This window comes from Melopsittacus undulatus, chromosome 3, assembly GCF_012275295.1.
Source record: "Melopsittacus undulatus isolate bMelUnd1 chromosome 3, bMelUnd1.mat.Z, whole genome shotgun sequence".
In the NCBI taxonomy this organism is placed as follows: domain Eukaryota; kingdom Metazoa; phylum Chordata; class Aves; order Psittaciformes; family Psittaculidae; genus Melopsittacus; species Melopsittacus undulatus.
The window spans coordinates 60,981,433-61,251,420 of record NC_047529.1 but is presented as its reverse complement, the minus strand read 5'-3'; the positions used below and the strand labels follow the sequence as shown (position 1 = coordinate 61,251,420).

General features: G+C 39.4%; 3 protein-coding genes across 3 annotated transcripts; 1 reads left to right on the top strand and 2 right to left on the bottom strand.

The window, feature by feature from the left end:
• Positions 1-40,336: 40,336 nt before the first annotated feature.
• Positions 40,337-159,904, top strand: REV3L (REV3 like, DNA directed polymerase zeta catalytic subunit). The gene is made up of 32 exons (XM_034060307.1): positions 40,337-40,475; positions 91,600-91,789; positions 95,074-95,148; positions 95,974-96,134; positions 96,873-96,969; positions 104,548-104,642; positions 105,184-105,288; positions 106,239-106,323; positions 106,410-106,562; positions 106,857-106,978; positions 109,553-109,787; positions 113,597-113,736; positions 116,680-120,883; positions 121,264-122,246; positions 122,819-122,901; positions 123,941-124,066; positions 125,559-125,751; positions 128,121-128,232; positions 137,422-137,537; positions 142,452-142,570; positions 143,181-143,299; positions 144,200-144,341; positions 147,244-147,488; positions 148,139-148,247; positions 149,124-149,330; positions 149,995-150,104; positions 151,211-151,325; positions 153,462-153,599; positions 154,480-154,670; positions 155,544-155,790; positions 157,153-157,362; positions 159,764-159,904. Exons 1-32 carry the CDS (start codon positions 40,337-40,339, stop codon positions 159,902-159,904), a joined length of 9,507 nt encoding a protein of 3,168 aa, XP_033916198.1.
• A 1,223-nt stretch (positions 159,905-161,127) lies between these two features.
• MFSD4B (major facilitator superfamily domain containing 4B) lies at positions 161,128-175,133 on the bottom strand. Its single transcript, XM_005154689.3, has 5 exons — positions 175,026-175,133; positions 172,767-173,276; positions 172,452-172,620; positions 168,459-168,575; positions 161,128-166,023 (listed from the first exon to the last, which is right to left on the bottom strand). The coding sequence occupies exons 1-5, from the start codon at positions 175,131-175,133 to the stop codon at positions 164,780-164,782; spliced, it is 2,148 nt and encodes a 715-aa protein (XP_005154746.2). The 3' UTR covers positions 161,128-164,779.
• Positions 175,134-177,727: 2,594 nt separating this feature from the next.
• On the bottom strand, positions 177,728-246,624 carry SLC16A10 (solute carrier family 16 member 10). Its single transcript, XM_034061172.1, has 6 exons — positions 246,216-246,624; positions 205,423-205,567; positions 202,544-202,982; positions 183,008-183,151; positions 180,919-181,147; positions 177,728-179,843 (listed from the first exon to the last, which is right to left on the bottom strand). Exons 1-6 carry the CDS (start codon positions 246,622-246,624, stop codon positions 179,608-179,610), a joined length of 1,602 nt encoding a protein of 533 aa, XP_033917063.1. The 3' UTR covers positions 177,728-179,607.
• Positions 246,625-269,988: the final 23,364 nt, after the last annotated feature.

The following is a 269,988-nucleotide window of genomic DNA, read 5'->3' as shown; positions in this document are numbered from 1 at the left end:
AAACAGAGCATGTCAGAGGACAACTGGCATTTGGAAAGCCAGCAATTGTTAAGAGAAGTAACATTGACTCTTACAACTTGTATGAAGTGTGGAACAATAAAATACTCAAATATGTTGGAGGGCCACAGGGTATTGGCAACCATGGAAGGCTCAAGAACACCACATCTGCTAAAATTTGAACTTTTTATTTTACAGAGCACATAAGTATGGCTTTGGTGAGGGCTCTTTTTTAAAAAACTGCCTTAACCACACTGAGGTAACAGTGGACCCTGTTGGCTTAAAGTTCTGCAGCCCTTAGTCTTTAGTTGTACACGAATGTCCTGCTCTGACCCAGAGCACTCCATGCCTGCTCAATGCAGGCTCTTTCCAAAGGTCCTCCTCAGCTTTATTTTTGTTATAGAATGACCCAAACACAGCTTTATAAAAAAAGTACAAGTGCTTGGTAGTCCAAAAAGTAAATCCGCCAAGAAATTAATACTACATTACCCGAAAGCTACATTACCCGAAACATTTAATTAGCTTTCCATGAAGGTGGTGCCAGTGTGGTGTGTTGATACAGGGCGTGCTTTGTGGTGCTCATGAAAAAAAACCTGAAGAACCACATTGCAGATATACTCACATTTTCCTTTGAAAAGGAAACTATGCTTGTGCATAAAGAGTTGCAGCCATTTAAGGGAGCTGGGACAGGATGTGTTCAGTGTTGTCAATTCTTACAATTTTGATTGCGGTATTTGCAGATATTTCTTACAAGTCCAGTTTCTAAAGGGAAGCTCAACAGCTGAAATAGGTTTGTACCTGACATTGCCAGCAGCTTCCTGACAAGGCACAATAAAATTGGGCTAGGTAGTGATACTTCTTGTTACCTACACACATGTGGGGTGAAGAGGTCCATTTTCTATGTGATAAATGAAAACCTAAGCTTCCAATTAAGAAAATAACTTTCTAGTCTATGGTGACAAGCCTGAAATCATGACAGAAATCCTTCTTAAAAGGTCAACAAAATGAAGACAAAAGGAATGGGATGTGGGTACCTGAACATTGACATTTAGGGTCACTTGAAGTGCCCTACAGTATTGAGCTCAGCCTCCAGGTTAAGCAAGTCTCCTGAGATGCTATGTCATACCTGCCAACTTAGTACGGCTTTCTCTGGTGTTTGAAGTGTTTTAAGACTGTGAACTAGTCTGCCTCAAATGGCTTCTGAGCCCCTCAGCCAATCTCTACCACATTTAATAGGGAGAAGCTCAAAGACATTAAATGCCTATGAATGATCTTCATGGAAATAATTACCTGAGCAAAGACCTAGCCCCAAGCCCACATGCTGTGTAAGAGAGGCAGTGGTGGTTGAGGCCTGTGGAGGTCTCTTCATAGAGGTGGGCAGCTGGCCAGCTACAGCTCACAGTGTCACAGCTGGCCATTCTGCCCCTGGACAAGGCTGGCAGGCAGCCAGGGGGCTTTTGGGGTGCAAGGCCTGAGGGAGGCTGGAGGAGGAAAATCTGTAGGGAATGTGGCTGTGTCAGTTTTCCTCCTTGCAAAGCAGCATATTTGGGAGTGCAGTTAAGCATTCAAAATGATTAGCCAGGCTAGGTAGTAAATTCCTTTCATCATTTTGGCTGTCATCCTAAAATATGTGCTCTAGATTTATCACAGATTTGCTTGGTTTGGGCCAGGGAATTTCATTAAGTAACTCCTGCATCATGTGATACACAAGGTTGCATTAAATGGTCCAGTGATCATTTGTATTCTTCTGTTTCAATGATCCTTTTCTGAAAAACAATGCTAGCAGAGTGGGGAAGAAAAACCAAGTATTGGTGTTTAAGAAGTACAAAAAGCCCAATCTATTTAACTGCTGGGGTATTATTTGTTTAAATTGAATAACAATTCCCAGGATTCATTGATCTTTACATTAGTTAGAGCATCCTACAAGGACAGAAACCATGATGGGCAGAGTGTGAGTAATGAGCTAGCAGCCTACTGAATCATTTCCCCTAAAGCTTTGTATTTGTAGAGAGACAGATGGTGGGAGCTGTGAAGAGGGAGAGGGAGGAGAAAAGCTGTTTTCTGCAAACAACAGAAGTAGAGACAGAGGACAGTGAAAAAAAGAAATAATCAGCAGGTAAGGGAGAAGAAGAGGGAGAGAATACACTGGCTGTTTCAAAACTAACACGTTAATGTTAAAATGTATTAGGGTTAAGGGAAAACACAAGAAGGAAATTACAAAAAACAAGAGCTTTGTGGCTGAGAGGGTAAAAATTTACCAAGAGCGGCCCTGAAAATATATTTGTAGATCAACTCTCGAGTCAGTTATTAACTTCATTTGTAAATAATGGGGAAGTAGCTGAAACTATGCAAGTCTCCCTCACACAGGCTGACAGTGCTGCCCAGCTCGAGCTGCCAAGCACCAGGTACCCACAGAGGAAAAAGGCACTCCTTGAATGGTGACAGTAGCACCAGGGGTTTCTCTCACATCACCTCTACATTTGCAAGTGGTGTGCAGGAGAGGAAATACACCGTCCATAATGTGGAAAACAAGAAGCAAAGCAAGAGAGTTACAATACCTAACGCTGGGATGAGTGGAGCATTAAGACAAAGATCATTGAGAAACAGCCTGCTTTGCGGCCTTGCCAAAACTTAGATGACATTAATGCATGCAAAGATATTTTTATGCAAGTCACCTGTTTGACAAAAATATGGCTGTAAAGCTTTTATCCCACAGTTAAGATATATCAGCCTCTCCAGTAAGGAGAGTGTATGGTGGTTCTAGTACAAAGTTAATCCAATAAAGCCTTGCAAGCAAGACATGAAACACTGCCCTAAGAGCTCATTTTCTCCTGGTAGGCTCTTAACTGTCATCATCGGGTACATTTTAAGAAAATAAAACAGCAGACATCCCTGCAAGCCTCTCTGGGACCGGCAGCAAGGCAGATAACAAAGCTGGCTCATTAGAGCACCCCACCGAAGGGCACCTTGCTGGGAGCATGCCTTTTTCTCCTCTCCAGCCGTCTACCAGGCTGCAGGTACCAGAGACCCAGGCGTCTTAATAATCTGGGCAGCAAGCTCAAGCCACTGGTCAGTGTGGTCAGGGTGTGAGATGTACTGAGGGAGGAAAAGGAACAATTGCCACCATGCTGCTGCTTCTTTATCGTGCTTTTTGGTTGTTAGATTGAAGGCACTGGCAAAAGCTCAGGGAGATACCTGGTCTTAAAAGAAAAGGGGTGAGGAGGAGAAGCAAGAACTACATGGCCCCACAGTGCAAAAGGTGTACGGTGGTCACAATGTGAAACGTGTCCAAAAGTTTCCTCACCCTCAGTGTGCAGAACAAGTACATGTTATCTTCCACAGCAAACATCTCTCTTGTTACGCTTTGGTTTTAAATTTAACAAGTTCCCCCATGCCCACACCTGCAGGAGTCTGCCACTGTTTAACACACGTTTGGGAAACAGAGCCTGCCTGGAAGGTCATGGCTTTTGGCAGCCTCCCCCACCACCATTCTTTATCATGACATTGCTGCAGGAAAGCACTGCCATAATAGTGGGTTCACAGTACTGTTGGGCTGGGGCTGCTCCTTCTACACAGTCCCCAGTGTGGGTCTTGTGAAGTTCAAGGCTGCCACATAGCACATCAGCATCATCAGAAATCTTCACTGTGACATTTCTGCTTGAGCTATTGCAATAGCTGTTCTCATGGGTCCCTACAGCCAGCATGAACTGGCACATGGACACCTCACAAAAGCCACTTGCAAAGCCCTCTCTGAGATGTTAGGCCTTCAGACATGCATCTCTCACACCTTGTCTGATGCTATTATAATTAGTGGAGGAAGAACAATGTACTTGTGTGATATTTGTATTAAAACAGTTACTGCTAACAGTGAGAGGTGTTCTCTGGTCTGAGGGAGGAGCATGTCTGGAGTGAGCAGAAGTGTCTGTCATGTGTGGGCTCTGAGCCACGGCCGCAGACAGGCAACGGATGCTGCTGCCCGCTCAGGCAAAGCCAAACCAGGCCTTAAGGCACCAGCCTGCAGGAGAAGGCAGCAGAACAGCAGCCTCTCCAACTCCAGCTCCAAATTAAACCAGGAGAAAGCTGGAAGAGCTCAGCCCCACTCCAGCCTTTGCAGGCTCGGAGCCCTGCCTCAGTCTGATCATGGAGCCATGCACAGCCCACAGCTGTGTGTCCCTCTCTGTGGCCAAGATCACTTGTAAACAAACAAAAAACCCTATAAAGCTAGGCTTCCCAGCCTGACCAGATCTGCCAGCTAGGCTACATTTCAAAGGCTCACTTGTGTAGATGGCTCTGGGTACTGCATGCCATTGTGCAGATCCGTGCAAACCGGAAGAAATGCCAATAAAACCAAAGGCAGGAGATTTTTAAAGAGTTGCTCTTCACTGATAGGTGTCGGGGATTTCAGGTTCCAGCACCCGCTTGCCCACCTAACCCTGGGGTCAGGAGAGCTTCATAGCAACTTCTGCAGCTGCCAAACCCACGGGGCTAATGGACAGATCCATGGAATGTCAGACAAAACACGGATGCTCCCAGTGGGTAGAAATCCCTGCAGGACTGGCTGTTGTGGAATGGGAAAAAGGGTGGCCCAAATCCTACAGGGAGTAGATGACTTCCCAGCACCTAGTTTGCAAGTTGGACAGATGAAGGCCTTTCTGTTGTACTGTATTGTACCAGTCCTCTAAGGTAGTGGTGGGGTTAATGCATGCTGTGGGGAAGCCCCAGAGAACTACAAAAGTATGGGTTTTCTGGGGCTGCAGAAAAAGGCACTGTAATGGCAGACACTGGACAAAAAAAACCCAAACCAGTGATTGAAATAGTTAATAATTAAAATTTATTTTAAAAAATCATGACCAGCACCACCTGCAGTGAGCTCATTCTGGCTGTACTACATTCTTTGGATTTTCCACCTTTTTTCTTATGTGGGAATATTGGAGGCTTTCTTCAAAGCTACCTTCCTTTACTTGGGCTGACAGTCCTTATAACATGTCTGTTCTGTTTTTCATCAGATACCTCCCATGAAAATCTGCTAAATGTGATGCTTTGTGACTGGTACATTTGCCACTGCAGTACACTCATAAGCCAGCCTCGGGATTTCCAGCAAGTAGCAGGTGCTGCAGTCTGCTGTTAAAAAGCCTGCGGTCTTCAAAGGAAGCAATTTTAAGGACAAATACTTCTAAACAGAGAACACTACAGGAGGTTGAGGTGAATAGCCCAGGAGTAGGGAGTCTTTTATTCCTAGGCTGGGAGAGAGCATTGATCCCAGCTTGGCACTGACCAACCACAGTCAGGTTAGTATCTGGTAGCATCACTTCATTTCTCAGCGGGCACTGTGTGCATCTCACTCATACGTGTGAATGCATGTGGCCAGATGCACACCCATCACAGTCTTCCTCACGGATCTCTCCATGCACATCATGCAGACACACCGAGATCCAGCTGCAGTGTCAATACTGGCACAGTGGTTCCCGAACACCACATTAGCAGCACACAGCAGACAACTGGCCAGTTCTCTTTACAGATATCCCTACCAACAACGATTCCAGGTGCTTGGTAACTGGCTTCGTCCATGTATAGGACAGTGGGTATGGCACTGAAAAACCATTTGGAAAACAGAACTTTATTCTCCACTTTACTACTGTGTTGCTGCAGACTGCGGAAAGTCAGCAACTCACTCTGCTCCAGCCTCCTTACCCAAGAAACTGAGACAACAGCAAACTGGTCATTTAAGTAAAGTTATTGGTGACTTACTGATTAAAGTACTATGTGCATACAAGCAGTATTTATTCTTACAATGGGAGGGTCCATTCTCCTCCCAGCCTTACAAGAGGCACTTTTTTCCTGAAGCACCGGCTGTGTGGAAACTGAAACAGCAGAAAGCCAGCACTAAGACTGTCCCAAAAGAGAAATAAAGGGGTGCTCTTGAAACAGGCACAAGAGAAACTAGAAAGACAGACAGGGAGTACAAGAAGTGAGAATGAGGAAGAGAACTATACTGTAATAAAATTGAATTAAGTAGGCAAAACTAACAACCTAGCCTAGATTCACCTATTTCCTGGCTGTATTTTAAGAGGTAATTTAGCATTTACTATTTTTAAAATGAAGAGGGGAAAGACAGCAAAACAGTATCCTCCTCCAGGCATTTCTGTCCTGTTTTAAATTATTAGCTGGAAACCAACCTAGAAAAGCAGCACAGTCCCTCCTGAGGACACAGCCATACCAATGCTAATGGTATATTGGTATATCAGCAGTTAAGAGACCAACAGCTGCATCAAGACAAGACAACCAGGTACAACGCACAGGAAAACCAGGGAGTTTCTTCCAACACAACAAATGAAAACCACGTATCTCAGACCCTCACATTTATTGACTGATGCAGTCCAGACTCCTTGCTCACTCCAGGCTGCAGTTAATTACTTCCAGGACTAATTAAAAGGTAGAACAGTCATTTGCGGAGGAGAGCAGCTCCAGAGAGGAGCCTTCACCCCATGAGTGAGAGGAAACCCTGCTTCCAGGAGCCTCAGTTCTGATCGGCGAGAGCCACCGAGAGAACCTCTGCCCCTCGCCAGGCCTTGCCCAGGAGCCGGCAGCTCCGCTGAGGTGAGCAGGGACTCACAGGGGCGGAGCCAGAAGGGACGGCCCCGCCCTGAGCGGGGAAAGCCCGCCCCAGGGAGCGCGGGAGCAGCGCGTGCCGTGCCGGTTGGTGCCGGCAGCGCGAGCTGGGTGGGGAGCGCTCGCCTCAGGCCCGGGGCCCGCTCTGGGAACTCCGTTCTGGGAGCTCCGCGCTGGGAGCTCTGCTCTGGCTGCCCCGGCGGTGGCAGCGGCGGCACCAGAGAGAGCCGATGAGAGGGGAGGGTGCAGCGCGGAGCACGGGGGGCAGAGAGTGCCTGCAGCGGTCTGGTGAGGTGAGGGTGCACAACGGGCGGGGCTGCACTCGGTGCTCCCTGATAGAGCCTTCCTGCAGCAGAGCAGGGGCTGAGCTGCGGGGCACTGTCGGTAGCTAAAAGATGTTAGGGAAGCTGACAGGGAGCTGGGCTCCTTGCTCCAGGCCCAAACTGTGCAGGGGCCGCAAGCGTCCACCACAGCGCATACAGAAAAGGAGGAGGGCATCAATCCGGGAAGCTGGGAGCCAGTAACAAAAAAACCTCAACAAAACACAGAAACCAAAACAACAGGAAAAGGAGGAAGATGTGATTGTCCTGATGTAATCAGCGCTGGTGCAAGCTCACCTTGAGTACTGGGTGCAGTTCTAGGCCCCACCATTTAAGAAGAATGTGAAGGTCCTTGCATGCGTCTGGAGGATGGCAACTAAGCTGGTGACAGGGCTGGAAGGCATGTCCTGTGAGGAGCAGCTGAGGAGGCTGGGTTTGTCTGGGTTGGAGAAAAGGAGGCTGAGGGGTGACCTCATTGCTCTCTACACCTCTTCCCGAGGAGGCGAAACAGAGAGGGAGGTGCTGATCTCACTGGGATCCATTGATAGGACATGTGAGAATGGTTCAGCCCCCACCAGGGGAGGCTTAGAATAGACAGGAAGCATATCTTGATGTAGAGGGTGGCCAAAATATGGAACTGGCTTCCTAGAGGGGTGACCAATGCCCTATGCCCATCTGTGATTTGGGGGCATTTGGACAACACCCTTAATAACATGGTTTAGCTTTTGGCCAGCCCTAAAGTGCTCGAGCGGTTGAACTTGAAGATCATTGTAGGTCTCTTCCAACTTCCAATATTTGTTTCCCTACTTCCTTGTTTTCCTGACAGTACGTGCTGAGGAAATACTGGATGACATTTCTTCCCAGCCCTGCACTAGTGGAAGGGATTGAATGGGTATCATGTTCCATCAGAGGCATTGGCTCTGTCACTTTGAGCGAAGGAGGCCTGTGCCTTCTGATGAGGGTGAGAGATGTAGATTGTCTCTTGATCATATGAGCATCTAAACAGACTTGCAAAAGACACGTGTGAACTGGTTTGTGAAATGCTTCTGTATTCATCCAGTTTATTTGGGTTTCCACAGGATTGCAAAAGACCACATCTCTGACAACAGTGAGGCTCAAAGATCAAGCCCTCAGCCTGAAGCAGGATGTGCTCCTGAGCTAAATGTTTGCAAATCTTGTTTATGTGGGCAATACCTGCTCATTTCCTTGTGATTTCCACCTATTCCCAACCCCACTCCCACATACTGGTGTTTAAAAATGCTGGAGTTGTTTCTTTTGGAGAAACAAAACACAAGAGCCTGAGAACAACAACACTCCACCAGGAATTCATCTGGCCCAATGCTCTCTCTCCAGTGGCACCCTGTACATGTCTAAAGGAGAGTATATGAGGATGCAGGTCTACTTCTGTCAGGGTCCAGAGGGTGCTCATAGGCTTCAATGCCCAGGACCGACTTCCCTTGGGACCTGCACTGCAAACAGCCCCTCAGACCTGCATCACAGAGCTTGTCATGCAGAACTAACTATATGCATAGCACATCATAGCTGTTCTGTTCTATTCTGTTCCCTTGCATTCCATTCCGTTCCATTCCCTTCCCTGCACTCACAATGAGTTGTATAATGATGGGACCATTATTTACCTGAAATGCCAAGGGGTTTTCAGCACCAAAACCACTTTCAAAGACACAAATCAGTCAGCTTACAGGTGGAAAGAGTATTTCATTTATTTATAAATAAAGTTAGTTTAGTTTAGTTAATTTTAGTCTAGTTTAGTTTAGATTATTTTTTTTTCCTAAATCTTTCAGAGCGGTGCCGCGGTAGCACGAGAGCAGTGCAAGAAGAACCCAGCCAGAATGGGCCGGGGAAGACCTGACAGGGGGTGGTGCTCAGTGCTATGGAGGACAGCAGCGAGTCCTGGGGCCACACTGGGGGCCACCCTGGGAGTGCAGAAGGCTGCCTCCCCCCGGATGCGGGGCACGAGGGCCAGCTGCGTGGAGCACGAGCCGCTGCCTTTGGGCTACAATAGCCCAAAGGAGCCCCCTGAAGGGGCTGTGCTCGGCTGCGGAGGAGGCAAAAACCCCCGGGGACACTTGGTGGTCCACCCTGGGGAGAAAAAACCCTTCCCCCCCCAGCTGCAGGACACGAGGGCCACTGTCGTGGAGCATGAGCACCAGGCCATAACGCAGAGCACCAGGACCAGAGGAGCCCTGACAAGTGGTCATGCTCAGTGCTCAGAGGAAGGCAAAAAAACCCCGGGGACCAGTGCCAATCTGCCCCGGGGGAAAATTCCTTCCTGACCCCAGCGCTGGCGATCGGCTACTCCCTGAGCATGTGAGCAAGACCGGCTCCTGGTCCACGGGCTGGTTATGCCTCCAAGGGGACAAGGGGACTCTGGCACTGCCTTTTCTGCCTCCACCTGGAGCCATCTCAGGGGCTTCCAATAGCAGCAAAATGCCGCTGGCCTGATCAGCCCTAGACAAGAACCCTTCCTGTGCCTGGCCATGGGAGCTCCAAAGCACAGAGGGAGGGCACCGGGCCATAAGTTGATCCTGTTTCTTATGGCTACTCCCACTATCTCCTCAAAAGATGAGAATGGTGATCTCTCCAAAGACTGAAGCAGGATTTCCATCCATCTGATAAGCCATGAGTGTGGCCCCTCCAGAAGCCGGAATTGCAGCAGAGAACTTCCAGAAGCTTCGGGCAGTCTTCCCTTCTCTGCCCCTCCAAGTAATTCCACTGGTGCCTCAAGGAATTCCTCTTGTGTGCCTTCAGGCTGCCAGCTCTGTCCTGGTGGCAAAGCTGGGCACTCTGGCAGTGGGACATGGGAGGATGCTGCCTTATACTGCCCCAGAGCATTGTGATGCTGCGTTGGTGGGTGGTGGCATTATGACACGGGGGTGATGGGGCCCCCACAGCCCTGCCCACCGAAGCCCTACTGCTGCCCCTCCACCCAGCATGCCTTGGAGAACGGCCTTTGGGATGCTGGTCCTGAGGCAGTGCCTATGCCCAGGAGGCCCAGGGGGATGTCCCTGCCCATGGTGGCCACACACTGGGCACCACTGCGGAGTGTCCCTGTAAATCAATCTGGGTGTTCAGACTCTTATCAATAAAGGCTTTTATACCATGTACACAGTCATTTGACTGTGGTGATCCCAGAGGTGAAAGAGAGCAGTTTTGGTTCCCTCTGCATGAACTCTGCAGAGATGTGGAGAGCATACAGGATTTCCACACCATTCCTTACCAATACACCAAATGGCATTTGCTACTGCACTGCTTATGGTGTGGTCTTCTTGGAAAGAAGAATAATTGAAGAAATCTCTTCTGTGTTTGTTTCACAGGGTGTTTAGATATTTGCTTGTGGTTAACATTCATGTGTCTAGTTTGGGGGTTTACCTCTTGTATTACTACTCGAATGCAACACTTCAATGACTGCTGCCTAATTCCATGCTCCTGGTAGCTCAATAAAGTGTTTTGATCCCAATTCAGTTTAAACTGCATGAACTGAGCAGCTCTTCCCTGCAACACTCCAGAAAAACAAGTAACTGAATCAGTTGTGTAGAACAGTTTTAAAACCTCAGGTAAGTATCATGTAAGAATACTTTATAGAGGGCAGAGATTTAGAGATGGCAACACATCTCCGCAGGACATTTGTTCAAAACCTTGAAATGCAGCATGATCGCAGATCTCTCTCCCATAGGTTTATTTCTTGAGTGGTCTATCAGGGGGACTGGCCTCCCATGGGACCTGCACTACAGATATCCCCTCAGACCTACGTCAGAGCTTGTCATGCAGGACTATATTCTATATCCATCATAGAAGGCCACCAAATTGGTCAGGCAGGATTTCCCCTTAGTAAAGCCATGCTGGCTGTCACCAAGCACCTTGCTGATTTTCATGGGCCTTATCATGCCTTCCAGAAGAATCTGCTCCAAGATTTTGCCAGGGACAGAGGTACCGAGGTGAGAAGCTCCAGAGAGGACCCTCCAACACCGGAGCAAGGGGAAATCCTGCATGCAGGAGCATCAGTTCTGAGTGGCAAGAGCCACCGAGGGAGCCACAAGAGTCCACCATAGTGCATAAAAAAGAGGAGGAGGACGTTAATATAGGAAGCTAGAAACTAGTAACCAAAAAAAAAGGGGGGGGCTTCCTCCAAAATTCGACGTCCCCACCCAGAACCACTTTGCAGTTCTGAGGGTGGCTAATGAGGAAACTCCCACCACACTGAATGAACAACCACCAGTAAAGAGGAGCAATGCTGGTGTCTCCAGGAAAAATGCAGCTGGTCATAATAGTAGGGGACTCTGCTTTGAAGAGCACAGAGGCACCCATCTGTTGGCCTGACCTAGTCTTGAGGGAGGTATGTTGGCCATCAGGGGACTGGATCAGGAATGTTGCTGGGAGGCTGCCAGGTCTACTAAGTCCTGCTGACACTATTACCCAGATGCAGGGATTGTGAGAATGAAGATCTCAGGTCCATTGTAGGAGAGGACCAAGTTTCATCTTAAGAACCTGAATGTGCAGAAGTCCATGGGACCTGATGAAATCCATCCACAGGTCCTGAAGGAGCTGGGGAATGAAGTTGCTAAGCCACTGTCCATTGTATTTGAAAACTCATAGCAGTCAGGTGAAGTTCCCAATGACTGGAAAAAGGGAAGTATAATCCCAATTTTCAAGAAGGGGAAAATGGAAGAGCTAGGGAACCTCAGACCAGTCAGTCTCACCTCTATGCCTCGCAAAAGCTTGGAGCAGATTCTCCTGGAAGGCATGCTAGGGCACATGAAAAACAACAGGGTGCTTGGTGACAGCCAGCATGGTTTCACTGAGGGGAAATCCTTCCTGACCAATTTGGTGGCCTTCTATGATGGGGCTACGGAACTGATGGACAGGGGTAGAGCAGCTGATGTCACCTACCTGGACTTGTGCAAAGAGTTCGACACTGTCCCATTGTCTCTAAATGGGAGAGACATCAATTTGATGGATGGACCACTCAGTGGATAAAGAACAGGCTGGATGGTCGCACTCAAAGAGTTGTGGTCAATGGCTCAATGTCCGGCTGGAGACCAGTAACAAGTGGTGTCCCTCAGGGATAGGTACTGGGACTGGTCTTGTTTAATATCTTTGTCGGTGACATGGACAGTGGGATTGAGTGCACCCTCAGCAAGTTTGCCGATGACACCAAGTTGTGTGGTTCAGTTGATACGCTAGAGGGAAGGAATGCCATCCAGAGGGACCTTGACACGCTTGTGAGGTGGGCTGATGCCAACCTCATGAAGTTTAACCATGCCAAGTCCAAGGTCCTACACCTGGGTCGGAGCAATCCCAGGCACAGCTACGGGGCGAAGAGATTCAGAGCAGCCCTGAGGAGAAGGACTTGGGGGTGTTGACTGATGAGAAACTGAACATGAGCCGGCTTCAGTGTGTGCTCACAGTCCAGAAAGCCAACCATATCCTGGGCTGCATCAAAAGGAGCATGACCAGCAGGTCGAAGGAGGTGATCCTGCCCCTCAACTCTGCTCTCATGAGACCTCACTTGGAGTATTGTGTGCAGTTCTGGTGTCCTCAACATTAAAAGGACATGGAACTGTTAGAACAAGTCCAGAGGAAGGCCACGAGGATGATCAGGGGACTGGAGCACCTCCCATATGAAGACAGGCTGAGAGAGTTGGGTCTGTTCATCCTGGAGAAGAGAAGGCTGCGTGGAGACCTCATAGCAGCCTTCCAGTATCTGAAAGGGGCCTATAGGGATGCTGGAGAGGGACTCTTATTAGGGACTGTAGTAATAGGTCAAGGGGTAATGGGTTAAAACTTAAACAGGGGAAGTTCAGGTTAGATATTAGGAAGATGCTCTTTACTGTTAGGGTGATGAGGCACTGGAACAGGCTGCCCAAGGAAGTTGTGAGTGCTCCATTCCTGGCAGTGTTCAAGGCCAGGTTGGATGAAGCCTTGGGTGATATAGTTTAGTGTGAGGTGTCCCTGCCCATGGCAGGGGGTTGCATTTAGATGATCTTGAGGTCCTTTCCAACCCTAACCATTCTGTGATTCTATGAATTTTAAAGCTCTCAGCTGGATGGACTTCAGCACTGGAGAGAAATGTTGGTTTCATCATTCCCTCAAAGTGGTGCAGGACGATGACATGAATTTTGTGACCTGTTTCACTGGAGCTATGCTAGGAAAAAAGTATCATCCCCATCAAACCATCTTGTTTTTTTTTTTTTGTTGCCCATATTTCTCAGTCCTGCACATCAAAAACTTCCCTGTTTTTGATGACTTACATGTAGCTTCACTTGCCCAATGCTCCTTGTACCAGTGGCAGTTTCCAGTACAATAAATGTTTCACCTGGAGATCCACATCAGGCTCAGCCTTTGAGTCCCTACATAAAATCCACATTTGGTCCGGTGTGACCCTGTGCTGCCTTCACTTAAGCTTGGGAGGTGAAAGAGGAGGTGTAGTCAAGCAGCACTATTGTAAGGAGACAGGGTGGTGCTTAGGAAAATTATTCAGGGCATTTCCACATTAAAGTTGGTCCAAGCCTACATCTGTGGTGATGCCCAAACTGGTCTTCAGCAGATAGCAAGAAGGCAAACCTTTACGAGATACTGTCTGTGAAACAGCAGCAGTGAGAAAATCCAGTAAGTGCTATAAAATCTGGTGTCACATTTTTTGTCAGAGCTCAGTAAAATGAATGCCTTCAAAGAGGCAGAGCAGTCCTCAACCTACCTGCTCCCTACATCTAGAACATTTCCTAGGTACATCACAGGAAAATGCATTTTATCATACCAGATGCACAATGTACAAACACAGGCTGCAAACAGCATGTCTGTGAGCTCCTAGCTTGTCAGACAAGTCTCAATATCTCAAACCCTAGCACGCACTGGGATTTAGCAGGCTTTCAAGGCATTTTGCATCAGCCCAGATACTGGCTCTGCTGCTATATGCGCTATTGCCCAGCTAAAATCATAGTTGTAATTCTGATTTTTTTTTTTCTCACATGCTTCCATTAACTAACCTCTAACCAAAAGAAGCAAATGATTTCTCATGTATTGTATTTTACAACACTAGAGCCAGTTATGTAGATAGGTGTTCTGTGCCTAATGCTGAAAACCCAAAGGCTGTTCTTATGAAGAGCTTACAGTCTGACTCTATCTGGGATTTGAGTGGCTAACTGAAATCCTTTACAAATTATCTGTCACTTCTTTGTAAGCCCTGCTTCCTTTCTTTACATCTGAATTTGGACTGGGGATAATGAACTTCCTGTATCGTAGACTAGGATACAAGGAAATCCATTGTACACTCAGCAAGGAAGAGTATATGAGTAAGTAGCTTATAAGGCAGCTCTGAAGGGTCTTGTTAGAGCAACTTATTCTCTGAGTTTCAGTGGTTTGATTAAGTGAATCATGTGATAAACACTTATAATAAACTTCTTCAGATGCTACCAGGGGAAACCCAGCAGATAAAATACTGAATCTCACAGCATTGCTCTCTGCATAACAAACTGATTACAAAGATGGAAAAAATCATGTAATTCACTGGCTTCTTCTCCTACTCAGGACAGCACAACAGTGTTATACAATTTTCTCTCTGCTGCCCCAAACTAAAATATCCTTCCTACTAGACCAAGTTCAAACTAGTGCAATTTTCCTCCTCCTATTCACTAAGCAGATTACGGCTAAATAAATATAACCACTTACGAGCAAGTCTAGTCATGCTTCTGAGTAATTTCTTTCTTATCAAAGAAATCAAAATACTACAAATGAACAACAAAAAAAAAACCTCAACCAACCCAACTGAACAGAAACTGAGCATAAACTCACACATGACATGGGCTAGTTTGATTTGTTTAAAAAATGCCTATCTATGTCAACCTGAATCACAACAGACTAAACCTCATTTCATTGGCAAATGAGAGAGGTCAAACAGCAGGCCATATTCAAGCGCATCCCCTGCAGTTTTGGCCAATACCTGTAGGACTAATGACCAGAGTAAGATACCAGCATCTGCTATGAGCTCTCCTCACCCCCAGTTAGTGGCTTGTTGTTTCTCCTCAACAGCACAATCTCTCTTCTTTATCCCACTCTCCCAACTTGTCTCTACATAACAAGCTACAGTGTCTCTGCAAAAGGCATCCTGCCTCAGGCATGAAGCATGGATTGTATGTACTTATTCCTGCCCTGTCAGTCAGCATGAATTATAGTGGTGTGTCTCCAAGGCCAGTGCTATATTGCTGACACAGGTGTCAGCTTCAGCACATGTGATGCATGGAGTGCCTTTCAGAGAGGTATCTTTGGGTTATGAAGGTGCCAGGTATCTGGCACTAAGATGAGGGAAAGACCCCAATAACCTCTGCTGGAGCTACATGCTCCAGCTATTACTGGCAACAGCTGTCTGCACAAGGATATGTATGTTGGTCTCATCTGATACCTGATTAAAATATCTAAAAGCTCTGTTATACAGAAAAGGGCTAGGTCTGCTGGCACTTTGAGGTGTTAGGGTAGAGGAGGCAACTGTTTCAGCTGGGTATGGTACTGCTGTCAGTGGACTTGTGAAGTGCACACAAGTGCTGGGCTCTAAGTGAGGTAACTGGTAACTGATTTTACTTGGGATGCTTAATTCAGCACAGGGGTGGTGAGGTCATGAATGATGCCCTTCCTTTAAGCTACCTACTGATGGGGTTTCCCCCAGTGTAGATCTCAGGCTTTACAAAGTGGTAGTTAAGATGCTGCAAAGCCAGCCCCTGGTAATGCCTGTCCTCAGGCTATCTCACTCCATATCATCCCACTTGAATAATCTGCTTTCTAGGGTCAATGGGTGAATCACCTTAAAGGGAATTGCTTTGGGAGTTCAGGTGTCAGGACAAACAAGAGAGCAAAGGGTGGTAAATGGCATGTCACCCCAAAGTTCTGTTCTGCACATCACCAGTAGGTCTGACATCTGTCAATGACATGCAGTGGAACCAAAGGCAGTGCTAATTCCTCTACCACATGTGAAGCCCTTGCATTTCCCTTCTGTTTGGCAGCCTGTACACACAAGGCAAGAGTTCCCAGCCCAGCCCAGAAATGCAATTGCTTGTGCATCATCACTAGAAAGCCTGCTTTTGCACAGCACTTTGGAGAACAATCTTGGTTATGTTTTCCATTTCACTGTGCTCTCTACTCCATCTGCTTCTTATGCACATCAACAGCCCTACATCACCTGTCCATCATGCTGAACAGTGTGCTACCAACGTATTAAACCACTACACATGCACAGATATGCAGACAACCTTGCAAGTGAGATCCCATGCTTGCAGTTTGCACAGACACTAGAGCTGGCCCAGAGGCAAGCCTCAGAGCATCCTTAAAATACAATACCAACATGTTAACATGTACGTAAGATGACAGACTCATCACACCTAGTGCATCTGTTATAAAAGGGAGCCAGGGATGAAATGCCTGCCAGATGAAGAACACATATGTAAATATCAAAATGAGTAGTCAAATGAATCAGAGCATCCGAGAGGTCTGGGGGATGACTTGCTCCCTGGCTTGACACATCAGAACACTTCTCCATCAGTTCTGCTTTGAGGAACAGTCCAGCAGTTATAGAGTCCTAGGGGACTGTAAAAACTGTGGTGTCTTTTTTAAGCAGACAATCTGTAAATGCAACTGCAGTTTAAAATGTACATCAGGTTTGTTTTTCAGCTTTCCTATTCACCATTACTAGCCATTAAGTTTCTCCAGGTCATGTTATTTTTCAATTAATGGGATTGCACAGGTGTAACAAAGGGATAATATGATACCAATCAGCTCTCATCAATTGTGATGGTATGTGAGATAGAGAGCCTTGTCTTGATTCATTTTACAGCCAAAGAGAATTCATGCATCTAATAGTGAGGAAAAAAAGGTATCTTTAAAACATTATTTCTAGGTAATCACCAAAAATCAATAGCAGTAACAATACTGCTGTTAGACTCAGTCATCACACAACAATGGAATTTTAATCCTGTAAACCCAGTGAAAATTTGCTCTTTAAATTATTTTGTTTCCACTTGAGAAGGTGTCTTTCTGCTGTATTACAAAACAGATAAAGATGTTTGTGGTTTCAGCCATGGGTGTGAACTTACTCCTAATCTACTCTGAAATTTTGAATTAGATTAATTTGGACTGCTATTCAGTAGCTGCTTTTTTATTAGTCTCATACTTGTATGTATTAAATCCACACATTTCCTGTGTAGGCCTGTCCCCAGGGACTGGGAACCTGGTGTACACAACTCATAAATAAAGTTAGTGAGACATGAGCAAGAGAAAGCATAGCATACTTCTGGGAATCACTCCAGGAAAATAATTGTGCAAGATGGCACATCACCCTACACAAAGCTGGCAAAGGTAAAATAACATTTGGGTTTGATCATTACAGAAAATAAAATAATTTTGTGTTCAGATGTACATGCTGGTCTTCCACTGAAACAAAAGGGCAAACGTAAGACCAGAGTTTGAGTCACAAGGAAACAAACCTGCTGGTAACAGTTGTAGCTTATTTACATTGGGGGATAGAGTCTGAATTTGATCCCTGGCATTCAGAAGGCCCATGAATTCTCCAGAAATTACCATCATAATTTATTTCCTATCTCTGTGGTTCACAACTCTTTCTATGGCATATGCTTTTAAGAGACTATCTAAATTCTAGTTATTCCTTTCCCTCCATAGTCACAACGCACAACTCTATACAGAAGCAGAATTAAAACATGGAGAAGAATGAAAGAGGAACAATCGTCTTGCTTTCCTATAATGACTGTGGATGAATATGCCCTCAAGTTTCCATCTGTGCTTTACTCCTTTTTTTCCTTGAGAGTAGGATATAACATTTACTGGCATTGACTCTTTCCTCAGGGCTTATTCTTCTGCTTCCCTTCTGTTCTGCTCTCATTTTCCTAGTCCTTTCTACTTTTTCTGTATAATTTCCTGAATCCTTATTTTCCTATCATCCTTTGCACTATCTAGTCCCTTGTTCTGTTCACAGTTATTACTGTTTGAAAAGTTCAAGCCACTATATATAAGGTATGACAACAATCCAATTGCTCAGAAATTATCACTAAGGGATGAATTGGCAGAAGAAGCTTCCTGCAACTAGGCAGATTGCAGACAGATGTCTACCTGCTTTTTGCTTGGCTGCAATTTGGAAATGTACAGAATTCTTTGAGAGCAAATGTGATGTGTTCCTGCCAGTTTTTAATTCATTGTAGACTGGTCCGTATTTTTGCTTTTAGAGATGAAGGCTTACTGTCATAACTGTTTGTCTTGTGTTGTTTCTTGGTAATTTTGCTTGTGTTCTTAAATATTGTACATAACCATAGAACTGCACACTTCCTGCGCAGATTAAAGCTTTAATTAAGCCCAGCTATTTACTGATGTCACTTTTCACTAGAAAGTTTTAAAATTTTGAGTTTTAAGAATAATATCTTAAAAGTGATAATTTACACTACTCCAAACGTGTTTTGTTCAGGTACTCCAACTGCTGCTTTTGGGGGGGACGGGACAGGACGACATGACAGGTTTTAAAATTGCCTTATATCTATGCTATCAGATACTGCTACTTTCACTGCATGAAGAACCTGTAGAAAAGCTTTTCATGCCTCTGATGGACTGAAAAGTTACTGGTGATACAGCGCCAGGAGTTTGACAAGAGGTACATGTGCATATCTGCTGGAATTTCACATTTGCTTCTGGAACTGTGAGGCAGGATAAACCTATACAGCACATCTAATTCCTGAGGCTCCTTGAGATTTTAATTCAGGCAATAGCACACTCAGTGCGCTTTATGTGTATGAGAATCCTGTATGTGCAGGAATATAACAAAAAGAGAATATGGGCTGTGTGGGATATGCACACATCTAGCACACATCTATCAGTTACTAAAGGTAACTCACTTTCTGTTCTCCTAGCAGTTAATCTGTATGCAATATGTATCTGTATTTCCACCACAGTGGCACACTCAGATTCCCGGGAGGGTGCAGCTGGAACAACACATTGTATCCTACCCAGAGTTGTTTACATACTCTAAGTAACATCTGTTGAATTGGAAAGACAAAGCTTCATGTTGATGCTCTGTCCATGTCAAAGACGAGTAATTTTCTTGGTGAAACTGCCAGCACAGGTGCTGCTCTTACACAGTATGATCTAATGGTTTACCTGGAATTGCCATAACAATCTTAAAACATACTTGTAGTCTGGAACATAAATAGGTAGGAAAAGTCAAGTAAATATTTTAAAATACTTCACTTTCTGTAGTTAACAGAGTACCTGTTACATCTCATGTGGAGAGATGACTCTATCTCCAGGAATATGGGGTTTTAGGGAAGAGTACAGAAAGATGCATTTTTTAGTTCACCATCACTGGCAGAAACTGGAGGATGCCATTAAGTGCTGTATCCATTTAGAGGAGGGGGATTGCTTGCACTTCTCCCTCACTCTTGTCACTGAAGTGATGGTCTCCAGGAGGTCATCCTAGCTGATAAAAATCATCAGGGGCATAAAATTTCTGTGGGGGACAAGGACTCCTGTGAGCTTATGGGTCCAGACACAGGTTCCAGTCTGAAATGGGAGAACTATTCTATTTACCTTGGTTGGACACTTTAAGAACCACAATTCAGTGAGGTGGGAGAAGCCACTGAATATAGACTGCTGCAAGTTCAACTTCTTTCAGCCATTCAGGATTAGTCACTGCTCTAAAGCCAGAAGATTAAAATGTCATGTAGCAATTCCTGAAATATAATCAAGGTATTTCATGGCTGTAAGAGGAAAATCTCATTTCCTTTGCCAATTAAATTTGCCTCAAAGAGGTCTTCTTGCCACTGATCAAAACTGACTGAAAAGCAGCACTTCCTATTCTTAACAGTCACCCAGTATGCAGGCTACAAGCGGAAACAACTTTAGTACAGATACCAAACCACTCCATTGCTCGGTGGAGCCAAATGCAGGGAAGTCCCTAAATTCTGCAGATAAATTTTTCAGGATATCTGGAAACCAGGATTCTTTTGGCAAGTGGAGATTAAAAAGGTTAATTTTGCTGAGTCTTATTTGATTTTGCCAAGTATTATGTGAGATAGAATGACAGGTAAATATAAAAGGAAAAAGCTATCCCTGAAGCATGGAAATAATTTGTCTTGTTGACTTGTGCTGTGAAAATGTCCATTCAGGACAATTCTATTGAGAAGATACCTTCAAATGTTTCTGACTTCCTGTCTGTTTTGAAGAGTGTCTGCTGAAATCTTTTACCCTGTTATCCTGCAGACTAAGCACAACACAAAAAAGGTTATATGCAAGTGCTGTAATTTAATTTCTTCCTGGCACAGCAAGTGATGCCACATTCTCACACCATTGACATGAAGTCACGTAAGAAAATTGCTGACAATCATGATGGCTTTTCTGGTTTAGGTATTTGTCTGCTAGAAACTGACTTAAGGGACTGACTTAACTGTAAAGAGGCTATACAAAAACTATCAGCTGACAGTAAGATTCTGTCATGACTTGTGTGGTGTCAAGATCTAACCTATATCCTGTGAGTTACCCATTTCCTACAGGAAATTAATCTTTGTACTACCATATATCAGAACAGCAACCACCTATTCTGCAGTGAAATATCTGTCTAGTTTCTATATTTCAATCTAGCAAGCATAATTTCCCTGCTCATTTTTAGAGTAAAATGAGAGGTAAGGGTTTTGTGGTTTGAAGAAGTCAAAGGGAAATTCACTGACTCAAGAGCAGATTTCCTTGTGACAGTGTGCAAATTGATGGATTTCTGTAGTTCACTGTCTCCAACAAGAAAAAACAAATTGAGGGATGAATTGATTTTGTATTTGTGAAATATTCAGCTAATCTTTCCACCTGACTTGTAAGAAACAGGGATGCAATGTGGGTTTGTTTTTTAATTTTCAGTATTTGGAAGCTCTGTCTCTGTGGGGAAATGAGACCATCACAGCTATGTTTACATTGTAATGGAACAAAAAGTCCTTTGGACCAGAAGTTGAGCATGGTATAATTTGTACCCACTCCCCCCTGGCCCTACCCACTCCAGATACATGATGGCAGCAAGGACCACCAACAGACTGCTTGTGAGCGTTAGCATGCGGGTGCACTAACCTTCCAAACTCACTCAGGTATGCAGATGCCAATATGCTCTAAAGAAAAGGCAATACGCTTGTATCTGAGGTCAGTCCTGTATGCTCCCTGTATAAAAATGTGGGTAAGTATGATTTTCAGCAAGGCTTTGGGTCTCCTTTCATTGGAGTACAGATCAAGGTCTTAAGTGATTATGCAAATGTAGTAATTATGCAAATCTAGAAGACTTACTGGAATTAAGGCTGAGAATGTAAATGTGGCCCTTGCTATCTTGCATTTGGTGAGAGAAGTTTTATTTTTCTGAGCAATATAACACATGAAAACCTCAATTCCAACTATCAAACCAGGTTGGTGGGCAGTAGGATAAAGGTTAAGCATAATTTGTTATTTACAGTATTCAAAGTCATATACAAATCCCTATGTTGTGAGTGCTAAACTCTTATGCCCCATACATATGTTGTTTGTTTTAGTAGACTACATGTGAATGAAAACAACAGCTGTGACCTCTCCTTGTACTTTGAAAGGGCTCTGACAAAAACCAAACAAATCCTCTTTAAGCAAAAAATCTTCATTCATTCATTCTGTACGTGTAAGAACTCACAGAATTCCACATTTTCATTACATCCAATATTTAATAGTGAAAAGGCAGCTAAGATAGAATTGCACACCTGTTCATATTCTGTGTTTGAGTTATCTCTTAACATTTCATTTATACTGCACATATATACCATCACTGTCTTCTAAGCTAGAATGAGATTCATTGTAAATTGGTATAACATTCATGTAAGCCTCTACCTGGGCTTTAAACTGTCAGCTCAAATAATTCCATTTCTTCTTTGTATAACCTTGAATAACCTGTTTTCTGTGTACTGTTACCTACTTGGAACAGGTGTGCATATCCCGTAGTTAAACTAATGCAAAGCCCTATATAGTCTTGTAAAGATATAGCTGAAGTCAGTTACATTAAATAATCAGTATAAGTTTTACATGTATCAAACCACAATGATACACATATTTCACTGCTCAGCACTCACAGCAATTATCGATCACCATCCCTTCTCTATACCTGCTGGACTGCACACACTCCTTTTCTCCCCAGAAATTATAGATCTTCAAATACAAGCACAAGAAATGAGACTACAACAACAACAAAACAACAACAACAAAAGGCCTCTGAATTCAGCTGAAAAAGGAGGCTGCTGCCTCCCCATCAACAAGATGGTATGGATCAGCTTGCTTTTCTGCGAGACAGCTGCTTGCAGCTTCTGCTAAGCTGTGCACTCAGTATGGGACGTGGAAGAAAGGAGATACGGCTGCTGGGACTGGAGTCTGGGAACAGGGAATATTGAAGTTCATAATATGGTGGCGAGGGAGATAACGAAGGAAAATGCAACTAAACAATTGATTTGTGACTCACTGACGCTGTGTATTTTATTTGCCTTGTTCTTGGCCTGCGCAAGTTTGATGATCTCTGTCTTTTGGTCTTCTTCCATGTACTCCCACTGCTGTCTAAGCTTTCCCATGTGTCAGAATGACCCAGATGTTTCTCCTCCACTGCCTGCCTTCCAGTTTAACTGAGCTACTCTTCTGATTAACAGGCAAGAGGTACATGAACAGTGTGCATTTTCAGTAACGAATTCTGCAGCTCATAGAAAACTAAAAGCTGAACACAGGACATTAATAAAAATATTTTTAACATTCAGATAGTATAAGAGTTTGGTTTGTGTCTACTTTTAATTTTCATATGTAATGATATTTAAAGAAATTTAATTTATATGATGAATTACCAGTCTTACAGAATCTCTCATTTTTAAGACCGGAGTAACAGAAAATTTGCTTATGCTTGCTGTATCACTGCCTGAAGAGATACAGGAACAGGCAAAGAAAGCAAGCAGAACATAGCTGGAGCCGGCTGTGCTCATGCAATCCAAATATTTAATAGACAAATATTCCTAACAATAAATAAGCAATAATAACCTACCCTGTATCAAAGGATATATTTGAACTCCCCAGGCAAGTTTTGGCTTAAATTTATGAAAGGAAATACTCAAATAAAAGATAAACATGTTCTGAATTATTTCACCAAAAAAGGGGAGGGGAGGAGGCAGGAATGACCTACACCCTTCTGTACTTTGTTCCTGAAACAAGCAGAGTCATTTCCCTTGATGTACACACCATGAACAGTGCAGCTTGTGACAAGGTACTATGCCTGGCCAGATACCCACGTCACCTCAGTGTGCCCACTTGGAGTCACGTGCTGTCATCAGGCACATTGGCTTAACCCCCAAAGAGTGATAAGAAAGTATTTAACCAGCTGTGAGGGAAGTGCAGCAAATCCAGTGTCACTCTCCCAACACTCTTCAAACACAGTTACATAAACCCAACCCTCATTGCCCACTTACTATGTGGCAAATATAATCCTCTCTCACAACAACAACAACAAAGAGAATCTGAAACTGAAATAACAGGTTAAATAATTTTCAGGAACGATTAGTAGTTCTGCTGACTGGTAAAAATCTGGTTTGAAAAGCTATGGTATAGCGACTTTTTAGGACCAGGATAAAGTTTATTTGATTCTCTGTAACTGAGTGTCCTCAGTTGAACCTACCAGCCCTTTGCTGTGTGAGGATTATAACTCACGCTGCAGTTGGATCAGCCTCCATTTCTATTTTTAGTGCAGATCTTGCTCCTTATTTAGTCCTGATTGCATAGCCAGAACTGCATTCTCAACAGCTCAGTGAAAAGCCTGCCTTTTCCATTTTATAACTTTTCCAGACGAAAATATGGGAAGCCTGTAGTTTTCTGAACAGTCTTATTTTAGGAGCTTGCAATATGATACAGTCTACAACCCAAGGGCCACATGAATCCCCGCTGAAATACTATGGACTTTCCTGGACTTCTACACAGCAAGAATCTGGCTGTTCCTGACTTAACCAGGATAACCACCTCTCCCCGCAAAACAATCCCCCCAACCTCAAAACACAAACAAAAAACCCTCTTCAGCCTAAATACTTAAAAAATATTTATCAAAAATACAAGATTTATGATTTATAAATCCAATTCATGAAGGCAAGTACTAGCCAAAAAAGAAATAAACAAGGAAACATGGAAAATGTTGGTTTTAAAGAATCTCTTAGGGATAACCACAAAGAAGTAATTTTCTGCCACTCAATTAAAACCGTAAGAGCATTTCTGGGTTTGAACAAAGTTTTCCCACTACAGCAAGAAGTTGCAGTAATTCTGCCAGAATCAGCTAAAATGCTTCACTTTCACTTCTAGGATTTGTTTCTGGAATATCACCTTAGTTACATATACTTTGTGAGTTTTGTTTCCATGTATTGCACATAAGTGCATGACTAAAAACTAAGATTAAGATGTTCAAGACTGTTGTGAAGTTGAAAACACACAAAATGTAAAAAACCTCCATTGACAATAGATTTCTACCTACACATTGTCAGTAATGGATCTTATTTCCATGTGGGAAGACACTTTGCATTTTACTACACACTCAAATTACACATGCCTCCAAACAGGCCTTTTATTCCTAACCCAAGATAGAGAGTCATATCCTCGTATGCACAGATCTCTTCTTAGGTGTAATCCTAAACCCTTGCTCTCCCAACCTGCCATAAATTGCTGATGAACTGTTATACTGGTCAGGCAGTGATCACTGAATTCAGCCATCTCTATAGTACGTGTAAGGATTGCCAGCACTCCTCCTGCAGTGGAGAGATTGATTGCAGACAGAAATTTCCCTCAATTGCCCCTGTATTCAGGCCATTGACTAGTCTTTTTATGCCACACTGAGAACACAAAGGCAGATTTAAAAGAAAATTAACTGGAGGAGTAAATAATTAAAAACAGTGAAGGGAAGGATGGACCAATATTTTCATTGTAAATTCAGTAATTTAATTAGCCCTCAGTCAAAGACTGGACAAATTACAAAGCCAATACAAAGCAGAAGTGCCATAAAAATTATGTATTCAGCAGGTCTGAGTTTGCATATTCTGTGTTCCCCAAATATCCTATTAATTCTGTGAAAATGGAGGGTATTCCAAATACATGAAGTCAAGGTCTGTATCTTGATTTGAATTACATAGCCTTAGAGACAAGCTGAATGCCACAAGAAGTACTCAAGATCACTATCTCAAAGTCAGGGGGTTAGAAACCAAAAGGACTGGAAGTTATTATCTGAAAACAAAAGACCCAAGTACTTGAAAGCCTGCTCATCCTAGCTGTTATTAGGAACATTGTACCTTTGGACCCTAAATGGACACTACTGGAATTTTTGGTATTTGAGATACGGAGTGTCTTGTCTGTACTTCTCAATGTGTCATCTATAAGCTGCTGAAACTCTTAACACATTCAGAAAACTATAAGCAAAAAATAGTGGCACGAAAGTGCTAATGCTTAAATCGGGGCAATGAAATCATGATGTGTACCTATAAATCAGGAACAAAAATTTAAGCATGATCAGTCTGACACAAAGATATCTAAGAGCAGAGTTTTATCCTCAAAGAAGCACTCAGGTATTTTTCAATATTACACTGAAAGAGACTGAACTGCACATTAAATCCTTCAAAAAATGCCAAAAAATATAACATAGCCAGAAACTATACTAATTTCCTTTAAGCTCTTTTCTGAAAGAGGGCTTGGGGCTGATGCATGGGACAGAGAAGCCCAAGAAGCTGATGCTGAGCTGCAGGGGGCCAAGACAGAGTGTGGAAGTCTCTATACCTTTACAAGAATATGCACTGTTCCAGGAAGGTTTGAAGAAATCTTCCACAGGGAGACTCCATACCTAAGAATAAATCTTGGAAGATAAGGAATGATGACATCTTTTTCTGGCATGCCCTGGCATATACTTTTTTATGAAACACCATACCATAGTACAAGAAGTACTGATTTGGCCACAACTACATTCAGGACATAATTTTTAATAATAAATTTGACTGCTGAATCCATTTGTAAGAAAAACTGATCTCAGTGTACATAGCTCTGTTTGTAATTCCACACTATTAAAGAGTACCCTAACAAATTATGACTATTTGGTGTCTGATGTAATAACTATTTCTGTATTTTCAGTTAGGTGTGACCAGTTCTGTGTTTTGAGTTACAAAATGTGCATAACAGTAAAATAAATTATTCAATTACCATTTTATGTCAAAATGAAGTAGGTCACTTTGAAGTCAGCTTTGATGGGCAGTTTTGTTGTTGGGTTTTGGTTTTTGTTGCCTTTTCTTTTTAATGAGAGCATGAGTCTGTTCCTTCAGCACCACTTAATCACTGTTAACATTCATGAAGAGCAAACAAAAGGCCTCTTTTATTTATCCATAATGTTTCGAAGAGGTGAGAACAGCTTGATGCAAATAAAAATCATTAAAGCATTCTGCAGTAGCATTAACTGTCTGAATGTCTGTGCAAATGCAGCACATAACCCAATGAAACTGCAGCCTCATGACCTTCTGCATTGAAAATCTATGCGCTATGACTCTCCTTAACAGTTAAAATACTGTGACGTGCCTCTCTATAAATGCTTCGTTTAGATAGGCATGGAAATGGAGTGCAAGCCTTTACACCGAAAAATACTCAGTTTCAGATACCCCTTCACCCTAACTGAACAAAAGGTAACATCAGAGATATCTGATTTGTAACAGTGCTACAGTATGAATAATAAGCTAAAAGGTGATTGTCCAGATCTAATCCTCCATGCAATTACATCCATAGCTTCACTCATATGAGTAATTCCATTTAAGACACAACGAACATATAATAATGCAAACCCTAAGTCATTTGTAGGATTAGAGACATAATTAGATATAAAACCTGCTGCCCTAATTCTTTAGAAATTTGTCGTTTGTGTACCCACTTAACAGCCATGCAAACAGCACGAAGAACACTGCTATTCTCACTAAGTCACACGTAACCCAAATGACAAAGATGGGTGACTGTATGGACCTAGAGAGTTTAGCCCTCTAACAGCACTACCTAGCCTCAGAAATGCAAGAGAACTCCAGCACTCTCAACAGTCTTTTATCAGAAACCTACTCCTGATAGCTTGGACAGCAGGTTGCAGAAGGCCATTTATTGCTGGTCAGTTTGTCTCTCTCCCTGGCGAAATTTAGGTCAGTCATCAGGCAAAAATTTACATCTGCTGCCTAAGAGTATTTTAGAACTAAGTCTTGGCTATATCCCCCTCCTTTGGGATACATACCTTTGTTGCAAACCCTCATGTAAGGACACTGCATTATTCAATAGCAGCTGAAGAGGCAATAGTAGATTCAATTCTAGGCTTTCCACTGCACAAAGGACACCAAACCAGCCTCTCTTATCTCCTAAGACAGTGTCTCTATCAGCAGGTGACTGCGTGTGAAGCATGTCTCACCTCCAGCTTGAGTTTTGCCAATCAGTGCTGAGGAATTTAACACTTAGAAGCCAAAATGAATGAGGAAGCTTTAATCTCCTAGGCTTGGTTAAGCTTTTTTCATTAAACTGTAATTGTATAGCTTGCATACATAGTACTGAGTCCAGTGACTATGGACTTTTAAGCAGGTGGCCTTATTACTCATTTATTTGGATGTTATGAAAAGTAGTTAATATATTTCAAGTGCTTAGAAAAGAAAGAAATCAGTGGAACCGAATACCCCTAAAGGTCTTGTTATGAATTTAGCAGCTTGGCACCTTTAAAGAACCTTATCTGAGATACTGCTGCTCTGTTTCGTAAAATGGTACCAGAACAAACTTTAACACCAGGCTGCCCATCACCCATGCTGTTAAGCTGCCAGCATGCAGGCCCATAAACACTAGCACCATCTGAAACAGCGCTCCCATGCTGCTCAGGGGATAGCATTTGGAGGCAGAGGGACACAGCCTTCTCTCTAGACCTTTTTTATTTCACAGTATAGATGTAATATATGTTATGGAACATTACAAAGAAGTCAATGAGAACATTATGAATTCTATTGTCACAGTACAGTTCATACCAAACCATTTTAAATTGTTAAACCTTTGAAGCAGCAGTGTCATCATTTTATACATGATTAAAATACACTTAAAAGTTTTTGTTTTACTGGGGACATAAAAATAAACTGTGCTTACAACAAAAGAATATTTACAAAAAAGCTGAACCTATAACATGCTCATTCCTCTTCTGTCAAAACTAAAGAACTAAGGGGTATGTTTCCAGGTAGTGACAACTACTGCTATATTTTCTCTTTATCTGAATGAAATCTACTTCTAAACAGAATTATTTAATTAAAAAAAATACTAATACTTTCAAACTGTGGTAAAAGATAAAGGAACTCTGGACAAGCTCAAAAAATGTGGTTGCTATTGATTTGTTTAAAATAATAAATTTCTGAAGTACTCCAGTCAAAAAGCATTTCTGTGCCAGTCACAAAAAGAAGAAATTAGGGAACTGACTAGCAATCCTGTGCTGGTATGATAGAGAGAAACTAGGATAGGTCCTTTCCAACCCGAACTATTCTATGATTCTATGATAGTGAACTTTATTAGAAAACAGGTTTAAAAAGTTTTAGGTAGGACACATGGTCTTTAAACACATACTTTATTTTTCTCAAATTTTGGTGTGAAATTCAATTTCCTGTTCAAACAAATGGATATAAACCCACCCAAACAGTGATTTTAAAAGCTTAGTTATTGCAGTATAAAAATGCAGTTTGATTTTTAATGTGTACCTAAGGATTCACCCAGAATAACCACCATAGCTGCTATCTTTAGACAATGACGAAGAAAAGCAGGGGATGCAGGAAAGGTATTGTTTAATGAAAGACATAACCCATTTTTCTCAAAGCACAAGAGGTCTTGACACTGACAATTCTCGTTTCAAATGTCCAGTCCTAATGCCTTCTTAAAATTATACTGATTTGCAGACAAGCCCACAACTACACTTGATTTACTGACTGATTCTCTTCTGTTTCCTTTTAAAGATAAAGAATGTGTTTAAAGCTGAGTGTGAGAATGTGATCACTTCTTGGAAGGCTCTCTTCCCTCTCCTGAACAATCTGAGACACTTTCAAAGTTATTTTTTCAGCATAACAACTTCCCGTTTTCCGGAGTATTAGTACTTTCACTCAATAATAATTTTCTTTGAAAAAAGCACAGTCCTAATGCAAACACACCACTTGCTAGAGAAAAAAAAAACAACCAAATGAAATGGGTCAAAAGCCTAAGTCCTGTCCTCAGAAAAAACAGCTACACAAAATACCGTCTCCTCAAAATAGCTTAGAAAGTAGCACAGGAAAAGGAAGGTGGAGGTGCAGCAGGTAGGGAACTGGAATATGGCATAATACTTAATACTTTACAGATTTTGGGGGCTGTGTTGTTTAATCTTATTAGCCAAGTCATCAAGTTCCTTCTTTTGGTCGAAAACAAGTATCACTGATTTTCTAACTAAAGCAGCTGCAAGATTCCTCATGAGACAGCAGGAAACACGCACCATATCATAACAGGATTCACTCTCAGTCACTTAACTGCACAGCTTCCAGAGAGAATTTATCCAATTTATGTACTTGACTAGGAGTCTGCAAGCAACATTCATAACTACCCTCCTAAGAATCTGAAAACAGATTCACAGTGTCTCTCAGTCTTTCCTAACTTCAGTTAACGTATCACATTAGATCAGCAGATCTACTCTATAAATCTGTTTTCTTCACAAGTATGTATCTCCAAGTGTACCTGTCTCATGCTTTGAGATATAAAATGATCAATACAGTAGTATGGAAGTTAATTTTATTTGCCAGACTCCAAAATTGTTGAGGTAGATCTGTGTGCTGACAGGGCCTGCATTTTCAGTGTCATCCTTTAGTACATTCTCCTAAAATTGGTATATTATTAGTAGTATTATTTTTACTGTTGTTGTTATTCTTACATAATCTCAGTATATAATATTATAATATCACCCTTTCAATGTGAGTACTGAACAAAAAACACCAGCAAAAATGTTCTGCAAGTTAACATTTTTGAAACTAGGTTTCAGTAGGCATAAAATTATTTTCTTAAACCTCTAGGTAAAAGTACTACCTTTGAAATTCTAAACTATACTAGACTTTATTTCAGGCCAAGCAAGCCTGAAAATGTTATTGGCAGAGGACAACAGCCTACTAGGCAATATTTAGCTTACAATAAGCCAAACACCACCACCTTCCCCAAAATCCAGAATACACAAGACAAAGGATATCTTTAGATATTATGTAACTCAATTTTAGGAAAACATTTGGTGCTCTCACGAAACCTCAAAAATCATTGAGAATGCACTGGATAGATTACAATGCTGAATGAGAGGTACAAAGACATGACTGTGTAAAAATTCTGAAGCTTAAGGAAAACAGTGAGTGTTGTAGGGCTCAAGAAAAAACTGCAAACTGACAGCATATAAAAGAATCCAACATAAAGAACAAGTAGCAATCTACCTGTATGCGTGATACCACAGAACTGTTGTGAGGCCTTGTTTTATTTGACATCTTCATTAATCCCTGAGGATTACAGGGCCACAATGAGGACAACTTTGAGGACACCATACCTCAAAGTAATTTAGTGTGGCCAAAATGCAGTCAGAAAACAGTAAAATGAAATTGAGTACAAGAAAAAGCAATTTACTGCTACAGAAAAAAACTGAGACAAACATTCTGGAACAGATTCTGGAATATACTCCATAGGATGTAAATACCCCAAGGCATAATATTTTTAAAATATATTTGTAAAGGATCTAAGGATAACAAGCAAGCAGAAACTAGAAATGGATTTTTAAGAGTACCAACAAGGAGACAAAATTAGATTTGACTTGCAAACTTGGAAGCACTGCATCCTGGAGCAGTAAGGTAACAGTTTCTCTGCATTCTGCTGTAGGGCAGAATGTAGAACATTTTATATGTGGGCAATCAACAAAGCCGTTCAAGCTTTTGCTGGACTGAACACTAATGCCCTGAAATAATTAATTATGCCCTACACAAAAAGGTCATATGGACATGTGAAACTAAGTAAAAAACTCTATCTGGCCATAAACTTTAAATTCTTCATCCATGAAGAACTCATCCAATTCTTTACAATCATGCCTGGAATTCACCAATAAGTTCTAGGCATATTACAAGAAAGATCACTGCAAATTGGATGGAATTCACATATAAATAACAGAAATTCTTTGGGAGCCAGAAAGACTCGAAAGAAAATGCTACAAACCTAAACAAATGTTACCTTACTTGCTCAAGTTAAGCAAGAAAGAAGTTCAAAATGCTTTTGAACGTTCTGGAAAATTATTTCAAAGGAACAAACCCCAAAAAGAAAAAATAATTATTTGAGGTGATAAAAGGTTATATATACTTACTTAATTAGACAGGAAACACAGAGTTCTCAACTACAGGTAATTGTCCTAATACAAAAAAATAGGAGGCATCTGAAACTGCCAGATTCACGTATTACTGACAGAGACAGGCAAAGCATTTAATGGAGCTCTGCCATCGCTAATGTAATCTTAAAATATTTTAAGTATAGTCTTCTGGTGACACTCCTCTCTTTTTGGATAACAGATGGCTGTTCATGAGCCACATGTGTGATTGAGGCTCCTTTCACTTTATCTGATGCATGAATGAGGAATGCCTCCTGTAAATCAGATTACATGGCAGAATGTAGTCTGACTTACAGACAGGAAAAAAAAATAACATCTAAAATTAAATGGATTTTACCACTTACCAACCAGCCCCATTTCTTGATTCATTCACAGAAATAAATTACACATTTTAAAACAACAAAAATGCAAATAATAACCAGATACTCATATATATCAGACTACATAAGTTATACGAGATTGATAGGGCCTTTGCCAGTTACAGTACTTAAAAATTTTCCATTATGACATCTTTTTAATTAGAATCATAGAATCATGGAACAGTTAGGGTTGGAAAGGACCTTAAGATCACCTAGTTCCAACAACCCTGCCACGGCCAGGGACACCTCACACTAAACCAGGTCACCCAAGGCTCTGTCCAACCTGGCCTTGAACACTGCCAGGAATGGAGCACTCACAACCTCCCTGGGCAACCCATTCCACTGCCTCATCACCCTAACAGTAAAAAATTTCTTCCTTATATCCAATCTAAACCTCCCGTTTTAGTTTTAACCCATTACCCCTTGTCCTATCACTGCAGTCCCTAATGAATAGTCCCTCACCAGCATCCCTATAGGCCCCTTCAGATACTGGAAGGCTGCTATGAGGTCTCCACGCAGCCTTCTCTTCTCCAGGATGAACAGCCCCAGCTTTCTCAGCCTGTCTTCATATGGGAGGTGCTCCAGTCCCCTGATCATCCTCGTGGCCCTCCTCTGGACTTGTTCCAACAGTTCCATGTCCTTTTTATGCTGAGGACACCAGAACTGCACACAATACTCCAAGTGAGGTCTCACGAGAGCAGAGTAGAGGGGCAGGATCACCTCCTTCGACCTGCTGGTCACGCTCCTTTTGATGCAGCCCAGAATACGGTTGGCTTTCTGGGCTGCAAGCGCACACTGCCGGCTCATGTTCATACACTGCCGGATCATGTTCTTACTCTTTGAACCACTTGGATCAACTCTTTTCATACCAGACATAATTCTCAACTGAGAGTTTCAACTAAATGCCTCAGCTATTTATCAGAACTAGAATACGAAAAATTGTGTTTTGCTTGCCTGTTTAAAAACAGTTCTTACAACCATTTACCTGAGCTGCATTGTTATGGAATAGAAATTTCCGAGTTTGAAAAGCAGAGGTACACATGTAGACATGTGTACATATAAACTAAAAACACTTCAATAAGCCCCACCCAGTCACATATGCCTTCTCCTGGAAAGGTGATGAAAGGATCAACAACATGCATGCTCAACTGGCATCTCTGTTGCAAAAATAAACCAATTTTATTTTTACAAAAAAACTATTCAAACACTCAACCATTTTCCCTTTATACACCACTACTTGCCATTAACTTTCACTGTCAAATATAACATTCCCACAAACAGTATTAATGTTCAAATGCTGTATGGCATTGCATACAACTTTCTGTTTTAAGTCCATACCCAATTTTTACAGTCACCAGACACAAAAACTAGACAGCAGATTTTTATATTATGCTGACTGAACAATGCCACTCCTGAAACCAGCTCTAACACTATCATCTTAATCAAATTTTATCCTCGAAATTCTCACTGGCCGACATCCAATCACCAAACTTCACTTACTGCTGTACTGGTAATTGTTCCTCAGCATTGTGTATGTTCTTATTATACTAAAGTTAATTCCTTATGCAATCATATAAGTATTTCGCTCTTGACAACAGGTCATTCTCCAAGCACAGGAAGGAACACCAGCTCCTTCTTGACAGGTAGAATTCTGTCAGCACAGAACATACCAGAACTCTCATCTTCAGAATTAAAATTAAGTATTTAATGACCATTTTCTTACATTACACATATTTTGTTTCTCAGTTGATTAATTTGTCAATTAAAAAAAAAAAGAGTGGCATATTTCTACATGTGTAATTATTAACGTTTACATTTCAGTTTATATCATTTTCTTGAATACTTATGAGTTTTCCTGTATGCACATTCACTGGTAGGTTCTTCTGATATGAGGCAATGGCAAGACCTGAAAATGTTGGAAAAAGAAAGTTGTTACTTTCAAAACAAACAAAAAATTGAGTAACTTACATTTCAAACACAAGTTTTGATTGAAAATTACTAAATGCAAATACAACTCCACAGGAAACAAACACGGTCAAAGGCAGCTTTGCATTTTCATATAAACATTATTTATGTGAGTCTGTATACACAACTCTACAGATATGAATGTACACATAAAGCCACAATGCATGTTGTAACAGGGTTGCACTTCATGCTAAAGTAAAGGTTATCTGAAACAGAAAGCTATACCCATAGCCATGGTATGCAATTGTTTTTGTACAATGATGATGAAAACTCATCCTAATGGCTGAATTCCACTATTGAAATGTTTAGGGAACTACATACTATCCTTCTAGAATTTTGATCATCAGTTGCAGTCATGTGCAGCAACCAAGAAACATCATATAACCCTTTTCATAACCTGAACAACCTCTATATTAAATCTTGCTAAAATGCTTGGTCCTACTACTTCTACTAAGAGAAGAAATTCATTCCTCCATTGGTTAGAAACCTTCTTTTGTAGCAAGTTAATTTCCAGTTTATATCTAATCATTCTACAGCAACACTGCAGAAAACTTGGTCTGTTTTTCAAGATGAAGCCAACTTGGTTTTATTATCTTGATAAAACAGGTTTTTCATATCTATGACCATTTTCAGTACCCCCTCTGTATCCAGCTTAAAGTCATCCCTCTTGACTACTTAAAAATAGTCCAAACAAGGTATGACCAAAATCTCGTATGTCTACATTGATATATCACTTGCTTTGATAGAAGTAACCCACTTCATGTAGTTTAGAACTGTACTTATCTTTATGATGCAACAAGGGGGTAGATTCATACTACTCTGAATTCTAGATCTTCTGTCATTTCTGACATTTTATCTCAAAGCAGAAAACTCACAGCAATTTTCTTGCCCTTCATATGCCAGATATTACGATATTTCTATTATTTCAATCCAAACTACACAATTCTTCCTATAGGATATGCCTGTTCTCCTCCAAATTTAAGGTTACCAGCAACTTTTATTTATATGCTAAATAGGGCTATGCAAAAGACATTAAATGGGTAGATTCTACTTGTAGCCAACATCCAGTTTTATAGTCCTTCTTTCAACACAATCCACTGTCACTTCCCATTAGTAATTCTTTACATTATGCATCCTACTTGTTATATTACACTATACTGAATCTTTCTATGAAGTACAAATTAAATCTACTTAATTTCCTTTGTCAACAAATTATTTCATTAAAAAAATATCCAGTTATCCTAACAAAATGTACCTTTACTACACCAAAGATACGATCCTTTTTACTTCTATGCCTTTGCTTATTCTACATTATGTTTCCTATGCCCTACAGACTGCAACAGTTGCATGCAACACTTCTTCGGCTCTCCTTCAAACCTATTTGTTACTTCCAAATCACATAGCACCATTCTTGCCTTGATAAGTTTATTAAAAGTCATTGCTAAAAGATGTCTTGAACACTTCTACTATTTTCATAATTTGAGACCTAGGTCAGTTTTTCCATTAGGTTTCTACTGGCAAGACAGTGTTGGTGTAAGGCCATTGATTAAACATCTGACTATCCTGGTTGTGACAGAACCTGACTGCATTACACTTCAGAGCATAATGCCTAGCCTGTATCTATTCACTCAGAATAAAAAACAAACAAAAAACACCGAACAAAACAACAACAAAACAAAACAAATTCTAATGATCTTCTCATTAGGATCTAAAGCATTATTTCCAAAGCACAGTTACTTCCACTAATTCACTCAGCAGCCTAAGCAGCACTTCAAGCCAGTTTGGTATCCAAAAGTTGCTCAATCCCTTGCTGTTCATGTGCTGTCCTAACATTTTTATCTGCTAACATGCAGACAGTACTTGACTTTCAGCTGGTACAATGGACACGCATAATGTTACCTCAGATTCTGGCATAAATGGGCCTAACTACCTTGAGTAAAAGCAAGGCTTCTCAGAACTCACATACTAGGAATCCTCCTGTATACCTTTCCTATGATGTCCAGCTTAATAAGCATTCTTAAAACATGAAAGACCACCAGAAATCAATCTTTACTAATATTCTGAATAGGTGCACTAGCTCGTCCATTAATCTACTGTTAAGGCACTCGTGTGAAATGCGGATCTGTTTTCAAATCCCGGATTTGCTCAAGTGGAAGCTATCTTTCCCTGTTCTTTTATCTCCCAAATAAGATAAATGCTGTACCTGCTTAGGTACGAGAGGACTCCAAACTAAGAATCTCGAGAGGAGGCTTCAGACTTTTCCCTGGAGCCCATTATGTTTAGTCACTAGATGATTCTGCGTCTGCTCATATTTGCATTATAATTTTTGTGAACTCCAATTTTGTGACCATGGGATTTTTAAAAGTAGGTACATAGCAACAATTAAAAGAAAGAAAAAACTGATGTGCCTTTTGTTAAAAAGAAGGAAGGCAAAACCATATTGATTCTACTCTGTAGAGAAATTCTAACTTTTAAGACAGTCATCAGTTACGGTGATAACTAATACTATTAATACTCAATTTTCATTATACAGCTGTTTAACTGAGCATAATTAGAAGCAGTTATATATATTCAAGCTTGATTATTTTCATGCAAATACATGGCTGGCTAATGGGGAGAACAGCTGCTGCTTAGCAACTGAAGGAACAGAGAAATGGGGTGACTTGCTTTGTAACAGAAAATTGTATGAAACCTCAGAGAGAGTACATACAGAGTTTGAAGATACCAGAGAAAATGGGTGGTAGTGCTCTCTAACCATGATGTGTTTCCTTTAGCAATTACTGACATCCTTAGATGGTAGCATTTTCAGGTAATAAACTACAAGGAAATTGATATATAGTAGCTGCATACACACATGTGTGTGAACAACAAATAAACAAGTGCTGAAGACAAACCCTGACACGTTCTGAAAAGAAATCTGGCATCAACTGTAAGGGTTAAACTGACTTTCAGACTTCAGCAACTGAAACTAGTGATCAACTTAAGCTACCACAAACTAAGACTGCTGGAAGAAGTGTTCTCTTTTACTTCCTGATGCTCAAAACTCAGCCCCTGCACTGCCTCCTCCACTGTGCAAGCAAAGGCTTTCACACACCTACATAATAAGGCATATCAGGGACAAGATCTAGGTTAAAACTAACCCATATTTCTTAGCTGGATCACTTCTTACTCAGATCAGTTTCCAAATCCAGTTTGTTAATGCAGCTATTCAAAGGCTTGCACTGATATTAGGAGGAGTGCAGGGCACTTCCTGTGACAGTGCTGACTCAAAACTTTTCTGAAATATATTTTTACCTTGGCGTGACCCTGCAGACTAACTTACTGACTTGACTGCAAGAAGAATATGAAAGCAGAAGTGCGCTCTAAGAAATTAAAGGGAACTGAAAAGATACAGGTCAGAAAGCACATGAGTTCTATGTAGATGTTTGGCTGTAAAATTACCACTTGGATCAAGCTATTTACATCAAAAAGGAAAGGTTGCTTTTACGTTTTTTTCTGAGAGTAACTTTCAAAATTTTCAGAAATATCAAATTAAAACCTCATACAGGAAACTAGCCCTGGATTCTTCTCTCAGTTCTGGTGGCTTCTGTTTGCAATAGTTCTTCATAATTCAAAGTATGGTTATCTCCTATTTAATAAACAATATAAAAAAATCTGTATGACATAGATGACTGAATGATGTACTTTCATGAGTCCTGCTTTAGGCTTCTAAAAAAAGTTAGTTATTATTCCAGCTACTTAACACTATCACATTGCGGGCAATTGCTTTCTCTTTAGCAGGACTATAAAATACGAACTTATGCCTACACCTGATGTACCACACTTTTATAGAAGATGCCAGAACCTTCCAGTGGCTTAAATGTCTTGGATTATATACCAACCCATCTGAGGAGCAGATACACAGCACATTCTGCTGCCTGTATATATGAGAGCATAATATAGTAGTCTCCGGCTATCCACTAGCACATAAGTGTACTGCTAATGTCATAGTATCTTAAAACTCAATGCAGAAAGGGGCACCAGAGCACATGTACCAGTGTTCAAAGATATTAAGTTGTCATTGAAATAAACAATGGTGGAAAAATACAGAGCTCAGAAAGGAGCTTCAGGAACTCATTCAGCATGGAATGGAGTAAAACAAGGAACACAACAGCAGTGCCTTTATCAAAGTCCTACGGAAAATGAGGAAAACGTATTAGTTAAGCAGCAGCACAAAATGTATTCTAATACCAAGAGTGCTATTTGTTATCATGCTTCACCAGTAACCTCCTAGTGATTTATTAGCCTTTCTGAAATTTAAGTATTCATAAGAGTATTCTTTCAGTTCTAGAGGTTTTCCAAATATTAGCCTTACAATGTAAATAACTGTCAAAAAATAAAGTTGTAGGTTAGTTGTTTTCTATATACAAAGAAAATAGTTTGGGTTTCAACCCTATTTCAACTACTTGCTTCTGTGACACAAGAGTGCTTAATAACTAGGTAGCTTGACTTTTTTTTCTGTTTGCATAAAAAGGAGTTTTAAGGAGGAAAACAGATGCGAGCTAGAGAAAATAAACAGCTCACAAAGAAAGAGTAGGAAACCAGTTACTCTTGAGTAGACAGGCAAGCTTCCTGTTCATTACAATGAAAAAATGAAGGGTAGCAACTGCCTGACCTGTCTTTTGTTCAAACCTAAAACCAAAACATATGTAAGCAAAATGTGAAACATATGTTCTACATATTGGACTTTTGTCAGATTTTATAGATTTGTACATTTGTCTCCTATCATCCACTCTTGCACGCATATGTAGCAATATCATTCTAAATATATGTAAAAATATTTGGCCTTTTTATAGGCTTATACTCCACGCTGCCAACTCTTTTGATATTTGGTGTGGGTTGGGGTTTTTTTTGCCTTCAAATCCTCAGCTCTGAGACAAAGAGACTGTAACAGGAATCTCAGCTCAAGGGTTTTGCCTTATTTTGAATGAAACCTTGCGCGAGAGCTGGAAAATGCAAAATAAAGGTCCTAGAGGATCGAGTGAGAGAAACCTAAATCCTCGTAAATTTTTACCCGAATTCACGTCGGGGAGCAGGGAGGCACCTAAGTCTCGGGATTCGCTTCTTCCCGACAAACGCAGGTCTCCTAGGGGCTACCTCCTCCAGTTACAAGGTTCAGGAAGCCTGACCCCAGTCTCAGGGGCCCATCCCCAGGCGAAGAGGGCCCGAGGTGATGGCCTCACGGCCGCTACCTCACCCCGCCAACAATCAGAGCGGACAGCTCGCAGCCGGACCTTTATTCCCAGGTCGCAGAAAGGTAACTGGCAACCATGGGGAGAGGGGAGGGCGGGGGAAGAAAGAAACGCAGCTGCCGGTGGCCGTGGGGAGAGCGAGAGGGGAGGAGCGCGACGGTGGAGCATGCTGCACAGACACTGGGCAGGAACAGGGGAGGGAAGAGGCGGTGGCCGCTAACGCGGGGTTGATCGGCCCGGAGGGGCGGCGGGGAGGTGCCAACAGGACGCGGCCGCGGCTCAGCCCCCGCCGCTCCGCCGCAACGCGCCCAGCCCCGCCTCGCCGCCACCCGCGCGCTCGGCAACGGCACCAACAGCCGCCGCCCTTCCACAGTCCGCGCTCCACCCGTCCCCTCCGCCTCCGCCCCGCGAGCCGCTCGCAGGGGCCATTACAACCAAAGGGGGCGCAGGCTTCGGCGGGAGCGCTGCCTAAGCAGTGCCGCTACGCCCCAGTGAGTAACGGTGGAGAGAGGCTTCCTAGTCTCCCTCCTCGCCCCCTTCTCTGCCCCCCACCATTTCTTTTCAATGTCTTATTAGCCCCCGCGACGTGCGGAGACTCACCTTCCCGCAGCCAGGCGGCTCGGCGTCCAAAATGGCGGCAGACCCAGCTTAACCCCATCGTGTCCCAGCATAGCTCCCTCCCCGCCCCATCCTCGGCTCGGGATTCCGCAGCCTCACCCCAGCCCGCGCGGCCGATCGCCGAATCACCGACACACACACACCACTATCCCCTACTCCCCAGCACACACATTCCCTTCCCCCGCCTGCCACCGGGACGAGGAGAGTGAACACCGGGAAGATTCCCGCTCCCACTCGAAAGACGGAGGGGGGCCGAGTGTGTGTGTTGCGGAGTGACACCTCCCCCGCTCGTTGCCGCCTTCCCCCAGTACACGGCCCGTCAACCTCCCCTTTCCCCCTATGGTTGCGTCCGTGACATCATCATCATGGCAACAACAGCTGCAGCCCGGAGCCGGGGAGCCGCCGCCGCCGTGCCTGTGGTGCTGCAGGGGGACGGGCCCGCGCTGCCCGTGAGGCGATCGCGGACGGCCGGGCTCTAGAGCCCGCGGGGCGCCCCGGCCGAGTGCGAGCCCGTGTGTATAGCAGCAGCGGCAGCAGCGGCGGCGGCAGGAGGCGGCGGGGCGGGGGAAAAGAGCGGGCGACAGACAGAAGGAGAAGGCGCGTGCGAGGGCGCGCGCCCGTGCGTGAGACTGTGCGCGCGCCGGCGGGGCGTGCGGGCGGGGAGAGGAGAGGAGAGGCAGGCGGGGGGCTGCGCTCGCTCGCTGCGGCGGGGGGGAGCCGTGCGGGCTCCGCGCTCGCTCGCTCCCTCCCTCAGTGCGTGCCTCGGCGGCGGCGACGAACAACATGTTCTCAGTGCGGATCGTGACTGTCGACTACTACATGGGCAGCCCGCTGCCCGGCCTGGACCCCTGCCAGTCCCACTTCCGAGAGGCCCCAACCAAGCGGGTGCCCGTCGTGAGAGTCTTCGGCGCCACCCCTGCAGGTAAGGGACCCCCGTCCTTGCTGCCGCCGCCCCCCGCTACCGACGGCCGGGCGGGGACAGCCCGGTTGCGGCGAGGGTCCTGCTGGCACCGGGCCCGCCGCTGCTCCCCCTACCCCCCCCGTGGCGGAGGCAGCGGCAGCTTGTGCTCTTTGTGGCTGGGTCGCGCTCCCCCCCCGCCCGTCTTCCCGCACCCGCCGCTGCGGCGCGTCTCACCTGCCAGCGAGCGCGCCGGGCCCAGCCGTCGCCGCGGGGCGGCGGCGGCCGGCGAGGAAGGGACATGCCCCGGCTGTCCCCGCGAGGGAGCCCGGCAGCAGCCGCGGGCGGAGGGGTCATGTCCCGCCGCGCACCTCGCCCGCCCCCCCGGGCTGGTGGCGGCGGGGAGCTCGCTGCTGCCGGGGCTTTGTGCGCTGCGCGGCCGGCGTGGGGCTGCCCCGGGCGAGCGGCTGCAGCTGTGCAAACACTGGGGGCAGCCGCCTCCTCTGTGTTCCCCACATCCCCAGTAAGGGCAGAATAACGGCGTGTGGGTCCGCGGGGTGGCGGCGGCGCACGGAGAGATGTGTCTGCGGGGCGAATAGCGGAAGGGCGAGGGTACAAGGGGAAACCTTTGAACGTGGTTACAAGTGAGACTTCTGCAGTACTTACAAAGTGGGGGTTTATGTTGATCTTACGCTAGCGTTGTACACATCGCGTAAAACGGTAGGCATTGGTGCTGCAGTGCAGAAGGGAACGGCCTAACCGCTGGCCACATGTTGCCCCCCGAGACTTCCTAATGTCACATCCCACTTCTTCATTGCCTCTTCTCAATGGACTCGTGGTTATAGTGTTCCCACATCTCCAGTATGTTTCTGACCCTCAGAACACATTTCTAACAAATATAGTATTTAGGAAAAAAAAAATAATATTTCTTGTAGTTTACCCATACGTTAAGCACCAAGTTGGAAAAAAACCACCAACCTGTTCTTTGAGATGTTAGACGTAATAAGTGTCATTGCTTGTGATCCCTTCACTTATTTTGTGTAACACTGATGTTGGGCATGAAGGTGTTTCTACATGTTTTATTGTCTTAGGTATTGAAAATGAAGTATTAGTACGTACATTAAATATAGGCAAGACAACAAGAAAAAACGTAATAAAAAAAAGCATGTAATTCCCTTCACCCAGTTACAGTTAAGCAGATTTTTTGTGGGTTTTTTGGGGGGAGTGGTGGTTTTGGGGTTTATTTATTTATTTGGAATTATCTGTTTAGGCCCAGAGGAACATGAGATATTAAAGCTGTTATGATCTGATGCATCTGGAGCTCCAAATTATTAAGTGAATGAGTGGGATGAATAGATACAATATTGAAATAGTGGGACCTATCTTATTGTAGTTCTAATTTTGCATACAAAAGAGATATTATGTAATAATATTTATGTAATGGCATGAGTAACTATTTCATTATTAAAAAATGTAGAGCCTGAGGTTGTCTGGCAGGTAGCAGGCTTTCTGTGCATGCGTGTGGTTAACTCATTAAGGCTTATTTCTTTTAAGAAAATGTTTAGGCTATGCCATATCATGAATGTGGCATCATAAAGTAAACAGTGAAGTAGTTTAGTTGTCCAGCTATTAGGAGCACAGTAGGAAATCTCTGGCTTCCCAAACCATAAACTTTAATATTAGCTTGCATAATAGAAGTGTTTCTAATTTGTCTTGGTTAGAGAAGACACTTCACTACAGTCTGCAAAGGAAGTGTGACTTTGGCTATCTTCTTTTTGTTTCCTTGTTAAACTTTTTAATGGCTTTTTTTTTCCTTTCTGTACCTTTCATGTGTGTTAATAAGCTAAAAGACTTCTTGTTACATCTCTGCGTTATCCTTTTTTTAAAAAAGGAGACAAATGTCTCTTTTCAGAGGTGTTGGACCTAAGCAGTCATTGTCAGAAGTAGTACGACTACAAAGAGAGGGCTATCCAGTTACTCCCTTGAGAGTTGAAATATAAAATGAAATTGAGTATAGCTGCTTACATCTACATTGATATTGTCTTTGAGGAAGAAGAAATAGTAAAAAAAAACTTACACTGTATAACAGTGGGATGTACTTATTGTTTGGCTTTCAGGCAGTGTGATGCATGTCTGCACTTGAGTGGGTCTGGATAAGCATAATCATTCTCATTCTGTTTAACTTTTATGTCTTGCCTGCAGGAAAGGTGCTCAGTTGCCATGCTGCCTACATGACAGCAAACTACTATGTCCATGTAGGCTGCTTCACCTCCATCATGATTAACTCTGCACAAATCTTAGTATGTTTAAAGTTGTGTGTCCATGCTGTGCAGCTAATTGGAAGCCAGGTTCAGAGCAGACTCCAAGTTCCACCTGCTGAGTGAAGGGGGATTGATTGGTATGTGGAAATGGCTTATGCAGACATTTAGAAAGTCAAATGTCTAGCAGCGCTGTATCTTGTGTCTAGCATCAGCTATGGACATTGGTTCTGAAGGCACCTATCCGTGCTTTCTGCCTCTTGTGGGGTTTGTGCTCAGTGTGGTATATGAATGCCAAGGACTGCCAGTGTTCTTTTCTTTTGAGGGGTTTCATATAAACCTGTACTCAACAATTGATTTGTAAAGGTTTGCTGGTACAGTCTATAAAACTTAAAGTGGTTTGTGTCATGGTGGTTGGGGGAGGTAAAACCCAGACATTTAATTAGAAATAGTGAAAGGATGAACTCCTAGAGTGGACTGTGTTGGCAAAAACATTTGACAACTTCTTTAGGTCTTTCAAAGAAGAAATTTCATTGTATTTGGCAAGATTATGCAAGTCATCTCTTGATGTTCTACATTTTTGTATAGTAAGAGATTGAAGGGCAAGGTATCAAAGTTTTATTTAAGCTCAAAGATCTGCCTGTTATTTTCTGTTGTTCTGGGAAATATAAAGAATAAAATTCTGACTACAGTAGCAAAAGGTGTAGTACTACTTGAATTTATGTTTGAATGCATCTTTGCTCTTTGAGCTGTTTCATTTCATTTTAGCCATTTGGTGCTTGAAGCAGACTGGCATGCCTGTTGGCATAGTGACTTGGACAAAAGTATAATTTCAGAAATGCTACAACACTGCCATGGTGGTAATGCAATGAAAGCATTGTTAATACTTTATTATATAAGATTGTAGATATTATTGAATATAGTAGTCTTTGTATCTCTAAAGGAGTCTTGTAATACTGCTGCTTACATTTAGAAAGAATAGGTTTTAATTCATTAGGTAGTGCTCATCTATGACACAGTCTCACTGTCTTCTCAGACAGTGTTTCTTGTCTGCTAGCTAGGAATTTCTGTAAATGCTTTTTATAAAAAAAAACCACAAACAAAAAGCCTTTGAGAAATTTCAAGGCCTCTTTATTAGAGTGAAATCATAACGAAAATTGAATTTTCTGTTATGGATGGTCTTTTTTTTTAATCTGTAATTCTTGAATTGTCATTCTTGTTGCTAAGTTGTGATGTATGGATGTATCACACTTTTGGTTTATTTCCTGCTAGCTTTTGGCCATTTCAAGCTCTTCACAGACCGCTTCAAAATAAGTATGCAGGTGCTCATTTGGGTGTTTCTGTCAGGTGCTTATTCAACTGCAGGAAGACAGAACCAAACTGTAAATACATCTATAAAGAAATCAGAGTGAAACTAAATGTCACATTGGGAGAGATGTGAGCAAACAAGCTGAGGTTGCTAAGTTATTGCTTCACTTAACAAGACTGAGTGCAAGTAGATGAGGATACTAATCATAAACGACATACAAGATGCCTGATGAGTTGACGATTTCAACAGATAGTTGAAATATTTTTTAAAAATGAGAAAATTTGGGTGTTATTTGTGTTTGATACACATGATAAACTTTACAAAAATAGGTGTACATTTTAAAATTGCTTGTGTTAGGCTGAGAAATGTGTGTGCAATTGACAGGAGGGCCTTTGGAGAAGGCATATTAGGAATTTACCTAAGAAAAAACAATGTGTAATTTGAGAAATAATACGAGTCTGCTGTCCTCAACTGCCACTTAATGTATTTTTTTTCTTTTTAAAGGGTTTTGTATTTTACATTATGAAAGCACTGATCCAAGAGTGAATCTTACTTCAGGGCAGCACAGAAACTCAACCAAAGACGAGGATGTTTTTAAGTTACTCTTACATGGTTTTGATTATGAGTTTTTTCTGAGGCTAGGTGTAATTTAGAGTAGGGGTTTACAGCAGCAAAATCTGAATGCATCTCGGGTAGATGTCGGAGTTTCTCCTTCGTTTTCTGAGAGGCAAAAAAAAGCAGGGGCAAATGCTCCAGCTCAAATTTGGCTCCTTAACAGCAGCAGTAGCTCTGGTATGAGTCACTGAGGAGGCCTGCTTATCTTCTTTCCTCTGTTCTTCCCTCCCCTTTCCCCCTTCACTGACCTGGATAGGCAGTATGTCTGTTTCCATCCCAGTGTCTTTCTCTGCTCCATTGCTGCTCACTTGAGAAGTAATGAGCTCATTCCAGGAACTTCCTTCTTTCTATGCCCAGCTTGTGATAAACTTTTTTTCCCCCCTCATTTTTGTTACCATTTCAGACACTGTCCCACAGTGGTCATTCCCTGCACTCTCCTTGATTCATTATCCCAGTGTTCATAGCTGAGAATCATTCTGGTTGCTGCTACTTCCCATATTCCATTTCCCGGAAGTGGGCATTTGTTAACAATTTTCCACTCCTTTCACAGTGAGAAGATGCAAAATAGGATACAGCCATTGTGCTGCGGCTTATGTCTCTGCCTTACCTGTTCACTCTCTCTCCTAAAATATACCAACAGACAACTCTTGATACTGAGTTATTCAGTGAACTGCAGCATGGCCTAGAAGATTTCTAGCATTGTACAGTGTAGCTCCACTTCCAGCATACCATTTCTGCATCTTGCACTGGCAGGCTCCTCATACTTCTGAAGAGCTATTTGAAAAATAGCCTCATGTTCATTTGTTTCTCTTATCTCCAGAGGTTTATAGCTTCTGTGAGATGTGAAAAGGGCTAGTGTAGGAATGAGTAATTTGAGATAATGTATTTATTCTGAGATTGTTTCCAGTGTTTGAGTTTTGTCAGTGATGTGATTGGAGGTCATTAGTTTGTGGCTTACTTGGTTCTTAAAAGGATGTGTTTTCTAGGATGTTGTGAGGATTTTGTATTCTAGGATGTTTTTGTGGTTTTTTGGTTTTTAAGAACCTTCTCCTTGTTTTGAGTCATTCATTACATACTTTGTATAGATTGCCTGCTGAGTTGTTTGAGCAATGAGAGGCTGCCTGAATAAACTGTGAGATTCTGCTCCACTGGCATGAAACTTGTTAAGTAGCAAATTTAGTAGCCATGTATATACAGCTTGCTGTACTTCTGTTTCTTAAATAAACCTTAAAATACTGTGACAAAATCTATGTTGTAACTAGAATCCAGATATTAGTTTCATAACCAGTATAATGTTTGCTGCTGTAGAGTACGTCTTGGTCAAGTCACTGAATATATTTGTGCTTTTGCAGTTCAGTCAAAACAATACGTGTATAACTGACACCATGTGCTTATAACTCCATCATCTGCAGACTTTAAATCAGCAGCATCTCTGTTGGGTTTAATATCTAACTTGGGACTGATTTTTATGGTAAGTGTCCCAGAAATACGCTAATAGCTTATCTGTCTCAGCTACAACTTCCACTTCTGTTACTCACTTGTGTTACTGCTTGTTGTAATAGCTTCTTTTTCAGTGCATAAAATGAATCTCCTCTAAATAGCACATTGGCCTGAAAATTCTCTCTCTTATTTTTATCAAGAGTAGCACATGCATATCACAACTGAGATTGGTGGGATTAGACAATCTGTAAACACTCAGTGAGAAACACAGCTCCTGTTTAGTAATTTTTTCAGTCTGAGCAGACAAGATAAATCTGTGAAAGAAACAGGTGTGGTAGCACCATGCTATCCATTTCTTCTTAGGATCTAATTTCAGAGTTCCAGTATTGATCATTTAATATCCTCTTCTGCTGACTGTTGTCATTATCCTGGTTTTGTCCTTTACCCTTGATTGACTTGACTGGCCTCCGCATGTAGTGGGCCTCTGAGAAGGATGATGATGACAATGAAAATGTAACCATTTGGAAAATGGCAGCATGAATCCTCACACTAAAAGACTTACAGTGGATGTTCAGTCTCACAGATGAAGCAACTGAAATCTTTCAGAATTATTAGACAGGGTCACTGGAGACGGGAGATTATTAGCTCTACTTTTTGTTGTTTGTTTGTTTTTTGGTAAGCATTCTGTATCTCCAGCTATTGCAAAGCCAGCATCTAATCCTCCTTATCTGTCATAACTGGATGTTGAGCTGACAACTGATGAGCTTGCTTCTTTCTCTCTGGCCTCCATGTCATACATACTGTTCCCATGTGTTACAATTGTGTGCATTTTTTAAATTCCTGTATAAGTCTCCTTTGCATTAAATACGTTCTATGAGGAAAACATGCTTCATTGTCTATTGAATTGCTGTTTCACATTTCAGGGACATGTTCATGACTGACACATAGCTAAGTATACCCGTGTAAAGAAAAGAATGGATTTGCTTAGGGTCCCACATCAAATCACTTGCAGAACTGACAGTACAATGAAGAAGCTACTGTCTACAAGCACTGATATTTCTGTGCTGCTACCCTGCCCCCTAATAAATTAATCCAAACAATAACATAATGTTTTTTAATATGCTGTCAAAGGTAGTTATGATAACAATTATAGCATTAAGGCCTAGGCTTGATTAACAAGGTCCAAGGACTGATTGCAAAGATCTGCCATGAAATCTGTATAGTTCAGCTGTAATCGCACTGTTATTCATGATACTACATGTATTTTAGTGAAACCAATAATTTTGAGAAACGCAGTGGAATAATCTAGTATATGAGATTGCAAACAGGCAGTATTCCTCTGCTTGTGATACAGTTACTTCAAGACTGAGGGTAGAGCACAAATATACAAGAATCTAAATAAATACCAGGAAAGTTTGTACTAGATACAGGGACTGTCTGAAATGCCAGTGTTTGCATAGGCTTCATTCATGCATGTTTGTTAAGGTTCTTTTCTTTCAAGAGCTACTTTTTATTACAGAGAAGTTATAAGGTGTGTAGAAATTTGTGGGGTTTTTGGCAGGGCATTTAAATAAAACTTCACACTTGCTGTTTGGGGTGGACCATATGGCTTATTAGGGAACCATTTGATGTCTGTATGCTCCAGCCTTTCTGTAATCAGCATGCAGACGGTCATTTCAGATAATTTCTTCCCCTGCTCAGATATATATATATATGCAGTCCATCATGTTGACTGCATGTTTATGAGTTCATGTTATGTGACCTTGGCATACATGTGCGTGCCTTCTCAGATTCTCAGGTTGTGGAGTCGTCGTACTTGGAGATATTCAAAAGCCATCTGGCTGTGGTTCTTGGGCAGCCAGCTCTACATACCCCTGCTGGAGCAGGGGTTTTGGATCAGGTGACATCCAGAGGTCCCTTCCAACCTCAACTATTCTGTGATTACTGAGATTACTCTCATCAACAGTGAGTATCCAGGTGCTCTGTATAGCCTGTTCTTGTGTCCAGGTAAACACAGTTGCATCCAAATGATGGGGAAAGGTTGCCAAGGAGCTGTCTTTAAGTTGATTACCCTACACCTGTGAAACTTACTGGAAAGTTTTGGCAGTGTTAGTGAAAACTGATTCAGATTTGTAAAGAAGAAGAAATGAAAGAATATTCACTACAGAGACCATTGCCAGGTTGTGACTGTCCCCCAGTGACAACTTCATTTCCTGAAAGTTACAAAGAAAGCAGGGCAGTCACTGCTTATTTACATTCAAGTTGTGCCTCTACTGTTACCGCTGACTAAACCAGTGTTTACTACAGCAAGGCTGTATGTCCTATTTTAGGCTCAATATCAACATGTGATACTCGGTGAGAATATTGAAAGGGCTGTGGAATGTTGCACCTAATCCATAATACTTGGCATTACTTCTCAGGGGAGGTTTACAATACAAGTTTTCTGAATTTTGTATAATGAGATGTATAACGAGGCTTTCATTTTGTGTTTGAAACTACCTAGGTGGGTTTCTACATAGCACAGATCTTAAGCAGTGGGAATTAGAAACTGATTCAGCCCTCAATTCTGCAGGTACTGCTTTCAGATCAGTAATGAACAAACTTCTGTTGCTGTCACCCTATTATATATATTATCCAGATGAAGAGGTTATTTCCTGGAGCTCTTGATATAGCAGCTCTTATATTTCCTTTTTTAAAGTTACCAATTTAACGTAGCAAAAATGTTACAAAGGACTTTAATTGCAGGTGAATCTTCCTTCATGTTCTTGTATGATTTTATCCATTGACTGTTAAGCAAGTGGGTTTGTGGCATTCACATTTGTAAGGAGGGAAACCTATTTTACGACTGTCTGTAGGAAATAGAAGAAATCACAGGCAGTTTCATACACTGATGTAAAATTAATCTGGTTTTAGAAATACTTGATACCAGATACTTCAGTTTTTTTGAATATTTGAATTAGCTTTGTAAAACTGAGACTTAATGATCTTCACTGGTAGACTGAAATGGTAGCAGTAAAACCAACCTGTTTCTGCTGTATTATCTGTTTGTCTTTCCAACAACAGAAGTGTGTCTTTACCCTCAGATTAATGTTAGGGTTGAAACTGAACTCTAGAGACCATCTAGTTAGTCCAAGTGCCCCGCTCTAAGCAGTGTCAGGTATACGAGCTCCAAGGATGGAAATGCCACAACCTGTCTGGGGAAGTTCCCATGTTTGAGCATCCTCATAGTAAAACAAAACGAATGAGGAGGAAGGGCAGGGGGAATGTGGAACCCAAACCCACATAAAGGTTGGTGTTTTTTTAAAGTTTCTTGTGTTTCAGTTTGTGCCCATTGCCTGTTGTCCATTCAGTGTGCAGCACTGAGGAGGAGTCAGACTCACTCTTCTTTACTGCTTTCTATCAGGTATTTATATACATGGAATTGTTCAGATCCTTCTGCCCTGACCCCAGTCTTTCTCTTCCTAAGGCTACAGAATCCTAGCTCATGAAGCCTTCCCTTGTATGTATGTCTGATACTCCTAGCCCTTAATCATCTTCATGGCCTGGCTCCAGTATGTCTGTCTTGTACTGGGGAACCCAGGCCTGGACCTGGCATGCCAGGTGTATCTCACCAGTGCTGAGTACAGGAGCAGGGTCACACCCCTCAACCTCCTGGTAGGGTTCTTCCTAATGCAGCTCAGAACACCATTTGCCCGCTTCGTGGCTGAGGCATATTGCTGGCTCCTGTTCATCCAGGACCCCAGGGTCCTTCTCTGCAAAGCTGCTTTCCAGACAGTCTGCCTTCAGCCCTCAGTGATGTATGAAGTTATTCCTCCCCAGGTGAGGACTTTGTTCCATGCTTGGAGAGCTTCATGAGGTCCCTCTCTGACCATTTCTCCAGCCTGTCAAGGTCCTGCTGAATGTCAGCACAACCTTCTGGTATATAAAGCACTCCTCCAGATTTTATCATCTGCAAACTTGCTGAGGGCACACTTGTACAATGTCCAGGTCACTAATGAAGTTGTTAAACAGTATTGGCCTCAGTATCAACCTCTAGAGTACAAAACAAATGACTGGACTCCATGTTCCATTATTGCAAGGCTGCTTCTCCTCACTTAAGTTTCATTCCTCTCCCCACTGCGTAAGAGTTAAATCTATTTTAGAGCTCTCCAGTGTGTGTTTTGTTATAACCTCTTCCTTTTTTTAACATGCCATCCTCTGAGGTGAAAGTATATACACTTCATTTAATTTTTTTATTACAGCAAGGTTTGTTTTGTAGCATTTATAAAACTTCTGTGGAGCTATCTCAGGTATGGTATAACTATGTAAAAGGAATAAATGCTAGGTCTGTATTTTCTGGGGTTTGATAGTATGTTTTACCTCAACAGAAAACATAGGAATGATCTAAAATAACTGAATATAAATCATTATTTGACTAAAAAGGTGTTCTGTGTTAGAAATACAGTTTTAAATGTCCCATATTTTTCTTGCATCAGAAGAGTGACATATGTTGTGCATAACATAATTTAGCTTACCATGGTAATTCAGGTCTTTGGGGTTTTTTTTATGTGTGGTTCTTACAGAATTTGTGCATTCACGTGTACATCTGTAAACCTGCAATTCCCATGCAGGGATTAATTTAATATCTTTACAGTCTGTATTCCTGTTTTGATCTGATACATTGAAAAACCCAAAAGAATACGTAAAGCAAACCTCAGAAACCCCACTAACAAAACTCCCCACCTTAGTCTAGATGGGAAGAACAGAATAAAGTTCTGCTGAGCATTTACAGATTGTGCCAGCATGTCAGATATTGGTGAGCTTGTGTTCTTATGCCAACAGTTGGAAGTGTAATCAAGGAAATAGTCATTTTTAACCACTGCTATATTAAAGATGAAAGACTTAAGAACAGAAACCAGTTGTTTTAGGCAGTGTGCAGATAATGGTGGATAGTCCTCACTCAAAAAAAATTATGTTCTGTATAAACAGAGCATTAAAAGGTGTAGAAAGAGTGATATGTTATGAAAACAGATGGCATGGTAGTACTGTTAGTCATTATTTTGAAGTGGAATTTTGTAGGAGGGATTGCCTGAATGGAAAAAGGAGTAGGGGAGGATGTGTTGAAAGGAAGGCTAGGAATGGAAAGGAATATGTAGAGCATGTGAGGTGAGCTGAGGAAGGGGGGGTTGGTGGAAGGAGAGTGCTGAGAGCCAGGACTGCGGAAAATAGTGATGTTAGAGTTGCAGCAACTGGGACCAGTTATCTAAGGTTTCTCCCTTTTGGTTTCACTTGCTTTGGCTCATGGGGCTGATTCATCCTCTGGAATTTCTTATCTCCAGACTTGTGGCTGGAAGTAGATGAGGTGTTACATGAGGTTTATTGCTCTGTGCAGTGGGAGAAGAGAGAAAGAAAACAAAGTTGTCTGTCCCCCTCCCGGACTGAGAACTGTCTGAGAGGTATAGAACATAGCAGAGAACTACAGTATTCTCATGAGTACTGTGCAGTTTGTGAGCATGTTTGATGTTGCCTGCTTTCATGAAAATTTATATTATTTTTAGGTTAAGGGATGTGAAATTGTAAATAAAATTATTTCTGAATATCTGATGTTCATCTTCCTAATGTACCAGTATAAATAAGCTAAAACCAGCCAGACTTAAAGCCTGACTTTGCAGCATGATGTGTGTACAAGAAAATGTATCTTTTGCTGGCAGAGAAAGATAGGTGGGTCTGCAAAATGTAGCTGTGTATGTAGCAGATTTAAAAAATAGAACAAAAACCAAACAGTGAGAAGCAGGTAATTTCTTCAACTGATCTTCTCTTCTTTAGTGTAAATGAGCTTTCTGTAGCCTGTTTGTCGTGTTCTTCACTTCTATAAAAATCCTACTTGTTTCTGTGTAAGCTTGATTTGTTGAAAGAAAACCTTAGCCGCATTTTGCTTGTTACAAGTTAGTCTTTGGCCTTTTTAGGGTGTCATTCTCTCATGGAAACCACTAGCAATGCAGAGTTTTAATTTTATTAATAATTTGGCTTCTGTAGCCATATAACTCATTAAACCATTTAATGTCACTGAATGTTTGAATTCTGTAGTTTTTAAAGGAAAGGAAGAGTGATTGCAATTTTTTTTTCATGACCAGGGACTTGGTATTTTCATAGCAATCCATTGATGGTGAGAGGCTGAAGCTTATGCATTTGACAGTAAAGTTGTGGAGATAAAATAGTGGTAGAGAAATAACAGTAGATCAGAGTGGCTAGAGAACCTTTAGTGAGAAGTTGGCTTAGGAGAAAACCTGGTGACTGAAGATTGCAGTGTAATGCTTTTAGTATCTGAAGACACATAATTTGATATAACAAGGGTCAGGAGAAGCACATGCAATGTTTAAAACTGAGCTTTAAAAAATTTTGGCTGTTTTTACAGCTGCTCTGCAGCAGCTATCAGCTGAAGCTTGAATCTCTGCATGTGCTTCTAAGACAGTTTTCTGATCCAGTAGTTTGAATTTTTTTCTTTTATATTTAGTTAATGATTTAAAATGTTTTACGATATGCAGTATTGAACAAGAGTTTCTTAGTCAAAGAGTTCGATGCAGTAGCTGTCACATTGCATAAATGTTGCTTTCTGAAGAAGTCTGATTTCATTTGGCTTGTTGTTTGGACAGATGCGCAATGTAATTATTAGTGTTTTTACACTAGGAAGTCACTTAGAATTGTAGGGGAGAGGGAAGAGGAAGGAAAAGACTGATGCAATAGATCTGCTGAGCTGATCTGAGGCTTGGGGAGCAGTGTTTGTGCTTTTTTTTTTAATGGAGGTAGACTCAGCCTGTTTTCCTCAAATAATTGGGTTCTTTATTAACACAGTGTAATTGAGGTTTCAGCTGATCTACAGCTGAAAATAGCTTACTGTTTCCAAGTATTTTTTGAGCTGCTTATTGATGCTGTAATGAATAACTAAGGAAAAGTAGATCATTTTCTACCAATTGTGTGTTCTGAATTATTGCAGACACTGAAGCTCTGCAGAATTCTGCTGTTTGAGTTCATCAAAACAGTGAAACAGGATACTACTAGTAATAGAGGTAGTGTGTTCATGTGAGGATTACATATATGAAGAGAAAAAAGAGGTAAACATAAAAGTTAGGGAATTGTAAGTCCATTCCATGCATTCATAAAGGAATCTCAACTTTTTTCCCATCTAAACATTATTAAAACAGTTTCTTAATTTCTTCGACTATGCAGTGATCTGTTAACAGCCATTCCTTAATGTGACTAGACGTGATAGACTTAGATACTCTGCTATTCTGGATATAAGCCTCGCTCTTCAATATCTGTAAATTGTGTATTTAAATGCATACCTAGAACCATAGTATTTTTTGACAGAATAGAGCCTAGTACAGTGGTTACAAATCTTGTAATAGTCCTCAACAAAATTTTGAATGTTAAGATTTAGTATCACTTGATTTTTTCACCTTTTTTTTTCTGCAGTTAAGTCATAATTGGAAATTTCTGCAACTGTTGTATGGATATGCTTCATTTTCTTGTAAGTTGTAGGAGAGGAGAGGAGAAGTATGTGATAGGGGAGTTATCTGCTAAATCTTTGGCTCTATCAGTACCAGAGTGATTTGGTATGAGTGCAGCCTCTTGTGATTATACTTTGAAGTGTATGTTTAATTTGTCACTGTGAGTTTGTTAGGGAAAATGAAAATATTTAAAAAAAATATTGTTTGAAAAATCAGTTTAATGGTAAAACTTGTAATTAAGATGATAGTGTTACCTATGTGAAAGGAATGACTTCTAGTAAACTCGTATAGAAGTGATACTTTTTAAAGTACAGTTTTTCTTTTTTCATTGTAGCACTTGTATTCTCTCAATTTGGAAAGAAATGTGGGATCTGGAGGTAGTTTTATGTAATGTCTTAAAAATTCACTTTATGAAAGGAAAAAAATATTCATATTCTGAAGTACAGCAGCTGTTTTACAGAATCTGATACAATGACTGTTTTTTTTCCAAAGCATTATATTTTAAGCAGTCTCTAATATGACTGTTTAATGTACTGTGATTACTAATACATAATATAAAAGAACTTTTTATTCTCTCTGATACTATTGTTTGCAAGCTGGGATCAGAATTGAAAGAATACATATTTTTGTATGTAAGGAAGCAGTCTTTTTTTTTTCTAACATGCAGAGTTGTTTGTGCTTTTTTCTGTTTTTGATTAGTTTTCAGTTGACTGACAGAATTTATCACTATGATACCTTACATATTTTACCAGGAGAAAAGTGTTTTTTTATCAACCTATGTTCTAGTAGCTGCCAGCATTTAGAACAAGGAAATCTCCAAGTTGATATTGGAGGCTAGCCATGTAAAAGGATAGGGCGCCAACTGCATGAAGTGTTTTTCTGGCAGATAGCTTCTGTGTACACTCATCCCTAGCTCAGAAGTAAATCTGATCTGAGGTAGTTTCTGCTTTTGTGAGTTAGCTCAAGTTTAGTTCTGAATTAATGAAGCATAGGTCACATTTGTAGTGAAAATGATTGCTCTTTGACCATTTTTGTAGCAAGCACAGTGAGGTCAAGAGCTCTTTTTCCAGTCAAGAACTTCAGTCACGTTTTAGAACAAGCTCAGTTGCAACTGGACATCACTGTAGCTCGTTGCCAAGCTGTACATTTAACTGTTTAGATTTAAAAATGCTTCCAAAAATTATCTCTCATGAGGCTTAGGTATTTCTACATAGGCCCAAAGGACCTATGACAAAAGGATTTACTCCAAAGAGGTTTGTAATGGCTAGAATTGTTGTAGCTTTATAATTTGCTCAAGCAGTTAGGAAATCTGTAAACAAACAAAAAATCAGACATTTTCTACTGTTAGTAAAGAATGTGATGAAAATGGAGTGATCTTTTCCGAAAGTGAGAAATAAACTAAGCCAAAAAGAATTGTGGGTGCAGTTAAAACACCTAATTTCCATTAAGTGAAAGGTGAAAAAAGTGAGAAATGCAGATGGTGATGATTATAATTAATATTTATGTAGAAATGGGTTGCACTTTTCCCAGTGGGGAGACAAATATTTATGTTCTGTAATTGTCTGTTAACAGAGATCTTGATCCCTCACTGTTGAATAGTAGCAGCCACAATAATAGGATTAATGTGTCCAAAATGTCACATTTTAAGATTTTTTTTTTTTGGTTAACTTGCCATTATTGTAGGAAATCATGTATTGGATCTTTCTTTGTCTTAAGACAGTTTCTTAATATCTGAGACATTGTTAAAATTTCAAGGGACAGTTTTAAGTTGTGTGTAAGTAAGTTTGTTGGTAGATGATTTGGCTGATGTGGTTCCATAACGTCATGACTTGATTTTTCAAAAGTATGTATTTACAGTTCCTATAAAATCAATGTATTTCTGGTTAACTCCAGGAGTGCCACCCTTACAGCCACTTTTTTAACAGAAATGTGCTACAAATATTTTTATTTAGAAACAATTATTAGAGTCCTATGTTTCTTCTCACGCATAATTGTCAGAGGTGGTTACTTACTTGTAGGAGAGAATAAGCAGAAGTCACAGTCTCATGTGTGATTTGGGTATGAGGTTAAGCTTTTAGTTCTTTATGATCTTAATTTTTAAGTGATTGCTTTTTTTCATACAGTTGTAACTTCATGTTTTTGTCTCCCACACAACTCCCTAGTTCATGCCCTGCACAGAATGTTATACTTCAAGACCTGAAAACCTGATAAAAGTGAGATAAATCTAAAGACTTGCCATATCAAATAATTGCCCTTTTAAGTAATATCTCTGTGTTTGTTCATTACTTTATACTTCTACTAATTAAAGTTATTTTAAATTGGATTAAACTCTTGTAAGAGAATAATTAATTCAAGTTGGCCTTTCAAGAATATGTTCAGATTAAAAGCTGAGTATTACATGCAGAACCTTTGAAAAGACATTGACTTTTCTTTCTTTTAATTCTGTTCCTGCAAAGAGTTTTTTTTGAGTATTTATCTCATATATATGTACATGACTGCATTTCTGTCTGCCATATATGCAGTTAGCAAATGATTTTATGTTTTAAAATACCAAAGTAATTCTTTAATTTAGTTATTAAAGATGTAGAATGAAGACAGAAGGGTTGAATGACTTGTACAAGGTCATGAGGGGTTTGAAGTGGTATTCATCCTCCTTTTCTTGCCTTTAGGTATCTTAATCACAAGACCATCTTTTAATATAATGATATGCACCAGTGCTTCTAAGAATTCTTCACAAAAAATGTGCCTGTATGCGTAATACTATGTGTAGATTTGTCCAGCTAAACTAAGTGAGCAATAGACTGGAAACAGACATTGTAGAATTATGTATTGAAAAGTCATAAATAAAAAGGTGTTATTAAAAAATTATATTTTGAGGGAACTAAAGATGGTCATGTTCATTAATTTCAGCTTATTCCATTCAAGTTTGTGCATTTTTCATCAAGTGTTAAAGATCTGGAGTATTCTGTGCTGATAAATCATTTCAAAGACTTGACAGCATAGCATTTTGTTTTCTGAAGGTTGAAGTTTTGACTGTGCTGTGTTTTCCCATGTTTTTGAACCATATTCAAGCACAAATCTAGTGTACTAGTGCTAGTACACTTCCACTTTCTGAAAGAATTGTCTGAAGGATAGCCCCTGACATAGTTTGGCTCACACAGTTCCTTTCTCAAAAAAAAAAAAAAAATCCTGGACAGGGAAACTTGGCAGACAGTCCTATTGGAAAATAATAAACATGCCTCTGCCAGAGGTGTTTGAATTTGTTACAGTCATCTGGTCTGGACTAGTAGCTGTTTAGAGATCTATGAATAGCAACATTAGAGGCAGAGGAGCAATTTTTCTACAGGCATAGGGTTGAAATGATTCTTATTTGGAAGCCTGCCTTTGTCATCAAAGATTTAAAAACACAATGGTTTTGGTTTGGTTTGGTTTTTTTATTTTAAAGGTTTGAGGGTTTTTTTTTTCCCCTGAAGAAAATAATATGTGGCAATAAACAGAATGTAAAATTTGCTGGGATGTTCATTTTAGAACAGGACAGTGCAGAAGTACCCCAGTGGCACTGGTGAAGGGTTTTTCTGACCAAAAACAAGACAAAAAATAAATAGCTTTACCTGTGTTCTTAAATCTCAATATCTTTTGGTGGTCTTGAAGCAATTATTTTCTGCTTTTCCTAGAAATAAATGAATTCTTTATCTCTTAAAGGGCTAGGGCTCCAGGGGTTTTAATAGTCAGTTTCTCTTTAGAGTTACGCAAGAGTTACTATTACTTGCTCTCAATAAAAGGTTTTCAGGTTGTTTTCCCAGTCCACAACCATCACTATTAACACTATGATGTAGTGGTCACCTGTGTGAGAAGTTGCCATTGGTCTATGCTTTGCTCTTGATGCACTTCGTGTTTGTTTTACTTCTGATATATTCAAGTTAATTGACTGTGATTTGAAATTATCAGTTAGGTGTTTGTGTTAACTATGCAAAATGGTTTTTAAGCACAGGTTTTTATTCCTGGTTATGGTCTGTTTCCTCCAAGTGTCCAGATGTTTGAATGTCCATTGAAAGCAGTAGTGTTGGAAGGGGAGTCAGATGGTTAGGGTGTTAAAGTTCAGATTTTGTTTTCCCATCAATTTCCTGTAGGGCTTTGGAAAATGCTACTTACATCTATAGAAATATAAAGCAAAGTAGAAACAAAGTCCTAATTTTATAAGTTGGTACAGTGCTGCACTGGTAATCTGATCTAAATAATTTGAATCTACGTTGCCATATTTTCACTTTTTGGTCTAATTACAAATAAAAAATATATATATAATTTTCTTCATTGTTCTGAACCTTGCTATCAGTAGTTCCAAGTTCTTCTGTTCTGGATGCATGAACAAGTTCAAATGTGTCAGTTGTTTCTTAAACTCACTGTTGATAATGCCATTGTTGTTATTCAAAGGATTAAATTAAAACTTTCTCTCAAAAGGACCAGGAGCTGGGACAGTGAAATAGACTTCATTGTCCAGAATTAAAGTGATACTGTTAGTACTGGAAATAAAATGCAAATACTTCCAAACCTGAGACACAGAAACAGGAATATTTGTGTTCTGTGGTAGTGGTGTTCTTAGAGATTTTTCTAGACGTTAACTAGGGCTTCATATAGTTCTCTTTGTTGCTTTACAGAACTGGATACACCCAGAGAATCTTGTTCTGTTTTGTTTTTAATGAGTATGAGATGATGTTGACTTTACACTTCAATAGCCCGAAAGCATTTTACTAATTAATAATCTTTAAGGACTGTGAATTAACTGCAGCAATAACTGTCCAACAGACCTCAGGGACAAAAAAAAAGGAGGTATGATTTGTCAGTGTACTTCTGAACCTGGATAAACTACTTCTGTCTCCTGACACTGGACGATTAGTGTGAAGTTGTTGCATGGCTTCAGGCAGACAGCCTTTCTTTTCAGCTCTTGGAAATGTAAGTAATTGCTTCTGAGGAAGACTAAATGCTCTTTTTAGGTGTGTCTTCACTAAGTAATTAGCAGTAGTGCTTTTGTTTCTATTCCAGAAGTGTATCAAGGCATTTATGTTAAAAACCTGCATGTGCTTTCAGATTTGGTCAGGTTTGCTTGCTTTAGGGAAAGTCATGCATTGGAATTCAAGCCCATTTATTTCTCAAGCTTGCTATGGTTTGTTCTGGTAAAATTATTTGAGGGCCTCTGGTCCTCCAGTCCTGTTGCTGAAGTTGTTCTCAAAGGGCATGTAAGCTGATGTAATGTGCTCATAAAAGCTCTTAGAGGACCTCAGCATGAAAAGTAGAATATACCACAGAAATACAGGGATGAACAAAACCAATATTGAAGATGCATAATCACTGAATGGTGTCTTACAAGGTTAACTTGGGGCTTCAGATGTGGTTGCTAACCTTTGAGTTTTCCATGGGGTAACCAGCTGCAAGGGTATCTAAACACATGAATAAAGCAAAAGCTGTTTCAAAGATATGGAGACAATCACTTCTCTGACAATGGAAATGTCCTGGGTTCAGCAGTAGCAGTCATTTTTCTCCTTAGTGGAGTGCTGTGGTTTCAACTTTCAGCCTGGGAACAGCACTGATAACACTGATGTTTTTAGTGGCTGCTCAGTAATGTTTAGTCTGACCAAGGACCTTCTGAGTCTCATGCTCTGCCAGGGAGGAGGAGAAGCCGGGAGGAAGCAGAGACAGGACACCTGACCCAAACTAACCAAAGGGGTATTCCATAGCACAGCACGTCATGCCCACTATGTAAACTGGGGGCAGTTACTTGAAAGGGCTAGATCTCTGCTCGGGTCAGGCTGGGTATCAGCAGGTAACAAGCGGCTGTATTCTCTTCCCTTGTTATTTCCCTTATCATTATTATTATTGGTGGTAGCAGCAGTGGTTTGTGTTACACCTTAGTCACTGGACTGTTCTTATATCAACCAATGGGTGTTACATTCTTTTGATTCTCCTCCCCATCCCTACGGGAGTGGGGGGGTAGGAAGGGGGGGGGAGGGGGAGTGGGTGAATGAGCTGCGTGGCTGACTAGGCTTAAACCACGACAGGAAAGAAAACTATTTAGTAGCTTCTAGTCCTTTTTGTTTTCTTTTAGGTCTAGCTTGTTCCATTCCAGGAGTTGTAGGATGGGAAAACAATGGTTTGGGAAGATTACAAAATGTGTATTTTGCCTTCAGCTGAAAAAAAGACCTAATAGATGCTTGTTTTTGTAAGCGCTTGGGTAAAAAGCAATGAAGCCACAAAAAACAACCAACCAACCCCCCAAAAAAACAAACAAACACAATTAATATGGAGTAAACTAATTTCAACTGTTTACTTGGTAATAGTGTCATCAAAAATTATATTTAGAATGCAGAAAATTACCTCTCATAACTAATCTACAGTGTTGTCCCCAAGTTCTAACTGTTACTGTGATAAAGAAGACTTCATCATTTTTAGTTACAAAGTGTACAGTGTCCTAGGAATTGAATGGATTATATTTTTTTGAATTTTGTTCCTGCCCCTGTGCTCCCTCTTTTAGCTAGTATTTAGTCCTAAAACTTTCCAATGTGCTTTTTGTTGTTTTTGGGGTTTATTTTCTTTTCCAGATAGATACTACTCTCGCTTTTGTGCAGTAACCCTTTAGTCCACATGAACCTTTGATTAATACAGTGAGATATCTGTGTTTTGTTTAGATGTTGTTATTTCAGTTATCAGGTTGTAGTAAGGAGCTTAATGAAGCCCTGTGGGTAACTTAAATGTGGGATGTTACCCATCCTATTACTAAAATATGTAGCTTTTAAACTGATTACAGATAAATAGTGAGGTCTCGCTTTGATCCAGTTAGATGATGATGGTTATTTTCTCAGTGCATGGGAAATGCAAGTTCTGTTGTATTCTTTAATCATTCCTGTAGCTGTTGATGATCTATTCAACTCAAAAGGTTAATACAGTAAGATTTTAAATACTTATATTAAACTTGTAATGGTATTTGACTCCTTTTTTCTAAACATGGTAATCAGTAAACATAGATTTCCAAAACCCGAATCAACAAAGTTAGTGGAACTTTGTATGCAGGTTTGTGTAATACATGCTATTCCTTGCAATCTTCAGTTTAAGCAGGTTTTTGTGTAAAGCCAAATTTCTTAGAATAATAGCAGCAATCCCAGGAGGCATAAAAGAAAGCATCCTGGAAACACAGGTAGGCCTGAGTTTTTTGATTTATCAACTTTGTTTTCAAATGAGAACCAGTTCTGCAGTTGTAGTTGTGAAGAAACATTCAACTCAAAACCAAGTTGATCTAATAAAATGATGTCTGCTTGAGCTGTCAGAGCTTGAAACAATAACTTTGAGGTATGAACTAACCAGTTCTCAAACCCATGCCAATGTGAGTGCCAGTAGTTATGTTCTAAAATGTTACTTTTACTCATTGAGCTCTAGAAAGTACTACCAGTCTAGATGATCTCCAGAGGTTTCTTCTCACCTCAACTGTTCTGTCTGTTCTGTAACAGAAGAATTGCATTTAATATGCCTGCATTAAAATAGGTTTATCCAGGTACTTTGTTTTTCAGGTTTACTCTGTTCTGTTGAAACATTTTAACTTATTCTGTTGGACTCAGTGAAAAGAAAGAATACCCAAGTTATTTCTACATGGTATTTATTAATGGAATTGAAACTAAAACCAAGTTTTCATCTCTTCTTAAGTTTTGAATGAGAGAAATCTGAGTTTGACCGTGCTCTTTTAGTCCTGTGAGTAAAATTTTAGAATGCAGGCATTTCAACTGGTGTGTTCCTTGTTTAAACACACACCCACACACATGCTGTTAACTACCATATATAGAGATAAAAATCTATATGATTAGAAATGTTATTGTTATTTTAATAGACAATCTGTCTTCTGTTCAATTTGACTGTTTTTGAGCTCTATGATAAAAACATTAATTCTTGCATGCTTTTTGCACATATGTTTTTGGTATTGTTATTGATGTATTTTTATGTTTGTATTCTTCTACTGTTTGTTTTATTGCAGCTTTATTGTTCTTTAACCATGTGCCAGGAAGTATAAACATACTGGCTCTTTCTGGCCTGGTGAACAATATTGATTCTAACTGCAGTAAAACTGATGAAAGTGATTTAAGGTGAGCATGCCACCTTATACTGTATGCTTTAATTTGTTCTGAATTTTATGTAGTTGCAGAGTAGGAACTAGAGTTTGATTTTTAGGGAAGTTTAATAAGTTAGGGGGCTTAATCCCTTTAAAGAGCATAACTATGTCATATGATAAGCTACTGGTTATTTTTATAATAAATTATTTTATTGCAAAATGGCTGTGAAATTAGTTTGTATCAATAATGTATAATACTAATAGAATTCAAGGAAGGAAAAGAATTGCAGAAAGTGAAATAGTGCAGCAGTCATACATAGTTATGTAAATCACCTTGTAGAGTTTGGGTATTTGGAGTAAGATGTTGTATGTAAGAACAAAGAGTGTAAGCAGTGCCCATCGTACAGAAAACAGTGACTGTGAAAAGAGTTTTGGATCATTGAAGACCAGCAGCTGAGTATCAGTGTAATGATAAAAGAGCTACTGTCATTTCTGGTTATGTTAATAGCAGGAGAATGCTTAAGAAGTTGAAGGTAGCATTTGTGAAACAGACGTGACAAGCAGTGTTTCCAATTTCTGTGCCAGTGTATTTTAAATTATGTTGAAAAAACATGGAAGGCTCAGTAGATAGCTCAAACATGTTTTTTTCTCCTCTGAAGGATATTGAGATACTTTTTGGTTAGATTATAGTAGGAGCTTGTGAAGAAATGATGAGAACTTCTTGGCAAGAACAAATGCCTAAAATTTAAGCTAGTCAAATTCAAACAGCTCAAACAAATATAAAGCAAAGATTTTTGAGAGAGAGGAGTTTAAGGGATTTTGAACTGCATGTTAAAGGAGATTGGTGACCTTCTTGTCTCCTAAAGCTAGATCCTTAAGATCCTAAATGGATCTTTCTAGAATGACTGCTTTTGTCATGTGACTTGCTGGATGACCAGGTGAACTTCTGGGTTTTTAATATCCTGGAAGGTGTGATTTCCAGTTCCCCATTACACTCCTTGTGTTATCTCAAAGCTTAGTGGCTTGTGCTGTTCTAATCTGTGTGTGAAGAGGCAACCCCAAGTATTGGGAATATAGATAAAACCCACGGGTAGGAGGATTGTGTTTTCTGTATCTTGGAGGTGGTGAGAGAGCTCGCTAGCTTTGCAGCACCATTCTAATGGTGTTACCCTGTAGTAACAGCTCTGCAAACTGTCATGGCAGGAGCAGCTGATACATTGTAAATTTATGTGCTAGTTTAACCTGCTGTATCTTGTGTTTGTGCTCATGCTTCCAGGGGCGACAGGCAAAACGTCATGCCGGTACTTTAAAAGCATTTGGGCGGTTGTAGAGTGTTCATCTTGTGTAGCTGTCACTGTGGGCACTGGCACAGTGGAATCAGAACTTGAAGCTAAATGTACATTTTCTATCAAATGTGTCTTGGGGTAATCAGGTCTCTCTCTGCCATTATCTTACTATGGGGAGGGAGGTTAGTGTTTTAGGGCCGGGAAGCCTGTATTGTCTTCCAAAAGCAGCTGTTAAATGCACAATTTGAGTAAAATTTAGCTTGATAAACCAATTTTTGAGATGTGCCTAACCTTAGAAATGCATCTGATCAGTAATTTAGCATGTGTAGCATTGGATTCTTTTAACTGCTTGTGACCTAAGAGAAGATGCCAGTACTGTGCATGCTCTCATGCCATGGCCAGGTAAAAAGCCAGAAGTGTTTGGGTTGAGTCACTGACTTTATTATGTATTCATTATTGCTAAGTAGTTCTGATGCATATTGTATTTTGGCAGATGTTATTTCCTGGTTTCCTTTGTGTCATGAAACCCTTCTCCAAAAAGAGGTAAAAGACACGAGATACTTTTTCAAGTAGTGTTTGATCTGGTTAGATCTACAGAAAGATCTGGGCAAGTGTTTCAGCCAAATAAAGCTAGTATTTTAGTAAACAGAAATGTAATTTGGCATACCCAGTCTATTTTTATTCCAACCTCTTTTTAGTGTATAAAAAAGTAACACTGTAAAAAGCAGTTTCAGTAGAGCACAGGATCAGGCCAGACCTGATGATTTGATTCTGTGCTATGTAAAATACAAATAGAAAGCCTCTTTTCTAAAGCAAGTGTACATTTGTTCCTGTTGGCATTGAGCATTTCAGCATCAAGTATGGTAGCGCAAAATACAGCACCACAGCATTATTTGAAATAGTTGTCTTTATTTCTAGACAGATTTGTTTATTTATGTCAGTATTAGTATTTCACTGATATTGCTCTAATTTATGGCACTGAGAGACCTTCCTGGCACTGCCTTTGTGCCTTCCTGAGAGTGTGAGAGTGCAAAATACTGGACAGTATTGTTTGGGAAACAAATGTTTCCAAATAGTCAAGCCTCATCTGCTGAACGAAATTCACCCCTTGCTGTCAGAGATTTTTTTTTACTCAGTCATACCTTACACAACCCATGTTGATGAAATCATAGAATCATAGAATCTAACTATTCAACTAGGTTGGAAAGGACCTCAAGATCATCTAGTTCCAACCCCCCTGCCATCGGCAGGCACACCTCACACTAGACTATAGCATCCAAGGCTTCATCCAACCTGGTCTTGAACACTGCCAGGGATGGAGCATTTACTACTCCCTGGGCAACCCATTCCAGTACCTCATCACCCTAACAGGAAAGAATTTATTCCTTATATCCAATCTAAACCTCTGCTGTTTAAGTTTCAACCCGTTACCTCTTGTCCTATCACTACAGTCCCTAATGAACAGTCCCTCACCAGCATCCCTGTAGGCCCCCTTCAGATACTGGAAGGCTGCTATGAGGTCTCCACGCAGCCTTCTCTTCTCCAGGCTGAACAGCCCCAACTTTCTCAGCCTGTCTTCATATGGGAGGTGCTCCAGTCCCCTGATCATCCTCGTGGCCCTCCTCTGGACTTGTTATAACAGTGCCATGTCCTTTTTATGTTGAGGACACCAGAACTGCACACAACACTCCAAGTGAGGTCTCACAAGAGCAGAGTAGAGGGGCAGGATCACCTCCTTCAACATGATGGTCACACTCCTTTTGATGCAGCCCAGGATACAGTTGGCTTTCTGGGCTGTAAGCGCACACTGAAGCCGGCTCATGTTCATTTTCTCATTGACCAACACCCCCAAGTCCTTCTCTGCAGGGTTGCTCTAAATGTCTTCTCCGCCCAACCTGTACCTGTGCCTGGGATTGCTCCGACCCAGGTGTAGGACCTTACACTTGGCATGGTTAAACTTCATGAGGTTGGCATCAGCCCACCTCACAAGTGAGTCAGGGTCCCTCTGGATGGCATTCCTTCCCTCTAGCGTATCAACAGAACCACACAGCTTGGTGTCATCAGCAAACTTGCTGAGGGCACACTCAATTCCATTGTCCATGTCAGCGGCAAAGATGTTCAACAAGACCGGTCCCAACACTGATCCCTGACGACACCACTTGTTACTGATCTCCAGCCGGACATTGAACCGTTGACCACAACTCTTTGAGTGCGACCATCCAGCCAGTTCTTTATCCACTGAGTGGTCCACCTATCAAATTGATGACACTCCAATTTAGAGACAAGGATGTTGTGTGGGACAGTGTCGAACGCTTTGCACAAGTCCAGGTAGATGATGTCAACTGCTCCACCCCTGTCCATCACTTTTGTAGCCCCGTTACAGAAGGCCACCAAATTGGTCAGGAAGGATTTCCCCTCAGTGAAACCATGCTGGCTGTCACCAAGCACCCTGTTGTTTTTCATGTGCCCTAGCATGCATTCCAGGAGAATCTGCTCCCAGATTTTGCCAGGCACAGAGGTGAGACTGACTGGTCTGTAATTCCCCGGGTCATCCATTTCCCCCTTCTTGAAAATGGGGTTATATTACCCTTTTCCCAATCATCAGAAACTTCACCTGACTGCCATGATTTTTCAAATATGATGTCCAGTGGCTTAGCAACTTCATTCACCAGCTCCTTCAGGACGCATGGATGGATTTCATCAGGTCCCATGGACTTGTGTACATTCAGGTTCTTAAGATGGTCTCGAACCAGATCCTCTCCTACAGTGGGCCCAAGGTCTAGGTTTTCACAGTCCCTGCGTCTGCCTTCCAGGACTCGGGTGCTGCGGTCAGAGCCTTTGCCAGTGAAAACCGAGGCAAAGAAGCCATTCAGAACCTCAGCCTTCTCTAAGTCCTGTGTAGCCAGTTCTCCTGAAAGTTTCCGGAAGGGGCCTACATTGTCCTTAGTCTGTTTTTTAGCCACTACATACCTATAATATCCCTTCCTATTACCTTTAACATCCCTTGCCAAGTTCAGCTCCAGTTGAGCATTAGCTTTCCTAACTTGGTCCCTAACTACCCGGACAACATCCCTGTATTCATCCCAGGCCACCTGTCCTTGCTTCCACCTTTTATAAGCCTCTTTTTTCCTGTGAATTTTTCTCAGCAGCTCCTTATCCATCCAGGAAGGTCTCCTGGCCCTCCTGCTGCACTTACTTCTAGTCGGGATGCAACACTCCTGAGCTTGTAGCAGGTGATGCTTGAATGTTAACCAAGAGTCTTGGACCCCCTTGCCCTCTAGGGCTATATCCCATGGAACCTTGCTAAGCAGGTTCTGAAGAAGCCAAAGTCTGCTCTCTTGAAGTCCAGGGCAGTGAGCTTACTGCATGCTCTTCTCACTGTCTTGAGGACCTCGAACTCAACCATCTCATGATCACTGCATCCAAGACTTCCCTGGAGAGTAACATTTCCAACGAGCCCTTCCCTGTTGGTGAGCACGAGGTCAAGCAGGGCACCTCTCCTCGTCGGCTCCTTTATTGCTTGCAGAAGGAAGTTGTCTTCCACACAATCGAGAAACCTCCTGGATTGCTTGTGCTGGGCTGTACTGTTGCCCCAACAGATGTCAGGGTGGTTGAAGTCCCCCATGAGAACAAGGGCCTGTGAGCGTGAGGCTTTTCCTATTTGTCTGTAGAGTTCTTCATCCACAGGTTCCTCTTGATCAGGCGGTCTGTAACATATCCCCACAGTAATGTGTCCCATCACCGATTTCCCCTTAACCCTGACCCACAAACTTTCTGTTAACTGATTACCTGTCCCCAGACAGAGTTCCATACTCTCCAGCCTATCCCTAACATAAAGGGCAACTCTCCCTCCCCTCCTACTGGGCCTGCCTTTTCTAAAGAGCCTGTAACCTTCCATTCCAACACTCCAGTCAAAGGAGCCATCCCACCATGTTTCGGTGATGCCTGTTATATCATAGCCCCGTAGATGTGCCCACATCTCTAATTCCTCTTGTTTATTCCCCATGCTATGGGCATTTGTATAGAGGCATCTGATCCCAGCTCCGAATGAAACCAGCTCATTGGCTGGAGCGGCTAGAATATTACTACGTTGCTCAGAGTATTTATTATAGGTGCTGGCAGCTGACTGGGTGTGTTGGGATGGAATGATGCTCCCCTCCCCCAACACAACTAGTTTAAAGCATCCTTGACAAGTCTGGCAAGCCTCCCAGCAAAACCACTCTTCCCTTTCTTTATCAGAGCAGTTCCACCAGACCCCAGTAGGCCTGGCCTACAAATGTGGGCCCCATGTCCAAGACACCCAAACCCTTGGCTATGATACCACCCTTTTAACCATTTATTAACCTGTCCAATCCTGCTTGCCTTTGGAAGGTCCTCCCCTGTGTCTTGGAGAATTGTCGAAGAGAGTATCTGAGCTCCAGAACCCCTGACCACCTCTCCCAGAGTTCTGTAGTCCTTCTTTATACTCCTCAGGCTACTACTATCTATATCCCTAGCACCCACATGTATAAAATACATGTCAGAATGACATGTCAAATACAAGTCAGAATGAATCATTGGAGAAATCTCAAGTGGAATGGAGAGATAATGTGGTCAGTCAGGGAGCAGCTAACATTATTGTATTTACTCCAATACCTGTACCTAGCACAAGAAAAGTGAGCCTCTTCTAGATAACCTGCTTCCTTTGTTGTCTTTGAAGTCAGATGTTCTTCACTGAATTATTACCAAATTCAGTATTATTCATCTATGTCCTTCATGGAGTGTACACTCCAGCTTGAATGAGTATTGTCCTGGTTGAAACCTAGTTCTTAAAGGGGAGAAACTAATAAGGGACAAAATTATTTGCTAGAAGATCACCACTTTCTGGCCAGTCTAGCTATCAGCAATTTGCCTGTTGTTTCCCTTCTGTCAGCAGTCTTCATCTATCAGTTTGGGGCTTCAAGTGACTCAGAAACTTGCTAAACTACAAAGTTATGCCAGATCTTTTTGAGGGCCAAAAGAGAGGTCTAAAAACTGGGCTTAGTTGAGAGGACTTTATACTCTTTAGTGGCAAACTGACAAGCACTTTTAATTGTATTTCTCAAAGCTTCATAGCATAGAGTCACTATTACTTGCTTGGCAATTGAAGTTGCATTGCTGTGGCTTTGGTTCTTTAAGCAGAATGTGCTCCTAAGAAGACTTTGAGGAGGCAGTGCCCATTGACCATTCCTCTGCTTAAGGCAGACAGTGAAGCATATAATTTAATTTAAGATTTCACAAATATCACAAAGAAGTGATTCTCTTTGTGCTTATGAAAACACCATTTTGTTATTTTGGGGTTTTTCCCCCTCAGCTTCAAAGGGGAAAAATAACATGACAAAAAGTGGTTCTCGGTTTCTGTTTCGTGTTACACTGGTGTGAAATTTTAGCTTGGATGATAATAGGAAAACAGCTAATTTAATATCATCTGGTAACTACAACACAGAGATAAAAGTAAAGCAAGTTTAGAATATGCAGAAAAGTATTGGAAGTCTGTTAGTGCATCTGGAGGTGACAGCCTGAAATTTCACCCAGCTCTTCCAAATCGTATGAATATAACATTGCCTGTAAAATATATTTCTACTTTTCCATCTTCTGTTACTGTTTTGCTTTGTAGCTGTTTTCAAATGTAGCTGATTGTGTCCCTGAAACACTGGAGAGATGTTATCTGTACAACTGCTATCTTAGGATGAATTACCTGTTGAAGGGGTCCATCTGCCCCTACTCCTCTGACACAGAAGCAGCACAGTGCTTACTTAACTCATTAGACTGGATGAACCTCATGCTTAAAAGAAAAGGTAGACCTCTGGGCTAAGAAAAAAGACCCATCAGACTCAGTAGATATGTATAATATGCAACTTGGAAGATATGATTGTGCTGTTCCTACTATTTACTTTTTTTTCCTTTGTGATTCTTTCTCAACACTGACCTTTTCCTTGTAGGTCAAACTTCAGTGGTAGGAGTCCTTAGGCTCCTTTCACTGTTAGGTTCATGTACAGTTCTGTTGACAGGCACATGAAAATAATGTACTCTTTTATCCCCAAGGGGACAACAGTACAGAAATGTCTTTATGGGGTGAAGAGTAGCGCAAAGTATGTGATACAAGTTTTGGATTCAAGTACACATAGTGAAATGAGCCCAGATAGGGAACAGCAAATAAAGAACCTCACATATGTAGACAGGATGCATGGGCCCTAAAAGTGCAGACAGATAACTAGACAGATCAAGTCATTCATACATGGTGTGATAACTACATGAAGAATAATTTTCAGTATATTGTCTTGTGCCTACTTATTTTTGCAGTGATTTCCCTTTTACTGAAATAACTGACTTGGGACTAGGAAAGTTTTAAAAATCACTTTGACTGTATTAGCTCCATTTGATGTCAGACAATCTTTTATTAAATGTGTTTCCATTAGAAGAAGAAAAGTTACATTTATGCATGTTTATAGTGTACACTGGGGGCTTGTCTGCACAATTTTTTATATGCAATGAGCTGCAAATTAGACTGTTAAGTTTTTTTTTTCTTTAACCAGAATAAAGAGACTTTAGAAAATAGCATGTTTTGTAATACACATCCCTAGAGCTATATATCTTCCAGTTGAGTGCAGATGTTAATTATTAGTTGGTTAACCTCAAATTTCTCTAGAGCAAAAATGTAAGTGTGGTCACATGGCAAGTCATAATGTTGATTTCTATCAACAGTACCTCTTAAAAGTTTTCTTAACAATAGTCTTAGGTTTTTCTGAATGTTTAAGTAAATTGGCATTCTTTTGCATGCTTAGCTACAGATTGTGGTGGGTGTGTCTTGAATCCTCTGTTGTGAGGATATTAGAGTTTAGATTGCTTTTTGTTTTGCCTCATAAATCATAATTCTGACAAAGTAACTAGGAAGAGCATTGTGCGATCCCTGAGGAACCATTGCTTCATTTGTGCAGATGTGTTTGAATCTCCAGTGTTGAGCCAATTTCTTGTGCTATCATTTCTGTGAGAATTTCCATGCATGTTTGTTTTCGTTGTATAGATCTTGTAAAGGACATTCCCCAAAGTAGTTCACTTTGTGGGGTAGAGGAGAGGGAAGTGGAATTCTTACAGTATGACACTTCAGTTCTTTCAGTCACTCTCAATGTCTTTAATTCTTTCAGTCAGGTTGGGAGTCATGGCTGTTTTCTGACCAGTAGGTGTTCAGGAAGTCTGTCTTAAAGCGGTGCACTTGAAACTGCTGGGTTTGTTCATTTCTGATGTATTGTGATTCTTTAAGGAGCCTGAAAGTGTGAACACATGATTTCACAATAAATAACTGCAACATATATAAAGCTTTACTGGTACATTTCTTGATTATGAACAAACACACACCCTCCCTTTTTTCCTTTTATTTATTTTTTTTAAGGCAGAAATGAAAGTTTCAGGGTTCAATAGCACTGTCCTAACTCTGATCCAGTTACAGTAATATTGATATAATTACCCTGCTTTTAGAAATACTTAATTTGATTTACACTCTGGATTAATTAATTATTTTTCTCCACATGAAATTCCAGTCATCTTACATTGTTTACAAGTGATAAGAATAACAGGATTTGTGTCTTAAAATGTAGAATGCATCCCTTTCTCTTCTGTTAGTTTCTGGAAGTTACTTGCTTTGTCAGTCTGCTTTGCAAAACTATTGTAAAATACTGACTGGCTTGCTTTAAAAGTAAGGAATATCTAGAGATCATTATTGTTTTTAAAACCACTTATAGTACCCTTAGAGTTTTCTGTCAATAGCTACTGAAAGGCTGACCACAAAAAAAGACTGTTTGCTCCAGTATTTTATAGCAGTTAGTTAACTGGCATTCTAGTATTTCCTTGTAGTTGCAGAAAATGCTGCTTTTTACCTCTCTAGTAAAATCATGGAGGGGCCACAACATAAAAGCTATATGGGTGTACACGCTGTCTAACTGCTCCTTCCCCCTTTAAGAATGTGGCAGTACAGGATTGTTTCCCTTTGCTTTTAAAGTAGAAAACTCTTAGGTTCTAGTTTTGAATGTTGCTTATACTATTAGCTGACATTGATACTGTTCAAAGCAAGAACTGCACAGAATTGCTCTGTGAAGCTTTGCTTCTGTGTGTGCTGGCACAAGAAGTTGTGCTTATGGTGAACTTGGGGAACTGATGTATGTTGAAAGGGTAATCTTTTTTGCAGGATGAATTTTTAGCCAGATCACTATTCCAGCTCAGTTCCTAGTGCAGATGTCCAAAATCTCATACAGTTTCAAAAGAGAAATGAAGAATGGGAGCAAGAGCAGATGACATAAGCAGCCTAGTTTTCATCCGATTTTTGTCTCTACTCTCCAGCCCCATTGCTTTTTATAGAAAATGAGGGTTTTGTGTCATGTCTTCTCCCTGCATAAACACCTGGAGGATATTTTTGTATTGAAATACTTGGAACACAAAGTTGATTTTGGAGGTTGTTGTGGGTGGTTTGTTTTTTTTTTTATCCTTATGCTGTGTTTTGCTTTTTTCCTTTCTCTTTCCTGTCCTAGAAGAATAAAAGGGCAAAAATCTAGAACTAAGGAGCATGTATAGCAGGTTTCATACTTTGGCTTTGTATAGCTGTGTGTTATTTCACTTCTTCCCAAGTGCTGTTAATGTTAAAAGTGGGTGAGAGAAAGGAGGTAGTAGCTCAAACATTGAGGTGTTTTCTTTTCAATTCACTGTAATCCAAAAAACTCAGATCTAAATGGACAGTTTGCTATATGATAGATTTAAATGAGACTTTAAGAAATCTCTTTTAAAACTTTCTTTAAATGTAATAAAACATGATTATATTTCAGCAGTATGTCATATTATGGTCATATTTAGATAAATTTGCCATTTTAATTTGGATAAAAATGACCAGTAAGCAAGTAATTTACCTCTAACGCAAATAAATCTAATGTAGCTTCTGATGTGCTGGTATGAGAAGTAAGTCTTTAGGAATTCAGCTGTAGTATTTGCAACCAACTGCATTCATCATTCCACCTTTTGATACATTTGCTGAATTTGATGTGTGCAAGTGCTGAATATGTAGTACTGTCATAAAGCTGGTTTTAGATTAAAGTTCATAAGGAATCTAGTACATTATTCATCCCAGCTACAAGGTGACTTGTGCTGATATGTTGCTCTTATAGGGCTGGAATTATATGAGAAAGTATATATTGACAATAAAGGACAGCATACAGCAATAGCTGAACCAAGTGTTGTTTGTAATGTGTCAGGTTCTCTCTTTTTAGCCTGGCCTGGGCTTGATTGAGAAGATTAAATAGTGTGATAGATGTCAGTTGTACTGAGGTTGAACTCAATGTCAGTCAGTTTGCGTTTGGCAGATGTTCTCAGAAATTACATGTAAGAGCTTATTTCATTTTTACACTTGCAAAGCATACATGTCATGATACCATTCATGGCTGCATAGTTCTTTATGTGTTGGTAATATTGCTGCTTCCTATATCTTGTGATATAGCAGCAACCTTGAACTTCAATATATTGATGCTTTCAGGTGCAACACATCTAGCATTTACCTATCTCAAATTCTTCTATTGTTCAGTGTCTTATTGTTAATTGGCTTGCTTGTTTATACTGTTTATCAAAACATAGGAAATCATCAGAGGCCTAACCTGAAGTATCAGCTACACTTAGATGACAAAGGAGAAATACAGGCTTATGAACCCTTGGAAATTCCACAGAAATTTTAATAATAGTTTTGGTCCTTCTGTGTCCTGAGGGAAGGAGAAAATTACTTTATTTCTTGATCCAGCTCAGCAGGGTCTGTCAGGTGGCATCTACTGGTCAATTCCAATTGTTTTTTCACCTTCATAAATCATAGAATTGTTGGGACTAGAAGGGACCTTTAAAAGTCATCTAGTCCGGCTGCCTTCTAATGAGTAGGTACATCTTCAGCCTTCAGAGCTGCCAAATTTTAATGAGTTCCTTTCCCATCACATCTTTCTCTCATTTTCTTTAAGAGTTCTGCAGTCCCTGTTTATCGGTGTTGCATATAAGTGCTTTATTAAAAGGTCACCGGGGTTGCAGTCACTAAAAGTGTGAAGAGTTGCCTGAAATCTTTTCCCTTGTGTGAAAGTATTAAGATGCTTTTCAATACTGTGATGGAATGATACTTTTTTCACATTCTTTCTAGCAATTAGCAGCATCTCGTGCTCAGTGAATTTTTATCCAGTTACTGAGCTGTCAGGCATAATCTTATTTATCCACAGTAAAAAATTTAACCCAAATAAAACTTTCACTTTGAGAGATTTTTTTTCTTATAATACTGATGTATTTATAACTTCTTGTCAAGCTACCTGCACGTCAGAGATGAGGTAATGATATTATCTTGTAAATGAAGAGCTGAGATTCCAAAATGAAGAAACTAGTTTTAAAATGGTTTGAACTTTTGTGAGGTTTCAGCTTGAAAGTGTTATGGTTTAAGCTTTTATAAAATTACAGTGCTTAGTGATGTAAGTAAGCATAAAAATACTTAGCAGTTTTCTAAATAATTTTAGCTGTCTCAGTGTAAAAAAACAAAGCAAAGGGCTCCTTCTGCCTTCTTTACCTACCTTGCAATTTACTCAGCATCGCAATAAACATTCCAAGAGAAAGGTGAGAATGGTATTTGTTTTCTAAAATGATATTCATCTGTTTCAATGATGAATCTTTCTGTATGTGTCGGTGCCTGCTGTATTGGCATACATTTCTAACTGTTGTGACAAACGAGATACACATTATGCAAACAACTCACTCAGCATGTAGTTCTGATCTACCTGCAGATTCCAGGCTTTTCCTGTATATCAGGTGAAGTGGAGGTTTTGTGAAAAAATCACTACCAGTTGCCCACTAAGTTTAAGTTTATTACTTAGTACATATACCTGAGGAGTAAAAAAGCTTAGTTTGCTGATGACACCAAGCTGTGTGGTTCAGTTGATACACTGGAGGGAAGGAATGCCATAGAGAGGGACCTTGACACACTTGTGAGGTGGGCTGGTGCCAACCTCATGAAGTTTAACCGTGCCAAGTGTAAGGTCCTACACCTGGGTCGGAGCAATCCCAGGCACAGGTACAGGTTGGGCGGAGAAGAGATTTAGAGCAACCCTGCAGAGAAGGACTTGGGGGTGTTGGTCAATGAGAAAATGAACATGAGCCGGCTTCAGTGTGCGCTTACAGCCCAGAAAGCCAACCGTATTCTGGGCTGCATCAAAAGGAGCGTGACCATCATGTTGAAGGAGGTGATCCTGCCCCTCTACTCTGCTCTTGTGAGACCTCACTTGGAGTGTTGTGTGCAGTTCTGGTGTCCTCAACATAAAAAGGACATGGCACTGTTATAACAAGTCCAGAGGAGGGCCACGAGGATGATCAGGGGACTGGAGCACCTCCCATATGAAGACAGGCTGAGAAAGTTGGGGCTGTTCAGCCTGGAGAAGAGAAGGCTGCGTGGAGACCTCATAGCCAGCCCTTCAGTATCTGAAGGGGGTCTGTAAGGGTTCTGTGAAGGGACTTTTCCCTCACCAGCACTGTAGTGATAGGACAAGGAGTAACGGGTTAAAACTTGATCAGGGGAAGTTTAGATTGGATAAAAGGAGGAAGTGCTTTCCTGTTAGGGTGGTGAGGCACTGGAATGGGTTGTCCAGGGAAGTTGTGAATGCTCCATCCCTGGCAGTGTTCAAGACCAGGTTGGACAGAGCCTTGGGTGATATGGTTTAGTGTGAGGTGTCCCTGCCGATGGCAGGGGGGTTGGAACTTGATGATCTTAAGGTCCTTTCGAGCCCTAAATATTCTATGATTCTGTGATTAAGTAGTAGCACTTAGTTCTACCAGTAAGATTTTTGTCACTAGATTGATTATTTTAGTTGCAAGTTGATTTCAGGCTGTTACCATCTGTCAGACTGCTCCCTGTTTTTTTCCTGTCATTCTCACACTCCTGCTTCCTGTTTTCTCCCTGTGTTGCTTTATCTCTGTTTATCTTTTTGCTCCTCCTCTCCATTAATGGTTTGGTTTTGGGGGTTGGTATGTGGGTGTTGGGCTTTGTTTGCTTGTTTTGTTTTTTTCCTTTCTTTATGGGATTCCTGGATACCAGCAGTGGGGCTACTGAGAAGCCAGGGAAGGGAAGTCTGTATGTTTCATTGCAGTTATTTTGCTCTTGCTGCATACTTTATTAATGCGTTTAGACAGAATCGCAGAAGAAATCCCCATTATTACTTAGGTCTTATTTTTATTTTTAAAGGAAAACTTGTAGTGTGTAGTATATGTCTTGATCACAATGTATTAACTTGTCTTTTCTTCTCCTTGGTCTTACAGTTATCCAGGTTTTTTGCTGTTAATTTTTCTCAGAACAAGGTGCTGCATTAAAGAAAAAATCAAGTACCAGAAAAGTTTGCATGTGTAGCACTACTTAAAAGTACTGTGATCATCCACATAGTTGTTAATGTAAATATGTGGATACATGGTCCATTAATTTGTCAGTGATAACTGTGATAATAAGAATCTTTCAGCAGGTGTAGGATGCATCTGTGGTATTAAGACTCAAGGACTGTTCCTAGTGAGCTGCCTAAGTAGTGAGTTCATTCCACAGTAACCTTTTGAGAGCATAAATAGTGCTGATTATAGCCAAAGTATGTGTACTCTTATCTTCTCTGCCTCTTATTTCAGTCTGTGGTAGGCCATTCAAAACACAGGATGAAGGGAGTTTCTAAAGCATAGTATCCTGACTCTTAAACGAACAGGAAATCTCTTAGGGTATTAACAGAAAAGTACATTTTAGAAAAAGCTGTGGACGCGTAGAGAAAAACAAACATCCTTTTTGACAACACATCAGTGCTGGAATGAGTTTGTCACGTTTCTGTCAGTTTTGATAATATTTTACTCATGATCTTAAAATCTTAAGGTCATATGTAAGGAGCACATTTCTTGGAAGGCTAGTAAAAAGTGTTAGAACATATTGCCTGCATATTAACTGCTGTCATTGGTTTGGGAAAAGGGGGAAGCAGGGGTAGAGAGGATTCAGATCTGAACAGAGCAAGGAAGGGGCTGGTATAAAGTAGTCCCTCTGAGTATTTCTTGGATTATCTGAAAATATGAAGCTAGATTGCTAGTTTTTTTTTTCTCCCCTTGTTCTTTTTAATTATATGTCCATGAGAGCTTTTGTTCTCAGTGCAGAAAGGTAGTAATTAGAGTTGTGCTGTGCACAGGTTTTCAACAATCTAAAATGTGATAGCCGGTGAGATGACCCTGTAAAGTAGGAATATCTGAATTGGGTGATACTACATCAGCAACAGATACTTCTGAGTAACACTTCAAAACATTTCTTAAAGAATGTTATAAATACCTTGTTTTGTCAAGTGAAGCGTCCAGTCTACACAGCCTTTACAACCACTCTGAAGGTTATTGAGTAAATACAAAGGAACCACATGAAAAGATCTGTACAAGGCAAGCAGTTGTTGGATGCACTTTCTGTAAAGGGCTCAAATGTTTCTTGTTTCCTTTTTTTTTTTTTTTCTGTAGTACCAAGACAGAAAAAGATCTTGCCATTCTAATTATGTGAACTAGAACAGTGTGTATGTTACGAATTAATGACCGCCACAAGCCTAAGATAAGAGTGCTACAAAGACTGGGCGTTTGTTGCAGAAAGAAAGGATAGAGCAGGCAGAAAGCCATGAAATCCTTCAAGTGCTGCCAAGAGACAGCAGACTTTACAGAAGATGAAAAGAAGGGGATGGATGCCCAATTCAAGATGAGGAAAGGATGAAGCATATCACAAAAGAAAACAAAACAGGAAGTAAGATACTTAATAGTTTTGAGAAATGTGCAGAATAAAATAGTAACACCAGCTGTATTACTGAAAGAACATGCATTTACATATTGTGTAATATATAAAGGAACAGAAGAAGACATAAAAAGATCACATTTGAGGAGTGACAGATGCTGTACCTACATTTAGTGTCTCTTGACTTTAGTGGGTGCTAAGGTTTTTTGCTTAACCTGGAGTGAGGGCAAAAGTAGAGCCTGCTTCTTCATAACCGCTGCTGAGGGTGTGGCAGAGATCTGAGGACTATATTCATGGTAAAAGACAGCTAACATACAGAATTTTTACTTTTGGTTTCAAGTACTCTTTTTCTTGTTTAAGACTCTTGCCCTCCCATGTCTTTTGACAAGCAAGTGAGCTAATATTTTGGGAAGCAAAATAAAAACAAAAAACATTACTGTAGCATGATTCCCATATACCACACTGCTGTAGTGTAAAGGAGAACATCTGTCATCAGAATAAAAAAAAAAGTCCTGCAAAATACTGTAATCTTAATTTGATTTTTCTAATGCTGCTAATGTTTCTACTATTTAAACAGTTAATTTTGCACTTGCACAGTACCTCTCGAGTTAATCCCCAATAGCTACTGGAGATAATAATTATTGAACAGCTGTTGAACTGTAACAAGGAGGTTAAAAATGAGCTGAAGGAAAAGGGGCTGTAAGAGATTTTTTTTAATTGATTGTATGTGATACAAACTATAGTATTGCTCAGGATTTGCAATTCTGTTTGATGTATCAGGTTCAGACCACCAGCTTTCCAGTATACTGCACACAAGCTTCTGTAAATCGTCTGTGGAGCTGCTACCTCTGTAACAGCTCTGTAGAATTTAATTTGGCTGGGGATCAGTTCATAGCAAACTAAAGGCTGCTGTATCAGCTGAAAATCATTTCCCTTGTGTAGCTGGTTGAAGGGTCCTATCATGAGAATCCTTAAAAAAAAATGAATGAGGAATTGAGGTATGCACAATCTCAATTTATAGCATCCTTTTGAAAGCTTCTATGAATTAGAGCATTTTATTATCCCATCTGCTTGCTGTAGCTTATTTCCCTCCCTCCCCTGCTGGAAATATCTTGAATGTTCTGCATCCTCATGCATAGCCTTTCTGGAAAACCCATAAACAGGCATATCTTCACTAATATATTTTCCAGTAGGTTTGTTTTAAAGGATAATACTTTCTCCAACATTGTTTAATTATTAATATGACAAATGGATGATGTTTATACCATTATGTTATTTAATGTAAGTTGACTAATATGACTTAATTCATTGAAAGTTTGCGGTTAAATATGTTAACATTGCATTGAAAGGTTTTATTACTTTGGGGATATATGTTGGTTTTTATTAAGTTAATACGGGTAGGCTGAAACTTCTAGTCTGAGTAAAGGTTTAAAGCAGACTTGCAACTGTAACAGCCTCTGAAGCCTTCTGGTGAAGTTATGTATTGCAGGGTAGCAGGTATTAAGTCTAGAACACAAATCCTTGCTTTACTTTGTTACCTTTTCCAAGCCTTCTGAAATAGCTTTCAGGCTCCAGCGGTGGACATCCAAGGGATCATTTCTGTTAACCAGTGTGTGCTGGGTTAGGCTTGGCTAAGAGCTAAATTCCCACCCAGCTGCTTGTGCCAAAAATCCCCACCCCAGTAAGGCAAGGGATTAGAATAGGATAACCAGAGACATTAAAACAATAGGTTGAGATAATGGCAGGGAAATTGCTTACCAATTACCATTACAGGCAAAACAGACTCTACTTGGGGAAAATCGACTACTTTATTACCAGTTAAAGTCGGCTCAGGTAGTGAGAAACAAACTCAAACATTAAAACAGCACATCGTTCCTCCTTTTCCCATGCTTAGCTTCATTCCTTCACTTCAGACTTCCCAAACTGCATACCCTACTGCTGCGTTGCAGTCTTACGTGGAGGATGGCAGGGCAGGGGGTACAGTGGTTTACTGGTATCTCTCTGCCACTCCTTCCTCCTCACATCTTTCCTCTGCTCTGGTGTGGGCTCTCCATTGGCTGCAGTTCCTTCAGGAATATATCCTCATGCTCCACTGGGTGGTCCTCAGCAGAATTCAGGGGATATCTGCTCTGCCCTGGAGCTGTTCCTCCTCCTCTTTGACTTTGGTGTTCCCTCTCTTAGACATGTTTTCCCAGAGGTTCCCCAGCTTGGCTGAGGAGCTCAGCTGTGCTCTGTGGTGGGTCTGTTGGATCCAGCTGTGTCCTGCACAGGACAGCTCCTGGCCTCTTCCAGACTCAGTGACAACCCCTACAGGTCACCCCTTACACACCAACAGCGTACCACATAAACCCTGAACACAGAGTTAGTAAGATATTAAGAACATAGTTCATTTTCTGGGTTGAGAATTCTGTTCCCTCCTGTTACTATCACACATTATATAGTCCTTTCAAACACTTATGGAGGAATTTAAAAGTTGTCTAAAGTAAGGAAATATTTTCTAAGTTGCTGCTTGTCCAAAAATTGTAATCTTCGAACATACTAAAGATGTTAAGAACTTCTTTAATGAAATAAAAGGGTATGTGTGATAAGGAGTATCAAGTGTCACAAGTTTGCTTATGGATATCCAATGAACAGTGCTTGTTTTTGTGGAGCATGTCTTCTATTTTCCATCAGCTAGAGGAACAGGCTGACATGACAGTTACCTGTGAGTGGGAGATCTTAATGCAAATACAAAAGAAAAGAAAATATCCAATAAATATTCATAGAATTAGTTAGTACTGTTTGAAGAATAAAGGAAGAGAAACAGAATGTGGTGTCATTTGCTTGTTAACATAAACTAATCTGACTCATGAGAGTGTGTATACAGTGTATCATTTTTCTGGATTACACAAGCTTGATGATGTTCAGGAATTTATATGTAGTCAATGTTTCTGAAAAGTGTCTATGAAAGATAACACTGATGAAAACACTGTTAACCTCATCACAATTAATGTCAGAGTTCTTTGTCTACAGTTTAGAGTAACAAATAGTCTTTGGCAATAATTTATGCTGCTCTTTTCCTAACTAGCTATCTAGCTGACAGGAAAATACCTCTGAACAAGAATGTTTCTACTGAATTTGTCTGACATAGGAAAAAGGTGAATTGTGACTGGAACAATGCACACTCATTTCAGTATTTAATAGGTAGATAAGTTTCACAGGGAGGCAAAAGTTCAGTTATCAGCCAGGAGACCTCCTTGGATGGATAAGGAGCTGCTGAGAAAAATTCACAGGAAAAAACAGGCTTATAAAAGGTGGAAGCAAGGACAGGTGGCCTGGGATGAATACAGGGATGTTGTCCGGGTAGTTAGGGACCAAGTTAGGAAAGCTAATGCTCAACTGGAGCTGAACTTGGCAAGGGATGTTAAAGGTAATAGGAAGGGATATTATAGGTATGCAGTGGCTAAAAAACAGACTAAGGACAATGTAGGCCTCTTCCGGAAACTTTCGGGAGAACTGGCTACACAGACTTGGAGAAGGCTGAGGTTCTGAATGGCTTCTTTGCCTCGGTCTTCACTGGCAAGTGCTCTGACCGCAAACGCCCGAGTCTTGGAAGACGGATGCAGGGACTGTGAAAACCTAGACCTTGGGCCCACTGTAGGAGAGGATCTGGTTCGAGACCATCTTAAGAACCTGAATGTACACAAGTCCATGGGACCTGATGAAATCCATCCATGCGTCCTGAAGGAGCTGGTGAATGAAGTTGCTAAGCCACTGGACATCATATTTGAAAAATCATGGCAGTCAGGTGAAGTTTCTGATGATTGGGAAAAGGGTAATATAACCCCATTTTCAAGAAGGGGGAAATGGATGACCCGGGGAATTACAGACCAGTCAGTCTCACCTCTGTGCCTGGCAAAATCTGGGAGCAGATTCTCCTGGAAGGCATGCTAGGGCACATGAAAAACAACAAGGTGCTTGGTGACAGCTAGCATGGCTTTACTGGGGGAAAATCCTGCCTGACCAATTTGGTGGCCTTCTATGACGGGGCTACAGAAGTGATGGACAGGGGTGGAGCAGTTGACGTCATCTACCTGGACTTGTGCAAAGCATTTGACACTGTCCCACATGACATCCTTGTCTCTAAATTGGAGTGTCATCAATTTGATAAGTGGACCACTCAGTGGATAAAGAACTGGCTGGATGGTCGCACTCAAAGAGTTGTGGTCAACGGTTCAATGTCTGGCTGGAGATCAGTAACGAGTGGTGTCCTCAAGGATCAGTGTTGGGACCGGTCTTGTTGAACATCTTTGCCGCTGACATGGACAATGGAATTGAGTGTGCCCTCAGCAAGTTTGCTGATGACACCAAGCTGTGTGGTTCTGTTGATACGCTAGAGGGAAGGAATGCCATCCAGAGGGACCCTGACTCACTTGTGAGGTGGGCTGATGCCAACCTCATGAAGTTTAACCATGCCAAGTGTAAGGTCCTACACCTGGGTCGGAGCAATCCCAGGCAAAGCTACAGGTTGGGTAGAGAAGAGATTCAGAGCAGCCCTGAGGAGAAGGACTTGGGGGTGTTGACTGATGAGAAAATGAACATGAGCCGGCTTCAGTGTGCACTCACAGCCCAGAAAGCCAACCGTATTCTGGGCTGCATCAAAAGGAGCATGACCATCATGTTGAAGGAGGTGATCCTGCCCCTCTACTCTGCTCTTGTGAGACCTCACTTGGAGTGTTGTGTGCAGTTCTGGTGTCCTCAACATAAAAAAGACATGGAACTGTTGGAACAAGTCCAGAGGAAGGCCACGAGGATGATCAGGGGACTGGAGCACCTTTCATATGAAGACAGGCTGAGAAAGTTGGGGCTGTTCAGCCTGGAGAAAAGAAGGCTGCGTGGAGACCTCATAGCAGCCTTCCAGTATCTGAAGGGGGCCTACAGGGATGCTGGTGAGGGACTGTTCATTAGGGACTGTAGTGATAGGACAAGAGGTAACGGGTTGAAACTTAAACAGCAGAGGTTTAGATTGGATATAAGGAATAAATTCTTTCCTGTTAGGGTGATGAGGTACTGGAATGGGTTGCCCAGGGAGGTAGTAAATGCTCCATCCTTGGCAGTGTTCAAGACCAGGTTGGATGAAGCCTTGGATGGTATAGTCTAGTGTGAGGTGTCCCTGCCGATGGCAGGGGGGTTGGAACTAGATGATCTTGAGGTCCTTTCCAATCCTAACTATTCTATGATTCTATGATCTTGAGGTCCTTTCCAATCCTAACTATTCTATGATTCTATAAATATATATTCACCAGTTTCCATTTGTATGTGACTTGTGTTACATTCATCAGGTGAGACCCATAGGATAGCTAACAGAACTGGTGTAGCAATAAGAATCCTTAATAAAAGCTGGTTGAAGGAAATGGAAGCCAAAGGCTGTGTAACTACTCTGCTCCCCCTTTTTACTATTAACTTAATTTGTTATCCTTTACAGGCTGTGGGTAAACAACCTGTAAAAAAACCGTTAGTTTATCTGGGACTAGTAAATACAATCTTTTTCTGTTCAGCTCTTCAGCTAGTCAGTGTGGTCTAATACAGTCTGCCTCTCTTGCATTCGTGTGGTAGCTTTTCTTACAGGAATAGCAGCTTGGCCTGCGTTGCCAGCCTGTGCATGCCAGGAGCCCGGTATGATAGCTTGATTTTGTAGCTGGGGACAGCTACATTTTCTTCTTTCATTTAGTTTTGTTTACTTCATATAAGCTGGCATCCTAGTGACATTTGACACTCATTCTAGAAATATTGCTGATATTGTCCAGCTGCTTAACTAAGTAATCTGTCTATAGAGTAAACAAAGAATAACATACTGTGTATGGCTCATTTTGTAGATAGATGTTTAATAAGCAAATACATAACCTCTCCTTGTGTCTCTGCTTCTTTCTACTAAGAAAATAAGAAAATCCTATTGCCATTTCTCACAATTCACAAGTCATCAGGCTTGTGAAGAATGGTTTGTATATAGCTCATCCTTGATATCTAGCTCATCCTTGGTATCTCAGGTGCTCAACTTCTTTGGTTTCTGTTATTTCAGGAGACCTGTACTTTTATCTTCTGCGTCTCTAGACTTCCCTGGTTCTAGTTTGACTGCATAACAGTAAATTTTATTAATTGTATATTTTTTCTGTATTTTCCCCTATGGATTCGGGTTTTTTTGCTTGGTGATAACTGTAGGTAATAGCTGTTCCTTTCTGATTGTGTACTTTTACATCCTATAAATGGTTAGGTTTGTCAGTAGTACTTCTGAGATTGGAGACTAGATTGTGAGTAATGTCACAGCAGGAATTCAGAAAAGGTCCTAATCAATTCAGGGCAGGAGGAGGTATTTTTATGGAGATCATGAAAATAACTTCACTGAGTTGACACATTAAATATTCAATTTCAATTTTCATGCTTTTCTTGGGGTTTGCTTGTTATTGATGTGAAAAGGAATAACAGAGCCTATCTTGCATACTGGAATCAGAAATACACATAAAAAATTCTCAGACAAAGACAGTAGCCTTCCTTTTGGGGCTTACAACTTGTATTTTCCATCAGCAGTAATGCCCAGTATAACCTTTGAAGTTTCTCAGGCTAAAGTTTACTTCTTTTCTAGCCAACTCACAGTTCAGAGTGCCTAATGGACTTCAGTTTTGTGTGACAATTGCATGGATTTCTAGACTAGAGAAGACAAGACTTGGTGAACCAGGTGGTCTCTTAGGCTAAATGTTTCAAATTAATAAGAGAACTTATATTTGATATAAAAAGCTGTCTGAGCAAATTAATTGTGTGGATATCAGTTAGATATCAGTTGGATATGTGATAACTCAAGTGTGTACTTAAAAACTCACTAAAAATCAGTGTTTCAAATGTAGGTTTTTTGGTGTTAGATATGCTAATAACTTTGAACCTCTGAGCCATAGGAACATCTGTTCCAGGGTTCTCAGATCTCTGCTCCCTGGGACTTGGCGTGTTTGCTAGAGAACTTGAGAGGAATTTGTCTTTTTTTAAGATAATGGATGCAAGGAAGCTTGTGAACTTCTCAGTTGAATCTAAAACTGCCCAGAGTGATTCTAGGATGAGGATCTTTGTGCTACTTTCAGAAGCACAAGAATACAATTACACTTCTGGATTTGGAGGGAACAAATGTCCCTAGAACAAATGATAAATTGCATTTTCTTCTAATTTGTGAGTTTACATCTGCTTTTAGGAGTTTACTGAAGTAGTGTGATACTTATTCCGAATTTTTATCTTTGTGAATACAGCCAGAAACTTTACTTATGCTGATTTTTTTCTCTCAGCTTTTTTTCTGTTGTGATACTTTTTTTCTAACGTAATTCAACTTTACATCTGAATATTCTGCTGTTATTTCATCTCTGATTTTGCCCATAGTTCAAGTGGAAGAACAAATATGTTGCCTGGTTTTTCTTGCTGTACTGAGCCATCTTGTAGATGGAAAATAGAGGTCATATATTTTCATATGGTCAGGTTGTATCAATTTTGCTGTTGCAAAAGTTTTGAAGGAAGCTGGGTATAGTTTCAGGGTTTGGTGATGTGAAGTAATAAAGATTGCAGGGGGCCTGCTATTTGAAGAAGAATTTTTTTAGCAGTGTGATTCTAGGCCTACAAAATGCTCATGAAGGTTTGCTTTCCTTCCAGGCTTGCTGAGACAGACATGGCAATATCCTGAATGGGATATTGCTGCTCGTTTGAATACTTTGTCCTGTGCCTTCCTAGTTATTGTATACTCTTAGCACCAATCTTGTTTTTCTCTCAGAGTATTCCTTTTGTATATTTATTCCTTTAATAGATCTTTCTAATTCCAAAGTACTGTTAACATCCATTTCACAATGAGAAAGTGCATCATCTGTGGTAAGTAACTTGCCTGAGGCTACACGTGAAGTCTTCCTAGATGGGAATTGAACTTCTGTCTCTTTGATTCTAGGCTAGGTTTTACTTCAATATGTGCCTAGTTACACAGAGATTTCTAATTTTAAATTACAGATGGAAACCCCACCCCTTCTCCCTCTATAAGGATTTCTACTTCTAGGATGAGGAACAGTCTAGTCCTAATGAGTCATAGGCCTTCATTTTCCTAGTGGATAAGCTTTTTTTTTTTCCATGCAAGTAGAGGTATTGTGTCTTACAAGGAACAGTTACTGACTAAAGAGTCAGACATAGATCAGACACTCCATTTGGATTCAAGCAGACATAATTTAAAAATACCTTTTTTCTGTCCTGTTTACAGAAGTTACTGAAATAAGTGTTTTGTTGCATAACAGGGAAAAACTGAAAGCCCTGACACAAATACCTAATACTATATATGAAATATGGTCTTTGAGCTCTGCTCTTAATTTTGTTTTGAGGATATCTTGCTCCTGCAGGATCTTACTTCCTCATTAGGGACTGTAGTGATAGGACAGGGGCTATGGGTTAAAACTTAAACAGGGGAAGTTTATATTGTACATAAGGAAGAAGTTCTTTGCTGTAAAGGTGGTGAGGAACTGGAATGGGTTGCCCAGGGAAGCTGTGAATGCTCCATCCCTAGCAGTGTTCAAGGCCAGGTTGGATGAAGCCTTGGGTGACATGGTTTAGTGTGAGGTGTCCCTGCCGATGGCAGGGGGGTTGGAACTAGATGATCTTAAGGTCCTTTCCAACCCTAACTATTCTATGATTCTTTCAACCCTAACTATTTTATGGTTCTATGATCCTTGTTTTCCTAGTATTCAGTACTTAAGTTAACTATAGTATGTGTAGTCCTCCCTTTTTCTCATCCCTTGAAAAAAAAAGCTGACTTGATTCAGAACTCTGGGAAAAGGCTGAGAGTTTCATTTAATCACTGAAGAAGTTACATTAATGTAATATACTACTAAAGAACTCTTTGACATTAACGAGTTAAAACTGTTACATGTATGAATGACATAGCAAAGTTTTTAAGAGGGAAAGACCTTCACAAGTCTTGCTAGAGAAGGGATTTGTCTTCATCAGAGTATTATCTTAATTGTATCAATCTCTGTGTGTGATTAATTTACTTTATGTGAGAGGTAAAGAATGGTGACTTTGGCTTCATAGACCGTATTAACATTATAAAGTGATTCACTCCTATCCATGTTCAGTAGCTCAGTTCTGAGTGATGTTCAGTGATCAGTGTCTTGAGAAGCCCACCCCATATTGAACCATTTAAGTGACATAGCTTAAATTTCAAGAACTATCTAAACTGTACAGAATGTGCTCATGTTGCACCTAGCTAGCAGGACAGAGTAAGGGCTCCTGTTATAACTTGATGTTGCTCTCTGAAGCCTGTTCCTGGAGAAAGGGTAACTGAGATTGCCTGTGTAGTATGGTAACTGTTATTGTGGGAAAGAAATTACTTTGAAGTTAGGTTCTAATATTCCATTTACAAAATTTAATTTTTAGTATATTTTTCTACCAGGATTTTCTCTGTTGTCATCATTGTTTAGAGTTTCTTTTTTGTTTGTTTGGGTTTTTTTTATCTTGGTCGTTCAACAGTTATTTGAAAATGCCTGTTATCTTTTAAAGATGGTAGTGTTATGTCTTTTGGTTTCTAATGACTTTGCTTTACTATTGCTGTTAGAGGAAGGAAATCCCCTGTGACTGTCTAGCCTTTTCTGCATCCTGCAGTGACACATTTGTGTGCATTTCTTTGCTAATACTGTCCATGTTTTAGTCCTGCCACTCTACAAAACTGCACTTGAAGTAATTTCAGTAGACAGCAAGTGCCTAAAAAGCTCTTTGTCTTCCATCTTCTCCATCCTTTTTTTTAATCTCCAGACAGAATTTTCCTAAAATCTTGGGATTTTGCCATGTATATAAGTGCTGCTGCATTCTCCTTATTACTCCCATCCCACTGTATTTTACAGTCATTTGGGAGAGATGGATCATAGTTCAGCAATTAAAATAAAAGTTTCAGGGAGAGCTTCAACAAAATTATTTGTTCATTTACATATAGGAGTGGATTTCCTGTAGTGTTCTCTATGGCTTTGCTTAGCTTCTTATAAAGGGATCAGTTTGTTCTGTGGCAGAAATACCACAGCAAAATGCACGTAGACCAGCACTGAGCTGTTTTCTGAATCAGTTATCTAATTCTAAATCCTAAATGAGATAATGTCTGTTAAATGTTTCCAGTACTGACTTCCATTTTTGAGGGTTCTATTGTCAGCTCTTAAATTGAGAATTACAGGATAGGAGTTTAATGGCTTTGATTTGTAAGAAGTTAGTAAAACTGTATCACAGCTGTCGGGCATGCTCTTATTCATTACTAGAAATCTCAGATTCAGGGATTTTCTGTTTTAGAATCATCCTGTCTAATGCCTAAAGGGTACTGAGGCTGAAACATGCCTCACCTGCAGAGTCAAGCTCTTACTGTAAAAAACTTGTATTCCTGTCTCTGATGGTACAAATTCAGGTCTGCAGACCTTGGCTGTAGTCTTGTGGTGAGGTCAGTCTAATGTGAAAATATTAGATTTGGTTATTCGTAGGTAGAACAGATCCTAGAAGCTAGTGTATGGTTTCTTTGGGATTCCTTGACCTCGGTATTGATTTGTAGGCTCCAGTGTACTTTAATATTCTAGGCTACAAACTGCATTGGTTTAGAATCACGTACGTGCTCTGCTCAGACAATTTTCCCATGAGAGTAGAAGTCTTCTAGGGGAGATAACTGGAGGCACTATTTGCAGGAGCTCACCCTTTGCTAAAATATGAACCAGCAGGTAGTTGTGTGTGTGCAATTGCAGAACAGATGGATTTCTTGTCTTCTCCTTGAATATCTACGCAGATTTCCATGTGCTAGCTGTGATGAATCCGTAGGTGTTCCTTGTCTAACTTGTTTGCAGACTTTATTCCTGAATTGGACAATAAAGTAAAATCCCTTATCTATAATTTTCACATTTTTCTTTTGTACAGAAATTTCTCCAGTTTCATCTCCGTGGAAAGAAATTTTTAGAAGTTTAAATCAAAATCAGTTTTTTTTAAATGGTTAAAAAGCACTTATCTGAGGAGACTTGAATGGCAATCTTCAGGTTCTCTAGCTAATTGTGCCATGAAATCCAGTGTTTTATGTGCTTGGTCAGGAGGGGCTGGACCAAATGACCAGATGACCCAACCATTCTGTGATTCTGTATAGCTTGCATCTGAATTTTATCCATATCATACTGTCCTGTACGGCTGAGCCTTTCAGTGGTCAGATGATGTCAGTTCCTGCATCTTCTTGAGTAGCTGTTTTGCAACTTTGTGTTCCTTTACCATACTAGTTTCAGTTCTCTAATTATCTTGAAGTTCTTTATCTTGAGGGTTACTACAGACTCAAGGATTATGCTTGGTTACGTGTTCCTAATAGTAATGCATATAATGACCATCTTCAAAAAAATAGCAGACTGGCTGGCTTAATCTCTCTTGTGGGTTTTGAATATGCAAAATGCTATATTTTGGTTTAATACTTCAATAACATTTATGCTGCTTGCTTTTGTAAGTATGGGTTTGGGGGTGGGCTCACTTTCTTTACTGTCTGAAAATATTGCATTTATATTACTTTTTAAGTTTTGATTCATTATTATTCTGTCTATTCATCTATATAGACATTTACTTGGCAGTTTCTCCTTTCCAGAGAAAATAGCCAGTTTGCTGTCTCAAGGCTTTGTATGTTGCCTCTTCTCTGTTATATGAGCAGTTTTTATGTTCCTTCATTTACCACTTAATTTGGTGTCTGAAAAAGACTTGTGAATAAGCCTCAGCTTTACTTTTCTGTGTGTTTTCTCAGCAGCCCCTTGAGTCATATGCAGGGGCACTTCATTTGTAACCTGCAGATAATTCAACCAGTGCAGAGCCCATTCTTTTAAGAGAGTGTGGGCCAGAGAAATTGTTGGAGCAGCAACCTCCTCTCGGCTGTTAAAACGCATGATCACTACCAGTCCCTTCCCACCCCTACAGGGTCCCAGCATTAACCTACACATCATGTTCATTTGTTCATTGAGACACCATGTTTATGTCTTGTGTACAGCATGGTCATAATGCATATGCACAGTTGTGCATGATGAGGCCACAGCATGAAATATACTGGCCGCCTGCTCCATCTGAAAACTCTGACAGTCCATTCCAGGTGACCAGTTTTGCATTGGGAAATTCTGAGGAGAATGATCATATAGACTGCATGACATTTCTGCCATGAGCACCACATCCATTGATTCTACAGATGTAAGAGACTGATGAATAGATGTAAAAATAACATCTGCTGGACACTGTAAGTGGTGGCTGTAGCAGTTGCTGCTGTTACAGTGGTACAAGCTTGCTTCTGTCTGTATCTCTGTAAAGAAACAGGAACATAAGATTGACACACTTAAAGCATAAAACTTCTTAACCTTATCCCAAGCCAAGTTTTTAATTTATGTTGATTGATGAGTCTGTGTGGCCTGGGATCCTCAGTGGGTAGACCTCTTTTCTCGTTGTGGCTCTATTGGAAAGACTACACTATAATCTGTAATGGCTTACTGAAAACCCTGGTTGCTATTACTGGAGTCAGGGCTTCAGACTCAACAGCATGACATTTGTTGCAATTTGATGCTTTTATATAAATGATGGAAGCAAATTACTTTGTTCTTAACACTAGGAGGGTAAGACCCCAAACATCATGGTAAATGAGTCAATACTAGCAAGGATCAAAGTGAGTAGCTATAAACCCACATAACTTGACAGCTGCTGGCCTAATAAGAGCCTTAGATCAGCAGTAGCGTGTTTGCTGTCTTGGCAGAGTCAGAAATGAAAACAGCCTAGTGTGCATGTTTTTTAAGATTTCCCTGAAGTTAGGTGGTAATTTGACTCTTTGGCCACTTGAAAGGAGTGCATGGGAAGGGGACAGAAGGAAATAGAAGGAAGCGTTTTGTGTTCTTTTTTTATTCAACAATAAAATGGCATTTCAGTTCAGCAAGAACTGTTAAGATAGCTGCAGTAGAAATGGATTGTTTTTTTTTTAATTTAATTAACTTGAGTAATGAGGTGCTAGCTATAAAAGCATTATTATTTGTCTTAACATAACTTGAAAGAAACCTGAATTTAAGTATAGTAAAAATAGACTGTCTTTCTGTTCTGGTGCTTTGCAACTTTGTTTTCTGGAGCAACATAAATAAACTATAAATCAGAATATTTGGGTAACTATTAAACCAAAGGTTTTTTTTCAAATACTATCAAAAAAACCAAAACCTTATAGTTGTTAGTGTAAAACACCCAACCTCTAGCTTATAATTTCTTTCTTTAGTTTCCTCTTTTTCTTAGTGTATTATTACTTGAAATACATAATACATAAATAAGAAAATTTTTCCCCTGAAATAGTTAAAAAGCATGGGCAGAATTCATCATAGATGATGACCTCAACATTATGAATGCATGTATAAGTTGTATTTAAACATTGCTGAAGAGGCTTGATGGGGGTGACTTAATAAAAAGAATAAAATTCACCTGGGAAAATGGACTGTAGTACTATCCTTTGAGCACTTTCTTTCATTTCCAGACATGATGTGAAGGTCTAATAAATATTTGAAGAAGGAACAATACATCTCACCCCCAGTTAAAAAAAAAAAAGTGATGCTGTTTATGGTACTTGGAGGTATGCGTCGCAGAGGTGTAAAAATCTGCAAGCAGACCTGATTCTGAAGCTGCTTTTTCTGTGCTTTAATGGACTCAGAGCAGTCTGCACTTAGTGGCCAGTGGTGCACTGCTTATGTGTGAATGAGTGTAAATAGTTCAGGCAAGGTCCACCTACTGAGAATGAATCTCAATTTGAAAGGATGGACTTTTGAAAGTGTTCCAATTGTTCTTGTGAACCAGTGAAGTTGTGCTGCCTCTTCTGTCTGTAGTATTTGCCTTCTGGTTAATGAAAGTATTGCCTTCAAATATTGTTTTGCTATCTTCATGCAGGGACTTCTTCCAGACAAAATGTAAGATGATGTATATTGCCTGTCATTACAGTGCTGTGGGGGTTAATCAGTTCATTCTATTTTTCCATAAACTTTCTCATCAAGCAGCGAGAAATCATTAATGATTTTGGGGCTGAAGGGGTGATGAGCAGGATCTCATGTTGGTTTCAGCAGTGAATACATGCTCTGCTGTATTGTGGTGAGGAAGGAACAGAGAATACACATTACAGTTGAGACTTGCCCCCTCAAAACCATGGTAGGTTTGGGAGATCCTGGTCCATGTCACTGTACTGCCTTGTCTGAAGCAGAAGCCTGAAGCCGTGGTCTAGCACAGTGGTTTTTGTGGTGTGTTCTTTCATTCTGCTGTTGAAAGCTCATGAAAGCTAATACAGAGAAGTGTTGTTAGAAGGCTAGTATCTGCATATGCAGTAGAGCCCTCTAAAGGATCCACACATTTTAAAAGTTGAAAATCACTTGGCTTTTTCTCATATCCCAACTTATTCCATTGTTTTTAATTTCTGAGAGGTTGTGTGCTCTTTCCAGTGAAGAATGGGAAGAACTTTGATACTGCAAAATTTTCACAAAGGCTGAGAAACCATTAACCATCTGACACTAGCTCAGTATGCAAAATTATTCTCAAGAGTGGTGTTGTATTATTAGTACAAAGAAAACCATTAATGGCAAGTTCTGCTTTTATACAAGTGTAATCCTGTGTATGTCATGTAACCACATTTGCTCCATATTGCTTTTGTCAATGAATCAAATGTGAGAACTGCTCTAAATTGGTATCTTTTGTTTGAAAGAAGCCTTGTTTCATAAATTTATCCTGTCTGCAGAACCTGAAAATAACCTGAAAAGATCATATTTAGGGAGTACTTAAAAGAACAAAAAGATGTAGTCATGAGAAAATAAATGTTGATTTCTTGGTTTGGTTCTTTTTTTTTTAGGTCAGAAGACTTGTCTCCACTTACATGGCATCTTTCCTTACCTCTATATACCATATGATGGTTTTGGACAGCATCCAGAATATTATCTTCGTCAAGTGGCATTCAGCATTGACAGAGCACTTAATGTGGCTTTAGGCAATCCATCTTCTACTGTTCAGCATGTTTTCAAAGTGTCATTAGTATCTGGAATGTAAGTATGACCTGGTAGGATTTTTGGTTATTTATTTTGAAATGTTTTTGTAGTTGTACTGCATAGAAGTACTTACTAATGGACTTGGGTGACTGTAGTGCTTTCTCTCTTTCTTTTACCCCATCTGTGCCTTCATACAGGGCCTGTACAACTACTAAATAACTTTTCTCACTTGCTTTGATTTTTAACATGATCAACAGGTTTTCCACCTAATGCTCATTTTCCACCTAATGCTCAACACAACCATTTTTCCTAAACTTAGATCCTAATGAGGATCTTTAGCCTAGTGAGATTCCTTTTAGCTTTTTCTGTCTCTGCTATGACAGCGGTTCTTTCCATCCATCATTTTCTACCTATCAGGGTTATTCTAGGGTCATTGTGACCAGGCAGGAGCCTGACTCTTAAGCCATCTTTTCTTTGTTCATCTAAGATGACAACTTTAGGAAGCACATCACAAGAGACTTGTCAGGTCATGTTTATCCACCTGATCCTCCCAGGAGCAGAGGCCATGAAAATGAAGGCTTTTAAACATTAACTTAGAATCACAGAATAGAATAATAGAATAGATTAGGTTGGAAAGGACCTTAAGATCATCTAGTTCCAATCTCCCTGCTGTGAGCAGAGATACCTCCCACCTAGATCAGATTGCACAAGACCATGTCCAGCCTGGCCTTGAACATGGCCAGGGATGGGGCATCCACAACTTCCTGGGGCAGCCTGTTCCAGTGCCTCACTACCCTCATGGTGAAGAACTTCTTCCTTACATCTAGCCTATATCTCCCCTTTTTAAGTTTGAACCCATTACCCCTTATCCTGTCACTATAGTCCCTGATGAAGAGTCCCTCTCCAGCATCCTTGTAGGCCCCCTTCAGATATTGGAAGGCTTCTCGTGAGGTCTCCACACAGCCTTTTTTTTCTCCATTTTGAATAATCTCTTAATCAACTTCTATTTAACTTACATAACCAAGTACTGAAAAATATGTCTTATCATAATGACTAATAGGAAGCTGTCCTGGAGGAACACAGTTAATCTATACATGAATGGAATTTTTCATCTTCAGAACAGTGTAAATGCTGATTTTCAGTAGTGTACAGCACTATCTTTTACTTATTTTTCTTCATTCACTTTGAAGTATGTTCTTTCTAACTGTGAAATTTAGGAAGATAATCATTCTATTCCCAGCCAGTTCTAGTAGTATCTTCTAGATATTGCTAGTAAAGTGGTTGCAATTTCATTTTCACTTTTAATCAGAACTTTCTGATGTGTTTTTTTTCAGTAACAAGGAAGGTAACCCACCAGACTTCTAATTTTTGTTCCTTTTGTGAGAACTATGTGAAATGTAGTATAGCTGTTCATCTTAACAGTGAAAGCTGGGCAAAGTAAACTGCTGAAGACAGTGTTTCCTGAACTCACTGAGAAAACAACAGATGGACATTAGGGGAACCTCCTTTTTTTTTTTAATCTCTCTAGCCCCAAGAGCTTCCAGTCAGTCATTACTGAAAATCAGGTGCTCATTGCAGTAGGAATGAATGTTCCATGTATTTTGTTTGCTTGAGTAAGAGGCTAATGGGAAGCACCTAACAGAAATTGTAATACATCTTCATCTTTACCTCGATAGATATGCTTGTGTAGTCACACAAATCTAATTGTTTTCTTCTGTTCTGACCTGAGTCAGATTATGCTTTGTAGATATTATTGTTGAGAAACCTGCAGGTTTTTTTAGATCTTGGAGATTGTTTTAGCCATTCTTTTCTGTGTTAGCAGGAAAATTGTTGTGTAATAAAGATGCCTGCTGAACCCTTATAAGTTTAATGTAAGATTTTTGTTGCATTAACTTCCAAGCATAGTAGAGGTACAAGAATAAAAAAGAGGCAAAATATGATCTCTTTTTGCATTGTGAAGTTAAAGTAGGTGTTCGTAGATAATATTGGAAGTGGTGTAAATCTTGCTCTTCCTGCTGCCATGTCAGTACAGATCACTTGCCATCCAACTGCTGATGTTTTTTTCAATGTAGCTTTTGATTTACATGCCTACAGCACATTGAGTCATTACAACTCAATGTATATAACCTGTTATTAGGGTCATACTGTGTTTATAAGAAAGAGGTTTATACAGTATACATGATCCTATCACCTTTTCAGCTTAACAGCTTTAAGTTTGTTGTTTCAGCTTAGCTCAATTTTAACATCATAAACATTTTTTTGAACAGTTCACTCTAGCTTTTGGAGATACTAAATTTGTGTATATTTAACTATAGTAATGATAACAGTGTTAATACTGTAGTTGTGCAGTTTTGCTGAGCTTGCATTTAATTTAGGACTGAAATCCCTCTTACTACTTAACTTGTCAGTTTACTTAACTACTACTTAACTAGTCATTTTTTTGACTTAGCGGATAAGCATTCCAGTTGCATTTTTAATAATATTTTTTATTCAGGGATTTTATTTTGTAGAGGTAACATCTAAATGTATGCTTTCCTGAATTTCTGTTGATTTTGGTTGTGATTACTGTAGACTTCTTGCATTCACCCAGTGTGTTGAATTATGGCCTGTTTCTTTAACATGCTGTTTTACAAGCATGTAAGATTAGATTAGAATTCTAGATGCTGAGAAGTCAGTAATTCAGTCAAGTAATACCAGAATTAATGCTGCCTGTTCAACCTCAGTTTAGTCTTGATGTATTAATTATTCTATGTCTTCTTTAATTGCATTCTCAAATCCTATTTTCTTCAGGATTTGTGCCTCATTTAGTGCACAAGATGATTAGTAATCACTGAAAAGGGGCAGCTATTCACTCTTTTAAGCTGTTCTTATTGTTCAGTTATTAATATTACACGGCTGGTATTTACTCATTCACACCTGATCTGCAGAATTAATGTCCCTAAGGATTTTGTTACAGCATTTATCAGAAAGGCTGAATGTTGGTTTTGAAGCAGTCCAGGACTAATTATTAATATATTAAAAGTACTGTTATGACAGTGTCCCATAAATGTGTTAATAGGTGGGGAAAGAGAGAAACAACATTAAGACAGACGTGCATTCTAATTTCAATTTTTTTTTTTAAGATACTTTGATATGCATAGGGCTTATAGTAGCATAGTGCTCCCCTTTGGCCTGACATATGTGAATTTTCATTCTCCTGGATATGAAGGGGAGTTTTTTTGTTGTTGTTTGTTCTTGGTTTTTTTTTTCCTAGATTTTAATTTTGTCTTTGTAGTAAAATGTGGTTGAATAAATGCCACAGCATAACTGTCTAGCTTCTTGCTTTTGCTTCTTCCTCTCAGGCCTTTTTATGGTTACCATGAAAAGGAGAGACAGTTTATGAAGATTTATCTTTACAATCCTGCAATGGTAAAAAGGTAAGGATATGGTGATATGAAGTTCTGGTGGATTTCCTTATATCTTGCATTAAAAAGACAATTTTGAAGCAAGATTCATCTACATATTAATAAAATAAAAGTAACAAAATTATTGTTCAAATTTTTCAAAACACGTTAACAAATTGTGTATTTTAAGCATGCCAATAATCTTTTCAAAGTAGTAGCATATTAGGAAAGCAAGACTGAAATGTACTTGACTTGCATTTTCTTATATTAACTGTAATTCTTTAACACTTGAACAAATTTGCTTCAGGTTACTTTTCCTGTAACTCTTAAGAAAAACCGTGTAGAAATCTTTGATGTATTATGAAGTAGATTTTCATAGATCTGAAGTTTTTAATTTCTAGCACACATTATTAAATTTAAATAATACTTGGAAAACTGGATAGTTTTTGTTATTAGATAGTTTCTCTATTTCTCAATAGAGTAACATTCTGTTAAATGAAAGCACAGTTGATCTCAGTCTTACTGTCATGGTACTTGCAGTAAATTAAGGAATAAATAAGGAGGAATTACTTCTCTAGCATAAACTGAAATCCCTCAAGTGTGTAGTATTACCTGTCTGAACTCTTTGGGTTATTTTAAAGATCATAAGTTAGGATTGTCTGGGTTTTGTTCTAGGCTAATAAAATGTTGTGTTGTTTTATATGTCTGTCTTAGTGTAACTTATATGCCTGTATGATATGGTAGTTACTTTGAACTTTGGAACTTCTCATGTTTAAATTACATTGATTAAAATAAGTTATCAACATTGTTGTATTGGAATAATTTTGGGTTTACATTCTAATTTGTCTTTAATTTTAGAGTATGTGAGCTTCTGCAAGGTGGAGCCATAATGAACAAATCTTACCAGCCGCACGAAGCCCATATTCCCTACCTCCTTCAACTCTTTATAGACTACAATTTATATGGAATGAATTTAATAAACCTGGCTGCTGTCAAATTCAGAAAGGCAAGGAGAAAAAGTAAGGGTTTTATTTCTTCAGACCAAATACCTGTTTTGAAGACTAAAAACTTCCATTTTGAACAAAATGTCACTAGCTGTTGGACAATTGCCATAGTTTGTGGCTGAATGAGTGTTGTGTGTTGCTTCCCTATAGTTTGAATTCTGTGTCAAAACAAAGTCCATGTACAAACAAAGAAGCTTTATATAATTTTTTGGTTTTGTGCCTGAATATTGGGACTGAGGAAGAGTCTGCTTCCTCAAATGAGATGCTATATATCAGGTAAAACCTGTTCTGTCAGGTGCATCTGGTCTATATTGTGTATTCTCTTTCAGCTCACTGATAAGAAAAAGTGTGGAGTAGAATTTAGTATTTTCTTTGGCTTCCAATTTCCACTGGGATCTGTCCTGAGGACCCAGATACTTGGAATTCTGAAATTTACACCAGACTCTGCATGATTTACTTTGAAATTCACGTGGATAGGAAAGGATGGAATTTAGGTTAAGATATGACTAGAACACAGGAAATGTGGTTCTAATAGTGTCAGTGTGTTCAGAATACATTTTTCTTTTTACATGTTAGAAAGTTAAATCATTTAAATGATACCAGAGTTATTTTTAAAGATGATGAAATGTAGTGCTCTATTATTTAGGAGAATTTGGACTGGGAGTATTAAATGCAATTATTTAAGAATATGTGTGAGGGAAAAAAAAGTTATCAAGTAAATGAATTAATTTCTCATTCTTTTTTATTTTCTAGGTAGTACATCAGGTGTAAGTAAAAGTTATAGAATTCACTTGCCAGAAAATTCAAACCATGCATCTTTCGCTGAATGGGAAGAAGATGAAATACCAAGGTCAGCATGACAATTTTTTACTTTTTATGTAGGCTGTATATTCTTTTATGCATCAACTTGTATATGCTGCAGAGTTCCAGTCTCTCATTTAAAGGACCCTTACATTTTGTATGTTCAAAAAAAGTTCAAAAACCCAAAAGATGTGACACATATAATCATTACTTAGTTTCTTTGTATTGTTTTGGTAATTTGAAACTTTCTAGTACATGTTTATAAAAATCCAATAGGGAGATAACAATAAGAATACATGTGGCAAATTCAAATTTCTGGTTTTTGGAAGGTATGTTCCTGGCTAATGACTCCTGATGAAAAGCTGAGAAAGTTTAGTAGTTACAGAGAATACTTAACACATCGGTTAACAGATTCTGGTTTTGTAACTGACATGAAGCATGCTCTCAGAGTATCCCAATTTGTCCATTTCAAATAGCAGCTATATAAGAATCTCAGCTTAGAATTTTCATGTCTATCTCCCATACTCATCCTTTTTTCTAGACTTTTACACATAATCAAGTAATGCTGTAGACTAACTTACAGGCATGTAGACTAACAGCTTGTAATTTGTAATAGCTTTATTTTCATGAGAGAAGGAATATACTTGGGTTGGAGGCCAGGGGGTGGGGAACAGGCAGCATCTGGTGTTACCTCAATTTGTACAGTTTACCCATAGCAAGCTCATTCGTTAACCTACTTTATAATGTTTGACAGTTCCTGTAAATACTCTGTCATTTAGTAGTCTTCTCATTCTTAGGTAGCTCATTTTTCTCTGAATAGCTTATTAGGCTCAAAATGCTGTGTTGTTTGCTAGGGTTACATACTGGGAGCATTTAGTTCCCCAGCAGAAAGTGCCTTAAATCAAACCATACTTCAGATTTTTCTAGTGTGCAAAACCTTGAGCTTCTGCAAGGTAGCATCTATTTTTCTGATTCTGCTACCTCTACTATAAGGAGATTTTGAAACAACATTCATTTGATGGTTGTATTGTGTTTTAACTCAAGGTCAATTCATATCCAGTTGTTCTTGGGCTACGTATTCTTTTATGGCTGCATACTTCATTCATAGTCTGTATCAATCTTTATTTGCCTCACTTACGTAAGCCAAGTTACTTAACCTTTGGAGGGCTGCATTGTAAGTTTGGCCAACATTATCTGATGTTACTTTACACAGATCTGGGGAAGGCAGATAAAAAGAAAGCAAAGTAGCATTTCCTGGCTGTCAAATCCAGAGAGGGCACAGCTCAGCATAGCAGGAGCCAAGGCACTCATCCTCATGGCTGTATTTCCTGTATTTTCCTCAAGCCTTCTTTCCTTCTCCTTCCACACTTTTGTGTATACAGCCAGGGGTGCAGCCCTCACTTGTGGCAGTCCTTTTCCAGCTCTCACATGTTCCAGGAGTGGGATGTTAGCAGTAATGGGGCAGATACTAAGCCTGTTCATTTCCCTAGCATTCGTTCTCTGTACTTTTGCCAGTAGAAAGTTTTTTTCTTGAATGCAAAGCCTGAATACTACTACATAGTATACCAAACAAATTCTCTGTAGCACCATATACAATGGTACTGGTAGTGTTCTCCCTGATATGCTTTACAGTATCATTTACCATGCCATTTCGGCTTGTAAATATTTTGGGATTTATTAGTACAAGATGTTTCTCCTCTTCCATTTTTCCAAGTGATAATCTTCTGTTTGAAATCCCTTAGAAGTTCATACAGGGTCCCGCATCCCATTTTTAAATTTCATCCTGTTTCTATTAATCTACTTCTAAGGTATCCTGCTTTTGTTTTATGATACTGTGATCTGGTTATGGATCTGGTATGTCTACCAGCTTGCCTTATCAGCCTGTTTCATTAGTATATTTATTCCTGCAATTCCTGCCAGCAATATTCTGGTCTATATTCAGCTCTGTGTGTTAATGCTCCATCTTCTTTTTTTTATTTTTTTGTATAACCAATAGGAATTTCCCCTTTAGCCACATCTTAAAACGCTTCAACAATTTAGGAACTGATTTCTGTCTCCCAACTGTGATTGTTTCTTTCCCATTTGAGAGTGTCAAACATTCCTTTGTCTAGAAGATTAATTCTTTTGTTAAAAGTTGTTCTAGCATGGCTGTCTTCCCCATGGTGTAGGATGTACATGCCACTGCAAAATAATGAACCTAAACTCTTTTCCATTACTCTGTTCCGTATATACACAAAGTTAATTGCCTGCTATAATTTCTCCTGCATTATTTATGAGAGGCATCAACTTAAAATAGTGCCATTTAGTCAAATCCATACTACAGTTTGTTTTCCTACTTTCTTTCCTTTAAAATTCTGAAAATTTGCACATAAGTTGATTTAATGGACTTCTGATTGTTGTGATCAGTGTTGCTAAGGGTGAAATCTGACCTAGATAGTATATGAGATATCTATCCAAGGAGACCCTTGTAATTGTTTCCTAAAATGATCATGACTCAGATTTTTTCCATGCGGTTTTTATTCTTGCAGCGCACAGCATTACTTGAGATCTGTAAAGCTGACATTGTTCCATTATTTCTGGCTTTCCTTAACAAAGTATATTCTGTGTTCCAAATATTTGGGGTTTGTGTATAGTTGTATTGATTTCTAGTTTCATGCACAATACCAGCACAGTCCCCTTGCTATATTGTACAGTCTTCTTGAGTTCATGTTGAGACGTTTAGCTGCTTTGTGAATTGTTTAACCAAAAATTTTTGCTCACTTCTTTTCACCATTTGACTGCTATTTTCGGCAGCATTTGGAGGGTCTTCTGTGTGTGCTGAGCTTCTAAGTTTTTGCTTGTATCTTATATAAAATAGGGAAAGATTTATGAGATCTTTACCGGTACACTTAAGTCTTTTCTTCTTCTTTGAAGAAAAATAAAAGGGGACAAGACAATCAAATGTTGTTTAAGACTGCAAAATTTCTAGGGCTATATCCCTAGTGATTGGGATGTCTGTTTAGACTTGCTATCCTTGGTTTTGTGTACATCAAGGATAAATTTTAAAGGCAGTCCAGCATGTATCTGCCAGGTCTTTGCTGCAAGTGGCAGTTGGCAAGTTCTCTAGTATAACCAACGCCAGTGATCTGGCATTTCTTGACTTTGTAGTACAGTATATCAGGTGGCTGAAATATGTTGCTGGATGCCTGGTAGGTACATATGTAGCATTACCAGCATTTTGCTTGAGTAAATGCCAGTAGTAGTTCCTTATTTGAAAAAAAACATTTGAAATTACACCAAAGCTTCTTGGTGACTAAACTCACTGTTAAGTGCTAGATAGCACCTCGCTACTCTGCCATTTCTCCAGAGCAGTATTTAACCCAGACATGTCCTGTCTTGCTCCTGGCAAATCTCTGAATTATAAACTTGCTGCTACAATTAGCATACTGTATTAAGCCAGGGACAGTTCTTTTTAATCTAATTCTAGAGTGACTCTGTTAAAAAGTAGGCAAATATCCAAAGGTACTAGTGTCCAGGAATCCCTGATGTGGTAAGGCTTTTAGATACAAAACTTGCCAGTGTTATCAAGCTGGAACCTACAAAGCCCAACTTAAAACAGGCAGTAGTCACCTGAGCCTTGCAGTGCTATCCAACAGTTTTGAAGAAGAATTCTTCACATGAGACACATTTATGTTATCCTTCAAGTAGCTGACAATAGATGATGAAACACATCCATGAATTCCAGTGAGAGAACTTTCTGGTAAACATCAGGCTTGGAGTAATCTGCCAGTCAAGTTTATCACTTGGACATGACGTGTTAAAAGCAGAATGATCAGTAGAGCACTTTTGGGAAACACTTTCCTTTCTAAACCCTAAATTTGCTATTGAACACTAGTTTATGCACATAATCAGGTTAAATAACTGTACTTTAGGACAGTTTTGTACTCCTCCTTCTCCCCTGACATTTTTGGTTTAATCAGAGTAAATTAAAATGTTAGAAGAGCCAGGTAAAGCGCTGTGCTTTCATGTACTTTTTGCGTTTTTTCCCAAAGTGGGAACAGATGGCTCCTTGGCCTTTGTGGCTTACCTGGATATTGCAGAAGCTTGTAGTGCTACTGCTCTGACTTCTGCTAGTACAAGTGTCTAGCAACTCACCTTGGCAAGGATGTTAAATGCCAAGTTAATGACCTGATTGTATTCAGAAGACATTTTTCAGTTCTCACAGAAATCTTGCTGTACGTGTCAGTTGTCTTTAGCCTCCACATCAACCTTTGGAGTGTGCAGCTTTGACTGCTAGCCCTGCCTTAAAACTGAAGAATTTAATGAGAATTGTGGTGCTAAGTCCTAAATTTGTTTCAAAAAAAAGGGCTCTTGTTAGCTCAGTGTTTTTAATTTGAATAATATGCCATGTTAATTTGAATACTATAGTTTTTAACAGAAAGTCCTTATGTCTGTTTGGTTTAGAGTTTGGGCAAAATGAGCTTTTCTGCTTCTAATTCCCCAAATGAGTGAGTTGCAGACAAAGAACATGCTTCAAATTACTATTATTATGGAAAAAGACTTAAACTACAGTGACAACTACCAGTTTGTTTTGAATTCAGCAATGTTGAATTCAGTGTTATTTTTATAGGATAAATCCATAGTAGAATCTTGTATAAATAAGAAATCTGATCATTTGGAAAGCTCTTGGTCTGTGGTATTGATCAGTTCTCAAGACAAATCACTGGCCACACTCTTGATGGGGATGTGGGAAACGCAGAGGTGTTTGTTTGGTTTTTGACAAAATGTCCCAGCTAGTTAAAGGGAAAGGAATAGAAAACTGTTTTTGTCAGAAGAACGGCAAATTATTTCAGTTAATGGCCTTAGTCATCAGACTATTCAAAAATATGTCACTGATGCTAAAGGTTTATTTTGTCTTAACTTTTCAAGATCTTTCTTTTTGTCTCCACACTCTTTTTTTTTTTAATTAGATACTTTTAAAAGAGGAAATTGGTGAAAGTAGAAAGCTTAGAGCTTTGCTGTTGTATCTACCAAACAAGTCAAAGACAGATCTTGACCAGATTTCTGGTACCAACAGCCATTGTGTATTGTGGTCCCTTTTCACTTGTTCAAATCAAATGGTTTGATTTCATGAAGGGAACAGGTAGGGGTTTTTTTCTGCCTCCTTCATTCTTGTTTCCCAGTGGTCTCCCAGTTCTTCCTCGTTATGTGATCAAAGTGCAAGTTTCAGCTTGCCTGCAGTTCCTGTTGCCTGTCATGCAGGCAGGCTCTGTTTGAATGCTTTGAATATGAGCACCCAAAGCGTGTGATGTGAAAATTATGCATTTTGATCATACTGTTTCTCAGCTGACGGTGTGATTGGGAAGGGAGGGAAGTGATGGCAATGGATTGTCCTTAAATGTGCATTAGGGTGTGGGCAGTCTAATTCTGCTAAAAGGCTGACCTGCTTTGGTTTGGGAATTACATGTTTGCTCTCTTAATTCTCATAATAACTCTGAAACAGTACTGCTGACTGGAGGGATTAGTGATCATATATTAATACATAGCATTTTAAAGTCATTAATGTGTTCTACATGATAAGTACTTCACAACTTCTGCCAGGTTATTTTTGGATGTTTAGAATAAAGAAATATCCTGCTCTGCCGCCTTGTCCTGCAATTGAATGAAACACACATGTGCATGTAGCAAGAAATACATTTACTGTATTAATGTAGCCACAAAATGTGGCATCACAAGTTTTAAAAGTATGGCTGCCAAGAAATTATTCTGTAAACTTTGCTTTCCATGCTTTTAAGCTATAAGCTTTCAAAATGTTAAGAGTCAGGAATTTCCTAATTGCCTATTCTTTTTTTTCTTATCCTTCACTCTATTAAAAATCCAGTTGCTGAGATTTCTCTTTTGTTTCTCCATTTTATGTTGTGCATAAGACAGGATTTTATTTTCCAATAAAAACTCCACTATTATAGTGTGATACAGGAGGAGAGCAAAGATGATTCTTGAAAGCTGTGTACTGTAGAGAGGTTGAGGTTATCATAGTAAACACTATCAGCCTTACAAAGAAGAATATTTCTTTCTTACTACAGAAGTCAAGATATGCATCAGCTGAGCAATTGCACTAGCAATACAAATTAAATGTAAATCTACCCTTTTTCATTTTAAAACTATCCTCCCTTTTCCTGTCAATACAGGCCCTTGTAAAAAGTCCCTCTCCACTTTTCTTGGTGGCTCCCTTTAGGTATTTCCCAGAGCCTTCTCTTCTCCAGGCCAAACAACCCCAACTTTCTCAGCCTTTCCTCACAGGAGAGGTGCTCCATCCCTCTGATCATTTTTGTGGCCTTCCTCTGGACACTCTCCAACAAGTCCATATCTTTCTTGCACTGGGGACTCCAGACCTGTACACAGTACTCCAGGTGGGATCTCACCAGAGCAGAGCAGAGGAGGAAAATTACCTCCCTTAATCTGCTGGTCATGCTTCTTTGGATGCAGCCCAAGATACGGTTGGTTTTCTGGCTGTGAGTGCACACTACCGGTTAATGTCCAGCTTTCCATCCATCAGTATCCCCAAGCCCTTCTTCACAGGGCTGCTTTCAATCAGTTTTCAAAGAAGGTGTCAGGGATATCCATCTTTTAATTACATCACTACTACTTCCTTGTGCTATAGTGACTTCTGTTCAAAGCTTATAGATGGCACTGAAATTAAATCTTAGATTCCATACTGAGATGTCTGAGGCTCTGTATATGTCAGGGAATGTAGGAATACAAGTGGATATTGTAAGTCACCAGTTAATTAACCTAGACAAAGTGTCCTGAAGAATATTATTTTAACGACGGGGAGTTTTCAGGGGACTTTCTATGGTTCCCTAAAAATTTTACAAGCATAAACAGACTTCCACATAAACCTGGGAGAAGATTTCTCTTTTAGTTTCCTCCATGGACTCCTTAATATTAGTTCACTGACAGCAACAGGTGAAAAGCCACTGACCTTAGCAGGTCTGAAAAGGCACAGCAGGAAGATGATCAGATCATTATACAACAAGTTTGAACCTGTTTTTAGAATTTAAGACTATCCAAGCCTGTTACCCTTAGTTCTGCTTGTGTTTGGGATGCTCTGTTTATAGTCACCAGGCTACCCCTGAGCCCCCTAACTAACTAAATTAAAAAAAATAATTAATAAATAAATAAATAAGTTTTTTGCTTTAGTTCCCGGGTCGGAAATGTTTAACTGTTTTGCATTGCATTGTGAATAAGAGAGAGAGATTCTTGGCACTATGTTTTCTGGGTACATGATCATGTGAACACAGATGGTCCTATTGGCTGAGTTCTGTTGAACATTTCATCTTGTATTTGAGGAGGAGAACGTTATCAGAATTGCTGTAGTACTTAGAGTTGTTTACTACTTCTTTCTCTTCTCTCAAAAGAAAAAGCCTTTAAATTGAAGATACAAATTTCTTATATAACTAGATCTGAATATGACGGTTAATTTAAGGACTTGCAGATGAGGATGAGAACTGCTATTTCTGTACTTAGATACTCATCCCCATCCCCCCTGAAATATTTTCAATGTTAGCCCAGATAGAAAACAGTTATGATGCATGTTTCAAAATCAATGTACTGATAAAATTAACCTGTGGTATTTATGTTGTCACAGTTCTTTAATGTTGAAGGGTGTTGAGCCCCGAAGTACCTGTGAATTGGAGGTGGATGCAGTAGCTGCTGACATTTTAAATCAACTGGATGTTGAAGGTGAAGTGTTAACTTTCCCTGCAAAATGTTTTAGGACAGGAACTCCATTGTCATCTTTATTTTAAGGCTCATCTCAGTTAAGCCACAATCCAGTTTTCAGTGTTGGTGAATTGTTGATCTACAAATTTATACTTAGAAAAAAAAAAAGTTAAATTAACTCAGAAAGAAAACAGGTTATAAGAATAGCCTATTGTCAGAGCAATAGAAAGACATTTTTGGTAATGCATAAACAAAAGACTTCAGACCTATAAGGAGAGTAACCGAAATAGCAACATACATCTATCTGTACATGCATACACACATACTTGGTGAAAAGACCAGCAAAAACCAATGATCTAGATTAATGAGCAGAAGATCTAGAAAACAAAGCTACACCTTAACTTTTACATAATACTGAATATTAGAGTAAGGCAAGAATTGCAAATAAAAAATTTACAGCTTAGAATGACAAAACAGATGAAGAGTGTGAGAATCTAATTTGCGGGCAAGGATGCTGCATCACATGGTCAGACTTCCCTTCATGTACTGTTTTATATTTCAGCCCAGATTGGCAAGAACCCTGGTTTGCAAGCTATATGGGAGGATGAAAAGCAAAGACTGAGAGAGAAATGTGAATCTTCTCAGATTAAGTCACCTGAGTCACAAGGTAAAAAAAAAAAAAATTAATAAATAAATTTTGCAGCTGTTCGTCAAGAACTTTGAGAAGCAAATGGGGTAGAATTTCATTGGTGTATCAAGTTTGAGGGCTTCCTAGATGTGCTGTTTTTTCATCTCCAAATTTACTCATTGCCCACTGTATGCAAGACAGATAACCTAATCTAAAAACATCATGCTTCAGCTAGTTGCAAAGTATTTGAGGCAAAGTGAATGATAATGACAGATAAGTTCGTGATGATTTATGATGGAGAACATTTAAATGTTTAAATACTGGCAAAAGTAAATCTCTTATCCTGAAGCTTTCCATAGTATTATAAGCACAAGGGCAGTTCCTTTGAATTTCTGTGCAATTATAGCTAAGGTGATGTTAGATGAAAATTCGTAAAGGATGGACAGATCCCTGTATTTTTATGTAAAATTCATTGCACAGGGAAGACTGTTCTGCAAATTATTTGCATAATGAGCAGAGCTCTTCTGTGCAGAACCTGGGCCACATTTCTTTTAAATTATGAATGATATTTGGCAAGTAAGCCAGAGAATTGCAAGGAGGAAAGAGGCAGGTTCCTGGCTAAGGCAAAGCGCTTTCTGACTGTGGGTTTTTTTTAATGCATTTTTGGGCAATGTTGTTCATGATGCATAAACCAGACTTTTCAAAATTGTTCACTATTTGTTCTTTTCCTGGATGCTCACCTTGGTGTAATTGCAACATGATTTGTAAATGCTGTTGAAACTTACAGTTGCAAATGAGATCAGTGGGAGTATGTGAAGTACTTTAAAGTTTTTAAATACACTTGAAAACTCAGCCCTCAAATTTGTCACTGAAAATGAGCAGGCACTTCATTTCTGAGCTATTTCCTAATAGAATTAGTAATTATCGCTGCACTCTGTGTTGAGAGGTCAAAGTAAAACTGAATAACAAATATTTTTCAAATTTTAAAGACCGTGGATTTGTGCCAGCAACAGAGAGTGAAAAATTTTTTCAGAAGAGGCTTAAAGAAATCCTCAAGCAAAATGACTTCTCTGTGTAAGTGTTTAGCCATTTGTCATAAAATTATAGTATTCTATGCAAACCTTAAATATGCATTTAAAAATTGGTTTTCAATTAACTAGAACGTTGTCAGGATCAGTGGACTACAGTAATGGATCAGAGGAGTTCTCTGCTGAGCTAACACTACATTCTGAGGTACTTTCTCCTGAAGCCTTTCAGTGTACACCAGCTAATATGGTAGAAGTGCATAAAGATAAAAAGATGAACAAAGGTGAGTATTTTTAATAGCTTAATTGTTTAGGCATAAATCTTATGCTTCAGCTGTTTATACTCTTAGCAGAAGTAAGCCAAGGAGGATCTGATTGTCTGCTATGAAAAATGAGAAGTACTTTTGCTTTTATTTTCATCATTATTAGAGTAAGCTTTTATAAAGTTGCTGTAGCAAATAATGGAAAGATACTTGAATAGTAAAATACATTTTAAAGTAGCTTGCTTTCATAATGTATTGAAGTCTGTGACTGTTCGAAGTTTTATCCTTTCTCTTTTTGTTTTTCTTTTAAAGAATCCAGTAGGATGCACACTGATAAAGAAGAGGAAGCACTTATTAATGAAGAAGCAATTTTAAACATTGTGGAGAACAGTCAGAGCTTTCAGCCTTTATCTCAAAGACTGAGTCAGACTCCAGTTTTTAGTGAGTATGACTGGAATGTCTTTCCTTCCAGGCTGTTTTATTGTTCCACCATCTTTGTTGTATTCAGTTAGTTACCAGTCATGAAAGAAAGTATTTTACCTCAGGGAGTTTGTCAAGCAAACTGAGACTTCACACACACACAGCCTACCACTACCACCAAAAGAACCGCACCTTATGTTTTCAAAAAATGTTGCCAGAACAGTGTATTTGCAGAGGCTACTGTGCATTACTGGTTTGCTAAGCTTGTCCTTTTGCCAGGTCAACTCAATGCAGTCTCTTATGGGTATTGCTCTTATGCTCCTAGGGTTATAGGACTAAAACTGTCAGAATAAGTAAGATTTTGACTGTCTCTCCATGACAGCCTTTCAGTTACCACTTCTTTCTTACAGTTACAGTAGTGAGCAGGGCTACCTTTAGAAGCTCAGCTGTCTGAAGATACTGGGAAATGAGTAGTCTGATATTGAGAGGCAAGTTGCAGGAGAACATTGCCCAAAATTTATGGATACAAAAGAATGGTTGAAGTCAAAGAAACAAGAAGAAAAACATTAAAGAGGGGGAGAAAACCTATGATAGTAAACAAATGTGGATGGCATGAGGAGGAAACAACAATAAAATAACACAACAAAGGAACTTGCATGACAGCTACTTCAGGTAGAAATAGTTCAAATACTCTAAATGAGGTTAAAAATACATGGTTCATGCTATCTCTGTATTCTCTCTATATATATTCTTATTTAAGCATCAGATATAATGTTAATATGCACTACAGTTGATATAAAATGAGGTCAGGGGAGTATCTAAAACCCATAGCCTCCAGTGCTTTTGATACATACATGATATGAATACGTGCATGGACAGCAAGATACAATATGAGCAACAATATATGTCTATGGGCAATAGAATATACAGCAATATACAATCTTTTCTTGCAAAGAAAGGAGAGAATGGAGTGAGATTAGGAGTATTTTTCAGTGCTGTTTTCTTTTACAGGAAGTAGGCAAGATTTTGGTTATGGAAGTTTTATAGGCAAGGATTTTGATTTAGCAGGAGAACTATAAGTAAAGAATTTATATGGAAGCTGGGAAACATGAGCATTGGTTTATCTTTGGGTTTGGAGGGGTTGGAAGAAGGTTGTACTCAGGTTGAGAAGTGGGTAAAATAATATATAGGGTGCATTTTACAACTGTGTGTTTGATTTGCTCAACTGAATAGGAATCTTGAAATTGCCCAGTGATTAGGTACTCGAATGGAGATCTTATGACTTCTTTTGCCCCACACTTTTTAACACAGGGCTACACATTGCTGGTGTCTTGTGTGACCATAAGTTCACGTGCTGCATCTCTGCGTCTCTTATGCTTTGTCATAGCATAGACTAGTCTTTACTTTGCCTTTGTAGAGTTTCAGTGTCACTGTGAAGTGCACTGCTGCTCCTGCTTTGAAGTACACAACAAGGTTCATATTAATGGGAAGTGAAGGTTGGAATTTAATGATGGACCTAATAAAGGGCAAAGGAGTCAAGAACAGAAAGTACAATTGAAAGTGGGTTAATTCAGAACTCTGGCAAAGGGAGTGATTTCCATTCTAAATGCATGGTGTCTTATGAAGCCTTTGTAAAATATAGAAAATGCCTTCCTCATCAATGTTGAGACCTATTCTAAATGATTCTCAGGGTCACTGTAAATCATATGATATATCCTGAGGAAGGAAAGTAGAGATTGTAGTCCTTCAGCCAGAGGAGAAGGAAAGAGAAGTAGCAAAGATCCCTGGTAGATCATAAATTGTTTATGAGATCAGATGAAAAATAAGCAGGAGGAGAGTGAGAAAAAAATGCAACTTGGAAGGATGCATAAGAGATAAAGAATGAAAAAGCAAGTGCATGAGTCAGTCTAAGCTTGGTTCAAATAAAGGAAATTAAAAAATAAAATTTAAGGGAGGAGTGATATCAGGTAAACTGAGTGTTTAGAGGAACCTAGGAAAAGAGTAGGCTGCAGTAAGAAGAAAGGGGAGATGAAGTTAAATAACATTATAAAGGACAGATGGAAAGAACTTGTTGATCAAAATCACCACCTTTCATGAGATGCAGTGATTGAAAATTTTCCAAGTGATACGCAGAGAAGTACTCAACAGTGTTAATGCAGCCATTGAAATGGTGAAAGCAAGAGAAGGCAGTGATGCTTCAGAAACTGGCACTCATGCTGAAATAAAAAGGAAGAGTGCAGCTTTACTTTATGTGAGAAGGTAATAGGGTGGAGAGAGAGAGGAGAGATAAGTGCTTCCACTAAATGTACTACACTTAGTGTATTTGCCTTCAGAAGAAGAGGGCAAATATATAAAAGAAAAAGTTGTAAAGTTTCTAGGTAAAGAGCTAGAAAAGATAACAAGTCATAAACCTTGAAAAAATATTGAAAGAGCTTTGATTATGTAGCCTGCCTTGCTTTAGACAGTAACAAACCAGCAAATTTTTAAATGTTGAAGGGCTTTTGGTTTTTTTACTGGTAGACTGTAACTAGCCATTTACAAGTGGAACAAAATACAGATTCTATTTGTATGGGTTTGTTTGTGATTTTTTTGCAGTGAACACTGCTGATGAGGCCATGATTGATCTCTTGGCTGGGTTGGAGAGTGATGGATATCAGATGGGACATCACAAAACACTCTCTCACCATCACTCTCTTGGAAACTGTCAAAATTCTCAGAACAGTGATGATGAAGAAAATGAGCCACAGTGTGAGAAAGAAGAAATGGAACTTAGCTTGTTAATGTCCCAGCGGTGGGACAGTAGCATTGAAGAGCCTGGGCCAAAAAGAAGGTATAATATGCAGTTTTATTTTTTAATATGTTCTTTTCTGCCAGATCCTTCCTCCCTCCCACCCTGTTTTCAAGTATGCTATGAGTCCTGTGAGCTGTAGAGATGGCTCTGGAAAAATCTATGCAGATCTTAGGATAGAAAGTAGTTGTTCAGATGATGCTGTGAATTGTCAGTTTTATACGTAAATAAAGATTAAATGTTCAGGTTTGGCTAGACCTAAGCTTCTTGTTTGCTGTTTGAGGAAAAAATGAATAGATTTTTTTTTTTTGTTCTAGAAATCCAGATACAAAAATCTTTAGTTGTAATCTCCTTTTAAGGTCACACCTTGCATGTAGTATAAACGTTAATGTATATCTCATGTGCCTGTAACTTTTACCTAAGTGAGTATTTAGGAAGTATTCTTAGGAAGACTGACCCAGAGGCCTGAGAAAAACACCCGTTTGTTTCCATGCTCAAAGCTTTAATCAAAACATGAATGTTGCTCAGTCTGCTGGACTGCTAAAGGTCAGCAGCTTGAATATTTTTAAGGCCAAGATTCTTGGAACACCTTCTCAGGTTGTAATGACCTTTTTGTGCAGTCTGCACTGACAGGTGTTGAAAGCAGCTATATCCAGTTTCTCCTCACACCTGCTTTGGGCAGACATTCTGGTATTCATAATTCTGGTTGAAAGATTTCCCAGACATAACATTTTGATATTTATGGATTTTTTCCCCCATCGGAAATAGTAATTACACTAGGATTTAGAGACCAAGAGAGGCATAGAAATATTTAATCTTTTCTTTCATAAAGACATACAGAAAAGTTGTAACAGAATCAGAACTAATAATAGATTATTAGTCTTCTAGTTCTAGACAGAATTAATCTCTAAAGCTAGTTTTCCTTTCTGACCTTTGATTTGCTTTGGGTTTTTTCCTTCACAGTAGTCTGAAAAGTTGGAATTTACATCTAAAACACTTGACGTTAATCTTTAGTTTAGTGGTAGTATCTGTGTAAAACCAGCTTATATCTTGCAGAGTTTATTGGCTCAGGCAGAGCTATGTATGGGCATGACTTCAGGATTCAGGTAGGGTCCTTAAGCAATTAATCGCTTTTATGCAGTGAAGAATCCTGTTTAAAAACTCAGCAGACTTACGAGTTGGCTCATTAATAACTTGCTCATATGTGCTTGCATCTCAGTCCCACACAGAAAGTAGTAGGGAGAATGTAGCAGGTGCCTCCACAGGAAGTCAGCTCATGTTCAGAGGGAATTACGAGCTTTGTTTCAATGTGATCTCTGCAGAGTTTGGACTGATTTCAGAAAAGAGCATTGATTATCTCTGCCCCTGCATGATTTTGCTTATGCATAAAGAGCTAGTCTGAGTCTGACAAGGGATCCAGCCTTATTCTGCTCAGGCTCATTCTACCTGTACTGCTTCCTAATGCATCCTACTTTATCCATATTATCACTATTCTGTTATTGGGTGTTCACCAGTCTTTCATTATACCAAAAAATATATTGAGATAATGAGGAGCAGCAACACCCTACTGAGTGAATTAAATGGCTTGGGTTTGATTTATGCTGAACTAGAAAAAAAAGCCCATCAGGATCTGGACTAGTTCATGTATGGGCATCATGCTGTTGCACAGATTTTCTTAGAATCTAAACTGATGGACTTGAATGTAGAAAAATCAAAATCTCCGGCCTGAATAGGTTTACTAATGTTGACAAAGGTTTGCTTCATGGAGAGGATTATATCATTACTCAGGTTGGAAGAAACATCTACACGCTACGTAGTCCAGTGCCCTGGTCAAAGCAGCTTGAATAGATCAGTGCTCAGGCCCTTGTCTGGTCAGGGTTTGAGTACATCCAAAGGCAGGGATTGCACGGTCCACATAAGCAACGTTGCGGTGTTTGAACACCCTCATAATGAAGAATGTTTTCATTGTACATAACGTTCCCCAAGGCAGCCCTATGCTCATGGCCCTTATGTCGCTGGAAACCTCTGAATTGGGTTTCATATTCTTTACACTCCCTCATTGGATACTTGACAAGTGCAACAGGATCTCCTTTTAGTTTTTTTATGGAGGCCAAATAAATCCTGTTCCCTAGCCCTCTCCTTAGACATTATGTGTTCCAGCCCCCAGTCACCCTGATGCTCACCTCTGCTGGATTTGTTCCAGTTTGTAGTGGGATGCCCAAAACTGAGCACAATACTCCAGATGCAGCCTCACAACTGCTGAAAATGGCTACAGTCTGGCAGTCACAGCCAAAGATGCAACTGGCCTCCTTTGCTACAAAGGCACACTGCATACTCTCAGTGGTGTTGTCCACCAAGGTTTTTGCATGTTTTTCTGCAAAGCCACTTTCTAGCCAGCACTTTCCCTGCCTGTAGCAGTGCATGGGTTCATTTAATCCCATTTGTGCGACTTAATGGATTTGTCTTCTTTTGATGTCTATGAGGTTGCTGTCAGCTCATTCCCAACTGTACTGAGATCAATCGGAATAGCAGCCCTTACTCACAAGAGTATTGATTGCTCTCCCAAGTTTGGTATTCATTTGCATATAGAGCTGAATGTCTTTGCACTGTGCTTTTCCATGTTTTGGGAACATAGAAGAGGGAGAATTAAGCTTACTTTGGTCATGGCTACTGCATACCTAGCTGTGCTTGTTGGTTGGCGTCTCTTCCAAGTCCTGTTCCTTCCAGACTTGAGTTAGTCTGGAAATCATATAGCCGTATTTGAGCATATTGTTCCTGAACTTATAAACATGGTTTGATCTTTGTTGGCAGAGTGTTGAGCACATTGAGGTGTCTGTGGTGTTATGATGCATACAGTTTATGTTCTCGTTGAACTCTGCAGATAAAGAGATCTTCAAAAGTAGACTGTATTTAAATTATTGTGGATTTTCCTTCCTGTAACTTCAAAACGTTTGTATTTATGCCTTCTAAGGTACTACACAATAATGTTCTAATATATCAAGTTGCATCTTAACAAACAAAAACCAAAATGCACACCCCCCAATCTCAGTTCCTTGACATTTATCTGGATTTCTCTCTTTTAGCCATAGAATAGCTTATTTCTATGAAGAATTGCATCCATCTCACACTTCATTTTAAAGAAGAAAAAATGGAGTTCCTAAGTGCTTCTAGAGTTATAATATAACATGGGGTTTGGTGTTGGAGTTTTTCTATATTTTACTTCTCACCTCCCCCATAAAGCCATACCACCTTAAAAACTTAAAAACCTGGAGACTTCATACAAGCTTTTCTCTGTAGATTTCCCTTTTTTTTGTGGTTTTTTTTTTTCCCTCAGCGATTTATGACTGTAAAAATGGCAGTGTAGGTCAGTTAACTTTGAAAAAAACACTGAAGTATTAGCAACAGCAACTTCAGAATGTTGAAAGAACGATGGAAACAAACATTGTTTTGGTGGTTGTGCTTTAGTTAAGCCTGCCAAGAGGGAGAATTCTCACAATACTTATAATAATAATAAAGCAAAGTTTCCTTAAAAAAAACAAAGAAAGAATGAAATGAAATTCCAGTAAAATTGAAATAAAATTAAGCATCTAAATGTTTTCTCCCCTAACTTCTTAAGCTAGTGAATCCTGCTGGGTTTGTCTGTAGTTGTTAAATAGTTGACTACCACTGTTGCCTCTTAAAATAGTAACACTTAATAATATCTTGAGTTTCTCCGTGAGAACTATAACAATTTTTGTTTCAATTTGCTTCCCCAAATTACACCACACCCCTTTGATTTTAAGGCTCCCCATGGCTATTGGTATTTTGTAAGAGAAGTATTGTGCATTAAATAGTACCTTTGTTTTCTCTAGGTCAGCTGGCAAAAATGTGCATCGAAGTTCAACAGAAGAGGATTCATCTTCAGAGGAAGAAATGGAGTGGAGTGGTAACAGTATGCTCCTTACTAATCTCTCTATACCTCAGTTAGATGGGACTGCAGATGAAAATGGTGGTAAGTAAATAGAAAAACAGCTTTGGAAAGTGAATTATTACCTGGGTTGTAGTTTGTTTTCAGATCAGTTTGCTGATTCTCAAAAGTATTCATCTTTTTCAATTCTTGTTTCAGTTGGAAGGAAATGCTCTCAAAAGATTGCATAAGCAGGCCCTTAACATCCTCCTTATTAGTCAAAAATGTTTTAATCTCAATGCCCTCTAGAATTACAAGAATCTGCTTTTCCTATTGTATTAATGATGAAAAATGGGCATTGTCTCATTATTCTTATGGAAAAGATAGTTACCTTGTTGCAAGAGGTATTTTTCTGTTAGTTTGTTATGGAAATATGATATTAAAATTAATGATTCTGTAGGATCATTTATCCTGCTAGGATTTAATTGTTAATAGTATATGTATTACTGTGCAAATTTAAATGGCTTTTTGCTTTGCAGTTGTTTGTCACACATTCTTAAATATAGTGAGCCTTCGGTTGAGCCTATATTTCATTTAACAGATTGCATGCTCACATCTGGGGATTGCATGAGTTAAAACTATGCAGTGGCAAAGCTGATGCAGAAGAAACCAACTGCCTTTCAAAATCTATAAAAAATATTACATCTGTAACTTGCTGTCTTTTATCAACTAACCTGAGTTAATAGAATGCACACTTTGAGGTTACGCAAATATATAAATATTACTGCTGGTTTCATTAGACAGTCCACAATTATATAATCTTTTGCTGTTGAGCAAAATAGTGATAGATGTATGGATCTCTTGAGGGAAAAGTATGTATCTGTTTCCAGGTTTTCTCAATATTAGGTTCACTTTTCTTCTTCATCTAATCAGCAGTAATTCTTCTTTATTTAGAAATGTCATATTAGTCATACTTAATTGCCTTTAAAATTTTGGATTTGTGGTTAACATCGCCTTGTATAGAAGCTTTATTTTTAATCTGTAGTTCAGACTGGTTAATGTAAAATTTTGCTTGTGTTCATGCATGTGCTTAACTTCCTATCATTGCATTTGCTCTTTAGAGCAGAAGTGTAATATTTTACTAAATATCTGTATTAGTTTATGCCTTTTGAAGCTATTTGGCAAAAATAACAAACATCATCTAGTAGTATATAGAATACATACATCTTAATACATCTATTAGCAATTCCTTATTAGACAAAGCAAGTTATATGATCTCATTATATAGACAACCATAGCTGTTCTTTTGTGCTCACTTTTTAAAGCATTGAAGTTTGCTTTTTCCTTTACCTTTGTGGGTGTAGTCTTAGGGTTAATAGGTGATTTGGTACTACTAATATTATTTGGTTTTACAAAATGTACAATTGTAATTTACTTATTTGCAGTACTTTGTAATTTAATGGAAAAAGAAATGCATCTGTCTAATGAAACTGTATCTTAAATCCTTGTTTAAATTTTAGAATATTTTAAGTATATGAAATACCACATGTAGAAGAAGAATGTCAAAATAAGCTTATTACTATGAAGTTTTACATCAACCTCTTTTGATAGGAGATAACAGTAAATTCAAAATAGATCTCGGGTCTCCATTCCTCTAAATTAGAAAATGCTTATCCACACATGAATCTGTGTCCATAGTATCTGACTGATGGACAAGTATTTTTGCAATTTTTTTATCCGAATAGTCATGTATCTTCCAAGCGTTCATTGACATTTCACCCAACTCCTATTTTCTTGGTTTCCTGTTAATCATCCTCATTCTTTGTGTGGAATTCTACCCTCAAAGAATCATAGTCAGCGTCTCCCAGCTGTGTTTCACATCTCAGGGACTCTGTGTAAACATTAGAAAATGTGATTAGAAACAGATTGAGACTTCCTTTTATTTTTCTCACCTGGCAACAAATATATCGGCAAGCTGAAGGTAGCATGAATCTAAAATAATCCCCAAATTGGTTGAGACTTACGGTAAAGGTCCAAAGGATCCCCTGTCTGGTATGACAGCATGCAGTATGTGCTTCCAGGTCATACGGCATGTTTCATAACTCCTATCCCCACTTCATTTCAGCTAAAGATGTGGACACATGAACAATTTGCTGTGTGCCAGGAGCTCTGTGGTAACTGACCCTCTGCACAGGAACAAACACTTTCAAATTACTTGATGTTCATCATGGTTATGAGCAAGCACATAGCTGCTGCAAAGCAGTTGTTGTTACTTACCACCTGCCTGTGCACACTTATCCTGCAGGAAATGTGGTAAAAGTATTAGCAAAAGAGACTGAAGTTGTCCCAGGTGTCATGTGATGAGTCTGCACAGGACAGTTACTGCATCACATGCTGGTTGCAGATCTGTGTGGGAATGTTAGTGCATGGATATGAAGTCATGATATAACTTAATGGTGTGAGCTCGTTGCATAAACACCTGAATAGGTAGTGGATTGCTCTGCTTCATAAAAGTACAGCAAACTATGTGTACTTAGTGCACAGAACAAATACAAACATTACAACGCCCTTGCCATGGTGTTAGATAGTACTTTAGCTTTCTGTAGAGGGAAGGTCATTAAAGTTCTTTGTTTTTTTCAGAGCCAATGAGTATTCATACTTCTCAGGGACAAAGCAGGATACAAGCTTTTGTAGAAATCAATCTGTATTTAGTTACCTGAAAGTGATTTTAGAAGCCTTCTTTCAGAAAACCAGCATGAAATCTTTAGCAATTGTAAGCCTACCATTTAGGAGTAACTGACAGAACAGCTGAGACACAAATGTGCCAACAACATGTTTTTTGATAAATCAGATCATGTACTCAGGATCTGTTGTTGTCATGATTGTAAATGCCATGTGATTTAGAAGAGGGTTGGGTTCTTTTCTTCTTTGGGTGTGAGGACTTTCAGGGAAGTGTAATTAAAATGGTTGATGCCCTAGGGGGTTTTGTTTGGTTGGGTTTTTTTTTTACAGAAAAACTAGAGTAAAATTGCTTGTCTTCCATTTCAGACAATCCTTTGAATAATGAAAGTTCTCGAACTCACTCCTCCGTCATTGCAACAAGCAAAATGTCTGTAAAGACCTCAATCTTTCACAAAGATGCTGCTACGCTAGAACCCCCATCTTCTGCTAAAATTACTTTTCAGTGTAAACACACAAGTGCCCTTTCTAACCATGTTCTGAATAATGAAGATTTAGTAGAAGACCTCTCACAACCAAACACAGAAACAAGACCTGAACTTTCAGTCCATTCTCTTACAAAAGAAAGCACTTACTCAGCAAAATATCCAACTCCATTCAGCAGTAGTACACATGCAGAAAACTCTCACAAAGAGAGTAACAAGAAAGATACTCTCCCAGTTCCTTCATGTGAAAATATTTTTGAGTATGAAGATGATATTTCATCAGTGAGCAGACAGATACCTAGTAGGAAGTATACTAGCATCAGAAAGGCTGAAAAGGATGTCTCTTTTATGCATGTGGGCCGCCACATTGGTGACAGCATGTTGAATAAAAACTTATTTAACTTTTCTGATTTGAGCCACTCCAGCCATTCCAAAGGTAAAATGTCCTCTGAAGTAAATGAAAAATCCAGCAGTGCAAGTATAAATAGTTTTTTTCCAGCAGCAGTTACAGAAAATTGTGAGTTGGTGTCTTGTTCAGGAGGCAGTCGAACTGTGGTACATTCACTTGAAAATAACACTGATGAAGGTGGCCTTAATAAGCTTAAAATTAGGTATGAAGAATTTCAGGAGCATAAGGCAGAAAAGCCAAGCCTCAGTCAACAAGCAGCACATTATATGTTCTTTCCTAGTGTTGTTCTTTCTAATTGTCTCAGTCGACCCCAGAAGTTAGCTCCTGTGACATACAAGTTACAGCAAGGCAACAAACAGTCCAGGTTTAAGCTGAATAAAAAGAAGCATAATTTTATCAATCATCAGGAGCCCTTAAGTGTAAATGATGTTGTATCAGTGAAGGAAAGCTGCTATACACAAGGTAATGCTTGTAGTAACATTCCTGATAAGGATAGTGCTTTACCTAGTGACTTTGTTCAAGTTCCTCTTGAAGCTTTTGAAAACAAAATGCCTGCAAGTACTGCTAATTATACTGACTGTCAGTTTGCAGATGGATCTCTTGAAACTGAGCAGTCATTTGGATTATGTGGGAATAAATATACACTCAGAACAAAACGAAAGGTAAATTATGAGACTGAAGACAGTGAATCAAGCTTTGTCGCACACAACTCAAAAATTAATCTACCTCAAATGATAGAAGGTGTTGAAAGTTTGGATGGGTCTCAGAAGTCTCGAAAGCGTAGAAAACTTTCAAAAAAATTGCCACCTGTTATTATTAAATATATTATCATCAATAGATTTAGAGGGAGAAAAAATATGCTTGTTAAACTAGGGAAAGTAGATTCTAGTGAGGAAAGAGTAGTACTCACAGAGGAAAAGATGAACTTATATAAAAAGCTTGCACCTTTAAAGGACTTCTGGCCTAAAGTTCCTGACTCTCCTGCAACCAAATATCCTATTTATCCACTAACACCAAAGAAAAGTCACAAAAGGAAAGCAAAACATAAGTCAACCAAGAAAAAAGCTGGAAAGCCACAAAAAACAGGTAGTAAAAATATTAAAAGAACTTTATCTTTCAGAAAAAGGACTCATACAATTCTTTCTCCTCCTTCACCATCCTACAATGCTGAAGCTGAAGACTGTGACTATAACTATAGTGATGTTATGTCTAAGTTAGGTTTTCTTTCTGAGAGAAGCACAAGCCCAGTAAACACATCTCCCCCTCGCTGCTGGTCTCCCACTGATCCAAAAGCAGAAGAAATTTTGACCAACCTGGAGAGAGAAGCTTTATTTAATAGGGGGCCAAATATGTACAGCAGCAAGAATGTTAATTCTAGCACAGGAAAAAATAGTCGAGCAAAAACTCAGGTTAAGAAATGTAAAAAGAAATTTGCTAGCCCCACTGTATCTACTAAGAAAAAGAAAAAAATCAATCAGACTGATAAAACAGCAGATGATGTAAAGAAGAAACCGAGAAAACAAAGACAAAAAACAGTTGAAAAAACAACCTCAAGAAAGCGTGTTGTATTTAAACATGAAAAAGGAAATGCTAACTCTACTGCGGAGGTAAAGTTTGTGCTGAAACATCAAGATCTGCCTGAGATTTCTTACAACTCTGCAAACTTGCAGCCGCTTCATAACTGGAAAGACAGTCCTCTTCCTGGCTATTCTGCCGGATATCTACCATCAGCACAGATCCCCTCAGCAGCTGATGCACAGGGTAATTCATCAGGCTGTTTTCATTCTTTGATGGAAATTGATAAGCCTGTAGATGCACAGCGTGCACCTGCTTCACAAGAAGACCCTCATTCATCTTTCACATCTACTCCTGTGGCATCTGGAAGGGAAGTACCAAAAATGAGCTCTCAAAGGCCCAGGACTCAAAGTGCTGTATTTAGAATGAAGGATTCTGCTGTCATTCAAAACATATTTGATCCATCTAATCACACAACTCAGGTAATGCAGAACACACGCATCTCTAAAGATAAGACTTCTGCAAAAGCAGAAGAGACAAAAAATTTACAAAACAGATATTTACCACCAGCTGGGAAATTAAATGAAACTCGTGACTCTTTGGACACAGCGAAGATGGATCAGTTACACGCCACTAACTATTTGCATTGTAAAGACAATAATCAACAGCAGATTTTTTGCTTACCAGAGGCATCCAAGCATTCTGATCCTTGTTCTTCTATGCTTAAGTCATCTGAGGAAAGCCCTGGGCCACTTCAGTTGCCTAAGAACTGTTTTGTAACATCTTTAAAGAGTCCTGTGAAACAGTTAAATTGGGATCAAAACCAGAGAGGATTTATTTTGGATATGTCACATTTTAAACCTGAAACAGTAAAACAAAGGTCTCTGCCAGAAACAACCATGCAACCAAAACCCATCACCCAGTATAAAAACAGGACTATAGTAGCCCCGTCAGCATTCAGTGAAGGACAGTCTGGGCTAGCTGTTTTGAAGGAGTTGCTCCAGAAGAGACAGCAGAAAGCTCAGAATGCTAATGTTACACAGCAGCCATTGCCCACTAAAACACAGCTGAGCAGGAGTATACCATGCCCTCTTGAGCAGAATAAGGCAATCAAAAGGTCGCGGTCTGTCACATCGCCAAGAAAATCTCGGGCTCCCAGGAGCACAAAACCTAAAGAAAAAACAGCAAAACTTTCAAAAATTGAGTCATTAAGCCAGCAGAGCAGTAGTCGCATCGATCACTCTGTGTCTGATGACAGCCCCATTTTTTTTTCAGACCCTGGTTTTGAAAGCTGCTACTCGCTTGAAGATAGCTTGTCTCCAGACCACAGTTACAACTTTGATATTAATGCTATAGGACAAACTGGATTTTGCAGTTTTTATTCTGCAAGCCAGTTTGTCCCAGCAGATCAAAATTTGCCCCAGAAATTCTTGAGTGATGCAATTCAAGATCTTGGTTCTGGACAAACAGCAGAAAATGACTTTGTGTGTCATAATGACCAGAAATCTGAGGAACAAAAGCAGCATTCTCCAAGCACAAGTAAATGGATACGGACTGGTTCCCTGAGCCCTGAGCTTTTTGAGAAAACCTCACTGGATAATAATGAGAACCACTGCCATAGCCAATGGAGGAAAAATGTTCATCCTTCAACTTCTAGGTCTAGTTCCATCGATACCTTTCGTACACAAGAGACTGAGGTTTGTTTAAATGAAAAATTTAAATTGAACAGAAATACAGGTAATAAAGAGAGATTTCTTAACCTTCCCCAGCCAACCACTTCAGACTGGATTCAAAGCCACATTAGAAAAGAAACCACTTTTGAACCCTGTCAACCACTTGATTCAGTTAATACCTCTTTTACATCAGTTTTATCCTCTCCTGATGGTGATCTTATAGATGCAGCTTCTGAGGATTTAGAACTGCATGTTTCAAGAAACAATGAGGCACTAACCCCAACTCCAGATAGTTCACCAAGATCAACCAGTTCTCCCTCACAGTCAAAGAATGGAAGTTTTACACCTCGGACCGCTCACATTCTTAAGCCTCTCATGTCCCCACCCAGTCGTGAAGAAATCATGGCAACTTTACTGGATCATGATCTCGCAGAAACAGTTTATCAAGAACCATTTTGTAGCAATCCTTCAGATGCTCCAGAAAAGCCAAGGTACTGTGTTAAATACATTTCTGTCTACATATGCTTGTGATTATACTAAATTTAATTTATTCTTGTAAACAATTTTATGCAGATGCATGAAAGATCCCATCTGATACCAGTACATTTGAAGTTGAAAATTACTGAACTTCCCGTGCAAATACCCATTTTTCATTCTTGACACTTCAGTTTTTTATTGCTTCATAGTACTGTAGTAAGTGGGAATGTGTCTGCTTGGGTTTGTAAAAGGAAGACACTGCCCAAAGGAATTGCATAGTGCAAAAACTAGTTAGCAAGATTCTGCCTGTATATCATCTTGAGGACTGTTTTGCTCTAAATTGCCTGTAATGCAATTGAGAGTAAAACAATAACTCAAACTATTTTCTTCACAGGGAGATTGGAGGACGGCTTCTCACAGTGGAAACTAGGCTTCCAAATGACCTGCTTGAATTTGAGGGGGACTTCTCGTTAGAAGGTCTACGGCTCTGGAAGACTGCATTTTCAGCAATGACAGAAAGCCCTAGACCAGGGTCTCCTCCTCGTTATGGTCACTCTACTGTTAATAAAAGAGAAAGTAATAGCCATAAAATTAGCGAAGATAAAAAAATAGTCATAATGCCATGCAAGTGTGCTCCAAGCCAACAGCAAGTTCAGATATGGCTTCATGCCAAAGAAGAGTATGAACATTTCAAGAAATTGCCTAAAACTCATGCTGCCGAGCTGGCAAAGGCAGATGAGAATTTCAGCTCTGTAGTGTTGTCTGAAGAGAAATCTATACAAGTAGTAAAAGCAGCTAAAGATTTTAATTTATCAAGTCTGGAAGATGAAAGACCTGTTTCGCCTACAAAGAATAATGCTGCTGCTGTGGCAGAGAATACAGAAACACAAACCAAGGAAACCTGTGATAAGTCTATAAACACTATAGGAACTTATGTGAATACTAAAAATTACATGGACTCTAATAAAACTCCATCTGAAAGCAAGACACTTGTTAATTCAACACTAGAACATGATAAGGAGGAGGAGGAGGAAGATTATTATGTCAATTACAGTTCACCAGATTCTCCAGTACTTCCTCCTTGGCAGCAAGTAGCATCTCCAGATCCCAAGCAGTCCAGATTAGAAGACACAGAGTGGAAAAGTCAGGATATTATTTTGTCATCTGTGGAAGGAAATGATGTAGTACCTGTGGGAAGTGCACAAAACTCTCCATCCACCCATGAGGACATTAGGACATCTTGTGCCACATCTCCATTTCCAGTTAATGAAGATCCTGGAAATTCTGAATCTATTTGCCTACATAGTACTCCTATTGTGCAGAGGAAAAATCAAGATAGAGTGCCTGAAGTTCTTGGGTTTACTCCTTTATCCACAGGTAAATTGATTGAATGATTCTAATGATACAGAAAAGAATCTGAATAGGACATTGTATTTCTTTTGACATAATGAGAATTATATCTCCACAAAAATAAGTTGAAAGCTAGTTTTGGAAAGTAAAAGGCCTTTGCATTATTGTTTAAGTAACTACTGTGTTATGAAAAAAGTATAGAAGCATCCTTTTGCTTTGTGATGGTCTCTAGTATCTGAACTCTGAAGTGCTGCTTAAAAATTAAATCAAAGTATATCTTATTTGTACGATTTTGAAATCTTTTTTATTACTTTGCTTGCACTTTTTCAAACATAATCTAAATGCAGAGTGTGAATAGCATTGCAGTATTAAGATGGTAGTCATGTGAGGCTTGGTAACTTACTGGCCTTGTAAGTGTCCATAGATATCAAATTGAAATAATTGTGCTTTGGATTGGACAGAGAATGAAGTTGTATATGTTTTAATATAATATTTGTTTATAAAGTTAACCAAATGCCTTTGGTTTTTTCTAAAATGTTGTTTAATGTGTAGGCAATATTAATGAGGCTAAGCAGTTTTGCACTCACGTATGTTTACAGAACCAAAAGCCCAGAAACTAAGCCACAAGAGGGGAAATAATACTGATGGTCTTCGCAGAGTACTTCTAACCACACAAATGAAGGTAAATTAAGATTTTATGTACAGTTATATTTTTATTATGCCACACGTACAATTTTCCATTCTGTTTCTCCTATGTTGTTTTTTTTTGTTTTTCTTTTGCTGTCAAGATCTTGAAAATACATTTAACATGGTAGGGTGCAATTGCTGTAGAATCAGTGTACACTCAGAGCTAGGATGAGTTGTGGGGTGGCAAAGCTGGGTATCATAAATATGTTCTATGCTTTAGGGTAGTGAGGTACTAAAGAGACTGTGAGGAGAATGTTTTGCTCTTTTAGCTACATCCCTTTTAAATTCTATTGGGATTTCCCTTCTATATACCTTTTATAGGGTTTTTTATATACCTTTTATATTTTTATTTTCCCTTTTCTACGTACAGATAGACATGTATATTCCTGTGTTTCTGTGTGTATTAATTTTCAGACAACATTCTAAGCATTTTCTGAAAGCAACATAGGCAGTGGATAGCACTGATATGCTGACAGAGTAGAGAGGGAATGAATTGCATAAAATTATCAGGCTCACATGTTTTCCCTTAACAATATTTCTGTTTCCCACATTGGAAAGGGAATGGTAGGCAAGGTGCATTATGAAAATGACCCAATAGTCTTTTCATTTGTTCTCAATATTCACTCAGTTCAGTTGGGTACTTAAGTGTACCCTCAATTCAGTGACTTAAATGGTGACTGAAACGGAGGATTTTGATGAATTGTTGCTCAAGAGGGAATAGAGATTTGCTGGTTCCTCTATCCTCAGGCTTCTAAGTAAGCCAATATATGTGGATTTTTGTGGGATTTTCAAACTGTCTATTGCTTTAGTATGAGGTTTCATTAAAATTATTCCTAAAAGGCAGAAAGATACAGCTGTTGTTTCCTTGTTGAAAAATTACTTTAGGTAGTGAAAGCCATTTTTAGTAACTGTAGCATATTATTTACATTTTCATTGACAAATTTGTTTTGAATATTGCATCTGAATATAGCAACCTGTAGTTTTTCTAGTATTACACTATGCCTTTTTTCTTTCCCTTCTCTCCCCTCACTAAGAATCAGTTTGCTGCCCTTGGTGCTCCAAAGAAAGATACTTCTCAGATTGAAGGACCAACTTTAAATAATACCTACGGTTTTAAAGTCAGTGTGGAAAACCTGCAGGAAGCCAAATCTTTACATGAGGTAACTTACATGTTATTTTATAAAATGATAGTTAATCAGACCAGTTTTGTAATGGCAGGATTTAAAAATCTTTTTCTCCTTGGTCCCTGCCTGACATAATCAGTGTGTGATGGCTGCAGCTTTAAGTCCTCTGCTAGTTTAAGCTTGATCTCCAAATACCTTTATTTAGTAAGATTGATTTAAATTTCACAGCATTTTTGTTGAGAAGGGGGTAAATTTTCCTTTAAAAAATACAAATATGAGAAAAATGAGAAGGAAGAGCTAGTAAAGTTTGTATATAAACATTACTGGAAAAACTAGCTGACCAAAACTTTCATGGATTGTTTCATTAAGAAACAAGGCGTCTGACATCAGTCAGACCTGCCTGGTAGCTCTACATGCTATCTTCTGCACCTGTTGGCCAGTTTCTACTACATCTAACAAACTGGTACATGCCTCAGTGAGTATCTCTACATATTTCATGTAGATCAGTGGTTAGTCTGGGAAGATAGATCAAAATTGGTGCCGGAGAAAGAGATTCAGTGTGAAAATTGTACTGCTGTGTTTGGCTGCTAGCTGGCCAGCCAGCATGTGTGCGCTCCCAAACAGTCACCAATTTACAGTGACAAATTTACAGATGAGATGGGGAGATAGCAGTTTTATGCACCAACTTGATGACATAGGAGAAGCCACAAGAATCTGATGATTTTGCAGGAAATGGAGATAGAGCTTGGTAATAAAATTTCATTTCAGTGATGGCTGTAGTGATATAGAATGAAAATCTAGAGGAAATCAGGTTGCCCCCAGGCACTTTGCTTACTCAGAAGTATTTGTAACTTCTTCCTTTTCATCCTTCCAATTTGCCCATTAGTCCACATTATCAACTATATTATGCAAGACAATAGAGCAACAACATAGCTTTGACATAATATTAAATACTACAGTATTTATTATAGACACAAAACTGTATAATTTGTAGGGATTAGCATTTTCTTAATGCCAACCATTCTTCAAAAAGCTGTGGCAATATGATGTGGAAGTTAATTAATGCCAGTGAAGGGAAAGATAGGTATTCTTCATATCTTCTTATAAGTGACTTAGCCTTCAAGCTAGTTTGCATGTCTTGGGTGAGGGAGGGAAAGGAGGATAAAGACCAACCGTGATTCTTATTCTAGATCTGTCTGGAAACTTAATTCAGCTTAATATGCAAAGCTGTTTGAAAACATAGGAATTTACAATTGTTGAACATTTCTGTTTGTATTTTCTGCTTTTAGTAGAAGAAGATAATATTCAGAAACAAATACTCAATTGTGCATAAAAATGTAATTAATATTTTTTGTAAGGTAATGTTTTTGCCAAAAAGTGAGATCCAGAGATGCATGTTTAATTTTCTGGCGTGACCTCTTAGTTACAGTATAAAGTGACCATATAAATATCTGCTAATAATGTCCTCTTAATTTTTTTTAAGAAAGCTCCAAAGCACACTAACTTACTGTATTTATTTTTTTGGTAGGTCCAGCACCTTACCCTCATCAGTATGGAGTTACATGCTCGAACCAGACGAGATTTGGAACCAGACCCAGAATTTGATCCAATCTGTGCTTTATTCTATTGCATCTCTTCAGACACAGCACTGCCAAATACTGATAAAAAAGAAATCACTGGTGCTATAGTGATTGATGCAGACAGGACACTCTCAAGCCAAGGTTCTTATTTCTTTTTTCTTACCATATTTTACAGAAATACTTATTTCATAGTAATCAAACAGTAGCAAGCAAAATATAATCGAGTATCTATATTACTATGTAGCTCATTTAATTTTGTCTTGTTGACTGTTGGATGAATGGCCATATTAAACATAGAATTTTCCTGCTTATATCTTTAAAGAACTATTGCATGGGCTGTAAACCACAAATAACATACATACGTGCAGAATTATCTATGTTTGCCTACTTGTGGACAAGCTCCTGCAGTGTTCTAAAAGTATAAAGAGGAAAACCTGCCTTCAGTTTCCTACTCAAGTTGCTGGATAGCTGCAAGTAGAAAATGTTAAAAGCAAGACAGTATGTTTTATATTTTACTTAAGGGTTATTTTTGTGGTTTTATCTGATCCTTTTAGGATCTAAACAGGGGCCCTTATTCTATTGTACCTTTTTGGCTTTGTTTAGACCAGTGATACTCAACCTGTGGCTCTAGAGCCGGATGTGGCTCTTCATGGCCCTACAGGCGGCTCTCGCAATGTAGGCGTCTGATCGGCGCTCCACTCTATCAGGCAGCGCGGGGAGCACTGAGCAAATGGACCAGCAGTGTGGGAGTCGCTGAAGTTCCCCCTCCCATAGGGGGAAAGAAAAGGAGCTGCTGGGATCCCCCCACAGGTAAGAGTAGAGATCACCTCCCACCCAGCAGCTGTGGGGCAGAATGGGGAAAAACTCGCCCTTTTGCCCCTTCTACCCCTCCACCCCACTCCTTCCTAGCAGCCAGAAGGGGTTGAAAACAGAATGCTGCTGGGAGAGAGGATGCTGATGTGTCATGTCGTGATGTATCAATATGTGATGATGTTGAGGCGGCATCATCACACATTGAAGTGTCATGATGGAAGAAAAATCACACTGGTGATATTTGATTTTTATGGTGCTCTACAACTCCATTTAATAAAGAAGTGGCTCTCCAGCTGTTAAAGGTTGAGTACCACTGGTTTAGGCTAGTAAAAGAAAAAAACAACCAAATAAAATACCCAAAACCAAAAGTCCTCTTTCTTTCAGGGTTTCTTTGGCATTGTCAATGTGTATTAAACCACAAAATACTGTCTAAAATCTAAGTGTAGAGAAAACCTACCAAAAATAAATTCAGCATTAAGGCAACAGTTCCTTCTTTTAACCACTTTATTTTTCAAAGTATTGTAGAGACTGTATCATGTTAAGCTAAGTTCTTATTATTCTCAGTGAAGTTTTTTGTGGTATTATATGCTTGTTACTATCTTACTAAGTGAAACTTTCCACAGTATAGCCTCTACGGCTCCCTAGGTGTGTGCCACTGATAGATTATCAAGAAAAAGCTCTCTGAAAAGAGGTCCAACAATATTTTTTAAAGCCAGAGGTTCTGATCTGGGTTTCTTAGTGAAAGAAAGTGACATGTTTGAATGTTATTGTGCCATTCCTTCCTTTAAGCGATGTGTGCTGTTAATATTTTCTTGGTTAGAACTTTTGAGTTCCCTCTGGAGTGACTTGACATTGAGAAACACCTTTTTTCCCCCCCTTTTTGTATTATTATTGCTTTGTAAGTTACAGTACTCAATTTATTTCCAAAAGCACACTTTTTCAATTACCGAGTTCTTAAGAATAGAGGTAGAATGCCTTTTAAAAACTCCAGATTGTTGCCTTAATCAGAGATATTACTGTCTGTTGTATAAAGAAAATGAAAACACGCAGTATGTGTTGCATACTAGTAAAGAAGGGTTTTTTTATATGGAAGGCAAATGCTGAGTTCCTACATGCACACAAATTTAGCTATTCACACATTTATCAATGTAGACACTCTTAACATGCCCTAAGTGAGCAGTTGCTCATGTTTACCATTGCTATTAGTAACTTAACAGAATTTTTAAAGAAATATACCAAAAAAAGAACTATATTATCGCTGTGTAGTATTTTCATTCTTCAAAGCATTTTGCAAAGCAGGGCTCTCAGCTAACAATTAAAGTATGTATTTTGCATGAAAACTGTGGTCCTGCAATATTTCGTATTCAAAAATAATATTCTAATAGCTGGACTCTTGTACCTGGAAAATGGTGATATTTCTCTTGAATCAAATTTATATCAGAGAATTTGTGCAAGATACCGCTCTGGTAGAATTTTACAAAGTGGAAAAGAAACCAAACTTTTCCACCCAAGAGGAACAAGACAAGTCCATGAAATTAATTGTGGTAATCACTAACATTAAAGATAAAAATAGGTTGCATTCCGTACTTCTTTTCAGTTGTATGTTTTATTCTAAAGCAATATTGTTGGTTGAAGTAATGGATGGATGAATGAATGACTTCTAAATTGTAATGATGTTTTTTTACTTTATTTTCTAGGGAGCAGAGACCAAGCCCCCTTGCTCACAAGATCTGGAGTTACAGGACTAGAAGTCAGTTACGCTACTGATGAAAGAACTCTTTTCCAGGAAGTAGTGAATATTGTAAAAAGGTAGCATATCTGTACGTTCTGCTTTTATTTTTCAGGCTTGGTACAGCAGATTTTGTTCCTTCAACCCTTGCCAGTCTCTCAAATACTGGTTTTTGTTGATGTTGTTGTTGTTTCCCTCAAAGGCTTATTTCTAGAGTGGACAAGCATGATGGTCTTTCACATAAAAATACTTTTTGCTTTTCCTTTTCTCTGACAGCACGAGCATTCAGATCCTCCTAAGCAGCTGAGTTACAGTCTTGAAACTAATCAGCCGTATAAGTAATCTTCTTTAACTTATAACCTTTCCTGTTAATCCCAGAATTCATTACACATCTCTTTGAAACTTTAAGAGCAGTAGATACTAACAATGCTGAGAGCTGTAGAAAACCCCTCAGATGGGAAGATTTTTTCTAGGGCCTCTGAGGCAAGACAGAGAAAACCCTACATGGTACTGAAACTAGTATTGACAGATTTAAACAACCAGTAGTTGAAAAATCAGTTTCCTTCATTAGTTTTGTCTTCTCTGAATGGAAATCACCTGCTCCATCAGACTTGGAAAACTGCTGGTTTCCCCGTCTCCACCAAGGCTGGGAAGCCTGTTTGGTAGCCCTCTCAGCTGGTGAGTAGGTGGAACCACAGATGTCTGTCTCTCCAGGCCCTACTGTCAGAGGTGCAAAGTTGTAAAATTGCAAGGAAAAATAAACAGATTTAAACTCTGAGTCACCCTGCTGAGTGGTGATAGAGGCACAAGAAAAAATCTGTACTAGGCAGAGTACATTTGCAATTCTTTCTCTCTCCAACCAGAAAACCTCTGATGAGAAAGGCATTGACCAAGCCCATGAAGCCAGAATACAAAAAGAGTTGCTGAATGCAACCAACACAGGGTGGGTCCTGACAGAGCAGCAGATCCCTGTTCAGAAAAGACAAAATTCAGGTAAGGAACATAATTTTATTTTTCTCTTTCTTGGAAATCTAGTGCTCCATCAAACTTAGGAAAATTACTGAGAATGAGAAACTGCCAATAAATGAAGAATTCTCTCAGTTAACATGGAAGTTTAAAAAGTAATAGTACATAAAGAGTAAGAGAGAACTCAGCAGTTAGAATATGTATTTATCACTGAAGAACAGAAGTCATCTTCATCTGTACATATTGAAGGCATTATGGAATGAAAAAAAGCATGCAATTTTTATAGTACTTCAAGGGAATGTACCAAGGTTGCTGTCTGAGAAGTCTCTTCTTAAAAGATCTTCTCTTTCAACACTCTGCTAGCGTGCCTGCAAAGATTTAGTTAACTTGTATTCCTGAAAGATAAAAAATTTGATCTATTAATGGAGAGGCAGACTGCTGTCATCATCTTAGTCTACTTCCTTCTCCCCTCTATGCAATACTACTTAATGAACCAGACTTTTGCTGAACTCTCAACAAACATATTTTTAAAACTTAGACCACATCTACAGTTTGCTGTGCTTTTCCCCCTTTATTTTCTGTAGCCTCAGCAAAAGAGAATGAAGAAATTTTGCTGGTGTAAATATTTTATATTAAGCAAAAAAACAAGTGTCTGTATCCAGAGCAGCTTTAACTGAAGGAAAAAATACTGTAAAACTACTCGATTAAAAAGTAGTGGACCACAATTTTTTTTTTCTCAATGGGAAAAGAACAAGCAAACAGCTTTAATGAAAACTTTCAGCGACAGGAATTATTTTTAAGCAATGTTTTGTTGCTGGTCTTAGTTTTATTTTTCCCAGCACAAGCTAGGTACTCCAGTGTTCTGATAGACGCACATAATGGTAGGTCTGTTAAGTTAGAGAAAGAAAACAATTAGGCAGTGTTCAAGAAGCATTACCACTTCGGGCTCATGGAACAAAACTCAAAATCACTTTAATTTATTAGCAGAGAACTGTATCAGTATCTTACACTGATAATACTGAGGTATTATCAGGCCAGAGGATAATAGGTTCTTGTGACCATGTAGCATATGCATCATGACTGCAACTTGATTTTGGTTCATATTCTTGGCATCTTTGGCTGTTAGAGGCAAGGGTGGAAGAGTGAAATTCCAAATTCCTAGCACATTGAATGACATAGTATCTATTCAGTCTTGATCATCAGTACCAGGAACAGACTTCATTAGCTTTGTTGGTGCTCTGCAAAAAGGGTACCTCAACTGTGGGAGGAATTCTTACACAGTCTTATTGAAGAATTCTTGTTCCCATTCCTAATCATTCTCTTAATAGTTAGCCTAATTCTTGCTCTTATTTCATCAGTTTGTTTTTCCATCAGAAATCCTCAAGTGTTTTGTCTTTGAACAAATGACCCAGAGTATCTATGCAAATAGTCTTTATAACATGCCTTCTGATTTGAGGGATACAGATGCTGAAGCAAAGAGTGATGAGGTTTTGATGCTTGCTGGTGTTTTATTCTTGGGCTGCACCACTAGCATTTTGTCACTGTGTTTCCCAAAGCAAACTTTTTATAGCAGAGCTAAATTTGCTCTGTTACATGTTCAGTGAGTATTGCTCCAGAAAGTTCACTGGAATTCATGATCTGAAGCTGAATTCAGTTGTACCTTCACTGTGAAGCTGTTCAGCATGTGGTAGATCTGAATGACCACAGTAAGATGAACGTGTTTCCACCTAGATGTCTGTAAAATTAATACCAGATTAAATGTTCTTCTGTGAAATTAGTCGATGTTGTCTCTGATTAACTGTGGGCAGTTGGCAGATGAAGATGTCATTTTGAGGCCTGTAGACCAGAAGAAGACCTAGCTGTTTCTCTGCAATTATGATCTGTGATTTCATCTATGCTGGAAGCTAGAACGTTTGTCCAAATATTGAGGGGAATAAGCACCTTTATTTCTAGGAAGTTACTACTGAGAGTAATTCAGCTGTGAAATGAGAGTACTTGTAAGTGTACCAAAATCTATGTAGAGGCAGGTAAAAGAACGTGCATCATTGTAAAGAGAATTTGAGAATTCTCATTAATTCTAAAAGGTATTGAAACCTAAGCTCTTTGAGGGTTGAGAGGCAGGAAACAGTTTGAAAAGAAGAGCTGTAGATTTGCAACAAAGAAAAACATAGTTACAGTGTTCTTGATACCCTGACAACCATCCTGGAGTTTGAGAGAAAACTGCACCTACATAGGTCAATTTTCCATTCTTCGGTAAGCTGTCCTCTGGCTCAAAACTGACATAAAGCAGCTGAGAAACAGCCACCTTCCCATCCTGTGCAGCCAGTGTGGATGATCTACAAGCACAGAGAGCCAAGCTGTAGGCTCTTTGCAGTTGTCATAGTGGAAATTGTTTTTTTTCTTAAAATGGAGCTTGCACCTATATTGCCATAGTAAGGGATTGTGTCATGCTGCCTGAACAGCCTTCTTGAATAGACCCTCTCTGTATCATAAGCTGTCAGCTGCAATGAGTTGGGAGGAAAATTGGAAGAATCTGTCTGCTTGAAAACATAAAATGAAACCACCCTTTTGTCTGAACCTAAAAGCAGAAAAAAGAATAAATGCATTCACATCGCTCCATAAACCATTCATTGCAAAACACAGAAAAGCTGGCACATTGAGGAGGGGGATGAGGAAGGGAATGCTACAAGAATGTTTGTCTTGGAGATTTAAAAAAAACAGGAAAGCTAGGGATACCCAAGCCTGATGGAGCAGTGGATTCCCATGAAAGAGAAATGAAATGTCTGGGCCTCTCCTACACTTTTAAGGCAAATTGTGCCATTCTTCTATAAGTGCAAATACTACCAGAGAGCAGAAAAGGGCTGGTCTTGCAGGCATGAGAGAGGCAAAATCTGGGGAATTCAAGTGGAAAGGTAGAGTCCCCATCTTTGACATATAGAGAATGTGGAAACAGGACACGTTAGAAAAAAAAGTAGCAGATTCGCTGCTACTTGAAACTCACCAGCCACCCACAGCTCTTTGTCCCCATGGAAGTAGTTTCTGATAAAAGTACAAAAATGGTATAAAACTGTAAGATTTTTCCTAAAGACTGTGGGGATTAAACATCTGTAAACTAGCTGCTTATACTTATCATTTAAATATTTTGTGTATTGTTTTTCTTGTAAAGTATGATGATAATTTTCTCTTTTTTTGTATGCAATACATTATATTTGTTCTTTTCTAAATGGTCTAGCAGTGTTTCCTTTCTAAAATTGAGATGTGTTAATCTAACGTTCTTTTTTCAGGCCACTGTTGTCATCTGTGGTGTTTTCCTCTAGAAACCTTTACTTAATGTATCAACTGTATCAACTTTATGGATTTTTATTGTCTGAAGCAAACTGGAAAAATGTTTTCAGAGATTTCAGTTATGTATTTGAGTCACCAGGTGTGCTGCTGCCATGTCCAGTTACTGCTTTTGTCTGTATCATGGCTCTGGCCTAATTTTATTCCCTCCCCCCACCCCTTTTCTCTTAATTTTAGCTGGAAGAAAAATAACAGTCAGGAAAAACAGACACATAAATAGAAGGGATGGCAAACTCGGAGCTTTAGTTTTCATTCATAAAATTACCAAATGAGAAAGAGGAAGAGATGGCATAACAGCACATAACGACAGCTAGAAAGGAAAATAATCACATTTCTTCTCTCTGCAGCATGTATGAGTGGAATGCTAATGCTGTCGTCTTTAAATCCAGCCAGCATAAATGCTGCTTTTCATCTTTGCAGAGAGACTGGCAACAGCATGCAAAGCAGTATCAGTGCCCATCCTTTTAACAAAAGAGCACTATGTTGGCAGGCACATCTCTTATTCCTGTCATGTTAGCCTGAGCCAGCAGCTTCCAAATCTCAGCATTGTAACTTACTAGTTCCTTGCAGGTGTAAAAGCTGGTCTCAAACAATTTATTTTAATAGAACAGTTTAAACTGATGATGAGGACCAACTGGATAGTACACTGTAAAAATTGTGAGAAGGGAGGATGAAAAATATAAAACTTATCTCTTTAGCTCACAGTCTGTCGTCTTTGTGGTATTACATGAAAAGGGGAGAAAATGAAAGACTCCAGTTGAGCGCACATCAGGTAAACCTTAGGTTTACCTGTTCATTTTCCCATTTGAAATAATGTCAACCTTTGGCTCCAGGCATCTCTTCTTCTCTAATAGCAACAAGAAGACTGCAGGAGGTCTCAACAAATGATACATTGGTCCACTGGTACAGTTGTACACGGGATTGGGCTGCAGGAGAGAGCAGTTCTGCTGCATAAAATGAGATAGAGTTGATTAGAAAGGAAATAAGAAGAAAGAAACAGCAACGCCTCATGTTAGGTGCAAGAAATCTGATAGATCTGTTAAACTTATTGCATAAGGTAGACCTTATGCATACAGGAGTTTGGTGTCCCAAGTTTTGCTCAGTAGAAGGGAGTTCTACTTGAATTTAATCTTGCTTTTTTTTCCTTCAAAGGTAATTCAGAGATACACTCAACCAAAAATTATTTTGATTATAAAGTGGAAATACCAAACCAGCCATACTTTGTTAATATACATTGTGAATGTATACAGATAGGCATACAAATACTGCAGTAAGTCACACATATATTTATCTGAGCTACTCAGTTGCTGAAAGTGTGTTTATCATTTTTCATCCTTTCAGGAGAACACCACATGGATCCAAGTTTTAAATAAGGGGAATTGAAACTAGGGGACTGTGTTTACTGAGAATTTACAGTAGGATTTGAATTCACCATTTACTAGCTACTCTACCTTGATTTTCCATGTAGGTTACTTTGTGTGAGAGTTGTCTGACTGAAAAGACAAGGGGTAACGGGTTAAAACTTAAACAGGGGAAGTTTAGATTGGATATAAGGAAGAAATTCTTTACTGTTAGGGTGGTGAGGAACTGGAATGGGTTGCCCAGGGAGGTTGTGAATGCTCCATCCCTGGCAGTGTTCAAGGCCAGGTTGGACAGAGCCTTGAGTGACCTGGTTTAGTGTGAGGTGTCCCAGGGGGGTTGGAATCTTAAGGTCCTTTCCAACTCTAACTATTCTATGATTCTATGAAAGTTAGACATCTATTTTTAATTGTCATGTATGCTATACAGAAAAAATAGAATCTTATTCTGCAGGCATTGGCTTATAATTTTAAGTAATAGATCACTCAGAGGCCATTTTTCTTCAATGACAATAAGGAGACCAGGTTAGAAAACTTATGATACCAAAATTAGTAGAAATAAAGCCCTTCTCTTAATGCATGTGTAGTGTCTCATTGGGAAGGAAAACCAGAGTAAGTAAGGCACTATAAAGTGATACCCTGTGACTCAGTAATATGCCATTATGGGCAATCCCTAATGGCCTGCACAAGCAAGATTGAGTTCAAAACTAGCATGCTGATTTTTTTTTAATCATTTGAGTGATAAGCTTTCAAGTCTTCATGTGAATTTACATAAAAATGTTAAAATATGTAATATCTAACTTAGATACAATTTATTTCTGTAAGAAAATTCATATATCTGAAAACATCATAAGCTAAAGTGGGTTTATGTTTTGTCCTATAAAACGTCTTCCCATATGAAGGATACAGTTCTTGAGATAGTATGCAGATTTTTTACCGAGGTCATTTTATGCATTAGCTTTAAAAGAGAATACTAAGATTAACTCAAGAATTGATGAAATGTATTCATACAGATGGGGGGATTTGCAGTAGTAATGTAATAGCCCATTAAAATTTGTTTAAGTAGAAAGTGAGGAAGTTTATATACTACTTGAACAAGGAAAAACTCAAAGCAACTGTCCTTAATTGCAGCTAGTAGCTACTTAATACAGTTACAGCAACTTACTGCTTCAAACAGTACACTTGTTTCTGTTCAGAACAGGCTTAAAAGAGCAAGCAAATTTCTGGCATAATGAATACTGGCTTATGTGCCACATAAGCAGTTCTTCAAGTTTCTCATTCATGTTTGCATTTATCATGGAACCCATCTGTATAATGTCTTGCCCTGTGTAAAATCTACAAGTATTTTCCATTTTGAATTACATTAAATTGAGTTACATTTTCAAATCTGAACATAAATGACTACTTCCTTAATTTTAAATAATCAGTACTGTTTTGCAGTATGCTAGGGCCATGAGTGTTTAGCTGCAAGAATTTATGTGAAAATATGTTAATTTTTCTAACATCTATTCTACAACTGTTCTGCCCACAAAAGGCATTGTATAATGCTTTTTTATTTCAAGGCTTAGATGAAGCTGTTCATAATTTTGGAGCCTCAGTTGGCAATCATTGAATGTTGTGTGAGCAGCAAGTGGTCATAACTCTTTGATGCTGATTCTGGTGCTGGAAGGAACTGCAGGCTAGCATCATTTCATTTGTCCATAAATTGTTCCAAGTAGCTTTGGGTTTGTACCACTGGTAGAATAGAATTCTAAAATGAGTTTACTACTTCCATTCCTGATGATCATTTCCTGTCTCCAAAAACAAAGAATTGTTCATTTGACATAAATAGCAGGTGGCAAAATACCCACCAAATGCAAAGTGATAGTTCTTTTACTTTCTCTAGAATGCTAGAAATTAAAAGCTTACTTTAGAATCTTCTGCTTTAGACAAAAATTTTATCAAACTCATTCCTTAAAAGGTACAAGTAGGTGGTAAAAGGGATTTTTGAAACTTCTGCTGACTGGTGCAAAAGCCCAAATGGTAATGAAAACGACAGCCACGCTGATTAAGAAGATACAAATACTTTCCTGTTTATTTTCAATTAAAAGTTAGTGTCCATGGCAGAAGTATGGAGAAGCTCTTTCCTGGAGCTATTCTGAGAGTGCTTAGTTACTTCCAAGTGAGTTGTCATCTGCATTTGGACACACATGCAAGGAAAACACTGTCATGATGAAGTCTGAATCTTCATTTGTAATGTCTGTGATACAACTCTGACTTAGGATTCAGGAAAAGTTATTCTCCTGTATCCAGCAGTCAGGAAGTGTTGGCATCTTTTGATGCTTTTAATGATGCAAAAAAGTACAAAAATCCTGTTCAAAAGCCAAGGCCCCTGCCTACTTCCATAAACTAAGGTCTACAAGCCTCCATCCTCTTGCAGATCTGGCATAAACTGTGGTATAGGACCCTCAGCTTATTATCCTGTCCTCTACCTCTTGGCAGCTGCCCTTTTGTCATTCTATTGTATTAAATGCTGCCTGCCTGCTGGAACTGAAAATCCCTTGACTGAGCTGCACTGAAAGAAACATCTGTTATTCCTAGTGAAGCTTCCTTTCTTTTTTACTATAAAAATAACAGCTATCTGGTGCTACTTTGTCCAGTCTCTTTCTGCACAGCCCAAGAAAATTATTCTTGGGCTCTTCAGCAAGTGACCAGGTCATGACTTCTGATATTAATAGTGCCTACTCAAAAGGTAGGTGATACAGGCTCTTCTGAACCAAGTCTCACCCATGCTTTGACTTTGAGGCCACCTTGACTGTCCTTCTGTCTAGTCAGCTCTTCTCAGTGGAAGATGGGCAGTGACTGTCAGAAGACAATTCCAACTTTTCTTTCTGCAGTACCTAAGCCAGTCAGATTTTCCACCTGGCATGAGATGCAGCATAAATTGAGTTTTTCTCGTGTATCTTGCAGAAAGAAGGTTAAGTTAAAAGAAGAGGTATTTAAATAGAACTGGTAGATAGAGTTGCTTTTCTCCACCTTTCAGTTTTGACAGCTCTCATTTAACTATGACTTGTAACTTTCCCAATAGTCACCATTTAGGACCAGAAGCCTCCTCTGATTACTGTAAGCTACACTGCAGTATGTGTGATACATTGTTACCAGGCTACTTGAGTGTTTTGCAAATAACTAATTCTACTCCATTTCATAAAGGAAAATACTGCAACAAAGTTCGAAGACTGAACTATATTTCATTGCATGTGTCTTATGCTGGTAGCTATGTTTCAGTTTATGCTTGATACAGACTGATTTTATCCATAAAACCTGATTAGACCTAATTTTGTTCTTTAGAAATAGAAGCTAAATAAGAAAAATAAGAGAAGTATGTTAAAAAAAATCCAATTGAAATATTCCTTCTAAAAGTTTTTTCAGTTGAATGTTATTGAATATCCTAAAAGACTGTTTTAAATATCTTTTAGTCTAGATGCTGCTTTCATAGAAACCCATTGTGGCTGCTTCTTTTCTTAAACTCGACATGATTAGAATGAAATCCTGTTTATACACTGTTCATGGAAGGTATTTTCTTAAATAATATGAAACTCATTTTCCTTTCCTCCCCCTCTCTAGATATGACCCAGACATTTTGTTAGGCTATGAAGTCCAGATGCATTCCTGGGGTTATCTCTTTCAGAGGGCTGCTGCATTAAATGTTGATTTATGCCGGATAATTTCTCGTGTGCCAGGTAAGTTAGTGTATAGGGGTTCAGTTCAGTTCTGTTGGAGCAAGTAATCTATGAATAAATTAAAAAAAATAGATGCAGGGTATTTCTTCAGATGGACTGGTTTGGGGTTTTTATTACCAATGAGATTCTGGTTTTCAGTGTGTTCTGAATTTTTAAATTCCTTGTGTATTCTGCTTCAGGGTATGTCATGTATCCATTAACCTAAACTCATTTTCAATAGTTGCATGTGTTAAGTTTTTGATTCTTGGAGGTGTTTCTGCTACCAAACCTTCTCTTGCTTCTTCTTGATTTCAGTTATATACGTCATTCAGGGTACCTACCATAATCATTATTTGACATCTCTGTAGCTGGGATATAAGGACATAAAGATGCTCCTGAGCAGCAGTCATCCCAGTTAGCCTGTAATAAAATTCTTACTTTCAATAGCCAGTCTTGTATTGTGGGCAAATTTTACTGGCCCAAGTACTGATGTTTTCCTCCAACATTCAGAGAAAGACCTGTTTGGGCTCTTCTTGAAAACCTGGGGAAAGCTCAGTGTATACATTTATTCATTCAGTAGAATCAATCCTTCTCCAATCCTAACCATTCATGATTCTGAAGAATGCAGTTAGTGAGTAGCTAAATCAATGTATTGCCCCTGAGAAGAGTCAGGATGACCTTTATAAAATAAAAAACTTTCAAAAATTTGTTATAGCTCTTTGCAGTCATCAGGAAGATGTGGATGAGAGAGATTTTAAATTGATTTTAAAAATCAAAACAATTGAAAAAGCCACTTCTGTCAGGGCTCTTGCCAAAGATCTATGCAGAAACTAAATAGCCATGAAATAAGAAGTGCTTTCCTATGATTTTCCTATTAAAAACTTGATCCCTGCTACTCTGTAATGATTGAAAAAGCAGATTAAATATTAGGAATTACGGAGCAAGGAAAATAAAGAACAGTGAATGTAAAAATCTGTAGTGTGCTTGCACCTTAAATACTGCTGATCTAGTCTCTTCATAACCTTTTCCCTATAAAAATGGGTATAGGAGAACTGGCAAAGAAGAGGGGGGTAATCCAGATGTGTCTAGTAATTTAGTAAGTAAGGATTCCAGCAGAGATGTGACTGGATGAGGAAGGTAAAAGCCTATGAAATCTTGTGATTTCATAGTGACAAAAAGAGAAACATGGGTTGATTGTTCATGGTCTTTTCCAATGCAAGAACTAGAAACCATCAACTGAAGCTAGCAATGGCAGCTACAGTATAGGAATTGATTTTTCCTTGGCACAAGATAGTGTGAATGCTTAAAATGTATGTTGCTTTAAGAAGAGAGAAATTCTTCCAAGAAAAATCCATTGGGAACTACTATACATGTGAAAATAATGCCTGGAAGCTGCAGTTGTTAGAAGTAGCAATAGCTGCTTCCCCTCTTCTTGAAGCATCTGCTTTTAGGTACTTGATAGAACACGATACTGAGCTAATTGCATCTTATGCTTTCCCAGCATATCAATAGCATCTTTTACTCGGGCATCTTGTGTGCCTGGCCAGGAGAGCATGATGTTTTAGAAGAGCTGAGTTCACACACTTCTTCCTTGAGGTTCAAATATTTATGCACTCTTTTGATGTCTTCAAAATCTTTCAATGCTTTTGATACCTGTGACCTGTTTAGAAAAGGTCTGAGTGAGAGAGACCTCCCAGGGACAAGAAAACAGGAGAACAAATCTGCATCTTCAGTTTAAAGTAGTTGGTGAATTTTTAGATATTTAAGATATGAAAACAGGAACTCATGGCTATCAAAGGTCACAAGTTTCCTTCTCCAACACAAAGGTCTCAAATTTGTTCTTCAGGAATAATAACTGATTGCATGAGCCTTGTTATTAAATTTCCCATGATGGCTCAAATTGAGATGATAGGCTGGTTGCAGCAATAATACTTCTGGGTACAGTCGTCAGTGGTATTGAAGGATGCCCAGAAAAGCTTTGGACCCCCTACACTTCAAGGTTTGCAAGATCCTTGGTAAGAGGAATAGTAAGTGTTGCAGTGAAAGGTTTCTTAAACCTCCAAAGATCACAAAGGTTCACTGCTCTACTGTAGAAGTATGGCTGAACAATCTCTTCAGTTTGGGACAGGTAACTGATGTGCCTCTGCTTTTGTGCTCAAAGGCTGAGTCACAGCTCTTGTCTTGCAGAACAGCTTCGTCTGCACTGTAGTTGATGCAGAATCAACTGTTAACATCAGCAAAGCTCTCTGTTGTACCCATCCTCATGACACAAACTGTTGTTCAAGTTACTGAAATTGAGGTACACGTAAAGTGTTCCTCAGAGAAGGAAGGTTACTCTCTGGGAACGGTATGGTTCTTATTGGTGATGTACTTATGTATTTCACAGTTGGGCTTCCTTCCCTACACTGTGAAGTCCCACAAAACATGGGTTCAGTTCTTGTGAAAGAAACCAGGGCTGTAGCCCTGAACTTCTTTGGACATAAATTTAAATTGGGCATGTGGAAATTAGGTGTGATCTCTACAGCACTTATCTTCATAGTACAGGTATTTGTTTATGGGGTGGTAAATGCACACCCAGAAGTGGAATACACTGAAACTGTGTCTAAGAACTAGCGTTATTGTAAGGTAAGTAATTATTCTTCTTTGAACTGCAGGAGAAATATAAGGAAATGCTCACACTGATGAGGTCCTACTGGAAATGTGATGCCATGAGTGTAGGCTTGCATGCATGACCATAAATGTACAAGTGTTTTGTGTTCCGTGTTGCTTTGTGGCCTCTTTGCCCATGGTTTTGACCCAGTTTGTGTTCCTCTTGCTTTTCCAATCCTTGTGCTTCATATTTCCTTTCCTTCACACGCTGTATTTTCAGAACAGGAAGTGCTCCTTCAAGTAGTTTGCTCCTCTTTGCTCCTGTTGAAATAAATATGGAAGGTACTTTTCCTTCCCTTTGCCATGATTTCAACTTACCAAAAAGAAAGCTGGTTCTACTTTATTGGCTGTCTGCTGCTGCCTCTGCCATTTACATTCATAAGTCATTAGGACACACCACATGAGAAGTGGGTACTGTGCCTGTGTGTAGTGGCATATTTTGTGTGTGGCCTGCTGTTCCCTCCTTGGCATCATGGCTCAAAAGTTAGGGAGTGGGTGACAGGATGCGAAGAGATTTCTATTTCATCTCATGCACTTGAAAGTTAGGGAGAATGTCCAGTTCTCCTCCTTAACAGCTGTTTTCAAAGAGGCTCCTGCTGTTTTGGTGATAATTCCCCACACCAGCTGCAGAGCATTACAGGCTTTTGTAATTTTGCAGTGCTCATTGCATGCAGAGTCTCTTGCTCATCAAAGCAGAGGGTCTCTCTTGTGACCGGATTATACTTGTGTTACCTGTCTTTACCAGCAAGACATAAGCGAACTTAAGAAACATAGGGAATCTCCTGAATGAGTCAAGAGAACAGGGATGACACTGCAGAAAGTAGAACTGACAGTTTGTTTCCAATTAAAAAGAATTTGAGGAGGGAAAAAAATCTAAGTTCCTCACTTTCACAGGACATCTAGCATGTGGAAATGGAGAAAAACAGAAGAAAAAAATGTTGCGCTTGTGGGGCTTTTTGTCCATCCAAACATGAAAAGAGATTGTTACTTTTCCTTCTTGAAAATCTGAAACAATAAGGAGGCTAAAAACATGGTATGCATTTTGATAAAGTGTATGAAAGGTTTGCTAAATTTGTCAAGGGTCAATGATTTATTGATAGGGTCAACAAATTAAAAATAGGTTTCCTTAACTATATTTGAAATATCAACATATGAAATTAGTCTGTATTATACTGTTTGGCAGCAGTTCTGCAGAATTTCAGGCAATTTTTACTTCTGTCTTCAAGGGTAAATGTGTTTCATGGCTGTCTGAGAAACTAATCACTCAGTTCTGATCATTATTGCAAGGCATTGTACATCCAAACTTCTATACACTCTGTCCAAAATGTTCTGCTCTTTATTAGTAGGGTACTAACAGGGATATGTGATACATGAGTAGTAGCAGCTCACAAAACCAACAGCTGAAAAATGGGTATGCCTTTAGAATTGTGGGAAAACTGCCTCAAAGTGCTTTCTGTTTCACTGAACAAGTAAGAAGGAACAAGACTGGAAGGTCAAATAATACAGTGTTTTCATATTGAATTTTAACCTGTGTTGTACCTTTTAAAAAACATCTGTGTAAACTCAGGAGAGAATACTAAAACTGTAGCCTTAGAATGACTGAAAAAAAAGACAGTTTCAAGAAACATATACTGAAAATACTGTCTTCTCTTATGTCGTAGTATTTCAAAGCATGAGAAAACTCAGGGATGGCAAAAGAGGGTATCTTTCCTGTAATGTTGTCACCATTGTCTTACAGAAAGATTCAGAGTGCTACTTCTGCCTACGCATTTGTTGCTACTTCTTCTCTCACCATTTGTGCTATCTAGCACTTGTGTCTACCAGCTCCCACTGCAGTGGGCTTGCTTTTACTGTATGAAAGGTGCTTAGTTTTCTCTCCCGTGATCTGTGTAAGATTCCAAGTAAAGCTCTGAGTTATAAACTCTATAGGGCAGAAATCACTTCTTTTTTGTTTAATGCTGTACACTAGCGTACATTCACCTGGCTCTCGAGTGACATTCAGCATTGCTTAACCAATATTCGCTATGGAGAATATATTGCCATAGGCACTATTCCAGTGAAACTGAAGTAAGAATTGTCTTCAGAGGGATGTGCAAGAGCAGAAAAACTGGAGGAGTTTTATTTAGAGATCATGTAGAAAACTGGTAAATAAATAATCTCATGCAGTCACTAACAGTCTTTAATAATTTGTATTTTTCTAGAGAGCTCAAATAGGAAGAAGGACAGCTTGATCTGGTCTTGACCTCTTATAACTTGTCTAAATATATTTGCTTTTAATGTCTTCAGATGACAAGAAGGAGAACAGGTTTGCAGCTGAGCTGGATGAATATGGATCAGATACAATGAGTGAAATAAATATTGTTGGGCGAATTATCTTAAATATTTGGAGAGTGATGAGAAATGAGGTAACGCTTTTAAAAGGTTAATGTAATTGACTTATGGGGGGATAATTTTTGTAGATGTTGTTGAACATTTCATGTAACTAAGGCATCTTTTGTTCTTTATTTGTATACCTTTTCAAATGGAGGAGTTTGCCACTTTGTGAAAGTGGGTTTTTGCATTTTGCTAAAATGCAAAATACTGAAGCCCTTATGTTTCAGTAGTGTTTCTTAATGGTATTTCTTTTCACTTCTTCTTAGCAATTTGTCTAGTATGGGACTTTTAGTAAATTAAATATTTGAACTTACGTTAAGCTGTCAGACTTACTCATTGCTTTGCTGTTTATGACTTCACATTTAACACTTAAGTAGTTCAGTCTTTACAAATCGTGTTGTGACCAAATTCACATTTGGTCTTTGTGATCTTCTTAATTCCACATATACTTTCCAATTTATGAGAGGTATTCTTTCCTGACTTGTAAAAAGTTAGGGACTTCAAAGTATAAATGTTCACCTTTTTAACAAAGGATTCTAATAAACAGTTGATAAATGCAATTGTTACAGTTCTTAAGAAGTAAAGATTTCTTTGGCTGTGAAAGACATCATGGATGTTAACAGGTCCTCTGTGTTCTTCTAGGTGAATCTAATGAATTACACTTTTGAAAATGTGGGCTTTCATGTTCTTCATCAACGTTTTCCTTTATTTACTTTCCGAGTTCTGTCTGATTGGTTTGATAATAAGGCAGATGTCTACAGGTAATGACCTACCAATCCATTTTGTTTGTTATTTCTAAGGCCAAATTCTTAACATTGGATAGGTACAATCTAAAGTCAGCACAGGAAGGAATAATCAATTTAGCTCAGGTACTAGAACAGTCTATATGTAGCAACATGAGCTTATTTGCTCTGCTGTTCTGCTGTGTAGCTATACCCTCAGTATTTCATCACTGTATTTTTCCATTTAAAGTACACAAAACCAAAACATTTCAATTGTAGTTTCAATGTATCTGAACAGAGGTACTATTTTGAAGTTCTATAAGGCCTTTATTTTGTATATACTGTTAATCAGAAGGACTTTCTATGACATGTATCTCACTGGGCTTCACTCTCCTTGAAGTCTTCATTTGGTATTGTGTGATATGAACAATTCATAAAACTTGAGTACTGATCTGAATGTCATTTGTGACATACATTTAATTTCTCTAAAAGTTAAGTACTTTTTAACTAGGTGGAAACTTGGTTCATCCCTGAAATTATAAATGTATGTTTAGCTAAGATAGTTATTATTAATACAGAAGAATGTTTCCACAAAAGTCCACTCAGTTAAAAAAAACTCATGTAAACAGATGGAGAGAAATGCACATTTATTTCTTTATATTTATTTCAGTAATCCTTTAGAGTACTAAGGAAGACAGGATATAGCATGTCATTGAGATATGCTTTAACAGTAGTTTGCTGTAACTCATTCTGTGTCTATCTTTAGATAAGTGTAAGCGTATGCTTAATGTGTGCCACATTTTTGGGAGAGCCTTATGAAAATGTCCCAGGGGAAATTCTGTTTGCTGGTTTGTAGCAAGTTATCATAAAAACGTGTTTTTCTTATTAGAAAGAGCAGCACTTTCCTGATGGTTTATAACCAGGCATTCATTTTCACAGGTGGAAAATGGTCGATCATTATGTCAGCCGGGTCCGTGGGAATCTCCAGTTGTTAAATAAACTGGATTTGATTGACAGAACAAGTGAAATGGCGAGACTTTTTGGCATTCAGTTCTTGCACGTCTTAACAAGAGGCTCCCAGGTATGATTTAGTTTTCCGTATACTTCACAAACACAAAATAGTCTTCACAAAATGTTTTAGTTTCTTTGGCATCTTTTCAGTCAGTATACGTATATTCATAAGGTCACAGAAGGCTGTTTTGCATAATGTGAGATTGAAACATAAAGAAAGGCAATTCAAAACCAGTAATAATGGATTGAATAGTTTTGTCTCAGAGATTAGAAATAAAATAGAATGCCCCAAATGTAATTGTGCCAGTGGATCTCTGCTGCTGACTTGGGGAGTGCTACGTTTTCTCTTTGAGCTGGTATTTTTCACACTTGGATGAGTCTGCAAATGAATGCTTTTTAAAACGTTAAGAAATATAATTGAGCATGTTTTAGAAAGATGAGATTATTTTCTTCCAGGGCAGACAAAACTGCATTTAATATGTTCTAAGTGACATTTCCTGTGAAGCAGACTTCTGGGTGAGATTTGATGGTAAGAGAAGAAGGGCTCTGGCTTTATTAAGTACACATGTCATGCAAGATGTGTGTGGTCCTGTTATTTTGATAACTAGCATCAGAGGGAAAGGGAGCAGGACAGAGTGAAGTTCACACAGCTCTTTCTCTGAGATCCGCAGCAGTCTTCAGTAACACCAAAGCTTTCCTTGCCCAGGTTCTGAATGACTAGACTAACTAGACTGGTTTTCATGGCTTCACATGAGCCCTGCAAGAGACACGAGTACTCTCACTCAGGTGTGTCTGTTCTGTTGTTGTCTTCTTTCATACCATAGTTCTTCTTTCCTACCATCTGCTTTCTATTTGAACACACAGGTAGCTGAGTTGACCAGGACTGATTATTTTGTCAACTTCTGAGGACAAAAAGAAAACTTAAAAACTAATGTCCTAACAGGATCAGCATTATCTCAAGCCAGGCAGAAATGGGAGTGTCTGAAGCTGCAGCTCCTTAACAATTCAACCCAAATTAAAGAATTTTTCCACCTTTTTTCCTCTGACTGCAGCAGCCTCTGTCATCTCTTGACCCAGTGCAGGTTTTTGTTGGTCTTGCTGCTACCAGCCCTATATTCAGCAGCAGAACCATGGTGGCATGCACTGGAGAGTTGCCAGTTTAGCTCCATGATCTGGTTTCCCTTGTTACCAGAACAGTAGTGCTCTTGGAGCAAAGGAAGAGAAATGCACAGTTAGGGCCAGTGATGGTAGGACTGGCTTGCTGCCAGTGTAGATATGCTTAAACTGTCATCATTGCAGCCCACAAAGACTGTTCTGCCTGTCATTTTCTCAAATGGCTGTGAGTGGGAGTGAGCAGCAGAAACATGCTGCATTTTCTGTCCTGACTGTTCTTTTTTTCTTTCCTTCTGTGCATGTATGTTTTGTTTCCGTTGAAACTTTATAAATCACAGAGATGACAGTGGCAACAATTCCCTGTCACCTCAAATAATTGTTTTTTTTTTTCACTCAGAAGAATCATCATTGCATTTTATGAAATACTCCTTTTCTACTTAGCTGAAAAAGATGTTACAGTGGAATAGTCCTAAGAACAGATTTCAGATATTTGATGTTATTTTCCATATTTTTTGGTTTTGTAAGACCTTTTTTAGGGGTGGGGTTTTTAATTTTATTTTATTAAGCTATCTTGAATATACTCCATAGTAGACTAAACAAGTGAATGGAGATGGTCATAGGCATACAGATTATTAGTTGACTGAAGAACTTGCTGAAAACTAGGGGAAAAAGCCCAAAACCACCCAAACTAGCTCTTGTCAGATCTGGTCCCTGACCATCTCATCACGTATCTGAGTTGATCCCTGGACACGAATCAGTGTGCAATTAGTGCAAGGCAGCAGCAGCATATGCTGCTGCAAAACTACACTTTCAAACCCCAACCAGTTTGTAAGGGGTCAGAATCTTGTTAAAGCTGTTGGTTCTGTAGGTTCATTTAAAACATCAAAGTTAAAGAAATTATACCTTAACCTATTCAGTGCAATGGTTGAATACGTACTGTGTCAGGCAGAGGGCTTTTGAATAGTAACTTAATTGTTTATAAAGCACAGGATTTTAGGATTACATAGGATATTTTGGGGTTTTTTTCAGTCCTTTGCAACCCTTGTATGTAATTTTCAGGTATTTTGGTTTTTATTGTCAGTGAGCAGAGTGAATACCTTGGTTGTTAGTGCTTTTAAAGCGTTACTAACACACTGAATAATACATAAATAGGGCTGTGTTTTTCTCATGTTGCTACCTCCACATGTGACATTTTGTGATGTCTTGAACAAGGTGAAAGTTCGGAAACTCGTTGTTGCTTTACGCTTCCTGTACTACGTGTGGCATCATCAGAGAGAAAGCACAGTACCCAGCACAGTGCAACACAGCACGCTTTTGAAATAGGCTGACTTAGATTCTTCCATTGGTTCTCGTGCTAACAAGTACATTCTAGTTACTTCTCAAGGTCAAAAGGTTGGAGGCACAATTATCAACTTACACAGCTCACATGTCATTTCTCTGTTCTCCCAAATGCTGGAATGAAATTGCTGAGGAGAGTCCTATGGAAAATGGTTGTCAACTGTATATTTGTTTTCTTTAGTGTTGTGCAGGTCTAAAGAACTACACTTTAGCAAACGTTCATTCACTGACTGTAGCATGGCCTTCAGTATATTGTTGCAACATGTTGAATGTTTATTTTTTCCATTGATAAAAATCAGAAGTATTTGATTGTTAATGATTAGGGCTAAATGTTAAAAGAACAGATGGGAAAGTTCTACTGTATGTGATAGAAAATAGCCATACTCTTGCTTTTAATGTATATTTTGGGAAGCTAGCTGTGCTTTAAATTTGGGAAATGTAAGTGCATATTTGCAGTTTTAATACACTCATGTTTATTCTGTTTTTTAAATTTTAATGATTATATCCATACTGTTTTGCAGTATCGTGTGGAGTCTATGATGCTGCGTATTGCGAAGCCAATGAATTATATTCCTGTGACACCCAGTGTCCAGCAGCGAGCTCAAATGAAAGCCCTGCAATGTGTTCCCTTAATAATGGAGCCAGAATCCCGCTTCTACAGCAATGCTGTTCTTGTATTAGATTTTCAGTCGTTATATCCTTCCATTGTGATAGCATACAACTATTGCTTTTCAACCTGCCTGGGACATGTTGAAAACTTAGGAAAGTAAGTTGTTATTCTTTTCTCACAAACTTTGGTTCCATAGAGACTTTATCACCTTTTCTAAGGTACTGGGAACCCTTGGTTGTCATTGGAAACAGTGGGCATGTATCAACAGCACTGTTTTCTGTTACACAATAGAGATGATAAAGATCCTCTGTGTAGATGTGTGCTTTTGTGTGTACACACTCAGACATACACATATACACATCAATATGTATTTTTAACTAAATACAGAATTAGACTCAGTTCTGTTAAAAAAATACTTGTGTATGTGTGTATACCTGCTCCTTTATTGTGGTGATACTGGTTTTTGATACTGGTTTTAACATTGGTAAACATGCAGGGTTTCCATAGGGGATTATGGTATGAGTGCATGCCTCCACTAGTACAGCATTTGGGAATAATGCATTAATGCAGAACAGAATTGGTAAATTACATGTGTGGAATTGAGCCATTTATTACTGCTTCGTTCCTAGAGCCTTTTGCATGTAGCTAAGAAATTTTAAATGATAGCATGTTTGTTTATACCTAATATTATAATTGTGATTCTGTCCTTGCTCACATTTTCAGCATTTTAGTGTGAGTTGATGCATTTGCTTGATCAGGCTTTAAATGAATGAATTGTATTCATATTTAGTTTTTCTCTTTATTAGATATGATGCATTCAAATTTGGCTGTACATCTCTCAGAGTACCTCCTGACTTACTTTACCAGATGAGGCATGATATCACAGTGTCACCCAGTGGAGTAGCTTTTGTCAAGGTAATTATATTACTGCACCGTGACAGACATTTTCACTTCCTTTTGGCTGACTAGCTGAAGATCGAAATGATACTGTAGTTTATATTTTGCTGCATTAAGAGCAGACAGAAGGGGGGAGGTTCAGCCTCCCATTTGCCAGTGTTTTTTGATATTTGTCAGAGTGCCGAGTTTCTGGCAGTACAGGAAATAAAATGTCATCTTTGTGCTTTCATTTATACTGAAGGCTTATTTCATCTATAATTAAACTGTACTTTACTTGTGCAGTTTGGGGATCAAACAGTAATTATGTGTGTGTAACACTTCATTCTTCTCCTGCTGTATAGCAGAATACTTTCCTAGGAAAAGACTCATGGCTCGGGAGATGAAACTCCCTTGACTGGCTTCTATTGTTCACATTTTATGTTATATGTACTGCTGGCTGATTTGTAATGAATTAATAAGTATGGCCTGGAGCTCTTACAAGTAAGTAGCCAGTCACCAGCATACTTATATGTAATGTAAACCAGAAACTTTCAGTAAAGAGTATTTGCAGAATCTTTAAAATGCAATATTCCTTTAGTATTTAACATCTTGAGAATCAACAGTTTGATACTGAAGTCCCATTTTAGTTAATAAGGTTATCTAAACATTGCATTAACAGGGCTGATGAAAACAGAGAACAAAAAGCTATTCATCCTGCCTTTTAAGAGCTTTGCCTGTGCTCTAGGTTGCTTGTATTATCTGTGGGAAGAGCCAAACCGTTGGTGCCTGGGGCATCTTCCTAATTCATTTGTCTTCTTAACAGTGATTGTATAACAGTTCAGAGTTTTGCTTTTACTCCTAACTGTTTAGGTTTGGCTTTTTAACATAATTTTTCCTTTGTTCCCTTTATGGCAGCCTTCAGTAAGAAAGGGTGTGCTGCCAAGAATGCTGGAAGAAATCTTGAAGACTAGGATAATGGTGAAACAGTCAATGAAGTCTTATAAGCATGACAAGGCTATAACTCGAATGCTTGAAGCTCGTCAGCTGGGCCTTAAGCTTATAGCTAATGTTACATTTGGTTATACTGCTGCTAATTTTTCTGGAAGAATGCCGTGCACCGAGGTAAGGGTTGCAGATACAAATGCAGAAAAACTCTGGACCAGACACTGTTCATAAAGTACAGTCAGATATCACAGTATTATGATTTGAAATTTATTTAAATACCTTCTTAAAAGCTGGTTTTATTTGTAGCACTGAAAATCAGCCACTTGGGATTCATTTGTGAGCCTTAAAAAAAAAACAAACCTAAAAAACAACTAATTTTTCTGCTTCCCATAAAAGAACATTTGGAGTTGGCATTTCTGTAGAACTCTTTCCAGAGGTAGATGGGATTACAGTTCTAATAGTGGAAATAAAATAAAACATTGTAGCTCTTTCACAGTTTTCATAAAAGGAGGGATGAGCAGAATCCAAAAACTAGAGAAAATGATCTGAAGCGATCTTGTCTTGCTCCTTACACTTCCAGTAAGCCTAAAGAAGTTTAAACTAAATATTCCTTTCTTTTAATTCTTTATAATTTTTGATCGCTGATGCTGTAATTCTTGCTATTTTGGGGTAACATAAGCAATCTTTTTATTTATTATATGCATTTAAACCCTTAAATAAAATATAGATTGTCTCAATATAGTCTATTTCATAAACAGATCAAGCAAATTTAGACTATGTTTACCAAGAGCTAGTATTCAGTTTAGTAGTAAATATTTCCAATTGATCTTCAACTTTGCAGGTTGGGGATAGCATTGTCCACAAAGCCAGAGAAACATTGGAGCGTGCTATAAAACTGGTGAACGATACCAAAAAATGGGGTGCTCATGTTGTGTATGGTGACACTGACAGGTAATCAGTGCTCGGTTTCTTGCAGTGCTTTAAAATCATAGTAGTTCTTCATAGATGTATTTTTCTTTTGTCTCAAATAGGGGAATTTATGATACTGAAAAGAGTGTGTGGACCCTTTTTTGGATGTTGCTTACTGCCTTGCTTGGATATACAAACTAAAATATGTTTATTTTCCTGGAGTTTCAGTTAGGACTTCTAGAAAGAAATTTGAGGCTTTCCTTTCTTTTGAAAATCAAGAAAACAGAAAAAGGGGGGGGGGAATCTTATTTTTTCAGCTGTGAATTAATGTGTCTTATTTATCAAATGAGTATTTTTGTGCTTGTTGCTGCTGCCATTTTTATTTCGGAAAACAGTATTCATAATACAGTAGACATTGCATGTTGATACTTTGAGGAAGGCACTATTTTAAGCTTCGAAAGCGGATACAATTCAGAAGCAGCCACCAGAGCATGCAAAGATATGATTAGGCTGCCTGAAAGACATTATATGAATAGCTCTCCTTTCCAGTCAGTCTTTCATCTGAATAATCACCATGCTCTGGGAGTATCCATCTCTGGGGCTAGGCTTGGATAATTTTTCAGCCATAGGAAACAAAGCTTGTCTGGCTGTCTTCCCCTAATACCTTGATTGCTGTGATAACTTGACAACTCTGATTTCAGCCAGATTTGATGAAAAACTCAAAATTTCAAAGATACTGAATTCATAATAACTTCATGAAAAAAAGGAATTAAGAAAAATGTTAATTTTTTTATGTTTTTAATGTTAATGTTGGAAAAGGGAAGTAAAATTCTCTTGCTGCCCATAGTGAGGGAAAAAACAATGTACCAGAGCTCTTTACAGTTCTCCCCTGGGAACTCAGGTTTTGCAGAGCCCAGGAGCAGTCACATTCCCTTCCTCAGCAGAGAGACACAGTGTTTGTTGTGTCTTTGTCCCTTCTAATCTCATTCAGAATGCTGAAGTTTCTCATGGTTTTGGCTTTTCTATGTAGGAAGGGAACAGAAGTGATAACAACATCCCTGCCTTGCCACCAGGAAACTATAGCTTATAAGTTTTGAGAGCTCTATGAAATTGATTTGTGCTTATTTCCTGTGTTTGATTTCTTGTAGCATGTTTGTACTCTTGAAAGGAGCCACAAAGGAGCAGTCTTTTAAGATTGGTCAGGAGATTGCTGAAGCTGTAACGGCAACAAACCCCAAACCTGTTAAACTGAAGTTTGAAAAGGTAAAAGGAAAATATTCTGTATCAAGTGGGTTGGGTGAAAACATTGTTATCTTAAAAAGTCAAGAGAGAAGATTTTTCTGGACACTAATGTAGCACAAGGATATACAGTAGTCATGTGCTGTACTGTTTCTGCAGGTACATTGCAAGCTCCTTGTCAGAATGCTGCAGCCATGAGCAACAATAAATACTCTTGCGTTTACATCACGATCCCTGGTGGCCTGTTGCACGTGGCAGCACCAGGCAGTCTGAAATTCATTTCTCATCAATATTTAGAAATCTCAGAATCACAGAATGGAAGAGACCTTAAAGCTTATCCAGTTCCAACCCCTCTGCCACGGGCAGGGACACCTTCCACTAGACCAGGTTGCTCAAAGCCCCGTGCAACATGAACAATTCCAGGCATGGGGCACCCACAGCTTCTCTGGGGAACCTGTGCCAGTGCCTCACCACCCTTACAGTGAAGATTTTCTTCCTAATATCTAATCTAAATCAACCCTGTCAGTTTAAAGCCATTCTCCCTTGTCCTATACCTCCATGCCATTAGAAAAGGTCCCTCTCCAGATTTCTCGTAGGCCCATTTTAGGTACCGGAAGGCTGCTATCAGGTCTCCCCAGAGCCTTCTCAGGTTGAGAAAGTTGCAGTTGTTCAGCTTGGTCTTCATAGGTACTCCAGCCCTCTAATAATTTTCATGGCACTTCTTTGGACTCGCCTCAACAGGTCCATGTCCTTCTTGTCTTTGATGCAGCCCAGGATATGGTTGGCTCTGTGGTCTGCAAGTGCATAACGTCTCCCTCAGTTTTGTATTACATACAATCAAAGCAATGTATGCAATTTGGTAGAGGAAATGTACATCATCCCTTGAAGTGATTCCAGTGCATTAATTACAAGCCTGATATTTAGTCTTCAGCCAGACTTAGCACACTTCAGGATATGTCCATGTGAAACATAGGCAGATAAAATGAAAATTAATAAAAACCCATTCAGTAAGCTTTCAGAAGTATTAATGACAATAAGCATTTTATAGAAGAGCATGGCTATGTGATACTAATTTTGCTGGAAATTTACCATGGAAAGTCATTAGCAATCAGTTCAGGTGCTCTAGGTACTTACATGTACATACCCAACTCAACAGGTTCAGTCAGAATTTGTAAGCAAATTACCATTTTCCACTGAAAATACAGCAGAAAAATATTAGCAAGAAAGTCAGGATACATGTGGAAGGCACAGCAGCATTTCCTCAGTGACCAATATACATGGACCCTTCCAATGTGAGGTGATCTGTGCCATTAAGCTGAAGGAGTAATTGGCCAGAAAAAAAACATTAGGTACAAAGATATACTTGAGAAGATGGCCAAGTGCTTCACCTCAAGTGCTCTTATTCACCTGTGGGTCAAAGTACTGAGTTCTGTCCTAGTGTGGTTTCCTAGCACAGGAAAAAGAAAATGCCTTGAAGCTGGAGCACTGTTCAAGAAGTGGAGCACCTGTGTGCAGGACCTTCTTCAGCTTGAGGCAATCTAAACTGTCTGCTCCCTCTTCCAGGAGAGTCAGGAAGATGTGGTGTTACACTGTGTGTAAGCCTGGGAATATTGTTCTCTGTTGTCTCTTTTAAAACTGGTCAAGGAATACTGACGCAATCAAGAATGAAATAAAAGGTTGGATAAAACAAAATAGATCATGACCCTAAAAATTAATTCATGAGGAAACCATTCTGCAAGCATAAGCATTTAATAAACATGCTTTCCTCAGATCAGGATACTGAGTGATTCTAGGTTCATAACCTCATAATTAGATGAAGTTTGAAAATAGAAAGTTCAAAGCCACTGCTGTAGCTGGGGAAGTTTTCTTCTCCAGTGTTTAAAATGAAATTACTTTTAAGAAAGAGAGATAATATGGTTACATTAAAAATGCTGACAGGTGCAATCCAGGAAAGTTAAGGGTACTCAAAACAAGTTACACTGTGTGTTGCTTTTCATCTGAGCTTCATATTGCTTACCCTTTGCAGCTAGAGGAAGTGACTGAAGAATGGGACACCACTGAATCCCAACTTGTCTGTCCCTTTAGCGATCTCTTGATCTAGAGCAACCTTATACTCCCAACACATGCTGGATTGGGCTATCTTTTGTTTTAACATTCCAGGTCTACTTGCCATGTGTCCTGCAAACCAAAAAGAGGTACGTGGGTTACATGTATGAAACACTGGACCAGAAGGATCCAGTATTTGACGCAAAAGGCATAGAGACAGTCCGAAGGGACTCCTGTCCTGCTGTTTCCAAGGTAAAATACTCACGCATCTCTTCCTGAAAGAAATTAGAGGATTCTGTTATTTGTGTGTTCATCCTTTCTCAGAGTTCCTAGTCCTTGTGAGCTGTCTGGGACTTCATCTGCTTTTCTGGTATGAGCCATTTGAAAGACAAATTGAAGATGTTGCACAGCATTACAAGGAATTGCACATTCCATCTTTGCTGTCTTTCAGCCCCTAAAATCCCCATAAAAAGCCCTCAGCCCCATGTAAGTTCTCTAGGAGACCATTCTTGATCAAGGTCACTTTAACTGGAAGTAAGTATTACTCTGAGATGAGTGGGGCACACTGATGTGTCTGCCAAGCAGCTCACTTACATAAATCTAGTTTAGCTAAGAACTGATTTAAAATAAACTTCCTTACGTGTTTATTTGAAGCTGTGTATTAGGGGCTTAAAAAGCAAAGGCTCTTGTTCCAAATCAAGTCAAAACAAATTTATGCCAGTAGAAATGGTAACCACTTAGGAGGATTTATTTCAGGTTTTCTTTTTAATCCCAGTTCTTTTGTTTGCTTATGTGGTCAGAAAGTCATGGTAGAATATTTTAGATGATGGGAAAAAAAAACCATCTCTCATACTCTGTACAGGAAAGCCTCTGTAACTGTTGAACAGTCTTAGTGTCAGAGTATGGATAATGTCATGAAAGATGTGTCAAACTGAGGAAAAAGTTGTCCAGTAATGTTTATGAATGTTTTTTCATGGAAGGGAATGCAACCTGTTGTCATCTTAACATTCTAGTTCACAACTTTTTCTAAGCAGTGCGTCAGTGTCTTCATATAATTTACTGATGTTTTGGAATTCGTTATCTTTTAGTTAAGCATATGAGTTTTTCTCACTTTTCTCCTTTGGTTTTAAAGATACTTGAGTGTTCTATCAAGCTGCTATTTGAAACACGGGACATAAGTCAGATCAAACAGTACGTTCAGAATCAATGCATGAAGTTACTGGAAGGAAAAGCCAGCATACAAGACTTCATCTTTGCAAAAGAGTACAGAGGGAGCTCAGCTTACAGACCTGGATCCTGTGTACCAGCCCTGGAAATCACCAGGTAAGGAGATTAAGTGCTAATCGTAGGTATTTTTTTTTTTTATCTTGACCTTTGTACTGCCAAGTTACCGGTAGCAGTGGGCTGTCTCCTTCAGATACTGTTGCAGCAGTTGGCTGTGACTTTCTTCTGCATGTGAAGAGAGATCAGGCATCAGATAGTGCTAGAGAGCCGTTTTGTAGCCCCTGAAAGAGCCATGCACATTAAAGAGTAAAGCCTCTTGTCAAGATTCTGCAGCAGTGTGTTCACTGCTGGTACTTAAGCTTTGGGTTTTGTCCGAGGGCTTGACTCTCCAAGGTTGCCCATCACTCAGAGGTATCAGATGTGTTAGAAACTGTAACAGTGACATCTCTCAGTGCTGCTAGATACATCACAAGGCTTTAAAAAGTACCTTACTAAAAGTTAGTATTTCATACTGTTGGTACTGTTTATCAGTAATTGATAAGATGAGCTGGCACATTTTGCACCTTGCTTAATGTAAAAGGTCTTTAAATTAAGCTATGCGTTTTGAATAAAATAAAATTCAAGTCCTGCGCTGATACCTACTTCAAAATGAATTGTTCTTTGCTTTCTGCGTACTTGAGCTCTTTTTAGTACCCTGGCTGCTCTTCATTAAAATATTTCTTTAAGGAAGAGGTAGCTGGAAAGCAACCTGCATGCAAACCCAAGTGACCTGAAACAGAAGACATCTTTAGGGCTCATGTTTCAAGTTTTAAAATCTCGGTCTGTTCATGGGTCTGTATCCTGTGCTTCATAAAAGACACTAACTTCAGTCTCCTGAAGAGGTACTGATATAATCAGATGGGGAAGTTTACAAGCAAAGGAAGTAACTAAGAATTTGTCCCTGGATGCATTCTAATGGCTATTTTTAAACAGGAGAATGCTCGCTTATGACCGTCGCTCTGAACCACGAGTTGGGGAGCGAGTGCCCTATGTCATTGTGTGCGGCATGCCCGGCCTGCCCCTGATCCAGCTGGTGAGGCGGCCCATTGAAGTCCTGCAGGATCCCAACCTGAGGCTGAACGCTACCTACTATATCACCAAACAAATTCTGCCACCGCTGGCAAGGATCTTCTCACTTATTGGCATAGACGTCTTCAGCTGGTACCATGAGCTGCCACGGGTAAGTGTTCGGAAACAGATTACAAACGCAGCACATCTATAGTGTGTTTGGTTTCATTGTGACTTTTAATGTAATGAGCTTTATATGAGGCAACAACAAAAGTTACTTTACAGGGCAGTGTTTGATGCCCAGACATGCAGACCTGGTTCTTAGATCCCACTTAGTAAATCAGTTTTTTTAGCCAGCCCAGAGTTAACCACAGTGTCAGAACCTACTTTCTATCCCTTCCATAGTTTAAGAGTATTTTGCCATAACCATGTATATTTTTAGCAGTGCTAGCATATGCATCTGTTTGGCTGTACCATGTTTTAAAGCTCACTACAGTAGATGTTGATGCTCCTGTTTTTCCAAGATGTTCTGAAGATCTTTCTTTTTTATAGAAAAGGTGGTAATGCCCCAGCAGCAGGAGCACTTTAGAAAACTATTATCACCAGAAATTCTAAACTAATTATTTCCAAAAGTGAGTTTCCTAAAAGTTAAAGAAATCACTGAGATGCAGAGAGAGATGTATTAGCTGGATTTTAGTCTGTGATTCCCCTGACAAAAAGGGGTGGTGAAAGACTGTATCTGTGTAGTTTGGTGACTCTGCTTAGTGTAGACTTCAGCAGCATAGAAGTACATCATGTTCTCCACTGCAGGAGTTTAATGTAGCCTTGGTGGAGTTCAGTTCTGCTTCTCTACCTTTCCAGTGGCACTGCAACATTCCCCTTAAGTATCTCCAACAAGCTGCTCTAAAATAGCAAAAAGAGCCCTGATTTTCTGCAAGGCCAGAGAGCACCGAGCAGAGGTTGTGTTTGAAGCAGTGAGTGTGGGATAGCACAAAGCATAAGTCATGCAGCACTAGGAGTGAGTGGAGAGAACAAACTTCCTTGGATGAGAGGGCAGCAGTGGAGCTTTGCCTGGAAAAATCAGATCATGGCCTCTGTGGCAGCTCCGTGACCAGGACTGCACCAGCACAGAAGCTCAATGGAGGCAGTGTCCAGAAGGCAGCCACTGAGGCTGCAGCCAGGAACACCTTTGGATGTGAAGTAGATCAGCACCTACAAAGGAACTCTGCAAGAGGCAGAGTTTGAGACGAGATCTGGAAGTTAGCATGTGACTGAGGATTCCCTTGGTTACTCTGTCTCTTCTGGTGAGATTCGCTGTGAAGTAGGTGTGGATGGGCTCTACCCCATGTATCACTTCAGGGCAATGCTGCGCTCTTCAGTGATGTGATCCGTGTTAATAATTTGTGTCTGAAGCCATTGCCTGCAGGCTGTGTTGCACTTCATACTCCTTTCAGAAAGATGAGGCTGTGTAACACAGGAATAAGGTGAGCTGTTCTCTTTGAAGTTCATTACCTCTTAATTTTATTTTTCTAAGATTCAGAAAGCTGCCACAGCTGCCCACAGCGAGCTGGAAGGACGCAAAGGCACAATCTCCCAGTATTTCACGACCTTACACTGTCCTGTCTGCGATGAACTGACCCAGTATGGGATCTGTAATAAATGCAGAAGTCAGCCACAGCATGTGGCAGTGATTCTCAACCAAGAAATCCGAGAGCTGGAGCGTAAGCAGGAACAGCTGGTCAAGGTACGATTAAAGCACTGTCAGATGTCTGTCAGCCAAAGACAGGCTGAAATTTCAAAGCAGCCTGTTACTTAATGCCCCCAGCTGAAATGGGAAGCACAGTCTGGGTGCTAAACGTGTTGCAGCTTGTTTGCTTTTTGCCATTGCTGTTGAAGGCAACGTAGCAGCTCTTCCTCTCCTTAGCTTTGCGTAAAACTGAAGGCAAAAGGGGGTGAGAGCAGAAAAAAAAGACGTTTTTCTTTATCTTACATAGTTTAGAATCATAGAGTAGTCTGTAGGTGCCTTTTTTATAATGACAGTCATGGAGAGTTTTGAAAGTATGAGAGTCACCTTTTGTGCATTAAAATAACTGATGATCTAGTAACAAAAACGTCCCAAGAAATGCATTTATTTATGTGTTTAATATGGATGTGTTTTAGCTTGGGGGTTTCTTGTTCTTTCCTCCTGTAGGAATTTTCCAAGCTGTTATGCTCCCCCCCCCGAGCTAGAAGTCAATGCAGAGAGTGGCTCACTGCGTTCACCTGTATATTCTAGCAGAGCACAGTGCCTCCCCTTGCAGAAAGGTGTCTGTCCTCACCTCATTTTCGTACTGTTGTAGCTTATCATTAATATTTCTGTTACAATGTATTTCTAGCAGTAGCATGTGAATTGTGTTCAAGACTTGTCTGAATTGCAGGGATATGAATGTTCCTATAGTGTAGGCATTGATTTGATAGGTTCCCATGGGGTTCCATTGCTAGAAAACCATTACCGTTCACTATTCATAAATACTGCATTAGTGGGTGTGTTATTTTGTAACATTTGCTGTGACCTGCATTGTAAATGGCAATAGAGGAAGGTGATGCCTGTTCTGCAGTTTTCTGTGGTACTCTGAACCTTTTACATTGCTTTTGTTCTGGAATAAATCAGATCTGGGCAGATGAGGCCAGCCCCATGGAAGGGTCAGTGGTCTCATCAGAACAGTCTTTTGTCTCTGCAACACTCAACAGGTTGGCAAGGCCTGGATCAATGTTGTAGTCAGCATCTCATGACTCAGCCTCTCTAAGAGTCGTCTGTCTCATTTTAAGATGAAGATGTATATATCCTTCACAGTTTACATTCTTGGCCCTACTACATCATAGACATGCCGGAGCCAGCAGAAAACTGATACAACACTGAATGCTACATTAGTTTAAAACACACTTAAAAACTATGTGCCACAGATAAAGGCCAGAGACTTTTCCCCTCTATACAAACTGAAATTAGAAAGTGTCTCAAGTACCATTTTAGGTGGTCCCTTGCGTTCAAACCAGCTTACAACAGAATGAGGGTTGGCTTGTTTCTGAGCTGCTTCTTGTGCTTACAAACCTGGGACAAACGGTTTAAATCCTGCTCCTGAACAAATGGTTTAAATCCCATTCCTTTTGGTCACGGTTGCAGGTCAGAGATCTGGTATCCTTAGAGGTGCCGTGTGTGGGACATGGCTGAGCAGGGTGGCTCCTCTCCAACTGCTGTCAGTGTGAATTTACAGCCCACAGGGATTCAGTGGTTTTAACATGGAAAGAAGTAGAGGAACCAGTTTTAAAAGGAAAGGGCTAAGATTTTGATTTGTTGTTGAAACGGTGCAAATGGTAACGCTGTGTAACGTTTTGATATTACAAAACACAAGTGTGGCTGGAAGTAACTTGCTGAGTTTTTGGAAGAACCGTCAGAGGTGGCAGATGCTGAAAAGGAATAAAAACAAAATAGCAAAGAGGGGCCTTTAGTCTTCTGAAGGCAGCTACCTTTGGAAACCCTGTGCCTCCTGCTATTTGATTCCATCAGGTATCTCATGTTAAAAGTACTTTCAAGTAGCATTAACTACATTAAGGAGTATCCATGAAGGAGAGCAGTGGAACCTGTGTGCCCTGTGCATTTCTGTCTTGGGACTGATTAACTCCAACCTGGAAGTTGAACTTGACACAGGAGTAGTTTATCCAGTCCCTTGCCTGTGTATAAGAATAACTGCAGACTAACAGTTTTGTCTTGTTTCAGTAGAAAACTTCTACAGGACAAGTTGATCACGGATATAACACTGCCCCAGTTAATCCACTCATTTACCTTATTTTAACACATGCCACCCCATCCAAGTAGAACTCCATGAGCAGGATTGAGGCCTGAGCTGCTCAACTTTGCTGCCCAGCACAGGGCAGGTAATGCCAGCCCAGCACCAGCACGGGCAGCACAAGGAGCAGCCTGGCAGCTGCAGGAGAGGCTCCACACCTAGAGCAGAGCTGCTCTGGAGCCCTCTGTGTTTGGTAAAGGTTGGTGCTGGTGAGGCTGCCTTCTTCTGCTGCCAGTTAGTGCTCAGAACTTCACAAGTGATTTATACCTTCCTTGTTCCAAGTTTGCAATAATCTGTTTTGCTTTTTGACATACAATCTAGATATGCAAGAACTGTACAGGCTGCTTTGATCGACAGATCCAGTGTGTCTCCCTCAACTGTCCTGTACTCTTCAAGCTCTCCAGAGTCAGCAGAGAACTGTCTAAGGCACCGTATCTTCGCCAGCTGCTCGACCAGTTTTAAACAAGCTGTGTTACAGGATTCCAGGTGCTACTTTTTTTTCCCTTCAGTGTTTACCACACTAAGACTATTGTGCATGGTGCTTTTCAATTCTCATCTAGTCCAGGATTGCCATTTTAACTGTTTATTATCTGAAGAATAATGAACACTTACCCTAACTAAATTAAAAACCAACAAATGTTTGTTGACCTATGAACAGCTCACTTTTTAAGATGTACAAATTTCTTCCTTCTTTCATGTTTCTAACATACTGTTTTCTAAATGCTGATGTTGAAATAAATAGCTATGTGTAACATCTTGTAAATCCATTTCCAAGTAGAAGTCAAGTTTACTTCCTGGAGGAAGGAGTACTGAAAACCTCTTGAACCGATACAACCATTTGTGTGTGTTCTTGAACTGTCAGTATCAAGACGTGTTACTTCGATATTATCCATTCACTTTATAATTTTGTCTGCAAAAGATTTTGTAAATACACTTTTTTACTTTTCAAACAACTGAGTAAAATAATGTGCAATGACTTTTATACAGATAATTTTAAAGTTGGTTGGTATATCTCCTCCTGAGTTTTGCTTGATTCCAAGTAGATGGTTATTTTGATCAGACTGTGCAGGCAGTAGTATCATGTGTAGCATTTTGAAACATTTTTTTCTAAGAATTGCTGTCTTGCTTTAGCTATTAATGGGGCATTGTGAGGAACTGTGCAAAGACATTTTTGTTACAAACCTGTGGGACTGTTGCAATACTTTAAATATAAAATTTTATTCCATTTTTGCTTGTTTTGTATAGACATTTCTATTGCTTCTAAATATGCTTAAAATATTTTCTTTCCTTATGTACTGTACAGTTAAATCTTATTTGCCACCATCTTGACAAAATGTGTATTTAGAATATTTGTATAACTGTATAAAATGGAAAAGGAATTATGTGGTCAGTGCATTGTTTTCTAAACTGGAAATCATTTTGTTTTAGAAGTTAATAATGGAAACCATATTAAAGTTGAATAAAATGATATGGTAAAAATTACATGAGTTTTTATATTTACCCTCAGCTGTGGCCACCTCTTACTGCCTTTGGTTGGCCCACAAACAGACACAAAATCCAGCTTAAGCTTTGGCATCTAAAACCTCAGTATCATCTCTTGGAGCCCTTCTGCACATCCAAAGAGAAGCGGTGCCAGTTCTCTTGTAGTCACAACAAGAGTAAGTTTTAAATATAGAAGTCCAGAGTAACTTTGAAAAATAGAACAAAACTTTATTTACATCATGGAACCTGAGTGTCTTCTCCTGTTAAGAATTTATTACATTCAGGATACAAGTCAGCCTGTTACATTTCACAGCACACCATACAATGTAAACCCACACCAAGCAGCATAAAACCTAAAACAGCCACAGACTGCAATGCATTTTTATGCAAAGTAACCAAAAAAAAGTAAAATCAAGGCACAAAACTCTGCCTGCTCTTGCATTCCAGCATTGCTCATGTGCAGAATCAAAGTGCAAGTGCCAGGACTAACCATATGGCAGTGCCTCGGAGAAAAACAAAAATAACACAAACCAACAAAAGGACACTTAGCTGCAGGTTACCTTCTACCATGGAGCAAACGGGCATGTGCTCATCTTCAACCCACTATTGGGTTTATGGATGGAAAACAGGAGTCTTCCTTACTAAATTCACATTTCTAGTCCATGGGCCACAGCTCTTGTCCTCAACACAGAGATGACTTCTCTAGCATAAGCAAGGGAAGGACAAAGTTAACAGGGTTTGCATCAAGTTAGTTCAGCCCAGAATAATGCGCAAGTTGAAGTGTTTAAGCTGTAAATGTAAAAGACACCGTAACTAGAGCCACTCTGTAAACAGATCCTCACTCTAGCTCTATATGCCAGGATAAAATATACTTTGGACAGAAATTTAAACATGTGAAAACTAACATTCAGTGTCTGAAAATAAACCTTGAGGAATGCCAGAATCCACAAACTAGGAAAGCTACAGCCTTGACCATCAAGGATGTCTGAACTGCTGTGAGTTGAGCTCACAACTAAAAATGTCCTAGATCTCATTTAATCTTATACTGCTTTAAACATTCCATTGTCATTACAGGGCAGCCCCTGCTATTAAGAGTCAGCTGCTAGGGGACAAGGAGAACAAGTCCTGACAGTATATTCCATTTCAGGTCTGAGGCCAGAATTAAGACAGTGAAGGCTCCAAGTGCTCACTAAGATGGCCCAAAATTTAGACATCATCCAGACAAAGGCCTCCATATACCAATCTGACATGATGCTGCATGGTACCAGTCAAGATAATTCAACTCTTCCTGCCAGTGCTTTTCTGGCAAAAGGCTGCTCTTGCCTCAACATTCCAGGCTGTTGCTCCAATCTACTATACAGGTTTCCTGCTTCTGGGACGGAGGAAAACGGGGATGAGTACAAATGAATTAGAGGTTAATAAAAATAAATAATAATTTTAAAAAATCTTTGTTTTGCACAATATTTTTGCATTGGTTGGGAAGACAGTCAGAAAAACATGCAGTAACTGAATAAGGTTCAAAGAGGTTGCAGCTTATTTCCCAATACAGCTTTAATGTAATTTTCTGTGTTTTTTTAGTATTTGATTATGGAAGATGTGTAAACTATCCCTGAGAACAAACTTATGTGCAGGACATTCCAGTTTGGAATTACATTCAAAAAACTAGTGTATGGATTATTTAAGATCTTCCTGGTTGCCAGGTGTGTCTCTCAAACTAATTTGCTCCTGGCAACATGGTCTCAGGTACAGGGAAACTTTTTTACACTGCTGTCAATTCCCATATAGGCTGTGGATTGCAGTGACAGCAGGGAGCTGCTACGGACCCCTTTTTGTATCTCGTGTTGTTTGTCCTGCACCAAAGGCAGCAGCCTCTGCCAGAGGAGACCTCTGGCCGCATGGGAAGCCAGGAATTACCCCAAAAGCAGAGCAGGAGCAGTTCACACTCCTCCCCATGTACCACAGGGACCTGTTCTTACCATCAGGTAACACCTCCCACTTTCTACACACAAAGCAGTTACTGCAGCAGAAAAAAGGGAAAAAAGTTGAAGCCGCTCAGGCTTCATTGCACTTGCGTAGCCACTCCCTGTGCCATTTGCTGTCATAGAAAACAAAGGACACAGGTGACACAGACTTGCTTTTGTTGAGCAAGTGGTCTCACAGGTACCAAGGCAAGGAGATGGCCTTACACTTAAAAGCATTTACCATTAGTTTAAACAAAGAAGAGCCTAACAAGTGAAACACACCCTTATTTTAAAGTGCAGGCTCATGCACTGCACTGGGTAAGATGCCACAGAATTGCATATAAACACAGAAGGTAAAAGGAAAACTGGGGAAAAAAACACAACTGCATTTCAGTGCCGACAGCAGAGGGAGAGGGAGGCTCTGTGACACGGCAAGATGCAAAACAATTGTGCATTTTCAGTCAAGTTGATTACTGCTTCTTACAAACTTTGCAGAAGAAAGGAAAAAGCTGCAAGATTCCAGGTTGCACACTCAGGACATGAGAGAGGGAATGAAACCAGACCTGAAAGTACACAGAATACCTGCAGTCCTGTGCTGTTACATCTACAGCTCCTTCATTAATAAGTGTCACTTTTTAGCAAGAAAAATACTATTAAAAGTCAAAGTAAAAAGACCCTAAACATGAGCACATTCTGATCACACTGCCTTAAAAAAACGAATACTCAACCTACAAATGTAGAGAGCTTCAAGTAGACAAATAGAAAGACTGTTCAGAGGCAGTTTGCCATGAGCTGCTGCAGTTTCTTCTGGTGAGGGCTCACCACCGGGGTCTCCCTGCTCACAGACTCCCGCTGCTGCTCAATTATGAAGTGTCCACCTGTAAATCACCACTCAAAGAAACAAAATCCAAACTGGAAAGGAGTGAGGAATCATGGTATAGGACAATCCAGAAGGATCCTCCCATAAAGAATTCCCTCAGTCTCCAGTTCTCATTTTAACACATCCTTGATAAAGTCTTGGCACAGGAAGTCAGAAAAGTTATTAGAACCTTAATTTCAACAACTGGCTTAAAATACTACATCCCTATCTCAATATCATCTATTAAGTAATCTGCTTGTACAGATGATTTTATCATCTTCATACACTGGTTGATTCCAGTGGCAGTGCAGTCATTACAATCACAAGTACTTCAGCCTATTGAGATTTGTCACCACTTTAACGAGTAAACCAGAATTGTACATTACAGTGATTAACAGGACCCATTTTGTCTCCCTTCCCATACCACACTTTTAAATGACCCAAAGGCATACTTCTCTGCTCCTGACAACTGGTTTTCAGGGAGTTTTCCCCATCTTAGTGACAGAACCAGGAAAGTATATCCTTTGCCAACAGGTTACTCTGCAGCCTGAAATTTGACTTGATTTCCTGGTTTACATCACGCACAAACTTTCAATGCAGTAGAAACATTCCCCTGTCACAAGGTAAGAGGTTCAGCATCACAGGTAGGGTATTTCTCTCCTCTCTCATGCAAATGTTCTGTGACCAGGAACCGAGCACCTCTGAATCCACCCCAAAAAACCTGAGTGGTGTGAGCAGTGTCCTTCTTTCCATGCTAGGTCTTATTCCAGCATGCACTACTTCAATACATGCCTTACATTTAGAAAACATCTCTTTATGTTTCAATGTTTTTGGCATAGTCTCTACATTTTATGTCATCACCCCATTCATGTCATTGTGGACTTTCCCACTCCAAGCCACATCGCTGCAGACTGAAAATGAAAGAGACAAATGAACATGCTGAGCGCTGCACCACTGTGAAAGGAGTCTTGAACCACTCTATAAGAATAGCTGCAATTCAGTTCCATTTCTCTTTAAAAACAATCACCTTTTACTTCAGTCGTTCTTCTCCCGGTCAGTGTTCACATTTTTCCTCCCAGGAGAGCCACCAGCAACCACGGGAGAATCACACAACACATTGTCCAGCCGGGGCTGGAGAGAGCCTTTGGCTGGAGAGTCCCCTGGTATCTTACGGGAGGTCTCTATCACAGAGTTTCTCAGCGTGTCATTCATTTCTATTACCTCAAAGTCTGCTTCATTCCACTCCCTCACATCCTCCTCATCCTCTTCATCCTCATTAAGCCCCACGTTTGACAACAAAGCTTTCCGGTCCTCACTCTCACTCCTTTCTTTCAAGCTGCTCTCTCTGGGACAGTTGGCCAATTTGTACATGAGAGGGAAGAGTACCACAGTGACTGCAGACGTTACCAAGGCAGTGTACACAACCACAGGGACATGGTGAAACCTGCCCTGAAGATAGCCCACCACGGCAGGGATGCACATCTCACCCAGTGCGGCACCAATCACAAACAGAGAAGCCGATTTCCCCTGCACCACTGTGTACTGCTCTATCCAGGAAATGCCACTGGGAAAGATGGTGGCCATTGATGCTCCATACACAGCAGTTCCAACCCAGAGCAAGGCTGGGGACCTCGCAAAGAAGGCCAAGCACAAAGAGGAGACAGCAGAGCCTATGATACTCACCAGGATCATTATGCCAGGGTATAAGCAAGCAGCACAGAATATCGCCACTCCTCTGCAAGCAGCAAATGCGCCCCAGAAGACAGAATTCAAAGCAGCTGCTTCATTTTCTTTCATCTCAGCAAAGACTTTTGCATAAGTAAATATGTAGGAGCCATACGTGACCTCCGCTCCCACATAGCAGAAGAAGAACATAAACAGGAGACTGATAAGTGCAGAGTGGTATTTGGCAAACACACACTTCTGCAGAGAGGCCTTGGATTTGTCCCGAGCTGAGCTGCCCTTTGAATACAAGATAAAAAAGAAGAAAGAGACTAACAGAAGATAGGTGCCTATGACAACATAGGACCACTGAAAATCTGCACCAAGACGGTGTTTCAGTGCTGACATAGCTGATGCAGCCGATGTTGTTGGCACAGACCTCAGCACCGACTGGTTTGTCTTTTCAGCAACTGCGAAGTCTTTAGAGTCGGAGCCTCCCAGGGCCATTTTAGCCAAGATCGGAGCCACAAAAGCACCAACAGCAAAACTGAAGTGCAAGGCCTGCATATGAGGCCCAGCCTCTGCTCCCCATGTGTTCAGTGCCAGTACATTGCCACCTGCAGATCAAAAAAGAGGATTCAGTCCTTGTAGTCTGAAAACAGATATTGTTTTAAAGAAAGACAAAACAAACCATAACCTAGAGTTGCAATGTGCAATAACAGCAGGTTAACCAAATACAATATGCAAAACTGCAGTTAACTGAAATTCTGCCTCTAAACACCTTAAACCCATGTAAGAGCTTGAGCTTTAGGAAGCAATTCACAGCAGTCAAAATGAGAAGCCATGCAATGTCTTATTCCAGCTGCCATGGTTGTATTTAATGTGCCAGGGGAGGCTTAGATTGGATATTAAGAAATATTTCTTCACCAAAAGGATTTCTTCACCAGAAGGGAATAAGCTGTCCAGGCAGTGGTGGAGTCACCCTCCCTGGAGGGATTTAGAAAATGTGCCAATGTGGTGTTAAGGGATATTTGTTTAGTGGTGGACTTGGCAGTGCTGGTTTAACAACTGGACCCAATGGTCTCAAAGGCCTTTTCCAACCTAAACCTTTCTATGATTCTAATTACCCTACTTGACAATCTACAGCATTTTTCAGCCTGTTTTCAAAAGAGTGAATTTAACTGCTTCTCATTTATGTAAATATTAAAAGCCACAATGCACAAGGTGAAGAACCAGAGGCCTCATTAAACAACATCCCAGGAAACATCAAGAATCACTTGATTCTGAGGGGCTGGGACTACCCCAAGTGCACTCAAATGACTTTCCAGAAGCAGAAAGGTTTACAATTATACCACTGCAAAGACCAAACTACAACACCCTCAGATAACAATAATGCTAGAGAATAAGGTCTCAGATGTTTTTAATTAGTTCCTGAGAAGAACACAGGAAAATAGTAATCATACAGCAGCACTCTTCCAAATGAATTAATTCAGTTACACTCTGCTGCCTTGCTCTGAGTTTCTCCTGCTATTTCTGCTCAGATTGGGAAGCCTCCCTGCCTCAGGGCTCTGACATCCAAACAGTACATCCATCCACTGGAGGCATTTTTACAATTACCTGACAAGATTTTCCCATATGAAGGATTTTTAAACCAAGTGCCATGTATAATGATCCTGCCAGAGGCAGCAAGTACACCTCTGCACTCAGGTTATTTAGCATAACCTGTGCCATGCAAAACCACCTTTTTCACTGCTGGATTCTGTTATTATGTTCTCTTTACTGGTAACACAGTTCCCTCAAACTCCACAGAGTTACAGCAGATGGCTCACATGTGCAGCCATTGTTCATCTGTATTGCCTACCAGCAAAGTCGCCAAAACCAGGCCCCAGCTGGGATGCTTCCAGAGCTGGGTGGATAGCTAGGATAATACACCAGCCAGCTCTTTCTCAGAAATAAGCCTGCTCTCAAAGTGGTCAACCAGACCCAGCAGTACCTTGCTGGCTGGTAACCACAGGCTCCCTCGGTAAGCCAGGCAAGCCAGCACACTGCTGGCAGAGCACTGCTGAGGTGCCAGGTGAGTGCTACCTGCTGCAGCTCCACATTCTATAGCAACTCCTCAGCACGCCGCTGCCAGCGTATTCTTGGCTGTTTCCTGATCTCTGTCTGCAAGTCCACCAGCATCACTCATATGTCTCTAAGAATGCTTAAGTCTCTTGAGGTGGCCTTGCCTCCTGATCTAAACTGCCAGCCATCGCTAACCCATCCTAAGCCACGTACAATTAAGTAAATCCTGTAGGAGTTTCTTTGTCATATCTCTGGCACAACTGACCTTTACAGCCACACCTGTAGACATTTACTCTGCGCTTTACCGGTACATCTTCCTCCATAGGGAATCTCTACTAAGAAATTGGGCTTGAGCAGGTTTCCAAAAGAAGTGAGGGATTTTTTCCCCAGGCTATATGCAGTATGCATGTACCACAGACTTTCAGTTTGAGGGATACATAAATTTGTATTCCCCAACACTTAAGTGAGACTGGCCAAGGGCAGTAAATATTCCTTACTTCAGGGAGATGGATGCCAGCTATGGCAGTACCACTCTCCTGTGAATTCCCAAATGCCACCTACCCAGGTTTAGGTGGGCAACTTTCCAACACAGCAACTGTGAGAATCTCAAACACCCGGGCCCTGCTTGCGCAGGACTAACATACCTCCAGCTAACGCTAATGACCCATGACACATCCAGCTTCCTGTAGGTGAGTAATTTAAAGCAAACACTGCTTAGAGCACCTGACACTTTCTCTTATGCCTGTAACTGCCCACTAAAATGTGTACTGATCTCCAGGAAGCAGAAGGTACACATCTACCACATCAGTTACAAAGACACAAACACTGTTAAGTCTTGGGATCAGAATAATCCAAGAATCCCAGCCAAGTAAAACAGCTCCTTCTTTTAATTCAAGACATGTCACATGAAATATCAGCAATGGTTTTGTTAAGCCTGAAGTTTCCAATGAATGCATTGAAGGAACTGTCAGACCACGTAATCCCTTACCTGTGTCTAGAATTCCCATGGAAGCCCCAATAACTGACATCAGGACAGTGAGCAGCAGGGATTTCTTACACCAGGGTATCCCATACAGACCAACGGTTGTCCCAAACATGGATAATGCTGGAAAGGTTAAAAAAAAAATCCAAACACAAAACACCCAGAGTATCCATTTAAACTACAAAACATACAGAAACCCAAGAAATACAAATACACTCATTTTTTAAGTTACAGATAATCTTAAGAGGTCTTGTAACCCAGCTACCTCAATTTCTGATTAGCAGAGCAGCAGAGAGAGGTCAAAGAGTAATTTTTCTCTTGGAAAAACAGGAATTTCAACACAATCTAAACACTGAATGAAAAACCTGTTTTGCTACAGCTTTATTTGCAAAAGGAGCAGCATCTGCTGCTACAGCCATTCAGAGGGACCTTGACACGGTTGTGAGGTGGGCTGATGCCAACCTCATGAAGTTTAACCATGCCAAGTGCAAGGTCCTACACCTGGGTCGGAGCAACCCCAGGCATAGCTACAGGTTGGGCAGAAAGGAAATTCATGGTAGTCCTGTGGAGAAGGACTTGGGGGTGTTAGTCAATGAGAAAATGAACATGAGCCAGCTTCAGTGTGCGCTCACAGCCCAGAAAGCCAACTGTATTCTGGGCTGCATCAAAAGGAGTGTGACCAGCAGGTCAAAGGAGGTGATCGTGTCCCTCTACTCTGCTCCTGTGAGACCTCACTTGGAGTATTCTGTGCAGTTCTGGTGTCCTCAACATAAAAAGGACATGGAACTGTTAGAACAAGTCCAGAGAAGGGCCACGAGGATGATCAGGGGACTGGAGCACCTCCCATATGGAGACAGGCTGAGAAAGTTGGGGCTGTTCAGGCTGGAGAAGAGAAGGCTGCGTGGAGACCTCATAGCAGCCTTCCAGTATCTGAAGGGGGCCTACAGGGATGCTGGGGAGGGACTATTCATTAGGGACTGTAGTGATAGGACAAGGGGTAATGGGTTGAAACTTAAACAGCAGAGGTTCAGACTGGATATAAGGAAGAAATTCTTTACTGTTAGGGTAGTGAGGTACTGGAATGGGTTGCCCAGGGAGGTGGTGAATGCTCCATCCCTGGCAGTGTTCAAGGCCAGGTTGGATGAAGCCTTGGGTGGCATGGTTTAGTGTGAGGTGTCCCTGCCCATGGCAGGGGGGTGGGAACTAGATGATCTTGAGGTCCTTTCCAACCCTAACTATTCTATGATTCTAAGTCCTCTGCAAGCTTTTGATTTATAAGAGCTGTTTCAGCATCTTCTGCAAACTTCTTATCTAGAAATGTTACTTTACCACAAAAGAAGCACAATGTGGCCTTGAACAGTATGAAATGTTCCCTCCAAGAACTACAGAGCATTAGATTTCGCTCTATTTTAAAAGAACCCAAATCACTGAACTCATAAAAACCCAGAAAGAGATTGCACCTTGGCCAGCAAGTGACCTCCACACACAAATGCTGACTTTCATTTATTTTCTGTTCTCAGATGAGAGACGTATTCCAAAGGATTTCTGGAGTTTTAAGACACAGAACTACAAAATTTCTTCATAAATGTAGCAGCAGTTCATTAACTGTATCAGTTCTGCTATTATTAACTGCACCTACAACATACCATTTAAAAAAAATTTTTAGCAAAGGAAGTTGTTTTCATTCCCATTTGGGAAGAAGTTCAGCAGTTAAATTCTATGCTTATAATCACCACAGTAAAATAACCTGAAATTAATAATTTGCATATACAGTATTAGGTTTTTAGAAAGCCTGTACCAGTTCAGACACCTCTATTATTTTTCAAATCAATGCTTAGGTGGGGCAAATACTTACAGATCAATGGGGACTGATCTAACTAAAACCTTGGGTTAATGCTCCATCCCTAACAGTGCTGACGGCCAGGTGGGCCAGAGGCTTAGTTGACATGGGCTACTGTGACGCATCCCTGCCCATGGCAGGGGGGTTGGAACTAGATGATCTTAAGGTCTTTTTCAACCCAAACTATTCTATGAATCTATGATTCTAAACAAAACCAACATCATCATTAACAAAGGAAAAAAGAAATATCCAGAGCCCTAGCCAGGTAGTCAGCATACACATCTCAGGACATTTTTGAAGGCTGGCATACCAAGATGAATAGAGAAAAAGCTAAAGGTGGGGTGTATTAAGTACAGCTTCACAAATGCCCCACTCAGAGCTGAGAAGTAACTTCTCAACAATTCAGTCATCCATGTCAACTCTATGCCTCAAGATTGGAACCTAAACCCTTCCTTGACAGGTGATGTCTTCACTTTTTCTCTGTACAGTAGCAGTTTCAGTAGTTCAATTGTGGGAGGCAAACTACACCAGCCATAATCTCTTACAGCAGTTCTCAGACAACAAAAATGAGAGATTATTCAGTTGCTTCATTGTTGTTTTGCCATAAATACTACCAAATTTGAACAGATTAGGAGATTAAATCATCTTCCAGGCACTCCTGACAGACAGCTACCCTATTTGGTACCTGAGGAACAGAAATAAGTACTAAACTATTTCAATTAACACTAACTTCCACAGCTGTATCAATGCCACTGTGGAAGGTAAAGTCTCACATGTCAGACACAGAGAACTATGACCTCGTCAGATGGACAAGGAGGCTGAAGGAAACCCGCTTTACTGGTGTTCTGGAGGAGAGGAATAAAGAACAGGGAGGAGACCAAAGATATCTTAGAACAAGAGCAAATAAGAACTAAGCCAGGAAGATGAAGACAAGAAGAGGGACAAGGGGAAAGGAAGAAGAGATAGCCATTGTATGCCATGTCTGTTCCTGACAACAGGAAAAAGGCAAAGAAGGATAAGAAGAGACATAGTTCAAAAACTAGCAATGGAAAATTGATTTTCTCATATCCTCTGAACTCCTCCTGTGATTACAGCACAGTCCTATAGAAAGACTTAGTTCTGTCTGAATCTCCTTAAAAGTATGGGAAGGAGAAGGAAAAGAGTGAGCCCCAGTAACTGCTGTAGTCCCTAACTTAGAGCACCAAGGCACACGTTGACATTACTTCACTTGAAAGGAAAAAAAGACAGAGCTTCCAATATTTTAGGTGTGTGCTCACAGCAACCGTGAAAATCTCCACCTGAACGAGACACTAACACAACTCTGAAAGAAGCTACTTATCTCTGGATGTGGAGCAGCCCCACATTGCAAGAGCAAAGCCAGTCCCATGCTCCTATAGGCCAGTTTCCATGTGTCCAGAAAACTGTTATGATCATAAATGGGGGCTCCTATGAAGTTTATATGTTTTCATAGCTAGGCAGCAACTGAGCAGCAGGTTTCCACCATCGCAGGTGCTAGTTAATGTTTTTCCACTTTTACGTAAGTTCTAACTCAGTTAAGGCTCTCCAGTGAAAATCTCAGCACTTTTGTCCCGTATGTGAACCTGATCACTCCTGGCAAGCTTTCAGAAAGGGAAGGGTTTTACAAAGCTCTCCCCATGCCTCAGCATGACTGCTCGAGGTCTCTGGTGTGTGCATGTGAAAGCCAAAGCCCAGCTTCCCCATTTTGTTGATGCATTTCACAGAGTGACGATACAGAAATCTGTCTATCCGAAGAGGATCTATACTAAGCCTATTATTTGATATGAAGGGTAAAAGTTAAGCCAATTGTACTCCTTCTGCACCTTCTGGTCAATCCAAACAGGTTTTGTCAGTTCGTAGCAGTTACCACAATTACTATACCCAGTGAGCCCAACCACCTGGAACCCCTGCTGCACAGCTGCGATGCCCGGACACCCGTGGCGTCGGACAACCGAACTCAGCAGACTGTCGCGACAGCAACAGCGGACCTGCGGCAGGTTACAGGGAGCGGCACCTCACGCCCCGGGGCCCAGTGTCCCGCCTCGACGCCGTGTCTGCCCCGAGGCAGCGAGGGGAGGGTGAGGGCAAACCCGTCCCAAGAGCTCCCGCGGGGGGGGGGGGTTGGCGGTGCCGGCACTCACCGAGAAGCAGGGGTGCGTTCATGCAGTCGAAGAGCAGCCCGCCCAGCACTGACCCGCCCAGGTAGCCTAGAGACCGGCCCACGAAGATGTAGTAGATGTCGCTGACGTTCTTGTGGACGTTGGCAGCCAGGTTTTGGAACGTGGGCCCCAGCACCGCAATGCTCATCCCCTGCAACACATTTGGACGGGGGTGACCTCGCACGCCCCCTCCCGCCTCCCGTCCTGGGCCGACCTGGAGGAGACCAGGCCGCAGGTGCCGGAGACAGGGCCGCAGGTGCCGGGGGCCGCCCGCCCACCCACTCCCCCCTCGCTCACCAGCCCCAGAAAGGCCGCACACAGCGCGCCAGAGATGCACCACCGCAGCACCGCTCCGTCCCCTCCCCGGCCGCACCGCCAGCCGCCGCCGACCACGGCCACCTCCGCGCGCGGCGCGCCGGGGAAGCGCGGCCCCGCTGCCGCCGCCGCGTGTCCCGGTGCAGCAAACCGGACGTGCTTCTTCCGCTCGGCGCCCGCCATGGCTCTCCACGCCGCGGCGCCGGCACTAACGGCCGGTGGACGAGAACACCCCGGTCCCGCCCCCTCGCATGGCGACGGGGGCGAACTACAGCTCCCGGCGTACTCTGCGCCGCCGGCCGGGGCCCCTCCCACTGCCGTTACCGTGGAGACAGGCCCATGGGTGGGGGGATAGCGGCGGGCGAGCGCGTGCTGTCGCTGTTTCACCTCAGGAGGTTTTGGGTTGTTGTGTCCCGTTTTGCACCGCCTGCCGGCTCTGGACGGGATTTTAGGATCGGTAGCAGTGGGAGAGCCAACACCTGAGCGCGCATGCTGCAAACAGGTACAGGCCCGTGGTATACTGCTTCCACTGGGAATTTTAAGCCTCACAAACAAGTCTTGTTTTCCATGTTTAGAACAGAAATATATGCTAGAATGAAACAGACATTGCATATCAATTGCAGCAGCCTAGCCTTGTTTCTCCTGGCTCTGGCTGCCATGGTGTGAGTACAACTGCAGGTGAGGGTAACCTGAGGGAGGGGATGTACACATTAGAGTAAAAGAAGATAGGTATACACAAATAACCATACAAGATAGCATTTGCATCTGGTTGTTCACAGCCGCATTAATATCTTTGCAAGGAATACAGTCTATCTCAGGTCCACAGAACACTGCTGAGCTGCTGTTCGTAGGGCCATCAGCAGAGACTTCCAACTGAAATTATTTCAAGTATAAAATAACAGTATTACATTTCTGAATGTGATATACAAGTCTGCATGGCAAGGTTCTGGTAGTTGGGTACAAGGGTGTCTTCTGCAAGAAGCTGCCACAAGTTTCCCCTGTGTCTGACAGAGCTGATGCCAGCCGGCTTCAACACTAACCCGCTGCTGGTCAAGGCCAAGCCAGTCAGTGACAGTGGTAGGGCCTCTGGGATAACAGAGTTAAGAAAGGGGAGGAAAAAACCAACCCTGTGCAACACAATCAGCTGCCAGAAGAGAGGAGGGAGAATATGTGTGAGCAACAGCCCTGCAGATAACAACGTCAATGCAGAAGGAGGGCAGGAGGTGCTCCAAGGCACCAGATTCCTCTGCAGCCCCTGGTGCAGACCACGGTGAGGCAGGCTGTCCCCTGCAGCCCATGAAGGACCCCACGCTAGAGCAGGGGATGCCCAAAAGACGCTGTGACCCCACAACAAGCTGGAACAGGCGTCTGGCAGGATCAGTGGTCCCTTGGAGAGAAGAGCCCATCCTGGAGCAGCCTTTTCCTGAAGGACTGCACGCCATGAAAGGGACCCACACTTGGAGCAGTTCATGAAGAACTGCAGCCCATGGGAAAGGCTCGTGTTGGAGAAGTTCGCGGACGACTGCCTGAGGTGGGAGGGACTCCAGGCTGAAGGAGAGGAAGAGTGGGAGGAGTCTTCCTCCTGAGGAGGAAGGAGCAGCAGAGACAACCTAAGATGAACTGATGACAACGCTCATTCTCTGTCCCCTTGCGCCGCTGCAGCGGATTGAGGTAGAGAAACAGGGAGTGAAGTTGAGCTTGGGAAGGAGGGAGGGATGAGGGGAAGGTGTTTCAAGGTTTGCTTATCCTACTGATTTGATTGGTAATAATTAATTTCCCCAAGTCTGGTCTATTTTGCCTGTGACAGTAATTGGTGAATGATGCCCATGTCCTTATCTTGACACACAAGCCTTTCAGTTACATTTTTCTCTCCCCTGTCCAGCTGACATGGGGAGCAGTAGAACAGCCCTGGTGCAAACCTGGTGTCCAGCCAAGGATCAACCCACCACAAAGTCAGACTGCATTTTTAGATGTTAGTATTTTGCCTTGTTAGTTAGCTATCATTACAAATGCTGTATAAAAATAGCTTCATTTAAAAAGTACAGAAGTATTTGAAATGTATTCTATATGCTATTTTTTGTTTTAAATACTTACAAAGAGTACACCTTGAGAGTATACAAATTGCAAAAGCACTAAGGTTTATTTAAAGGTTTTGGGCATCTTTTTCAAATTTTAGTTTAAAATATAATCAGGCTAGAGACTAACCCCAGGTGGAATGGGAAATATTCCCATTAGACATACCTTATCAGGTATGTTTATTAAAGAAAAGGAAATATTTGGACCTATTACAAAGGGAAGGTGAATGAACTCCCGTGATTTACTGAAGCTGTCAATGAGGAAACACTTCATGCTGCCAAGGTAAGCCAAGGTGAAATTGGTAGTAGGCCAGTAAATGATCAAAGGTTCCACTGAATTATACTGGCAGTTCATGAAGCAGAAAATACAGAATTCTTTTAAAATGCCACTCAAGTTTATTCTAACAGCTTCCCCTCCCTCAATTTGACTTTGCCTTTTGTGAAGGCAACTGTTAAGTTTGTTATTAAACCCCAGATTGGAAAATAGACCAAATAAAATTTTCAGAAACAAGTAACTCTAAGTCAGTAATTTAGGTTTATAAACCATTGGTCTTATAACAGATTGTCAGTGCAATCAGAATGAAATGTGTTGCACCACGTATCAATTTAGGAGTAAATGTAATGGGGACATTCCAGTCAGAATACAGTTGTGATAAAAGCCATAAAGACTTTTGTATAAAGTCTGCCCATGAGACAATAATTACCAGACTACAATACAAAATTACTTTTTTAAATGGCAGGTTTTACAAGAGAGCAAGACTGAAAATTATGCATGCAGTAACAATTGGGCACTTAAGAACCACCATCTTTATTCTGAATAATTGAAGCCTGATCACAGTTACTTTAGCACCAGGAGAAATGTGAGACATTTCTTACCCTTCTAACAAAGCAGCTCTTTAAAAAAATGGAGTTAAGGCTAGCAAAATGTATATCCTTTAATATCAAAAACAACATACAAAATATGATGTCTATAAAGATACTCAAACATGTCAGTATTATCAATATTAGCACACACTTTAGTATAAAAATCACCCTAATCTTGGCACAGACAGTTCTGAGATATTAAAAATGTTGAATACATATATATATATATATATATATATATATATATATATAAAGACTAAAAGGCATACTGAGAATATGCCAGAGTGTACAATGACCAGAAACTTAGGGGCTGTGTGGAACTGAAGTGGTGCTATGCTTGTCAACAGTGAAACACAAGTGAAAAGAATTATGTTTTCCTCCCATGTGTCCCACATTCCAGTGCCACAGCTCCTGTAGTAGAACACATAATATTTGTGTATGCCCTGGTCAAAATACATTGTATTTATATATACATACACACACACACTCTTTAGTATCCAAGGGTCATTTCTGACAGAAGAGCTCAGATGCCTGAAAGTCAACTTCCATAACACTTCCAGCTCCCCAGAGGAGAATGCAGCCCCCAAACAAGGCAGCACCTCTGCTCCCTGCTTGGAGAGGACAGCTGAGCTCCCCTGCATGGGCTTGCACAAAGCAGGGAACTGCCCTGTGCCAGCACAGTAAGAACCTGGCTGTTAAGCTGACCAGTAAGGATGATAGTAAGGATAGTAGTGTTGTTTCCCATCAAAAGATACATCCTTTGGGGCTGCAAGGAAGCACCTCCTGTCCCTTTGGTGTGTACTACCTGATGCATAGAACTAAGCAACATCACATCTCCCACTTCACAGGAACTTGCCTAGTCTTATCAGACTATTCAAAGCTTTAATGCAGGGCAGAAGTTTGAGAATGGAAGGCTGGAAAGTACTGTCCATACCGAGTATGGTGCACATCAGCTTTGACAATCCAGTGTCTCCAACTGGAAGAGGGGAATGCATATGCCTAGACATTGTGCATGAAGAGCCAAAAGGAGAAAAGTATCAGTTGTTTATCGCATCTGACACTGAATACACCCTGAAGCATGGCCACAGAATGGCTGTCACCACCTCTGACTTGAATAAACAATTTAGGAAGGTCCATAAATGTTCACTGAAAATATACATAGGGGGAGAAAAAAAGGTTAACACTGAACAGAAAAAGAACTGGAGGAAAGAAATTCTTACTAAGAGTATGTTCACTTGAAGTCCTGGTCTTTTCCATTAAAGCCTTTTCAATTTTAGCATCATTGTAAAACAAGCACTGGCATCAGAAACAGGTTCACTATTACGATATCAGCACAGCAGCATAGCTTCCTCACCCCAACTTTGCTTCCTTCTTGTCTGACATCCTAGTCACTAGCTGTTTTTAACTTAACAATCAGTCCTAAACATCTATTCACTCACTGTAGTACACTCTTCCCGGAGTCTCTGGGGTTTGGTTTGGGTTTTGTTTTTTTTATTTTCTTTGTTTAAAATGCTGACCTTCATATTTGTGAGCATAATTTGCATTTTTACTTAAATTTGAGTTTGTTTTTTTATGTACAGATACATTTTAAAATCATATGGTAATAATGAATTCATACTATCATTACACTCTGTATCATTTCTAAAACAATTATTTTAGGTTCCCTCCCAGATAATTTATATAGATACAGAGCAGTAAGTCAAGAAGATGCTATAATTACATCAAGATATCTGGTCACAATGATTTTCAATGGCAGTAGTGCTAAAAAGCAGCCTTGTTTTGGTTAAAAACTCAATGCTAAAACACATGAAATGTAAGATCTGTGACAAATGCTTATTTTTCATAACAAAGAATAGGAAACAAGAGGCTTTTACCACACTTACTCAACACCTGCATTGACCATATAGATAATACTGAATGTCATGTTCTGCAGAAATACTCTAGACAAGAACAGCATAGGCTGTTAACATCACTTTTTGTAATGAATACAGCATTTTATAGGCATTTTAATTAATAGTATGAATAGTTTAATGACATTTTTAGAAGTACTTACGAAGTAAATTTTACAGATTGGTTTGGTGTTTTTTTGCTATGGTCAAGTCCTTCCCATATGCATCTAACATTTTAAGATTTAGTTCTCTCGTGTAAAACAAGGATTGAAATTCTGCAGTATATAAAAGGTATGAGCTTTGATCTGCAACAATTAGGATGTTTTTCATGATTATATTTAAAGAACTTGTAAGTTGATGTAAACATTCTATGTAATAGTATTGCTAATACAGTGTTCTATATCACAAAAGTACATGGGTCTTCTGAGCATTTTACTACAACTATGGAAAAAAATAATTAAAATAGAACAATAAAAATCAATCTTAAAACAGTATGCCTCTGTGGTTCATGTAAAGAACAGCTATTGCTGTTAATTAAGAAAATGCACTTAAATATGCATTTTGTCTTCAGATCACATTTAGCTTAGTCTTTGCTATGACATATCTAAACAAGAACATGAAAGTTATTCATATTGAACAGACCTGAAATAAAGAATGATTATGTATTCCACTGCATTGATGATCCATATCCACAAATAAACAATGTACTTGGAAGTGTTCAATGATAAACTGAAAAGCAGTGTTTTCATCTCAAAATATTATGCTTTCAAATGTTTTTCAAAGAGGTTTTCAGAAACACCTGCTTGAAAAACAGTGCATAATACCCAAGAATACATAAGTAACAGGTCTGTATGTTTAGTATGTTAAGCAAGAAGTAGGAGAGGCAAAGACATTTTACACACTAATAAAATATGGTGCTACATCCTACATGCAATTGAACACAGCTATAAAGACCTATAATAAACCTGCATGTTCACTTAGCACAAAAATCTTTAACTACTAAATGTCATTTTTAACAGCTTGTGTATATTTTGACATTAAAAACAACTTACTATTGCACTTAGAATGTATCGTTTAAAGCTGTCTTGGTTTTAAGAATAAAAAAATAAATGTAACAAGTACAACAGAATTATTTGAAATTTAGACTAATTCACAATACTGTTCCAAAGTTTCACTGTCAGTACAGTTTCCAAACTGTCAGCTCTTCTGCGGTTTAGCTAAAAACAAACACACACATATACATTAATAGTATTGCCTTCAACAAATAAAAAACCCCCTATCATTCACCAGCTTTACTTCTGAATGTGTTTGCACTTGGAGCTGAGTTTGCACATATTCAAAACCTGAGCCCATCAAAAATTCCATCCTTAATGTTCTTTCTTTGGGCTACTGTGAAAAGGCAAATGCAAAAGCAGGGGACTGTTCAAGCAAACTGAGCAGGCTAGGCTGTTTAGAGGAAATTAAACAGATGGTTCATAATTTAGCTTTCTAATGCAAGATGATTTCAGCAGGAGTTAAGGGAATTAAAGATATGCATATTCATGATACAGAATTATAAAAGACTGTAAAACAGCATGAGAAGCTTCAAAAACTACATCAGTCAGAGCTACTACATTTTCCAGTATGAACACCCATGGCTGTTCCTGCATTGGACGGACCAAAAAAGTTATTGAAGAATCCTGGGTCAGTGAACCAAAACCAGCTTTCACAATCCCAGAAATAGATTCTGATGAATTAAAAAAATACTCTCTTCACACACAGAATCACTACACATGTACACACTAACGCTACAAATCTTCAAATACCTTGAAAACGTGGCTTGAAATCAAACTCAATGACTCATAAAAAAGTTCAATGGTATAAAACACCCATATAGCAGTTTTGCTATTTGAGCAATAGTTCAAGACTTCTTCAGTATCATGTAGTATCTTCAGCCAAAAAGTACAAGTCTAGCTTCAGTAAAAGGTGGCCAGGCTGGTACAGGAAAAGAAAGCATCAAACCCCAGATTCCATTTCCTTGACTGGCTTTTCTGTAGTGCTCGACACCAAAGTGCTTTCATTTTCCAGCATTTTCTCAGTAGTTTCTGCATCAACAGGTTTTACCCTTTCTTTTAAGTTCTGCCGTTCATGGACCCAGGGGATGAAACATAATATAGCTCCACCAATAAGGGGAGGGACTCCAGCCAGGTAGAAGGCTACATCATAGCTGCCAAAGTGATCACGCAACAAACCTGTAAAGACAGGAAGTTACCACTAATGAATAATGGGGCCTTGGGAGTCTGCAAGTATGTGTTTACTTTGGATTCAAAACCTTGAGAGCTGGCACAGATTATTATAACCACTGATAAGACTTCCTGATGGCCAAATATAGGTCTATATACATTGAGAGGTACTCTAGAGTTGATTTAAAGATTCCAAGTAAGGAATGGGGGACCCAGTGTGTCACCACTCCACTGCTTAATTACCACCCATCATAGAGACATTGGTTGATACAACGAGAGGTGATGGTTTTAAACTCAGAGGGGAGAGTCAGACTGGATGTGATGGAAAAAAAAAAATTTACAATGAGGGTGGTAAAATACAGGCACAGGTTGCCCAGAGAGGTGGTAGGTGTGCCATCCCTGGAGACATTCAAGGCCAGGCTGGATGTGGTTCTGAGCAACCTCACCTAGATGAAGATGTCCCTACTTGTTGCAGGGTCAGTTTGGAGTCCTTCTGTAACTGTCACCTCAACAGCACAGAAAATGCCAGGTCCTCAATCTAACTGTATTCCTTTTTTGAGGACTGTTTTACACCTGCATAACTTAATAAAAAAGACTGAAGCAAACTCTGGAGCATTATATGGAGAGTATTGTAGTATTATCTAAGTGCCATAAATTAATAAGCTATGAGCAGCATTTAAATTCACCATATACTCTGTAGCACATACTGAGAAATCTTCCAATTTAGGCGCACCACATACTATGTAGAATGGAAAATACAGCCAGAAAGACATGCAACCATAGAAAACATATTAGCAGCTACAGACCATAAAATCACAGAATGGTTAGTGTTGGAAAGGACTGTAAGATCAAGTTCCAACTCCTCTGCCATGGACAGGGACACCTCACACTAAACCCTGTCACCCAAGACTCCGTCCAACCTGGCCTTGAACACTGCCAAGGATGGAGCATTCACAACATCTTGGGCAACCCATTCCAGTGCCTCACCACCCTCACAGTAAAGAGCTTCTTCCTAATACCTAACCTGAACTTCCCCTGTTTAAGTTTATGCATATCTGTTATGTTTAAGCATAACTATACTTACCTGCAATGGGTGGTCCGACTGTCATAGGTATTGACATGAGTCCCAGTAGAAACCCTATGGCCTGGGAGACATCCTGAGCCCCAACAAGCTCAAAGGCAATAGGAGCCATAATGCATATGAAGCACCCATCAAACAGGCCCATTATGAGACAAACAGCAATGAGAGCTCCAAAGACATTGCACAGTGGAATCATCATAGACATCAGTCCAATAAAGAAGAATGAGGCCACCTAAACATGATCAAGGAGAAGAAAAAATACATTGCATCAAATCAGCAAAGATTAAGCAATAAGTGGGCTTTCTTACATTCACAGTGAATTAAGCTGTCTGCCTGTATTTACTTTAAAATAAATATAAGCAGAATCCATGGACTGCCACCATCAGAAGTTACATAACAAGATAAAACACACACATATAACTGTTATAATATGCAATCAAAAAAAATCCACTACCCATTTCACAAGTTTTCAAAACGCATTTGTAATGAACTATATTGCAGGGATTATGTAAGGCCATTTCTTGTGCACCGTTTTTGAAGTTACCCTCTGCTTGCTTCACAAATGAAAGCCACAAAAATACCAGAAGTTTAATACAGCTAATGCACTATAATTGGACTCATCACTGTTGTAATTAAAAGTAAAAATATCAGTATTATGAGTGATTACTTCAGGATGCTTATATTCAACAGAGGTGTAATGTGGAAATCTCATTTCAATTTTCCCATGTGTTTTCCTGTACTCCTGTGGCCATGCATACTTACAAAGACTATATTTTAATCTTAAATTAAGATTATTAAAGGAATGAAACTGTCTTCCAGCAAAATAAAGTTGAATTAGAAAGAAAATAAAAAGGTAAAGAGTTTTGCTTATGCACCATCCATATGTCAGGACAGGAAACTGATGTCCTGCCTAACTATGCAAACATAGTTTCCAAACAAGACATATGCATTGCACATGCAGACCACTAAAGAAAAACATTGTCATTTAAGAATTATTACACATCACAATTTTTTGATGGATAAGTGACATCAAAAATTACTTCACTAGAAAAAGTTTTCAAGTAGACAGATGAAACTTAATTTTCAGGACAGTATAGCAATTCTTTTAGTTTATTTATTTGTAATGTGGTTATCTGAATTTTCACTTTTTATCTTAATATTGACATTTCCTAACAGTGTAACAATGGGTATTAAATCAGTGTGAATGAATGAGATACAGTACCAGTCTCTCATCAGAGAATCTAAAGTTACCTATGGTAACAAATGCTCCATCTTCAGAAAGGTGGCTCTCCTCTGTTTTCATTAATGTAGTACAGATAATAGCCATTAGATGTCTCCCTTGTTACTCATTTTAAAACAACAAAACAAGAACACCCAGAGGTTGACAGCATGCAAGGTTTTAGCTAAAAGCTTTTCCAAAAATCTACATTAACACTGGTACGTTCTCCAAAAATATCATTTATAAGTGTGGAGGGTAAAAGTGTATGTCCTCCATCATCTCCAAGCTTCAGCATTTCTGGAAGCTGTGCCTTTTTGCATTCAGCAAAATTTCCTTAGCTAAGCACCTCTCACATTCCCATGGCTTTACCCCTGTGCGCTACACACCCAGCATACTTAACACTAAAGTATCATCTATCAAGAAGAGATCCAAAATCTTTAACAGGAAAATATGACAAAAAAAAAAACAACACCAAACAAAAAAAACACACATACCCCAAACAAACAAACAAACAAATGTCTGCAACCATTATGAAATCATGTGATAAAACAGGGAAGCAGAATCTAGAGAATTCCCAAAGGTCTTCTCAAATTCTGATAGTTAGTAATTCCTTACATTCCCAGCTGAAAATAGCCAGCACATAGCAGACATGTTTCATGAGCATTAAAAACCATAAAAAATATATTGTCAAAATCACGAACTTTGCACCAAAGGCTTCTGGTATCAAAACCCATACATTGAGTTTCCTGGAGTTTTGACTGGATACTCAAATTTGAGTCTCCAATCAGTTAATTCTGCTTACTTAATTGTACCTGCAACCAAAGCCTTCAGAATATTATTTGACTATTGCCGTGGAATGCTGTGAAGACATACCTGTAAGTAAACTTTTTTTGCACCAGGAATATAATCTGCAACTCTGCCAAAGGTCAATCTGCCAACTCCTGAAGTAATGCCCATACACAGCAGAAGCACTTCTTCTGGCACACTGTCACCAAATCTGTCTTTTACATGATTCATCTGTTTAAAACAGGGTTAAAAAATAAACTAGCTTTAGAATTAAAAGGATAAATCTTAAAAAACTTGAGTTAAACAGAACTAATCTGTGAATCTCAGACTTACAAACAGAGCTACATTTATCAACTAAATTACTCGGCTTTTACAGATTTTAGAACAGTCTTGCACTGGCTTATCAGTATTAAATGCAATACAATTAAACCAATCTAAATCACATTGCTGCTTTATTCACAATTAGGAAACTTAATTCAAGAAATAACATGGCTGCATCTAACACCAAGAAAACTGAAAGGAGCCTGAAGCATTCTCCTCAACCCCATTTAATTTCCTAGTCACGGATTTAATGTAACGCAGAATCCACAAGGACTGTCTAGAACTGGCTGCTTCACTGGCTGGGGCATGCTCTGAGGTCTGAAGGCACTGAATGATTAATGAGTATCATTGCAGTCCTGTTCTGTGCATTAAGACAGAGATGCATGCTACACCAAGCTTGTAAACATAGCTCAGAGCAGGAGCAAGAAGCAGAAGGGCAGAGTGTTGAAGGACAGACGGTGCAAGCAGGAGGTGCCCCCCAGACTACCTCATCCTGACATCCACAACCACCATGACATCCAGGGGCAAGGAAGAAGAGCAGGAACTACCTGCAGTGCCAAACACAATAGCAAGCACCTGTAGGAGAGGGTGCAGCTTCAGCAGCACTGAATAAGGCAGGCAAAGAATGATTTATCAGCCATTCCAACCTGAAGAACTAAAGTATTGACTGATGGTCTTGACAGTAGGTCATCAACTACAATGTGATAAACTACCAGTGCCTGTGATTCAAACCTTTCAAATCCTGTGAAGAAAAAAAAAAAAAAAATGTTCCACAGTATTGGTTGGTTGGTTTTGGGTTTGTAGTTTTTATTTTAAATCAACAATGAAGGCCAGAAATTACTCATAAGAAAGATTTTTTTGCACAATCACATTTTGAAATGCACATGGCAATACCAAATGTGCCAAAGTGGGTGTTAAGAGATGCAAAAATCATTTGTGTAGTCTTGCAGTCTCTGTGCTCATACCTAGTTCCAAACAAGAAACTGTAAAGACTTGGAGGTGTGAAGAAGCAAAAAAGAAGAGATGGATTTTAAGTAAAGATGTTGTAAAAACATTTGAGAGACCAGGGGACAAGAGGCTGACAGACCTGGATAGCAACAGCCGAATACCAATTTTGTTATTAATTCTTACTATGTGATAATGTGTTGAACTACAGAACCCTTAATTTTGCATCTATAAAGTCTCAAAGTCCAGTTTTAGTAAATGCTTCTAGAGCAAAACAGTCAAGAATCTTTCCTGGACAGAGCCTTAATATACAAGCAGAGCCTTCTCCCCCCCACCCCCTTTCTCCAGCAAACAGGACATGCTGAGTGATGGTGATTTTCATAAGTATAAAATCAGCTGGGTTTTGTTTACATGTCACAAAGTCTATTGAATCCAATATTAATTTGTCCCATATAATTGATTTTGTCAGAAAGGAAATAAAAAAATAAGGGTTAGTGGTTTTGTTTCGGTTTTAAAAAAATAACTGCTAACTATAATTGAGAACAGATGCTTGCTCTTCCTAATTTTTAGTTTGGTTTTTTTCTTCATTTTTTAAGACACATGTGGGAACAGAACATTTTTTTGCATCTGGAATGACATTTCAACATAAAAGATAAGTTGTTCTATTCATTCCCTTTCTGTCAAAGGTGAGAAGAGGAAAAGCTGACAGTTTTCCCACCCTTACCTGTATGTGCCTGTCAGCACCTGCCACCTCAGCCAGGAAGAGAAGCCAGGGTATTTTCTGCCATTCTTGTCACCTGTTCCACTTCCATGTTTCTGCAGCCTCTAGCTTGTTTAATTAGCAGACCCAATTCACTCACTCCCTGGAGGCTTTTCAAGAGGTAAGATAAAGCTCTCCATCTAGATAACTGTTAACTCTGCATCTGTAACTGAGCAGGATTTCTCAAAGGAGCACTCGGGATGAAATGCAGTCCTTTTAGATAAATGGGAGAAAATAACCACTACTCATCTCAATCTTCAAATATTTAAATTAGGGGGGATTGGGTTTTTTTACCTTTCACCCATCTTAAGCACACCCTTATATTAAAGAGAGCTTCCAGCTAAGTGTAAGGAGGGGGGCAGTAGGCAGTGGCATAAGTCACCCAGATAGTTCAGTCTCTTTCTTCAGAGGTTTTCCAGACCCAAGTGCACAAAGCCCTGAGCAACCTGGTCTGATCTGAGAGCTGACTCTGATCCTTAACAGCATTCAATCCTCAGTGATACAGTCACTGAGCTGTAAGTAACAGCAGTATTATTAACTGAATATCTGAAAATGCAATGATTCAGGATTAATTCACTATTCTAAGTGCTAACTCATTATGGTCTTACAGACACTTCTTATAAGAATAGGTTAAATATATTTATGATGAAGTAGTTCTAATGAGATTCAGATTTCCACATATTTTTAGCTGTCAGAACTACTCAAAAATCCCATGATGGGCAATTACTTGTGAATCTTCCCAGGCAGCATTTCATGCATTAATGCTCTCATCATTGCTGATCTACACAGGCTGTAATTATATGACTCTAGGCATTATCTATGTCTATCAGTCAAATGGGGACCCAGGCACACAGACACATCGAAAGCCAAATCATTTCCCTATGGGTTCCGCCTGCTCTCATTAACATAGCTAGCTTTTCACTCAGAGCTGCGCATATGCCGAATGGCAGGTCTGTTCTTTCCAAATGTAGAAAAGGTGAGAGCCAACCAGTTCAGACTAGCACAGCTCCTTCACTAGTTTTAAATAAGCTATCCTTGTATAATCCAATTTTCCAAATCAAGACATAGACAGTGGACAATATAACTGAACGCATCCTTGGCACCAGCATTCTGCCTTATACCCTTACTCTCTTAATATCAACATAATGCACACACAGATCTCCAAATTCTCATTACTGTTAGAATGAGACTAGAAAAAAAGATTAACCACTTGGTAGTGACTGAAATGCTTTCACATATACTGTCTTGGCTAACCTCTGTCCATCCAACCAAGACCCAGATTTTGCCAAGATCTTCCACATCCAATATGCACACATTTCATCCATCTTCATGCACTGAATCAAAGAGAACAATCTGAGCATAGCTGCAGTTCCTTTTTCCAAACACAAAGAACTTGAATCTGAATGAAGCGGTAAGGAACTAATAAACAATTCTCTCTGTCAACTGCTTTCTTCTGTGCATATTCCATTTTAGGAATTTCCACTCAAGTAAAGCTTTAGTAGGCCAAATTCAATGCAATCTCTTTCTCACTGAAAGATATGGCCAACAGCAATATATAGCCTAGAAAAGTTTGAGCGCACACAAATCACCATTTTTAAGTCCTGATGCAAATTCTGATGTCTGATACTTTCATTCACAACCAGTGTAAGGATAAAGGAAACACAGAGTACTGCTGGTACCACTCATGAATTGGACGTATCATTCCTAACTGCTCCAAACTAAGTTTCCTGAAATAGTGGATGAGAGTTCTTTTGGTTTTGATTTTTCTTTCCCAGACAGGAAAGTAATCTGCCCTGAAGTATAAGCACTTGTAATATTCAGAACAAGAATATTTTTCCAGTACTAATTGGCCCTCTTAGCCATGCAACAATTTCAAATCTAGACACTCAAAATAATTCTAGACTTGTATGAGACTTGGCCATCACTCTAGGCACAGCAATACCTCCATAATCTACTGATTTGATTATTACTACCGTGGCTTTCAAAAACCCATTCAGTATTACTAGATGACATGATGGCTTTATTCCATCACTCAAGATTTTTTTTCCCCGAGCTGTAAATGCAAAAAAGGCAAAAAAAAAATAAACCAAGTGCATGTCCACATAAGGGTCCTGGCAACTGACAGGACACAAGTAGAGTGGGTAGAAGGATTATACTGATGTTCATCTTCAAGAGTGCAATTAAATCCTCAAAATTTCAGAAACATAAAAGCTTAGGTTTATTTCACACACATCTGCTGATAAAAACAGCCTCACTGATGATGTACAGAACTTTCTGTGCTATTAGTGCCATCACACAGCAGCCTTCAATGGAGTCAACCACATTTCTGAACAAGCTGATTCCTTTAAAGGCCTAGAGGGAAAAAAAAACCACTAACTGGTGGCCTTGATAAAGATTGAGAAATTTGCAGTGAACTGACCTGGCAGACTGAAAGTTTCAGGATGGGCTTAAAAACAAGGTATAGAGTAACGCTAGACAAATCACTGTTTATTCTTATAGATAAGGACTCACCACAAAAATGAAGGAGAAGGAAAAGAAATATAAAAACTTGGTTGCCAGAGAACTGTATGATACCAGGCACAGGGAAGATAATTTAAGACAAATACATTTCTGGTCCAGATTCCAAAGAATCTTTTGCTGATGAGCCAAAAACTAGTGAGCAAACTGGCAACTCCTGACTCCTGAGCATTTACTGAAACAAAGATCTTAATGTTAAGAGACATAAAATAGGAATGTTAAAACCTAATGCAGATCCATTTGTAAGGGAATGCCATCATCCTGAGATGGCTACAATAGCATCTTTTTAGAAATTAGTGTCTTCACATGACAAAAATATGCATATATACATCTTCAAGATAATTCCTATTTACATACATGCCACAACAGTGAGAATATTTATCTCTGGTCAATTTAACCTACGTAATCAACAAGGAGAGAATTAAAGAAACAAGTTGATTGTTACATGGCAATCAGGAAATTTTTCTACTATTCCACTAGGTAAAGAAGATTAAACAGAATAATCCATATATCACAAAGAAACAGAATAAGTATAATCTGAATTTCTTAAGTAAAGTGAACATAACAGTAAACGGGTTAAAAGTCAAGTCTATTTAACATAAAAAAGTTAAAAATTTAGATTAGATTAAAACAGACTGAGGTTGACAATTACATAGTTAAAGTAACTTTGTTGGGTTTTTTTCCCAAAAAAAATAGCTAGTCCTGAAGAAATTTGCCAGTAATAAGAATCATAATCATCACCATCTCAAAGCTGTTACCTTTAAGAGCCTGTGAAGGAGAAGTATGATCCCAGAGATCAAAACAGGCAACTAACACCATAAAACTTAAATTGGAAAAACTGACTGTTAACCAATAAATGGTTTTTCTACTCAGAGTCACAAATGCTAATTATTTTTTAAAGAAATTAAACCAGTGCTCATGTCTTAAGAGAATGACTGCCAGTTTGTAGACCTGAAATATATTCAGGGAAAGCATGCTGGGGACTGAAGAAAGCATGGGGGGCAACTCTTACACTGCAGGACAAGACAGCCCATGATTTCTGTTCTTTCCCTTTTCCACTCCATCTCTCAGGATATTTTCAGGTCCTATGCTTCAACAGTAGCTCCTAGAGACACCAACAGATACTGAAACCCACTGGAGCCAGAAGAGACAGCATAAAGAAGTGGTGCACAAGGATAGTGGTGGATTGGTGTGACTTAGGTAGCAGCAGCAAGACAGTTAAGTCACACATGTAACTGTGGAAGCTCACAGTGACTAAGAGCAAGGATGAGGAATAAAGCCAGGGGTAGGTAAGACCTGCTTACATGTAAATGAGAGCTGAGAATTGAATGGTCAAATAACCTACCCTTTTGTAACATTTTTTCAATTGCTTCTCATTTGTGACTACAATCCACAGGTTGCAGTCTTAGTTCTGCTTGTTCTTTGTGGCCTAAAGCCACCTGTTTCCTGGGCTTATCTTACTCTAAAACTCAACCAGCCACTATGTCCAAAATTGGCTCTATCAGCAAGTCCTAAAGAGCTACAGGTCAATCACATTCACTTGAATTTCCAAAATAACAGCAGAAAGAAAAAAAAAAACCACAAAACCAAACAAAAAAACCAAACCCAAACCAAACACCAAAAAAAAACCCAAAACGACATGCAAACACCCACCAAAAAAAAAAAAACCCACAAAAAAACCACAACCAACCCAAAACTGTTTTGTCTAACATCACAAACTAAGGATCAACACAGATTGGTCAGAAAAACACCCTAATTTTCCTCTGTTACATGGTAGGTAGCAAACCTTGACAAGAAGGGGAAGGACAGATTAACAAATCTTGACCTTGGCCAGCATTCTGAAATTCCCTCAAACAAAAATTCTTATGAACCAGACTGGAACATATGACTGAAATAGAACAACTGTAAACATGAATGTTCAAACATTTGGAAAAGCTATTTTTAATTAGTGATTCACTGCAAACCGAATATGCCAAAGACAGCTCCATAAAAACCTGCCCAAACCTATCACTATTTAACATTTTCATTAATGATGTGGACAGTAAAATAGAGAATATACTTATTAAATTTGCAAATTACATCAAATGATTAATATTGCAGGCACGGTAAAGAAAAAGACTAGAATTCAAAATTATTTTGGCAACCTGGCATGTAAATCAATAATTGAAATAAATGTGCTTAATTTCCATAAAAAACATTATGAGAAAATAGTATTAAAAAACCACTATGATATAAAAATCAGATGCATGAATACAATATGGAAGAATAATCTGGCAACAGATCTTTAGAGAGGGAACTGAACGTTCAGCAGATAAAACTTCAGCATGTTCCAATGTCATCGTATTACAAAAATAATAGAATATTTATCAATTCATGACATGTGACCTTCACATACTTCTCTGTACCAGTAACGCCTCAGCTGAACTAGTATGTGCTGATTTGGTCATTACTCACTATTAAAGACGTGGACCCAAGTGTACAGAATCCAAAAGAAAGATCTAGCAATAAGCAGAAGTTTAATGTGCATGACTTGCTTACAAAAAAATAAAAATAAAAAAAATTCAAAGTCTTTTACCAAAGTAAGTCTGTACTCAAAACAGACTGAGTAAAATCAAAAAATTGGGTAAATTAGATAACGTACTGGGATACCTCCACTCTTATTTTCTATGTTTTCTGAAGTAATTTGATGGGTGTCTTTGAAGTCACAAATACATACTTACTGAGTGTTATAACTTCATTTTTTAAATTATTAATTTATTTGTTTTTTAGCTCTAGCTTGGTAAAATTCTCCTGCACATTTGATTAAAAGTAACCTTATGACTGAAGGAAGCAATTACCTGACATCACAACTTAAATTTTAAAAGCACACTGCAAGTCATTCTTTTCAATGCAGCATTTACTAATGTGATAAAGTGTTATCGGTTTATAACATGTAATTAAAACTAAGCACATTATATGATACGCTATGATTAAGAAATTATGAGCTATCAAAGCAATGGATTAAGATAACTTATACAAATACCCAAGTAACAAGAAAATACTTCATTAACCACTGACGATTAATGTTGTACACACTGGACTTTTTAGATAACCACCTTGGCTAATTTTTGTAAGCACAATTTAAGATGGATTCTCAAAACAGCTAATAGGAGCAAAGCAACTAAAACCTAATATAGTAAGTTCATCCTCTTACAATATTAAATTAAAAGCTTATAGTATGGATTAATTTTATTTAGCATATTTAAGTAAAATTGGAATACAAGTCTGCTGCTACACATCCAGTTCAGTCTTCCCTAACTTTAAGAAAAATACATCTATTGTACTATACTAATCTGTCTACTGATAATACCTTGACCTCGACTTTTGAACAAATCAAGTAAAATTTCATTAGCCTAGCTTAAAAATAAAAATAATGAGAACACTGAGAAGAGGAATACATAACTTTCTTTACTGTGAGGGGGTTGAGGCACTGGAAGAGGTTGCCCAAAAAAATGGTAAATGCTCCATCCCTGGCAGTGTTCCAGCCCAGGTTGGACAGAGCCTTGGACGACATAGCCTCCTGTGAGGCATCCCTGCTTGCAGCAGGGGAATTGGAATTAGATGTTCTTAAGGTCCTTCCCAACACTAACCATTCTATGATTCTACATTTCTGTAACAGCATATACTATTTATCCAGAAATAAGTAAAAGGATACACTAACAAAAGTGACTTCCTTACTTAATTTTGCCTAAATTAGGAATTGCTGGAAATATTGCATAAATTTCATAGAAAGCATGTATTTAGCTTCTGACAATTCAGTTCAGCAAAGCTGACTTACAACTGACTTTATGGGAGAACAAGTGGGACTGTGTATTAACCAATTAAATGAAGCAGTAAGTGAAAAAAGGTGAGTGCTAACACCATAATACAACAAGCAAGACTGTTATTAGAATATTGTGTTAGCTACAACATTTACATATCACAAAAGGATGTCTTCTTACTGCTGAACTTAAGATGTCTGCTTTAGCCAGCTAGTCTTCCTCACTGGTAAAAAAAAGGCAGATTCTTTGAGAGGCAGCTCAGAAACCTGACCCTGATGCTCCAAATTGCTCTCTGGAGAAGCTTCTTATTCTTTAGACTGTAAGGATGAGTTAGCCAAACTAAAGGTCTTTGAGTCAAGTGAGGCAAGTAAGTACCCCTCAACTTGCAAAAGGTGTTGAAAGACAGCTAATAAAACTGATTCAAGGCCTCTGAAACCTGCCATACTGAAAACCTCACCAGGTGAGAACTCATGTTCTGTAACTACTCAGACAGGAAGATGACAAAAGCAAAGAGAAACATGGAAAGCTGGACTAAGATCAGAATGAAAATAAACATTTATTTACATCAATAAAATTAACCAGAAACAAAAAGCTTTTACCAAAGGATGAGTTTCCATTTTACAAAATAGCACTGCTACCTTAAGTAAATTTTCCAACCATCAGTAGAAGTAGCAGTAAGATTGCGTGACTCACTGGGAGGGGGGACAAGGGGGAAAAGGATATGCACACACACACAAAAAAATTACTCACTACAGTACCCCCTTCTAAAATTTATGAAGATCGCATTTCTTACCTATCTTGAACAGCACATACACAACTAAACTGGAGTTCACTGGTTAGTAAAGTAGGGATTCATCCATCCATCTAAATGCTACAATGATACTGTCATCTTCTAAGAGAGACTGACTTCCTTACTCAACAGATTTTTTACTACTTGGATCAAATTTTCAGGACTAGATTCCTTAGGTGAGTAAAATCAAAACACAGATTCTCAAACCTTTTTTTCAACTGCCACATATTTATGAGGGCATCTGTAGCACTTCGATATCAGAGGTCTACTTGGTGGATGTGGTTGCCATCACCTCAGCTTTTACAGAGCTGGGTGAAGCACCTATCTCATTCTACTGGGAAACACAGAAGAAAGCTCTTGTGAAAGTCTCTGTTGTAGAGGAAATTCCCAAGCACACTGCCAAATATCTACCAGATGAGGGCCCAGAGAAATTGAATCATGTAGTCATATTTTCATTTAAAACATCACAAAGATTATAATTATAGTCTCTCCTGCTCTTAATAGAGATATAGCCTTTACTCAAGATACAAACATTTATGTTTTATTTTCTTTCTTGCCTGGAGCAATCCAAAAACCATTTCTCCCTTTTCTTATGAAATATTCCACTGAGTAGTAATGACAAATCTTAATCATTTAGAAAAGAACCTGAATAATAGCTCACAGCTTGACAATTACTGATAATCAAATGGAAAGAGTTAGGTTCCAGGATTTCCTCAAAGGAAAATGGAAAACACGTGGAAAGAAATTTGCAGTCTGAACAGGATTTTAAAAAGTAAAGAGTTTCTAGGCAGCAATTTTTGGAGCAGAAATTGGACACAAACAGGTCTGTGTATGAGTAAGGGAAGGTTCTTAATTGTGGTGATTACTTTTCTTTAGTCTGTATGAAGACAGAAGGAAAAGAAAGTGTGATCTCAGGATTCTGGACACTTGTGGAACATGAATAGTTTAGTTCAGGTCAGAATGCTTCAAGCACCCAAAGACAGGATGCTGAGTTTACCATTAAAATAGGATTTAAAAGAGAGAATACACTTTACGATTTAATGACATCAAAATATATGCTCTGTTTATTATTAGAATAATCTGTATTATTCAAGAGTACATTGACTAGTGTGCTTTTAGAGACTGACACAGAGGAAATCATAATGTACTCAGACCTCTCAATCAGCTAGTATTGCATACACCTGAGGAAATCTGCTTTGCTCTTATCATTCAACATCATCTTGCTGTTTGTACTTCAGTATACCTGCTACCTAGAATACTTTTTGTAAACTTTCACTTCTAAAAAATCCAGAACTATTTGTTTTATTCTTTTCAGTTTCTATTCCTTCTGTACTTAGGATTTTTATTCTTTCCTAGTACTTATTTAGAAAATTTAGTTTAAATATGCTTTCGTTACAACTACAAGCAGGAAATAATCTTTTTTCCCACCTCCACCCACCCCAATGTCAAAAATGTACAGTTGAGCCAAGAATATATCTGCCAGATCAACATTGAAGGAATACTGGGAAAGAAATGGGTGCACAAGATAGTTACAGAAGTGGACAAAGGGGAAAATTTCACTAACCTGGGCAGTCAAACTGCAGCAGATGTTGAGATCTGAAGGGAGATAAATGCAAAGATTAGAAAAGCAAGTAAAGCAGAGGGAGCCACTGGGGTGTCAGAGGTATCTGCTTAATAATTATATTGGACCTTTACAAAACCAGTGCCTTGTTAGTCTTCCACTGGAGAGAAATATGGCAGATTAAGTGGATGAGAAAGGTGATAGTGCTAAAATTGATAACTAGACCTACAGTTTAAACTTCTTAGAGTAACTACAGTATAGAGAAATATCTGCTTGACACACAGTTATCTGTTAGTACTGAACATAATTTGAAAGATATAAACCTATCATTACACAACAAACTGAAAGATCCTGGGAAATAAAAGATGGGATAAGACTTCAGACAAATGACTGATGCAGGAAATCTGAAGACATGAACAGGTTTCTTGAACAGCAGCCCATAAAAGCAAGTGAATGTAGTAATGGAGGCAGACTGTTTTCCAGTTTCAGTAAAAAAATAATAAATAAAAAAATCCAGATGTAACGATTAGATATTAAATGTTATTCTACACAAAATTCTAAAAGTAGCAAGTCATGACATAATACAAGTGGTTCACAAAACAGAGACAGTACTTACCTTATGAGAAGTAAATTTATTCAAGATGTGCTATGTGTATGCACTTTACTGTGGATATGTTTAAGTTTAGAGATTTTTGGTTACTAGATTCCATGCAGCATGCTATCATACTTTTCATCATACTTTGCACTCAGACATAAAGGACAACATTTATATCTGTGTTTCTATTTGTATCCACTGTGGAATCCGGGGACTTAGGACTTAAAGGGAAGAGAGAGGTAAGGGATTAGGACTGTACACACAGAATGCACAACCTGAAGAGCTTCACTTATTGCAAGATATGCAACTCCTTTCTACTATGGTTTCTTGAGCAGATGCGTGTCCCATTGCAGGGAATACAAAGTAACTACCATTTTCCATGCAGAGAAACCACTCTTACAAGAAGAGCAGATGAAACTGGTTTCTCAAGTAAGAAGTCTAACTTAGAGATGCTGCACCTGACATCTTCTTGTGTTAGGGAACGCAAACAAGAGTAGAGGAGGCTTGAAGAGTTACAAAAATGCAATGTCACAGATGATAATAGGGTCTTGTTGGGCAGAACATCAACTACTGCAGTGAGATTCATCCTGTCTTACAGCTTGTCCCCATATAGTAGCTCAGATCTGCTCGGAGAATCTTGGGTGATTTCTATACACTTCATATTTTCCAGTATAATTCTTCTTAATGACCCAAAGCTTTTGCTTGGGGAGGGTGCAGTCTACAAGTGGAAAATTATTATTTTTCTAATTGAGCAGAATAGAGATTTTTTTTGTCCTGACTAAATAAGGCCTTTCAAAACTGGGTATATGGAAGTTAAGACAGTTTTAAAGTACATGGCAAAAATTTCACCTAAGCTCCTAGACAAACTGTGGCTACAGAGGATCTAATGAGACCTTGGCTCTTCATTTCTCCATGTTGATTGCACAGGAGGACAGTTTTTACCGGCACATGTTCCAGGGGGCAAAAGTTCAAACATTGAATCTGCACAGCAGAATCTGACCTTTTCTTTAGAGAAAAAAAGGTACGTCAGTAATACAGAGTGAGAAATGGGTAGAGACAAGTCAAAATGGCTGGCCCAATGTGGTAAACAGTTGTAGAATAGTTAAATCACATGAAGGCAAGGATCTTACATTACACGGGGGGGTGTAAAATCTGCTAAAGATCTGCATTTTCTATAACCCATATCAGCAAGTCCTCCTGTTCATTATGTTGTTTCTAAGGGTGAGAGGGGGGAGAGTCACAACATGGGGGAGGATAAGATTTCTTAGCTAAAGAACGGGAACAAACTGGATGTTCCAGCAACAGATTAGGAAGTACAGACCAGCAGACAGCACTATCTTTTTGTCCAAGGACAGACTATCTGGGCAGAGTACTAGCCCCAACAACTTCAAAGTAACACACGCAGAAGATCTGGAGAGAAACTAAGCCACACAGAGAACAGACTAATATTATCTGAGCTGTGTAATTCTGTGAGGCAGCCTAGAAAATTAGTTTGTCCATATGCATTAGGAAGTTCTTATGATTAACAAGTACTTTGCAGCTATTCCAACCACCTCCATGCCCCTCCCAGAAATAAAAATGTGTATCTTGTTAGGATGGTAAAGATTTTTGAATGTAATTTAGCTTCCACCTGAGAAGCAGACTGCCTAAATGATTTAACCTATAAGTTCCTATCATCTGATGAGATATATCTAAAATATACTGCTATAAAACTTCCTTATACAGCAACAGGATCATGACCTTTCTTTCTGATAACAGAAATTACAACTGCAGTATTGTTCATATAACTATCTTTAAGCACAGAGATTGTCTAGAGAACAGATTCCTGAGTTCTGAAGATGGTTTACATTTTGAAGGCACTGTATCTGTCCCTAAAACCAGTGAGCTTCCCCAAGGGAACTTGTTGCCCCAGGTATCAAAAGGAGGTTCCCCCCCAGACACTTAATAAACTCTTTTAGTATTTCACAAGGGCAGAAGCGTATACATATATATATACACACACATAAAATACCTGCCTGTGGAACAGGCCAACCTTCAGCAGCCCATGTGATTGCACATGTAGCCTGGTACGTGGCACAGTGTACATTTTCACTGCTGCATTTTGATCTGCAAGCCTGAACAGACTCTAGAACTTACCGCAAGAGAGGTATGCCCTTGCAAATGTGGAAGTTAAAGAAGCCACCACCCCCTTCATACCAAGGGAAAAGGTTTGACTTCTCCAAGGGTTTAAAAGCCCTACAGAGGTCCTTGATGAACTCTCTAAATATTTCACCACTAAATATTTTCTGTAGAGAACATCTGTCTGAATTAGTCAGCTACCACAAAGACCTGGGTTAAAATCCTAAAAGCTGTCAAGTCAGATGACAAGGGCCTTGTTATTGGTAATGGTTTTGACCTAACACAAGCTAAGGAACTTCACACATGTGGCATTGTAATGGAAATGTCGAATTCTTAAAGTCAGGACATAAGAACCAGTCTCAATTATGTTTAATTTCAGTTTGCAGATGAATAGATTTCCCCAAAGCTTTTTTTTTTTTTGGAGATGAAAATGAGTAATTTCCTACTTTGCAGGAAACTTTCTATTGTAAAAGGTGTGATTGGAAGGGCAGCTGAAACACCATGGGAGGCAATCAGTAGGAAACAAACTGAACTGGAAGGATTATCCAGGTGAAAAAGAGCCCAAAATGACTGGCTCAAAATGGGCCAAGCAGTCTCCAAAGGAAACACAGCAAGGTTCTTGGTCTGTCACAGTTGTTTATGGACTGAGCAGAGCAGAGGATTAGTGGCCTGGTAAGAATGCTTGTCATCACTGGCATGTCTTCCCAGCCATTCCTAATATCTATAAAAAGAAAAGGCAACCAAATTGATTGCCTTCATGCAACACATAATACCACAGGGAACAAGGAATCTCCTCTAAATTCTTCCAGACACAGGGTATTCCTGGTTTCATACAGCAAAGCACAGCACCACAGAGAACATATACACTGTGGAATATTTTTATTTTCCAGTGAAAACTAGCTATACAGGGTCACTACTGGCAGCCAGGCTCAGTTACAGACCAAATCTTCACTTCATCATAAAGTTTCCTCAGGAATCTGAAAAGGCAACTGAAGAGCAGAGCCAGCTAACCTCCTATTTTCAAAGAACATGCCAGCAGAGCCTCAGGGTCCGTACTTAAACAATGGCCTTGGGGCTGCTGTATCTCTCTGGAATACCTTTTAGCTGCTCAGCTGCTTGGAAGCCTCTTTACTTTTCATTATGCAGTTGAGGCAAACCTGAGATACTTTGTTTCTCAGTGGCAGTTTCTAGAATCTGAGGCAGGTTCTATCTATCTTTCCCAAGCATTAAGTCTGCAATCTTGCTTCCGTGTTTGTTGGAGGTACAGCTGAAGCTATTCCTGACAAGTGCAGATTCAGAGCAGCAGTGAGACCTCAGTACCTATCTACAGAGGGGAATAAATCCAGTATTTGAGTCTGCCTGAAGACAGATTCACCCAAGGAAATTGAAAAAAAGGCCAGGCACACACCATTTTTTTCAAATCTTAAACAAGCAGAACACAGACACAGAGCATGGCTATTGCTAACCAAAAATCTCTACACATGCAAGTATACACCCATCAGAGAATCTGAGTATGGATAAGCATTAAAGTCAGATTTACACAGTAAATCAAGGAATAGGTAGCAAAGCAGGGTGAGAAATATTGAAGTTATTTTTCCTGAGCTATTCTGAAGGTTTAAGAGAACAGTCAGTGTTATGGTAACTTTCACACCGCATATCAATTATATACAAGCCTATAGCCATATTTAAACAACAAGATTAATTTTCAAAGAGATGTAGTTATTCTTTAGAAGTATTTTCTTCATAAAAGCAATTTAGACTTAGAAAAGTAAACTTTATGAATACACATTTTTTTTACTGCACTGTGCTACGTATACTTTGCTCCAAATACACTTAATCAATTCCTCGAGGTAGTCCTTAAATACAACTTGGAAAGTGTTTTTTATTTCTGTTGTGGACTCATATTTCAAACCTGAATGAATTAGACATATTTTATTTGGTATTAGCCTATTTTAGGGAGACAATAAAAGAAAAAAATTCTCAAATCACTGAAGTTTAGACTAGTTTAAAAATTGAGAGGAATAACAACCATTTGATTTAGTAACTCTATAAATTACCAATTTGCTCTTCAACAACCTGAATTAATGCTTTAGAAGTCTCAACCCAAAACATTCCATATTGTAAGCCAAAACCTATTTATAGTATTTCTCACATCCCAGTTCCCCAAAATCACATGGAATGGAACACCTACTAGTGGAATTTGACACCAATTAAACTGGGATAAGAAAAGCTTTCCCTTTTTGGTTCTCCCCTCTGAGAGCCAAAAGGAATATGATGCCTATTCCACAGGCAGCTGTATCTACCAGTGAGAAACTGGTAATTCTTGCCAGCTGCTTGTTATGAATCCTATCTAGCATGCCATATAATTCACTTGTATAGTTTTAGTTAGAACCTTACTCAAGAGCAGGTTATTTTCTCTGGTTTTAACATCTTTTATTCTATCTAGAAAATATGGTACAGATGGTTAAAACTGTGAAGTCCAGGCTAATTCTATTATTCCAGAGCTTTTACTTCTGTCCTACTACAAGTGTCAGAATGTGCATTCTCTTTTCTTCCAATATGCTTCAGGAACACAAGAGAGAGAAATCAGGGCTTGTCCCAGGTAGGGTCTCTGAGTGCTTCTGACGCATTTGGAGCAACTCTGATGTGCCAAGCTAGCAGACAGCTACTGATGTGCAGTGACAAGAGCACACCAAGTCTGCAACCTCCAATTGCCATGGAGTGGTGACACACAATGACCAAAACCAGTAGGGCCTCTAGCACCTGTTTCACCACATGGTCAAGAGCACACCACAACTCCAGCAGAAACTGCCTTTCCAGGTGGCAAAAATGGGACCTGATTAAGTACAGCAACCAGGTCTGAGGGAAGAACTGTAGGCATGAGGCTCTGTATTGAAATGTTTTCTCTTAGGGCACTTGGAACCAGCATCCTGTTCTAACAGTCTAGCTATTGTTGGTCAACCCTAACGGTGGGAAAATTTCAAGAGTTTTGGCATGACAGAAACTGTCACTTGTCCAAGTGCAGTATCTCTTTTACAGCATTGCTACAGTTTCAAAAATATGCAGTAAACAATGGAATAATAGTACCTTTTATTTTCAAAAGCTGAGGAAAGTAATCTTGGGTTTGGTAGATGCATCAGCAGAAAGTTATTTTTTTCTTATAGCCTTTGACTTCTCTGGAAGTATGTACTCTTATGTGCTTCTGTCGGCACACAAAATGTGGGGGTTTTCATCAAAAAATAGACAAAGCTACAACTAAGGAAGTCCAGAGCTATCTACTGGAGTTGAAGTACCTGTGTTGATGGGCAGAATCCATGCTGTCCTTTGATGAAGACTGACCTAGACATTTTCTCAAATACAAATCCACAGAAACTATCTAAGATTTTAAATAGTGCCCCCAGCATGCATCACTGCCCATCAGCAATAAATGCTATGGTTCTTCACTTACGTATGTTTTCATAAAAATAAATACCTTTAAAAAAACCCAACAAAATCTTAAATATATGACCTGGAGGTATTAAAACATTTTTCATACTGGTCACTTACCCAAGACTGAAGGTTAGACAACACCTTAATACATTCTGGAAGCAGAAATACTGCTATTTATGAAATGCAAGTTTCAATTTTCATCAGTAATGCTAGGGACTCTTTTATTAAACTATTTCTGTTTCAAGCTTCCTGAAAGATAAGTGAGCACTCACCTAGTACTTAATGGGCCATATACATAAGCAAACAGAAATCTCACATTGATGTTACCTACATCGTTTTTTTTTTTTAAATCAGTGTAAACACATACAATTTTATTCCAATTCATACTGTTTATTACCATCCCTATCATACTTGCTGATCAAACTTTCATTTAGGCTTTAAATATTTCAAAGTATGGTTAAGAGTCCTGGGTACATAACACAAGTAGTACCTCAATCCTTCCTAGATTCCTTGTGTATATTGAAAGGTACCTAAACTAAGTTTTGCACTGAATTTAAATCAGATGTTTTAAAATATTAAAGAAAAAAAATAAAGCTAGTTTCCATTTAATAATGCAATCTGCAAAGCCAAGAATGGAACCTAAGCTTCTTGTTTAGAATGGTTTTAGATAAAAGTAGTGGGAGCTTACTATGAACTATTTAATATTTTTCTTCTCTGGTTTACAGGAAGACCAGAGAATTATACAGGAAAACTGAGTATTTAGAGACAATCAAATTAAAACAAAACCTTGTGGAGGTGGTTCTGATAATAAAGCTTATCAGGGAAGAATTCCTAAGAGCTGGTGAAGCCTCCTCTCTCAAAAGCAGCATACAGAACAAACTGACTGCCACTGAAGACTGTGTTATAAATAGTTAAGGATACTTTAGCTTCATGGTTCCTCTGAAACTGAGGGGAGAAAAAAAAATTAAACAAAAAAAAAATCTGGCAAGCTGCCATTTAAATCTGAGCATTATTTTGAAGTCATCTTTAAAATATCAGATTCTAATTGTACTGCTTTCTAGTGTTGATCAAGCATTGTATCAGAAACCACATTAAGCAAGTTGTTTTTCTGTACTGGAGTTGTATTTTGCAATCAGAATCTGTGCCAATCTGATGGGGGGGAAGAAAAAAAGTGCACTCAGCAAGAGTGAAAGCACACTATAAAAAGAAAAATTATAGAATATAAAAATAGAGGGGTTTGTCCTCTGTCAGTCAACCAGCAGCTTCAGTCCAGTCTAAAAGTAAGAAGCATTCCTACAAGCATCTTGGTAAGAAGTTGTTAAATAAATGTATTTTAGAGGTTCTATGTGACTGCTTATATAGCCTTGTTTCTTGGTTCTCTGCAAGTGTTGACAATCATTTACCACCCATCCAAGAGTTTTCTCTAGAACACCCCCCTTATTCTCCTCTGAACACTGTTTTATTTCAAAACATCTCTACAACACTTCTGGGGAAATAGCATAAGATGTCACAACAGCTTAGTCATCCAATTGTACAGTCTTTTGAAATAGTCTAATTCCAAGTGTTGTAGAATGAGATCTACGCAATTAAAAATTAAGTAACAAGAACCAGCCTGAAAAAAAGGCAATTTACAGCTGCTCAAAAAAACAAACCATCCCCCACCCTAAGGTAATTTTTAAAACGAGTATCTGATGCAGTGTCAGTAACCTTGCCAATGTATTGCCAGAAAGCCATGGCAGCACTGGTGATACTGCACACAAATCCATGGGCTTTTAAGGAGTTGAAGACATTTATTATAATTACTTTCACTGTTTTATCATGGATGAATAATGAAAACTAATGATCCTTCTATCTTTATAGCAGGTATCAGTTCATGCTCTTTATCAATCTCTCTTGAATATAAGGATGTGTAATGCTCTAAGTAGAGCACCCCACTGCAGGCTGTGGGCTTTTGGTTTCTTTTGACTTGTTTTTTTCCCCTTTCCCTTCTAAGCCTTTTAGTTTGCACCTCTTCAGCTCAGACAGCACCACCAGGAAGCTGTCCAAAAATAATTCACCACTTAAGTAAGCAGTGCAGTGACTGCCAGCCAGATATGTTTCATGCAATGCATCTCCCAGTTGCCTTAAAAAAAGAAAGGAAAAAACCCAAACCCTGCTAGGGAAAAAAGTTAACTTTACTACATGTATAAGAAATTGCTGATTGACAGCTTCCCCATCATCAGAAGCTAACATTGTAGATGACAGTGAAAACCAGCTGAATTGGCAGTTAGAAGCACCACATAACAGAATTAGTTATATGAGTGCTATAGCAGTAAAGAACAAAGTTAAAGTTTGAGACAGGGAAATCAAAATACTTTTCTTTTAATAAACCTGGAAAATGGTCAACAACATACCCCTAAAAATTGCAAATTTTAACACCCAGATCTCAACTTAAGGATCAAAACTTCGAAGTTTTACTTGTTTTCTGTTTTTCACTCCTTCAATTACTCCACTGAAACACACAAGTATCATTGACCATGTATGCAGCTCTACCAATACTTTTCTAATGTCTTTTTTCATGGTTAAAGTATTTTAAATTCTAGACTGAGAACAAGGAACTAAAATTTTAACCAACTTTACTAACAGTTCCAATGAAAGTCCTCTTAATCACAGACAAGATCAAAATTAATGTCATGTTTTTCTCCAACACAACAACTTGCAACAACTATTGCTTCCTATCATCTATCACACAAAAGAAAATAGCTGTAGTTTTGAATATATCATATGTAAGAAGAAACATGAACTTACCAAATGAACATAAGGCACAAAGTATCCAAAAATTGCTGCTGCAATCCCACAAGCCCAGATTCGGTAACTGAGAATTCTGAAAACTGAGAAATTACAAATCTTTTTTTCAGGAGGAAATCTGAACTTTCCCTTCTTTCCTCCCTCTGTGTCTTTGGCATTGGAAGCAAGGGGTTTGTACGTAAAGCCAGCCAGGAACAGAATAAACATGAGGATGCACAGGACCCGCAAGGTGTTGTATAGACCAACAGAATCAATCAAAACTCTCAAGAGGAAGGGCAGTGACACGGTGAACAAGCTGCTGCCTGCAGTGACAATGCCATTCACTAGTCCAAGGCGTTTCTTGAAATAGTGCCCCAGAATGACCAAGGATGGCTGGTACGCAAATGAGCAGCCACAGGCAAATAAAACTCCATAGGTGAAATACAAAGGCTCCATGGTGCTAGATCAAAGGAAAAATAAAAGAATTCTTAGTGTTTGTACAACACTGTATGCTCATATTCACCTACCATATGCAAGACAGTTTTTCAATGAATTGATACGTTTACAGGAGTTAAGAGTTTGTATGTACTTATAGTTGAAATACACTGTGTAGGTATAATTCAGCAATTATTCCATTTCCTTCCACTGAAATTTTCACAGAATTAATTGAACAGATAAAAAAAGGCAGTATTATATTTAAGTATAATTACACTAAATAGTCAGACTAAGGGTGAATTAGCCTAATGTAAGTTCAACCATTGCTGGGGTTTTGGCTTTTTCTTGTGCAGAAAACTGCATTGGTTTGGTTTTCACATTATGTCACTGTGCTAGCAGCTCAAATGGAATACTGAACATTACCCCTGAACACAGAAAATCAAGTATTGCATAGTTTATTATAAAAATAAAACAGCAAAAGCAGTAAACATTATTAATAGCAAAAAATAAACCAAAAATCTTGTCAATTTTTTATAACATATTAGCAAATGATAGACTTTAGGTATTAAATTTCTTAAATATTCTTGGTTTCATTAAATATTCTAAATTCGGTGTTTTGACCCAGATATTGAATATGCTAAGAAAGGAAAAGCACACTAACAAAGAATGAAACATTTTCACTCATATCATGGACCAATGGACCACCTTCATCACAAGGTTCTCCTCCATTACCATCTCCTATAAAACTGAAATGAAGAGAGCCAGTGTCTTAGGTAACAGGCAGACATGTGACATTAAAAGGGACTTGTGTGAGAAACCTTAACAGTATGAAATAACAATGTTAGTGTAATTAATTAGTATTATAGCATGTTCTTATCTCAGTCTGTGGGAGTTATATTCTTTCCATTCTCCTCCCCATCCTTCCAGGAGCGGGGGGTGGGGGCGTGGTGAGAGAGAGACTGGGTGGTTGGGTTTAAACCACAACACAGGGAAACACAAGGATGATAGCATTTGCTCAAAAGAAAAAAAAATCATTCCTTTTCAAAAAGTTTTCATTTATTTGACTGTTTTAGTATTCATCACTTAAACACACTACTGGGAAGCAAGGGGGAAGAAAGACTTTTCCAAGATGAATGCTTTTTGTTTTAACCTCATTTGTGGTTAACAAGCCTCTTAAAGTATATCAGGAAGTAGGGGTTTTGTTAGTTTGCTTTAATAAAATAAATGAAAATATTTGCACTTGGATTAACACCACCAAAACAAACAAAAAAAAAATCAGGATCAGAAGCTTATTTAATTAACAAAGCTTTCTTTTTCCCCACAAATGTTTATTCCAAGAATAAATAGAAACACTAGTCTCAGTACCCAAGACAGAGTATTTGCCTTCTCCTGTAAACCTGTGTATAAGCTTTCACATTAGAGAACATATGCCCAAACTAGATGTACTAGCTCAGACACAGTGCCACACAGCATGGCTGTTCATCCATCTGGTTCAGAATACAGGACAGAAAACATGTTTCTACCAGCCTGTCTCTAGATACACTTATCTTCATAGAAACTCTTCTGAATTTTTGCTTTTGGTTGTTCCTGCACTTACTCTGCTAAGGGTGGTGTAAAAAGCAGACCGAGACCTACAGGTAACTGTGGCTTATTTTCCTGCTATGCTACTTCTTGCTCTACCTTCACTAACCAATTTCTGCTAGTGATTAGAGTAAGTGAGTAATTTCCTGTTTCCTCATCTTCTACTGGACATGTCCAAGAAATCAGCTGCTCTTGAACTTCTTAGGGTTTATTCTGCAAAAGTTACAGAAATGTATAAAATGAAGTGTAATCTAGAGGAAAAAAAAAAAAAAGCTCAACTACTGTTCAAGTTTTTTCAGTAACACAAGAAAGAACTGTGATTTTCTTTATAAAGCCACTAAGGTATATGTCATTATACTAAGGTTTTTCATTACGTGTGTTTGGCAATAGGACAAGTAATAATAGAAAATATCAAATTGTACTAGAACCTTAACACCTTCTACTGCATATTTATCAACATTAAAAAAGTGTTTTAAAAGCAAATGGAGGGGACAGGATGTGGGAAGGAAGACAGTGTTTATGTAGCTCTTACAGCACAGCATACATTAAGAAACATACAAGTTTATTCAGGACAATGCTGTTGATCTTACAGGATTAATCTTGCTGCTGATACATTTATATATAGTGGTCCTGTTAAATAGGGAGTACTGTTATAAAGTTATATTGTATTTTTGAAATTTTTTTCAAGTTGAAAGTACCACTTGAGAGTGATCACAAGTCATAGTTAGAAAGACAAAAACAAAACCAAATAAGCCAAGGTTCCTACTCTAACAGATAAAGTAGCATTGCTTACGCTTTCATATTCTGCATATAGTATCAGAATTACACCCCCACCACCATTAAATTTACAAAATACTTCAAGGGTAAAGAAATTTTTTTTTTACCTTACAAAAGAACTTGAAAGGAGTCCAACAAATCCTACTGCAGCTCCAACAACAGCTACTTTTTGACAGCCAAACAGGTCTGTGAATATGCTGACTATTGGAGAACAGAGGAAGATCATCCCTATAGAAAGAGAGCTCACCCATGCTGCAGAATAGAAAAGGACAGCGTTTTAGAGGACCAAGTGATTTAAACATCCAGCTAGTATTTCTTTGAGTTCAGCAGCATGCAATCGTACATAAAAGTTGAGGAAAAATTGGGTAACTTTTAAATATGTAAATAGATTTAAAAATACATTTACCTAACATGGTAAAAAAAGCCAGAGCAATTTACCTAATCAACTAATTTAGACTTTGCCAGCTCAAAGAATACAGTTTGCTACAGAAGTAGTTATTACTTTTACTTTTTAAAATAACAATTATTCCTCCAGTAAGCCTAGTATTCAAACTGATGACTAAGCCATTAGAGGCTCCATACCCATTCTGACATCAATCAACACATTTCATTTAATTCTAAACTTTAATGATTCTAAAACAGATTTTTAACTCAATTACATAGATCTAGATCATACTGAACGATAAACATGAGTAAACAAACAATAAGCTTTTATACTGTAACATACACATTAGAAATAGGATTTTACTTTAAACAAATTTAAGCTAGTACAAGCATTTCCGTATTTAATGGGAAAACACCACTACATCTGATGCTGCTCCAGTTCTACAAACATTGTTAAAACTGTACTGTTTTTATGATTATAATAAATCATTATAAATATTAGATCATTAAGATTGGGTTCAGGTGAGTACACTATGGTCTCTGCCACAAGTGTGATGTTTTACTCCAAGTGTACTAAAAATATCTTCACGTAATTTATGCAGAAAAGAATTTTATTCATTTTGAATTATAAGTTAGCTTTGTGCTTCACTTCCTGCAGGGGTTCAGAACCACATCATTTACCTGCTATCATCTATTCACTCTTTCAAATATGCATCACTGATGTTACACACAACAGCTCTCCCAGAGCATAAAGGTAAATCAAGCTGCTGTAGCACAAAAGTTACAACAGACATATTCAGGTATATAAACATCCCCATCTATCTGGGGAAAAAAAAAAAAAGTTCTAAACAGGTAGTGGAGAAGCTAACGATGCAAGATGGACTGAAAAATATATTTTAACTTTTTTGAATTGTGCAGAAGATGAAAGATGTCTTTCAACTGGGAAGGAATTTAAATCTGTGAAACTGTGGGGGTTTTTATCATATCTCTCCTAAAAACACAGCTGGAGAAACAATATAAAAAATATAACCAAGAAGCCTAATGAAGAATATTTGCAAGTATATCTATCAATATCAACACTCCATAGCGTTGTTAAAGTGACAGTAAGCCCTCCACAATGATCAAGTGCAAGGCACTGAAGACAACAGCAAAACAAGCAAGCAAACTAAAAAAAAAGCATTGTTTCTTCAAAGAATTTACAACGTAAATGAAAGACAAAAGAGAACAGATGGCTAACAAAAACCAGAGTACAAGAAATCAACCCTTTATTTTAGGGTGAACAATGGTCTCAATGAACCATGACCTAACTGTTTGGGGCAGAGGGACTGTTACTGGGGTTTTTTGAGAATGAGATAAATATATTCAAGTTACAATTTGAAGAAGAGCTACTTCTATGGGCATTTCCTGGGTACAACCTAACCCAGACAAGATCACCCTGGCAGCCTTGCACCTCTGCGGCAGAAGCTTGAGCTTCTGTTTGAAGAGAAAGCACAAAAGACTAGGAAGAACAGGGCCACTGTGACACTGACTGAAAGGCAAAAACTATGAAAGGTCTGTCCTTTCCCTTCCTCTGCAGTCAAGGAAGGTTTAAATGCACATTGGGTGTAACAAGAGATGATTTAAGAGATCTGTCCTATCTTACAACCCAGATGGCTCCTGATGTTGCAAGACAACATTATACCAACTACAATTTGTAAGCTGCTCTCGTACAGCCAGGAGACCAGCCAGTTACAAAACCCAAGAAGTCCAACTTCTGCAGGAATCCTTATCTTTTTATTTATCCCTCCCAGAGTGAACTATATAGAGACTGCAGTTCTCCTGTCCAAAGGGAACTGCAGACACTAGGAAGTAGTATGTCCGTGGCTTCCTGCCATCCCCCCAAGTAAATGCAGCTCCACAAAAATGAGCAGACCTCAGCATCTCTGCATGACTTGCAGGGTAGCACTAAGAATCATGGAGTACCTGTGACACCTGCAATATCTGCAAGGCCAAGAGAAAAGACAGCTAAATCTTAAGTGGGCAAGACTCACACCATCATCAGATTCACAGTGGTATGAAGGTTCCAAGAAATGGTTAAACCTTCCTGCCCAGGTATGAGAAGACACAAAGGCAACTGTGACACTAGACAAGCCCACCAGAGATTACTGGTTGCAAGAATCCAACCTCACATGGATAGGTATATGCCCCCTATTCATGCAGGCAAACAGGTAAAGAAACTGGACAACTGAAACAGAGTTTAAGTAGCATGCATAAAGTCATAGACCAAATTACTTCAGAGCCACCGATACAAATTCAGCAGTCCTAATTTCCAGTTAGCACAGGCTGTGATTCAATTAGCATTCTACTTAGTGAAATCAAAGTTTACAGTACTTTTTAATGGCTTATACAGCTAATAAAATAATTGGAATTTAGAAAAAGCCTGAAGTGAAAACATTCCGCTCAAATTACGTTCAGTTAACAACATGCTGACTTTGGCTCTTCGTGCTTCCTGATGAAAGAAATATGCCTTTCTTCTCACTTGACTCTCTTTTTTGTTACAACAATTACAGTCAAACCCTAAAAAGAGAAGTTCCCACTGATTTTCAATACAAGAGACAGTTAAGAGGAAGGACAATGGCCTTATCTGAAGCATATCAGAAGAGCACTGTGATTAAACTGCAGAAGTGGGAATCCATGCTTTACCATTTACCTACCTAATGGAAACTGGAGCCCTTTCAATTATGATTTTAATATGAGGCTCTTGTGTCCTACTGAAATTCAACTTAGAGATGTTGTGGGCATGTCTTGTATGAGCAGCTTTATTATTTAACAGAAAGAATGTTCTTTAAGTTTAACTTCACATGAATGCATAGTTCGATAAAGTCTATTGTATTCATACTTTGTGAAGAAACCTAGCACCAAAAAGAATTATGATAAAAACAGAACAGCACATGTAAAAATCCTTGATTTCTGTAGGGCAAATTATTGCTGCAATATCTTGATCTTATTAAGAAATCGGTGGTTATAAAATACATTCAAAAGATCCAAGTAATTTTCCGTATCACTTTGCTCAAGTAAATTTTCAAGCATTCTTACTCTTTCTCCCCTAGTATGAAATGAATTTTCTTCCACATTTTTAAAATAGAAATTACAACTGTCCCAAATAAGTAATATGAAAAATTACAACAACTGCAGCTTGCCAGAATAATGAGAGTTCTCTAGAGCAGTCATTACATATTAATTAAAACATTTCTCCTCCAGGCTACTGGCTGCTTTCCTGGCCACAAGCTGGCTACATTCCAGAGCTGCTAATTCAGATACTAATAACAGCACTTAATTGCTACATATAACTGCATTCATATTCATACACAAAACACTTTGATTGCTATAGAAGAAAAGCTATTTCTAGTTTAAAGACTTAAGCTTTCCTTAAGGCACTGGAAGTTAAGAATTAGCTCCTCAAAACATGTAATTGCAGAATAACGAACTCAAGCTTCCCTGGAAGATGGAACAGAAGCTATTCTTAAGATGAAAATATCAGAACAAGAGCCTATTCTTACAAGAAAACCCCAAACTATTACAAATAAAATGATTCCAAAATTAAAGTACTTCAACTATAATCTGAGTGTATGTTCTTATGCTTTTTAATTATTTCCTTGTTCAAAAGCCTATAGCAATGAAACTACACCATGTAGTTTCCAAAAATACATTCCACAAATATGCTGCTGTGTTACCATGAGTTTTTAAGAATCAGCCTTATTTTAGGTGTCTTTTGTCTTCAACTATAAGTATAGTATCTAACATCTGAGCATTCACAAAATCATTCCCATGGTCACAGATTATGTAATACATATTTATCTACCAAATTACAAACCATAAGACTTATCCTCACAAGTGTCTTTCAAGTGGTCGGCTTAATACATTTATAACACCATTCCTTAATGAACTTCAAGAATTTTTTTTGTATCTTCCCTTGACATTGTTCTGATTGAGACAAGAAACAAAAAGCTACTACTGCCTGGAACACAAGTGATATGAGGCAAGTTAAGAGAAGGGTATTTAAATTAAGGATTCAAAATCAACTAAATATTTTGTTTCCCCACATTACAAAAATCAGATGTGCCTGTGTAGCTGACACAGCAAACCAAGACAGCACTGGATAGCTCAGAAAGTAATCTGTTTGGCATTACGCATACAGACTGTGAAAAAGGAAAAGCTTTCTACGTTAATATGACAGATTCTCATGTGCAAAGACTTATAGCTACACTTTTGCAGGTTTTGAGCACCTGCAGAATAGACTGGCCAATTATCCCCTAAACCAGTACCTTTGCTCACTGTTAAGACATCCTTCCTAAAAATCAGTTCTCCCACCATCTCATTATGTAAACTGTACAGTAGATCAGACCATCTATACTGCTAGCACTTCTAAGTTCAAATGATAATGATGCTGGATAATAAGAACTTCTTGCATTAACTCATACTGAACAGAAATCACAGAATCTGAGACGAACTGCTTCCAAGTCAATTGCTTAATTTATAAAATGAAAATATTTCTTCTCCTACTGAAAGTGTATGAAATTCTTGGTGTTTTGTGGAAATTACAAATATTTCTAAGAAAATTAATTTAAAATTATTGTGTAAAACAAACCATACAAAATGGATTATATGAATGGCAGATGTTTTAAAATGTTTTACTGTCTCACTAAAAAGGTTTGTGCAGAAGTAACCTATTACAATAAAGTCATAGTGCAGAGTTAATATAACTGCTTAAATAATGGCACTTAGCGTCTTCCGAAAGCTAAACCTGAATAATAGTTAGGAGGGTTTTCCTTATATTAAAAAAAATACTTAGAGAAAAGGGAAGGACAATATTTACAATACAAAAATCTTCATGCTTCCATTAAGTTATTAGTTAGGAATAAGCAAGAAGAAAGAAGCCTGTATGCACTCTCCCAGCCTCAAACCAGTAAGAGCTGAGGGACTTCACAAGCCAGGTTTTCGGGAGATTTCCTACTAATCAAATTTAGATGTCAGTTTTTTTCCCCCCAGTGTTTTTATCAGTATTCTGGCCATTTCTTCTCCACGAACTGCCATTCTCTCCAGAAACACTTAAAAATTTTCAGCATCTGCAACATCTTACAGCAAACTTCCTCCATAACTAAACTATGGACTGTGTGAAGGACCTCCACTTCTACTATGACCATTTACATACAAGGATATCCTCTTCAGCAAAGCAGAAGATTGACTTCCATAAGATTTGTTAGTAGCGTAGCTTGGGAATTTGAAAGACCCTATTTTGGAGGAAACAGAAGTGGTTGTTCAAAGTTATTTTTGGAGATAATTGCTCGTCTCCAGCTAGTATTAATAATTATTTGCCTGCATAATCACATTTACATGGCATTTATTTTTAAGAACAAAAGAATTTCAATACTGTGTAGATCAAAGACTGATTTAGCCCAGTATCCTGTTTCTGACCACCACAAAATACTTAGACAAAGAACATTTGAAAAAGGGCTAGCATCCTACAATACATTTTCCCTGGCTATGTTCTCCCAACATGCAGCAATAAACAGCTTAGAAACCTCCTAAGCAGGATGTTGCATCTAACCATTCTTCAAGAACATTTAGTTCCATCACTACTACTTTGGCTGCAGTGCATTTTGTTGTAATAAGTTACAGAACATGCTCAGCACCACATGAAAAATAACCTTCCATTTGTTTTGAACCTGCTCATACTTTAACTCTTCTGCTGTAAGAAATATAAATGAATCATGCCTGCTAAGCTTCCTCTTGCAACATATGATTTTCATATGCTTTGATCAGATCTCTTCATATAAGTTTCTTCCCCAAAATTAAGATAATTTTTGACTAATTCTCTCTTGTACTGAAGATACACATTTCCCTCTTTCCCCTTTATATTAAGCCCAATTGTATCTTACTGTTTCTGAGACAGGGTAGGCAGAACTGCATATAGTATTTAATATAGGACAAACAATAACTTTTAGTTGTTAGCACAACCAACAGCTGGGCTAGCAATTTTTCCCCCCCATTATTTCCTAATTACCCCCCTCTTTTTTTTTTTGAATTGCAGCCACTTCAGAGTAAAGATATTTAGAACACTATCCATGACTTCATTTTCCTGCTAATGGTACTGATCAATGTAGGGGCTTTTTCCAGCATGTATTTCAATTCTATTTCTCCCCATGGGATATATAAATACACTGAATTTTATCTGCCATGCTAATCACTCTGCAATACACAACAGCCCAGCAAGTCTAATAGTCAGCCACCAACATGTTCACATATGAGGAGACGCTACAAACTGAGTTTGTTCACCCTGCAGATGAGAAGACCTCAAAGGAATCTAATTAACGCCTCCAGATATCCAATGGGTAATTACTGCAGAATATAGAGCTGGTCTCTTCTCAGTGGTGCACAGTGACAGGACAAAGAACAACTGAAACTGCAATGAACAATATTCCAATTACATGTTATGAAACAATTTTTCAAACACCAGAATGTGTGGCCCAGAAAGGCTGTGGAATTTCCATCCTTGGATATATTGAAAACTTGACTGGACAAGGCTGTGAACAACCTGATCTAACTCAGAACTTCAATTTATTTATTTATTAAACTTGGGCCTGTTTTGAGTGAGGGGTGTCAGATCAGATGACTAGACTCTTCCAATTCATTTATGAATCTTAGAAAAATATATATAAATATATATAAAGTCTTTTTTTTCCTTACCTGAATGAGTACATATATATATATTTGTGTGTGTGTGTATATATATAAACTAAGCCATAAGATTAACCACCCCTTTTTTTCCCCTTAGGACATGGGAAGGACTTGAGGGTATCCTTAACTTCTAAGCCATTAAATCCTCTGAAGTAGGCCTCCTGAAACCTATTGTAACCATTATAGATGTAAGCTTCACTGCTCAGAACAGCTGTACCTCCCCCTCCTAATGATGCACTTTATCCATCAATACCATTTTACTCTTGTTGCCTGTGCCCAGAAGCACAGGGTTACCCTTTGCCTAAGGCACTCCAGATACATCCTCTCTTATCCATTATTTATTTTATTTTCTCCAGGGAAAAAGTAATTTCAAGAAAAGGGAATTGTTCAACAGATGTTAGGTAACCAACAGAGACCATTAGATCCAGCAAGTATCCATGTCCACAGAGAGCCTCCATAGGTCAGCCTCCTGGAAACTGCCAACCCTATTTTTATCGAACCTATCACCACTCAAAAACTATGTCAAATGCCTTGTGCTACATGCCTTGCTTACACACACCTGTGAAAACTGTTTCAAGCCTGTTCAGTAGCTTGCTCATGAATTCTGAGAAATTTCATTAGTTGTGGATACAAAAGGGAGAACAACTACATTTCCACATAGCTGCTCCCATTACTAAGCAATCCACAGACCACAGAATAGTAGGTCACTAGAAAAGAAAAGCAGATGTTGAAATATACGTATTGACACATTTAGAGTTCCTACTGCCAGAAAAGTGCACTGCTTCTTCTATTCAAAAGATCTGCTGATCCCATTAGACAATGTACGTGTTTAAGGACTAAAAATAAATTTATGACATATGAAGTATTCTATACTCTAAACTCAGGTTGCATAACTAGAGCTTTCAGTTTGCTTGCTTTGAAGTGTATAGTTTGCATGTCTGAGTTAAGCTCTCCCTTAAAACAATATATATATAAAAAAATCAAATCCCAATTTAAATGAAAATTCTAAAGCATTTTGGACAAAGATAATGTAGTGCAAGGAAATACCGTCTCTTTTGGACACCAAAGCTATCTTGAACAGGCTTTAAAAATCAGAATTATGTATAAAGGATCTAATTAGATTTCCACAACATGCTCAAAGAGATCATGGCAAGTATACAAAGATTTATGAACCAGGATCTAGTGGAAGCACCCAACAGACATAGTTTTTTCCCTACTGTCTTTTTTTTTTTTTGTCCCTGAAGAAAAAGTGTTTTATTCAATAACCTTATTACTGAAAGATACCAGTAGTATATGAGTCAGAAACCAAGAAATATATATGACCTACTGGATCCTGATAGAGATCTTCAAACAGACACCTTGTTTCCATATAAGCATCAAAGCATAAACCTCCGTTTTCAGCAGACATTAAGTCATTATCAATCTGAATTAGTTTATTCTGAATGAAATTAGTTTATTCTGACTGAACTCACAGATCTCAAAAATAGCTGAAAACTGTCTTGTGCTTATGCATAGCATCTCTTCAGTATGCATGTCTTGTGACAGTCTAAAATGCTACTTCAGGCCTGTACATGCCCTTTTTAAGCTTAGTGAAACAAGGAGGAAAGAAGCATACACTTGCTGATACATTGTAAAATTAGCAACATAAGCTCATATAATAGGAGTAAGAAAAAAAAAACAACACTGTAGTAAGTCAGAACAAAAACTGATGTCCTGGGTTCAGCTGCCTGGTCCCGAGTTTCTGGCTGGGCTTAAATCACAACTGGTATCTTCCAATACTTTATACATGGTAAAAGGTTCTCTGACACAGTATGTGACAGATGAAAGACCAAGTGCCAGAAGAGATTCATGTATACCCTTCATACAGTGATACTCCCCAAGCTTGCCATGTACAAATATTGGACTAGACTAGTTTTGCCTTCATAAGTAATAACAATGCAAGATGAGAATTTCTACTGAGATCAAGTCCTTATAAGCATATGTAGCAGAAAAACAGAGAAGTCTGAATAAAAGGGTATTCATGCACTGACAAAACATCCCATATCACTGCAACTTAGCTACCATCTAATTTACACTCACTGTAACAACACAAGCTCAGGCAGAGTTTCAGGGGCTTTTTTGTTTATTGGTTCCCCCTTTAACAAACCAATAATATGGATAGTAATGGTAAATCCAAAGCAGGTATCAGGGGAAACTGACGACAACACTTTCTTCAAACTGTAAGGCACAAAAGAGGAACCTGAAATAGTTAAAGAGATATTCTCACAGGCAAAACTTTTACTACTACAGAGACTGCAGATATTCTGTGTAGCTTCAAAAGTTAGAGGAAAATAACACATGCCCAAGTTAGTGAAAATCCAAAGCTCAAAAGGAAAAAAATGGCCTGTTAGGCAAAATATTGCTGGTACAGATTATAAGTATTAAGCCTTCAGGAACCTTTAAAGGAAAGCTGAAGTCAATCATTAACAGAAAAACACATGCATTCGGATTTCATGGCAAACTGAGCTTGACCTTTGACACTTAATAAAGTCTGAAAATGCTGTGGTAGGAAGAATAAACAAGGAACAAATCGATAAGAAATGGCTGTAACTACTTGTTTTTCCTTTTAGAAGTCATACAAGAATGTTTTCTGCTAAGACAGTTTTTAAAGCACAATGTAATCACATTTGTAACTAATGGCCTAAAAAACTGAATTCCATAGCTGATTTCCAGACATGTTTTTATCTTCCCTTCCCTCCACTCCCCCCTCCTAAATTAACATTGGTTTCCCTTTTTATTTATTTTTTTTTTAATACCAAACAGCTGAACACCAAGAACCATGTTCTGTTTGATTTAGGATCAATAACATTCTGCATAAGAAAGCAGTAGCTATTAACGCCAAAGATGACGGGCTGATTTTCCAGAAAGGTTTAATCCCAACTGCTCTCACAACCAAATTACACACATATTCTGAACATATCTGCAACCAAGTATGTCATACAATGGCCTCTTGTTCTAGAGCTATAGCATAGATTAGACCTCAAGACGCAATTTCCTAACTTTTTAATAGAGCTACTAGCCCTCTTCCTTTCCCCTACCTCACTTGTATTAGGTCAAGACCTACAAATTAAGGTTGCTTTTGAAATGGCAAAGGCATACATTTCACTTTTACACCATCAGAAGTTCTTGTGAGACCATGATGAAGATAAAACCAGAGAAGATAAAGAAATTTTAGTTCACAAGTAAGTCTGGTACGCTATTTGAAGTTCAGGAGCACAGTTTGCCACAGGCAGCTCACAAACTAACCCTAACTTTTCACATGTGAAGATCTTCTGAATCCATCAGAATTGGCCAAAAGAAACCAGTAACTTTGTGAGCATCCTCAGGACAGGTTATAATAGGATGTATTCTTCAATTACATCAAAATGTACCCACCTTATATTCTGTAGGTTCCTACAGAATAATCAAGCTGAATTTAGGTTTTAAATCCCCATCTTCAAGATTCAAACTGTTACCAAAAAGATCTCCTAATGTTACAAACTACCACCACACCCCCCCCATCCACTCCAAAACTGTTATTAACAGTATCATATTTAGAGCTTTATAGACAAACAAGTCTCATTTTCAGCAAGGTAAAGTGAGGTGACAAGCTCAGTATGACCACCTTTCATGAAGAATGCTTACTTTTGTTTTTTCAATGTTTACATATAAATTTATCAGTCTCATCACAAATACACTGCCAAACGGAAACAGTCCAAACCTGGACTATTTTTAAGTGGCACTAAGAATGAAATGTTATTTTCACAGGCTGATTTATATGCATCATGTTTTCTTTAACCCATATCTCCCACTCTCTTCCCTTCAAATATTAAAAACTTTATAAATAACAGGGGTACCATAAGTTTTTGCACAGCAAATGGATTACAGCACTGTCCCTTTCAGAAGATTAACAGGAAGCCATTTGCATGGTAAGAGCAAATACAAGAAAAAGCATATATGACAGGGTCACTGTCAGTAGGTGCCCTTTATATCAGTTGCACGCCCACGTGACTAGGCTTGTGAACTCTGTAACCCTTGTAACCAAGTGAACCAGCTGCTGTAACTCTTGACCTTGTTCTTGTAGCTCATCTCCATTCAAAATTTTCAAGTCTGCCAATATTACTCATTGGGACAGTAAAATAAATATTTCTCATTCATTTAGTGCCTAGCTACGCAGGCAGTTATCTATCCATTTTCCAGCAATCCAAATACCCAGGTTGCCATACATCTAGGAAACCTGAGCAAATTGCTACTTTGCACACACAAAGTAATTCTATCTTAGATATACAGCTGGTAAACCCTCTGGAATGTGACTTGCTGCATACATAGTATTTCACATATGCAACTACAATAAAGCAGTCTGACAGATACAGGACACACAAACTACAGCTTGAAGTACTTCTTAGCATATTTGGAGTTCATGTCTGTCCCATCTAGTCCAATATCCAGCTTGCAAAAAAGTGAAAAGCAAGAGGTATATTTATTCATAATACCATCAGAATTTTGATTAGAGTCTCTAGACACTGCAAATATTTATTAACAGTTACAATTTGGATTGTATTTACAGTTAACAAAGTATAACAAAGTTTCATAAAAGAAGCTTCCTGTTAAACTGTTGCATCACAGGCTTTCCCAACCATTAAAATAACATTTGTTTGCTTGTTTTTCCTTAAGAAACACTAAAGAGTCAAACATGAAGGCAAACACTTCCTCAAAGCTATTTTTAAAGTGCACCATATTCATTTTAAGTTCATATCCTACAGCTGAGAAATTAAATACGAGGTGAGTTGACCCTGGCTGCACACCAGGTACCCACCAAAGCCACTCAGTCACTCCCCTCCTCAGCTGAACAGGGGACAGGCTCCTGGGTGAGGATAAAGACAGGAAGATCATTCACCAGCCACTGTCACAGACAAAATAGGACTTGAGGAAATGAGTTTAATTTATTACTAGAGTAGAATAATGAGGAAAAAAAAAAGAGAAAACCTTAACACACCTTTCCCTCATCCCTCCCTTCTTCCTGGGTTCAATTTCAATCCCCAGTTCTCTACCTCCTCCTCTGCAGTGGTGCAGGGTGACAGGGAATGGAGATTGGGATCATCACACACTGTCTCTGCTGCTCCTTCCCCCTCACAATGAGAACTCCTCACACGCTTCCCCTGCTCCACCTCAGGTCCCTCTCACACGAGACAGTCCTCCATGGACTCCTCCAACATAAGTCCTTCCCACAGGCTGCAGCTCCTCACAAATTGCTACAGCATGAGTCCCTTCCACAGGGTGCAATCCTTCAGGAACAGACTGCTCCAGTGTGGGTCCTCCATAGGGCCACCAGTCCTGCCAGAAAACCTGCTTCAGCATGGGCTCCTCTCCCCACAGGGCCACAGGTGTATCCAGGTTACTGAGTATATAAAAAAAAAAAAACCCAACCAATTTAAACTCAGATTTTCATAGCCATTTTCATACAACTTCCATATTTCATGCACAGCATCACATAATTCCCCAGCAAAACATAGCCATTTTATTTTTAAATACAAATAAATGGGCAAGTAAATGAGCTACTTGAGCATTGTTTCGTAATTTTAGAACTATGATATTTCAAGTTAAAATTCTATTTACTTCAGATAGGGCACAAATTTTATTCTGCAACATTTGTCACATACGTAGATACTCACCAGCATTACAAGTGGTCTCCTTTATGATACTGTATTACTTTGTAAAAAACTTTCTTACTGTTAAAACATCCAGTCAGTTCTCAAAATACTGAGCCTAATTCTAAAGAAAATATTTAAGGGCTTGAGTTCATTTTTGGGTTTTGATTCCCCCCCCCCCCCCAAGTTTTTGATAGCTAAAACCTAATAAAAAAAATAAGGCAATAGTAAAGCATATGCTCATATACAGAAAAAGCATATATACGATGCTAACTCGAATAAATTTGTGGTTCAAATCAAGAAACACATCTTCCTATTCCAACAATATTCTTACATTATTTATTCTTTTACTTTGGATCTACCTATTAATGATCCTTTACCAAAGCTATGATACCTGCTTCCAAAACCACCAAAGTTCAGCTAGCAGATAAAAGTTTCTGAAGCTTCTTTTAAAGAATCATTTTGCTTGGGAAATATCCTACTATCTTAAAAACCAAACCCAATTATTATACTGAATATTTTGCTGTGTTCTGAAAAATATTAGAAGTCCAAAGCTCTTATTTCTAAAATAAGCAGGTACAACAGCACAAAATTCTGAGCCAATCACACTGCTGGTTCATTTCCTCCCCCAGTTTTCACCAATGCCTTTAGCTTTTCAAGCTTCTGGGTGGCTGTATTAAAAGACTCTTTGTACCTACCATGAGCAAACAGACACAGGCACATACTGTCTAGTATAAACCTTTTCTCTCACATCCTGGATTAAAATATTGTCTATTAGCTCTTTAAATTATTAAAGTCTCTTTTCTTCCTTCTAAGGAAAACCATAAAATTTAGTCAAGAAAACTGCTGGAATTGGCCATCTCCTCCAAGTATCTGAGGGTTGGAAGACTAGGGATTTTTGATGCATTACTCCTTAATCATCCACCAGAGAATCTTTATCTCTGTATCTATTGAAAAGAAGCCTAAATCCACCATTCTGCCTTGCAACTGCAACAGATTTGCTTAAGCTTTGCAAATCAAAAACTTTCTTGCAGTGACTTTGCCATTTTTGTTGTGTCAGTGACAAGAACTGGTATATATCCAATACAGAGATATTTTTCCCCCCAGTTATATTTCATAATAGTATTACAAGTGGTCTCCCTTATGGTGCTGTAATACTTTGCAAAAATTATTTTTTGTTACACTTAAGACATCCAATAAGTCCTCAAAATACAGAATATACTTCTGAAGAAAGTATTTTAGGAGTTTTTTAAGTTTTATATAGGTAAAAGCTAATAACAGTAATTGCTACTAAATAACATGTCAATAATTAATAATGTGCATACAATACATATCCACACTTCACAGGAAACTTTCACAGCTATTATTACATATACAGGCATTACTAATCTTCTAGAACACAAAAGAGAAGAAAGCTTCTAGTTTCTATGATCTAAAAAGCTTAGACACAGCACTATTTCCACTAACAAATAAATTAATTTGATAGAACAAAATGCAGGAAAAGCAGCAGAACAAGGAAAACATGTATCATGTGCAAAATCCTGAACAAAATCTTTTGAGTTCTGTTTCTCAGGGAGTACAGCTCTGTCCACCTTGGTAGAAGGCCTGATGTAGGCATCGCTGCTGATGATAACAGGTATGAGACTCTGTCTTCCATCAAGCTCCATTTGTGCAGCGTTGGGTTATGCAGTAAAAGATTATTTGCACACCCACAAAGGGGCACAGAGAGGCAATGGCAGGAGGGTGCCCCAGTAACATTCTGCCCTGGCTCCTGCCAGGCCCACAGCAGGAGCCATCACCCCTGATACCACCAGCCTGTGTGCTCAGGGGAGCACAAGGGCAAAGGCAGATGGGAACCCAAGCTGCAGGCTCAGAGGGGACACCCTGTTCAGTGCCTTACTGGGCTCGCCAAGCACAACCTCAGCCCCTTTGTCCAGGTGTGATGCCCACCAGGATGAGTCAATGCCAGAGCACTTTCAAGACATGCCTTAGTGCATGTTGGGGACAAGCATTTCAGGATGGCACAGAGTTTATTATGGGATGCTTAGGAAACAGGGGAATTTAGGCAACCTGGGGAGGAACAAGTGTGGGAAAATCAGAAGGACAGAAGGATAAATAGGACTGGTCTGTGTAACGAGTTTGCTTCTCTGGCCGTGCCTTTTACAGAATCAGCACAGCCTGTCTTGCCTGCTTCCTAAAACCCTTCTTAACCTTTTCCTGAGCAATAGGCTCTCCAACTGCACATGTATCTGAGTCTGAGCCAGGCACATGAAGCAATCCACACTGCAAATGTATATACATACATTATAGATACATTACACACATGCATACTCTGAGTAGCAGACCTCCATTCTGTTCAACTAGAAAGAGGAGTAGGATGCAGCTTCTAGTACCATGTTCATGTGAGCACTGTTATTTGACTACCTGACAGTTCATCAGTGTGGCCTGCCCTATATATATGTGATGTATGTGGAGTCTACAACTGTGCCTACTGGAAACACACTGTCAGGCTAGACCACGGACATAAAGCTACAGCAGCCTCACTTCTCTCAGGTTTTGGGGTCTGGCCTGATATTTTCCCAAATACTTACAACTAGAAAAAAAAATATATATATATATTTATATAAGATCTATAGTCCTATTTAAAATACACTAGTTCTTCCCTCTTGGTCCAAACGTATATGTTCAGGAAGTTGCACTTGTCATAAAAGAACAATTATTTCATTCTTCCAACACATCTTATGAAACAGTCTGAAAAACCAATGACACAGTAAAGCTTAGTAGAGCTTCCAAAATCATTTCAATTTCGAAAGACCAGTTCTAATCCCACCATCTTAAAAAGAGTTTCTGTGTAAAATATCCCTTCAGAAACAAGCTTATTCTCCTTAAAAAACACTGATGTGGCATCATAAGTGCTATATAGTACCGGGGGAAGAAGAGTGCATCTCAGTTGCACTGAAATAATGCTCTTCCCCCAGAGGTCTCCCTGTCAGTTAAATTCACAACTAGCTTCTATATTGGTAAAAAAAAAGTACTTAATGGTATTACTCTCTCAAAGAGAATCTCTGGAAAGCTCTGCACTTCCTCCCAAGGTCTCTCACAGTGTAGGATGAGTTGCTAGGACAGAGCACTCTCCTTGCAAGAACTGAAATACAGTTTGGGAGTTTGGGAACACAGCAGCTATTATAAACTATACCAGCCAAAGAACCCAAGAAATGAAGAGCAAATCACCCAAAGGGTAGCAAAGTCTAAACATCTTTATGGAATAAACAGCAGAACTCAAGGCACTGGATCCCTCAGAAATATGAAAACTGCTGCACATAACTTCACCTTGACAGCATAACATGGTGTGAACCAGCATTAAGTAAAAAATACTGGAAAGATTCCCCCCCAAAAAAGATATAAGTACAGTCTGGAAGAACTTTAAAGTAAGACTGCAAATAGACTGCACAAGTAACTAGCTATTGGGAATGTAGACAGCAGCAGAACAGCATCTGTTTTTCAATTATTCCAAAATTATTAAAAATTAAAGTATGCTATGAGTGTTACTTTAGTTGAAGTGCTTCAAAGAAAAGCTGTTAACAGTCAGCATCTGCTAGGCAGACTAAATAAAGAATCAACAAGGCCCACTTGCCCACTTTTACCACAGTTCACCCTATAGACTGGAGTGCAGAAAGCTCTCGTTTGTGCTTTGTTCAGTAAAAAGCATTGGGTGCCAAAGGAGTTAGAAAGTAGCAGTAATGTGAGGAGCCCTTGACAGTTCAAATTCGGTAACAACTACCTACCAGTCCTCCAGGAATCCATCTCCAGAAGGTGGCTGCTCTTCGAAGAGTTTGAGATAAATAAGGTTCACTGTGCAAAGAATTCATACTCAGCCCATGACAGGAAATGGATCACAACACAGACATTGCAATTATTGAGCATGTTAACATCGTTTGAGAATGGGTAAGTCTGCATGAATGAACAAGACAGGAGCCTGCAATACTAAGGAAAAGAAAAGGATTAAGCTGTACACCCCAAGAGCTAAAGCTAGTGTGACAGCAGAGTCCTGTGTATCCCCTGGCACCAGCAAGGTAAAAAAGAAATAAAAGGGGGAAGACTAGATAGATTTCTTGAATGACAGCATAGGAATAAAAACATTCTAGCAATCAAACTGGAGCCCCATATAAGCTGAAAGTAGCTGAAGTGAGTAATTTTAATAATTCAGACACTAAATCTGATATGTGGATTTTGGTAGCTTAAAGGGTAGTAACAGATAAACAGCTGGTAGCATGAAACAGAGGCAGATGTTCTCTCCCTTCTACAAATGTAGAGACATTTTGTAACGGAAACATTAAGAATTATATGATTGCACAATGAATGGGGATACCTGGGTGTGGAAACTCCAGAAAAAATGGCAGAAGAAAGCCCTTAAAGAACAGCATGTGTTGATGACACCTGTAGCTTTGCTACAACATTGTGTATCATGAAAATAGAGGGTGATGAATGGGACAGGTAATGGGAAAAACGATACCATAGCAACAAGGGAAATAGTCCATAACAACCATGTTATCCAGGCATTAAGAAATCACACATATCTGTCCCAATAAACTAGTATTTTATGCCTGACTCAACATTCCCCAATACTTGACTGAGGGGAAGATTTGGTTGCAGCAGAAATTCCTACTTTCCTCAGTAGCATAAAATACTAGTTTATTGGGGAAGACACATAAAAAAAAAAAAAAAAACCCACAAAAGCAAACCACAACACCACCAACCAAAAACTCAACCAACAAACCTGATACAGCACTTTAAATGCCAAAGCACCCCAAATTTAATATTCTTTTAAAGATCCAATTTAATTAATTCTCTCTGGGCATTCCTCATTTATGAACCTCACAATTCAAAGACCAATTTAGACAATTCCATACACCAATACAATTATGTTACATTTTAATACACTCTTTGACAATAACTTACATGTGCTGCCTTCCACTTAAGCTAGACAATGCAACATCAAGTCACTTGCATCCTTCAGTTATTTCTTATTATTACCCACTCAACCCAATGAAACTGGCAAAAAGTAAGACTTATTAAGAGAACAAGTGAAAACAAAACCAAAGTAAAGCCTGTTAAAAAACAAAGGAAAACTAATTAGGACAGGAATTTGATCTAATAAATTATTCTGCATGAATAATGATCAGCTTGTCAAAACTCAGTGTCTGTTCATGAAGCTCACAGCTGGAAACAGCAGGGATATTTCAGGTCAAGAATGAGATTCTTCAGCAAAAAACTTCACACAGAAGTTTGCAGAGATCCTGCCAACACCATGCTTAGCTTGAGGCAATGGCTTTTACTTTCAGGAGCTCTTAAGTGTCTCAATTAAAAGAGAAAAGAAACCCTTACTAACATACCCAATAATGAAAACAAAGGATTCTAGTAGTTCTACAACTAGCTTATTCTCAAGAATATTAAACTTCATATGAGAAATTACAGAAACCTGAACATAAAAAGACTCAAACCAGCAATGTTATTTTTAAGTATTTATCTTCCTTTGCCCCTTCCTTAGGGACAGCGCCTTAGAAAACGGAGGACAAATTCACTAAAGTTTCTCATACTCAGGATGGCTTCTGCTAAACAGGGTCATACCTGCTCTTAAAAAGCCTGCAAGGAAGAAGACATGAGAGCACCTTTCCCCCTTGTTCTTCAGTCAAAGAATATCTTCACATAATCCTGACGAGGCGAACAGATGATGCCATATACTTCAATACTGGTAACCATAAATAATCGTTTAAATATCCTTTAGATGCAGACCAGTGGGAACTTCATGAAGAACACTTAGCCTTTTCATAGCTTTCATACAGCCAGATACAACAAAAGTAGTACTAAAAAACCCAAAAGATGGACACGGGAAAAAACTTCATCCTGTTTCAGGATAAAAAAACAAAAACAAAACAGCATTTCTGCATGGCAGACATACAGCTAGGAACTGTTTTAAAAATTAATCCTCTAGAAGAATAAAGTCACTTCAGTAAATGATTTGAGAAATTGTGAAGTATGTTTTCTGCACTTGTTAAATGCTAGAATAAAACTTTAAAAAGCTAGTTATCTTATTCTTTTACAAGGTTTATTTTCTTTTCATTTAAGGAAAATCCTCCATCTGAATTTTATTCTAGAAAACACTAAAATAAAACAAAAGTATTTCTTCACCATAATGAGGGAGCCATCTCCTCTGATACAGGTCCTCTTCAAAGTGCCTGAGTATCATGAACTTTTGCACATCTAAAAGGAGCTTTAGACTCTTATCATTCATCAAACAATGCGTTTAAACATATTTTGAATAAAGAGATTTAAAAAAACCCAATAGTGTTTAGAAATAATCAGTGAGAATTATCTGGATATGCTGAAGCAACACGCCTTTCAAAATAAGTCTATCTAATGGCTAATTGCTTAGAACTTCTTAAAGCTTTTAACAAAAGGTTCATCCATCACAGAAGATTCTTAGAGAAACACAAGTTTCCATTGGATGAGAGGAAAACCCCTCAGAGGTATGACTAAACTGGCTAAAATAAACAAGAGGAGGCTGAATTAACATTCAGAGAGCAGTTACCTATAACATTCAGAAAGAATCCGTGTTTAGCCCCTTGTTGTTTGGTAGTATTAGCAAATCTCCTGGAAAAAGGAAAAAGGCTGAAGGGACAAAACTCCCTACCTTAAAGCTGAACTCAAGTGACTGCAACCAAGAGGTGGTTTTTTGTCTTTTGTAACCAGAAGGTGGGTTTGAGGGAGGGCTTTTTTGTGGTTTGTTTGTTTTTAGACAGAATATATATGGATAAGAGGGTGACTTTATTATTATTATTTGTTTGTCATAAAGCAACAATTGAATGGACTCCCAAAGTACTCAGAGAGCACATTTAGGACACAACGAAATATGAACTATGTTAAGAAAATCAATTCAACTGTGCATCCTCTACAGTTGAGTGTTCTGCAGACCACAGGTATTAAATGATTTTGAAAAAAGGCAACTGATATAATGTGGGCTTCTCTATCTCTCCAAGTCATAAAACTATTGACTGGCCAAAGGGAAGAACGTATATAGGAGGAAAGACTACTTTTTTAGCTTTATAAGCATCAGTTACTAGTATTGGATACAGAACACTAGCTTCAATAAATCTGAAGTGACATATTCTATTTACTCATGCATGATCCAGTCATGAATATCTAGAGTTACTATCTCTTTTATTAAGCATTAAGGCCATACAACTTTTGTATAAGATAATATGGATGAAAAGAAAGACTTCACATGCACCAAGTCTTGATAATACCACATTTGAAACAGTGACTGATACGCTGAAGGACTTCAACATCCTGAGAAACAGGCCAACAAGAACCAGAAGAAATTAAAAGGCAGACGTAAAGTCTTGCACCTGGTATGAAAAACAACAGGAGCCAGTACAGGCTGCAGGTCAACTGCTCAGACTGATTTGCAGAAAGGAACATGAGGGACCTCATGGACACAAGTTGAAGCTGAGTCAGCAATGTACTATTCAGCAACAAAAATTGACTGCGTTCCAGTCAGTATTAGCAACAGCATTGCCAGCAGGATGAGAGACCTAGGCATTCCACTTCCACAACATGTACCAGGTTTTCTGCTCCCCAGAACAAGAGGCAGAGGACATACTAGAGTGAGTGCAGGAGAGGGCCACCAAGATAATTAAGGGCTAAGGCACACAATACAGGGGAAAAGGACTGGGGAGAATGGGATATTTTCAGCCTTAAGAAAAGGCTTGGGAGGCAGGAGCAATGTAGATCTTATTGCTGTCTACAGCTTACCTAAAAAACAGAGAAAACAACCACACTCAGAGGTGCACATCTATAGCAAAGAGGCAGAAGATGTGATGTGGTATTTTTCACTATGAGGGAGATCAAACAATGGAACATGTTATCCAGAGCAACAGTTATCTATCTGAACTCAACTGGACAAGGCCCCGAGGAAATCTCATCTGACATAACTTGCTCAGACCAGGGAGTTGAACAAGATGGTCTCCAGAGATTCTATCCAGCCTTAATTACACTATGATTCTATGAATACGGACACCACAGCTAGAAGTTTCGCAATTTCCTCTAAAATACTGCCAGGGCACTTGAAAGAAAAGGTCACAGATCTTTTTTTGCAATTAGTAGGAGGGCCCATGCAAGCATAGCATTATAAATGGAGGTTTTGGAATGTTTTTATGCAATTAGATTCTCTTCTCCATAGCTACCAAATACAAATAAAAAGATACAACTGAAACAACAATAACCATATTTTTTGATAAATGAAACTATTTTTCATTTACAGGGTGACTCCAGTGGCTCAAGATGATAACTAATACCATCAAATTTCTGCCAGAAAATTAAGAGTTGATTTACATATTTCTGTCAGCAGCTCCCATTTCTCTTTGAAAGAGTTAAACCACTAAAAACATTACTTTAAAAAGGCAAAAGTTGAATTCAGTTATTCAAAGAGCTTTGTGATCAGGTTTAACACCAAGATTATTTATTTTCTCAACCACAGTCATACCACTAAGCACTGATACAATTCAACCATTCATTAATCACAAGTCAAATCCACAAAAAAAAAAAAAAAAGAAAGAACTAGAATAAAGGGCAGTAAATTACATGATCAGGGATATGTGCAACCATCAAGTCTCAGTGTGAACAAATTTTGACTCAAGCATTTTAACAGTTAAGGCTGAGAGCGTGTGAATGGAAGTTCTAAGAAATCCAATTTCCATCTTGCACAATAATGCAAACCAGTTGTTATTAATAAATCAATGCTAATTCCATTAATAGGTATGTATAAGTAGTTCTTTACTTTAAATTTAATAGAATTTCTTATCTCTAAAGTTATGCAGAAAAAAATAATCTAGGACATGATAATAGCCTTAATAAACATGTTAACAAACATGTTAATAAACATTTATCAGATACACTACTATAAAGTCAGAAAAGCGTGGTAAAGACGAACCAAAATAAACTGTTCAAAGAGTATGTGGACAAATAAAACCTTAGCTTACTAGCTAGAAAAAGAACTTGGAAAAGGAAGTCCAGTATCAGCAAGAATAGCAGTCATTTATACTGCACTTCATGTTTGCAGTCTAATTTGGAAAACTCTCTGCAGTCTAACAGTTTAAGTAGTTGGTTTATAGCAAAGTTTGCTATTTCAGGATCTATGTCTACGCTTATACTATGGCACTGAACAAATGCTCTAGCCTCCCACACAAGCATTTTGTTTTATTAAACTAAACCATGCCAATTACTATACATACGTATAGGGAAATTCTTTGGCATACACTAAATTCTTTGTAAAATTCAGAAGTTAAGCCACCTGGGTTTAGAGCCACCTTTCAAGTGTTAGAAACAGGCATAAAGCAATTCTAACACCAAGTTAGCAATAAAAATACATTAGGAAATACCAAATCATACAAGCCTCTATTAGCAGTAGCACAGGAAAGCAAAACCCTGAAATACAAACTCAAGGACAATACAGGGGAAAATTAACACTGTTCCATTTGCCCTGCATCTGATAAGCTGTGCACAGTGAAATACCCCTAACTACTGAAAATTGCCATGAATAAGCCATTTTCTGGTTTGTGCACGAGTTGCATGTGCATGGTACAGGAGACCCATAAATTTGAGAACACATATCTCTGCATTTTGTATCAGCATGGACACAGGTTTTTATTACTATAATCAGTATTAATATCAAAATTCAGGTCTGCAATGACAAATACATATAATATTGACCTCTTTCCCTTAATGAGTATGTTTCCACTATGTACATGCCTTATAAAAAACAACCTATTTGAACTGCCATGGCAAAAACAAGTCTGAAACATCAGGCTGCCTGATTCTGCTTTTATACTTTCCTAAAAATGCATACATGTGTGCATTCAGAAACATTAGTTCCCGTGTGCAAAAGGAAATGTTGGGTTTTGTTTGTGCTTTAAGAACAAACATTATGTATTTACAGCAAGTATGTCTGAGACTACATACCTTTTACACTTCTGCCATTACGTGTTATCTGAAAGTTGACTTTTGAGTGCACGGAAACCTCCATGCCCACTCTCCCTCTGCTGCCCCTGCTCACTGCAAGTATTCTCCATATCCTTTGGGAGTTATTCAGAATCATTAGCACCCTCTCCTCCCAATGTGAGGGGAGTGCTATAACCAGTCTCTGGAGAGGAAACCATGCATACATACACACTCCCTCTTTTGCAGTGTCGTAAGAACAGCTGTAAAACCCATCTGCTCAACTTAGGCTCTGACCATGGCCAAGTCTAAGGAAAAGTGGTTTCAAAAGCATAGCTATATCTACCCCTAACACCAATGGTGTAACTAAAACGTATTTTAAACTGTGCATGATATCACTATAGCCCTTGCAGGTATAGAAGCATTTAATTTCTTCATGCACAAATTTAACGAGGTGAAGTCTGAAAGATTCAGTATTTTTTCCTTTTTATTAAAATGCCACTTGAAACAAATTTACAGTAGTATTAACATGAAATTGTGAAAACTCTAAATTTAAGTCACACATGACTTACTGAGATCACTGTGTCCTTTATATAGCAAGTCTGCTATATCCTAATATTTTGGCAGCAGTTAAAATAAATGGAAGTAGATTAAATAAAGCCTACTTCTTTAAACTGAGGAAATTTCAAACAGAGATTCCACAATGAAAAGACCATCTACAGGAAAGAAGTTCAGTCCTCACTGACAGGCAGAAACATATTGCATGGAATAATTACTTCCAATCAGAGTATTTAATATGGGTTAACCAGGGTATTTCTATCCCTTTGCCAGGACCCCTGTGAAATTTTTATCAAAGATGTAATGTAATAAACATTGTAACATACACTGTAAGAGTCAGAGGAAATTATATACTGCTATTTGTAAAGACCAATTGCAGAATAGGAATTTGACTGAGGCAAATACAGATTTTCATAGCCTAAAAAAAAAAAATAATGCATAAGCTGGCCATAGCAACAATCTACAGAGATAAAGTACTCATCAGGTCAGAAAGATCCAGGAACCACTTATATTACTCCTTAGTTATCCTGCAAATGCAAGATATTGAAATTAACTGGCATTGTATTCTGATACAGTATGTTTAGATAGATTTAAGACTTGCTTATCTGATTATTTTGGGGCCCTGAATGTTTCCAGATGTATGTGTAGGGGAGGAAGACTGCTCTTAGACAAAGTAAAAGATTCCAGTGAGGTCAAAAGCATAAGGGTGGCCTAGAGCTAAGGAGTAGGAGCTACGAATAATGACTCCCAACACCCCCTTTCACATTGGTCTCCAAAGGCAAAGGAGTAATGGCTACCAGTGACAAGGAGCATGACTTTCAAACACCAATACCACAAAAACATAAATCACAAGTCCACCCAGTTATCAAGGACAAAAAGAATTTTGAAAGCTAACCTGCCTAATTTAATGTCAAATAAAGAAGAATTGGGGAAAGCTACAATGCATGATGTAATGCCACAGGGTAGACTGTCTACAGTTAAAAAACACACGCTTTTCCTCTGAATTAGAAGACCAACCCAAAATGAGTTACTTCAAACCCAAAATGGTTTGGTCATTCAAAACAGCCATACATGTTGTATCTTATTCCACATACATCCTAACTCTTGTACTACCAGAAACATTGACATGAATTTAAATCTTCAGCTTAAACTTCAGTTGGTAAGTTACACTAAAACTCATAAGGGGAGAGATGTCTATCTCCACATAGGTTCAACTACAATAGTTATGAATAAAAACTGAAAGTTCAGCTTCTGTTCATTTATGGTTAACCTTTTGAAACAGTTCACTATTTCTGACAGTTCCATAAACTTACAAAACTAATTTCTTTAAGAACTAAGATCTCCTGCTCAGCGAGCAATTATCCAAAGATTAGCGTCTGGTAATTCATTTATTCCCTTCAATGAGCAGAAATAATGGGAATTGGGTTTCTGTGGCTTTAAGCAGCTCATGCTCAGTTACTACCAGATGTTCAAAGTCATCACAATGAATCAGAGCAGGAAAATACATTAATTGGATTAAGTGTTACTTTTATATTTCTTTCTTCCCGGTTGAAGATAGAGAACATGTTACCTCATTTAATATGAGGAATGTAGAAGTAAACATAGTAAAAATAATAGTAAAGCTAATAAAATAACGGAAGAGTAATTCTGTTCTCCTGAATTTCTTCTCTGGTTTGAGAGCCTGGAAAAGCAAACAGTTGCAAGCCACTCAGCTACAGAAACTGTAGAAACTAGTGCTTCGCTCTGGCAATTTGAAACATTAAAGTATTGAGAGCCAAATCATACAGGAAGTCAGGGACCTTACATCTTGCTGCTGAAGACCAACAACATAAAATCTTGAGACAAATTGTCCAGATAACGTTTTTACTTAAGGGAAAGAGGGAAGAATTTCAGAGAGAATAACCTAAAATACTCTTCAAGCCACTAGCAGAGCAGCACTGACCTTTCCAGATGCTGCTATATCCAGACAATAACAGTTAAGAAGGAAATGCCCCTTCATTTGCATGCAGAACTTTGGGAGTGCCACTGGTTGCCTGCACCTGTTTAAGCCAAAACCAGGCAGCACACTGTTCCAACAATCTATTTTCATAGCAACTGGTCTATTTTCAGAGAAGCTGTAAGCATTACAGACAGAGAAAGTAGAATGCTCAAGTTAAATAAATGATAAAAACAAAATATAAACATTTTAATTATATTCAGCATAAGTGACTACCAATGTGACAATCAGGACTTTTTACATTAAGAGATCAGCATACCTAATGTCTAAGCTTTCAGATGCAGTTTTTCAATTGTTTTAACCTCTAATAACAACACACCCCCAAAATACCTACAAACTCTACCTTATAGCTGAATACTTTAAAGTTTTGTTTGTTGCAATGTTTTCTTAAGTGTTTTCCTTAGACTAAGAAATTACTAGAATGCTTCCACTTGTATTTGCTTATATCCAGCAAAACCCCAGTCAGACAATTTATTTACTGGACAGTTTCCTCCTAAAAACCCTCCAAACTTCATTTACAAGTAATTGGTCATCTTCATGAGATATAATTAACACACGACCAAAAGTCTCAAATAGCAGATTAGCCCAGCCAATGCTTTAAAATTTAAAAAAACAGTTGACTGGCAGGTACCAACTGGCATCTCCCAGATACTCTGCCAAAACACTATGCCCTGCCATGATAGCTTCCAGAGGAGCAACACGCTGCTTCAGAGAGGAAGCAATTTTCAGTTTCCAGCTCCTCCCAAATGTGGGGCTCTGCATGAATTCCCTCTCCCAGAGACAAGGCATAACTGACTTGGCACTGCCTGGCCTCTCTGTATGCCAGGGGTTCTATAATCCTGACAAGATTAAAACTGGAAACAGAAAGGTTACAGAGGCAAAAAAAAAAAAAGTACTTAACAGCCATATATTGCTGAGAACACATTTTAGAAGTCTACCAATACTGGCTTCTAAACTACTTCAACTTTCTTGATATATTCACAGTGGGGTTTTTTTTCTTCTGTGTAGCTTAACTTTGCACATCAAACAACCACTGGTCACAGTCATGCCTGGAAAAGATGTCTAAAACTGCCTCATATTTGAAAATGGCTGAAAATAATGCAGCACCCACAATTATAGTCTAACTGTTGGTAGCTATATACACAAATTTAAGCATTCCATCTAAAAGATTACCTTTACTTCTGAGGAACAGAATCATACAAAAGCATTGGCTACAAACCCTGCATCAGTCTGTTCTTCATATGCACATGAACAAAAATCTAGAGCAATTAGAGGCTGGAGCTCATATATCACACAGAAGACAGTTCAGCAAATACAGCTAAACCAGTAACTACATACAACATCAGGGTATCAAAAAGTTCTATGGGGCATTGTTTTCTGTACCAATCTTATCAGGCTCTGGTAAACCTTCAAAGGGGAAGATAACTTTGACAATAAAACCCTTAAAGACCCAACTAACTGGATTTGTAAATGCTATCTCTAACTAGCAGACACTGGTGTGAATGTCAGTGTGGATACTGCTACTCAGAGCAAAGACAGTACAGAGGTAGCACATACCCAAAGGTGTATGTCTGGTTTTTGTTGTGCCCATCACCAAAACCAAAATGCTCAGGGACAACTGAGGACACCTGAAGTCAGATTTAGCTTCCATGTTGAAGCACTCAAGTGTAGAAGATGTCTGTGTGAGCGGAGGAGTCAAAGCTCCCACTAGGGTCAGTGGCGATCTAGCCAGCATGGCTAAGGGTAAATTGCAGAGTTTCAGCCCAGCCTAAAGTTGAAACCTGCACCTGGCTAGCTGGGTAACTCACCAGATTCCACCGAATGTCCTAGCTAGATCTCCATCTACTATAACCTGCAAGTTGAGTCACGTACCTTGCCAGTTCTCCCCTGGTGTAACATCACAGTTGCATATTTTGCATCACTGGCTGACATGCCTGTGTCACTCAGCATTCCTGTGCAGCAAAACAGACAAGCAAGCAGAGCAACACAAAGGAAAAAACACCAAAAGCTCTTTAAAGCAAAGTGCACATTACTGGTCCAGTGTGATGCCAAATATTACTGAATGACTAGCAACAGTGACATTTAAGAAGGCTGCCTTGCACCTCTGTACATATCATACCTTTCAGACAAAAAAAAACCTTCTCTGACCACATTTGCTTCAACAGTTCCAGTGACCCAGATAAAAACATGAAAAAGAAAGGCAAGGAGGGGACCAACTATGTATACTTTACCTATTTATTATTTTAGTACATGCCAGAAATTACTACTACTGGCAAACATGCAACTATAATATTGAAACTGATACTCCACAAACTGGAGACAAGCATATGAATAGAGGAGCTCTAAAATCCTACAGCACGGTTTACTATTGAGAAAGATTTGTGATACCTTTGTCTTAGTAAACTGAAATACACTACTTACAGAATTTCAAAGGGCCTGTGCCTGTTTAAGTTAAATGAACTGCATGTAGAAAAAAAGCTTTACAATTATGAAATAACTTCATAGAACAGAGGAGAGAGTAGATGAAGAAAAAAAGTAACTGCTAAAACAACAACACAACAGCAACGCATAGCTGCAATCAGAAGCAGTACAAGTCCATTTGCAAGGTAAGAGCTTATATTATCAAGCAAATAAATCTGTATGGCTGCAGCATTCGCAGTAGAAGGTGGCTTAACAATAAGCAGATTGATTTTCATCTTTGATATCTTCACCAGCCCTAACAATTGGTGGAGGCTCCTTCTTCCTTCCTCTGCATTTACACTAGTCCCAGTCTCCCCTCATCTAAACTTTGTGTAAACACTGCTAAGCCATTCTCTAACCACCTGCTGAGATTCCCACTAAAACATTCATGCCCTCACCCAACCACAAACCCTTATTTCCATCCCTCAATCAATGTCTTTGTGTTATACAAAGCTACACTCAACCCTTCACTAAAAGGTTGGCCACTACAGCAGTTTCACACTTAGTGGCAAGATTACCTTAAAATTAATTGATCACATTCTCAAACTCCAAGTTTTGCACAGACAGGGATAGTTCTGGTGGTAATGGCACAGGGAGCCTGAGAAAAAGTCAGAAGAATCGTAAGGGCCATAAGCCCCCCTTAAATGAAATTTAAAGTTAAAAGGTAGAGCTTACAAACTGATGGAGAGTCCTGCATTACAGAGCAGAGGCACTGTCTTTGTTAGAGACCAAAAGTAGGCAGTGAAAGTCTATAGCTTGTTTGGAAACACAAAGTATATACAAGATACCCTGCCCATGGCAGGGGGGTTGGAACTAGATGATCTTGAGGTCCTTTCCAATCCTAACTATTCTATGATTCTATGATACAGTAGTTGTTATAGGGCAACCTCTCCTCCTTCTTTAGTTGAAAGGCTTATGGGCTTTTCTATCATAGAGGTTATATATGTATAAAAGTAACAACATGGTACTTATCTATTAAGCAGGATGCAGAGCAAAATTCAAAGATACATTTTAAGATCCAGAATATAAAATGTTATCAGGATTAAGTATATTAATATAAACTAGTGATTATTCTGATAAAATACATATGGAACATTGCTAAAAATTGTATGGACAAAACCTAGCATTTAAAATCTTATAAGGAAAAAAACATTATTTACTTAATTTCTGGGAGATCACAATAAATCTACTTAGCTAAAATCACACCAGCCAGAGATTTGCAAACAAGTCACCTTGTCCATGTTATGGTTACTAGCAACTTCTAAGGCTAAAAACAATCACTCTTAGATATCTGTTAAAGCCCACTGAGCCTCCTCCATTTCAGATTTTAGCTTAACACAGAAGAGAAAAGCAGTGACCGGTTCTTTCAGACATTATGACCACGTTGTGGTACCTCAGTCACAGAAATGGTTCTCTTCCAGAAAAACAGAAATAACTATGTTTAAGAGAAATTACAGAACAGTTCATGCAGCTCTCTACAGAGCACTGTAAAAGCTCAAGAAAAGTAGCAAGCTAACTTTTTTTAAAGCAATACCTTCATAAAAACAATTAAACCCTTTTCACTCTAAGAGCACTGTTCATAATACCAACATCTCCACAGTAAGTACTAACCAGCAATCTCTTAGGCTGAGTTCCTATCTCAAAGATATAACACCCAAAGCTTCCACAGAATCCACACTGCTTATAAACAAAAAAAAAAGCAGTGAGAAATTATAAGATTCATCCCTTCAGAAGGCCATATAAAATTTGCAGCATATTTTCATCTTGAAATTAAGTTTGTATCCTTTTCATTCTGATCTTCAGTTTGAAACCTACAGGAATGCTTTCATATTAAGAATCCACATCCCTTTTGTTTGAAACACCAGGACAACCACATAAGTCCAGCAGCAGGCGGTCTTAATGGCACAATACAATTTTTCACTTGGCTTTTGAATTTACTGCTTATAACATCATGCTTATCTATCATGATCAGGAAAATATGCACCTAGAGGACTGGTAAACCTGAGACCTCAGCTGCTCAGAGGCAGCTATGACAGTATCCCAAAGAACAAGCAAAAGGATAGTTTGTAGGATATCTGCCTGTCCCTACTTCTATTTTCCCAATACAATTATCTTTAATGGATAGAATTACTTACAAAATAACAAAAAAAAAATTCAACCAATTGCTGAAATAATGTTTTAGCTGAACATGTTCAGCTAAAAAAATATTAATACACTATACAGTTGTTTTATCACAGACCTTGATGTGGAGACCAAACCTGTATCATATAACATACATTAAATTAAATGTATTATACACATGTACAAAAGATTAATGGTGTAGCATGAGGTAGCATGAATTGCACAAAACACACTATACCCTTTGGTTAATATTAGAAAAAGAAAAAATTCAGAGCACAAGAACTGGGTCATGCTGACTAAACTCCTAACTGCATACGAAGACTGACATTGTCCATACCAATTTTGTGCCATTCTACTCCAGCTTCCCAGTAAGTTACCCAGTTCTGTCCTGTCCCCCTCACACACACCTTCAAGGGTCAGTGATTTCACTGCATGAAACTGAATGTTCATTAAACTGCTGCACTATGAGCAAAAGACTTTGATAGAGAGAGAGGTGTAAAAAGCTGTTAATGTTCTGTGCTTCAATTTGTGAAAAATAGGGTTACGCTGATAGGATTAGAAGATTCATCTCAAGCTTGCACGTTTTATTTAAGCTTCCAGAAAGCTTCCTTGTATTGATTTGATTTTCTAGATCATTGCCTGCACCCAGCAGTGTTAGAAATTATAAGTTGAGAGTTCTAATTTCTTTCAAGATTGGAATGCAGTGTTAGGTTTTGAAAAACCTAAGATACATACAATATTTCAAAGGTAGGAAATGACTTGAAGGTATAAAACAAAGAAGGTATAGAACAAAGGACAATTTCAAATTTGTTTCCATGTGCCAAAACCATAAAGGCTTTCGTTAAGTACATACCTTCAGTTTTGTCACACAGATGACGCCTTAAATCAATGAACTCAAGAGACTACAGGCAGTATTTTGGGAAAACCCAAAAGTCATCCTATAAATTGTACACAAGAATTGAAAAAATATTATCTAGCAACACTCCATCGACTCCCTGAGAAGGTTGTTACTCTGAACATGTACCACTGACATGTCCAAAATATGTTCCATAGTTCAGATTCTTGATTTCAATCTCACTTACTTTGAGGTTAATAGCATCTTTAGGTAAAGCGCCACTACCACACCTTCTTTCCTCTCATAAAAATAAGCAGCATTATATAGCAGCTGATGTAATCAACCAGTTCAAACCACTTTGAAACTACTAGAGTATGTGCTGAACATGGAGCAAACTGACAATGAGTAGGCTTTCAGTCTCACCTACGTAACCCACTGAGATTATTCCAATCCCAGCATGTTCTTCAGCATATTTAATTATAACACAGGCTCAGAATACTGTCCAAGGAAACCCTGGTTGTGTGGCCCAAGAATACTTAGTACTGTCAATTCTTTTGCTGGGAGACACAGGCTTCCTTGGGCAAACCAAATTAGTTTCCGTTTTACACCAATGTCATTGTTGTTCAACTGCTCATTCTGTGTGCTTCTTAGCTGTCATCCAGGCTAGTCTAGAGCAAACTAAGCACCTTCTTAAGAAATATCTGGATGCCTGGGTATAGAAAATAAAAATACTAAAGTCAGTCCAAGGACAACAAGGGGCTCTGGAGTGCCAAAACCAGAGAGCACAGTAGAAATCTCCAAAGATACAGCCCATTAACATCCACTGAAGAGCAGTTTTTCATTAATACTAACATTCCCTTTTCTTCTTGGATTCTTTGGTTCTTAAGCATTCAATGCAATATAGTAAGAGCTCAGACTTCTTTAATTACAAGAATCCCTTTTTAGTGTTGTGGTTCAGAAACGTGGTTGGTTCTTTTTTGCAGAAGAGAAGTTTTCCTACCGTCTGCACAAGACCATTGTTCCTCATCATCATGTAACAGACTTGCAACTATGAAAGCTACATTTTGCTCAACAAGAAAGGACTGTTGATTACTTCTAGACTGCAGATGAAAGCTTCACTGTTTACTTAGAACATTCTACCACAGTGTTTTATCCTTGCTCAGAGTTACAATATTGATAGAGTTAAAAACATTAATTGTGTAAAGTATGTCAACTGTGCCATCAACATACTTAACAACGAACTAGAAAAGTGGGTTGTTTTGTTGGTGTGGGGGGTTTTTATTGGGTTTTTTTTAATTCTTACCTAATGCATTTCCTGTTTGGAACCTTATTATTGAAGAATCTTGAAAAAAAATACTAAAATCCAGACCATAAGCCAGAAAACAACCCTTACTGCCCATTTTACAAGCCATTTCCAAGAAGACAATAAATAGTTAGAAGCTAAGGAAATTATATCAGTAGCTAGCATGTTTTTACTTATTCATATATATGTACATGTTCTTAAAAAAAAAAAAAAGGAAAGAAAAAAAACAAAATTATTCTGAGGTACTTTGAACACACAGAAAGCACGGCTCTGCTGAACAAGGCACACTGGAGAAGACAGACAGCCAAGAACTTCATTACTTCTACTTCTTATAACAAAAAGGCAACAAGAAAGTTGCTTTACAACTTGCAATCCAAGCACAACCCCACCATCTAAGGGAGATCACGTTCCATGGGATAACAGACATGTTGCTGATAAGATTCAGACTCAGCATCACAGTAATGCCTTCCTGTGTGTGGGAACTAACACTGATGATTTTTAAATTGGTCCCATCCCTGCTAAAGAGCTGCTACTCTGACTTTGCTATTAGAACAAGTCATGCCTATCCAGTTCCCATGAAAATTAACAGCAAGATATAAAACAGAGCTGCTATTCCTGTAATAAATTATATATCTGGAAATAAAACAGATAATGTAAGATCACAAGGGAATGTTTTCCCATAGAATTATCCCTTCTGTACATATTTGCTGAAGATTAAACTGCTAAGGCTACATTAACTGCCTGTGCTCACAAAAGAGACTAAAAAAAACTTGTGGGAGACACGTGAAAAAACCTATATGATTCCTTCTGACAAAACGAGTATTCAAAAATAGATCAGTTTTATTATCACAGTGCTACATTAGCCTAGATGAAAGTAATTGGTACATCTCCTTCCATGTAGTTCACACAGCAAAAGCTACTTCAAGTTGGGCAATTAGTTGTTACGTGTTACAGCCCAATGTGTTTATTGAAAAATCTTTATTTTCCTTAGCAACAAGCAACAATGCAAATTAGAATTTTGTTAATATTCTTCTCATTTTAAAGCATGATCTTTAAGGTATTGAATTATATTATAAGTTTTTATTCATAATTCAGACCAACAAGCCCTTCTCTTCTTTATGGTATTACATTACATAAAGATGTGGAAAAAATAGTCTTCAGAATTCAGACTAAGATTTACATAGATGTTTCTGAAAATGAAACAGTTTTTTTTACATATACATTTTGTCTAAAACACTAGAAAAGATCAGGAATGCCAATAACAAAATTTTCTTAACACTTAGCGAACTAAAGATGCTTTCACATGACTGACCAAACACTTATCCCCAAATGCTTTACAAGTATTAACAAACTAGTCCATAAATTGAGAAATGAGGAACTCAAATACAGATTAGGATAGTTTCTAAGCATGTAACAATTCAACAGCTAAACCTGAACTGCAGATAATCTTAACTGAGGAACTCAGTGGCATGCAGCTCTTAAAATAGTAAGTAGTATATATAAAAATTTAGAAAATATTAAATACTAGATTTCATAACACTGTTGAACCCTTACATTATGAAAAGGGCTGGCCTAGAGCACAGATCCAACAGCACAGCCAAGGCAGGAAGGCACAGCAGTTTACACAGCCACTAGCCAACAGCAGGGCATGCCAAAAGCGGCCAGCAGCTCTTCTCAGAACAGCAAACACTTGCTCAACAGCAGCAGTGCCACAGGGTACAGCCCCCAGTAGCCACTGGAGCAACTGTTCCTTATGATACCATGGGTCCCAGCCCAAAAAGTGCTCCTGAGGAAGGATGCATTTGAGCAGGTCTGGAGCCCATCACTGGGGCACCCTGCTCTAGTAAATGTTACTCCAAGCAGAGAGGCTAAAACCTTAATCATTTTGTTATCTGTAATTAATGAATAAAACTAACTAAAAGAGTAACTAGACAAAATTATAATAGTTTGAGAACAATCTGCTACCTTTCTTCATTTAAACTAGTAACTGAATAAGGGAAGAGAGACTAACATTAAAAACTCAAGTTGGCCTGTAACAATGCTCCTCTCAAGAGACCTCCAGGAATGGTAGCCAAAATGGATGAATAAGACTACACTGAACAGACTGGAGGCACCAAGTAAACAAAACAAAGTTGAAGAGTAAGGAGCAATGCATACTGGAAACTCCACTGAATGCAGGTACTAATAAAAACAGCAAGAACATTAGGTTGTGTAAATAATGCAACCTAGATAGTACAATGTCATCATAGTGCATCATGTCATGCCGTAAAACGGCAAAGCCTCATTTAGAATACGACACAAAGTACCATTCTCCATATTACAGAAGATTATAGAAGTATCAGATGATAACAAAAAAAAATAGTATTGACCGAGAGTATGAAAAATGTTCCACATGAAAAAAAAAAAACCTATTAAAACTTGAAAGATTTGTCCAAGGAAAAGATATAAGGAGACACACACATGAAAATACACACATACACACACCAGTCCCAAGCCACTCTGAAAAAAAAGTTACAGATGACAGATCAGAAAGCCACATACATATGTTCAAAATGAAGGACGAAAAAGTTTCTTCTGCTGCTTAGAAATTAAAGCATGTTTGAGTCTTTATCCATCTGCATAACAATCTAACCACATGATCCTCTTGCTTACTTGGATTCAAAATGAGACAACTCAAAAACACTTTGCCTACACCCTTTAGAAATTTGCCATTTGAAGATGAGACTGAAAAACAGTTTTAACACTATCTTAAAAAACCATCAAGGCATTTCTCTTATGAAAAACAAACAAAAATAAAGTTTAGTTCTAACACTTTATTTAAAAAATATGTTTTAAAATATTTTAACCTCACGTTTAAGAACTTTTTCCTTACTTTGATACATGTAACTAGATTAGCATAGCTGCAGGCACTAAATTACGTTTAGCTTTTTAGTGTTGTACCAAGGTAACAGCTTTAGGAGAACACCTTTATTGATAAGGTTACACTAACAGCAAATTACTTGGCAGGGCATTCAATAATATTCTGCTTTCATTTAACTTTTCATCTCATGAATAAAGTACAGTAAAATCTTAGTATTAGGTGGGTTTGGTTGAAGGAGGTTTTAGAGGCTTGCTTTGTCTGAAAAGCAGCACAAAAGCTCGTAACTTGAGGCACGTGCTTTCAATGCAGAGCGATAGCAACAGCCGGCCACCCCTAGAATTTTATTTGGATGTGAAATTAAAGTACTGTCTCTCAAGAAGCCCACAAAAATAAACCAGTAACTAGCTTTTAGACACATGAGGAAGATTATTCTCCCTAACTAAGGAACTTGTTGCAAGTTAATCTGCAGCTGGAACAGGAAGAGATCCAACCAATGTGAATTCCAAACAAAGGAAAAACAAAAAGGCAACCTAACTAGCAGGCACAATACTAATCAATCTGCAAGCTAGTCATCAAGAGTACAATAGAAATGCTCCCGAGATGGAGGCATAAAGATATATGTGCATGTGTGTATGCATAAACAGTAACAGTATTAAGTAGTCTGTCCTAAAGAGAGACAGGATACTAAAGAAACTACCTTCAACTTTCCAGATTGACTCAGTCATAACTTCAACTACTTCAGAGTCTTCATTTATGTACATATTTATAATCATAAAGCCAGGTCAAAAGAGTAAAAAAATTACTGCAGCTGAATGAAATTAACCGTTACTTTTACATGAGGTTAGTTTTCAGACAATCTGCTCCCATTGCTAGTTCCCCACACTGGTTTCAATAGCCACACAAACAGGGGAAGGAAAGCAGACTATGGCAGCATCAATATCCATCAGTCCAAGTTTTCGTGGAATTCATCCTTCATTGTAATGTGATCCCTATTGACTGAACTGTTACAGAGCAGCCTGCTTTCTCGTAATTTGCACACAAATTACAGCTGTGTGCTCTGATAACATCTATGTTCCAAAACTGATTCTATTTCTTAAAAGAAAAAAAGGGCGAGAGAAAAAAAAAGTCAACTGCTCTCTCATAAGCCATAGTTCCATTTTGCCAAGCTTCCCAATTCACTGTAAACCACATCCCATAGAATTAAAGTGTGGTTCTGAAGGACAGTTACAAAACAAGGTCTTGAATTATAACAAAACTGCCGACGGTGTTTTTAGCCCTGAAGCTCAGGAAAATAGCAGAAGATTCAAAGAAACTAAAGGTAAAAAAAAAAAAAAATCAACCTCAAACTGTTCTGTTCAATAAAAGAGCCAGCCCTGTTCAGCAAAATTAATTTTCCATATACAGTAGTGGTTCACTTGTTCTCAATATTTGCAGACCTTTGCAGTCACCCATTATTTCCAGTATCTGAGTTATAGCCTGTATATGACAACAAAGACAGAACTCCCCTCCCTGCCCTGTCAGACCACAGCAGTCCAGCTCCAAGAGTCCTGATGGTACCAACAGTGTTAAACCAGCTCAATGAATTAACAATCATTCTGATACCCAGATACACCACCAAACACTGCACCTTATAAGGTACGCTACTTATAAGCCAGACACAATACAAGCACACAGATAACCAGTTCAAGCCAGCTGAGGCACTGTCTTCTAATAACACCTACTAACACAAAACAAACATGAGTATGCAGAACAGGAATAGCAGTATATACTCCCTGAGCAAGGCTATTTGTACAAGTGAATAATCATTCAAGAGAGTAATCCAGTGGAGTTACAGAACCAGCACTATAAATCACAGAGTATGGAGTAATTAAACTAATAGAACTAGTATTTTTATCTTTTTTTTTCTTAATCTCTGTTGCAACCAGAATCTCAGAATTTTTTTGCCTTTAGAAAACAGGCATGTGTACATACACACACAAAATCCTATATATCAATCCAGAGAGCACAACACAGGACTCAGTGCCAGATTTCTGACTGAGATAAAACAGGGGCTGGCTCAGTGCTCCATGGCCCCCTGTGCCAATGCCAAAAGGGAGGCGAACCAAGTGCTCTTTCTGCCAGAACCTGGAATGGCCCTAGTGCCCAAACCTGTCCCTTCAAGAATGATCAGACCACAGCTGCATTTGAATGCTTAGGCCTACTAGGACTGCCCAGTTTCCAAGGACAAAGACCCTCCCATATTTCATTGCCATTACGTTTTTCCACTCAACTTTTTCCACAGACACAAGGAACTATAAACAATGAACTAAGTAGTTTCCTGAGACTTCAGAAATATCTTTCTAGAAGTGTTATACTTACTCTGGCAGCTTCTCCTCTTCTGTAGTTAGCTCCAGTTAGCTCTTGAACAAAAAAAAAAATGGCTACACAAGGAAACAATGGAATTGCTTATATGGTGCATTACATAAGCAAAGTAAAAAGCTTTTTACTAATATGAATACCAAAATACTGTATGCTACTTATGTTCAGAATTTTTCTTAAAAATAGAAACCATAATTAGATGCCCTTTGAAGACATCTGTGAACCCTCTATAACCCACAGCACAAGTTTTTCCATTAGCACTCCTAAATCCTGCAACAATGTTATAGTTATTAATCTTATTTATCCAGTGCTGATGCTGCATTCTAGAGATAGCCTTGCTGCCTTGCCTGTACTTTTACTTCCTTCCACTCCTTATCTGCAAGGCAGTCACTTAACTACATCCTCCTTCCTTCTGCCTCCCACCATTTTGCCCTTCATACTGATAAATATCCATCAGTCTACTAAAAAATAACAAAACCAGCACATACTCTGATTACTAAATTCCCTCCCATTCTGCTCCACACAGAGACAGGCATCAATTATTAAGAGATTACAAAATTTTATTAAAAAATAAAAAAATAGTGCATAGTATAGTCTATTTAGGTCCTCTATTTTAGGAAAACACCAGGCAAGAGACAACTACTGGCTGGTCCCAGAAGAACAGGCACACAAAAACCTCTGGCAACACATATGCTTCTGGCAATAGCTAAATAATACTGTAGTTAAAAAAAGTTGAAGTCTATGGTACTCTGGATCAACTGTAAGATTCCACAGATGCCTGGGGTCCCAGGAGAGATGATCTGAATATTCATACCTCTCAAAAATCAGCACTGCAGATTTTAAAGAAATAATTTTTAAAAAATGGATTAGAATATTAAACTTTGTATTCCAAAACAAAAACACAGAACAAGAAAATTTGCGTTACAAATTCCAGTTTTCAAATTCATTAAACCTGACTCAAACTCAAGTCTCCACCTCTCAGTTTTGAGTTGCTATCAGTCCAAACACAAGAGACTAACTAGATTAAATGCAATAATCAATAACATGGAAATGATCTGGCTGTATTTTTTTCTAACACTAAAATCATACTGACTTTATCCTATTGATCATTCTTTTTCTTTCTACAGCATGCCAGCTAATCTATGGGTGTTCAGTAAGAGTTACACCAAGTGCAACTTGCCATTTCTGACCACAGCTCCCCTTGGTGGCAAGCTAAATATTGTATCAGAATTTGTTTAGGTCACTCTTAGCCCTACTTTAAACAAGATAAAATGTAGCAGACAAACAGTTTCAAGGCAATGAAGTTCAACACTTGAGAACAGAAAGTACTGCTTGACAGCTGCTGCTTAGCCCTTACTGTGCACAGACTCATTAGTGTAGTTTCAGGTATTGAAGGACACTTCTTTCATCTACTGTTCTGCTAGTTACAGGAGGCAATTTTGTATTTGCAGTCCTCCTTCCCATGCACACAAGTCATCTAGACGAGGTAGCTACCTTGTGCTATTTCCCCCAACTTAAACTCATCTGGATTTAAAACACAATGTTAGTTCTTTTGCATTACCCAAACCAGAGCACATCTGGATTTTCTTCCCCCCTAAAATAAAAAAGTAGTAAGGGATGCAGGAGGCACTGGCTGCATCCAGAATCCAGAACTCCTCCTGCTCTTCCAAACAGGATGCAAGAGCAACTAGGCTCTAAAGTCTGGTTCCACTTTTCCCCCACTCTTTTCCGCACTCAGGCAAATTTTCAAAAAACATGGGTGGAGCGCATCCACAATCTCTCCTCACTCGAACACCAGTGGCACATTATCTCTTGCCTTCTGGAAGGCAAGAGTGAACAATTTCAGTCCTCCTCTTGTTGGCTACTGGACTCCTACACCAGTAACCAAAAAGTCAATTTTTTAATTTTCCTTTTTTTTTGTTATGTTTTTTTTTGTGGAGTTTTTTGTTGTTTTTTTTTTTTTTTTTTGTTATGACTCTTGGAGCTGGATTGCTGCACTCTCATGGGGCAGGGAGAGGAATTTGCCTCAAATAGTCTCTCAAAAGACCAGATCCTCAGAAAAAGCAGTTGCACCTCTGTACTGTGAACAGACTCGTGTATTAATCACCAAGGTGTTTTCTGCATTTCTGACCAGAGACTGCCAGGTCAGTACACAAATGTTCACAGCACCTCCTCTGAACCTCATTCTTCTCCTGTACGGGATAAGGAGCCTCGGCACCCACCTTTGGATATGCATTTGCCTTCTCCAAAGTCGGCACTGCCACACCTGATGCATAGACATACTTAGCTGCCCATCTTTTTATCTCAAGAATACCCTGCAAGACACCTTGTACATCACCACATACAGTCCAAACACTGGAGAGTACATCACTTTACTCCCTACCATAGTTTTCCATCTCTCTTACTCCAGTCTAAACACCTGGCCCTGGTTTTCTACTTCAGACCAAAAAAATAATAAAAAAAAAAGTCAGGGGAGGAAAATCAGCTTCCTTGTCTCCTACATCTCCTTTAGGCCCATTTATCCCAATACTAAGGAAGACAAATTTCAAAACGCTATTAAAGGTCTGTAACACCAATCTGTACTGAGAAAATTCCCTAGAAGGCTTATACCCCTGCAATGCTACATAGCTGGAACACCTTTTAGTAAAAAACAAAAGCATAAAAGACAATGTTTGGTTTTCTTTAACATTTCAGTTTAATAATATGTAAACTACCTTTCAAATAAGCTACCTTGATTATTATTTGCCATAATAAATTATAATTCTTAATTCGTTATTATTGAAAGCAAAAAAATGCATTTCCTCGACTTACAAAGTGAAAGCGCAAGACACTTCTCAAAGATAACTTACACAAGATAGTTCATTCACCTTTGAATTGATACTTATGTGACCAGAATGATTTAGGTCAGTAATGGCAGAGTGGAGATTTGGTTCTGGTGATACTGCTACGTCTTTAGAGTTTAGTAAACATCATTAACTTTACTGTTAAGTTTTGGGATACTGCTTACAGCAGTAAATCGACACATCTGTTGGCAACTGTTAAGCCCATTCTTGACATATTTTAAGTGCCACTATACCCCACCGTTATTTAATCACTTGGACTTCTCGGTGGACTAATGGGAGAGGGGTATAAAACTTCCTGGGACCACGAGTATGCATTCCCATAATGCACAATGACATGCCTAAAAATACTGCTGTGAAAGCAGCCAGAGCACACCTGCTTTTTTCCCCTGCACCTTCTCCCCGATATCCGGGGACCTTGGTGCCCCAAGCCCTGGCTCCGGGGCACGGCTGCGACCGCAAAGCCTGTCAGTAGCGACAGAGGAGCTTCTCTTTGCCGTGCTGAACGATCATTTTCGAATCTCTCGGCCCGGCCCCTTGTGCTTGCGGCGGAACAAGCTCCGGCCCGGCCCTCCCAACCGCCCGGAGGGGTCCCGCGGCTTGCCCAGAGGGACGGGCGGGACGAGCAGCAGCCGCCACCGCCCACCGGCCACGCCGAGGGCCGGCCCTCAGAGTCCTGCGCGGCGCGGGCACGGGCACTGACAGCCGAAGCAACCGGCCAGGGTTGCTCGGCCTGGGCTGTGTCGGGGGGGAGGCCAAGGCGGAAAGGGCTGTAAGCCACACCGACCCCTTTCCTTGCCGCTCCTCACCTGTTTTAAACGTCATCTGCTTGTCCTCCCCGTCGCCGAAGAGCTTGAGCATGGAGACGAAGAGGACTCCGGACGAGTTCTGGATGCCGAAGACGGCGCCGTTGCACCACATGGCGGCCAGCATCACCACCCAGCCCCAGCCGCCCTCGGGGGGCTCAGGTCCCGCGCTCCCGGGACATCCCGAACTCACAGGGGCCTCAGTCTCCTCCCGCGGCTGAGCCCCACTCTCACCGCTCGGTGCTGCCGGGCTGCCACTCCCGGGGTAGCACTCGCCGCCGTTCTCCCGCCGCGGCTCTGCCACCACGGCAGCCACTGGCTCTGCTGGTGGCGGGCCGGGCAGGGGGGCTGCGGCTGCGAAGGGGGGGTCCTCTGTGCCCCGAGGCTCCAGCTGCTCGCTCACCGGCGCCATCCTCAGCCAGGACGCGGAGTGAGCGAGAGACCCTCCCGGCGAGCCGCGCCCGCTTTCCTCTTCCTCTACCTCACGACCTCTGAGCCCCCACCCGCCCTCAGCCCCTCGCCGCGGGCATCCCGCAGCCCTCTGCCTGTCTTGTCCGTCTGTCCGTGTATGCGCGCGCGCGCCCGAGGCCGCCCCTCCGCTCGCGCCCGTCTAGCCCCACACGGGCGCGCTCCCGTCCGTCCCCCCCCTTGTTCCCGCCGCGCGCCGAGGGGGGACCGGCAGCCGCCGCTTGATTTTAAAAGGGGGGCTCCCGTGGGGGCGTCAGCGGCACGAGGGCTTTTCCTCCGCACCGATTGGCTGAGGGAAGGGAGGCGGGGGGGGAGGTGAGGGAAGGCAGGCGAACCCACGCTCTGCTGTTCCCCCCCCCCCCCCCCGCGCCTCCTACGGCGGAGGGGTTGAGGCGGGGCCGCGGCGTGTCAGCGGTGGCGGTGAGTGCTCCTGCTGCCGCCGGGAGGGGAGGGAACGGCAGGGGAGGGGAAGCGGCGAGGGGCGAGCGAGAGGTTGGGTGTCAACGGCCGCCGCCCCTGGCGCTGGGCGGGAGTCCAGCGCCTCGAGCCGCCACACACAGGTACCGCACGCTGCCCTGCTGGCCTCGGCGGGCAAAGCGGTAAACAAGCCCCTGGCCCCGCTTCCAGGCCGAGTTCGTTCCCCGTGAGGCAGGGCAGTTACACCCAGCGGTGTCCTACTGCGGCTGCTCTTCCTCTAGGCAGCCGTGCGCTAAGGGGAAAGTCTGAAACTCCTTCCCCTGCAGTTTGCTGACAGCGACCAAGTAAAGAACAAACACCCCAAAACGCTAAGCGCGGGGCGCCGCTTAGCCCCGGTACGTTGACAGCCGTTGCTCTCCCCAGTGGCAGTTGCTTGGCCCTGCCCGGGGCTCACTGGCCCCCGAGGAGCTCTCTCCATCGCCCACCCACCCTTTCTAGGAGAGAGCCCGGACTCTGGGCTTTCAGCGCCCAGCTGCAGGGCCCTCCGGGCATCGGCTGCCCTCCAGGGAGCTGCTCTCAGGGAGAGCTCTGCGCCTCCTCTTGGGCCACCCTTAGCACTTTGCCAGGAGTGACACTGGCGAAAATGCTTTTTCCTGGTTGCCGTATCCTTTTTTAACAAAGGGAGAGAAAATGCTGCAGTTGAACACCTGATTGTTTCCCACATGTAGAGAGGGAACAACTCTTAATGCCTTTTCTCCCCACAGCCAGCAAAAGTGGGAGGATGGGGAAAGTTGAGGTCAGGAGTGTTAAATGACAGGCTTTCTCTCTGGTGATCATGCTTCCGAATTCTCAATCGCACATCTGTTCATCTGTTTGGCAGCTATGTTTTTAACTTACGTTTTAAGCAGTTTGGGTCTGATGAGGACGAGGAGCTTCTTGAAAGAAAATCAGCAGATTAAATCTGGGTATTTCGTCCTTCCCCATGAGACCTGGAGGGCTCAGAGGAGTCTCTGGCAGTCGTACTTCATCCCCATTTCTTCCCTCAGAGCCTAAGCTGCTATTGCTTATGTCAGTGGCAGCATCCAACTCCCCTGCCTGCCTGTTAAAGCTTTTTCCTCCTTTTTTGGACCCTGAATCACCGTCTCTCTCCTACCTACCAGTGACCACTTGGGGAAACAAAACTTAGTCCAAAATAAAGCACAATGACTTAAGACAATGCCTCGTTCAGCACAAATTACTTAGCCACTACCCACATGAAAAGCAGTAGTTAAAGAAAGAAAACCATGTAATGACAAAATGAAAGCCTGTGTAATAGTGCACATTGTATTGGTGTCAGCTTTAAGAATGCCTTTCAGAATTAATTGACCTTTGTACTTTTAATTTTGAATGTTTAGTGTCCTCTAATTTGTTTTACAGTAAGTTATATTTTTAAAAAAACTTCACAAATACATTTATAATAATAACAAAGTGCATTTTATAGATGCCCTTTGTCTTGTTACCATGCCCATCTAAGTTAAACATAAAAACATTACACATGCATATACAACAGCAGTAGAATATGGAAAAAATAAGAGCCTGTAACAAAATGCAATATAGCTGAATGAAATAATCCTCATAATAATAACATAATAACGTAATAATCCTCAAAGCAAAGAGAGAACTTTTGGCCAGCCATTGAAAAGCACATCTGTTCCCTCCAAGGAACAAGTTTCAATGCTTATGAAAAACCCCAGCCTATCATAAGCTTAAATACGCTCAGAATAGTTCATAAGCAAGTTAACATGGAAAAGTTAACGCTTCACATTCTCAGCAAGTCTTTGTCCAGAGGCTGTTGTCCAGATCTACAGTGCATTCTCACAATAAATCAAGCTTCACCAAGCACTATGTAACACTTTTGAACAGTTAGGACAGAGTGAAACTCTTTTGGAACTGGTTTCAATCCTCACTACATTTGCCAGCAATGATTAACTTAATAAAACTTTGGGTTGCATAGGAATAAACAAGGGCAAAAAACAAGATTGGATTTTAATTATATTAATAGGACTGAACAGAAGAGTCCCAGTTCAATGAGCACTTAAACATGTTGCTAACTTTTAGTTTCACTCCTTATATTACTTCAACTACATCCCTGAATGGGGGCCCGTGACCTGTATAATACCGTCAAATCAGCTTGAGGAATGAACCATATAATTTTTTCTCTTTCAGACAGCATTTGGTTAAGCACAAAACTAATTCCTTCTCCACATGTTTTTCAGTGTAATATTTATGTACTGCGGTTTCATTTCCCTGTTTCCCATAAACACTGTGATGACTCCCTTCCCCCACTTTTAAGATAAAAGATGGGGGAGGGGGTTAAAATCCATTGTAAACACATTGTGTGCAACTTCTAGTTCTGGACATGCCTTAAGATAGATAGTATTTTCCAGTTATTAAGTGTTTCTTACCCCTGATTAGCATGAAATCACTATTTTCCCTTTCTCCTCACATTGTTGGGAATGAAGAGTCACAAAAATCTGATTCATCAGTGCATACAACTTTTATAAATTTGACAGCTATAACTGCTCTGCATGTTCCTTCAGCATTCTGTATCTCACTGTCCTATTGCTACTTATACAAACTAAAAAAAAGGGGGTTATATTATCAAAAAATTAGGCCCCATAGGGCCTTCCTTTACAGGTCTTCAGTAGATATTTTGTACCCCTTTGCTCTTTGGTACATTCTGCTCCTGTCAAGAATAAAGTCTCTTCCCTTTCAAGAGAGGTCTCTTGAGATCTCAGCTATTTCCCTAGTAGTTCCCAAGAACAAGAACAATAAAGGCTCACTCTTCATAGTCAGATAATTTCCAATCCTCACCTTCCTTGGAAAATAAACTTTGCAAACAGAAGACAGGCAGGTTCAATTTCAGTTCGATTTCTAATTTTTTGTAACCGAAATAATTCACAATAAAAGCACTGGTGTTTAAATTCTTGCTAAGAATTTAAAACACGACTATTTAAAATTAAAAACCCAATGTAATTCTGGAAAGACATGTAACAGGAAAGCCACCCTTGTGGTTCTGTTACTTGAGCCCTGTGATCACAAGAAAAATAGTTCAAAAAGAAAGGGAAAAAGAAGGAAGACAGACATGAGAGAATTGCCATAAAATAGTGAAAATAAAAAGATTATGGACTTGTATACAAGTAACTATTTCAGCTAAACTGTTATGAGCAAGGGTAAAAAATCATCAAACCAACATAAAGCAGAAAGTGAAAATATCAGTTGTGAATCAATAAGCTGAGAAATGTAAGAATCACCTTGGTTTTGTCTAAGATTTTGTGTTGGGTTTGTACATGGGAAGCCCATGCTGGAGCAGGCTCCTGGCAGGACCTGTGGCCCTGTGGAGAGAGGAGCCCACCCCAGAGCAGGTTTGCTGCAGAACTTGTGACCTATCAGGGCACCCATGCTGGAGAAGCCTGTTCCTAAAGGACTGCGCCCCGTGGAAAGGACCCTACACCAAAGCAGGTGAAGAGCATGAGGAGTCTTTACTCTGATTTGATTTGTAATAAATTAATGTTTCCCAAGTTGAGTCTGTTTTGCCTATGATAGTAACTAGTGAGTGATCTCTCCCATCTTTACCTGGACCCACAAGCCTTTTGTTATATTTTCTCTCCCCTGTCCAGCTGAGGAGGGCCATGACAGAACAACTTTGGTGGGCACCTCATGTACAGCTAGAGTCAGCCCACCATAGATTTGTTCCTGTTTATAGTAAATTACTTATTTTACATGTTTTATTAATACCTGATAAACATTGTGTATGCAAAAAACATAGTGCTTGTGAAAGACATCTGCTGTGGTGGTAGTTGGCTTACACCTGGTTTAGGATCAATATATAAAATGCCAGTGTCAAGGGAGGAACTTGCTCTGTCACCTGTGGGCTCTCAAAAGCCAGATGAGGAAATGGCATCTTCTGCAATCCTATCTGAAATTCTAGCCAGCCCCTATTAAACATTCACTCACTCACAAGCTATGGAAAGTAGACCAATACTTCAGTAACTCTCACATACAGCATTTTCTTCCACCATAACAAATGTTTCAATTGCCAACTACTTAAAAAAATTAACCTGTATAGTTGTAGTATGAGGTTAGTAACACACCAAGACAGCCTTTTCCATAAATCACTTTATATGCAGAGTATTTCAAAATTATGTAGTATTCTGCAAAGGTAAAATGAACAGGATATCAAGTGTGAAAGAGTACCCTTTCAGAGAGTTTAATTCTTCCTTCTTGGGTTGATTTGATTGGAATTTGTACTGTTATCAATGCAAAGGGTATACCTACATCATTCAGGAAAAATAAAAAAGGTCTTTCATAAAATACCTAGCTTTGTCACAAATTTCCAGCAAGTGGCACAATAGACACAAACCCAAGACAGCTGGGCACTTTTCAGAGAGGACATGAGGCTAACACAAACTTTTGTGACCACTTAGGCTAATGCATGCTCTTAACGATTAAGCCTTTTTGTTATTTATTTTTCAGCTTGTATTAATAATGTACCTATTCAACAGAAGGATTTCGCCTTAAGTCAGAAAGATGAGATAAACAGGATAACCATTAAAACACAAAAACATATGGTATCACCAACTGCGTGAAGATCAACATCAGATTAAATCCCATTCAGTGAGCAGTGTTTATGCATCGTGTGGCCAGACAGGATGTTCTACTGATGCTTCAGACAGGGCTCCAGCTGTGTTATATGAAGTACAGGGACTGCATCTCACTGCTGAAGCGAGTGAGTCTCATTTTCAAAGATAAAAAGTACAGATTTTATTTGTTTACTGTAAAGCACAGTAGAGCATTGGCCGTGTCTAACCTTAGTTTTAGCATTTGGTAGTACCTACAGTAAAAGTTTCCTACAGTGCTATTAGTTATCAAGGGACAGGTTCCCTCCTGCTTCACAAATAACTGGAGAATTTTCATTTTTGTCCTTTCAAAAAAGAAAGAGTGAGCACTATAAGAAAGGGAAAGAGAGTGGCTTAAATGTCTAATTAGTGAAGCTGAGGGTAACAGTTCCAATTCCCACATCTATGTTCATTTAAAATACCACTTCTTCATTTAGGTTCACCTAAAGGATGGGTGATGCCTCATGTCTGGCTCCATTACAGATTAAATTTGGGGTTAGATTTTTATTCAGCAAAGCGTGGATGGGACTTGACAGGCTGTTAGCTGGGACACTGCTCTTATTAAAGGTAGGCAAGTGAAAGAAAGTAATAGCTCTTAAGTGTTAAAGCCCACCTGCAAATCTCCAGTTCCACAAAGCTAAGTTTTTTATGGCAGACTTTTAATGGAGGATCCCTCCATCCTATTTTATCACTGTCTCAACTGTGAACATCTGATCAGAGCTGGTCATCTATGTAGTTTTGGTAGGAGGGAACAGAGAATTAAAAAGGACAAATTACTTTTAACATTATCATTTATGGTGAGGTAAGTGATATTAAAGGACCTCAGATGACTAGCTTAGATGTATAAGTGAGAACCCTAGGCATCTAAAATTCAGTGAAATTAATCCCACCCATGAATATTAAGTTGAAGAGCATCCTAAAATAATGTTTATTTAGACCCCAAACATGAAGTTTGTTTTGATCCTATTGCTTAATGAGTAAGTGTGAAGATTACATTGTCCTAGCATGATCATTCTTGGCAGCGAAAAAACTAACATTGTTGGCAACATTCTCATGCAGCTTCAAAGTTACCATCTCTTTCAAATGTGCAGGAATTGCTTCAGGCCATTGTTTTAGGCTGTCTTCAGGCTTGGTTTGATACCGCTATCCAGGTCAAGCATTTCATGTTGCATCCATTAGCATAGGATCTAAGCACCTCAAAGTTCCTTCCTTTGTTTATATAGATTTAATGTTTTCCAGACCACCTTTGCGATCTCAAGAATTCAATTTTGTTTTCAACAAAAGTTTGAAGCATCAGGGAAGCAAATGTTTTATCAAATAAACTCAATCTGATTGTTGTCTATAAGCAGATTTTGGTTGCCTACTCATTTGCTACTCAACTAACTTCTCAGATTGAAAAATGTTAAAAAAGCAAAGAGCTACTACCTCCAAAAATCCTACCTAAGCAACAAACCACCAAAAATAGATGACACTAATCTTGCTTTCTTGTTTTTTTAGGAATCCTAATTTCTAGTCAAGTTAAATGAATTTTGTTTACCACCATTTTCTTTTTTGTCAGTTTGAAAGTGCTTTTGTATTAAAGGCTATAACAAGGGATAGCAGGTGTTAGTGGCCCCATTTCAGGATACCATTTACAACACTGTCAGCATTTTACTTACTAGATAAACAAAACTGTTTATCTAAGTGACTCAATTCAAATATTAAGGCATATGAAATCTGTTAACAAAGTCTTCCATGTAGAAAGTCTACTTGCCTTTGCAAATTGAACACATTTTTGTTGAAAAATACAAAATTTAAAAAATCTGACATTTTAAGATATTGAATATATGAAGGAATATTTTCAGGTTGTACAAAATTTGAACTGAAATACTTAAATTATACTGGACATATTAAATACATGGTAAATTTCCTTGCAGTTGGCACAGTAGAGCTTCATTTCATTCTACTTTTCTACTCACAAAGAGTTGCTTTAATGTATGACTGACAAAGATACAATCTTCTTTTTTTTTCCTAATTATTGTGCTAGGTCTACATCTATTTCTTAACTATTATCTATCTGAAATCCTGAATTTAAAGTTGGGAAGTTGAGTATCCCACAGAAAAAAATCCAGTCTGTTGCAGGTTGGTTTGGAACAGAATTTTCATACTATTTCAGGTTCAGTTATCTGCAGTTGATGGATTATTTACCTCACAATTCATCCCATCTCTGGTAATATGGCTAAAATAGATTTTTTAAAAAGGCATATGGAAATTCCACATTCAGTCTGCAATAACTGTATTTTGTGAAATAAACATAATGAATCTTGTTGGTACCGTCACATACCTCCTCTCCTTCAAAAGCAGAACTAAGTTAATCCTTGAATTAACAGGGATTTTTTTTTAAGTTAAGTAAGTCTCATATCAATGTCATTCCTCTAAATATATGTTTACTTGGTAGCTAAGTAAAAATACACCACTTGTTCAAAAGTAATCATACACATAGGCCCTGCACTTTCTATTTATGCTGTGATAGAAATCCATCCAAAGTAATGAATAACCCTTACTTTAGATTAAATAACATAAATGGATACAGAAAAAAAGGATCTATGTTGTTCACACAAGCCAATTTCATAAAGGAATTCTAAATTTAACTGTCAATGCCTCCCATATCGCTTAGGCTGTGAAAGACAACACACTCCCCTGGCCAGCCTCACGCACAAGGACTGACAGGTTACCAAATAATTGGTCATTCATCATGCAGCATTTACCTGAAAGCAAGATGTATATTGTCCAGATGCAGTAGCTCCTGTGTCCTGCTTGTACTCTCTCTGAAATAGCATTTTTGGCAACTCAAGGGGTGCGAATACACTAAAATTCCTGTCTGGGAAACCTAGATTGCATTCCCTAAAATTGATAAAATTAATAATTAATTTGCTTTATCACCATAATGATCCCAATTATGTAAAAGAAATATTATGGAAATATTACAGTACCGTGTGATTTTAGGCTGAGAAAGTTGGGGCTGTTCAGCCTGGAGAAAAGAAGGCTGCATGGAGACCTCATAGCAGCCTTCCAGTATCTGAAGGGGGCCTACAGGGATGCTGGTGAGGGACTCTACATTAGGGACTGTAGTGATAGGACAAGGGGTAACGGGTTGAAACTTAAACAGGGGAAGTTTAGATTGGATATAAGGAAGAAATTCTTTACTGTTAGGGTGGTGAGGTACTGGAATGGGTTGCCCAGGGAGGTTGTGAAGGCTCCATCCCTGGCAGTGTTCAAGGCCAGGCTGTATGAAGCCTTGGGTGGCATGGTTTAGTGTGAGGTGTCCCTGTCCATGGCAGGGGGGTTGGAACTAGATGATCTTAAGGTCCTTTCCAACCCTAACTATTCTGTGATTCTATGATTCTATGATCATAGAGCTACGACACAACAGATGCAGCATCAGTTTTCAGGAAGAATTACTCAGTGTGTGAAATGTCTAACCACTTAGGTGGCTGGCTGGGTCTTATATTTTAGTTACAAATACCTTAATGATAAAGGTGAGTCTTCCCTCCTTCTCTCACAAAGGTGAAATCAAGGTCATCTTATATAAGAGTAAATTCTCCCTGAGATAGTAATATTAATTAAACAACACTCCACCTAAATTACTTTGCTAGAAGCCTTCAACTCTTCCAAGCTCTGCAAGTAGCATCTTTTAAATCTTTAAGAAGTTGCCAACGGTTTGAGTAACGTAGTACACAGAGTACCACCCTTTAAGGGAAAGATCGTATGCTCAAATTGGGCCAAATAAGCAATAAGATGATGTAAACCCAAACCACTTAAACCACATGAATGATTCCTAAACATGTAGGAATCTGATTTAGAACCATACAAGCAGTATCAGAGTTCCAAAATCCACTTTGCTGGAATTTACAGCAGTATACTACAGTGTACTAGCAGGATTTTACAATTAATAAGACCTATAATGCTATTGATTGGGCATGAAAAATGTGTACAAAATGTTGTACAATTCTTCTCATTGAGGTAAATTTACTGTGGAGAACGACATTATCAATCATTAAGTCATCTCAGATTTCTGTATCACCATTCAAACATACCTACTATACTTGCTGAGAAAGTTGCTTCTAACATAAATAGGTGATCTGAAAAATAACTCGGGACCCTTATTTTTACAGAAAGTATGTTTTCTGACCTTTTGTGACCCACTCTGTTGCCAGACTCCAAAATTCTGTAGTTCCTCTGATCTTAAGGCATTTTGCAAATTGTACTTCTGCAGGATATGTGATGTACTGCCACCAGTCAGTAGAAAAGCAGAAGCTAAAGGACAACCAGCCCTTCCTTACAAAAACTGATGTATATGCACATATAGAAGAAGGATTTTTTTTTTTTTTTCATGAACGAGCTTAATATATCACAGACATGTGGAAAAAGTTAACCAAGAAGAAAATACTCTGATCTCAGACTGTTCACATAGGAACTGTTGTGGAGTAACTACAAAGTTTTACCTTCTGTTCACACATGAGCTGTTGTGGAGTAACTACAGAGCTTTAACTTGAGATCTTCTTTTACTTTACACAGTGTAATAACTTGCACCAGCCTAGTGAATGGGTACTGTTATAGTGGTGTTACATCTCAGTGCAGGAGCACTTGTTAAAAACCTGCTCACCTGAATGCATCCAAGTTTCCATCTGCTTTTCTCCTTGGGAAAAATAAAGTTGTTCTTTATTCAGAGTTGTTAGGGTTGATTCACTCCAATTTAAATATAATTAGCAAAATTGTTTCGCAAGGTGCAGTTGCCAGATCTTTATGGTTGGTAATGCCTCAGCTAAATTACACAGTATTCTCTGTTTCTACTATGATTTTACAAGGCTGTCACTTGAAAAAAGCAGTTTTCTGGTTGTGCAATGAATCCAATAGTAGCCAGGAATTTAAGATACATACATAAACCCCAGACTTTGTGTTTGACTTCAGCTTTCACAGTGGCATTGATACTTCAGGGTACCCTACTGAAAGGGTTGAGTGCCATTTTTTCTCATTTTGCCTTTTCTGATATGGAAGAGCAATGTGAGGGAGCTAGACTTGATTTTTTTTCTAGCCAAGCTGTGTGCTTCTCGTAAAGAGGAAATGTCAAGCTCATTCTGGGGAGCAATATATGCATGAGATATTAACTGGAAACATTAATTGTTGTCACAGGTGGGCTGATGTCTGTTCTCTGGTTAGACATGGATTTGTTGTGATTGTCTCCAACCTCAACCTCCCACATTTTAAAGACTCGCTGATGCATATAGACCCAGTGTTCCTAACTCTGGATTTCACAAGCAGATTTCCAGGTGTAGCAATCATGTTTGACCCCATTCTCATTACCCTGGGACTTTTCTGTCTCTTACCCCAAAACAACCCTCCTAATTTCTTGGATAAATTCCTTCTGAGTCTACCTTGCTCTTTCCAAATAACATGGTTTCCTAACAGCAGTTTTCAGAATCAGCTTTGGAGTTAAAGCCAAGGGCACACACTTTTACCCATGAACATGCAAGAATTACAGGTTTGTTTGTTTTTAAACAAACTTTTTGAATGTAGTCCCTGCAGTCTGCTTAAACTATTCACCACCAGCAAATCTGGGACTTTGAAGCCCAAGGCCAGACAGCCCATCCAGACTTCTGCTTTGACTGGCTTGTTTCTGGTGGTACAGACTCTCTCTTACTCAAAGAAGCACTTTTTTTTCTTGACAGTTAGAGGGCTTCTAACTCAGGGTTTCACAGAGCTCTGGCCACTAACCATAGAAATACAGGAGAAGACGTCACACACTTCTGGACCGTCTGCAATAGCTTGGGAAAGGACCTTGAGTTAAAAACTGTTAATTACACTCTCAGTCTAGGAATTCATTCTTTCATTATAATTTGATTATATCAGTATGACTGGAAAGTAAAACATAGTATTTCAGTCAGTCTGAAATACTGAGTGTTTGACAGTAAACCAGCCTTTTTGGCATGATCCCATGTTTGTCTTCCCACTAGTTTTTCCTCTTTGCTCATTTCAGCCCTCAGACTCATATCAGGGGAACTAAACCTTAAGCCATGCACAGTTAGATAAAGCTTGTTTCATATCCTATTTATGCATCTCAAGGCAAAAAGATCATCAGAGAACAATTTAAGAGGCTGAGATTTAAAGAGAACTTCAGGCAAGGAAAAGTGAAATGTCAGTACATTTGTCCATTAGCTATAGTTCTGATTGCTGTCTTGCTGGCTTTTTACATCATCCCAGAAATATTCTCCTTATTCAGCAAAGAACCTCACTCAAGTTTCTGTTATTCTCCTGCAGAGCCTTCTCTGCTAACCTTTCCAGAAGTTTGTAATTTATTACATATATTATCCATACCTGCATGCTCTGCTTTTTCTTCCTTCTGAAATCAAATGGCTCATTTCCTGTGGATCTGTAACAATAGGAAACACACAGTTACGTCCACTGTTTCTTCCATTTCAACTCTCCATGTCAATGCATATCAGGACCCTTTGATGTGACAGGAAGCATCCCAGAAACAATGTAGATTTTACAGTACCTTTAAAAAGGGACCAAAACTTCCTGTACTACATGGTACAGCAGCATACCAGAGTTAACTGCCAAAGGAACAAAACAGCATTAAGTGCTTTTCTCCTTAATGTACAACAGTACTTATTCCACAGACTGAGAAGCTCTGATATTTGATCTGTTAGTGGATAACAGGAAAGCTGAACTCAAATTTCAGAGGTGTATTTACACCCAATATAATATTAAGGAGACTGAGCAACTGCAAATCACTTTTCCGTATGCTTTAAAGGCCGCCTAAGAATTCCTTAAAGAACAGTAATTGCCATCTGCCGGCCAAGCCGGGAATGGTCTTTGTCCACAATTTACTTCATTTGGCTAAATTTGGAAATGGATTTGGGCAAGGGAGACAGAGCAATTGGCAGCCGAGTCTGCACTCTGACTGATGAGCGTTCCATCTCATCCTGGAAAGAAGCAGAAAAACTGTAAAGGAGGAGCTGAGTTTGAGGGTTCTGTGACATTGCTATGTTTTTTTGAGGTATCTAAAAATAGATAGCCAGTAAAATTATTGTTATCTTCTTGTCTGGAAATTGAACTTTAAATTTTGAGTGACAAAAAGAGAACATAGGAGAGACAAATCTCTTGCTGCTGGGAGAGGAGGGCCATGTCTCTGCAAATTTCTGTCTCCAGATCTGAGCTGGTTAGAAGCAGGAGGGAGGCATCACAGTAATCCCCACCTATCCTCATCCCAAATCCTGTCTAGCACAGCATGATCAGCCCCTGACTCTCCCCTCTTGTCTGCTTTCTCCTAGTTGTGACTTTTTATCTCCCAAGCACTTCTGTCTCCAAACTCATTTTGCAACCCACCCCGATTCAGAGCCAAACAATTTCTACTCATCCTTTCAATCCAGAACCCCTAACATTTTCCATCTCCTTTCCCATCCTTCCCTCTTTCCTAACCAGATTTCATTCTTTTCTTCCACTCTCACATTTTTCCACATCCCCCACCTTCTCACTGCAAGAAACCCCAGCCTGCAGAGCACACCTCTTGCCCCCACCCCTCAGTGCAGGCCCCCACACCTGCCCCAGTCTCCTGACTTCTGCTCAGAACAATTCTACCTGTCTAAAGTAAAGGTAAGACAGAGGATGTGGAAAGCCATGACATGTCTTGGGAAACACAGATGTAAGTTTATTGAATACTTCTCTACTCATTAGAAGGTAGAAGACAGGAACTGGACCCTCCCTTACTCTTCTCATCTTCAGGCTGAACAAACCCAGCTTTCTCAGCCTCCACTTGTGCAGTATATGCTACAGCATCCTGACCGTCTTGGTGATCCTTCCTGGACCCTATCCAATTTGTAAATATTGCTTTTGCACTAGGGTGGCCCAGTCCAAACACAGTACCTCAGACATGGCCTCATACATGTCAAATACACAGAATAATCACTTCCCTCAGCTTGCTGGCCATGCTCTTGCTCATACAGACCAGCTAGTCCTCATGGCTGCAGAAGAAACTACAGATGCCTATTCAGCTGGTTGCTCACCTGCAGCTTCCTGCAAAGCTATTTTTTATCTTGTGGATCCCCAGCCTGCACTGCTGCATGTGGTTATGGCATCCTAGGTGCAGTATTTTGCATTTTCCATTACTGAACTCCATGAGGTTTTTGTTGGCCATTCAGAAGGAATGTGCTAAGCTGAAGGAAGGATCCATCCTGCTTTCCAGTAGCTTGACCACTTTCTCCAATTCAGTATCATCCATGAGCTTCATGCAGGTACAGACCATCCCACTGACATGGTGGCAAAAAAGTGAAGCAGTAACTTCCTCTCAGTGTTTCCCAGACTTAGTGGAATTATGATAAATGGACTTGTTATATCTCTCATAATATTTTCTGGCAGGAGTTCCATAGCTTCACTGCCTGTGAGAAAAAAAAACACATTTTTTACATGTCACTTATTTCCTGTAAATTTCATTGGATAGTCTCTTCCCATACAAGAACAATCTTTTTCTATTAACCATCTCCATATCATCCATGAATTAATATATCTCTGTGATATTCCCTGTCAGTTGTATCTCTCTCAGGCAGAAGAGAGTGATCGAGTCATTCTCCCTGTAGAAGCCATTCCATATCTTTAGGTCACCTTTGGTCTTCTCTGAGCTAGCCCTGTTATGGCCCCTTTCAAGCTGGAGGACAGGGGTAGCTGAAGTGCACACAGCAGTCAGGGTATGGGTTCAATTTGAATTTATACAGGAGCAATGTTTGTACTCTATTTCATTTTCCTCCCACTAATTCTTCTTTTCCCATACTAATTCTTAATGTTTGACTTACTTTATTGACTATCAGAATGACTTTTTCACTCTCTAATGTCAAGGTCTCATTCCCAAAGAGCCATGGTTGTTAGTTCAGAACACTTGTAATTTACTTTTTTTACTTTTTTAAGCTGATGTCAGTTTTGTTCATCTTTTGTACATACCAACACTAAATTTAATTTGAGTGGTATGAAAATGGCACCCTGAGAAGAGTCTTCTGGACATCTTTGCACAGGGGTACTCATCTTTACAATACCGACTTATCATCAGCAGCAAACTTTGTCACATCATGTTATCAAACTACAAGTTGTGGAAGAATTTGAATATAGCCAGTAACTGGGAAGCAAAATAGCAGCTTAAATTCAATGCTCAGAAATATAAATGTGAAGAAAAAAAATAAAACCTTCTCTAGGTACATAAAATAATGGTCTCTAGTATGTTGTTGTCATTAGAATGTTCACTCAAGAAGAGACATCTTCTCCACTTATTTTGGCTCCTTCTCTGGCAGAAATAGCTCCCTGAACAATAATGTCTAACAGGCACATAAAACCATTAATCATTATTCAGAAGAGAAAATCAAAAAGAAAGTGTTGTATATGTCAGAATTAGTAATGCAACAATATCTTTGTTATCACAATTCTCAGAAAGAATATAACAGAAGTAGAAAAAGTATAAAGAGGACAAATTATCCGTATGATACAGCTTCATTGTGAAAAGCATTTAAATTGGCCACAACTCTTCAGCTTGGGAAAGAAATCAGTAAGGAAACTGAGGCCTGTAAAATCATGGAAGATGAAGGGAAATATTTATCTCCCGATTCTCAAACAAAAGACCTAAGAGGAGTCCAAGAATCCTACCAGGCCTCAGGTTTAACCCAATAATTACTATGTCACTCAACAAAACTAAATTATGAAACTAATCAATACAAAGTACTTGAAATGCCAAAATTATATCCTTAACAATAAAACAATAGCAAGAGTTGTAAAAGAAGGATGCTATAACAACAGAATACAACATGCATGAGATTATCTCCAGCTCAAGAATTTTATACACTTCAGGTTTCTTTATACTATGGAATAGTATACTGGGAAATAGCAGGCAAGGTATTGAAATAAAGCTCTGTTAAGTTTCTCCCTGTTCTCCTACTCTTTCCTAAAGCACCTGGAACAGGACACTTAATGCTCATTTTAAACTTCGAGGGTGAAGACAAATGCAGTTCCTTACTACCACAAACACTGTAGTTTATTTTCCTATATCTGGGGAAATCACACAGAAAACTCATCCAGCAGGTAATGGGTGAATCTTACCTTTGGGAAAGGAACTCTCTAAATCATGTCCCCTCAGATGAAAAGAGCTATTGATGTGAATTAAGTGTGGTTATTTTTTGTCTTGTGACAGGCGTGAAAATTCAAAGTGGGTAGAAGTAAAAATATTGGAGTAAAGCACTGTGCTTCTACATGACTGAATTTCTTCAACTTATGAAACATTAGCATGGATATTTGCATTATCATCAGGTTATACCAAATATAAAGGTATGAAATGTTTCCATGGTCACAAATCAACTTTTTCCAATCCCCGTTGTTTTCATTCAGTGGGATGTTTTGGCTATTCATTCTGATTTGGAAGAACAGACTTTGCAATGTTGCAATTCCCAGGAATTCCCTTTTCCTAACAATTTGTTCCTCATCACAGACTGATTATGAAATGACAGTGTTTTTGTCTGGAAAAGGAAGTTTTATGTCACTTCAAAACATTCTTCTTGTAGGTATCTTTATTCATGCAACTGCTAATCCTTACTGATCCAACTAGGATCTCTCCCTCAGCAGGAAGCTAGAGCGGCAATGAGCTCACTTAGATCTTCTGGTCCATGGAAGGAGGATCCAGCAATTCTCCTATCCCACACCCAAACTATCAACCTAAAGCCACAAACCACTTTAATCACACAGGTACTTCTTGGCAAGCACAAAGTAGAAAAGAGGAATAATTATTCTCCAGACAAAGAAACAGGAACGCTTGTTCTCCTCAGTGCAATAGAGACGTAAGAAACAGGGTTCTCGAGGGCAGGCTGTGTTCAACACTCTTCTGCAATGTATGATTGCAAGTCAACAGGAGCCCTCAAGGGATAAGATCTTAAGGTGTGGGGTTTTTTTTGTTTTTTTCAGGAGAAACTACCAAAATGCAGGAAAACCTCTTTCAGTCTCTGAAGAGCCATGTGCCACATCAGTATTTTGGTGAGAACTTTTCCTTACATTGTGTTTTTCACTCTGCTGAGCACAACAGGGTTCTGGGATCCTTCTTGGAGGAACCTGGGTATTACAGTTCTACAGTAAATAATTGCGCGCATTCAAAACCTTCCTGAAGGTTGGACTGTGATTTGAAAAGGATAGAATAAGATTTAAGACAAACCTCTCCACAAGTCTGCTACAGAACAGGCTGTGTCAGGTAAATACAAACTTGGGAAGCTGGGGGTTTGGGGGGGTTTTGTTGTTTGCTTTTGTTTTTTTTAAATAAGTGTCAGTGGGGCCTAAGACTTTTCACAAATGGAACATGACTCAAAATCCTTAGGTAGGAATGATATGACACTTCACACTGTGATGCACTTACAGGATTCCATGCTGCTCAGGGTGGGGTCAACACATGATGACAGCTTTCTGTGTGACATAAGGGAAAAGGTTTTAAAGATCTTTATGATTGATGATTCTTTCTCCCCTGGGAAACCTCCCTTTTCATACAGATTTCAAAATTGGTTTTGCATACATGAGTATTGTATAAGTTTTTATCTCTCCTTTTCTTATCTTTCAAGTCAAATGTCTAGTTTGATGTCCATGAGGGGACTTAGAAACTTTCTGGTCTTCTGATTCCAGTCATCTGGCTTTTGTTGTGAGAAAACACCTAATGCCTTGTCTTAACAGCTTGCCTGTTCTTTCTTAACATTCACTTGTCTTGCTGACAGAGTTAGGCCCATGGAAATTCACTCTCTACCTACCAGGTTGAAAAGTTCATCCTGTTCTACTTCTTAATAGAACAACAAAACTTTCCTGTAAACTCAGCTCCCAGAATCGATCAGAAGTCTGGTGTAGCTGGCTCTGACCAAATGCTGGCACCCTTTTAAAAAACCACAAAGTGTGACAAGTTTTTTCCTTCTTCTCTGCAGGCATTTAATACATCTTTTCCTCCAGGCATACCAGGCAGGTCACATAAATCTCCTGCCTCAAGCATGAGTCTCTGAAGGAAGAAGATTTATCTTTGACAGAATCTCATGCATGACACCATCTTTAGGGTAGGTTTGTTATGTCATATGCAGCCCACATGCAGAAAAAAAGTTTCACTTGTCACTTTCTCATAATATACCTTTAACTACTCTTTTTCCTTAACAGGGACAGCTTTGTCTACACACACTTAAACTCTTCAGTCACTTTACCACATAAACCACAGAATAGATTTCCTTCCAGGAATTGAAAGAAAAGTAACTGAGAACCCAATCAGCTGCTACCTCCTGAAAACAGCAACATGGGTCTAATGGAATTTAAATTAAATTGAAAATATTTTTCATAACTGGAGAAAATAACTAAATCTGTCTTCAAAAGATTTGAGTCTCCTGCTAAGATACAGTGTTAGCTTTCCAAACATAACATACCACCATGCAGTATTTCTGATCAGGCTTAGACTAGAACAAGCACAACAACCTGTTACTCAAGTTCATTAAACAGAATCATTCAATGCAGCTCAAATAATCTTACTCATGCCATAGCTCCATAACATCGGAGGGGAAAGATGGTGAAAAATCTTTATAGTGGAGAAAATCCTTCCGGCTAAACTAGAAGCCACAGAAGGTGATGGAAAACAGAAGTTTCCTGAATGTTATTTTGGAGGTTCCCTTTAAACCAACCTGAACAGATTTCTTTCTGTTGTGCTAAAAGGCACACAATATGAACTAGTATCTCTCTTGCTAGTGACCAGGGATGGGTGGTGTTGGGCTTTGTTGAAAAAATTCAGCCTTTCTGTGAGGTGTTCTTTGTAAATGAAATCACAAATTGTGAGTGGTTCCATTTAGGTCAGCTTCTTTCTGGCCAAGCACTGCTGACAGCTGCTCCAGCTCCACCACAGCACAGACAGTCCAGACTCCAGCCCCAGGAACACACATGAAAGCCACCAACAGAGACCACACCAATAGGGAACTCACAACTTTCACATTTTACCTTTATTCACAATGCAAATCCCTTCTGAAAAAGTCAGTTGACCTTTGCTTTCACATCTGTAAAACGATGTTAAAAGTGATCTTCACAGGGAAAGATGTGAAGCTCACTGACAAATGCAGGTCCCCAAAACCATTAGTTTCCTTAAGCACAGACTCTGAACCACAGTAATTCTCAAACTCAGGCACCATCATACAGATAATACTGGAAGCAACAGCACAAGTGTCAGGAGTTACCTCACATCTGCCATCCCACTCCCAGCCTTTTGCTTCCTCCCCAGCACACAGTGCACCACCCAGTTGTGCTGAGCCAGATCAGGGAACTGATCTAGCTTCAAAACAAAGAACTTCTCCTTTTTTTCCCCCCACCCCTCACTTTTTAATGCTAGTTCAATCGCCTCATCTGGATGCCAGTCCCACAAACAGCTGCACCTTCATAATCCCTTACAGCAGCACTGCTGCTGAACCACATGGTGTTATCTATAAAGTGTTGGGTTTGCAGTTTTGTTTGGGTTTTTTTGGGTTTTTTTTTGTTTTTTTTTTTAAGAAATATCATTATGTATGACCTACTGCCTTGGAGAAACTGGAGAAGGCTAATGGCAGGAAGGGTGGGTATCCCTCTCTCTGGAAGGAAAATGAGAAGGAAATGCTCAGCAGTCACCAGGTCTGAATCTTTCTTCAAGTGAGCCTTTCTGCTCAGCCCTGAAGAAGCAAGCATCTGGAACACAAACAGAAACCCCTCACTCATCAACTACAGAACACACTTAAGCTGAACAGCTGTTTGCCTACGGTATCCTGGAAGCCTTTAGGCATCCCAGGTATGCTCAGAGAAGAATGTAAAAAAAAAAAAAAGGCACCTACAAACTTCTTTTACTGGCATAAAAAATCAAGTCTGCCTAATTCAAATAACCCAAATGAACAAGGGATTATTCCTGTGTGCAAAGTGAGCCAACAGGACCTGAAATCTATCACCTCTTATGAATTGAAAGTTTATTGCTCTTTATGGGCATGCTGCATGTGCACTTTGGAGGGGCTCCTTAATTCTTTGTAGTAACCTGTTTTCAGCTAAAAAAATAAAGGGCTGTGATGAGAGAGGGATGCAAGTTCTGCATTGCACTTTTTGCAGCAAACCATCCCAATACAAATTTACTGATACTGCAGACGTGAGTGCGCATCTTTTGGCAGTGACACACACTAAGCACCTCTTTGCTCCTGAGAACCAGGAGAGCTCAACTTTGCTTAGAAATATTTCATCTGAATTTATACTGCTAAATACATTGCTTTGTTGCACTGGGACTAGTTTCTGTCACATGCAAGAGCACAATACACCAGGATAGAGAAGAGACATTTTGCCTGAATCTTTGCTTTCACTTCAACTTCCTCCAGAGAGAACAACTATTGAGCCAAAGAGCTCCATTTCCACTGGAGAAAAACATTAGCAACTTGCAATCAAAACTGAAAAGATATAACTAACTACTCATGGACTTTTTTGGATTAGGAAAACAGGGGCCCCAACTTAGTACAAGGAATACGCCTTTATCTGAAAAACAGGCAGGGAGGGAAGAGGCTTTTAAACTATCTTTTGGCAACAGCTGACATTAGGCCCCAGTATGCCTATCTACAGCTAACATAGATAATCACTGTTGCCAGCAGTAATTCCAGAGCATAAAGCAGCATCTGTAATTCCCCTGTCCAGAGGCCAGCAGCATGAAGCAATGGTTGAATTGTAGAGTTTTCAAAAAAGAAATAACACCAACACCTAAAGGTGCCTTAGAATTGATGATACAGGGCTTAGCCTTAAGTGAAGGCTCCTTTACTGCACATGTGCCAAGCACTGCCTTCTCCACGGAGCACACATCAGTGTTAGGAAAAACGGAGATAAAGATAGATTTTTAAATCCATCTTTCTTGGCATTGCTGCACTGTATATGTAAAAAAATCATTATTTTTTTTTCATGTGCATTGCTGAGATCTTCACAGGCAATGTAACACAAGGCAAATGTGCACAACCTGCTGGCAGGGGATAATTAACCACACATCTCCTTCTGAGTTTGCTGAGCAAAGCCTGGCACCGCTTCCACTGGCACCAGCAGGCCCGTGCTCTTGCCCAGATTCTCCCATTTGGTAACAACTGGAGAAGCAGGCTGAGAATGGAGAATGGAGAAATGGGTTAGACCTCTCCTGCAGATTTCCCTGAGTGACTGACATGCCTGATCTTGTAATTGACAGGACAGCTCTTCATCCCATCCCCTCTTTTGATTCTGGCTCCTGACAACCGGCTTTGTAGCTTGAATCCTCATGCTGAATGTAGCTCCCAGTTCCTTACTTCACTTTGGCCAGATGCTCTCATTAAGTGCCTTGGTTGTTACAGTGATGAACTGAAAGAGGATTAAGCAAATAACAGTCAGTTCAGAATACAGAAGACATCTAAGAAAGATGAGGGAGACTGATATTGTGACCACTAGCATAGCAGAAAGAAGAGACTGATGATGTATCACCACAAGCAATAAAGCACAAGAAACTTTTTGCCAGTACAAAGAGATCATCTGGACAAACAGCAGGAAACAGGTCAGTGCAGCTGTGTCTGGTTTGAAGGCTATGAGAATAAAAGAAGTCAAAAGGAGAAAATTGCAGCAATCAAAATAGTAGGCAGTTAGGGCCCATATGGGCGTACCTCAGTATCATGGACAGAGTTAGAAATCCAGGTTTTATAGGTGGTGTGCAACATCACAGGAAGAATTAGGGGATTATCAGAGGGGAGAAGGGGAACATAATGGGAACTTGGGTAATGTCATTAACCACACATGCTTTCTGTTAAGTTCTGCACAAAACTTCACTGGATTATTATTACTTCTCCTGGATCACCTTGTGCTTATATTCAAGAAGCAGGGCAATAGAAAGATCAAGTAGACTGAACAGGACTGAAAGTCAAAGAAAACAAGAACGGATGAAGAACAGGCACTTTAGAACTGCCTCAATCAGCATACATGTACTGTGCTCAATGACGGCTCCAAGTAGATGATTCCCATGTTATTTAGGATAGGGCTTAATCCCAGGTTAGATAAATTTCTCTCCCAATGCCCATCTTCATTTCTTTGCCCATAGAGCACTTAGATTCCTCCTGCCTACCACGATCTCCAAGATAATCAATTCCCCCCTAGTCAGGTAGGTCCCTCAGAAGCTCTGTCTCCCAAAAATTTCAGCTCCCCCTCACTATCTTCTGCATAGACACATGACAGCAAAGCTGTTCTTCCTTTACAGCATTAGCCATATTGTTAACTTTGAACATTCTTCCATTTAGGAAGGCAATCCTACACAGGCTTCACATTCAGGAGCCTCGTGGCTTGATTCCTTGTATTCTTTAAGGAAACCTGACTTTTGATACAACTGACCTGTTTCTCAGCTATGCCTCTGGACTGCAGCTGGGATGTGTCATTACTGCTAGAGGCACTTTAGCAAAGTCCAAGAGCAAGAGATTAATTATACTTGGAGATAGGGGAGAACTGTCTGCACCACATGTAATACATGTGTTAATATGTATCTCATATGGCTACAGAATATAAATTATGCACAGCTGCTTTCTCCACTTCCCTCTTTTTAATAGTAAAACGCCTCTAACGCAGTTCTGCTCTGGTTTCCTTATACTTTACAGTATCTAGAACAAGAAGTGATCAGCCTTTTCCTCCCTGGCTGGAGGATGCAGCAGTCAGTGCGATACCTGGTGTGTCTGCAATGTCCTCCCTTCATGCTCTTTGCTAACCCTCCCAGCTGCAACCAAGCCAGCAGAGGGAGGAAACCCTCACAGTCAAACCCAGAAAGCACTGAGTGAAAACAAATAAGGTTGCTAAGGAACAGTAAAGATAAACCCACAAAAACCCAGGAAACAGAAAGGAGTTCATATGCTCTTTTCAAACACACATCATGCGCTGCTCTTTGTGCTCAGTCTGCCACATCTGGCTAGCAAACGGCTAAGGCTGTGATTGTATGCATCCTGGACTGATTCCCCAAAACGCAGGCATTTCAAGAACCTAGCATATCATGGCCACTTAACTGTATCTACCTCTTTTCCTACTGTTTTTAATTGCACCACACATAAAGAGAGCCAAGTTAGCTTGCAGTGCAGGTACACTAAATTCTGTCTATCATTAGTTATCCATAATAACCGTAGCCTCCTTACCAGGAGCAATGAATACAGAGGCACAAATCATACCTTCCTTGTCATTGCCATCCTGTCAGCTAAAGACAGCATGGGCTTGACTGCCAATTTGCAGCTCGACCTCCATTTTACAGCACAGGTACAACCTCGGGAGCCAGGTTTTGCCCACAGGAATTTTCTTGAAACCAAATCTATTAACACACTCAACCCATAAATAAAGCTGTCTCCAGTGCATTGGGAGGTAAGAAGACAAAAGCCAGGGGAAAGGGGTGAACATGCCAATTATGCGTTGCCCAAGCCATGCAGACCCTGGGGGCATGTTTATGTGTTTTCAGAGCCTGGTGAACTCTGGAAGCAAGGGGCAATTGAGGCAAGACAAGCCCCTTCCATCGGCTGCCTTTTGGGCACCTTCTTCATGCACACAGCTACATTGCAGCACCTGACAAATTTCATCACACCTTAAAAGAGTCTGGAAAATAAGAACATGCCACCAGAAAGGTTATATTTAGCCCTCCTGTCTCCATTTAGCTTGAGCTAAATCAGATACTCAGAATGTAGCAATTGCCTACCATGCATACGTGCAGTTGTACATGCCGTACATCTGAAATCACATTAGCCACCAGCCTTGTGGATTAATCAGTGCTTCATAGCAAGGTTGAAACCTTTCTGAAAGAAGTGAGGTGAACTCAGTTGCTAATTTGGCTTCATCCTATCTCATCATATAGAAATCAGAGCAGTTCATTTCTGCCATGAGGAAAAAAAAAAAAAGAGAACATTTCCTCTTCCCAGTCAAGAGTCTGCACCAAAACAGCATCACTTCGAGTAGTGCAATGTACTTACTAGAAATGGAGCAAATTTTAATCCTGGCTGCAATGTAACTTGAAAGTGAATAAGCAAACCTCACAGAATTTCTCCCTGCCTCACATATCTCATGCATTTTTGTCCACATGTGGCTGTATTCCACCAGTACAAAACCTACAAATAAAAGAGGTTATTCACACAAAGAGTCGCAGACGGGGGACATCAGGCACTTCAGGTTGCACGTGTAGTCAGCAAGAAGACCCTGCAAAGGGT

Coding starts and splice junctions, on each gene's coding strand:
- REV3L (XM_034060307.1), top strand. CDS start 40,337: ATGTTCTCAGTGCGGATCGTGACTGTCGACTACTACATGGGCAGCCCG. Junction 109,788..113,596: donor GAGCCTGGGCCAAAAAGAAG/GTATAATATGCA, acceptor TGTTTTCTCTAG/GTCAGCTGGCAAAAATGTGC. Junction 120,884..121,263: donor GATGCTCCAGAAAAGCCAAG/GTACTGTGTTAA, acceptor TTTTCTTCACAG/GGAGATTGGAGGACGGCTTC.
- SLC16A10 (XM_034061172.1), bottom strand. CDS start 246,624: ATGGCGCCGGTGAGCGAGCAGCTGGAGCCTCGGGGCACAGAGGACCCC. Junction 205,568..246,215: donor GCAGATGACGTTTAAAACAG/GTGAGGAGCGGC, acceptor TCTATTCTGCAG/CATGGGTGAGCTCTCTTTCT. Junction 183,152..202,543: donor TTGTGCCTTATGTTCATTTG/GTAAGTTCATGT, acceptor TGTTTTAAACAG/ATGAATCATGTAAAAGACAG.
- MFSD4B (XM_005154689.3), bottom strand. CDS start 175,133: ATGAAGTGTTTCCTCATTGACAGCTTCAGTAAATCACGGGAGTTCATT. Junction 168,576..172,451: donor GAACGCACCCCTGCTTCTCG/GTGAGTGCCGGC, acceptor TAACCTTTCCAG/CATTATCCATGTTTGGGACA. Junction 166,024..168,458: donor CATGGGAATTCTAGACACAG/GTAAGGGATTAC, acceptor TTTGATCTGCAG/GTGGCAATGTACTGGCACTG.